We start from the raw sequence: 270574 nt of genomic DNA, 5'->3' as shown, positions 1-270574 counted from the left end.
ACTATACCCCCATGCGCAGCCCAAAATACTAGGTGATTGAGTGCATAGTTTTTGAGTGTGTATTCAGATAAGAATGGGGACGCACCAATGGAAAATAATGCACAGCAAATAATAATTATCACACACACACTCACAGGCTCCGGACAAAAATAGTCGAACTCGAGGCATGGTAAAAGTGCTCATGACAGGATATGTGAACCCATTTTGAAAGATTTTTGTATCATCTCAGATCGTGTAGATCTTCACATCAGTCAATTTTTGAGTGATAATAGGTGGTGTAGATTGCCAGCTATGGGTACATTTATCAAGAGAGAATGTTAGTATAGGTAAGCTTGGAAGCATCCAAGTAATACAGCGTGTGTGTAAATGGTATCTCAACCCAGGCAACCTTGCTGGGCCTCATGGACTCTCTCAAAGTTTCCTTCCGAATTGGCTTTGAAAAGAGCTGCTTGGCAGGAGACTTTATTGCCCTCACCCCATACAGTCGCACAGCAAGGGGGATTTTGGGAAATAAACCCCCTCAGAGCTCTGAGAATTTTTTTAATTTAATCCATTTTACTAAATTGGAAAAATATTACTTATAAAATAGCATAAGGATTAATAAAATATCCCTCAGAAAGCCGTAAAACTCACCATTTTGAACCATTTATCTTAAAAAATTCCTGGGGGAGGACACCCGCACCTCCTGTTTACCCTGACTGGTATTATATATCCCCCAGACCCCACAATATTCGTTGCATCGAAAACCCCCCTAGCCTTAATTCCTAGCTGAGCACCTGACCCCATAGGTCATGTCTATCTGTAAATTATTCAGTATTTGTGCATTTCGACTTGGGAACAAGATTGTTAACAAGATGGATGGGGAATTGCCTTAGCCCTGCTGATCAATCAACATCAACTACAGCTTTTGTGAGAATGAAATTTTGAAATGCAATCCTATTTGATGGATTTCATCTGATAGTGATCTTCATGAAGATTGCCATGTGAATATGTCTTCTGATGAATATATGTGCTGTATGTCAACATTATCCTCCTCATGGATAGTTGCAGCTATCTCATTGGTGGAGGTGCCCTTTGAACTTTGGATCCAGCATTTTGATAATTTTTGATTTTGATTTTTAGGCTCAGTAGGATAGGAAAAAATGTTGTTCCTTGTCAAATTATGTCTTATTGTTTTTGAGAATTTGGCCGCAGTCAAATTTTTAGCGTGATAAAAATTTAGCTGGCCAGACCTTTTACAGTTGGGCAAAAATAGAAATCCCAAAAATATTTAATGCTATATCAGTTATATTGAATGGGTGAATTCAGTACTGCTTTATCAATCACTTCCAAACTTAAATTGACTCTGCAGTAAGCTTGTAGTCTCTCATAATGCATACTGGTTTGTAGCATACTATTTTAGTCCTAGTAATATCATTACCAGCAATCTTTATTTTCAAACTGAGAACGGTTGGGGGACTAAGGACTTGGGTTTAATGCCCTATCGATGGTCGAAGAACATTGAATGTGTGGAAAACCCAAAATCCTGCATGGTTCCCCAACGACTAAGCTTTGCTCTCTGCAACTCTGCCTGATGTTGCCTCTATGGCACTATTTTTCTTAAACCATCTGGTTCTTACTTATGTTTGAACTGCTCCATTTTGTTGCCGTCTAATGTTGTTTAAGTCCAACTATGGTGATTGCACAATTTTTTTCAACCTGATCAAATCACTTTTTATGAAATAATTGGCGGTAAGTCTTTATGAAGTCACCTGCAGGTTCATTGTAATGCAAAAATTTCACACCGAAAAATCTTTTATCTTGCCCTGGATCCAAACCAGGATATTCCTAATTCGTTTTAGGTAAACTTTTGATTTTCACTTTAGCAAACCCATCACATTCACCTTCTTTTCATTACTTTCTAGGTGGATGAGAGAAAACATTTTTTTATTTTCTAATTTTTTTCTTCCTTAACCCTCATTTACCATGTGCCGATTGATGTATCAACTTTTCACCTTCTACTATCTATTGCACTGTATCATAACATAATATAACTATGTACTTCTTAAGATTCCCTCAGGCATATCTAATGGCACGATTCACTGCTCAGCGCTGTGGATGGCTACCATAGTTCCCCCATATCAGTTGACCCCCTCCACCCACTGCTGATCTGTATGAAAGGAGTTGCATTGCTGTTTTATCACCTGACAATGACATTTGTATCAAAACCCAGGTATGACTGTGACTGGTTTCGAAAAGTTTCTTTGGTGAATAATATTGAAATCAAGTTTTAGAAATGTGTTTTTTAATCTTCAGCAACTGGGTTCAAATTCCCATCAGTCGCCCTTTCTTCTGGATTAAATTCTAACCTCTTAAAGTTAGCCTTCCACTATGGCTATGCCAGGCATTAAGTGGAGTTTTTTTTCCATGCCTATAGGGCAAACCAGGTTTTTAAAGGTAATATTGTTACACTATCCTGAAGACTATGCCTACAAGTTTAAAATGTCATTATGTCATATTATCATTTCAATTAAATTTTGCAATAGATATTTAATAACTGTTCAGCATATTAGGCATATTTCTAATATGAACATTTCTTTGCATTTTCACAAATAAAAAGTTTAATTGTTCATATTCTTATTCAGTAGACTGACCTTGTCACAAAAGCAGTCAAAACTATATGAAAGAAAATGTGAAATTAGATTAATTGAAATGAGGATTAAATCATAGTAAAATTTATATTGCTATATCAAAGAATAACTCAGTTTGGTAACTTCACTGCTATCTTACAAGATAAACATTTCACCCCTTTGGTTTGTACCAAGTTTGAGTGATTTTTATACGAAATTATTCATTAAATGCCTATTTCTCACTATCTATTGGCAGATCTACTAGCATAACTACCTACTCCATAAACAGGAGTGTACATACACAGTGGTTCTGTGTCACATATATTTATATTCATATATAGTGAAATATACAATATCGTGTGGGCTGTCCTTATTTGACATGTCTGTATAAACTAACATTGATCTTAGCCACCCTATGATATCATTTGATGATACACATACCACTTGCTCCTACCAACCCTGCGAATCGCTTATATCTAGATAAAACAATTACCTTATTCCATTAGCCAAAAAGTTTCCCTGCTAAGTGCAGCTTAGATATATCACTACAGTAGCTGATAAGGTTATTCCATTATCAGAATATCGCCTGTTGGATTCACTATTGTGGACGTACTATTGGAAACTGGACAATCAAAGATGAACGAAAATTATTAATTTTTACCACAGTAACATAATAAAAGAATCTTTCGTATTTTTAAATGGCCTTAGAATGTTTTTAAGGCATTTGTAGATTCCTTCAATTACTTAGGAAAAAAACTGATTGGAAAAGTTCACCCAAAGACATGAAGAGAATCAAAATATGCTGGCGGTAAAATATAAACTTACCGCCCTTTTTGAAGTCCTCCAATCCCGTCATTTGGCTAGCGATATCTCTGATTTTTAAAACCCAAAATGGCCGAACTTACGATAGTGCGCTAGTTTGGTACAGCGTCCCACGCGGTGCTGCCACCGTTTAGTGAAATGATAAACCTCTCACTAATTCATGCGTAATTAAGTATTAACAATTTCACGGGGGGCAAGAAATTTTGTCTTCTATGAAAGTTTTCTCCTTATCTGAAGAGTCGGCTATACTATGAGTGATAATTTGAATTATGAATCATCCATATTTACCTTCATGACAGATGCCGGCAAAAATTATTTTTAGGTCATATTTACTCTTCGTTTATAACATTATTTGTTGATGTCCCTATATTTTTCTGATAATGTTACTTATGTAATAACTTCAAAGAGATTATGGAGTTTAATGGCTCTAAATCTCACCATCAGTTATGACATAGGCGAAATTAATTTTCTGGACGTTTCATGTTTGGACCGTAAGTGTGCGTTAGCGTCAAGCGATCGATCTCTTATTCAGGGTTAGGAAGTCATGTTTAGTTAGCCGTGGTTTATTTTAGTTTGCGTGTTGCACACCATGAGTTTAGTCCAGCAGTCAATGACAGAGGATGTGGTGTATAACACTGTGTATGTTTGTGACAGTTCCAAGATAGTGCAAACAAGTGTTTAATCGTGATTATGAAAACTGTGTTTTACAGGCGTAGTTCTTGTTCAGTGGTGTGGCGACCTTAGTTCAGGGAGCGTCCTGAAGTACGCTTCATGGATTGAAAGTAACCTGTGAGGCTGCTCGAGTTCATTAATGATTATGGTAATGATGATGCTTTTTTGTTCGATATAATTAAAATAAATATATTGTTAATAGGTAAATAGATTGTGATTAGGTAATCTGAGCTTATAGAATTGTGCTTGAGTTGAATTTGTAGTGCTGAACTCATAAATCCTCCGTGGTCCATGTGTGTTTACATCGGAATATGTCGTAGATAACTATTGCATAGTTAAGCATTGTTTTTGTTACGCGTTTCCTGTTTCTCGGGAGAGGGAGATACAGTCAAGGAATCGCCTTATTATTGTTTGGTTCAGATATTACTTATACTGTAATCAACTTAATATTTTCGTTATTGAAGCTCTGCCGTTTTCTCCTGTTTAACTTCATTATACTTCTGTATTCCCTAACTTGTTAGTATTGTTATCCTATTGACGTTGGTATGACTACACTAATGTTGCTAGCGGTTTTACACGGACGTCTTGCATTTTTGGGATTGTAATTGGAGATTTCGAGTGCTAATCGAAGTTAATTGCTCCTTCTATCTAACATTTAATAGTCTTGATCGTGGATAATTAGTTAAACCATTCATCTTCCAAATGATTTGTGATTAACAATGGAAAGTGTCGAAGAGAGTATAACTCTTTCATGCAAATGCCATGGCTAGGCCTGCAAATGTGAATTATCCTTTGACTCGATTGTGTTGCCCATTGATAGACAGGAATTATCCTTGTTCATGGGGATAATAATTTTGTTGTTGTTCCGCTCTCAAGGTCATTGTACCGGTGCCGGTAGGTTTCGCTAGCGAAAGTGAAACTTCACGTGCTGTTGTGAATGGTTATCTCTACGCGCGTTAGTGTCCGCATTGTGCAATGTTTTTGAGAGCTGTTCATTGAAGGCATGGCATGTCTAAAGCAGCTCAGATTACATAAATTAGTGATTAACAATTGAATTGCATGAATGATTTCTACAACTAGTCCATTTTAGGATCGAATGACATGTAAGGTACCTAATCTTAAGGGTTACGTACAAAATTATTTGCTAGAAATCAGTAGTTGGGAGAGGAATGTAGAATACTAAACTAATTACTTGGGTGAGAAAATTATATATGGTTTGTTCCATATTGTTTTCTCATTGGGATTAATGGCTTGGTAGAATTTTGGCTTGGTTGAGGATATAGTAGGATAACTTGTGCATGTTATTCATTTAATGCATTTCTTCAAAAGAGGATTGCCTGCTTGACTGCCTAGGTGGTTCATCTCACGTTCGATTAATGGCGTTTGCAGCGTAAGCTACTGCCTATTTTTATTCGCCTTTCTTTACCGACCCAACATTTTTCTTCTGTGATATCTAGCGGTCCACATTTTGCTGACGTGAGTGAACCGTGATGAGTCAAGGGGAAAGGATATTTTAGGAGTTTTGTGCTGGATATCTATTACATATGCATTCAACTAATCTTCATGAGCGCTTAACATTTGGAAGAGGCATATTTTTCAATCTATATTTTATGATTCAAGATTCCGGCCCAGGTTTCTTGATAATTTATCGCTGTTTTTCTTCTGTAACTATTACGAACTCTCAATATTTCTGGTCGCAAAATTAGCCCCAAATATGTTGTATTCGGACCATTTTGCCTGTCTTGATCGAATGCAATGAGACCAGCAAACGGTGGACAATCGAGGAATTGATAATGTTTTTTGTATTTGTACTTGTGCCTTCGAAATTATCGCATCTGTTGATTTGTATTGCATAGGTATTTCGCGGATAGGGCGTGCACCGCAGACGAAAGAGTTTTCATTTTGGCGTTGCAAGTTCTTTCGGTGCTCAAGGTCTTTTGGCCCAGACGGCAGTTTAGTTCTTATTTTCCCCTCCCACAACGTCGGCTCCCTTCGTCCAAATATCCCTTTGATGCTGTCGTTGCAATTCGCGAAATTCTTCTACTTGAAGAGATAGTGTTTCATGCGGGAGAACGTGGTGGCTGACAAACTATCTTTTTTGTTGCAAATGAGTGAACCATCGATGAAAAGGAGCACCTGGATTTATGAAATGGAAATAAATGTCGTGCATCGCAACCCAGCAGCCTTTCTGTGTTTTGAATGGCTTAATGGGTCACACATTTTTGCCCAATTTTCTACTGGCCGTAAAGTATACCTACTTTTACATAATACGATTCCGTATTCTTTAGGGAAAAAATATTTGTTGTCTTGCGATCAGGGAAGAACTCCCCTCGTCGTTATAACCATGCACATTTTGTTACAAACCGCGGAATGTTTTCGCACGATACGTTTTTTGCCGATATCTTCCTTTATTCTACTATTTACTCTTAATGATTTACTCCTTTGTATAAAATTAGGTTTGTATAGTTTCTTCCAACTTGTGAGTGGAAAATTTACTGGAAATAACAATTCTGCGTACCCTTAATCATGGCGTGGTGTTCAATGAAAAAATCAGGAATTGTCCGTCGCAAAGCTATAGTTTTACCGATAAGTTGATTCTCGGATTCACTTCTTCGGAGAATTTTTATCAATTCACCTTTTTTGCGAAACGATTGTGCGTGATGTATTTCTTGCGTGAATTTCTATGCGCGTATTTTCTTTGCGTCATTGTAGATATTTTGTGGACATCTGGTAGATATTTGTTTGTGCTATGTGGATAGCGATTCTCGTTTAAATTTTGGAAAAAAAGACTGTGCACTGTCGAATGTTTACATTACACCGTAATTTAGAAAATTCCACTGGCAAAAATCATCTGCCATTGCCAAAAAAGTTTTGCCCAGTTCGCATTTTTGAGCTTCGGAAAGGAATTTATTTTCTGCCACTAATCGAAAAGCTTTTTTGTGTTCCAAGACGATCCTGTGTCTGAGTTCTTAAATATGCATTCCAGTCCGACGAATTTTCTCGGAATTCATCCGAAGAATAATTTATTCATTTTATTCCCCGTCAAAAAAGTCAAATCCTTCATATATCACAGTTGTGTAACCGAAATTCGGCTTGTTTCCATTACTATGAGACAGACCAACATGCATGGCCTGGTTACACGGTACATTAACACGTACAAGTTAATCTACGTTTACGTGAATGATTTTGGTGGACTGGAACGGAACATGTACGAATGCATGAACCAAATTAGAACAGGTTCTATTTTCTGTGCATGCATTCGCACAAGTTGGGTGGTTACACGGTGCATTTTAGCGTTCATTCTCGCGTTCATCCGTTTAGACATCAACCCGTACGTGTTAATATATCGTGTAACCAGGCCAGTTACGAAAACATGCTGTGTAACAAATGAAGTTAGCTCAAAAATAATGTACGGCCTTGGTAATCCTTGGCTTCATACAGCATTGGTTTTGGCCACAGCATTCACCTTAAGATGGCAGAAAAGCCTTGAAACTGTTGCCGGTACGTACTTATTTCGGTTGTTAGGTCGCTAAGGGTCAGCTACAGTTAACATTGGCAAGTGCTAAGAAGATATGATGACAATCATAGCGACAGTTCCCAATACCTCTAGCTGGCAACCGCTGAGAAGAACGAGAGAATCACAAAAGGCACCGACAACATTTCATATCAAATTTATTGCTCGACGATAGAATTTAAAGGGAGGGCGAACCGAATGGGGATGGAATAAGGTTTATTCCCCCCTCCTGAAAGTCTTCACTTTTTATGGAAATGTCTCCTACTAACTCCATGGTCGTTAACCCCCCAAATTAATGGGCCGAAGGAAAGAGGACGAGGAGAGACTGAAGGCGTTCGAGATGTGGGTGTGGAGAAGAATGGAGATTATGAAGTGGACGGATAGGAGAGGAGGAACTATCACGTGCTGGATATGGTATGTAAGGATAAGAAGCTTCTAGCTGAGATACGGAGGAGGCAAAAGGTTTGGAGTACAGAGCGGGGACAGGATGTTAATAACAAATTTTAGAGGGAAGAATTATTAAGCGAGGCAGGGGAAGGAAGAGGATAGTTTTTTTAGATAGAATGAAAGGAAGTATTGTGTTTTGAAGTACTTTTTTGAATTGAACAAGGAAGTCCAATCGTGGAGGGAAGACAGGACGTGTAGTTTGAAAATACTTCGTGTAAACCTACCTTAACCGGTAGAATACTTCGGTTCGGAATACAAAATATTTCGGTTCTTTTGTTGCTAATGGTTAGCTTCAGCTAGCGCTAGCGAGCAAAAAAAGATAGCAATGAGAGTAAATAATGCGCCTAAAACAAAAACACAGCGATTAATTTCTTCGATAATTTTAGATTGCGACCCTTTATTCCTGTTACCAGGTAATCCGTGCGAAAATTTTGTACTTCCACTCTATCAGGGAATAAGTATGTTAAGGAAATGGTGCAATTGGTTTTTAAATAGATAAGATGGTGTATCACAAAGCACTTTCTTTATACTTGATTTCTTGCCAAAATATTTTTAAAAAATATGAATACAATACAGGCAAAAGATATCACTGATAATTTCAGGCTTGACTCTGTGAAACCTCTCCATATTGGAAACCACTCCACACATTTTTTGTTCTAAACTTCCAGAAAAAGGTTTTGTAAACCCGTTAAATCCATAGCGAAACCAAAGAAACGTAACGCAAGCGGGCAAAAGTATATAAAATAAAATCTAAGAAGTATAAAGAATGATAAACAACAATGTTACTTCTAATATTGTCTTTAAAGAAGTTTTGTAAATTGCGTGCCATATTCAGTGACAGACGTCATGATTGTCACACCTGAAGGTGTCCATTTTTACATACACATGTGAACCTTACAAAGTTTTATTCTTTTATTTCTAACAGGCAAGAGAGTTTGGTACCAGTGAGAACAATCATGACGTCTGCTACTGAATAATGACTATCAATCCACAAAACTTCTTTAAATACAATGTTAGAAGTAACATTGTTGTTTAACATTCTTTATGCTTCTTAGATTTTATTTTAAATATTTTTGCCTGCTCACGTTACGTTTCTTTGGTTTAGCCATGGATTTCACTGGTTTTTAAACCTTTTTTTGGAAGTTTAGAACAAAAAATATGTGGAGTCGATACACCTGGAGTGAGTAGTCGACATGGAAAAATGGAAACTTTTAAGGCATGTTAATGGGTAAACAATGAAATTTGAGATTGAGATTGTATTTTTCGTTTGAAGCCGGTGATTCAAGGTTTAAAATGATACCTCATTTATCACTTTAGGTGCAGTTTTAACAGAGCATACGGAATGATAGAAAAAGGCCTTTCTATAATAATACGTAGGAATATAATGACAGGAATAAACGCCAGGGGGTTAAAATCAGCCAAGGAATAAATAAATCGTAGTACCCGTACTTTTCATACTAATCGCGAGAGTCGGGTCATAGTCATCTCGGTTCGAGGGCCGCTCCTCACGAAGGAGCAGGGGATAGCGATTTTTTCCACGCCTCTTATATTTCATCTTCCCCATGCACATATTCACTCACCCTCCTCAGGCGTTTCCAAGTGTTGGTGGTGTGAGGGTTCCGCATCGATCGACATGTATGTAAGTGCGGGGGAAAGCGAAATGCTTCTTCCGCGAAGGATCGCGGCTTTTCATTGGGCGACAGCTTAATAAAACCTTCGATCCGCCAAGACTGAAGACTTGGCACGAATGAATACCGTTGAACAGAAGTCATGCAGAGAGGCGCATCAGCGAGAGTTCACGTCTCTATCGTGGCTGTTCTGCGAACGGTCCATTTCAATTCGATATTGGTATTATTTATTTTAATGGTACGGTAAGGTGTAGCTAGTAGCTGTTTTATTTAAAAAAAATGCTACTGGAATGAGAATATTTCATTTCGACGGCAGGATTTTTTGCTTGTGAACAATGAAGGAGGGTATCTTGTAAACTACCTTGTTCTATATACTTATTAAATAGGTTAGACAAATTAGACTATGAATTACTTGCCTTAATGTGCCGCAATGTATTCGTTGAATGATATTTAACGAATGAATTTTAACATATATATTAACCGATAAGTGAATATGTGCCAATTTTATGGGACATATTTTATTCACATAACGCGTATCATTTACACGGGTGTAATATCATGGAAATGGATAAACGACACTTATTTAAGCTCAGAATTTAAAAAAACGGACCTGTTACAATTTATGATTTTTGCGTCAGATTTGTAAATAAAAATTGTAAATTGTTCTTAGACCCGTTTTTCGGCATTTTGTTTTGAGTGTAAAATCATTCTTCATTTATCCATGACATTACTTTCTTATAAACGAAGCCTGTTTTGGAAATAAAATATTTAGCATAATTTTGAACTAATTCGTTGTGCAGTTTATGTCCTTGCTGTTATTAATTCGTTAAATCTTGTAGGAGAAAAATTTGACGGCGAAAACTGGCGAATACCATGGCGGTCTCATTTTGTCAAAATAAGCGAAGGAAAAGTAGAGATTGCTCTAATGTAATTTTGGCGAATTAGCAGTTTTCTATGCATTCTTTTGCTTGTAGAGCATATAAAAATGACTGTATAATGTTCACATACAATACTTGCGAGAAATCCACTTTAGCAGATGTGATACCGTAGGTAATTCTGGTTATTTTCGGGGACCATAACACGAGGAAAGAGAAATTAATTCAAACATACCTACCCTTATTATTTCCCGCTGGGAACGATGTAGTTTTACACTTTATGAGCTGTCTTCCCCGAGGCTGATTTTTGTATGAATCTGCGGATACCGTAATTCATAGAGCATCGTGATTTATGTGGAAATATATTCATTTAGTCATAATACGCGATTTAATTCGTAAAGTCAGTGCAGAATGCTAAAAAATGTAAATTTACAAATTACTTTAGAGTCAAATTTGATCCAAATATTTCTTTGCGTACCGTTAAAACTATATCATGTTATCTATTGAAATAGTTATTTGTGACAAATAATTAATGTAATTCGAATTTTGGAATTAAATGCATTAGTTTAGACGCCTCGTCGTGGTGGAATCTTTTACGCTGGAAAAAGTTTCGACAGACAGAGATTTACGTTTTGGACAAATCATACAGTTTAGAGTGAGGATTAGTGTTTTTAATCGATGTAGTCGATCGTCGTTTGTTTGTCGTGGAATGGCGAAGAATATTTCGTGCCTGCGTGAAATAACTTTTCTCAGGCTAAGAACAGAAGCCGTTCGACTGGTGTCTTTTTCCATCGATATCCAAAATGAAAGTTGCATTTTCTATCATATTGAAGTGAAAGTGTGGAATTCATCGATTAAATACTCTGAATATCTGTACGTATTTTGCGTCTGTCGAAAATGGAAAGTCATGTCAATCTCACTTTTCGCTCAATTTATTTTGTAATAGTCGTTGCTAGCGTTTGAATGATCCATGCTCGTCATTCAGGTTCACGATGTCTGACGGTATTGCATGTCGTTCAACTATTCTTTAGATGGTAACTAGCTCCTCCTCCTCACCGTAACGACGAAGAAATTTCTTAGCAGCTGCCCCGCGCTTTAAAAAAATTTTGTCGTGGTTGGGCCTTTTTACTTTGTGTCACTTTATGTTTGGGGGTTATTCGGATAGTTTTTATTGCCCTATTTGTTTGTATTCATAATTATCAACGGTTATCAATCCACAGATTGGTTTGACGCACCTCTCCACTAAATTAAGGTAATCCACTTTTAGATAATCTTTTAACACGTACATGATTCTTCTGCTAAAGATCCTTTATCACCTGTTCCATACATCTCATCACAGTTCTATATCTGCCGCTCTTCCCTTGCACCGGTCCCTCATCAATTATTTTCATTATTTGTCGGCCTCGGTGGCGGCGGGGACTAATCCTCTCCTACCATACCGAAGGTCGCGGGTTCGAGTCCCGCCTGGATAGGTTGCGCCTTCGAAGACAGGGGTATGCGAGATCGTCTGTTGTTGATTGTTTAAACTCCCTATGTAAAGGCCACATTGTGCTGTTAGCGGGATAATTGAGATAAAGAAATAAAACAAAATAAAGTGGATCATCGTGCACTCAAGATTTGGCCGATTTAATTGTCGCGTATTCTACCAATATTTTTAAAAGACTTCTCTTTCCTTCGGCTCTTCGTAGAATTTCCACATTATTTACATATCCTCTTTGATATTCACAATTCTTCGTTTGGTTGTGTTGACTTGGGATGTTCAAGATTGAATTTTCTTTTCATCATCTTCATTTTCCTTGAAATTGATGCAAAGTGAAATTTCTTCGCCTCCATCCACGTTAAAAAAAATAAAAAGGTATTTTTTCGTGGTCTTTGTTGCACCTATGCTATTGATAAACTAAGACTGGTTCACCTGTAATTTCGATTGGGCTGTTTGACTGTTGCAAAGCCACGGAATCGAATTAAATTTCAGCCTTAAAATTAGCGTCGTGAATTGTTTTCATCCACCGTCATATTTGCTCGATGTCTTTGAATTTTTACTGCAATGTTACGGAAATGGAGCGAATACTAAGCGGGCAGCGAATGTTCAAAGCCATGCTAGAGTGGAATGGTAGCTTAGCGGGGAAGGGATAGGATAGAACTGGATTTTTTTTGTATTTTTATGAAAGGGATGGGACTTATTTTGAACTAAAGGGAGAATTTCAATATGTGGGTAGGGCACAGTCAGGGTGGCTTGTAAAATGTGTGTATACCTACCTGAACCGAAAGAATTCATTTAATAATTCCAGAGACATATAACCGTTTTACGTGCATTTGAGACCGACCCGTAAGCGGAGGAATATGCTTGTCAGCTTTGCCGTAAACCTTCCAGAAGGTGCCAGTCGCAGGAGCCCGCTCAATGAGGGTATGAGGACCCCTCATAACCTTGTGCCTCACAGACCATCCAATTCTTTTGCGGTCCCTCTCATCGGGAAACAGGCTTACCGTCCCTCTTGCCGCATTGTACCACCCTTCTGGGGTGTCCCAGAGCCCAGCTGGTTTGCGCAGCTTGTTGGAAGCGAGTGGTCGTTTACAATGCTCCCCTGAAACCATACGCAAGGGGCTTTCTTTTCCCGTCGCAATGCCGAACCCAAATTGCGTGCTACGTGGAAAGAACTTTTAACTCGAGCGATTTACTTTTTGGTAAACCTTCGTCGCATTTGCAAAAATATATATTTACCAACGTTTTCGTCTCCTCTGTTGGAGACTTCATCAGGATAATGACAAAGTTTATTGCACGTCAATGTTTTATGTCCTAGAGGTTATGAAGGTGTGGGATAAGTTGCTAGGGTAGGGGTGGGGAGAAGTTTCGTTTTCTTCTTGAAATGTCTGCAGGCCAGGATGATCGAATGGCATGTTCTTGATCTTTGTTAAAATTACTTTTTATGTTTTCTTATATAGAGAACTTCAATAATAAAAATCTTTCCAAAATGTTTGTATTTCACCAAGACTTTTGCGTTAGTTTTCGAAGGTAGTTTGCCTGGTTGCAAACACGTAGCGGGTTACCGTAATTATAGTAAAATGGGTATTATCGTAAACTATACGTTGGAAAGCGATTCTTGATTCTTGAGTTTCATTATTCCTTTATGGTAACTTCCGTTTTGTACTTTCTCTATGCCCCCGTAAGACGTATCGGTTTAGCGACCTTAATCTCACTCATCCGCGACCCTGGTGGGAATTGCTGCCTTACTTCCTGTTTTTCTAGCTTAGCATTAGTGCTAAAGACCTAAATGAGAAAAGAAAGAGTCCAAACACGAAATAATTATGCCATTATTCGATTATGTTTTGCATATGTATTAATCCTTTAAAAAAACACTACTACGAGTATGTCAGGACTGCGATACGTCATATGCTCGTATGAAAAGGCTGGAATCAAGTCAGAGCAAATCCGGAAAGCAATGGGAAAGAAATCACTACCGATATGCATGGGAAAGAAGTATTTCCTGAATATTTCTCTTCGATTTCCGCAGTTTTCTCTTTAACTATTTTTAACGCAGCTTGCTTCTACGAAATGTTGGAGCTGATGGTAGTAGAAGTAAGCCCCGCCAGCAACGAAAACGAGTCTCCACCACCGCTGACTCGGATGAAAAAAGATATGCTTCTCTCAGAATATACTCGAAACTAGAATAAATAATCAATTTCCAGTCTCCATTTTGCACTTCTTCATCCATGGACTCAATTTTAACCCTTTGTTACTAATTTTTCGTCGTAGAGACTCCGGCGCTCGCCGTACGCCGACAGAAAATATTCCCGCCCGCCGCGCGGCCGTCATCGAATTCTAATGTTTGGACCAAGAGCCCTTTAAGGTTCATTGGAAAATTGTATGGTTCTTGGTTGGCGCCTATGTCTAGTACTCAGGGCCGGAACTAGGAGTTTTATCAGGGGGCAAAGATCAGTTTGCCGCCCTTCTCCCCCTGATCGCTCTATGCTCTCCCTCCTCCAGCCACTAAAATATGATACATCCGCAGGCTATTTTTTTGAGATGCGGTAATTTAAATTACCCACCGTATGTTTGATGTTAAGAAATTTTATTAATGGTATTGCTTAATAATTTATAAATTAATTGTTACTGATTCTACCGATTAAGGTAGGTTTCCACGGAGTACTAAAGAAGTAATCTGGGAACCTCCCTCTCTTTCCAGCACTGCCTTCCTCAATTAACTGTAAGGCACTTTCAATCTATCTAAAAATCCTATTCTCTTCCTTCCCCTCCCTCGTTTACCTAACATTCTACCCTCTAACGCCGTTTTCAACATCCTCTCCCCGCCAAGTAATCCCTCCATCCATACCTTCTGTCTCCTCCGCATCTCATCTAAAAGTTGTCTCTCCTCACCCACCATGTCCAGCACTTCGTCGTTCCTCCTCCTCTCCGTCCATTTAACCTAATCGATTCTTCTCCATACCCACATCTCGAATGCCTCCAATCTCCTCACGTCCTCCGTACTTAGTATCCACGTTATAAATTAATTACCATTATTTAATAATTTAATTGGAAAGATTAAATAACTTTTCAAAATTTTCCGCCCCCTGAAATCTGCCACCCGGGGATCGTGCCCCCCTTGTCTGCCCTAGTTCACGACCTGCTAGTACTTCTTGAAGGTTATTTCGATTTCGGTTGAGAATATCCGTGTGATGCTCACCAGTTCACCACTTGCAGCTGAGTTATGTGAGGGCTTGGAGACTGCAGCGATGTAACTGAGGGTCTTCCATGGTTTAGGGCCCTCGAAATTGCCTACTAAGGATGCCTGGACCCTCGCCTCTCTAGACCTCTCAAGGGTATAGGATCGCCAGTGTTTAGTCACGCCAGGGCCGAAGCAAGAAAAAAATATCGGGAAGGTTGTTTTGAATAGGGTAATCTCATGGTATATTCCAAAACTTTCTGGGTAGTTTTAACCACCCGGACTCTCCGTGTTAGCTTTTGCCGTAAGTTAACTAGTACCTGGGAAGTGGACTGATGTAGTCAGTGTGTGATGGCACAATAAATCTTTCTTGTGAGGCGTTTGCGTTTTTTGGCCAACTAAATTTCATCTCATTCGAAATGGTTTTCATAGTGATGTTTTATCTTCTGCGCTTGTCTGCCAGCATAGAAAGTATTGAGAACTGCTAGTACTTTCACCTTTGTCGGTATGCAATTTCACCCGTATTCTAAAGTAATAATGATGATTTTCATATTTAAATAAAATATTTATTTTAATTAATTGATTTTTTCCGAATGAGTAAATGGAATTTTCTCGAATTTTTATCTTCCAACCAAGTCAATCCTCAGCTATCCTTACCTTTTTTTGGTACGAATGAATGATACGAATGATGAATGAAGATGGATTTTGGCAGTTGGCGTCGCTTAGAAACAACCTAATGTAGTATCTTTTATTACGCCAGGAAAGCCCGTCTATAAGACTTCTTATGTGATCGTGGCTATGTGATTTCGACCATTCATGGAGGCCGTATGGAAGGATCTATTTCTCATTCATGCGAATTCAACGACTGGTTGCTGTCCTTCCCGTCTTTGAAAAAGTGAAATTACGGCGACACAAATTTATCCTCTGTATGCGCGTGTTTTTGTCTTTTATTGCCAGGGTCGCGCTGTTCAGGAGGGGTTATTCATCATTTTCACGGCGCCTTCGTGGTATGTAATACCACTTACATCATTAGCGATAATGCGTCTGAGGCCTCATATGCATGGACATGAGGCTTTTAGATATTCATCGACTATTTTTAAACATCATTTTTTGAGGTGGTGAAATAAAAATTTCCAATCGCCGTATAGACTTCCATCTTTTCAATTTTTCTAAATTACAGGGGGTAGCATTAACCCGCCTCTAGTTGTACCCTTCGGTGCGCTTACAATTAGTATAGCGATCGTGAACGTGTTGGGGTGAATCCTTTGACGTATTTTAGCGGGATGAAGTACAAAAATGTGTGCGCAAAACACATTTGAAACTGGACGAATCTACATATAAATCCGCACAGTTGATATTTAATGGAATGTTAAGTAATGTTAATGTAAACAAGATTTATTTAGTATATTGAGTCGAGAACGATAATTTATCTCAAAATTTTTTCGTTTGTCGTTAAAATATTTTGGAACTGACGTATACATAATGGTTCAGTTCTTGCAGTGTTTATGACGTTTTCTCATTGTAATTCATGAAGTAGGCATTTGTTTTAGCGAATCAGCTGTATAACTTGAAGCTAGGCATTGATCCTCCGTAGAATTCTATGAAAAAACGAGAGAATTGGAAATAATTTTTCCCCCAGCGGATTCAGGGATTCCGAGCAAGAATCCCGGTTGAGCAAAATAATTGTTACTTTCTAGAATTTTAGCAGCTCATATAAAATTGTTTCGTTATGCTAAATTGTTTATAAGTATTGTAGATATATCGTGAAATACGAAACTTTCGTTTGACATCGATGAAAAAATTATGCATGCGATAATCATGCATTGAATGCGCTCTCTACCAATAGTGTTATGGTGCCTGAACGCGTTCCGGCAATGGTTAACAAAAGACGTAATAGTCAAATAACACTTTCATCAATTTTGCTGTCTTAAATTTCTAATACATACATTCGTAACCAAAACGAAAATTTTGTAATAAAATTTAAATAATAACTTGTAATTAAAAAAAAACTCACGGAATAATATTTCACTTCTGAAATAGTTCAGGGAAGTGCGACCCGGTAATATTAGTTTTGCCATGACATCACTGATTTCTAGATGAGTTTTAATTTTACCTAACTCTGATCAAGGGGCGGGTTTAGGGAGGGAGATCACAGAAGTCATTACCCCACCCCCCAAATTTGATCAAAAAAATTTTTATTTTATTAGTTTAATAGTTTTTATATCCTTAAATGTCTAAAATGTTCTATTTCACCCGTTGTTAAGAACAAAAATGAAATTTTAGTCTCCAAAATGCGTAAATAATGGCTATTTAAAAAATAGTACCCTTGAGAACTCTCCTGGGCGTTATTCCACTCTCCCCGGACCCAGGTCGTGACCCTCCCAAATTTGATGCTGCATCCTTGTATCAAATTTATTGTCCTTTCAATTTCTAGTTAAATCAGTGGCATTGTGTTTCTCTTCTTTTCGATTTCCAAGAAGGGTTTTTTTTCTCCCGAGTAGAATCTTGAGAGCAAAATTTAAGCCAAAGAATCGCTCAGAAACTGTCCATAGTTTCTATACCCTGTTATTTTGCTTTTCTTAGTAATTCTCGCTTACGAAGAAGAGGCTCTATTTTCACCGAGAAAATATTCGACCCGCGTCGTTGAAACTGATAAAATCGCGACAGCGGAGTATTGTGCGGCGCAAGTTTGCGCTTCTGCGCGGAAATCACCAGCAGCTGATAACATCACGGTCTTCGTGTCTCCTCGCAGCTACCGATTTCATTTGTCATTTTCGCGCCTGTGTTTTGCCTTCCCCGTACCCGGTGCGCTCGTTGCGTGCAAGTATTCCCCGTGAAACCTGAGTAGCCCCGCCAACAAGTCATCCGACAACCTCAATTCCCACGCGGCAACAGTGTTATTTTTTCATTTAATTCTCAGCATGAGAATTTTTATGTACGTTGGTATAAGTAGTCCCTTCCCTACAGCCTCAGGAGTAGGACTGGCGGAGAGAGGGCGTTTGGTCTTGGTGTGGTTAGGATATTGCCTGGGATTCCTTGATTTTCGGGAATAAAAACGTTCGTGGTTACATATGTTTTTTCATTTTTTCAACGATTTGTTTTGTATTCGTGGCATTATTTACGGACGTTACCACTACATTCAAAAACTGCAAGCAGTAATGCATTTTTTCTGCAAACTGCATTTTTGGACCTGGCTGAGTTTTCACCGCAATGCTCCACTCAACATTTTTATGCAGAGTGCGTATTCATCAGTATGAAAACGTCGAATTTACAAATCTGTTGCACTTTCAAATGCATCTCCATGACCTCTTAAGAATTTTATTATTACTGCATGGAAGTTGGAATATAATAAAAAATAAATGCAAATGAAATTTTTTGCCCTACAAGTCATTCCATGATTACAACCCAACAAGCTCATTATCATTTAGATTTGTCGGAGCATTTTTGTCATCTATATAGAGAATATAATGAACTTTCTTCTACAATTAAATATAGAAAATTGTGTGCAATGAAATCTTATCTGATTACCCAAAATGTTACCGAATTGTAGCATCTTTTAAGGAATTTGAGCGGCGTAATGATAGTAAAATGTCGTAAAACTACAGAGGTGTGAGTGTGTGGAGCAACCTGCAATTCTTAAGAAAATTCTTTGTATACCTACTCACTAATAGCCTTCAATGTGAAACAATTGCAATTTTATAATTTTATTGAAACAATTGCAATTTAATGATTTTCGTGCTCATTCAATTAATCGAAAATAGAATTAAAAAATTAGAAGTCATGTTGAATGTCATTGCATATTTTAGCTGTTAATTTTAAACTGCTGAGGTGTATGTGATTGTTTCCCACATTACAAAGAATAAAGGGTTCATATCGGTCTGGGAAGTCAGGGAGGTCAAAGAAATAAAAATCGAAAGTGGAAGAATGACAGGGAAATGAAGTTACGGTCCGGGAAAAACCCCAGAGGCGCAGCAAATAATTGTGGACGATTGTTCAAATTTGGCGGAAATGCTTATAGGCTGAGATGAAAATTGTATGTGTATGTCCTAAATCCAAATAAAAAAGGAAAAAAGTCTCCGATAACGGTTTTTCGGTTGGCTAGGCAAACATCGTGGATGGGAATACATATGCTAAATCACGTCCTCGGACAGGGTAAAATACGTTCCCCTCCCCGATGATGGTTGCTTGACCAATCGAAGATCCGGTTTCGGAGACTTAGATGGGCTTTAGGGTGTTCACTTCTTAATTTCATGATAATCGCGGTCGAACGCGAGGAACGTCGCTGCGTCGGAGTGGTGAGGTGCTCGTTTGTTTGCTCTCCGGGCTCAGGTCGACTTGGCGTTCCTTGATTTATTTTTGCTACTGCTTGACGTAATAACTCAATATTCCTTGCTGAATTTGTTCCTAAAGTTCATTTATACTACTGCTTTGCCGTTGATATAAATTCAGGGACTTTATAAATGTTCAATAAGGATTTGATTCTTTCTCGGTGAATGGTGGCTGTGAATGTATCGGGATTCCCATCCAGTTAGGAAATCCATTTCGTCGAAACGTCGGCAGAAATGAAGTGTTAACCCGGGGAAAATCCCGAGAGACATTCATAGCTATAAATAATCAGACTGGAAATTAGGGAAAAGTTGGTATAAACCTCTACACATCTCTTTCTACGACCGTGGTATAGGTAATACAGTACATAGGCGCCGACTCCATGGGGCCTGAGGGGGCTCGAGCCCCCTCAATAATTCGTTTGGGGGGGCGGAGCCCCCCCAATAATTCAAGAAATTAATTAAGTTATGTAATGCTTTGTAAAATCACAAAAATATGTTGTATTTTTTATTTTCCTTGTTTGACGATAGTTACCTTTTAAAATAAATTCAGTGATGATATAAAACAAATAATTATACGGTATTAGACAGGTTAACTGAAAAAAGTGGTGTGAATCGCGATAGTGTTTCGAGGCTGCGACACACTTTGAACTTTTCCCGATGCGTGAACCTTCGGGTACAAACTGGCGGGCCAAGAGGGATGTAAGCTGCCTCCCGGTTGATTTAAATGGAAGAATGACTAATTTTATAAGAATGGAAGAATGACATAAAAAATGTGTCAGGCTTGTAGAGTTTCCCGAAGTGTCGAGTTATAGAGAGTCGAGTTTTCGGGGTTCTAATATGGATCATATGACCCCTCGAAAAGGCTTTTAAAAAACTTTAAAACTCACTATTTTTCATCTAAAATTTAGAAAATTTCCCGAGGCAAGACCCGCGGTATGGGCCCCCCCAATATTTTTTATAAGTCGGCGCCCCTGATACAGTATTATATATACGTACCACCAGTGGCGCAGCGAGAGGGGGGTTTTGGGGGATAAATCCCCCCCCCAGAGCTCAGAGAATTTTTTAATTTTAATCCATTTTACGTAATTGGATTGATATTATTAATAGAATAGTGTTAGGATTAATAAAATATCCCTCAGAAAGCCGTAAAACTCACCATTTTGAACCATTTATCCTAAAATTCCGCAATTTACTAATCTCGTACCTACCGCTTATCCTGGTGGGTATTCCCCACACACCCCGGTATTAGTTGCACCTTAAACCCCCTACAGCCTTAATTCCTACCCAGCCACCGCAATGGCATCCATTGGACATCCAATGGATGACAGGGCTGACATCCATGGACATCCATTTGCTGTCCTCTGGACTTCCTACGCAGGTCCAAATGTCCCACTTGTGGACATCCATAGGATGTAATTTTCAGGATTTTGCAATTATTTCAGATTAATGGTATCTAAAGGGCACAAACAATCTGCAGCATGGCAATAAGTGAGTAAAAGCCTTATTTTAAAAATGTATTGAAACAACAATTAAACACTATGTATTACACCACTAGTTACATTTTTCTTATTTTTAAATCTTATCATTAGAGTGCCTCAGCTGCGCCCCTGCGTACCACATTAACTTCGCAATGTTTGAAAAAACGGGTAGGTTCTCGTCCGCGGATAGTTCAACTCATTCGAGTTACGGTTGTGGCTTACGGAGGAAATGTTCGTTAGTTTCGAGGAAGAACTAAAAGAGGATTAACGGTTGTTCGCTCTTTCAAACAGGACAGTATGGGGCTGAAGCCTCCATTCCTTTTCTGGAGGTGAATCTCTCAGTGACGATCCAATTGGAGATCGATTCTTCTATGAGTCGATGGCTTTTTTTACACGCTTTTTCTGTACTTGTTTCGTCTGTTTCACGTATGGAATCTTGTAATTGAGTTTAACCTACGTTCTGATTGTTATATCGGCTTGAAATTTGGCACACTTGCTAGCTTCTGATGACAATATAATCTTAAATAATCACAATTTTGAAATTTTTTTTCCATTTTGCTCTAATTAATCAACTAAATTTCCATGTGAAAAAATAGTTTTAAATTTCCGCAAGGTGGTGTTCGTTATATATTTTTAGCAGAATATTATTTTGATTGCTCTGGCTTAATCAGTTGCATTATTCAGCACTGAAAAGTATGAAATAAAATGAAAATACTATAATAAACACGCTTTTTCAGCAACAGTATTTAATGCTCTAAAATTTGCACCAAAGTACGCATTTCATAACGCAGATAATAAAGCGTGGTTGCTGATTAGGGTTTATTAGAAATGAAACATATCCGAAGATTCAAGCGTGATGCAGCGAAATTTTTCTATGTCGAAATGAATACTTTCTATTCTCCACGATTATAAAATTTATTACGATAGTTTTCAATGTCTCTACATCATCTTAAAATAATGAGTGTAGGAGAGCCTTATAGGCAGTGGCGGAGCCAGGAATTTCGTTCGGTGGTCCAAAATCAGGGGGGTGAAATTTTGAAAAACATGGTGCTAAATAATGGGTTTTAAGCTAATTTTAACCCTTTTTATAATCGAAAAAACTTCATTTGTTAAAGAAATGTTTTTTAAATTCACGATTTTTTCAATATTTCGTTTTCTTTTATGAAGGAAAAAATTGTGTTTTTATATTTCGGGGGGTGGGGGGGTAAGGGTTCGGACCCCCCCGTGGCTAGGCAACTGCTTATAGGTGAGTAAGGTTTGGCATGCAGTATTAATATCTAATTGTAAGCCTAATCAGTGCCCACACTTAATTCTCCGATTGGTGAAAAGATTATTTTTTCTTTTTAGTGCATTTTTTAATATTTATGGAAAAAGCGTGTTTTTTATCTGTTTTATTTATTTTTTATTTTTCATTCGTTGGTCAGTATCTGAGAGAACCATCAACAGAGCGTCCGTTTATGTTCAACACGTTAAATATTGTGGATTGTGGGTGTAAAAATGTCTGTCCCAACGACTTATTTGGGAGGCATTGTCTTTCCTTATCTATTTCATTTAAGGGTGAATGCTCGTAATATTTTAAGTTGGTAAATCAAAGGATGTCCGAAATCGTAAAATGTCCACGGTTGTCTCTTCTTTTTCGAATCGAGGATGACAGTACTTGGTTCTTTGCGAAGCCCCTTGATAAATATCTCCTGTGAAACACAATTTCGTAGTTGCTTTTTTATGTGCGTTAATTTATTCTCTCTAGTAGTTTCAGTCAGCTGCTAAGTTATACTATTTGATTATGATGCCTTTTTTATCCGCAGATCCCTTTCGGCTGCGTCAAATCCTAACTTATTGAGGCTCCCATATCTTCCTATTATACTTCTTTTTAAAGACTTGAAGAATAACTATTTCATCGACAGTGAGTTATTCGAATGTTAAACGTTGAAAGTGTGTCTTTTCCTGTCATCCAGATTAGTAGCTCCACTATTATGTTGACGATCGTAACATTATATATGGTTCGCATTTAAACGTCTTGTTTAAGTATATACTGATGTAGACTATTTTCACCCATAAGTAGTACGTATCTGTAATGGTTGGTTCAAACCAACTTTTAAAAAACTGCGCCTCATGTGAAACGGTTTTTAGTGTTACTATTGAAGCTATTGTATTTAGCATAAGTTTTATCTTACAACTAAGTATAAGTAAAAATGCCGTGTGGGCAAAATCTCAGATTGTACACGCGAGTTTGATATTTCTTGTATTTTATACGTTAAGAGTTATTAATGAAATAACCTCTCATTGTCTCTTTTTCCGCCTCATTTATGGTTGTTCCTTCGTCCTCATATCTCTGTGATCTATATAATGTTATCATTATGTTCACCACAGCAATCCATGACTTTGCAAATTTTATTTGACATATCTTTGAATGAATGCCAATAAATGAATACAAAAACAAAGCATATTTATTCCTACCCATCCACTGCGTTATCTGCTGATAAGTAGTCATTATTTTTTTATTGATCGCGGATTAGTAATCGGCGGACTTTCACGGAGTGTCCCAGAACTTCGCGTTTATTTTTTAGCAATAAAAATGTACTATTTATGTATTTAAAGTGTCATATTGAACAAGGGCACTTAGTCGCAAGCGCCTGTCTACGTTAACGATTTCTATTTTTATCGAACGTGCACATTCAGCTTTGCTGAGGTGAAGGCTTGTCCTTTGAGTAAATCATTCCCTTTATCGACAAGTGGACTGACAAGGTAGTCTTGGGTTCATTGCTGGACCAGACGACGCGTCGTCTCTTTATCATTGCTGTGGTTGTCGATGGTGGCGATCTTGAGGCATGTGTGACAGTGATTAGCCAAGGAATCAGCATACGTTATATAAATCCAATTTAATTTGTTCAATTCTTTTTCCTGTTCAAAACTTCTTTCTGGTAATTTTGCAGGTGATTGAAAGGGCGTAGATCAAAGCCCCTCTGTAATTTTTGGCGTAAACGGTCGTATGCAACCCCTTTCCGAATGGACTCCTCCCCGCATAAATTTATCTTGTCTACAAATGGCGGAAAGAAGTAAGAGGATAGTCAATATTTAGATAATCATTTGAAGGGATCACTTAAACTATAATCAACGTTTAAACTCAATGCAACATTAGTTTCTTCTCCTGTCAACTGCGAAGTAATTCATTTTTCTATTTTGAAATTGGGCCTTGAACCATTGTGTTACAGCACAATTAATTGGAAAATGCTGGCATAAATGAACACTTGCATGAAAATGATTGTCGTTTTGGCTAAATTTTGTATCGCTTCTGATGGTCCTAACAATATAATAATCTCATTTATCTCTCCGTCCCTATGCTCAAGCTCTCATCTCATTGTTATTTTGAGAAATACGAAAAGTGACGGAGAAAAGAAATACGCGAAAATTTCAAGTTTTTTTTACGTATCACACATTGAATCGTCTTATCGAAAGCAGGGATTATTGGTTATTGGAAACGAGGTTATTGAGGGGTACTCTGTGTCAAATGGTCAGATTGAATGAGTAAGCTATTACCAAACCTTAGTGTTTTTTCCGGTGAAGTTGTAGTTAGTTGAAATAAAATGAAGAGGCTTGAATTTTAAGGACTTTATATTGCTGAAAAAGCGATCATTAGGAATGCAAAAATATTAGCTGCGAAATCTCTAGTAAAATAATTCACCGGCGTTCGTATTTTGTTGGGACTGAAGTATTTTCTCCCGGACCATATTGTAGATGATTTAATTTTTTCTTTCATTGAATTGAAATAAATATAACGATTTTCAACTTGGATGTAGTCTCTCTTTCTCATCGAAAATGCCACTTCCTTTCCAAAACAAACGATTAGATGGTCTTGGGGTCTTTCTGAGGGAATTTTGGTGTATTTAGATCGAAGATCTTGATGGCAATATTGCTATGAAATTATTTCGAACTTGTACTCCCGAATTGGAGTTTGCACTCTCATTGGAATTTCAGTTGAAAATACATTAGCGTAAATTTATTAAATATATTATATTATAAATAAATTAGCGTATAAAATTATTGAAAATTTATATTTTCTGTTGATATCTAAAGCCGTTGAGAACATATTCTGAGTAAAAGTATTGTGCTTCTTTGGTTTTGCTGCAAGTTTGTTGATAACTTTGGGAAATAGTGCCCTAATTATTTTTACTAATTTGATAATTTTTCGCTCGAAAAACAAGTGCATCCTCAGTCCAAAGTGCATTACAGTGGATGCTTTTTTACTCATCTATTCAAAACCTTGGTCTTTCTTAATGTTCATGCCAATTAGTAGATTATGTTATTATAGATTATATAGGTATGTTATATATCTACACCTTCTGTGTGTTGAAGTTTGTTTATACTTTAGACAATTTCCACTGAACTCATTGAATCGCTCGTGTTAATAAGTTCAAACGTAAGCCAGGAAATTATCCTATTTATTGGCACTCTTCGCTAAAACGTAGTTTTAAAAATCCCGCTAAATGGCTGGAGTACTGCTGTTATATTTCTAATGTCATCCCCAAACCACGCGTATATATTTATTATCACGAATATAGGTATTGATCGATAAATATTTACTGTAGATCTAATTTTTTCTCTTTATTTAAATGAGGTTTTACATGTAGTCTGCCTATCATTCCATAATCTAGACGGTTGGTGAATCAATTAAGCTAACTTCGATGCATAACCCAATCTCAAACGATACCTTATTTTTGTTAACCCGTGAAACTGTGCTCCAAGTTTTTATTAAAATGTCCGCGTTGCCACCTTAGGAATTTTAATGGCAGCAGCGGAGCCAATCGCTGTGTATCATTCTAGCATGCAAGTTTTACGCGGGATTTGAACTAGGATTTGCCAGAGACTTCACCTTATTAGTTTGGAGTGATATTAAGACTTCTATATCTTCTTTTAATGTTGCTTTCGCTCGAAAAAATATAACAAGAGGAATGTATTAAAATCATGCCTTCGCCTACTATCCCTAATGGGAAATGGGGAACGCTAATTTCACGCCGTTCACGTGGAAGGTTCTGAGAACAATAATAAAATTACTATTACGTTATCTTGAGATATGATTATTTGTTGAGGTCGAAATATCAAATTTTTTAATAATATGCTATCGAATCGTCTAAAAAAACTGTTTAATGATTGTGGGTGGATAAATAATATGCGCTTACTATTTTTAAATCGAAGTGTGCTTTTGGATTTCAAAGCCTTATGTTCTATGCCTTAGAAACGAACGAATTATACATGGTAAAAGGATAATGGATTGCCTTTTGCGCGCTCGAGATTATCTAGTGTTATTATAGCTAGTATCACCTATTTCCCCATGTTTGCATTGTATGCATTGCGTCATACTCATTACAGGCCTTATCTTACCCACGTTTTGGTTGCCTACGAAATACGAGTTGGATTCATGGCAAGGCCGTTGCCAGAATAAAATTCGTGGTGTTTATTGAAAGGGGGCAGATTCATACGTTTTGATGGGGTTCATAGAACTGAAATAAATAAATTGTGAGGCTGAAATAATATTAATTAGTTTATGCTACATTGATGCATGTGTATTTCTCGTAGTAAATAGTTGCTAATGCATCAGTTTCAATAGGAAAATGTAGCTGTCCTGTAATGTGAATTTGCTTTCAAAATACGATCTTAAAATGTAGGAATACTTATGAAGTATTGTGGGATTAAAAATCTCAGGTTTACTATGCTGCAAGAGGCATTGACTTAAGGGACTTTGATGGTTTTGTAAGAAATAATTATGGGCAATATATAATCAATAATTTTCACTATAAAAATATATCCTGTGGCTGATTCCGTCCACTATGATTTTATCTTATGATTTTTTTTGCTTATTTTTTTGTACATTCTTTGCTTCTTATTGATTGATCATTAGCACAAATTATTATTTTTGCCATCTTGGTTTATTGCTTATGCTCCACTAGCTAAATTCATTGATTTCTGGGTATAAAATGATTTAATTTTAGAAAAAATTGCCTTGTCGCCTGTTTTGTTCTGTAATGCTGTATAATGGCCTGAACCATCCCACTTAGAGGGAGTGCTTTGCTTGTAGGATGGGAGAAGTTGCGCTTAATGGGGTGAAATTGGGTACGTGAGGGGGGTTAGACCCCCCCCTTCCCCTCCCCCATTCCTGTCACATGCCATTGCATCCATGGATTTTCAGGATAATTCGTATGAGATAGACGTAGACTGGGTGCGGCAGCAGATGGCCGGTCCGTCGGCATCACGTGGGTTTGGTGGGTTGCGGGGCCGCCGGAGCCGTGGAAGCAGGGGATCACCGAGGAGAGTGCGCCGGCGGCGGGGCGGACTGATGGCGGGGGACGTGGAGCACATGGTGGTGGACGCGGATTGGGCGCCGCACGGCGCGTATCACGGCCACCCGGATCAGAGAGAAGAATACGGGCACATGCTTCATGACATGGTGTGGCTAAGATCCTTGTGCTGAAAGGAAATAGTCCTCTCTCTGTAGACTCCAATCTCCTCCCAATCCTATCCCCTAATACGCCATCGGCACAAATATGCCGTCTGGCTTGCAGTGAGGTTTTTTTCATCCATCCCTTGGGCTCTCCCAATAATATTCTTCAGGGTCACCTACAAAGCAAGCAATTGGACTAATTTTTTTGCTTCCCATCTCCATTTTTGTGTTTGCTTTGTCTAATCGCACGTTTTGATTTCATTAATTTTAAGAATTTTTTTTTCTTTCATTTTATTTCATTACAGTCATTTGCTAACCCCTCATTCTTGGATGTATGCATTTACATTTTTCCATGCTACATGTATTGTTGTCCATTTAAACGTCCACTTTTGGGTTAAGAAAAAATCATGCTACTCAGTCACATGATTGGAAACTCATACTTATCCTCGAACCTCTGAGATCTGCAAGGCTGGGTAAACCGCTATTGTTACCATAATTTTCTTGTTGCAATACTCATACATATGATTGTGAGGCTGAGAGTTTAATGCCAAAGACACATTTTTTTTATGTATGCATAAGTGGTCATCTACCCTTAATTTGAATATCTGATGTTAACTATGTTTTTCACTGAAATCGTGTTGAATCGTATTAGAGCATGGGAGGGGAATGGCCCTCAAGCACTTCACTCTTTCATGGAACCTCAAAGTGCCTACAACATGCAAGCCTACCCTTTAAAATATATGCGACCAAATGATTAGTTTCTTAGCTTTGTTTAAGGGCTGATCAACTATGAAAATATTTTATTCATGTTCAAAGAATTCACTAATCTTGGGTTGATAACATACTGATTGCTGTTGATTTCTCTTCCCAGAAAACTTCACTTGTATATTAAGTTTATCCTAAATAAAATATTAGTGTTTCTTAATTAATAGTATATGTGCATAAATATAGGATTCATTTAATTCTCAGATTTTCTTGACAGCTTTTTAATAATTAGAGATGATGTGAAAAATTTTAATAACCAACCTGTCAGTTTACTTACTATTTCATGTTATGTATATTTTATTAACTAGTGGCATAACTAAGTGGGGGATGGGACCCTTCCCCTCCCAGAACCCTAAAAATAAGTATAATCATATTCAGCTATCATACTTGTTTGAAGTACATTAATTAAATGTTTAAGTTTAATTTGGTCTCTCTAATTTTATACAATTAGTAGTTTATTTGCATTTAAAAAAATTCTATGAAGTCTCTTGAAATTTGTGTATTATTACCCATTGTAGTGTGCTATTCAATATGATCCATCCCCCCTCAAGTCGTAGTTACGTCACTATAATTAGCATATGAAACAGTGTATTGATTTCTCATTTTGTAAATCATTTGCATATTAAATTAATCTGTACAAGATACATTGATGTGGTAATTAATTTTTATGTACAATTACCATGGTACTTTGCCGCTCATAATACTTAATTTTCCATGCTCGTGGCTGGGTGTTGGTGATATAGCAGGGTGATGATGGTGAATATGATCCAGGGTCTTCTCCCTCTGGGATGTTTGTTCGAAAGCGAGAAAGGACGCAGAATTGGAGTCTCCAGGAAAAGTTGCTCTTATTTCGCCTAGTGGCACCTCGTCTAGATGTTCTAGAAAATCGTCGTATTGATGGAATGTCATCAGCAAGGAAAGGGCGTGCATGGAGGGAAATACATGAACTGTTTAGTGCTCGATATGGCCCTGAGAGAGATGTCTTCCGGATACGTGAACAATGGAGGCGAATGAAGCAGGTAACTCTCACGTGACTTCCATTAGGTGGTCACTGTGTGTAAATTTGTCCTGCACCTCATTGGGCTATTTTTACTTTGCAGTAATATTTGGTTAAAAATTAACCATCACCTATGGTTTTTGTTTTTTAGTCCGAAGGTGGTTTTTAATAAGTACGTATATGTACTTATATATATATCTTATTTTATAGGTCATTGAAGATAAATTAAGGGACTATTATAGGGAAGTTCTCTACTTAATCTAATAATGGTCAATCCCGTCTAAGTTAGAGCACTTAATTTTAAAATTACTTTCTTGGTAAAATTATTAAGGTTAACTAATATGAATATTTATGTTCGTATACTGAGGGTGATTCATGCGAAATTTTGTAAAAATTAACTGCATTCAGCCATGTACATTTTTGTAGTCTTAAAACACTGGTTAGACCTTTCTGATATATTGTGGCTAATGAAATACTAAGTCAGTACTTGGTATCATCATCCTGGTGAGGATGGCTTAACATATTTTCCCCTTACTACTCTTGTGATAAAAGTGATACAATCATACAATTACTACTACTATAATAAAAATTTCTGAACTATTAATCTGATATGCCACAGAACAAATCACTGTGCTGTTCAGGTTCCTTGATTCCATAGTAATTTATTCAGGTTTGTAGTGCTAGGTGTTAGGCTCATGCTAGGCATTAGCTTAACATGGGCCCAAGAATAAGCTAATTTCACCATAAAATATAGCTTAATACCTATCTACATGAAACTTCCTATGTGAATCAAGAAACCTGGATAGAATATTGATGGATATTGGTGTGCCTTATTTCCCTGGTATAGGGTAATAGAGTTTTTTTTCGATGGCAAATTATGTGAATTTCTGTGCTATTTTCAAAGAGGTTTTTCATTTGATAACATTGGCCAGTTGAAGTGATAGACTCCTCCACAATTATGCATCAAAAGTTACAATAGAAAATACATATTTATACATTTAAATTATTATCATTTGAGTTCTTAGCAAGTATTTTATACAGCGCCTCCTAGCTTTAAGTGCACATTCCCAATTTTTTTTGGTGGCTGTACCAATTGTGTTCACCATGCATCCTCACATGGACTTCTTACTGAAACTGAATTGGTTCCATCTGGTTACGTATATCAATAATATATTCAATCAAAGAGGCTTCTTCATGTGATTTACTCCTCATGATATATTTCTGAAATAAAATGTATTTCAAATGCCATAGATTTTGCAGCTTGTGAGTCTCAAAACTTCTCATACTATCCAGCCTCCAAATTTTTTAATCTAGGGAAGGGTTGGTTAGCTTCTTCATTTCTCCAGTTCTTGAACTTAGATCCTTTTTTAAAATTACTAACTGCTCCCTAATCAAAACCTAAGCCTAACCTCCTCCTCCTAAACCTAATCTCCTTAATGAAAACCGAAGCCTTTAGTCTTAAACCAATACCAAAACCATTTTAGCTATATCCCATTTAAAACTTATCTTGGTTATAATTTACATTGCATCTTTTAAATATATGTAGTTATATTATGGCCCCTTCACTTGTCACATATATTGATATGTTATATTAGGTTGTTTTCATTATACCACGACAGAAATGATAGATAGCCAATGAAAATTAAGCTATGAGAATAACCCACCCAATTATGAATTGGGACTGAGAACAGGGGCTAAGAACCAAACCAGAATCGTAAAAGACAAAAAAGGAAACAAACTCGTCCTTGGTTAAATCATTCATTAACTTACCTTTTTGTATTCAAGGATGAGTGTTTTGGGGAAGACATTATAGTTTCCTACTTTTACTTTAGTTATGAATTACAGTATTTCTTAGACCTGTATGTGCTTGTGATTTACAGGCAGCGAAAGCTGACATGGCTGGGAAGAACCCGCAGAAGAACATGTCGCAATCACCAGCTGCTGTTGCTGTCGCCGCAGCAGTGGCCGCTGCCGCAGGCCAAGTCCACATTCCGCCTTCACCTGCCCTGGCGCAGTCACTCATGGTGCCTCCAACGGCTGCTAACCTTGCTGCACAGCAACAGCAGCAGGTTGCGCTCCAGCAACAGCAGGCTGCTGTGGCGGCAGCAGCAGCTGCGGCAACTGCGACCACTCGCAACCAAATGAACTCTGTGCTCTCGGACATGATTGTGAAAGCGCTGGAGAAAGTGCGTGAGAGGGAGCAGGAGGGAGGGGGGCCGTTTGACCTCTCAGAGCTGGATGATGGGATGGGGTTAGGGGGATTTTTCTCCCCTGGAATGCCTGGTGAGTGTTCTGCTAAATCACAGTGATGTGGACCACAGTGCCAAATACAGTAGATTCCTGTTAATTAGGACATATCGGGACTTGTGCACTTTGCCCCAATTAAGCAGCTGTCCCAATTAGGCGAACTATCCTGTATATGGGCATAAACAAACGTTGAAATGATAGAAAGAAGACTAAAGAACATTTATAAGGCAACATAAGTTTATTAAACTATTAATTTTATTCATAAATCAGCGAGTTTAGTTCATTTATTATCATTTTTAAGAATTATAACAATTTAGTTAGAAATATTTTTCACAGCCTCTGGCAACGCTGAATGAATATCTTTCAATAAGTCCTATTAAGGAAAAGTTCTCTCCTCTTGCGGATAGTATAACAACAAGAGCTTTCAAAATAGGGCAAGAATTGGAACATTTGGGAAAATAAGAGTAAATCAAAGGAGGGAAATAAAAAAATAGTATTCTGAAAATAAAAATAAAATTTAATTTCGTCGCGAGTATTGAGTCTATGTCGCCGACTCATGGCCCAATAAAGCGGCATGCTGTCCCAATTAAGCGGAGAATACTCTGGGATATTCCTCTTTTGGGTTCTGTTCTTCAATTAAGCGGCTGCCCCAAGTAACCTGTGGACCAATTAAACGGAATTTACTGTACTGTTGATAGGGGAATAGAGTAGGACGCAGGCATATTTTGCAAGTTGTCTACTTTGTGCAGAGATGATAGTGGTAGGCAGGGTAAGGGGTCATGTACTTGATGAAGAAGGGGTGAGTAATTTGCACTATTATTCTCAAATAGAAAACTAAGTACACTGGAGTTTGAAGCTCAGTAAGAAAATAACCAATCACTGTACCAAAGAGCCATTTGCATTAAAAATGTTTTCGACAGGTAGGATCAGTCAATATAAAAATGTGCATGTACTTTTCATTTCTGATAAAGTAAATTACTTTCACTTAACTGATCCCAGAAATGCTGACCTTAAACATCCCACTCCCGAGAATTTGGTTTCTCAAAATTTGTAAAATAAACTTTTCATGATGCAATGCTTAAATCCTGAATATTCATTGCATTAAACATTCTTATAAAGCAAAACACAGCTAAAATTTGGTGATGAAAGAAATGTGAATATTTTAGAAAACTAATGTTAAGCATAAGCTTTCTGTAGAATATGGTGAAAATGGTCACCTTTTGCATTCTTGCACTGTTACAAAATTTAACTTGAAGTTTTGGAAATATTTTATTAAATTGTTAAATATAGATTCAAACAAATAAGTGTTTTATGAAAATAATTGTTATTTAAAAATAGCAGTTGGTTATTTTGTAACTGAACTTTTCTTTCTTGGGTGCACATAGATATTTTCTGACAATAGGTTTTGATGTCAATTCCTATTGTGACATAACGTGCAAAGTAATACTGCCACTTAATCCTTTGAGTGCGGATGGCATAGCATTGATGCCCAGCATAGGTCCTGCCAACGGGCGGGTGGCATCACATTGATGCCATGCCGGCCTATGTCCTTCAATCGCTTCCTACGCTCCTCCGCTCAGCTCTTTCTACTCTCACGATGGTTTCCCGCACGCACATTGGATCAGGCTACCTTGATATGCCTTCCGTTTTTGAAAAAAAGTTTATATTTTTTTAGTACTTTTTTTTACATTTATGGAGTACTTTTTAATTTGTAAGATTTTTCGTCATTACAAAAAAATTAAAATGTGATACTTTCTTTACTCTTCTGAGTATTTGTACTAAATGTTGCCATATTTGAAGGTTATTATCCCCGTTTTAGTCGTATTAAAATTTTTGTAAACAATATTTAGTCATAATCTTCCTTTCATCTCACCGACGAAAAATATTTTCGTATTTCAAAATACGGTCACAAATACATAAGCTAAACACAGTTGAATAATATGTTTCTCTTTTTATTATTGTTTAAACTTAATATTTACATAATGCCGTTTTAACTCATAACATTCTTCCATAACATATTTGCAACTCATTTTCTGAACGATCCTTTCAATAGGGGTTTGATTATATTGGTTTCGGAAAAAGAAATAGATTTTTTCGACTTTTTCTCATTTATTTCGTTTGAGTTTGTTAAAGTTACTATGCTCGAATAATTACGTCCACCAATTCGTTATTCACGGGAAATATTGAAGGTTCTAGGAAAACTTTTATATTTATTTCATTTTGAAAGAGAAATTAGAATTGGGGAAATCTTTGGGGAAAAAATGATCAAATTTCGGGGCTCAAAAAAAAAAGTCGTTTTATGTCACCGCGGAATAGACTACAAGTCACTCTGTCTCTCCTGTTATCTCTATTTTTAGAAGTATTTTTGCCATTCTTATGAGAAATGCATGCAAATGCAAAGTATTCTGTTATGTGCATGTGGTGGAGAAGGTGAGCTCTTCGTGCTCAGTTTTTTCGACCCTCGCCATTAGTACAGTCTCTACTTCGGATATCTTTCGATTGCGTGCATTTTCACTCCCCTACAGAGATTTTATTTTTTTATAATATCACCGTATAGCCTTTTTCTATTGGAAATTTCAGTATTTTACATATATTTAGCCACTTACGTGGAATATGGGAGAAACCTTTATTTTTAATTTTATTCCTATTCTCAAACCCCAAGGACCGTTTATGTATCAGCCTTTGGTGAACTAGGCTTAGAATATCTCCTCGCAATTAAACTACCTCTGGCACAATTTACTCAAGTATATGCATGGAAAACTGCATTGGGTCTTCTCCGCGAAGGATTTTTTAACTTTGAAGCAATTTACATATTTTCCTTCAACCAAATAGAGCTATTATAATTAGAAAAGACCGAGCATAGGAATCTTACTCGTGGGGAATGGGAGATATTTTTAATCTGGTATACCTAATGTATGATTGTATTAAGTATTACAAGATGGCCATCCATTCCAGATTATTGGAAAATGTAGGAAAATATCTTCGATGTTTCTTGTCTTCACACCAATTTTTCCCGAGACCGATTTCAACTAATTTTCCGTTGCATGCATTTTGGCAGGGACCCTGGATTAGATGATTCGATACCAAGAGACCCCTTGCATAAAATTCGACCCCTTTTGAATTTATTCACTCAAAGAATGAAATAAATTTACTATCCGGGTAAAGAACTCTGCTTCATGAGTCCATGTTGCTTTGGCGCCACAAACACGGCATAACATTATATATGCTTTCAGGGCCTAATGGCGTCGTGCAAGATGCTATAATTTACACATGGGCGAAGGATCGTGATGTTGGAGGCAGGGGACATGCAAACAAAGTCGTGCGAAAATTAATCGATAGATTTCATCTCTGTGGACACAGTTTATACAGTCGCGAAGCCACGATTTTGAAATGAGGAGTTTTTACAGGAGATTTTAGGGCCCTTCCGGAGGGTGTGGGGGCCATCTTACCCGTTTTTGGCGCCTCAACGGGGGTTGTAACCCATAACCCCCCGTGGCAACACTGCTGAGTTTACGCATGGAAAATTAAAATAATCTCTTGAAATATCTATTGAGTTACTCAAAAAAGACACACCTCTGAAACCCTAAGGACAAACAGAAAAATAATACTCCTCACGTTGTAAGAACGACTAAAAAGTGGCTCTGATGATAATAATGTGCAGAAGCTCCAGGGGTGTGTTTGAAGCCTTTTTTCAAAGAATTCCACAATTATTAGTTAGTTTTTATAGCATTAACGCAAAATAAAATGTCAAAAAGATAAAATAACCTTCATATGTTTGCATGCAAATCTAAGTTACTGGTAAATTTAAAAATTTATAAATGTGAAAATTAAACTTCTAAAACTTTTATTTGCCCAACATTTGAAGCATGGAAAGTGGATGATAACTGAGAATATTTTTATCTTCTTTTATAATTCAATTCCGCCATCATTTCAGAAATTATTTTAAGCTTCTTAGTTGCTACGTAAAGATTAGTTGCCCGTCGTCACCTAATGTTTGTGTAACGGGTTGCATAAATATCCGGAGCATTTTTTCACATGGGTGCGGATGGCATCACTGTGATGCCATTAACAAATTGTTTAATAAATAGTGAAATGAATATAAAAATCTTTTTTCTATTGAACTTTTTTACATATTTTCGAAAAACAAAGAGAATGCAGTGAAAAAAAATTCTCCGCCAATGTGAAACAACTCTGAGAAAATGTTACGCAATGAAAGGGTTAACCTGAAAGTAAAATAAAAATTTTGTGTGTTTTTGCCTAAGCTTCAATGGGAAGATTCAAGGCAAAAATTCTCTTGGAGGATTTTAAACAATTTAAAAAAAAATCTTCATGCTGTTTGTATGGTAAGAATAACATTTTAGGGATGCATGTTACATATGGTCCATTGGAAAAAAAAACGGGGAAAACATGGCACCCTAAGTTACAACTGCCATAATCCCTTATGTGGCAATGTCTGACAGTTATGTTGGGGAGATTTTGTTGAAGTTGGCCTGAGTAAACTTTTCAAAATCTTTGTTATCATGAAATAATTTGACCATGATATTTTTATTTGCCTAATTTTGTAAATAATGGCTGCTCAAGTGGTTAATTAGAAAAAAATCATCCCCATGGATGTGATAAAGTATTTCTTCATGACCAAATCTGTTTGATGCTTCTTTCTCTTCAGGTGGAGTTGGTGGGAACCAACAAGGGCATGGTGTCATGGGAGCTCAGATGAATAATCAAATTGATGGCTCTCATGGGATTGTTGTTGGGAATCAAGGGGCCTTATCAGGACAATCTGACAATAACCCTAGTGGAAGTGTCACTAGCAGTGGGGGCAGCAATGATGCGTGGCGCCTCACAATTAGTTCAGCCTCTGCACACCAGGTGGCAAATAACAGGGTGCCTAGTAATGCTCCCGATGGTGGTCAGCATGCTATGAATAACCAAAATTCAGATGGGTGAGTTGATTGATTGATAATATTCTGATTTTCTTTCTTGACGAGAATTTTTTTACAAAATCAAATCTTATCCCTTGTAATAATAAAAAGTCCAGTGGATTCAGTGTATATGTAGCAATAATAAATTATTATAATAATTTTTATTGATTCTGAAGGACAGTTTTTACACAAGTAAGGAACATATATCTTTATGCCACCTTAATACTGTACTATAGTCAACATTATAATTTACAAACATACAACATGTATATAGCCACAAATTTTTACAAAAAATGGTTCAAATAATAGTATATGGATATAGAAATAAACTCAACAAGTTCAACATAGGTACTTGTTAGAGCATTATTAACAATAACCTATTTGTTTAATACATTTTGAAATTAATTTATAATTTAAACTAGGGTGTCATAAAAGATAAAAGTAAGGGTGATTATGATTATGTGGGCTTTGTAGATTTTCTTAACCCTTTCAATGTGGCACCGTCAGATGATAACTTTTCCGGTAGCGGAAAGTTTTTTTTGTACAACAAAGTTATTTCTGTATAATTTAGGCTTAATATGATAATTTTATTCTTATTATGCACATTTTTCCTGAGCAATAAATATTTTTATTTTGACATTTATGGATGTCACCTGCATCGTATGACTTCTGTGGTATGCAACCTGCATTGACCCTTGAAAGTGGGAGAGATCCTTTTTTTGGTTGAGGGGTTGAGGGCAAGGCACTTACGTATTTTGTAGGACAATAAGGACTCTATTACCTCCATTCTGCAGTCATGCAAGTTCATCTTGTTGCCACTGAATTTATTATGGAGAATGTAGCTGTTTACCAACATCATTTGGAATAAATGAATGGCAAGTTTTTTGTACCACTTGAGGGACTTGTGCTGGCAGGTGTAGTACAACAGCAGCTGCTCACAGTGATCGACACCACCCATAAACTAGTTGTATTCCACCGCTGCTTTGGGTTTATCTCTGCCCGACCTATCAGTGGGTACGAGGTTACACCTGAACTGGTAGGATATCAGGGATACATCCCTCTTATCTCTCCAGTGAAAAACACATCCCCTCCTCTCTCCAAAGAGCAACAATCTGGTCAAACAATGAAGGGCTTGCAATATCCCAAGAAATCAATCCCTAGGCATTGATGGGCAAAATAACTTAAAGCTGAAAAATATCGACTTTTTCCAATAGTGCGGTATTCTATTTGTGTGGAGTGCCCCCTTATGAAAGAGCAGGCTGAACCTAACCTCAAGCTCGTCTCTGTTCAGTAGCTGTCAGTCTGTTATTCTTGCAAAGGGCGATGGGTTTCCTAGAAATATGCAGTTTGCATTCCTCTCTGTTTCCCTTATGAGATATGAATTGAAACACTTTGCACTTTCCACATAAAAATTTATTAAACTACAGTCGACATGTTTCGCTGCAGTGCAGCATTATCAAGACTAAACCAAGAAATTAATCTTACCAATGTAAATACAAAATTGCATACTCTCTAACATTTGAGAAGGTGGGGGTGGAAGGTAGGGTGGAAAGGAGGGTTGGGAATTTTAAACTGACCGTTGGTCTGGGGTGAGGTAGGGGAGATTGGTGAATATTTTCAGGTGCTCGGAAGGTTTTTTCCCGGAGGAGTTATCGTAGGGTTTCCCTTATGACTAGGTCATAAAACTCGTTGGTAAACACAAGGGAAAAGAATTCTTTAGCAGTCGAGCCGCTTGGAATTTTCTTTAGACCATGGGATCCAACAAAGGCAAGGTATTCCTATTCACAGGCGGATCAGCAGTCCAAGCAGCCTCAGATGTAACGGTACCCCTTACCGCCTTGGTTGTGCAAGGTTCATCACCACTTTCCGAGTTACTTTCTCTCGTGTCAGAACCGATAATGAGTGGAGAAGTAATGACACGAAAAATTGTCATCCGACGAGTCATTGCGAGAGCACGTATTTCACCCTCCCGAAGCGTTTTTCTCGGTTTCTTTTTCTGCTAGGCTATAAAATGTAAAGAAAAATACTTTTTATCATTTTTTTATCGTGCGAATAATTTACTCTATATTAATTAGCAAATATATGTGAATGTAACCACTTTCCAGAAAGGCCAGAGGGACCGGATGTTTCATCGTCATCTGGGTTCTTTGTAGGGTTATTTTCTCTTTGGCTCATACCCTGCTAGACTCTTCTCTTCATCTTCAAAGAGAAGGTAAATACACTGAAGAAAAATGTAATAAAAGCATAAGTTACTTTCCAATACAAGTAAGATATAACGGGAGGAAATGTAAGCAAAAAAAGTAATTATATTGCACAGTATATTACTAAAACTAAGTATTATGAGTATTTGAATCTTTAATTTCAGATAAAAAGACTTTTCGATGTCAAACATTTTACAACAATTAGGAAAACTAAAGTTGATACCTCAAAAAATCCTAACACAAAAATAAAATGTGTGAAATTTTTTTTTAACAATGAAAAAACGTGCTAATAAAGGATACTCGCACTTACCTCTTGAGATAAAAAGGTGAATCCATTGAGAAAAAAGTTTTCTTCGGAACTTCAGATGGCAACCACAATACCGCAATAAAAATATCCAGAAGTATCACAGAAAAATTTTGGCAAGCACAAAGACTTTCTAATAATATTTTTTAAATAAAATCTGATATTTTTGGGTCCAAGTAGCACAAAAATACTGTGTAACAGTGACACAAGGGGAGTATTACTTGGAAAATCTTGAAAACAAACACTGACTTTCCGAAATCGGCAGAAAAAAAAGTTTTTGACGAAGATGGAAATGGAACTCACTACACGACGGCTAGAAACCAACTGCAGAGCGGAGAAAAGGAAGCAAGTCAAAAGAGAGGTGTGGAGTCCCGTTAGGCCCATTCATCTGAGACCCAAGGCCGTGACAGCCCTCAGCTGTCATCCACACTGAATGGGTTAAGGTTATATCAACACAATAATCACAAGAGGACTTAAAACATGTTAAATATTACATTCAAAAGGACTTTTTTTTAACTTTCTAAACGTCTTTCATTTATGAGTTTTATCTCTCTAGATTACCCTCACTCGCAGGTCCTGCGTAGGGGACTTTCCTTTTTTATAATGATTGATGACGAAAGATAGAAAGCTCTTGCAATGATGCTAAAATGGTAAAAATTTCTTTCGTAAATCAAGACCATATGCAGAAATTTTGTTCATGGAGGGTGGTGAAGGGGTTCCCTTTAAGACATTAGATCGAGATCCGGGATTGATTTCTCAAAGGGTTGCACACTTGAGGCCAGGCTCATAAGTCTAAAGACTTACTGTATTTGATGGCATATAAGACTCACCTTTTTTCCAAAATAATTGCTTAAAATAATCATCCTGCATCTTAAATGTGAAGGTTAGACCTCCATGGGTTAATGTTCAATACTGACTCCATTATATTTACCTATATATATTTATTATTCAATTTAAGTATATGGTAGTTATTATTATTAAGCTCATTTCTACTATGTGACATTATTTATCATTTAATTTTTATATTCTATATAACCATCATTTTGCTTGCTTCTGCAATATCGAAGGAGTTGGAAGCCAGATATAGAATGATCTTGATAAACGTATATGATCAAGCTCATTCGATATCTTGCTTCGATTTATATAATCATATAAGATGTAAAAGGAACTAACCAAGTTGTTGGGGAGCGGTGACATTTTTTCTTCTGTGTGCTACACTGAAATGATGGGTGCGTCTTATAAGCAAGTGCATCTTATACGCCGTCAAATACAGTATATGTCCCGCACTTCCAGAGGGGGGAGAGAGGGAAGGAAAAAAGAAGGAAGCACCACCGTAATTAAGGAGCCCTATGGCACCTCTAAGAGATTGGAGCAGAATGGAAGCAATGGAAGAATCCCACACCATTATTAGGGCAATGCAGGATACCACTGGCAAAACTGGATTTAATGCTTGAAGAGAAATAGGAGATAATCATAGGAGCGAATGATCCAGAGATTTTTCTCTAGATCAGTGTTTCCCAAACTTTTTCGAGCCACCGCCCCCTTGGATCCATAAACCTATACTCAACGCCCCCCAATCGGTATCTTTAAAATAATAATCAGAATCATATACTAATTAACTAAATGAGGAACATTGTAATAATTAAATTATAAACAATGACTAATTAAATGACCAATGAATAATTAAGTTCTCTGTGCCGTGAAGTTGTACCAACGATAGACCAAATGAAACTAAACCCCTTCAAACGTTTTCCTTGTGCAAGAAAGACTTGGAAATATTTTTCAACCGTTCTTACTTTAAAATGTAAGAAAACACATGGTTTAAATTACCTCCATATGTGGGAAACAAAGTAAACTTTAGAAGCGAAGCTTGAAAATAAAGACAAAAGGAAGGTTACGGAACATTCGCATTTGTCACATTGTCAGGACCCTCCGGCGCCCCCCTGCCGCCCCCTTGGCACTTTTCGCCCCCATAGACTACAGCAACGCCCCCCAGGGGGCAGTAGCACCCACTTTGGGAACCACTGCTCTAGATGGTTCCTTTGAGACAGTTATTTTCTGAAAGTTATGATAGGCGTTTAAACCCCTTTATTCACCTTGCTGGTTATGACCTTTCATTATTTTATGTTTCAAGGCTGTGGCAAGCAGTAAGATTCAAACTCTACCTGAAGTATGTGGAAGATAGTCTTAGGTCTTCCCCATTCAAGTGAACCCTCCCCAATACATTCATTTCTTCCTTCCTTCCTACTAGACAAGTTTTTCTAGCTATGACTTCTGGATACGTTCCTTCTTTCCTGTTTCCACCATGTCGACTTCATGTGATATCATCCTTACAGGAGTAATGGAAAAGTGAATGTAAAAAAATCCTGATTGTTGATGCTTATTCTAGGACCTGCCGACCTTATGCGTATTCTATTGCCTATCTTAAGATGTATTATGAATATAAGGGTAAAGGTCGTACTACTGGCTATTTTATAATAAATTTTTTTCGTCTTTTCCGCTGGTAGATGACTTGTATTATTGGAAGCTATTCGTGCATGTAATTATAGTGGGCATTACCAGTTTTATATTTTATTATCAACATTGAACCTATGTGAATATGGTAAAAAATTCCTTTACAATTCTGGACCATTCACAGAAAAATATTTCATGGTAGATAGGAGGAGAGTTTTTTTTGATGTTATATCTTCAACAAGTTATGGTAGTTGTCAGAACCCTTTAACCCTCCATGCTGGTTATAATTTTTAATTATACATATTATGTTCATTGGTTTTAGCGAGTAGGAAGAGTCAAGGGACTCGAAGTTCCCCCAAAATGATAAGTGACCTCAGCTTTTCCCAGGTTGGAGTTGGTATGGAGCCAACTGTAACTTAGTTGGAAGACTGAGTGTTTCATCTTTCCCCAAAATATTTGGGAGATGTCTCAGGTTACTTCACATGAATCCTCCAAAATGATGGTGATCAGGTTGCTGTGTTCGCTAGTGTGTCGCCTTCACATTTTCAGAGGTCACCCGATCTTTGCTGCAGTGTTGAGTGTAGGACACTTCAAGCTCAAAACACTGTCTGTAGAGTAGGATACATATTAGGCTGTTGTCCATTTGATGCCTTTCGATAAGAGCAGGCTAATGGCAATACAGAGTTTCTCTCGAATCTTCCTTTCATACTCTTCCCATATGGCAGAAATGACCACAACTGTGGGTCACCTCCTCCAAATACCATACCAATTTTTTCTGGCTGTAGCCTTGATATGTTCCTTCATTCTTTTGTTATTCGTAATTTTCAGTTGTGTTCTATGTTTACTGCTGTATCACTGATGTTTTGTCCTTGTTGGTTGGCAACCAAACATTTATTTTTGTGCTCTCAACAACGATACCTTCGTATGTGATATTCTTTGAGTGAAATGTCAATCATTCTGAGTAGAAGTGTCATAACTCATTTTCGTTAAAACCAGTGGCTTCCAGGGAATATATAAGTTCACATCATGAAGCTAACACATTCCTGTTCCCCACCATGCCTACTACATGTGATTTAATCTCCACAGGAACAGTACAAAAGTGAATGTGAAGAAAGAACGAGAGGAGGAGGTGGAGGAAGACGGAAACGGTGATGACGACGAGGAGGGAGAGGAGGAGGATGAAGATGAGGGTGAGGAGGAGGGGGAGTGGGAGCAGGGGAGCGGGAGTCGGCAGGGGCGCAGCCGTGATGGGCAGGAGGGGAGCGGTGGGGATGGGGGAGGGGAGGAAGAGGGTGAGGAGGAGGAGGGGGAGTGTGGAGGGGGCGAGGAGGAGGGGGAGGAGGAGGGTGACGAGGGGCTGGACATGGTGGAGCCGGATGTGGAAATGGAAGAGGGCAAGGGCACGTTCATGATCATGGAGATGCGGAGACGGGAGCATGAGCGCAGGATGCAGATAATGGAGAGGGAGCACGAGCTGCGCTGCGAGGTCCTCCAGGTATGGATGGGTGAAGTACCGCATTTCTCCGAATATAGTCCCCCTATGAATATAGTCCCCCCCCTAATTTTGAGGCTTCAGTTTCGGGAAAAGTTAAAAAAATGTGTTTGAATATTGTACCCCCCTTTACTTTTACCTTGGGCAGTTTTGGAAAAGAAGGGGGGATTATATTCAGACGTACAGTGAGTCCTCCTTTAACGTCACTTACCGTTCCTGAAAAATGTGACGATAAACGAAATGACGTTAATCGAAACATAATATCCCATAAGAAACAATGTAAAAAGTGAATATCGGCTCCTAGACCTCACAATTCCTGCGCGAAAAAATTTTAGCGTATCATATCTGGGGCATTTTTTACGATGGGAATGCCAAACTATGGCATAAATACGAGTTCCTGTCTTCATCGACGACAATAGCAGCACTGACGTAAATCCTTCTCCATTTTTGTATCTTCCCGCATTTGCTCTTCGGCTTCGCTATGGTGATCGCCCGAGCGAGCGTCGCCTGGGCATCATCATCGCTGAAACATCGTCGCAGTTACAGGAACCAAAATTATTGTGAACACGGCGAAAAAAGTGGCGACAAAAACTCCCGAGTTCTACACGGAAAAATGCCTTGAAATAACTTTTTAGGTTCCTGAAAACCATTATGTCAAGTAAAACCTTGTGCACCTACCTAAGAATTCATTTTGCAGAAAATTTGCTAAAACCTTAATCGCAATTAGGTAACAATAAACGCACCGTTTTACACTTCGTTTAGACTGACTGTATTACCGCCCACAAAACGAACAACCTTCAACGCCCGCCGCTTGGCATTTTTTTCTCGCGCGAAATTCAAAAGCCTTGACGTTATCGCAAAGCGAAGGTGCGATAAACGAATGACGGTCTCAAAATTTTCATGACGTTATCGCGAAATGACGTTAAACGGGGTGACGTAGAACGAGGACTCACTGTATACGGTAATTTCAGGACACTCCCGATTATTCAAGCTAATGATGAGGAGAGACGGCACGAATAATCGAAAAACACGGATAACCCAAACTTTCACTTTAATGTCTTGCAATGGTCATAATTTATGTAAAACAAACAAGATATTATTATTTATGCAGTTATTGTGTTATTTTAGAGTGCTTCCCAGACTCATTGAGACCTTTCTTCACCAGTTCGCGATCTTTTTAGCGGCGATAACATGGTTGTACTCGTATTGTTAATGCTCCATGTAAGGCCTGGTTTCGAAAAACCACACATCCGTGGCTTTGTGATCATGGATACAGAAAAGTGGTCTGCACGAATGCTTCAAAACCACTGCTCGACGTCGGAAACTACACTGTCAGGCACCACGCCACGTAGTCGCCTCTCGCATAAGATGCCCGGGTTGCAAATGCTATGGGACGTGTTTCCATGATCATGGAGTGCGGTCGCACACTGCGAGGCTTGGTAAACAGGAACATGGTGCTCTTGTGAATGCAGCTAGCATGCGATCGCTTCCGTTTTATGAAGGGGATTTCTATGGAAATTATAAGCCCGGTGTATCCTAGCATTAATGCAGTAATTCCAGTGATTTTGCGTCGAATTTTATTTTTTTAATAAAGATTGCGGAAAATATTGTGCGAGAGTGAACATCATGCACGGATAATCCACAACACGGATATACTGCAGCCCGATAATCGGGAGTTTGCTGTACATACATAATTATTATAATAATGTTAATTATGCCCACAAAAGTAGAATTTTTGCAAGGTCCTCCAGGTATGGGTGGATGAAGTAATAATATAATTAACCCATTCGCATCCACAAGCATACTGGTATGCTGCCTGAAGCTGGCCATAAACACCACAAGCATATGGGTTCATTCATAGAATGCAAGGTGATATCTATCAGTTGATTCTGCTGCTATCTTATGGTTTTTTTTGTAAGTTTTTGGCCAGATAGTGTACCTGATATGTAGTAGCTGCCATCTTGTGGCTATTTAAAAAAAATTTCCATTGTAAATTTGCTAACTCTTAGCAGCTAACTCTTAGCAGTATATCAAAATTTGGTCAAAATTAGTCAACAAATACTGTATTAAATGTCTTACTTAGACCAACAATACAAATGTGTTCAAATTCTTTAAAAGTCAGCGGTGTTTGGTGTTGATATACATCCCAGGGGATGGATGCGAAAGTGTTAAAATAATAATAATGTTTATTCCACACTCAAAATTAGAATTTTTAGTATTATATATATATTTAGGAACCTAGGTACCCTGTTGCGTAGGGATGATCAGGTGCATCATAAATAAGTTCAACCACCATTATTGTATCACCAGGTTGTTTATTCCGGCAAATGAATTGTTCGGACAAGCTCTACAATGTCGACCAAAACTATCTTTGCGTCTGGACTGTCATGGCATCGGATTCTCTCGTGGTCTGTAATGTCTCATGGTAGTTGGTAGAAAAACAGTTGAAATGCTTTCTGCTAGTCCGCCACATACCCCATTGGAATTAAGACATGGATTTGGGGTTACCGACTCATTATACATTTGGAATGTTTTGGATTTGTTATCGGAGTAATAGGTGAGGATTGTAACATACCAAAAGCGTGTAATATAGGCCCTAGGTTTAGAGTTAATTTTTATTTCAATTCGTGAAAGTAGGTAAATATATATCGGAAAATATTACCAAATACTTTTGTACAAAGTTGCAACTTCCAAAAATTTCAATTTTATCTAGTGTGTATTTTGATCAAATTGTGAGGCTATGGTCCCCGAAGGGAGTCCCCCCCCCCCCCCCATAGATCTGCCGCTGACACTTTGTACTTCCATCACCAACATGAAAGACCCCATAATTTCTATTAAACTATCTCTCCTCCAGGTGGAGAGGGAGGCAGCCATCATCCGAAGGGAGACTGCCCTCTCAGAGAGGGAGCGTGGCTGGAAGACTCTTGATGACCTCCTCAGGTGCGTAGGTGCCACCTGGCCAAAGGATAATGAGAAAAAGGAAGAGCCACTCTCATAGTGATGACCCATTGCGGCACTTGCAACTGTTCATTCAAAAGAAATAATTCAATGCAAGAGCAAGGAATAATGAACCAACCCTTGATTCTGGTGGTGTTCATTTTTTTAACCTATCAGCCAAACTACTCATTAGTGTGGAATAGTTCTGATGGAACCTAATTTGATTTGCTCATTAAAAAATAATAATTTGATGGAAATCAATTTCTCCTGTGAAATTTAGAGGGCAACTTGTTCATAAATTGACCAATTATATGAACTGATGGAGACTGAATAAGCTCTTTGTAACATATTAAGGTTGCGTAGTGTATCTGGGTACAGTTTTTGGTCTTCAAAGGATTTGAGTGTTATCTGATTTTGTTGAAAAGATCTCACATCTCCCCGAGGGTGGATTTCTGCATATTAAAATGCTTGAATGAATCTGTTAACTGATCCTTTTTCCCTTCGGTTATTATGGTAAAATCTAGCCTGAGGATGACACTGTGGATTTCTTCAAAGCATAATGCCCAACCTATCATGCTTGCAACGATTATTAATCCACCGTGGCCCTTAGTTTAACAATAGTGATGATGACAATATTTTATGCAGTTTTGCAGTTGAGCCTACAAACACTTCATCAGTTGGCGATCAATGTATGCTATCCTTTTCACAGTCATATTAGAGATGCATCTTAGAAAATATTCACTGTAGTTTCTCAGTGGGACATAAATTCTACAGAAGAACCATGGTGCCATCATTCTTTTTGTAAAAAGGGGCAATTTTTGGTCTACTGTTATCTGTGGTTAAGGGGAGGACTTTATAATATGAAGTGCCAATATAATTTTATCAAAGTTTTTGCATGACATTTATAAATTTTGAACATTTTATTTTTCTAGGAATAGTGTAAAATTATGGATCTCTGTCTGGTACACTGTGTAGTATTTTTTATAAATTCCCTGTAAATATTTATTTATCTATGTATGTACTTTAGCTGGGACGCACAATTTGAGCTGACAGAGGAATAGGTTCTTTTGTAGGATTGAATACCTGTTTGCTAATTAGTTTATGCTAAATTATTGATGAAGCACCAGGAATTTTATAATATCAAAGCATATTTAACATTTCAGAAATTTAAGCTATGTGATTGTGTTTGGGTGGTTTCGTTGTGTCTGAAAATGATGAATCCAAGTAAGTAGATGAGATACCAAGCTTTTGTTCTGAATCATAATAAAATCAAGTCATTATGGTGCACACTGGCTTCTAATTTTAATTTGTTTCGTTGATGCAATGCAGAAACATAGGAACCGAAAATAAAATTATTTGTAGATTTTATATGCCAAGCATAAATTCTGGGTATAGAAAATTTTAAACTCTGAGATCATGAGGCATTGTGAATTTTTGGCAATATTTCAAGCAGCAAAAATTTCTCTGACAACTTAATAGGCAATGAAGAAGCAGTAGCAATTTCCACAAATTTGCTCCTGCTTCTTCGTCATGTTTCGTTTCCACTCCATCTCACCTGAAACCTCAGATTATAAACTTAATAGGTTTTGTATAATGGTGGCCACATGTATTATGCTTGTCATTCCATTACTAAGATATGATTAACTTTATGTCTTGCCCCTTGATTTATGTGGCTTCATAGTTTCTTCTGAAATCAGCATAGGTACCTAATTAGAAAACGAAGCTTACTCAAATGCTTACTTTATCTTTTGCTAATTTGTAAGCGAGGTTACAGACTTACATTAAATTTTACTTGGTGATGAATTTTTCTTAAATTTTCTTACCTATCTGAGTAATTTGGATATAGTTTGATATGATATGAGTAAGTGCAAGTTTAATTTAATAACTGTATGTGGTACTAAATTGTATTATTTGGGCTTAGTGAGTGGATCAAGATAACTTGCTAAAATGGGGCTATTCAAAATATGAACATACATGTTTTTGGGTAAATAAATGCTCTTCCCATCATTAATTTTGTATAAAATCGAAATGCTATTAACCTGTTAACCTTGGAACTGCCAAAATTTTGCCTACCTCGACAGATGGCATGTTAATTAAACCCCTGGCCACAGTAACTGAAGGAGTGAAAGCTTTTATAATTTGGGGAATTAACTTTCACTATGAATGAAGAGGTTGAAACAGCAATTTTTATAGTTGTAACTTTGCTAAAACAGATAAGCAAAAAAATATTGTTACCCCTGAACTTGAAGGATTTGGTTTGTACCCAAAGGTCGTAAAAAATGTACTCGTTACATGGCTTGAGAAACAGCATTCTAATAAGCAAAAGCACTGTTGTGATGTCTGTTCGGTTGTCTACTTTAGTATAGTTCTAATTCTAGTCCGAAAATTTTAGGTGCAGTATTGGATGGGTTAATGAAAAAGATATCCAAAGTGATTTGGGTCATTTTGACCCACTGATGGCATAAGGGTACTGGCTCTGCATTCCAGAAAAATAAGAGTTAGCTTCATAATCAGTTGCTTTGAATTAGACTTTCAAAAGTTAAAACTCATTAACATGGGATTAGTGGATGAATATGAGAACAACTACTAATAGCTGCAGCCCCAAACATCAAAATGACCCTCAGTGGTTGTAATGTTAAAAATAACTACCAAACATTGTAAAGTGTTTAAAAAGACCATTTTTTCCTGTTGTGATGTTTTGGCTTATTTTGCATTGCATCAGATACATTGGTCATATTGATTGTATTTTAATTTTGCATTATATTGGAAAAATTAAATTGTGAAGTACCTACTCTCTAAAAATGAGAAGGGAAGCGGATACTCTCTCCTTGTTGCACGTTATTGGTAAAATATATGAACTGAATAGGAATCTCTAAATTAGTATTCATGCAACTTTTGAATTCTAATTTACTGGGTGGAACAAATGCCTCATTTATATCATTGTTTGTGATCATTAACTCAATGAAGCCTAAATGACACAATCCTATGATAAAATTTTTGGTGTGACACTATATCTTGAAATCAAGACCAGTTTGCGTTCAAATGGAAGTACATATGTGCAAGCGATAATATTTCTGTAACTATGTATGCAATTTCTAAGTGCCAATTTATTGAATTTGAAGGCTATGTAATTGGTCACTTTTAGGGGTCATTTATGAATCAAATATTAGTAATAAAGACAGATGGTATGAGTACCAAAAGTATTTCTATTTGTGAGCAGTTTTGCCTTTAGGATTTTTTGTACTCTGAAAATGATGTGGTACTTGAAAATATTTATATTCAATCCAGATTTATTTTTGCATATAACCACTGTATTTGTAAACTAAGTCGATATGTATAACATCTGCTGATCACTTATGTGAAGTTATATGTATGTACATTTCCATGGTTGAGCGGTGTAAAAAACTGTCCTGTGTGTATGATTTTGGATCCTCTCACATTCCTCAGCAGTCTGTGAGATTGACCACTCTTTCAATAATCTATTTGAAAATGTACACTGATTAAGGAAAGTTTTGTAAATATTGCCCTGCTGATAATTAGATAGTTTTTATTCATTTTTCCAAGAGAAGTGTCAAGTACTTGCTCCTGTTCCCGGTTTTTTCCAAGGAGGCATAGTCCTGCATAATAGGACTTAATAATTATTTCATAAGGGAACTGTTGTTGTATGAAGAGAAAAATTAAAAGTATATGACAGCGCTTATCTTCGTTTAAGGTACTTTAAACAAGACTTTATTTGTATGTATTTGGTGGGGACTTCTAGCTTAAATTCTTTTCTGGCTTAATCTGACCATATTCTATCTCAATATTTGGCGAATTATACGAGTCATTTGCTATAATTTCATCATTTTTTTAATTTGCAAAATATAGAAACCTTCATTTAATTCAATCTTTCAAGGTTACGATGGTTGCAAACATTTTCTTATTTGGCTCGAAATAAGTCAGTATCGCCATGGGTTCCCTTGGGTCTTTTCAAAAGGCTTTTTGTGTTTTATTCCCCAAGAAAAGGGAGATGAACATTGTGAAGAGTGTGCTCTAAAAGTATAATTTAGCTGATTGTATTTTTTAAAACCTTTGCATTTTCTTGCATTTACGTAGTTGAAAATATTTTGATAATTCATTTTTTTCTTCTCGTTACCAAGAAAGTGAAAAAAGTTTTTTGATCTGTCATTTAATTTTTTGAGCTATGGATAGTATTTGAAAAGGGTCCCCATATAAAGTTCATCCCATTTACATCTGTTGATATTTTCCTCTGTCATCCCAACATTCCATTCTTGGACATTTATTGTTTCAGTTCTTGAGTAATCCTTTCAAATTGAAGCTAAAGATAGGACGATCTCCCTCCTATCTTTCATTTCAATTTGCCACTACATGAGGAATTAGTTACCAATTTCATCTAATTGTGATCTGAAGAAGTTTTTTGGTGCTTTTTTGTAGATTTTGATGCGTCTGAAATGAGTAATTTATATTTATTATCATTGTTTCTGGTATAAAAAAATCATAATTAACAGTGTTAACAAATGCAGTTTGAATTTATATTCCATTTTACACTAGTTTGTTCTGGTTGAATGTGTTCATAATGTTGTACTTTTCAAGGATGTTTTTTTCATGGTTAATACATGCAACTTCCAATTGATATTGATAAGGTATTTGATAATTAATTCTTTGGCCAGGCTGAAATATTTTAAGCTTATGCTAGATTTCAAGATATTCAAAGTCTGTTACTCAGTGTGTGTACATATCCATACACATAGGATATGCTTCAGGACTAGCAATGTTATGCCCTAAGTAAGAATTCTAACTTGGAGCAAGGGTATGCAGAAATCCATTTTTAAGAACATGGATATTGGGAGTAATTTTATTTATTAAAATCCCTCTGAATCAATATACATATATCACAAAACAACTTGTATTTCGGTGATATATCTTATATTTGTGGAGTAATTAATGAGACAATTACTGCCAAAACTTGGTTATTCACATGGTCACAGGCTTACTTTGGCTGGTCGTTAACTCAATGTCCACTCAAATTTTTTTCTGTATGTTTGTTTAACAAATTTTCATGTTTGCTCCTGAAACTCGGGAAATATATGTACCTAGATAGAGAAAGTTTTCATTTATATGGAAAATGTTTAGAGTACCTTTTATATATTTGCCTTCGTTTATTAAGTTAGGGTTTCTCTGAGTTTACATTTAGGCATATTAAAAAAAATGACAATTTGTCATTAACTATAATTCTTGGTCAATCTTTTTTGGATTGGTCCTTCTCTTTTGCATTTTTTCCATTTGATTAAGTCTTATTTTGCTTTTCATCTGAAGGAACAGTATTATTATGTATGTAATTAATCATAGGAATTTTAGTAGGAGTATTGGTGGATTACTTTGAGCAAATTTAATGCAAGCATCATATCAAGCTGTATCGCTGATTGGTCTTTCATTAAATTTGACTTTGAAACCTATATTTGTGTAGAGTGGACTGATTTAAGTTCGTTTATGGAAGGAAAAGTTGAATTATGTATTATTTTGATCTATATGTCATAGCTCTTCCATGCAATTCCATTATTCTAAAATATGACTGCCTTGTCCCTATGAAAAAAGGATTATCAATAAAATACATGTATCTCGCAGCATTTAGGGTATGCATCTACCTACCTTAATTAGGATTTTTAGGTACCTCCACGCATTGCCAAAATGGTGATTTCTGCCAAAATTTCTGGTTTTTGGAATAAATTCATATTTTTCACAGGCTATCTTATATTTGTAGCTTTTTCATTGATATGGGAATCAATGAAGATGATTTAAATTGCAGCATTTATAATAGTATAAAATGATTGTACAGTGTTGATAACTTGCTACGTACATTGTCCCTTGCTAATCTTCAAGGGGCACAATAAGTTTTTGATGAAATGATTCATGTGACTCATTTTTTTATTGTTGGAGGACATTTTTTTAAGAACAATTGATAGAAACTTGATATTCTGCAAAATTTTTGGAAAAGTGCTTATATTATTATAGATCATGCTTATTTATCAAAATCATATGGACTTCATGACCTGCCAGATGTCTTTATAAATGGTCAAGTTTCTTATGGCTTTTTCCTTTCAATAATTATATATTTGTAATTTTCCTCTAGGAACTGATCTTGTTAGGAAAATTTGAGCAAGGGGAGTAATTAAGTGAATGGGCATGCTACTACAATTTCTCTCATTTAGATTTTTCATTTTCTGTTGTATTGATTTTGTGAATTGTGTGAGGGCTAACAAGCCACATATTTTGAAATTTTGGTTACTAATATTTTTGCATGCTTTTGTTTTCCATTGGATGGTTGAGTTAAAAATCATTCCCATTTAGCACAAAGCATATAATCATATAAGCTACTACTCAGCCAATTATCAAAACGCAAGCAGTATTGCATACTGTCCGGTAGCATCATGAACATCCTGGAAAAGACTCAGGAAAATGAAAGTGTTGTCATGTAATTTTGTGCTTGGGCAGATGAGAGACTAAAACTATTTTTATATAGGCAGCCTGTGAAAATATGTCATTGTGAGTGTCTCGGTAAAAATTGTTGAATATTTTGGTAGCTATAAACAATGTACATATACATAATAAACAATGTGAGTCATAGATGGAGCATGAAATTAAAATACTTTAGAGATCTTCAGTTAGCTTTTCTTAAAGTTATTTTGGCCATGACTTCAGTGATTTTCTAGTCTCATCTACTGCTAAAAATATTCTTAATTACTTGGATAATATTATTAAATGAAGCTAATATGTATGTACATTATGCATTGGAACTTAAGAGTAAGGCCTTGATGGTTCAATATTGTAAGGTATGTAATCCTATCTAGCTTTTTTGAAAGCTTCAACATTTTTTTGTGGATTAATTTTCAGTAATTGAGTTATGATAGTTCACGTTTGGGGAAGATATTGTTTTTGAAATATTTTTGAGGATTTGTTCGAGTGAATTTGGCAAACGTATAATAGTTTGGATATTCTGTGAAATGACTTGTAACTAACCCAGTGATTACTTATGTGATTTTGGGGGTACAGAATGACTGAATTTTATTTTGTAGCTGATGTAATGGCTGTTTAAAGAAACTAAGCTTGACAAGAAAATTTCCATAGTTGTTAGCTCCTCTTGTTCAATGAAGGAGAGTTTTGACAAATAAAAATGATTTATCGGAATGCCTTAATGAATTATTTCAACCATATAATTTGCCCATGTGTAAATATCCAAACCGAAGTTAATTGAATCAGTACACCTTTATTGGGGAAAATTTTGCATAGCTCTCACCTGGTGGGGTACCAAGGCAGTTTTAAGTGGTAAGCAAAGAACACGGCCTCATAGGGCACCAAACAAAAGGGAGGGCTAAGATTCCAATGTTCAGTACTAATCAAACATGGAAATTGAAGGTTGAGGGGGCGCAGAATGTTGTTTGCTTATCCTAGAAAAATGCCTATCATCCTGTTCCCCTCATGGCATGAGAATACAGCTTGCAAATAAAGTCACCCTAATAGTGTCATTGAATGGGGGAAAGTAGTTTCTGTTATTGATCTTATTGATTACTCCTAGCGGGTTAGTTCAGATAGGGGTCTTGGTAAAAGGTGTACCATCTAAAGTTTTGGAGGATAGAAGTTGGGTTTTAACCCTTCAGATGCTGTACTTAGATCAAAAGTCTTCAAATCTGATTGGGAAATTTTGCCTAAAATATCATAGCCATTTGTCAACCAGGAGGGCCTGTTTAAACTTATAGTAGTTGAGACGTTGACTGATAGCGTGTATGTTGGTCAAGGACAATGGGGAAGTTGCATGAAAATTTTTTCATCGAAATAATACATGATTCTTATAGCAATTTTCACCAGGAATCCATTTTCACCAATCAAACTTCTTTTAAACCATTGATTTTATCATTAAAATGCATTTAAAACAGCGAAATCCGCCTGCAAACGCGAAGTTAGCTGTGATTGTTGGTGACGTCATTTCTCCCTACGTCGTTATTGTTCGCATGCACTGCCGCAGAAGCTACAATGAAGCACTCGTTGAGTAAGTGAATATGTCGGTATTTTTTTAATTCGTGTTTTCTCTGAGACATGTTATGATGTTATTTAGTCACGTAAAATAATTTTCATCCATTTTCTATATTTGTAGAAAAGGAATATATCGAATATTTGCGAAATGGAAGACGGTTTCGTGTAAGCTGTTGCGATAATCTCCCAAAGCAGGATTCCATAATGATGGCCTTATATTTTAAAAGTAACCAGGACTTTTTGGTGGCATAATTTTGAGAAGTGAAGGCTTCGCGGTATGTTTTTCTAGTTTTTTTTTTAATCATTAATGGGCCAGCTTTTACGAATGCAGAAGTAACTACTTGGCCTCTATTCAAAATTTCTGCATGAAATATTGCTGCATCTAGTTACTGCTAATGCAATTGATATGATATGAGTTATGATTTCTGCTTTCAGTATATCAGCTTTTTGATTCTGAATGTTATCAAATGCTTTATGTGCACAGATTTAAGGTAATTTCGCTGTTTTTTAAATGAAAAATACAACTTTATTTTGAAAAAATGGTTTTAAATGAATCATTCAAAGTATTTTCTGACGCTACCTTCAAATTTTCCCCATCATTGTGGCAGAACCCGAATATCGTTACGGTAGAATTTTTTGTCTTTTAAAGCTATCCTGTAATCCTGTTTTTGCACCAAATGGTTATCAATGCAGGAATGAAGGTCAAGCTATTCTCACAATATTCTCTGACCTTTCTTATTACTCTCTCAACATGTATCCTAAAGCATTCTATTTGCTTAGTTAGCTTAATTCATCTTTAGAGATCTTTTCATTTTTGGAAACACTCGATGGTCTAATTAACTCTCAACTTTTACCACTAAATGAGTGAGCAGTTTGTTTGAAGCCACGATCTGCCGCTACCCCACAGCCTTTAGGAATTTGCTCAAGAAATTCAGTCGAAGCGAAAACTATCTATCTTACCCAGCCACCATAACCCCTCGAAGTAAAATTTTCTAAAGAAGAATCATATGATTTTTTTATTGAGTTTAGATAGAAATATTTGAGCTGTAAACATTCCATTAATTTTACAGTAATGTTAAAAGCTGATTCCTTTGAAATAATTACCTTTGAAAAACATTATATCTATTTTTCTGTACTATCAGCAGTATACTGCACTGATTTCTGTAAAAAAACCGTTTTATAATTACCTTAGCAATTCACTTTTTTTCGGTTAATTTTAGCATTATACCTTTCGCAGCGTAATAAACTAAGCGCAGTTTGATATACTTATCGTAGTAAAAAAAAGGTCTATAAAAGAGAAAATGCGTTATATGTCACTCACTGCAGTGAGGACTGATCTATTTTTTATAATCCTATTCAGGTTAAACTTTGCCAATTTAGGTTACCTGGCTTTTCAATTTCTATTTCTAAACAATCAATAATTGACATTGCATGCGAATAGCAAGCAGGTAAGGGAATTGGCATATTAAGCATCGTCTTATTTTTGTCAAGCCAAAAAACTAGATTTTTCAAAAGACTAACCACTGGAATAATGGAAGCAGAGAAATATTGTGCCGCTGTCGAGGGCGAGACATTGAGATCTACTGGGCTAAAATATTGAAGGATTCGTTGAGTCTAATTTTCCTTGACATAACCATGACAAGTAACCCAGTCTTTCGTGATAGCAAATTGACAATAAAATAATTTCACCTGGCTATCCTTGAATAGGCTGCCGCCAAATTAGGAATCACTTATCACACTCTTCTTCAGTAGTTGAATTGCTAATTTCACTAGCTGCAATACCATCTAGCTTTTACAGGCGGAAGAACCTCATAGGAGAATTAGCAGCATTGGCAGAAACAGGTTTTTTTTCTGAATACGAACAGTTTTTGTTTTAGGCTTCAATTGGCAGTACTTTTCCTGAACTCGACTTTCCACCACTTCCTCAGGTTGCATTTCCTCCTGTGGCACAAAGTCAGTTGATTGGAGGAAGTAGTAGTTATATATCAGTGAGTTTCGTACACATTTTACGCTCCTAGGTAGCAGATATGGTTTTGAGGGAGTTCAGATAGGAATACTATGCATGTTAATCAATTGATTTCGGAGAGGGGCAAGGTAGCCTACTGCAGTGGCGCAGCGAGGGGGGTTTGGGGGATAACGCCCCCCCAGAGCTCAGAGATATTTTAAGTTTAATCTATTTTGCATAATTGGATTAATATTACTTGTAGAATAGCGTAAGGATTAATAAAATATACATCAGAAGGCCGTAAAAACTCACCATTTTAAACCATTTATCTGAAATATTTTCTGGCGGAGGGCCCCCGCATCTCCCGCTCCCACCCTGGCGGGTAAGCCATACCCCCAGGCTTCCCAGTATTAATTGCGCCTGAATACCCCCCTGTCCTTAATTCCTAGCTGGGCCCTTGGCTTACTGTATGTATTCTTATCATGATTAATCATTGATAAATTCAAAAAATACAATAATTTTAAGCCATCGGATATTACGACGGCCGTTTTTTTCAACCTTTGATAGCTCAGCAAAAACACCATGCAAGCGACCGGCGGGTACTGCGTGAACAGGGCAGCTCCGTGTCCTCCTCCAGTGTCCTCCGCACTACCCGCTCAAGTCATTTTTCAACATAATTCTGTTGTAATTACTTAAAGTGATCTTTACAAACAACTTCTGTCGTTTTCGTCAACAGACCGTTCTTCCTCTTCATCGCCTTAAACCACTACATTCTTCTCGATTCATTATTCATGACTACGAATATAATCTAATATAACGACGAATATATCTAATAAATAATTTCGTGATGTATTTGAACAAATAGGCATCACGTAACATTTATAATTCGACATAAAAGCACTTCACGTAGGTAAAAACAACTTCTTCCTGGCATAGGCATACCGCAACAATCTCCTAACTCCATGCCTCGGGCGTTAGCAACTCTGTTTGGGGAGAAATGACGTCACTCCTCTTGGACACACTACTTTCGCTCACATCCCCCACTCCTCCATTTTGACCTTTAATATCTCAAAAACTACTGCTAGTAATGAAATTTCCCCCGGTAGATATTATTTCCTAGAGGTTTACGACATTTTGACAGGGTTTTTAAAAAATGTGAAAATTCCCCATTGGGAAGTAATACCACTCGCACCATCTATCGCCATTTTCCTCCGCACAGAAGCTTCTGTGGCCACCTAGCAGCCCAGACCTGCAAATCCTAATTATAATAACCCATCTTTGACTTTACTATTATTTATTTATTCCTCCTAACTTCTCTAACAACTGCACCATGTGTAAACTTATAATAGTAGAGACACTGACTGATAGCACGTATTTTTTTCAGGACAATTGGGAAGTAGTTGAATAGCACATGTTCTGAATACATCCGTCCTCCTGAATGTTCTCAGACGCCTTCCTTTAATTTCGTACGAACTCACACAGTAGTAACTACATTCCATAGAACAGGGGTAGAGTAGCTAAAAGACCCTTGAAATCTCCCTTGGAATATTTTCCTGATGGTAGGGAGGACGCCACCCTCAAAGGAATGAATTATGTAGTGGAGTATCAGATAACTTGGTGATATTTTTTATTGTCTTAAATCTACTCAACATATATTATGTGAAGATTGTTAATTTTATCTGTTATATTTTATACCCCACATGAAGGAAATTGGTTGATACTTACCTACATTGGGTACATCTTTTCTATGCTTTAATTTCTCTCATCCACTGTCTAGAATGCCTTGAGAGAATAATGGAAAAATAGGCTATAACATATTTACTTTATGTTTGCAGGTGAGCTTTTGTGAGAGCCCTGACTCTTTCGGGAGGATTTGCTAATGGGGTGGGAGTAGTACCGAGAGGAGGAGCGAACTTAACGTAGCCAAATGTACATAGCTGCCCTATAGGTTTGTTACTGAAAACATGTGAGTCATGGATGGCCACAAGTATTGTGGCCCCAGAAAATATACCTACTCATTTGGAAGGTATTGAGGATAATCCTTTCACAGAAGGCCATTGCATTGTCAGCTACCACGCTGAATGAGGCACCGTTGGTGGAAGGCATACTTAGGGACCTATAAGGAGTATGCGTGCAGTTTTGCAACACTGCTCCACGAGCAGATTCACGATGTTAACTTGATGGCGGTCTGAGAGCGACTGACTGAGGCCACGCCTGCTGTTTGCTGATTGGCAAAGAGAAAGTCACGTTTTGTGAAACTTTCCCTACCCTCACCCCCACTTGCTTTAGCGACACCAGCTCAACCACAAAGCTAAAATGAACAAAATGGTAAACTTAATGGAATGGAATGTGACTACATACTAAGAAGCAAGGGAGGGAATATCGTTTGGGTATGGAGGGAGGGTTGTCCATGGTTCTATTCAGAGAGTGAAAGAGTTGGAGTGAGAAAGATGAGAAGTGCCCGGGAGAGCAGGTTAGATCAGATGGTCGAACGTTCTTTTATTTGTTTCCCATAGTCACCTTTGCATGCATATGTATATTTCCCACTGCTGAAGGGTTAACCTTTTCCTTACTAATAGCTAGAGATCCGTAAAAATCACAAATGCGATATAGTTGCAATGTGCGCAAATAAATGCGACATAGATGCGATGACTGGACTTTTATGATATTTTTACGAAAATTTGCCTTTTCGACAGCAAAATTCGAACATTTTGTGCCGACCGCAGTTTAAATGCTCCGCCGACACTCACCGCTCAAGGCATATGAGCGACTGGCCAGCTGCTAGTTGGCTGGGACTCTACGCAGCCGCAAATACAAGTGTGCGCGGGCAAGCTACACCTCCACCACTACATGTCTTATTCCTTAGTTTATTATTGTTCTACAACATAATTATTTAAAATATTCTGTATTTTGTAATATAAGTGTGTTTCACAACATTTTATCGTCATCTAACTCATTATGAAAAGAAAAAATAGACGCTACAAAATGTGATAAACTGTTATTGAAAGTGCGATAAAATAAAAATGAAAGTGCGATTTTCACGTATCTCTACTAATAGCAGATATATTTGGGGAGACATTTCTTGGCCTGGGAGACGAAAGCTGAAAATTTTTGTCAGAGATTTTTCTACGGAGGCAAAGGAATGCCAAAAATATATCCACTTCCTTGCTCTCTCCCTTTTATGATGGTTGCAGGTATGCAAAGTCTTAGTTTCTGGACCCAACGCAGCGGAACTTAGACCTTACCCTCGTAATCCGGGAGCAGGTACCCGGACCCATGGTCTTATATTACCCATTTTTGTGGTAAGGGACCGTGATCATACAATTGTTCATTCAGTCAGTTTGCAAAATCAACAGTTGTTCCTTTCTCAAAAAATATAAACTGAGTATTGAATTCCTTATCTTTTGAGCAGGGTTTTTACAATTTTTAAACGAAATTCTTCCATAAGTATTAGCTTATATCTTGATTTCAGAACAAACATCAACGTAGAAATTGTCGATGCATTAAATCCAATAATATTGACGGTAGAGCTTTGTTCAAAATTTGACTATGCTCAGAAAAAAACTAGGAACTCAATTCAAAGTCTGCAATTTATGTGCAAGCAATAATTATCCATGTAGCTAATTCATATAATCAAATAATAAGTTGACCGTGAACCAATGCCACTGGTAGGGTTATAAATCCAGAAAGGAGGGAGCCCAACTACCCTTAGAACCCAAGATAATGAGGAGTCCCCATGAGGAAGGGACGCAAAAGATTGGTGCTGAGAGTGTATAGTTGCATAGAATATATGTACTTACTCTATGATAGTTATCAATAACCAATGTCCAGCAAAAATGCTCCACACAGAGGGGACTGAAGAGTCTCTTGGGGCTCAGTCCAGCAGTCATGCTAAGGAGAGAACTCCACCGTCTTGAAAGGGGTAAGGGACAGAATTAAGAAGGAGTGTGGGAGGTGCACTTTCTGGATTAGAGGAGAAGGGATGGGCCAGCATTGTAGGGGGAATGGAAACACCTGGACATATGTGCTTCCTTTAATTAGCAACGTACTCCAAAAGTTATTTGAGGGAATTAATTTTATAATATATATTTGATTTTTTATTAAATTAATTGGTTTTTATTGGTTATTTCACTAAATTAATGGTCTGTGGTAGATTAGGGGGAGGGGTTGCACCCTCCCCCTGTAAATTGTGAAAATATTGAAATGATGGTATTTTTTTAGTTGTGTGTCTAATGTTAGTTTTCATTCTGCCAACACAACGAAAATGTTTACAAATACTTGGTGAATATTTAAGTCGCTTGCCTACGCCTATAAGATCTCAGATGCGCAAGCGCTATTAGGTGTTGCATACTACCAAGGGGCTGTGGTAATTAATGAATAATTGATAAGCACGACCTTAATCCTTCCCTTGGGATGATGTCCGCAAAACAGAGAATTTGTGACCAGCAAGGTGTTCATGTCTGTAAATGAGTGTGTCTGTATACCAAATACACCTGTCCTATATAACTCATTCGGGGCCGTCCCTTGCCCTTTTTCCCTTCCACTTGTCCTTCAACGATTGTCTTCATCAGACCATTGTGCCTCAAAATGTGGCCAACTAAGTTGTCCCTTCTTCTGCTTAATGTTTTTACGAGGCTTCTCTTTTCTCCCACTCTCCTTAGCACTTCCTGGTTACTCACACGGTCAATCCATTTTATCTTCATCATTCTTCGGTAGCACCACATTTCGAAAGCTTCCACTCTTGACTTCTCTGCTGCTGTCAACGTCCAAGCCTCGCTTCCATAGAGAAACATACTCCATATGTAGCATCTGATGAATTGTTTCCTTACTTCTATGCTGGTATTTTTAGCCGTAAGAAGATTCTTCTTTTTGTAGAAAGCCCTCTTCGCCTGAGCTATTCTACTGTGTATTTCTTTCTTGCTCCGTCCATCGCCGGTAATTCAGCTTCCCAGGTAAGAAAACTCGTTCACCTCTTCCAGCTTATGCTTTCCTAGGCTGATGTTTGTTTTAGCCTCCTCTCTTTTACTGCAAACTAATATCTTAGTCTTCTTTTTGTTGATTTTCAGCTGATATCTGGCCATTGTCCCTTCCATGTTTGTCAACGTCTTCTTCAAATCCTTCTCTGTCTCGGCTATGACTGCTATGTCGTCAGCAAATCGCAGCATACTAATTTTTTCTCCGTGGATATTGACACCTGAAGCTTTCTGCTTGATTTCGTTGATGGCTTTCTCTATGTAAACATTAAAAATTAAGGGGGAAAGCGCACAACCTTGTCTCACCCCTTTTCTTATTCTCGCTTCTGCACCGTTTGGTCCACATTTGATCACAGCTACTTGGTTTTTATACAAACTATGAATAATTCTACGATCATTGTAGAGTACGCCGATTTCTTTCAAAATTCTAAGCATTGAATTCCATTCCACGTTATCAAAGGCCTTCTCTAAATCGACAAATGCTATGAAGGCTGGTTTGTTTTTCTCCATTCTCTTCTCTATGATCATCCTAAGAGCCAAAATTGCTTCCCTTGTGCCCCTGCTTTTCCTAAATCCGAATTGGTCCTCATCCAGGAATTCTTCTGCTCTTCGTTCAATTCTCCTGTAAATGATTCTTGTCAGAATCTTCGACGCATGTGTCGTCAGGCTTATGGACCTAAATTCTTCGCACTTCTCAGCTCTCTCCTTTTTGGGTATGGGAATGATGATGTTCTTCTCGAAGTCACTAGGTAAATCTCCTGTTGAGTACATATCGCAGATAGTTTTATACAGTTGAGTTAAGACCTTTTCTCCTGCATTTTTTATTAACTCTGCTGGAATGTCGTCTATTCCTGGGGCCTTATTCTTTCGCAGGTCTCTTACTGCAGCGTCAAATTCCGATCTTAAGATGCTTGCTCTAATGTCATCCTTTTCAACTTCACTTTCCTCTTCGAGAACTTTTGAGCTAAGTTTGCTCCCGTTGTATAATTCCTCCAGGTATTCCTTCCATCTCTCGGCTTTGTCTTCGTTTTCAATTAGAATGTTTCCATTCCTGTCCCTTATGCTATTACATTTTGTGTTTCGTTCCTTGAAATGGTTCCTCACTATTCTATAGGCTGCTTCCACTTTCCCTTTTACGAGGTTATTTTGTACGTTCTCACATATGTTCCTCATCCACGCTTCTCTGGCTTTCCTTGCTTGGCGGCAAATCTCGTTCCTTATTCTCTTGTGGCAAGCCTGTCCTTCCTCAGTATTCGTATTCTCATACTTTCTCCGTTCTTCAATGAGGTCTGGGATGTCATCCGTGATCCATGGCTTTTTCTTAACACATTTTCTTCTCCCTAGAACTTCTCTAGCGGCCTCCTGAAATCCACTTTTTATAGAAGTCCAGTTATTCTCAACTGAGTTTTCAGACTGATCTAGTCCTATCTTGCGCTCCACTACTTCTTGAAAGGCCTGTTGATTTTTTGGCTCCTTAAGTTTCTCTAATTGCCAGGTGTTCTTTGCTGATTTCTTCAATTTATTGAATTTCAGATGGCATTTCATCATCACTAGATTATGATCACTGTCGATATCTGCCCCCGGGTAGCTTTTACAGTCCTTTATCTGGTTTCTAAACCTCTGCTTCACTAAAATGTAGTCTAGTTGAAATCTTCTTTTGTCTCCTGGCATTTTCCATGTGTATCTTCTTCGCATGTGATTCTTAAATAGAGTGTTGGCAACCACTAATTTTTGTTCTGTGCAGAACTCTAACAGCCTTTCTCCTCTTTCATTTCTATTTCCTAATCCATATTTTCCGGTTATTCTTCCATCCTGGCCTTTGCCGACGACAGCGTTCCAATCACCTAAAACAATAAGGTTTTCTTCACCCCTTACTGTTTTGATTACTTCCTTTATATCATCGTAGACGTCTTCAACTTCTTCATCCTCATAGTCTGTCGTGGGCATGTAGACCTGTACCACTACAGTATCTACCGGCTTAGTCTCTATCTTCACCATAACTATCCTTTCATTGTACTGTAGGAAGCTTTTCACACGCATTCCGGCGCTCTTTCTGAGCATTATCCCAACCCCAGCATTACCGTTCAGGGATCCTGTGTGTATAATCCTATAGCTTCCACTCCAAAAGTCTCCCTCCTCAGGCCATTTCATTTTGCTGATTCCTAGCACGTCGATATTCAATCTTTCCATTTCCACTTTAAGGTTTTCTAGCTTACCGCAAGTCCTGAGTGATCTCACGTTCCATGTACCTATCCTCATAACTTTATCACAATTGACCGATGTACCCTCTCGGATAGTCCCCGCCCGGAGATCCGAATGGGGGACTAGTTTACCTCTGGAATTTTTACCTGAGAGAAATCCATCATGTCAGACAATTTAAAGTTGTAATAGCTGCGCCTCCTCGGGATAATAATGTGGTGGTTTCCCCTTGCCTTCCACATCGCAGTACTACAGCCGTTAAAGTAAATGTTACCACGCCTGAAGTGCAATGAGTGTCGCTGTACTGACCATCGTGATCTCCACCTTCACTCATATGAAGAAGAGCTGCTGCCCTCTCCTCCGGGTGATGTGAGGCATAATTGTTGGCGGCCTCTCATCGCCAAGTCACGGTATCTTCACAGGTTTAGTGTATCATTTAGATGGCCTATCTCACCCAGGGATAGACCCATACCACCTCGGATAACCGCCGCTTTTTGTCCACGACTGCTTATTCGACAAGTAAACTTGCTTATATCGCAGCTAACGTCTATATCTAGAGGTTGACCCACCATCCGCAACCCGGTGGACGCACTCGGTGGCTTAAAGCTCAGCCGCGAGTAAGTACAGTACATACATATATATGATTTAATTAAACTTCTTCTTGCCCTAGGATGGGCACAAAAAAAACTTAGTGATAGAGGAAAAAACGATAAAATAAAAGTAGGGAACTTACGGGGAATGGTTATTTTGTACAATTTTCGATGGGACGCTGCCCATCTTTCTCAAGTGAGAAGAGGAGGAAAAGTGAGGGTAGAAGGATGGGTGCAAAGGTGAGAGTAAAGATGGAGGGAGGAAAAATGGTTGACAGGGATTGGTTGTGCTATAGTGGGTGTGGTTGATTCCTGGTGCAGAAAACGCATGGAAAGCTCAAATGCATGCCTGCTCCAGGTCTTTCAGCTCTAGGGGGGTGGTAGACGGGGGGAGGGAGGCCAATATTCCCACTTTGTAACATTCGTCAAATAGAGCGTTGTGGGAGGAAGCATGTACGGCTACTGGAAGGGAAGCAGAAAGAGAAGATACGCTATTGCAAGGTGAGCAATGCCGGTTCATTAGGATGCACAGGGGAGTGGTGGATAGGCCGATGTAAAAAGCGGGGAATTTCTAGCACAGCAGTACATATATACACATTGTTTTTTGTTGGGCAGGAAATGTCAGACACTGAAAGGAGATCCAAGGAATTGATCGGGAAGGGGTTCGGTAATGAGGATGCGACAAGTTTTGCATCTTGCATGGTTGCAGGGTGAGGGCTGTGGTTTAATACAGATATTTTGCTTGGACAGCGGTTTTGTTGTTTTAAAAATGCTGGGCAGATTTAGTGGTCTTTTAAAGACGAGTGAAGGGCATTGCGGGATAAATCTAGATGTGGTTGACAAATGAAAAAACGACTTCGTTTTCTTCCACTAATTTATTTTGACGGTACGACATGTTTCGACCTTGAGCGGTCATTTACGAGTACAAAATTTTGTCAAAAGTCTCCCTCAGACTCCCGACATCACATTTCTCAAAAACTGTCCGTATTTCACTTATACAATTTTTTCATAGGGGAGGTCTTTTAGGGTCCTACGCATTACGTCCACGCCCGGAAAAAAGGTTGTGCAAAGGGAAAGAAACTGTGACGAATTGTCCCTGCCTTATTATTCCGGGACATGTGATTTTTTCGGATCTTGTTTTGGAGGAGGGATTACGGGTAACCCCTTCTCCGGAGAGCATGGTGTAAATTAGAAAGAAATCTATTTAGGGAGTCCGGATTATTGCATATATTGAAAAGTAAATTAATTATATATATCATATATATATATATGTATATAATTAATATATATTTATGTTATTTATATATACATACATACTTCGAAATGTTCCTCGACGAGGTGAATAACATACAAATATCCCAGGTTGGGCAGAAGCACAGGACACAAAAAGATAAAAAAAAACACTCATATATATATATTAAATGAATTTTTCCTGTGTGATACTATTTTTCAGTTCTAATTGATATGGATAAATGGAAAATTTTATGTAAAAAGGGTAGTAATAGTGATTTTTGGCGGGTTCATTAATCGGCGTAATTTAAATTATTGCGCCTCGAAAGTAACACATCGCAACGTGCGCAACGGAACTGCTCAAGCGCAAGAGTTCCTGGTGCTATGAAGTATTTGTTTACTGGGATCTTAGGCGCGCTCAGGTTCATTCTTGCGTCCGTTAGTGTATTTTACTTTTGATTTTATGTGACTTATTTTGTTACAAAATGTCAGTTTTCTCTGTAAGATTTACTAATATTGGTTGTCGAGCTTTCGCGATCAGGTACTTCTCTTTCTTACTGTTTTTATAATTAAATTGTGGTTAGATTTAGGCTTCAAAAAGTGGGCTTGTGGGAGTGCGATCACAGCCGAAGGTGCGGGATTGTAAGCGAATCTTTTCAATACCTTAAGCATTAATTATTCTTTTTTAGCCAATCCCGGCTGATGTCCGACTCGGGTGGTTCTAGTGGATCTATTCGAGAAGCTGGTGGCGCATTTGGAAAAATGCAAGTGGCCCATGAAGAAGAGTACTTTTATAAACAGGTTTGTTAACCATATGCGTACACCCATTCTCTATGAATCAGTAATTGCACTCAACGCTTTAATAAATTATCACATCTTCATTTCGTTCGTCAGCAAAAAGAGCTACTGAAGCAGCTGAAATCCACAATAAGTGAAGAAATTTCCGATCACAAGCGGAAGATTGTAGAACACGAAGAAGAGATAAAAAAGCATCGCTCTAGAATCGAGGAACTGGAAAAAAGGGTATCTTAGCTATTCAAGATCTACTGCACTTGAAGTTTATTAATTTTCAATAGGACGTGATCATTAATTTCATTTACATGTTTCATAATATGTACGAGTTAATTACCCTATCGTTTCGTTGGCATTATTCGAAAAAATCATCTGTTCCTATCGTCATCCGAACGAAATTTGGCGTTTGGGTCTGTACTGATTACTTGTAAGACTGACTATTTTGGTGAACCCTGCTACCAATAAATTAAACGAGACGCAATTACGCCATTTAATTTCAATTTATTTGGTTATTATGTTAGCTTCTCCCCCAATTGATCTATCCTTCCATGCCTTACTGGAGCAACTACGAAGTTTGAAGTTTGAAATGAGCGACACATTATCGCCATTGATTATAGTTCCGTGTTTTGTCGCCAGAGATCCCAGCTTGACTTTTCATTGATCTCGGTGTTGCCAATGGAGTGGGAGGGCGTCTCAAAAAGTGTTTAACTTGCGATGGGGTACTGTAGTTGTTCTGTGGTGTTCCCTGGTATCCTAGCGAGCCAGTACGAGTTGTGATGTGTTTCAGGATCTCTCATCTACCTACCATACCTGTTTTTGTTGGATACTTGTCCGCAGTTAATCAGGTAAGAGACCGCTCTCGTATGACATGGCTGCCGGGAGCCCGTGGTTACATAGGTTTCTTAATAACGATATCACAGTGTATAATACTTAGGATATTTAATGACATATTTTGGTTAACCATGAGGACAATTTTGTGATATCATGTAGCTTGCAGCGTTGTTCACTTACATTACAGGGGAGTTTTGCAAAGCACATGTTTGACAAGTAAGTCACTGGGGGTTACCTTTATATAATGAATTCTTGTGCCAGAATGTGTATCCATTAATAATTTTTGAACCAATCAAAAGAAGTCTTTTTTATGCTAGTAATTTTGTTGTATTATGGTGGGTGGCTAGTGGCTTAATAAGGCTTAACATTGCCTTTGACTCCCTGTTTGTCATCGAGGGTTACCCTTATTGTCTTCTCGAAGAAAGTTCATATGTAGTGGTCGTTATTGTTTTTGTGGACTCCAATACTTTTATGAGTATGTTAGGAGCCGTGCCTTTTGGATCTTATCTTAAACCATTTTTAGTGTGGCTAAGTGTTCAGTCAATGAAGTATTCTACTTTGATTTCATTGCACAATCTTTATTGCTTACATATCTCAAAATATTTACCCTAATTCGTCCTGCCCAAGTGGTATTTACGATTTTTGAAGAATTGGTAGGTTTGCTGGTAGTCGCGGGTGACCTGTAACTCAGCAACAATTTTTTGGCGGCCCCTAACCTTCTGAAATAATAGTTCTGGCATCCTGATATTGCCATTTATTTATCTGGAAAGGTCTATTCCTTCTTCGATTTCGAATGTTTGTTTCATTCTTGATGTGTAATACGAGTAGAGGCCTTGTCCTGAATGGCTGTTGGGGTACAGTAATTTGTTTTCCGAATGAGACCTGTATCGGTGGCAATACCGGAGAAGTTGCTGCGGCATTGCTATGTGAGCGGACTACACTGGTACAAGTATTTACTGGTAGTTCAGAGTGTATTGGGTTACATTTTTCTTAGATATTTTTCTGAGTGGGTTATCCATGGCAGAAAGTTTTCTGCATATTTTAAAATTGATATACGGAGATAGTTTAATTTTTTTTCTTAGGTTTTTGCTGTAAATGAATTCACTCATGCAAGTTGGTTATTTTTAAAGTATTTATTTAATGCTTTTAAGTTGCGGTTTTGCCTTCAGATTAGATTTTTTTGGTACGTGATGGAGTTATATTTAGAGTTAACCTGTTTTCTTTTTGTGCATTAGAAAAGATAAGGCTGGTGAGTTATTTTCCGTACCCTGAGAGCAAACCTAGGGTTGTTTTAAGTTGGTTATGTGTAACTCATATTGGCTTCCATTTCCTCATGTATTTTAAATTATTTCACTAGCAGCCATCTGTTGAGAAGTTACCATGCCTAGTAAGTTTTCATGATCAAGTATGAATTACCTATCTTTTAGAAATTTACCTTCTGCATTACATACGTACTTTACGAAATCGGAAGTGGTGTATGTTGTCTTGGAGGATCTTTATTCATATTGTCAGCACAGCTATGTTGAGCTATGTTCTTCAGCCTACTTTTGAAAGTTGAATGGCTATGTTGAAAGCCTACATTTCACGCTATGCCCTTAAATGTTGATGATTGGCATATACATGTTGACTGACTATAATTCTCACAGTCAGTGCTGGCAGTGTCTGGACACTATGATTCATCATCTGTGTTGACTGGTGGTAAAGATAAAGCAATGTTACTGTTGCAATTGTACATTAAACATTTGGAATGGAAAACATACTGCATGGATACATGTCATGATATGTGGGTATGATTTTGGTGGGCTCTGTTAACAAAGTGTTTTGATGCTTTTAACGTGCAAGTGGGGTAGGGACGAGGATCATTAGCAAGTATCTTATGTAAGTGTAAGTATGAGCCATGTTGAAGGTGTTATTCCTTAAATCTGGAAATTCAGATGAGCAAAGATTTTGAATGAAAAGCCAAATTGCTCTTTAGTGATCCTTACATAATATATTGACTCATTCTTTCACCTTTTATTGTGCATCTGAATGGAGATCATAACCAGTGATCAAACTATATACCCACAATTGGCAAGTTTCTGTGAGATAGCAATTTTAAAATTCTGCTTGTCTTGCGACATCAGAAAATGTTCTGATTTTTAAGGGCACAATAAAAATCATCAATCTATGTCCCTCATCCACAAAAATGAAATGAGGACGGGGTACTGATTCAATTATGGTTAGATTTCAATCAATTCAGATTTCTACTCATTGATGTGGAAATTCTCTGCCAAGTCAATGCAGGGTAGCACCATGTCTACTCTGCTGTGTGGCTGAACTGCGCAGTGATTCAACTCATGTGGTAGGAGAGAAGTGGTGATCTGCTTTAGTATGAATATGTGACATCATCAACTTAACTGCCTAAGGGGACCATCTATTTTTTGTTGTGAATAATTCTAAAAGTAGGTAAAGGATTGTAAAACAGAAACATTGAGTCTTTTTATTTTTCTAATTTTATGACAACCAGTAGTTGATAAAAAACCTGTGAACAAGCCCCTTTATAGAGAAATTAAGAGACTGTAGAGTGTGTGATGCATTCTTTTGGGGGATGCTGTAGACTGCAGTGTTGTAATAAGTTTCGGAATGGAGAAGAAAGATGTAAGTGTTCATGGATCAAATGAAAAGGCATAAGTTGTGTGTAGAATTGTAGATAGAATTAAAATTTGTTTAAATTGGACAGGCAAGGTGACTAGTAATTTGAGTTACTTTAGTGCCACTGACCACTCTTTTAAAATGGTAGATTATATCCTAGATTTTGGGGACTTTCATATATTTGTATAGATGAAGCAGTAATTTGAATTCAACTAAGTAAGTATACCATTCTTTTTTAATTTAAGATCAATGTTGCATTTAGTCCAAAGGATCATTTTTGTTTTAATACAAGTAGTCACTTGAACCCTTCTTTTGTGCAAATCCAGTTTACTCTCATCATTCTTAGCCACCAAGCAACATTTGGTTTCTATATTTACCAATATTTAGTAACCTTTTCAAAAAAATATTTGAGGCATAATCACTCCTGGTTAACATTTTCGCATCTAAATATTTCATATGCATTCAGCCATAGCAGTTGATGTATTTCAGATGTTGCACTGAAACATATGGTCCAAGTCTTACTTAATTGTTGTTTTAATTAAACCTCTCGGTTACTCTTTGCTAGATATAAAATTAGGCCGATAAACCACTTGTAGCACAACTCTGATTCTTGCAATATTCAATTGTTGAAAATGATTGATGATCGAGGGTGATTGTTCGGTAGAGAGCTGTTAGAAAAGGTGATTCTCAACCCTCTGTGAAAGTGTGTAAAGGGAAAAATTTGATTTGTGGAGCATAGTGTCACCTGTTCCATGTATATGAAGTTCTTCAGTAGACTTTTGGGGTGAATAAGTTATACTTTGTGGATATCAGCAATGTTGGGTCATTGATCTGACAAAAAGTTACTTTTGGAGAATTAAGATCAGATGCTTGATTTGTGATCTAGTTTCCCAGCAGATTAGCTCGTGTTTGTGTGTAAGTTAACTAACTCATCTTAAGATAGAGTTTCGGTGTTGCCTCATAGAAATTGATTCTGCATGCTAGACGCTGAGTGGTCATTCAGAGATTTTGCACCATGGGATTTTGTTGTTGTCAACAGTGTCAATATTAATGGGGATAGTCATTAAGGTAATAAATGGAGAAGATATGCCTCAGATATTGAAACAAATCCATGACTTCCCATTGTGGCTGGAAATGCCGTCATTGAGTGATCTTACACATTTCCCACTTTTCCTACAAATCTTCATCTCGTTTCTGTTTGTACTTATCCTTTCAATTACCTGTGCCACCCATGCATTTGCACTCCAAGTCTTCCTTTGTGGTTGAGGTATTTAACGAATGAAGTAGTTTCTGTTTGGCCAGAATTTAAGCTATACTTCTTTGGATACTTGGCTAAGTATTCCACCAAATATTGTTAAAAATTTGGAGCTCTTATTTCATGATTGCTTGCACTATGAATCCTTCATGTGTGTGGTCCTGGTTTGTGGTAGTCCAGTCATTTAGTGCTCTTTCTATTGGCCATGAATCATTTAGAGAGATAAATGGATGTTCTATTTGGTTTGCCCCTCACCTTTTTATTCTTTTACATGGTATTTCTTCTGGAGAATGTAGGTACATCCATCAGTGTAGGACAATCATCTTATGCTTACTTGCTAAATGCCATTTTTTTCTTAGTTGAGACTTTTTAAAGTAGCATTTGAATATATACCGCTGTAATGCTTAATCTCATGCTACAGTTTTTAGAGATGTTAATGAAGTGAAATGTATGAGAGGAAAGTAAAGAAATAATTGAACTATTTTTAAACTGATTTTATCCTAAATTGTAATATGTCTTTGTTATAATGCAGTGGTATATCATTGGAATCCTACGGTAATAATTTTAAGGTCGAAAGTATCTATTGGTGTCATAATGCTGTCCAGAAGTTTAATGGGTGTAATTCTAATTCCATTGTCATATTTTGTTATAATAGTATTCCACTGGTTACGGTAGGCTGAAAAGGAGTATTTTGCTGATCACCTCCAAGTTGGAATTCTATTCTTAATTCACGATCAGGCCTATTCATTCTATCAATCAATCCTACTCTCTTTTTCCCACTTAGCTATCATTCTACCGACAAAGAGTGTTTTAGCATTCCCTCCCTACTTAGTGCTCGTTCCATCCAGACCTTTCTTCTCCATATCTCTTCCAGAAGTTTTTTTCCTTGCTCTCCATATCTTCCAATTCGTTGTTCCTTTTCTTCTCTGCAACCACATGCCGAACGCCTCTAGTCTTTTCTTGCCCCCGTTATTTAGCGTCCACGAAAGCTCCGCACTCATTGAGTCACACTGTTCACTGGCCTTTACTTTACAATATTCCCTTACGGTGATCTCATCAGATCTTTCCCATTCTAGATCGCCTCATTGGCTGACGCAATCATAGTCTACATGTCCTCAAGACTGCGTACGTTTTACTCGAATGTGCTGCCCGAATAGTAGAACTGGTCCACCTGCTCAAAGGCTCAGCCAGGAATTTCGTTCGGGGAGGGGTGCAATACCAGGGGGGAGAATAAAAAAAAACAGGGTACTAAGTAGATGGTTTTAAACTAATTTTAACACTTTAACTTGAAAAAGTCATTTTTCAAAGAAATATTTTGTTCCTTCATGATTTTTCAATATTTCGCTTGCTATCATTATGAAGCAAATTTATTAAAGTTATTGTGTTTTTATATTTCAGGGGGTTTCGGACAAACCTCCCCCCTCTCGCTACGACTCTGTCAAAAGTCTTCTGTGACCGCCAATTTTTATCTTGAGCGTCACGTTCCTAGTACGCGATACTAAAAAAAACGGCTTTACTTTGGTTTTATTGTGATTAATATTAAAGCCATTTTCCTCTCTCCATTCACCTAACGCATCTACCAGTGCCTACAAACCTTTCGCCGACTGACTGAATCACCCGCAAACATCCTTTATTTCTCCCTCGTCCTATTAACCCCATACTTGATTTTCCCGTCAATTTCCCTCTTTACATACCGCGAATTTCTTATCCCTCGCTTCCCTCACCATTTCCTCTCCTTGCACGGTAAACATCAAAGGCGGTGTCTCACAACTCGGCCAATACTAGTCTACTCTAATTCGACCTTATCGACCACCCGTCGTATACAGATTTGGAATGAGTCGCCTTTCCCCACAATCCATGCTTATTTTATTAAGAGTACCTATCAATTTTATCCATTCCTCTGTCTGAAATGCCTTTTCAAACCCTGCGAAGCAAGCATACACGTCCTGGTTTTAAATCAGGTTCCTACCCGCTAATTACCGCTATATCATCACGAGTTTACTATCTTGAGACTAAAGCGGTCGTCATGAAAATAATCATTTGACCTCTCCATACGTCCACTAATCATTCTGAGTACCACTTTTGCCGCATGCGATATTAGGCTGATAGTTTGGACAGCGTTTTTCTTTTTCGGCAGCGGTATCTGAACTATGTTCACGAAATACTCTGGCCCAGTCCCCGCCTCTTCTGCATTTAAGTTCGGAGAACCTTCTTCTCGCGGCCTACCCTTAATTCTTTTGGTGCTCAATGGACCGCACCCACCACTTTCTTGCCTTCATATCCCGGAGGGCTCTCTCTCCATCCACGTCTAAAATTCCTTGTCCGAGTTTTGCCTTATCCATTACACGTTCTTCCTCTATGTTTAATTTCTCCTTTGTTTCTGTTGTCATATAATATCTCGACATATTCCGTCCTCCTACCCTGAAAAGCTTCTTCTAAATGATGTTTGAAATATGTGTTATTTGTGAATAAACCTATTTCCTCGGGAAAAGTCTACCTCTTTCAACCTCCAGTCGTTTTTCATTCCTATACCAAGTTCCCTTTTCGCTGCCCTCTCTACCATTTCTGAGGTACTCTAGTCCCTCATCACTATAATATTTTTCTACCTAAGATTTAGGTAATTATTTTTCTCAAGTGCATCATCGAACTCATTCCCTTCCTATGCTCTCTTGTAGACATGCAAACCTGAACTTCCAAATGGTTGTTGGGACGTTACAGCCACCGCCTGAATACTATCGCTCACTTGTTCAATGCCTACTACCCCTTTTCTCATTTAATATCAAAGTTACACCTCGTTGAATTTCCTCCCCACCACTGTTTCACTCTGTACCCATCACTCTAGTAGTCCCAACTATCCTTCCATCACAACTCACGCAGTCCCAACATAACTAGTATTTTTTTATCTAACCCTTTTTCCTTTTATTTTTAGGTATTCTCTAGCCTTTTTAATATAAAAAGCGTTGGATTTTCTGATTTATTTATTATCGCCCACCAGTAATGCATTATCCTTCCTTGATGATTCAAGGTAGGTTTAGTGGTAGTAGTTAAATTTCTTAAAGCTCATATTAACCACTACTCCCCTAAATTTCTGTTTCATTGTTACATATGGGGGCCGTCAATTGCAAGATCGAAGATCTCGCATCAATGAAAGCTGCTAATGAATTGCCTATACTTTATATTTTTTCTTCTGTGAAACATGCTTTGATATACTTTTGGCCCATGACGTGAACAAAAATGTCATTGAAGCATGTTAATTCTGTAGTTGTAAGCGGCAAATCCCATTCGTCTTAGAAGACAATATAATTAACTTTATACATTATATTTTCACTAGAGGAAAATCTATTTTTGATATGTTCATTCATTTTTATTACTCTAAAAAAATGCCAAAGTTGCTTTGAGTAACTATAGAACTAGACGGTGACAATGCAGTCTTGTTCTTTTTTATCCTATGATGTCACTAAATAAAAATTTACCAAGTTTTAAACATATCTTCAGCAAAATAAATGCGGCCTACTTAGTGATCTTAGCCTTTCTAATTGCCGCTTTAGAGATGAGACTTCACATCGACGCAACGTATTGAATCGAACTTGGTGGGAGGGATAGGGTGCATCAACCGCTTGGGGGAGGGTCTCACTGGCCACTTCCCGTGCTCGATAGGGAACTAGGTCATGGCGTCCCGCCGCGCCGCCAGAATATACTACACAAATACTGTGACAACATGAAGGAGAGATTTCATAAAATTCTCTCTATTTTCTACCAAAAAAGATTTTGGGAGCGATGTTGACGCGCAGAGCTTGTTCTTTCCTACCTATTTATGCGTAAATGTTGGCGAAATGATAATATTAGTTTTTTTCCATGATTGTTACTTCTTGTTCCTGTTGAATATCTCATGTCTTCAGAGCTTGGGTGATTAATGATAATAGTAAGTTTTATACTACCCATCAATATTGCTATGAAGATTAGTATGTTTTGTGACCCCTTTGGATAAACCCCCTTTTGGAGTTACCGACTTGTTCTTAGAGGTAAAATGCATTAATTAATACACAATTTGATACAAATGTATATTATTAGTACCAATACAGCTTGCTAGGCACATTTGCATTGTTTGGAGAAATTAATTTATTCAAATTTTTGTATCAAAAAAAAGGAAAGCATGAAAATTGAGATAATTGACAGTGCTTTGTGTGTGGTAGTTGTGATTTTCTTTCCCCTACCTCCTTACTTGGAGGCTGCGTTCTATTAGTCACTCTAGAATTGCATGTCCTCGTCAAAGATTTTCTATCTCCTTTAACGGACGCGATTGGCTGATAACTAATGTGATACAGTTTTATTAATTGTAGTTCATTTTAATAGTCGTATTGTTATGAGTGTAAACACGAAAATAACTAGCCAAATTCCTGATAGAGTAATTAAATTAAGGAAGTATAAACTTATTGCAATGCTTTTATTATTGGTAGAGATAAATTTTAGGTGGGTACATGTAGGAATTTTGCGAATCTAAAAATGGCGAGGAGTCAAACTGGGTGCAGCCGGCCCAAGTGCAGAAGCGTAACAGTTGAAAAAGAATACTGAGCCGTTCGAGATGTGGATACGGAGATGGATAAAAAAGTGAAGGCGGGGGTTGAGGATGTGGATGGAAGTCGAGCTCGAACGGCGGCTGAGGGTAAGAAAATGTTTGGTTGAGATAGGACCAGGTTCATGCCTCTAGTGGACTGTTTTGAGTGTGAACATGAATCCTTAGGGAAGGGTGTCTGGTAAAGGTTAAAGGATAATGTGAGGTCAATTTTTGTGTTAGGTGGGTAGGCTCAGTGATGTACATTTATAGATCCTCACTGCCATCAGGTGCCACCCATTGGCGGATTTAAGATAGGGACATGTGGTGGGTAACCTCCCAGCGGTAATGGGAGTCCGAACAAAATTACCATTCTATCCTGTGTAAATTGGATACCAAAGGGGGGGCTATAGCCTCTCTCTGGATCTGCCAGTGAATTGTAACATACCAAAATCGTGTAAAATAGGTCCTAACTTTAGAGCTAATCTGTATTTCAATTCGTTAAAGTTGGTAAATATATCGTAAAATATAACTAAATACTTTTGTACATAGTGGTAACCTCCAAAAATTTCGATTTTCTCCAATGTGTGTTCCGACCCAATTGAGTTATATCCACTCATTACCATTCTATCTAGTATAAATTGGATACCCAAAGGGGGAGGGGTACTATAGCCCCCCATAGCCTCTCTCTGGATCTGCCAGTGGTTTCTTTGAATTGATTCTTTGAATTAAATCTGACTAGGATAAAATATATTTTTTCTATGATATATTTTTTATTTATTTTCATAAATCCGGTGGTTGGGGGATTTCGGGCACCCTCGGCTTCCCCCCCCATAGATCCGCCACTGGTGCCACATGGGCCGCCTCACTTATTTTTGCCCCAGAGGGGACTACAGTTACCAACTCCGAACATTATTTCGGCTCAATAACAGTGCGTAGCCTCGTCTGCAGGAGGCCACCAGGGGGAGAAACATAAGTTTCGAGGCTTTATTACTCTCTTTACCTATCGCGTCAATTCAATCTTCATTCAGAGGCATGAGGTCAAGGATGTTATTATCCACGTAAGGAGTGTTAGTAAAATTAATTCAAGCCCCCTTCTGTTTTGCCTCTCTCGCATACTCGGGCTTATAATACTTCAATACTAGCAATAACGTTTGATGATGGATCGATAATAATTAGGATCGGATTAATAGGAGGGGGGTTAGATAATTGTAAGGCTAGGTTGACCCGTTTTAAGAAAGGATACACCACGATAATTTATATTTCAATGGGAATGGCGTAGCATCATTACTTGATTCACTGAATTAAATCTGACTTGGATAAAATATATTTTTTCTGTGAAATATTTTTTATTTATTTTCATCAATTCAGTGGTTGTGGGATTTCGGGCACCCTCGGCTTTTCCTTATGTAACCCCCTGGGTAGGCTACAAGGCCTTAAAGATCGGAGGATGGGGGAGGGATCATGGCATTTAAACCCCCTGAAATACTTGGGGGTAAATCTTAAGTGAACCCTCCACCATGGTAATATTGTGGACCACTCCGTCAGGTTAAAATCTGTGATTATCACTGGCTTCAGGGTTTGAATCAAGTCACCTAAATGAACCTCTTCAAATAGATCCGACCAAAATTAACTCCCCATCCAAAAAGTTTAGGCAACTACCTTGATCAGCTGTAAGCCGAAGAAGAGAAAGAAATGCAATCGGAAATAAAGCCTTTAGAGTTTAAAGGTAAAAATCAATATGCCAGATCCCGCATGAATTAGTTTGAATCCATAGGTAACCTCAAGTAATTATGATACAATCTTTGACCTCATTTCTCTGACTGAAGATAGGCTGGCGTTGGCGTGATGGATAATAAGAGTAATAAAGTCTTGAAACTTATGTTTCGCCTCCTGAAAGATTTTGATCATTTTCCTCTCTGTAAATATTATTTCAAATATAGATATAATCGATTTATTCAGTTGGTGACAAAGATTATGGCTCCTTCACCCAAATGAAGTTGATGTACTAATTTCATACTTCTCTAATTCAGTTGGAATTGAGTGTCGGTAGGTATGTCAGCAATTAATTGATAGTTGACGAATGTTTAAAGCGCTCTCAGGATGAGGTTAGCCAAGACTCCTGAAGGTCTGGGAAGGCCTGTTGAGAAATCTAATCTATGAATATGATAGCATGAACGGTAATATGAATGCGGGATCCACTTGTTGCCTATATATCGTATATCAGCTTGGATAAACTCATCTAGGCATTTGGAATATACGACTCATGAAAAATTTTCGTTTACCTAATATCGTCTATTGTGCCGCTAATAATGAATTTTAATACAACTTCTAATCCTGTATACAACTTCTAATGCTGTAAGTTTGTTTTTTTGCCTGATTGTCCGAGTCTATGACATTGCGCTCGTTTTTCTCTCGTTACGCTTTACTTTCGTGCAGTGAAACTTATTCACTTTATGAGTTAGATTTCAATCACTTCGTTTGGTTCCAATCACCTCCCTGCAGGAACATTCACTATTGTATCTTGATTTTGCTGCTTAGTTATTCGGTTATTTGTATTTAATATGTTCATTTCGTGCTGGCTTCTTGTAACTTTATTTAACCACCGTACTTTACGTCTTTTTATCCATTTATTCGGCGGTAGCTTAATCGTCAAGAACTAGTATAGTGCGCATAAATATTAGCATGCCCGGTTTCGAACTTTAAACAGTCATTCATGAAACGTATTTTGTTTATTAATCCAAAATCCAAATAATCGTGTCATTGCGTCACTTCATTTCTTATGAAGAGATAGAACTAATCAAATATCAATAAAAGAGAGTGAAATACACAGGATTCGATTAAAAATACGACTGAGAATAAAAAGAATTGACAAGAGCTTATATTCTAGGTATGCTTCATTACTAGCCCTTGAGAGAGGATTTTATTTGGGCCTTGGGGAGAATTCCTAAGTTATATTACCAGTTTCATATCTAATTTTCACGTTCTAAATCGGATATCATTCAAAGTTAACACAACTATCGCATCCTGAATGTTTATGCAAAATTAGAAAATAGCACCCAGCCCATTTATTATGCTTTATAGGCTCCCACATTTTTTTACAGTTGTAGCGCCTGCAGTTTTTTGCATACTATAGAAGGATGTTAGACTTTTCAAACGAATTCAAGCTTAAATTATCGTTCAATGTGTACATTCTTTTTCTCTTTTTTCGTATATTCCTTTAATTTGGTTAAAATAATAGCTATATTGTCTTGTTAACTTCATTTAAGAATATAATTTTATTTTTATGCTGTATGTTATTTTACTCTTCTAACGCATTTCTCTGCCTTGCAACATTAGGAATTGGAATCTTATTTTTCCATCGACATCAGATTATTTTTATCATGGTACGGCTTGTAATGTAACGAAAAATGTTCAAAAGTAGGTAACTAAAAGTATGTGTTGTTAAGAAAATGCATTGAATAAAAATAAATAAATTTAAGACTTGAAATTACTGCGGAGGACTACTTAGTACATTCGACGATAAATGGTGGATACTTCTTCGAAGGGAAGCCTCAAGTTGTTAGATATATTCTAGTTGTTTGTCATATATTTATCTATGTCCCCGAAAGTTTTTTCCTTAAGTGACTCTTTCTCACGTCCCTGATAATCAATAGCATCACTTTTTATTCATTTCTTTCCGATTATTCAGATTCCCACTATTATTTTTTATAATTTTGTTTGATATACCTGTTTTATAAGTTGGTTTTGTAATTTGGGTACTGTAAATTGGCAATAATACTTCATGTGGAAATTTTCAATGAGATAAAAAAAATGTTTTTCCAGTCGGGCCTTAGCTGTAAATTATTATCTGTTTACTCTCACCATACTTCTTAATGTTATTAACCGCACATATCACACAATCTGAGGATACATGCTTATTATCTTCTCATTAATATGCACTTCTCCTCTAGCATCTGGTTAAGCTTTTAATCCTTCATTCTTTCTGTGGAGCCTAGAGACTAATACATCGACGGGTTAAGAATAGGTTTTCCCTCCTCGCCCTACTATGGTTCCCTGACCATTGTCTTACGAGGACCCTCTGACATGGTTCTTTAAACCTATTATTTGTGGATAGCTCTCGACAACCTCCCTTCCTAGTGGTAACAGGTAACACGTTTACTTAGGTTTATGAGTATTCGAGAATAATCTCCATACGTTACTACAAGAGGTCGACCTCTTGCGGTATTTCATGTAATTACTTCACTGTCGTGTCGATTGCATACTGTGTGAGAATGCTTCATCGGTCTTAAAGTCACTGGTATAAAAAGAAAATTTTTCTCTGCAAGTGAGTGTTCAACCCGGATGTTTAAGGTTTAGGTCGTGGTTAGAGAACATCCAGACTAACAAGTCGTTGGCATAAGAGTACTTTCCACTTTCGTGAGGGGAACAAATCCTTTTCCCTGGGTAACTTCCAGTTTTATGTAGCATAAAACTTCATCCCTTCGGATTATAGCAGCATATTGGATATTTAGTGTCTGCTCTTATGACAAATGTGGATTGAATTTAAAGTATTGTCTTTGTTTATTGCAAAAACTTTCAAGTTGTACCTCATAATAAAAATTTTAAGAATAAATTTAGGAGCTTCTTATTTCTACTTTTTTTGGGTATTTAGCATGTTTTTGCTGGATTTGAAGTGAAATAACATCATTAAGTAAAATGACCGTAAATAGGCTTAAATAGACAAAAAAAAAGAAAATTTAAACATCCATTCACAGACAGATATGAAGCCTACTTATGTAGCCCCTATTTTGTAGCAGAATTACATGTGATAACATTATTTTGAACTATTTTTCGATAAAGGAATGCGCTCGCTCACTAATTTTTAATCATGGTCGATTGTAATAGAGTTTGAAAATTTTAGGTTAAGTTAAGGAGACATACGTCTCCCTGTTAATATTTTCTCCGTGTATTTTAATTTTTTACTTCTTTTAGGAAAGTTAAGGAGACATGCGTCTCCCTGTTAATATTTTCTCCGTGTATTTTTATTTTTTACTTCTTGAGCTACGTGCGGCGACAAATCACGGTCCTTAACACTTTCGCTAACAATTGGACTACGTCACCGACTACTTCCGAATAGGTCATTGTGTCTCAGTTGCGTTTGGACTTTCTCGCATAGACCTCGCTTGGATTGTTGTTTGCTCTCTCGTGAGGTATTCCTTCCATATATCTTCAATGAGAGTATGTATCTGAACGAGTTAATGAGCCGAAACTGTAATTACGTCACCAAATCATGGAATTTGGGCGTCAACTTTGGCGTTATTTTATTTTTTAATTTTTATCTCGCGAAAAATTTTCGCTGAATGCGGAAGGTTTTTCTTTGTCGTAGTTTATCTTTCACTAACATATACCGAATTCTTTTAATTAAATGAAATTTTGGCTCTGGCTGAACGGTACCATTAAGCATTTATTTTGAGTCGTCTATTCGCTGCCTAACATCTTCAATTATTATTACAACAACTTGTAAATAGTCATATGTGTGGGATCTCTCCATAGCCCCTCTCTTTGCATGTCTTGCGAAAGCAATGGATTATTATAACGTGGAAGTCATCGTCGAAGGTTACGTCTCTGACTACGATATCTTTTCTCGTATCATTTTCTCATTTCATTTTCAGTCTCGTTTCATTTTCATAATCAGAGTATTTTTTCAGAAGACACCATTCTAAAATATATTTTGTCCTTCCTGTCTATATTTTTCATTGCAATACCGCTGTATTTTCCTAGCATTTTAGACACGTCCACTTGTCTTTTAAATTAAGGTTTCGTGATGGGATAAAGTTTACCCTAGGTGGCTCACTACCCCGGCGAAAAGCGTTGCTTTACACCTTCATGATCTTCCGTTTCATTACTAAGCCTTACGCACATGAAACTTACATACATAAAGAATCCACCTCAAAAATTAATATATCACGTAATAACTGCAAATATTGGCCATATATTGTCGAATGTGAAAATAATGCATTACGTAATTTGTGAATAAAAATGTTTTATTTTATAAATGCTTTGCGGTATTCCGAAAAATTTCGCTGATATTCAATCCGCGTTATCGACGACAGATCTCAAAAATACTGCTCGAAAAAAGTGACTTAATAATTATTCACGTTCATGGGTGCAGAATTATTTGCACCAAGGATGAAGTCCGCCGTGAATTATATTTTGCAAAGCCGGAATGAGGCGAAGGGGTGGCAATGATTCGGTTTTATATTTTAAGTGTATATTGTAAATAGAATGCCTTGATTTTTCATCCAAAAATAAAGGACCAATCTCTGCTATAATTTGTTGCACGTTACGCTTTCTGCCGGTTTTGTGTGCCGCCTTAAAGATGATGTACCACGTTATCCAGGGACGAGAGGTGGTGCGGTTCGGACCTCCTCAGTATTCTTTCTTCCGTATAGCCGTGACTCTCGCTTCTCTCCTGCCCGATTCCTCCTCACGAATTAGATCCCCTTCCTCCTTCAGTCATTATTTCGCCCATCTTTCTGGCTCCGAGTCGCAACGAGAAAGTGCAGATAGCTTTTTTTTTAAAGATTAGTTTGACGGCACTGTCTACTCATTTCCTCGACCAGCTAATGTTTTAACATGTTTATAATTTTTCTGTTTTACATCCATCATCACGTGCTCCATATGTGGGTAAAGTTTTCACGGGATTCCCACCGGGTTAAATTCTCCATTTTAACCAACGTTTCAATCTCCGATTCGTGGATCATCCTCAGGGCTGCTCCTGAACCTGCTTCTTATGTTTAATTCAAGGTCATTCTTTTCCGTTATTCCCTTCCATATGTGCTTTGACAACTGCCTTCTTCACGACATCATGTCTCATGATGTGCTGATTAAGCATTCCTGATATTTTCGAAGTACTTCTCTTTTTACCTACTATTTTAAGGACTTCCTTTTAGCTCTCACGATCTATCCATCACATTTTCATCATTTTCAGACTTAACAGGGGGAAATCAACTGAGTGGTATTATTAATTTTCTGCTTCAGTCGTGGATGCGCCTACTCATCCGCTTACGGACGTTGCTAGCATTTGTTTAGCATATTTTGCGTACGGATATCCATGTTCACCATTGGCGTAAATTAATTTCCTTGATTGCCTGTGAATCATATGCAACCTGTTAGCAGTTGTCTGTTTCTGTAAATGCCCAAAGCCTTTGATGTGGTCAATCAATTGATCATCCTTCTTCTGTGTGTTGCGGGCGATTCTGAATAAATTATTCATTTGCCACTCTAGCGTAGACAAAGCTCAGACCGTATTAGAAGTCCCGGGGACGCTTAACTGTGCACTAACAAGTCGTGTACGTTCTCTGAACCATTTATTACAGGAAGTGTTTGTTGGGTCACCTATAACGTAGGCGCATATTTCGCATACATATACACATATTTTCTGATACATTTTTCCCTAACCATGCCTGTTCATAGTAGAGACCATTGAGCATTTAGGAACCACGAGAATGAAATGTACCAATGCTGCTACGTATTAGCACGAAATTGTGGTAAGGGTAACCACATATCTTCTTTTTTGTGGGCATTTCCTTCATTAAAATTACTCCCGTCCGGTCTGCGAGTTCTTTTGGTTTTGACCGAAATGTCCTCCATTGATCCAAATTTTTCAAGATTTGATATTTCCTCTATATATGAGCATTTAAATGACAATTTCACAGAACAATTCTGTTATTGGATGCGAAATTAAACCCTATTACCCAAGATCCTCGCTTTTGGGTATACGTGATTAATTACTTTTGATTTTATAATTCACAGTGTCCGGCGATTTCTGGTGGAAATGTTTTATATCCATGGGAATAAAATATAGGTACCTTGGTAAATATAGGTATAAATGAGAATAAAAATAAGGGTACCTTGATAATGACACTACGTGTCGAAACCGGGTCGGTACTTTGTAAATAAAATTGTGTGGAAGTTTACCATTTTATTTTATTCTCAATTTTGATTTTATCGTAATCTGTCTTTCAAAGGTGTATCTTTCCTACTTTTTGAAATAAATTTAATTCGAGTAACTTCCGTATCTCTTTACAATTCCCGCTCACGGATTCCGTATTATTTTACCTCCCGCCGCTTTGAAGATGTGTGTGTCGTTTATACTTGGGTGTTTAAGGAAAACTTGGGGAATTTATTTTGGATTTGACTTCAATTTAAGTACATCGCTATTTTTTCGCGTGTCTGTGAGGGAATAGAAAGTTTGAGCGATATCGTGACTGAATGTCGTCAGCCTAGTTACTAAATCATCATGTTTAAGAAAGTCAAAACATTAAATCAGGGAAGCGCAGTTAAGAACTGTCAGGAAAGAGGCACTTAAGTGGACAATCATTCTAGAGAAATGATGTGTAAGGACGATCAATCCGGTGTGATTTGATCACGGAGTCTAGGTATGAAGGAAGGACTTTGATTCCGACAAAGTCGAAATATTGTAATCTACATGTATATATGGTATATTATCGAATTATTTGGTAGAAAAAACGCCCCAAACTAATAAATGTTCAATGATGATGATGTAAATGGTAATATTTTCCCGAAAATACGACCGTAATAATTAATCATTATCGATAATGTATGTACAAACCCGTTACCTACATATAGCGACGGGTGATAAAGCAATCCGGGTTGCATCGCTTTTAAATGAGGGAAAGTTTTAAATGAGCTTAAATCATTCATGATAGGCATTATTTATTTATTTACGTGGAAAAAGGGCCTTTAAAAGACTATATTATCAATATTAGCCGGCCTCGGTGGCGGTGGGGTAAAGTCCTCGCCTGCCAAACCGTAGGTCGTGGGTTCGAATCCCGCCTGGGTAGGTGATCCCTATCCAGGGCATGGATGTTTGTGTTGTACTTTGTTAATATTGAAAACCCTCGTTGTAAAAGGCCGTCATGTGCTGTTTACGGGGGATGTGATAAATAAATAAATTATGTTTAGTTCATATGTGATTAATTTATTCCATAGATATCTAAAAAATAATGTTGTCAGTATTATTAAAAAACAATTGAAATCCTGTCTTGCTATATGCAGTTATCATTAACAATCATATTCCAAAACTCAAGCCTTAGTATGAGAATAATTTAATAATTAAGTTGAGTAGCTTACAAACAATGGGTTAGGGTTTAAAATTGAAGAATTTCGTCAATTCGTCTACTTGTTAGCTTTTCGAAGAAAAGTTCGTTAACTTTGTTTTGCCTGCTATGCAAAATCTTAACTGGAATTAAAGAACTGTACCTTAACGTTTGTGTCATGGAACCATTCATGTCCTTTTTAAAGGGTATTCCCATAGAACTTGGGTAAAAACCGGGACTTATACCCATACCTCTGGGTATTTACTCGAAACGCGTGGCTACCTGTCTTCTTAATCCCCCATCCTTTGCTTCACACTCCCTATTGTGACGGTAAAGGGGGAAGTAGGGGAGGAAGCGACGCAGCATTTCAGCTTTTGCTCCTTCGAGATTTTCTCTCTCGCGCCGTCGGCGAATCGACATCTAATCTTGGTCGACTGGAACCAATGTCAATTGAGGCCACTTGACATGTGATTTTCACGTGGAGAGATTGAAAATTTTAACAGTGCAGCCGTTCCGCATGCTTGAGAAAGACTGTATTACGCTTGTTTTTGTCAATCTATCCTTCTCAAAGCCGTCGGTATGAGATTAGAAATTGTACAATTAATGTTAATTACCTTTTTTTGGCGTATCTCAATAACCCTAAGCGGCTGGCGCAAGCTCCATCAACATACATTCCTTGAAAAATTTAGAGCTTGCAAGTTAGCGGTTGAAGGTCAAAGGTCGACGTAGCTGACCCGAGTGGCATGTAGGCCCCGTATATCGCTTATATTGCATTTTTGGAAGAAGTTAGTCGATAGGTTATCATTTACAGGTGATTTGACGTCCACCATGTCTTATTTTTGCCCTACTTTAGCATCGAACCTGATTAAATCCAATTTTCACACCATCAGCCTTTCCGGCTATGGATCTGAATGTATTGTGCGTCGTTTATAGTTTAGTGTTACGTGTCAAGTTTTATTCTTAGTGAAATAGGAGGGTTTTACTCAAGGTTTGATTGAGGCGATTCACTTTGGTTTATTTTAATGAGAGTATTTTCTTGTGCAGCATATAGTTAGGGAACGATAGTGCTCAATTTACTTAGTGGGTTTGAGCGTGGATATAAAATATCGAGGCTAGTTATGTCATTGTGCCGGTAGGAATTGGTAAGTAGGTAGTCACCGTCATTTAGTAGTATTTTAAGGTACTGGTCTTTATTGACGACACAAGTGGACTCAAAATATGAAAGAAAGGGCTCCTGTGTTCTCCACGTTCATGCTATCAGCATTCACATACTTGTGTAAATCCTTTTGATATTGGCGTTTTTTTAAATTAATAAATTACGTGTGAATTACGTGGTGAATAAATTACGTGTTTAGTCCTGCTGAAATATAAATTTCTTTGATACTGCGTATAGGAAACGTAAAAATGGAGATTTAATCGGAAGTGGGAGTTTCAGATGAACTTAAAATTTGCGGGCATCACATCTGGATAGGGAAGCGTTGGATTTGTAACGGGGTGTTTCTGGACATAATGTATCCAATTCGTATGTATTAAACAAAGGAATAAGGTCATAAGATAAACGAGCAGTGAATGAGTAGCCCAAACTTTTTTGCGAATCTAATTTTTTTCGTGCGGTGTCAATTTTCTCAGGAGTGCTCTCCGAGCCGGTTTTGTGTGTTTAATTAAAAAGATAATCACGATCCCATCTTCCCTTGTCCGTGACGTCATCCTTCCCGGCCTTAGAGTCCTCTCTCTCTGTAGTTTAAGAGTCGTCAGTGGACTCGCTGCTCTTGCTAATATCGATCCTGTCCCTTATCCCTCCTCACAGCCGACAGCCCCCTATACGCCTTCCCCTTAAATTCCCCATTTCCCCTTCTCCTCCACGCCTCCTTCCCCTCAGTCCGCGGTTCCACTCCCGTCTCCACTGCGTTAACCCCCTCATCTCTCCTCCCTCCCCTCTCCTAACCCATACCAAGTTTCATCGTTGCCGCCAATTCCCCCAATTCCACAGACACACATGTATAACAGCACCCCCTCGCGGTAGGACGCATGAAACACCCGCACACAAACGCTTCGGAGGCGGATCCAGTCCGCCCGCTTCGACCAATGCTCAGCCGAGCGCCAAATTTATCGCCGCATACCACGCGGATTCGATTGTTGTTTCCTTCCTTAGTCGCTTTTCATTTGTTTTCGGCGCCGCCTGTCTTTCATTCGCGCCGGAGACCGGCGCGCCAGTTTGGCCTGGAAATTAGTTGGATACTCTTTTTTTTTTTTTTTGGAATGGTTGAGAAATTAGCTACCTGCGAATGAATTTTATTTTGGTCATTTAAGTTGGTGGATACTCTTTTTTGTAACTGTTGAGGAATTATCTTCTTAAAAATAAATTTAATTTTGCTCATTGCTATTAATGCGTGGCTTGATCATGAAGTTAGGCGCGTGATCGTTTTTTTTGTGGTGGTTTGGGAATTGGTCGACGGCCAGTGTCTCTACAGTTTTATCGGGCAAATTATTTCTAGGTTCATTGGATGTGGGCAGACGGTTTTATAAATGTGGTATATTTTGGGGCGATAAATGTCTTAAAATGTCTGTCCGTTATCGTCTTTCATGTCTGTAGACTGCAGAGTTTAGGATATGACGTCCACGGATATGACGGTTTACTCTAAATTAAATTATAATTGAGGCTTAAAATAGGTCAGGACACAGTCCTTACCAAAATGATTCATGGCACCGAACTTGTGTCTTGTAGTCGTAAAGCATCTTACTTGTAATTAGTTAAAGGTGCAGAGTTAATTCGTCTTACTTGTCCACAAACATGACTGATGATCTTGGCTCTTTCAACAAACTGAACTAAAGTTTTTCCTCCAGCATTAAAACATTCACTAAACCAAGAATAAACTCAAATAATCCAGTATAGCTAACAATTACCTTCTGTACACACTGGTTGTTCAGGGCTGCCACCATCTCCTATGTATAATTCCCTCTTTTTCCTGTCTCCACAGGCATTGCTTTTTTGGGTAGGACAATTTTTTTATTTTATAATAAGTATCATGAAATAAAATCAACCCAAAAAGACTATTTTGGAATATTTTAATTTTTGTAACTTGTTTCATGATAGAGTTTATATTAAATTATTTAGTAAATTTTGTTAATACCATAGCCACCTCTTCGAAAATTTATGTGGGACTGTCCACGGATATGACTAATCACAATCTGCAGACATTCAATTTGGGAAATATATTTTTTTCTTTGCTAATTTGTCCCAAAATCAATAAAAAGCTACATTAACTGTGGAGCCAGTTTATTTAAAAAGCTACATAAACTGAGGAGCCAGTTTATTTTTGTTTTAATATTATTGTTTTTATATTATTGTTTTTTCATGGCAGCCCACGGGCATAATTTTGTACAATTGTCGGAGAATGTCCCAAATATGTCCAAGCAGTAAATTTGTTTTTGTCCATTTTTTATTCATTTCCATCGACGAATAGTGTACTTAACCCACCATAAGGTTACAGCGGACACATTATGAGACAGAAACGCATAAAAAGATCAGTCATTTTTGGCGTTTCACGTGATAGGCCACTGGATTAACTGCTATACCGTCGCTTTGCACTTCACAGAGACACTCCGACTGAAGTAAACCCGATCACATTCGGAATCGCCTACGATGTGAGAGAGACAGATTTGACGCGTTTTTGCGGTTGGATCCATGGTGGCCAATGTAAATTTTTTTATTTATCTCAATTTCCCCCGAAAATAGCACAATATAGCCTGTACAACGGTAGTTTAAACAACCAACAACAGACGATCACACACGCCCATGTCCTGGAATTAAACCTATCCAGGCGGGACTCGAACCCGCGACCTTCGGTATGGTAGGCGAGGACTTATCCCCGCCGCCACCGAGGCCGACAATAATGCAGGTTTGTGCTAATTTTTTTGTATTGGTGCGTGTTTTTTTAGTTTTCGATATTACATCCATCATATTTATGCGTCAACGCCTCTGCTTTCAAAGCTCATGGCCACATTTAATTCGCGAAACCTTCGAATATTACAAAAGAGGATCCTCAAGTCTGCCTCTAAATGTGTTGTGACCCACCGCGCATTTTAATGGGTTTACAAAAGTCACCTCTAGCGCCTCTGACGAACAAAGTGACCCGAGTTTCATGGGGAAATAAGGCACAATAAGGTGTGTTAACCGAAATTCATGTACATGATGATGTGATCTATCAAATTCATAACTTTTCAGACAATCCAAACAAATCAAATTAATAAATAATAATATAATTAATATAATTCTCCTCGCAATTACAAACATCATACTACAAAGTATAGGAAAACAAGTGGATCGCATTGCACTCATCACCGCGCTGCGGAAATTTTTGAAAACAGATTAAAATGCGGCCGATGTGGCAACAGAAATCAGCCTCGAATAGGATGGAGTTTGGCCTCATCGATGCAGTCACCTTGTCAAGAGGCTTCATAAAAGGAGGCCTAAGAACATGGCGGTCAAGCGTGGTATCTGTTGCCGTTTCGCGCGCATTGTATTTTGCAGCACCGCTAGGCAGCTTTATCTCTTACAGTGTGATTTTCGCCATTAACCGTAATGAAAGTGATCTTTTTTGGTTGACAATCTTCTTGAAAGCGTTAAAATGTGTGTTCACATGATTTATGGGCTCAGTTACATATTGCAAATATATTTCCTCGTGAAAAATGGATATAGATGACTGGTAGCGCCGCGAGTGGCGATTTTGTAATCTGATTTTAATGCGCGCGGAGCGATAACAATTCTAACGGCGGACTTGACAATCCTCTAATCTAATATTTGTGCCCCTTGGACACGAAATGTGTTCATTACTCATTCATTTGTTTCTCCCATTCCCATGATCCACCTTGACATTCTAACGTGTAAATCCTCAAGTTTCCGAGAATTCTTCATTTTTTATCAATGGTTAACCTCTCCCCTTCCTCACGTCGAAGCCTTCATCCACCTCTCCCCACCTCAATGTCGCCTCGTCCAATGCCATGCCTTTTCATCCGATCGCTCCCTTCGGTGTGCTCGAACTACTCTGCCTCTTCATGGGTTTATAGCTGCAGTCTAACTCACCAGTGTTCTGGTCATAGCCCTTATAGCACCGGCGTTGCCGCATTTAGGATTTTTCTGGTTAATTCCAAGAGTGCTAATGAGCGCCTCCCGTATAAATTTATACTGTAAAAAGCCTTAACTTAGCTTATATCGTGAGGTATTGACGACTTGAGAGTTTAGTATCTGCGATTTAGGAGCAGCTCTTGTCTCTTTCTTATCTTGGGTTTTTAGGTTTAAAGTTTACATTTTATACCAAATTATCTGGATTTCTATGGTAACTTTTGTGCCTCTCCGGGAACAATCGTGTTTTCATTGGCACCAACAGTAAATCCGCTTATAACATCCGGACTACAAAAACTGCCGTAGATACCTCTGGTCATTTTTGTAGAGATACGAACTTTCCAGTAACTCTGCGACCACAGAAACTATCAAAACAAAGTTATAAATTCATACCTCTATTCGGGGCTGTGTGCTTATTAAAATTTCAATGGTAATTTCAATTGTAATTTAGCTTGTTTTCCTTGAGTTGACCCGTGAAATAATTTGGATTTTCGAATGCAATGTACCGAAGTTAGAGCGTAGAAAGGTCGAGTTTTCTTGTCATCAGTCGATGAAATACAATTAGGAGAGAATATGTAGGTTCAAAGATTTTCGCGGCGTTGATCAGATGATTTCTGCATTTTCTTTAGGTTATCACCACGTCCGTTGGCTTTTGTTGACAAATATGTAAGCGTAACTGTTGTCAACAAAAACCAACGGACGCGGTGAGAACCCGAAGAAAATGCAGAAATCATAGGAGAGCATATTTTATTATTGTCACGAAAACGACGTCCCATCTTTTTTCGGGGGAACCTACTTAGTGTTTATCGAATTTGATTTCGGTCTGCGAGCGTCCTCACCTTTGTCTTCCTCGAGGACTTTTTTTACCCCCGCACATAGTGGGCTGCATGAATTTGGACGGAATATCCCATGGGTCTATTTATTTTCAAGCTCTACCATAATACACAATACATGAAAAGTGATAAAAGATCCCAACGCATTAATGCCACACACACACACAATTCCCTACCGGAGGGTCGGACGAAGGGCAGGGATGGACAAGGGCGGGGTCACCATCTGGAATATTTTTTGGAAAAATATTCCAGATGGTGACCCCGCACCGCACTTTCTGCATGAAGCTGAATGGAGTGGCCCCCATATTTTTTTTCGTTTTAAGATCCGAAACCTACTTTTCGAGCTATTCTCGCGAAAACTCGACGACCTAAACCCCTCCGCAAATTAGTTGATGATGTAGGACTCATATCTAGTTGGTCACCGCGTCTCTGCTACTTCTCGATCTTATGCATGCGCCCTTTGTGGTTCGTCCTTGTTCACACCCTTGCCAGGGATTCCTTTCATCATTGGAAGGTTCCTCCCGATCGCGGAAATGAACCAAAACTCTATTGACATCAACAACTTCTGTAAAGCGGTCGCTAACTTTTGCGTTTAATCATTTTAAAATGCCAAATATTCCATTTCTGGGGATAACTTACATTTCCCTTCCACCTACGAACGGAAGTATTTCGATGTATTGCGATGTCGGGTCTGAGTTAACGACCTCATTGTGAGGAGTTTCAGTGAGTAACAATATATGACATCACTTTAGTTTATCCTTAACATATTCGTTGGTGGAGTGGAAAAGGAAGGATAGGTCAAAGCTAGTTCAACTTACAAAGTTTTCGATATTATTTCAGAGGCTACGTAGCATTTATTCGAGGCATTTAATGCTTTGCGATCTCAGTATTTATCCAATGATTCTTTACCTCTGAATTATGGTTTTCCCGTGAAAGGAATAGTTATCGTTGCATTTTATGCGTGCAGGAAATTGAAATTATTGAAGCCAATTTGTCCGAGTCAGGGGCAAGTCCACTTGGTTGGAATTCGGGATGAACAATTTTTACGACAATTTTGGGTTATTCCAACGATTTGTTGTCTATGAATAGATAATGCGTGGAGTTTGTATTATCATGTAAAGGCCTGGTTGCACGATACATAAACACGTACAAGTTAATGTAGGTTTACGTGAATGATTTTGGTGGACCGGAACGGAAAATGCACGATTGCATTAATCAAATTAGAACAGCTTCTATATAAGACACGGTTACTTTGTGGAACTGCTTCAACATAAAATAAAATAAAATAAAATAAAAATACTTTGTTCTACTTCACACTTTATTTTAAATAGTACGACCTGGGTTTCTGCATATCATGCTATCATCAGGTGACATCAGACCTGATGATAGCATGATATGCAGAAACCCGGGTCGTACTATTTAAAATAAAGGGTGGAATAGAACGAAGTATTTTTATTTTATTTTATAACAGGTTCTATTTTCTATGCATGCATTCGCACAAGTTGAGTGGTTACACGGTGCATTTTGGCGTTCATTCTCGCGTTCGTACATATAGACATTAACCCGTACGTGTTAATGTATCGTGTAACCAGGCCTTAATACGTGCATGCATGTGGACAAATTTTTGTGGGCTTTTGGTATCTTTGTATGAGTCCAGGAAAAGTGTTTTTCCTAAAAACATGCTTAATGGAATTATGCTATTTAGGTATTCACGGCTGAAATTGTTTTTTCTTCGCCGAATTTAGGCTTCAAATTCCGTCAAACTAATATTTATTATTTTTTATGGCTCTGTGAAAGGAATATTATGTAAGATGTCAAGATGAGTAAAGTAGTGTAATAGTGACTAATTTTCTTCATTCCTTGAAATGCAATTATTTGTTTGATTAGCCGATTATTAATTGCTCTTTAATGCCGTAAGGATCTTGGGTGAAGTTAGTGATAGAATTACTATTTTTTCCTCTTTAGGCGTGTTGGCTTGTTAGGACCTTGAAAGTTCTTACTTTTAATGTTTAATGTGTTGATAATGTCGAAATTCGCTTGTAATACAGGTAAAATACTCAGAAACGCATTAACGCCAAATATTATATGCTTATCTATGAGCGAGAATATATTTGAATCCCTTTCCCAGGGAAATTGGTCTTGTACCAGTTGATGGCTTTGTGAGCTGAAATACGTCGTTCGCATTAAAATAATTGTGGAAAAATGCGAGTATCTTTTATTTTAATATTTTCCAGGGTTCAACTGAAAACTTCATTCGGACGCCTTGGTAACACTTGAAAATACCTACTTCAAATGTCTAGCCATTCATTTAGCGTCCGGTGAGCGATTTTTTGCATTTTCTTTTAATGAGGTTTCTAAGATAAGAAGCACTCGTGGCGAGGGCCATTCTGGGAAGAGTAGTTGCCTACAGAGATAATTTAAACTCCCAGCTTACGTCGCCGGAAGGATTACGCTTGTTTGTGGTGGCCAGTTAATCCGAGATTCTCCTCGAACACATGACCTATGGGACTTGGCCCAGGCATGTTTAGACTTACCGTATATAGTCGTGCATTCAGATCTTCACAGGAAACGAATCAACGCTTGCCTAGGGTAAGTATTAAGCTTGTGAACGTTAATAATTTAGGATTCATCCCGAAAGTAAGCTATATTTCCAGTGGTGCTAAATACTTAAGTATAATTGATGGCGTTTTTCAGTTGGTTTGGGAGCCCTTTGTTCCCATTCCGCTGATATTTCATTTCATTGATAGTGTCTGGTCTTTTTTATAGTCACAGATGTTGCTGCGCGAGATATTCCGTGATCCACTTAATTTTAACCATTTACAAAATATGAGGAACCATCATTTTCTTGAAAAGTTATTTACGATGCCAAAGAAGGTCAAAAGTTTATATGATATGATTTATTAACGTCGTATCAAATACCTTAGAAATATTTACCCAAATAATTAAAAATAATGGCTATATTAATAGCTTTTGGGTTTGAAATTAATCAAGAGAAACTTTATGGTACATCAGGAAAAATGAACTGATACCGCTCTGTATTTATTATGCTTCTTTATTTTGGTTACGTCTTGTTGTTCTATTGAATTGGGCCTTCCATTTTATTTTTCTAGCGTTATTATCCCTGCTATGCGTACTATGTGCCCCAACCTCCTGTTAATCTTTTTGCTTTGATAAATTGCATAGTGTCCCCTTTTATTTATTCCTTTATGTCTAAACCCTCTACTTAATTCGATATCGTCGTCTTCGTAAGCTATCCGTCCGCCCACTCAGCCAACTTTAATCCTGTACTTGGGTACTTGAATTCATCGCAGTTCAACTTATTGGCCCTATTGAGTTCGCGTGAAGTTGCTCCATAAATACTGATTGTATGGGCCAGTCATACCCCTTTAACATTACCTCTTCTCGAAAAAGGAATTGCTTTTGGTGTCGTTCCGTTTTCTCTCGTGCCGCGAAGCCATGAAGTCGCCCAATTTAATATCGCAACCCCGTCGGATGGGAAAGGAATTGAATTGTGAAAGAGGGAGCAGTGGAGGCTATCGACCCAGGTGTGATTTGGCCTCGCCTTGTAGAGGAAGGGAGGCTATATCGACGGGGCGAAATACATTTCCCGGTCCCGGGCCAGCTACCAAATTAAATATTTCTGTCGCTTACTCTCTAGAGTACGAGTTTGGAAGGGATTTATCGTCGATGATGTTCTCGGCAGGAAAAGGGGAATCGTTCGAGAAACTAATGCCATCCCAATTGAGGGTCTATCGGAGACTGTGGTGTGTACTAGTTTATCTGGCTTCCGCGATCTCACTCTCCTTCTCCTCCTCAATCTATAACATGGTGGGCATTCACATTTCTACCACTTCCAAAGGCAGTCTCTTTACATCCGTGTATTTTCTCCCCGCCATCATCTCTTCTAGATATCCATTTCTTGGTTTACCTTTTCCATCTCGACCATCCTACTCAATCCGTATTTTTTGTGACGGATAACTCGCGTAAAACGTTCGCCATAACCTTGGCACTTTCAGAATATATAAATTAGGCCCCGGTAAACGTTTTTGTATCTCAATTTTAAAGAAATTCCCTCAGAATTTTATAAATTTGTATGCAATTCTTTTATGCTTGAGAAACAGGAAAATGTTGAAATCAGTCTCAAAACTCAACTCAAATAAGAAGTAATGATGTTCTCAGTATTCTTTGGCTTTTGGGGTTTATATTTTTTATGGGGTCTCTTGATTTGTCTGACTTGTTAAATTTTTATTTATACTCCGAAATTTTAAAGATATTATCATGCGTTTTAAAGGAGTAATACCACAAAAAAGGCAAAACGTGACTGTTCGAAACGGTGATACTCTCTTAAAGCAGTAGCCTAACCTGAGTGAGATAGAAGATGCACAATCGTTGTCTTCCTTCTTTTAAAAATGGGTTTCACTAATGTTTGTCCTTCTCCATTCATTGCTGTACTTTCAGGAAGGTAACTCGATTAGTCTTATTTTTTAGTCTTCTCCGGTGACATATTTCAAACTCCAGTTTTTTACTCTCTGATGTCCTCAGAGTCCAATTTGTTAAGAAGGAGGTTAATCCGTACACTCTTTACTCTGAAAAAATTCTTATCTGGTGGATAAGGAAATATTTTTGGATGTCAAGAGAATTTTCTTTTGTATGAGAGACCTTTTTGCTCGTGCTACTTCGTTAGTCACGTCCCTTTCCTCACGCCTTCTCATAAGTCTGTTATACTATTTAGTCTTTAATCGGATACATTTCTCTTTGCATGTCTCTCTCCTTCGTATTTCTTGTGTTGGTTTATAAACATTTCTCAGGGAAAAGGTAATAGCAGTGTTTCTAATAGTTGGGAAATTTAGGAATTTGTAGCGTATCAGAAAATTTTTGATGAATAAAGCCGCTGAAAAATTCTGATTCTAATCGTTGTTGTTAAATTTTACATATCAGATATTAAGTAGCGCAATGGTCGTGAAACATTTTTATTTAGTTCTAATGATATGAAAATAAGAAAAAAAATACTATACAACATTATTATTTTTCTTGATTATTAAGAAAACATGCTATCATTTAAAATTAAAAGTGTGAAATCAGTCTTTCAAGGGAAGTAAGAAGAGAAGTAATTCAATGAATTGGTTCAGTAGACTTTAATTACAACTTCTTATTCCAAAAGTTGCAGAGTTGCAAAAGTTTCAAGTGTTGATTCAAATGAACCGGGGGTCAAACATTATCCTCATAAGGCGGTGATGATTAGCCTTTTATGGTACGAATTTCCTTGGAACAGCTGTATTCACGGTTGTATCATGTAAATGCTGTCATGTCTCTTTTCTGGTAATGAGGCTATTGTAATTTTTTTAGATGTGTCAATATCCCCTTTGTTTTAGCACCATACTGCTAATAAATAATACAAAATTTTCAGAGGGGTTGAATTTATATGAATTATAGGGAATTATTATTATTATAACAAAAATTTTTACAAGTCGACAATAAAGTCGGGTGGTAACATAAAATCAGAAAATATATAAAGACAAAAATATAAAATACGAAGTACCAGCTTGGTCGATAGGTTTCATCGCGCACAAAAATATATAAAAACCAAAATACAAAACATGAAATACTAAGTACAAAAAATGGAATGATAAGAAAAATAAGGAATGATAGGAACGTGCGGCGAGTGTTGTGTAATTCGATGTTCTACTCGGTAATATTTCCCCTTTCAACTCGGGAGTCAGTATTTTTACAGTAGACTGTGGCTCATGGCGTATTTAACTTCTCTCGATCACAAATTAGGTAGTTAATTAACTATATATTCCAAAACCTATTAAAGTCAACAACGATATGCTATCCCGCGATACTCAACCCCCTAAGCTTGCCCGAGGAGTGGATGAGTATATTTCACATGCCTTTGTTGGGTCAGCCGTTCAAATATAGCTCTGGGTAGAGCTTCTTGCGTGATAGCTCGTGCATCAATCCATCTCCTGCGTGAAATTGATCTACTCAACCTAACAGTATCCTAGAATACCGCAACCGCGATGACATCGTTGCTTTAGGTCCTCCCATTTCTCGCCTTCTTACAATTAGTATCGCTTGATATTTTAGGTCGTTTTCCTGACCGCAGTTATTTATTCTTCGTGCTCTATTCTAGATCGGCAGTGTTGTTCCCACAAATATTACAATAGTGGATTATAAAATCGGCCGCTTTATGTATTTCCACCCACCGTGCCTGTGAGTTAAGGTTTAGTAAAGCAGTTAGGGTTTAGAAAAGCAGCCACTTCGCATCAATGACGGGAGAGCGATCCGAATTTACCGGCTAATAATTTATAATTGATTATTTTAACCGAAATTTTATCCGTGATGTTATGATCCATCAAATCAATAAATATTCAATGCTATTCCTTGCGTGTGAGGATAATCTATTGGAAATATTGAGGAGTAATGTCTTGCTGTGCACTCATGGATGACATTTTTAAAACCGATTAAAATGCACCGTAATGGGTTTTATGGAATATATTATCAATAAATTATCCGTAGTGAGCACTTAGCATGAGATTACGGTACCCGGTACGGTGCGTCAATGGCAGCGTTCAGAGAAAAAAAGGTGCGGAATCTGCAGAAAACCGTGAAACATGGAAGAAGATGACCTCTGCATATTTCTAGGGATTTCTTCCGCTTCAGTTGGCTTGCGGACAGCGGTTTCGCTGGCTCTTCTGCCACCGTCTTCAGGTTGAAGGACCTACTTGTCCACCTTAAAACCTGAATACGCTGGCAGAATAGGCAGTGAAACTGTTGTCTGCAAGGCAACTGACGCGGAAGAAAACCCGAGAAAATGCAGAGATAAAACCGTCGCCGCGGAACCCTTTGTTGTAACATGGAAGAATACATTGTGGGATGAAAAATATCTTCAATATATTAATATGGATTGTTGAGGTAAACTTTGGAAGAGACAGCTAGGAAGCTTAGCCACTCAACTCAATGTGCATAGAGAACATTTTTCGTCAAATATTTAGTTTAAATTTATTGCTATTTTTTCTACGTAGCGACCTTAAGCTCCCATGTGCGCAAGCCGGCGATCGAGAAAATGAAGAGAATAAGGGAATGAAGGGAAAATGGTGGAAATAAGAGCTATGCCATTGAATAAACACCCTCAGGTATTCATCGAGTGCAGCGTAAACACGACTGTGAACAATGAACATACCTCGTTTCTGTTGAGTTCGAAAACAGATATGCGCGAACGAACGAAACAGGTGGTTGTCGCGTTTGGTGAGTTAACTCAAAATAATGCACCGCATGATGCGTAGCGGTAATGGTAGCTTCGTTTTGTTCATTCACTTTTTGTGAGAATATTCGAATATTGCACATTTATATGGCAAAAAGTGTCTGATAAATGCACTTTTTACAAATTATTAATTATAAAAAAGTGTAAAGAATTGTCTGATAAATGGAATTTTTGCCGGCCTTGGTGGGTAAATTCCTCGCCGGCCAAGCAGGAGATCGCGGGTTCGAGTCCCACCTGCATAGGTTGCCCCTGGGCGTGGTTGTTGGCGCACGTCTAATTGTTAAAATTGGACACCCCGATGGATATGGCCAACATGTGCTGTATTCGTTGGTATGGGAATAAATGTATAAAGTATAGAAACGTAAAATATTTTTAGTGAGAAAGTAAAATTTACCGTCTGAACGTTAAGTTCTTAACTTTGATATTATCTTATTAATTCTATGGTGATTCAATAATGATCCAGTCTTTGGACATTGTGATCATTACCAACAGCAAAAGTAAACTTAAATCCAAAAAGAGTTCCAATGGTATCAGCAACCCACACGTTCACAGCTCCAGAATGATTGGCCTTCAAAACAGTACAATCCTTAATTATTTTCTCCACAGGTCTCCGAGGAGCCCCTCTTCTCTTAGAACGATAGATGGCCATGTTGTACCAACACTGACGTCACAAGTGACACTCAGCTCTATCAGCGAGAGAGGCCACTCTTATCTACACCGGATGTAGCGAGCGAGAGCCGAGGCAGACAGTGGGATGGGGACCGGAAACTGACGTCACCATAGGGACGTCACCACCTCTCTCGCTGATAGAGCTGAGTGTCACTTGTGACGTCAGTGTTGGTACAACATGGCCATCTATCGTTCTAAGAGAAGAGGGGCTCCTCGGAGACCTGTGGAGAAAATAATTAAGGATTGTACTGTTTTGAAGGCCAATCATTCTGGAACTGTGAACGTGTGGGTTGCTGATACCATTGGAACTCTTTTTGGATTTAAGTTTACTTTTGCTGTTGGTAATGATCACAATGTCCAAGGATCTTATTGGCTCACTATTTTATTTGCAAGGATGAAGTTGGGTATCAGGTGGAGAGTATCGATTGTAAAATAGCATGACACTTATTCTTCTGCGCGTAACACCTATTTTCTTTTCCGCCTTGAGAAAAAAAGTGTTTACTTTAAAAATATTACTAAAAACCGTGTAGTTTTTATGCGTGTCTAATGTTAGCTGGGAAAATCGAATCTAATCAAGTTTTTCTGCTGGTTGTGGTCGTAAAGAAACCCAGTCGTTGTCTCTCTATGCGTTGGTCGTACTGGAAGGGGTCGTTTGTCACCCTCGCGTCAAACGGTGATGCGTTGATATTCAATTAGCGATCGAACGGGAAGCTGAGGCGTGAGGGTGTTATATACGTGTGGTTCAATCGTGGTCGTTGTCGCCCAGCGCCCATTGGGAGGCCCAGCAAGCCTTGTATGGGCTGTCTGCCGAAGAGGCCACTTCCGGGGCTCTCGCGCTGTTGGAAGAGATGCAGTGCTGACGAGCGTGTCGATTTGTAAAAGAAATTTATAAAGCCCAGGGTTCCCACTCAACCGTGAAAACCTTAAAACCGTGAATAAGCCGTGAATATCGTCTACCGTGAAAAAAACCTGGAAAAATCCGTGACTTTCGTCATAAAACCTTAAAAATCTCTCGAACTTGAATGTAGAACTTCGATTGACGGATACAAAAAAAATCGATATGTCCAACATGTTTCAAGGTCAGTCGCGCGCAGACACTGTCCACGAATTTATCTCCACACGTGTATTCGAAGCGCAATTATTCGTCCGTGTGCCATGACGGCACATTGATCTTGAGCCTGTGATCGGAAGACCGGTAAACTAAGTGTTCATCAACTCTGGCGAAAAATTAGACACTTCTTCACTTCCCTACGACCCTGCTCCGTCCATTTTCCCGCTCACACCCTTTAGCCGACTCTGAATTTTGATATCAATAGGTGACTTCATATTAGATACTTTCATTGCTGCGTTTGAATGCACGACGTCCGCCGCGTTTATTAAAGTTTTAGTTAACGTGCGGCCGGTGATTATCACGTGATGAAAATTTCTGCCTAAAGTGGCTTATCAACAGACCGTGAATTTGACGACATTAAAACAGTGAAAACCTGGAAAAACCGTGAATTTTATAATTTAGTTGGAGTGGGAACCCTGAAGCCGGAATTAAAGTCGTTTCACAGTGAATTGAAGATATCCTAAATCTCACGAAGTCTGTGAAGATTAGAATTTTAAGGGAGGATTACCCTGCGAAAATTTTTGTTAATGAGGGTGTTTATCTATTGACGTAGTGCGCACCTATATCATTATTATCTTTTCATTCCCTTTTTCTCTTCATTTACCCGATCGCCATCTAGCTTTCTTGAGGGATTAAGGTCAATTTATAGAAAAAATAGTCTTATTTTAAACTAAACATTAGACGAAAATAAAAATAAATGCTGCAAAAATGTAGGTAACTCTTCATGGATACTGCCTGTCTGAGAATAAAAAGGTTATAGTATTGATGTAATGTATTTAGGGTTATTATTTTTTATGGCATAGGAGATATATATTTTTGTCGCATTTTCTGTAGGTATGATGCAGGAGCAAGGACTAGCTGTCACAGTGTCTTCAATTATATTCCAGAATACCCTGGTCTTGCATAGAATCAAGGAGATTTTCTTAATTAATTTCTGCAACCTCTGCTTTTTTTTTAAGTGCATTTCTCGCTATAAGTAATGTATCAGACAGACTGGATTGAGGCCCGTTCCTGTATCCTCCATTCCAATCATCATCTCTTTGAATTATGATTCTTTTATTTTCGAGTCTCTATTTCGCAGATAGTAAGTAATTGAATAGAACATTTGAACTGAAATATAACCTTGTGGACGATTGATGCACAATGTTACCTCATGATGTTAGAACAGCGTGTTAGCATTAAGTCATACTATAAGTGTTAAGTGTTTGCCAAATGTGATATATATTCTTTTCGAATCTATTAAGAATGCCATCTCAAATTTTCCTCTCACATATTATTTGTTTCGTTATGAATAGCCGAAGTAAAAATAGACTGCAATGGCCAACGCAACGAAGACGTATCATTTTGCTTGGCCGTCATACATTCGTCGAAATTAGGAGTCTGTAGATTTTTCCATCTGTGATTGGTTGATGAGTTCCTCGCGATGAGATTTACTGATATTTGCGAATGGTCAATGAAGAATATTTTTAGTAACGGCAAATTTTAAACTTTGTTTAGATGTGTATTACGTCCACGTTCCATAACTTAATATTCTGTCGTCTTGTTGTACACGGTTTGTAACGTTTCGGTTCTCCCTGTTCGTTGCTCAACTTTCTGAGCTTGCGAGGTTGCCAGAGTTTACTTTTTTCCGTTCCAGAGATACCATCGATTTCTTTGTAATTATGGGAATAATGACGGCTGCCATTGTCGGAGATCACGCGATCTCAAATTTGGTAGTGCGATTTCAATTCAGTGGCAAAGAAGGCGAAGAGGACACTATTTTATTTCGCTGTGCTGGAAAATGAAAATAATTAAAATGTTTTTTTCTCCTGGTATTGAAGAAATTTTACGTCAATTAAAGGAAATTCAGTAGTATTTTCACTTCAAAAGGATAAACCTATTTCTGACTCAAACAACTAAACCTACTTCGGTCTGTTATCTCCTTGCTTGTTTGAGATAGTTATGCTCTTTTGTGCCATGTAAATAAGAGTTTCATATTTTTTTGACAGTGGTTTATTAATAGTGTTAGGTCTTATGATTTTCTTTCCAATTTTTACATCGGTAGAACCTGACGTAGTTTGAAGATGGTGGTAAAAGTTTGAAATTTTTCATATTTGGATTTTGAGTGGCCTTTGAAATTTTATTTTGTCTTGATAATTTGCGTCAGAATTGATGACATTGCTTCCTGTGACAGTTTTCTTCATCAAGCTGGTAAAATAGTTTTTCTTCAATAATGGAAAAAGATTCACTCTCTGAGTACACATGTTGTCAAACCAATCACTGAGCATGCCTTATATCTTCGCTTATAGGCGACGTTGCTTCGGCTGCTTTACTTGGTGCAATTGTCAATGACCCGAGTTGTAATATACAGTACTATTCTCTAATTCTCTTAATCGATAGATGAATTAAAGGAGTGAATTGAGCTATGATTTTCCTTAGAGCGTAAAACTGAATGACTCGTAATGTTGTGGTCGAAGTAGGCGTGACCTAAACTCAAATCAAAAGCATCACTAAGCATCTAATTGATCTTGTTTGTTTTCTATAGCTATTTTATGTGCCTAACTCTGTTTAAAATCAGAAATCACTTTTACCACTTGACTTCTCACCCACTCAATCGAAATTGAATAATGAACCTTTACCCATTATATCTTGTTAATTAATCTAACTCCATGATTTGCAGTAAAATTATTGTGGGAATCAAGGAACTTGGATCAAGCCTGGGTATTCCATAACACATCAAAATCACTAAACCTTTCCATTGAGCTATAACCTTGGCGCGGTGGAAATACTTCTATAATGTTATAAAGCATCTCGATGGATACAATAGGGCAGTTTCCTTCATCAAAGAAAACGAAATGCATTGATTTTGATTCCTTACCCACCATTAGTGTATTCATAATATACAAATTATTTGGTTTTAGAAATCCCAGTTTAGACGAATGGCAATGGTCAATTATTTCCTCATTTGAAAAAGGCCAGATTGACGCCCATGCGATGCCACTCCACGTGACGTCACAGGGACCTAGTTTCTATACGTGTAGATAGGAGTTTTACATCGTCTGAGATTACCAATTCATGCATGAGGCAAAGAGCTCAGGGGAACATGTCTTAATTATCACCCGTTAAAATTGCCTAAGTTCGGAAAGTTTCCTTCCTTTGATAAGGTATTAATAATCCTTATTTAAGCCAAGCGCTACCTGCTAGCAGCCTGCGTCGTATCAGCGCTCAAGCCTCGCCTCAAGGTCACCTCACAGGGCGGCAGCGGGAACCAGAAATACGTCACACGGACTTTTCCCATCATTCCTACTTAGCCGTCGCGTTTTCACGCGCTTGAAAATTTTCACTTTTCGTTTAATCGCAAATAATGGATATCGTCATATAAAAATCTAAAAGCGTGAAATACGTACTCCAGGAGTAGTAATCTTTCGATTTAGGCAATATAAAAATAATAGGAAACCATCCTATTGAATCCTGCACTCCTCGACTGCTACCACCGTAATATTTCCACCATCCGTTGGGTGAAATCCGTCCGTGGCAACGTGTCCCCGTCGTAGTAGTAGTAAGGGCAGCAGCAGTGGGTCGTCGTAGTATTGAGGTTGGAGTGGGTGCGCGGGAGGGAAGTCTTTTAGGGGTTGGAGCTGCTGTAGTATCGTACTCGCGGCGGCGCCCTCCCCTCTCCTCCACCTTATTCCCGTTGCCAAGGGGCGGAAGGGGGGGAGGGGTTTGCACCCACGGGAGCAGATTTCGGGCGCCCCCTTCAACAGGTTTCCTCCCTCTCTTCCTTCCCCTCCTCCCCCATCCTTTGGCGGCGCCCTTTCCTCATTTCCCCCCACCCCACCTCTCCATTCTCCACCCCCTCCTCACTGCGACACACGTCGGACTCACTCTCCTCTTCTTTAGTCTCTGCATTTCAACGGCGTACTTCTCCTCAAGGGCTGACCTTGCTCCCCCCCTCCAAGTTGCGTTTTTTGTCAAGGTTACGGTCAAGGGTGGTGCGTCTTTTCACGGGGATGTGTGGACCTTACGCTTTGCTGCGTGAATTTGTATAGCCCACCCTCGTCGAGGATAAGAGGGTAGGGTAAACTTGGGGTTGACATGGAGGCGTAAGGAACGAAGCGGACCGCAGTAGTGTAAATGCAAATTAGAGCTGTTTTATTTCAGTAGTGCTTAAGACTGGGTGTCTGGTGACCGGGAGAATCGAAAACTATGTTTGAATGCTTAGTCCTTGGAATTATGCATGAATTATTCATTAATTTTTGCTCCAATCTGGTATTTCAAAATCTTTTAGTTCAAATTCATGTCACATAAAATTTTGCCAGTTCAACACCCATTTATCTAGATTTTATTTATACGAATAGAAGTTCCTACTGCATCAAATTCCATTGAAAAAGTGACCAGCATTGGTCGGGAAACGTTGAAATATGACGCGGAGACACTGCCCAAAAGTTTTTATTCAACATGACGAGTACCTACCCGCGAAAGTTTTGACGAAGAATTACTCATTTATATTTTTTATTTAATTTTTTCTTTGCGAAACAATTTTATGTACGTGTATGTTTTTCAATGAATTGATTGCATTTTCAATTTCACTTAATAAAAAAATATATTTATGTATTTTTTTGCTTTTTGACGAATATCTTGGGGTGCCTAATGAGGCATTCATAAAATATGGGTAAACTTTTCTTAGTGCAAGTCTTTAAATTAGGAGCGTAAAATAATGCATAAGTGTAATATTATTTAAAGGCATTGAAGTACTTTAGGGTGTTTTAAAATTCATATCTTTCGCAGTGATCACGTAAGATTAACCTGGAATTTTGTAAAATCTCCCTGGAAAACCTAGAAATTTGCATGAGTATTTCTGCTTTGATTGGTTGGGAACCCTGTTCGCAGCTTCGTTGTGTGTTCTATTTATACTCGCTCTGAGACTGGAGGTCGCTAGAATTTGTCATACCATGTTCCTTCTTCAATAACACCAAGTAATTTTCGAATATCGAAAATGATGTGATTTTGGCGCAGAGACCTCGTTAATGTCATGAAATTATATCTGGAAATGTGGCAAGTAGGGACGTGTTGTCCACGGTTATTCCAACGCCCCCTTCGAGTCCTTGTTAACCCTACGGCACTCGCGTGGGATAAAGTTGTAGTCCAGACATTTTGTTCTCTTTGTGTTTTCGCCATGTGTTGTCAGGGGTGAGGAGGAGTCTTCGTTCGTAAAAAATACGTTGAGGTAAATAAGTTGCATATGAGATAATGTAAAAAAAATTGCTTTGGTCTACAGCTGTATCCCGCGCGTGTATTCGTGATTCAGTATCCTGCGCAATTGCCGCAGAATGAAGTGAGACTGTGTGTGTGTGCCTGGTGTTTCTGAAAAACTTCGATCAATGCCATTATTTACGAGTTACGGGGCTGTTATATTTTGCATTGATATAGTAATTGAATTTTACACTTGATAAGTGAGGAATTTTGTTTTTTACCTCAATATCTGTCTCTGTGACGAAAACTTGAGTGGCCTAGAATATCCCCTCTAATATTTTGTTCGATGAACTCGACGCTCTCCCACTCCTAAGATAAAATTATTGGTAATAATGGGAGTAGAGGACGACCCTATTAATCAAATTACGTTTAATTTTTTTCGGCCAATTGAGCCAAACGTGTGGCTACTCACAATGAGATGCTTTTCATGTTGAATAGTGTGATTATTAGCAGGGCGGACAGCTGAAATGAATTATATGAGGATTTAAGGAAAATGGATGTGGTTTAGCTCTGTGGTTTAGTACTTTGGAATAGATGGAATATGACTTCCTTGGTGAGAAGGCACTCGTAACTAATATATGAGTTTATGCTGGTGTTGGCGGCAAACTTATGTAACCTGCAACATGGTGTGATTATTACCAGGGTAGAAAGCTGAAATAAATTAATGATAATGCAAGGGAGATGGATACGGTGTAGCTCTGTAGTGTAGTTACTTTGGAATAGATTGAATGTGACTTCCTTTGTGAGAAATAACTCGTAGCGAATTTAAGAGTTTTTTGCAGGTTTGGCGGAAAAATTGTGTAACCTGTATCATGTTGGGTTGAAATACAACCTGTGGTTTTACTTATGTGGCACTGTACTTATGTTGATACCGGTGGTTTCCACTGGTCGCTTCCAGATCTGTGACACTGGAAACGAGAAACGATACCTGACTGTGGGCTCTATCAATGAAGTATACGTGCTTGCGTGAGATTGATTTTTCACGGGGTTCGCGTGTCTCGACGACCCCCGCTGCTGCCTGCTTGCAAGGGCAAAGCCCTTTTCTTAAATATATTCGTGCGTATCCTTTCTCATTCCAAAATTCTAACGAGACCATATGAACTTGCTTTTTTATGATTTTTAATTACGTTCCGTTGTACGTAATAAGAGACTAAGGGAAGTGAAGGCCGACCCTTTATGAAATGGAGAAGGCGAAGATGGAAAAAGAAGAGTGGGCTCGATTACGGCATTAATCCTGTCTCAAGTAAGTCGCTGACTTTACGCACATCTGTGTAGCGGTCAACGCTTCGTAAATACTTCTCGGTCTTGCGCATTGGCCACGCGACTTAACTTTCACCAACTTCCTTCCACTAATTGCGATTATAATGTTAGAATTGCCTACTACATGTCTTTTACCCTTTCAAAGGCTTCATGGCCTGGAATTTATTGTTATGAAGATAATCATGCTCAGAAGAATGGCGGTCACCGTGATTTTGAATTTCCTGTGTTTAAATTTGACTACGTGGAGCGCCAATGCCTGTTTTTTCATGATATTTTCGTAATAATATATAATAAAAGCTACATTTAAGAAAGATTCTCTCTCAATCCACTATCACTGTATCTTATTGTTTGTAAAAAAATAATATTGAGCTAATATTGAACAATCTCTTTATAAACTCTAAATATTAAGTTTAAGTGTTAAAATATTTACTGCACTTTGCTTTGCGGGCCTTGTGGAATTATTTCCTGGGCCGCTGGTTGCCGACCCCTGCTGAGCACGGTACAGTGCCAGTTTTATTCAGTTTCATGAGAATGAAGCATCCTTTGCAGTGTGTCTACGCTGTGTCCATTTCCCGTATCAGAAGATTTTTCCTCATGAAAATCAATTCGAATTTCAGCGCCGTTATCTTGGCGTGTTTTGAAAGTTTCATCCTTGCTGTTAAGGATCAAAATTTTTGGAAATATCGCGATCGGGGATATGTCTTTGCATCTAAGTGGTGGTTATGATTTGATTTCCTCGCAAATGCACTTCGAGTACTTAAATTGTTGAAATTAATAAAAGCCTTGCGTAGCAAAACATTAGAGTTTTTGGACCATTTTTTTGTGCGCATCTCCATTGATATCATCCCTTCGCCTTTTTTTCATTGAATAGATACGCTACCACACGTGGGTCCATATCTAGGAAAAAAAATATCAAAGCAACAGCTCAAGGAGCCCCAAAGATTTATAAAAAAAAGTCTTAATCCCAAATTCTTGCCAAGTGGACTGGTGCCTTTTATGGATTTTATGTTTTAGTTGAATTTTTAAATACAGTGTACGGCGGCATCGCGTGGTATTTGAGCGTTTGGAAATGGAAAGGTCACTAACCAAAATTTACGAAGCAACTTTAATTCCGACTTGGGTCACGATGACACTAATATCTTCAGGTCTGATCTCACATTGCTCTGAAGATGATGCGGTTCCGTTTTGTTAAATAAAACCGTGAATAACGAACCATACAACAAACCTACCACCTTGTTGGGCTTTGGTCGTTAATTACGAATAAAAAGAAGGAATTCTTCAGAAGAATTATTGGTGGTTAAGAGTACATACTCATTTATTGAGTTCTCGGGATCGCCACCGGGTCAGGAACTTCATTTCTGCCGAAGTTTCGGTGGCAGAGTCGGACATCGAAACGTTGGCAAAAATGCAGTTCCTGACCCGGTGGCGATCCTGGAAACTCTTTACGTAATCTATTTGCTGGGAAAACACCAAATCTTTCTTTACCATTTATTTTTTAACGCTTGAGAGCCAATAATCTATGTTTTTTGTTAAATGATAAGTTTAAATTGTCGCTACTATTTTTTTCTGAAAATCGGCCTTTATTGTAGACCAGGGATTCGGGCGCCTTCTCATTGTGTCTGCTCCTTGTATCGAGGGCGTGTGTTGAAGAAGGATATAGAGCCATGTGCGTGCCTAACAATCAACTTCCAACCTCTTCTATCTTTATCCGCTTGAGGCCTTCTGCACGCTCGTGGGTTCGAAGCAGAGTTTTTATGCGTTCGTGTTAACTCGGCCAATCTATCTACCTCACGATCGATGAGTCGTGAAAAAAAGTTTCTCCACGTACTCACGCCACCCTGCAGAATTTTGTCGTGGGATCGGGAAGAAGGGTCATTTGGGGCCAAGCTTGCGTTTCTATCGTCTCGGAAGGGGTAAAGAAATCCGGCGTTCCACCAAAACACGATGAGAAACCCATTTTCTTGAAAATCTCAAAACCTTTTCTTCTTTCTATACTGAATCTGAATTTCATGAAAAAATTAGTGCTTTCCATATTTGTATCGTTTTATTTAGGAATTTTATCAAGAATCCGCGCCCAAATGGGCCCAAAAATCATTCCTAGTCCTACCAACGCATAAAAGTGACATTTTTAATTTTAGGTGTATTTTATGGTAGCTGCTTGTAAACATGAAAAAAATACTTCGTTGTTAATTAAGTTGTGGAGTGTTACAACGATCAGCTAGTAAGTTATTGGTCACCAAATTTGGGAAATTTAATGGTTGTAGTACTTTTAATTGCATAGCTTTATTTGTGACATAAATACAGCATTTGAACATATATTATCGAAAAAGGAATAATTAGGGCTTTAAATCGTCATGCAACATGGCTTTTAAAAAATCAAATTTCAAACTAAAGTTTTTTTACGTATTACTTTAAAATTGACTACTTCAAACGAACACCTTAAAGTGTCTGTGGAAAATATATTTTTTCTTGTGCTGGTGAATAGATTCTTCGTTTTAAAATTTAAATGGCCAAATTAGTGGTATCACCCTGTAAAAATTTGCTACTTATCTACTTCGCCATCAAAATTCCATGAGCAGCGCTGTCGAATATAGTCTAAACTTGAAGTCTCCAAATATTGTCGGAAGGGTATAAAAACTCAGTGTGAAAGTTTTTTGAACCACCACCATTGTTGATGTCACTTGGGTTTCCTTTGGTGATTGTGTCGCGTTTCTGTTTGCCTTGCCTGAATTGCCTTGTAAATCTTTAGGCTCTAGGTACTGACTAGAGTAAAACTGTAGTAGTTAGTTAGAGTACTTCGAGTTTTAAAGTGTTTTGTTGTGTTATATTTTGTTTGGTTCTATTCGCATAGTGTACCAAACTTATTTTGTTTGTATATCTTGAGAAGTGTAATTTGTTGTCGAGAAAGTAAATTCAACATTTCGGGGAGATTTTGAACCCCTTGAAGTCCCCTGTCCTTATCGCAGCAGCCTATATAAGATGAAGTGAATAAGGTTGGCATACCATGTACCTCGGCCTTTCGGCGTAAGTAATGATCAAAATGCATTTTATGACTGCAAGTTCTTAAGCCTTACATGCATGCGAATGAGGAGATGACACTACCCTACACTAGCGGAAGGAATATCATTCCCGTCGGGGAAATGGACACTACTTATTCGTATTTCGCTCACGGCCAGGCGATAAAATTATTAAAGTATTGCTGCAATGGAACATCGAGCTCCCTTTAAAAGACTATGATAGTTACAGCTTCCGTTACGCCTTTCATGGATGCTCATCTCAAGCCCAGGAAGGATCTATCGTACATATATACATGCTTACAAACGCTCTTTCTATTGCAAATGCTGTTTTGCTATTTTGACGTTCTGGAACGTCCGTTAACTATAGTTCACGGATATTGTGTGTTGAACGGCTGCGAATATAGGGTAAGTATTGCACTTTGAAGTTCCTGTCAATTTTCAAACGAAAGGTTATTTACGTAATACTTTGATTTTGAATGGTTAAAAGTAAATATCGGTAAATTTTTGCGGAAAAAATATTTTCTTTCTCTGGTGTATTGTTCTATCCTTCTAAAAATGTTGTGATTTCGTCAATCCTTTTCGAATGAAAAATTGACTCGCATTCAGAGAAAATAACTTGAAACTAATTGGAGCGATTTAATGGAAGATCATATCCATGACTTATAATTTGATCGCTGATAATCTTAAGGTGTGCTAAGTTTGAAATAGGCTAGTTTAGAGGTGTTTAATGCTTTTGGACTGTAATGAGGGGGATATTAGATAAACGAAGTTGTAAGAGGTGATTGTTTATTATCAAATCAGTATAGCTATATGAATACAATGGTCAAAATGACTTCGTCATTGTTACTGTGACATAAGTTTTTTTTTAATACATAAAATCCTTGAATATGTTAAATAAATTTTCGAAACGTGTTCGAAACACGTTTTTTTTATGCTGAAGCACTTATACCTCAAGATTTGGTAATTATAAAAATTAAAAAGAGGTCAATAACAAGATAAATTTATCTGATACTAGTTGGATCAGAATTATTCATGAATCAACTGGGCCCATGCTTCGCCTCCGAATCTATTTCGGCTTTTTAATAAGGGTTTACTTTTGGCGTACTATATAATTAGATTAACTCCCCCTCCTAACTTTGGTTTCATCGATTAACGTTCCGACCAGTATGAAATGTTTATGCTGCCGAGGTAGAATACGAATTTCTCTGGATTATGTATTTCAAGTATAATGAAAGCACCAAAAGCGATCATTGAAGTAGTAAATATATCGTAATTATTTTCTGTTTTTTATTTGATCCGTTTGATGTTTTTAGGTGTATTCATACCTTGAGTTTTGATATTTGAGAGGAAGTATAAGATGAAAAAATTCTACTGGATTCAACGAAGAAGTGGCTGTGAGGGAATATTTTTGTACCTTTAAGAAATTCATCCCTTAAAATCGATGATTTCCGATAACAATCGAAAACCAGGTTCGGGATATATTTTTCTTCTAACGTAAATTGGAATTTGGATTTGCTGTACTCGGACGTATACCCATTACGAATCAGTAGCTAGATATAATTCTTCAGTTATTCTGTTGAAGAGACGTTTTCTAGATGGAAATCAAGAACTTTTCGCGGAAAAATAATTCGAATTTGCAAAATTTTCGCAATATATGTATAACTTATTGTAATCGACATGTTTCACTGCACTGCAGCGTTGTCGGGCGTATCGGATAGAATAAATTATAAATAGAGGGTTATTCTAAATGATGAACACATTTTCAAAAATGATTAATTTTTAATTACTACTAATTATTAAATTTAATAAAGCAAATTGAAACCACACACTACGAAAATAACTTTGAAACTTCCTCTTTTCATTTGTATGAAGGTTGTTCATTTAGGATTTGTGCATGAATAAATTCGAAGTTTTGGAAATGGTCCATCACGAATAACGCTGTACATTGGACATTTTCAAAGTTTGATTACTTTTCTATGATATAGGAGTTACACAAAGTATCGGCCGCCACAGTCACTTTTATCATCAAATTGTGTTGTACACGTCATGGTATTAGAACAGGCTTCCCTTTAGTTTCGCGTCGTCAGTTTCCCAGGGTGTTCCTCGTGCGCTCTTCGCCAGTCGACGCTTCGTGTGGTGGTCGTGGGGAAGTGAACATCGCGGCTCGTCTGGCGGAGCGGGATTCCGCACGTACCGTCCTTTCCCTAGGAGGGAGGAGGTGGTTGGGAACGTCCCCTACCTCAACTGTTCATGGTGCCGGTTGCATTAAAGGGGAAGAATCCACGGTTGGAGCGCGGGAAGCGGCGGCGGTGATGGCGTCGTGTTACCCCTTCAGTAACGGCCGAATGAAAACTGTTCATTCCATTCCTTTATTCGACCCTTTTTTATTTTCGTAAGATAAAAGATCTTCCGATTCTTACGATTCATTCATTCAACAAGTGTTTATTTCCATGAGGCAAAATATACAAATTTAACAGGGTAGCAGCAATAATATAAGAAAACATAACATAACATACGTGGAGGTGTTTAGGCTTACGCCTCTTAAGCACTACTGGGGATACTGGGGATAAACACTGATACGGGAGTGATATTGGCCCGGCATTCACCTTTATTAAATTCCGGTGTTCCGTGGTACGGGAAAACTAGTGCTATTAAGGACGGCGGGAAACCCGTAAAACCACCGTCATGCCACCACTGTACAGTAAACTTTGAAATATCAACTTGCCGAATATAAACTATGTTGATATAATAACAAGTAATAAATAAGTGAATTAATATATAAATAAATATAAAAATAAATGAGTAAATAAATAGTCTTTCTTCTACGTCACTGGTATCTCCAAGGATTTGGACGGCATCGTCCTCACTGCGTTGGGGAGGGGGTGGCCACAGATTTCTTCTTCCTTCTTGGTTTATTGTTTTTGTGTTTCCGCCTTAGATACGACAGCTTTAAGTAGGATATGTGGAGGTGGCGGCGGGGTAAAGTCTTCGCCTACCAAACAAGAGGTAGCGGGTTCGAATCCCGCCTGTAGGTTGCTCCTATCCAGGGTGTGGTAGTTGGTGCACTTGTAATTGTTCACTTGTAGAATAAACCTCGATGTAAAAGGCCATTATGTGCTGCTTACGGTCGTATGGGAATATATATACGACTTTGAACTTCATGTGTACAAGTATTTGCGATGGATAGGGGATTTTCAAACCTTTGCGATATTGAAGGTATGAAGTCGTAGCCGTGTTAGAAACCGCCTTTTGATGTGTACATCAGAATATTTTTAGCGGTCTAAGCTTGGAAAAATTGGGTGTTAGTGCCCAATTTCCATATCATAATTTCAATATTTATTTCATTTGTAAATTGCAATTTTAATGGGTACGGTGTAATTTTCGTATTGGCTAAATTGTGTTAACCTATGTATTTGATCGCTGTATGCTGTATGATTAAACTTAGTAACTTCTGATCTGGGGTTAGCGATTTGTTTTTGTTCTAGTAGCACATTGCAGGAAATGTAGAAGCATGATTTGGTTTCTTTCTTGGCGTATGATTCTCATCAAGTGATGATACATTTGTTAAAATTCATGCATTGATCAATTTTAGATCTTTGAAATAATGGTATCTGACTTCCTGAATTGTCACTAAGTTATTCAACAAATTGCATGTAGACTTCTTTTTTTACTGTGGAGTATATAGTAGCTATTTATGCTTGGAAATAATATTAGGATAGTGGGAAATATGTGCAAAGAAGTCTAACATTGATCCCATTACATCATAGGACTTGCAATTAGTAATTCCTTACCTCAGAGTTGCGGTGTATTTTAGTTGCGACTGAAGCTGGAAAGTATGTGGGCATGTATCTCTTAAAAATGTCGTGAATTGCCTCATGCTTGATAATTCATGATGCACTAATGAAAATGTACCGATGATCACGTACAACGTTTGTGAAGGCTTGGTTACATGGTACATGAACACGTACGAGTTAATATCTAAATCCATGAACGCGTGAATGAATTCAAAAATACATCGTGTAACCACCCAACTTGTGCAAACTCATGAACAGAAAATAGAACCTGTTTTAATTTGGTTTATACATTCCTAAATTTCCAATATAAAAAGTTGTGAACGTTTTAGAGAACGACTAAATTGGCTGTTTATCTTAGGCCTTTTCGAGTGTTTTGAAGGAAAGGTAAGTCAAAGACTCCTCTCATTTCTCGTCTATCCACCTCAGAATTTAAGGGTGGTTAACCCTTTGACGTAATGTGGGCTTTTAATAATCCTCTCCGTGCAAGAGGCGAACTCGAGTGGCTTTTATGCTTCCGAGGGATTTAATAAGGCACGTAGCACTAGTGCTTCAGGAGTTAGCTCCTCGGCTTCTGAAAGCTCGAGGACCTTTCTCTCTCCGGTGCGATTTTTTTTGCGAAATTGAGCTCATAATTTTTTCCTTACCGAATCAGAAAACTCTTTTATGACACTCATGTTCTTTAGTGGGACTCGTAAATAAGTTTCTTTTGGATTGAATTAATCCATTATAATATAAAATCACCCTAACGAATCTCCTTATAAGTGAATGGATTTATTTATATTTATTTATTCCCACATCACCGAAAACAGCTCACATTGGACTATATCGGGATTTTTCAACAATTTAAAAATTAAATAAGTACGAACAACCATGCCTTAGATAGGGGCAACCTACCCAGGCGGGACTCGAACCCGTGACCTCTTCATTAGCAGGCGAGGACTTTTCCCTCAAGCCGCCACCGAGGCCGGCATTTTTAATAAGGTTTGCATTGGGAGTCATTGTGATATGTATTTAATTCTCATTTATTGCTTGATAATTCTTGTAATGATATCACTATAGAGTGATAAAAAGAAATTATTCGTATTCTATCCGCAATGAATTGATTTCAAACGGTCTGGAAGTACAAAACTCGTGTCAAGTTCACATTCCCTTCTCGGAAGCTACGATAGTGACATGGTTTAATGGCTTAACGTGCTCTGAAAGGAGAAAAGGGAGAAGCTGGCGGGATAAATTTTAATCCCTTAAGACCGCTCATGACTCATAGGTCAAAGGTTAGCAGCTTTACCCGTGGAACTGTGGCTTAACTCAAGTAGGGACATTGATAGGCCGTGGCCCTTTGGATGCGGCAATTTTAGGTTCGTGAGCCCATTGGAAATATTTTTATAAGCCTTGAAAAACCATCTCCAATGCGTGGAAGACGTATCACTCATTCAGTGCTTTAACCCGGAGGTTCTTCATGATGGTTGAGTGTAGAGCTCACCCCAGATTGACGAAGCCACAGGCGTTCGAATATTGCTCTTCTGATCAGGGTGCCAGTTCCATTCTCTGGGCCGTTTCGTAGTGCGTGGATTTTACTTGGGTTATTCACACGATATGAAGTCATAAACTTTCGATAATTAGACCAACGCTCGCCAGTTACCCCGTCCCTAATAGATAGACGTATAATATAATATTCTTAAACGTTGATATAAAGTACCTTAGATTTGTCTTTAAACTTATCTGAATAATGAGGTTGGTGAAAAATTACGTCAAATTGGAGTCTAACGTGTTACGTTGTCATAAAGCGAGAAATAGTTTAATAAGTGGATATAGTTGGACACACGCATTTTCAGGAACTCTGTTTATCATTATTAATCGCAGTAATTTTTTACTAAATGTATAGGATAGGAAGGAGGTTTTGGTAAATACTAGATGTTTAGGGAAAAGGTATTATGGTATCATGTTTTAATTGGTTTGCGCGGAAGAAAGTAATTAGGGATTTAGTAAATATGAATAAACAGAAGTTAAATTCTATTGAAATACAATTTCCACTGTGCTCAACATGTTCGGTCGATTTCTCGTTAATTCCTCATTTCTCCGGCCGTGAATTAGCGAGCGGCTCCCGACATTTTTCTCAGAATTTCCCTCGCGTGTTCTCAGTCTTTTGAGTGCGGAGTATTTTGTTGGGGTTATCGTTCAGCTTTGCTGGTGTATTGTGCCATTTTTTGGAACTGCTTTCTCCCGCATCGAAGATGGATGGATGTATTAAAAAAGGATTGTTAGTGTTTACAATAATTGTTCCCGTTAGAATTGGAATTTGTGCTCATATTCCTATGTATGGTAGCAATAACTCTACTACATAAATGAGAAGGAGAGCATGTCATCTTTACAAGGCCTAAGTGATCGGAAGTATTTGCAACCCCTGCGATTGCTTTTTTTACGTCTACTCACTGATTACTCTTCATTGGTAGACCTTAATTTTTTAGTTGTTCTCGGTAGTTACAACACGCTCGCGCTGTGTTTGACCCTTATTTATCATCAAGATTTTACTAACTACACCTTTGACTACTACTTATGCACAAAACCTCGGTCGACTGTAGATACGTCTTACATATTCTCATTCGAATTCTCCCATTTACGTACCCTTCCATTTTCTGTATCGTCTCATATGATTCGTCTTTTATGACTTCTTGGAAAATACTCGTTGAAGTTTTGATTGTAAAAATCTACGGTGCCCACCCCTACCTTTGGGTACGAAGCTGAATACTCCCATAAACTCTGCTTCTCTTAACGGCAGCACTGGATATGCGGTTGTAGTTGCCAGATTGTTACCTAAAACATCTGGGACAGCCTTCAAAATGGCAACCTTGTTTAACTAGAACTTGCCCAAATTGGCACATGCGAACGAGCCATAAGTTTATACAAAAAAGTTTCATGGGAAAAATGTGTTCGATTATTTTTTTTTTTGGATCTTATGCCTTTCGCCCCCGATATGCTTCCCGCCATAGAATATCCGCCGCAGATTATCTCGATGAGACAAGTAGCACGTCAGAAGAACATTACGAAATATGACTGATCGAGTGTTAGTGATGCATCCTCTGCGTTCTGCATATCTGTGGCATTGATCATCAAAGGCTGCGTCCTTAGTTTAGAGTTTTCAATGCCCCATACTTAAAACCCCACACTTCTCGAGCTATTGGTGACGAAAAAACGACGATATGAACCCTTTCACAGATAAGTTGATGACGTCAAAAACTGTAGCCGAGCGTAACGCCGCTTCTCCGCTCGCTGGCTGCATCTTCCTGCTCACCTAAAACTCCCGCGCTTCGACCCTTTTCTTTAGTGTATTGCACCTTTCTCCTTTTTCTGTCTTTATCCCTCCCGTAAAACCCTCACTCATTTTTTTGGTGTTATAACACACCCATAACACACCCCACCTTCTCCTCCTCCTGCGTCGTTTTCGCTTTTGGAAGTGAATATTGTATCGTGTAAGACGATCGATCTCAGGGGTATTCCTGCCGAAATTGGAAGCCCTCCATGGGGGCGTGGGTTTTAATATCCCGCCATCCGAACCGCAAGTTGACTTTAAGCGTGGCGGACTTGAATCATTCATGATCATCCACCGCCTCCCTGGTAGGAACGCGAAAACAGGGGTCTCCGTGAGCATTTTAGCTGTGCAGCTTTTATGGACTGCAATTTTGTATTAATGTCGATCGTGATATTTTGGTACATAAAGAGACCCTCATCTTTCCTTTTTTCGATCCCTCGTCTACTTCTCGATCTATTTGCGATGAAATGTCGACGGCCTGAACCCTTAAACAGAAGTTGATGACATCACGAACTCTAGCCGAGAGTGATGGCGCTTCTCCGTTACTCTTCGCCCTTGTGCATTGACCGCGTGTGGTTCGTTGCGGTGTACACTCTTTCAGCGAAACCATCCCTCAGTGAAAATTTTTCGATCGAGTAAATGAAGTCATACTCCAATGACGTCACCAAATCATGAATAGAGGTTAGAAATATGTGTAGAAGGTGACTTGGTGTGCTTTAAACCTCAGGGCTGTTATTTTTTGATTTACCATTTTATATCACTTCGTTAAAAAAGAGTCCCTTTAATATTTATTTTTATTCCGGTTCTGGGAACTTCCTACCGAACTGTTATTATTGAGGCCAAATGGTTTCAATTGGTGATCCCAAATATTTTATGTGGGCGCAATTGTAAATATTTTCTACTGATAACGCATGTATTCTAAGTAGGTTTTTTGAGTGCTTTTCGAATGTATAACAAATAGGTTTTTTTATAAACTGTATGTAAAGAAAAGAAGCGTTGATTTTTTCGATTTATGATTGTTTTGGTTCAGATTTCGATTTTTTAAAATTTCATTAATTTTAATTTCATCAATTGCTCGAAAATCGGTTTTGACCGACATTTTTCCATCATTAAATGTGCGAGGCCGAGAAGTAGCGAAGAAATTTTGACCCGATAGGCATGAGTCGGTGACGACACGAAATTTGCAGTGGAAGGGGTAAGCGCATCGATGTTTCGCCGCTAACAGCGAGATACGTAGGTGTCGGATCGAAAAACGGAAAATATGGGTGTATTTATTTTTTAAATTCTATCGCAATCTACTGCAATAACAAAATGGTGAATGTTTCCATTGTGGAGTGGAGGTTTCGGTTTTCGCCTCGGCGTTTGGCAATCGCGCAGCCAGTCGGAAAGCTCTTTTATATGGTTATCTGCTTTGAACACTTGCAGGGCGCTCCCGAAAATCGCGGCTGAAACTGGGCTGCCTTTCATATAAGCGATTTGTTGAAGCTGGTATCCGACTCCATGTGGGTGGCCAAATGATATGCTGGCCGTCATAATTTGGCCCACTCAACGCCTATCATTGACCGTCCGACGTGGACTGCACGTGGTGCGAATCTTGGGACGCCGGCAACTAATCCAAATGAACTGACTCCCACACTCTATTTCATCAAGGCTTCGTTTTAGTCCTTCCTCTCACTCGCTTGCTATTCATAAGGCCTAATTTTTCAACGACATATTTGATTGGACACCTATATAAATCCTGGAAAGTCAGTTAATTTCGCTGCGTCTGTGACGTCTTGAAATGTTTGGAGAAATTACGAAGAAAGTCTGAAAAAATCGAATATTCTGTAAAATCACTGTACAATTTTTCCTCATTCCAATATGCATAGGTATATATTCAATACTGTAAAATACCATTGCCAACATGTCATTCAGAAGGTGCTCCATAAGTTTCAAAAAATGTAGTATTTTTCCATTTTTCTTAATTTGTATTTAAGGTAATGTTTCACCGCGCTTAACTACATTTGTATCGCCGAAAAAGGTAATTAGTAAGGTGTACGTTATGAAGCTGTATGGAACATTGTGAGTATAGTCTAGAAAAATGAATGAGTAGTCATTTCTATGTTTGAGTAGTCACGCTGACTTATTACTCTCAAAGTCTCCGCAAGGCTGTTTGGCTAGGTTTGAATTTGAACCCAAATGGAGTATGCAATATTCAACGTGTGCTTTTGAACGATTCCTTCCCTCAGAGAAAGGTAATTCCATGGCAAATGAACGATCAAAAACTCTGATGACGTAACCAACTCATGAAAAGTGAGCGGCAAGTTCCGCGTTTGTTTTTTTTTTTTACTCACAAGAGAAGGACTGAAAGGGGAACATTAATTTTCGTTATTTCCTCACTGTTCGTAGCTCATCTCTACCTTCCTTCCACCGAGCTCTTTTGAGGAATTTCAGGTATGAGAAAACGACCCCATTGTGATATGTCTTTCCTCCTAATCGAGATAAGATAAGCCTGTCCGTTCATTGTGCGGGACGCACGAATAGAATAAAGCCTACCTAAACTTGGGCATCAGCTAAGGCATTCTCAAGTGTTTTGACTCGTGTCTTATCGCTGTTCTAAAGAATTTCACAAAAATTGAATTCAATGATAGTGGCGAATAATTTTAGGACAAACGTGCTAAAAGTAATGAAAAAAAGGAATATCTTTCGCCTTCTCTGTACGATATCGTAAAACGGACTCAATTGCTCTCTTGGTTTTGAAACTCTTTATCTCCGATTTTAACCACTAATACTGCCTCATTTCTCTCTTTTCAAATACATAGTTTATAAGGAACCTAAATTGGAGTGTTAAGGAATTCTTTTCGGGATGTGTACCAGGTTATTGGCTTCATTTCCGCCGACAATACGGAAAACGACCTGCTTCCCATTTTCAAGGCGTGTTTATCTCCTCGTATCAGATTTCACGCTGAATTGACTGGACCGTTAGCGGGCTCAACGATAGGGTAGTTTCCTTCATCAAAGAATACGAAAGGCAATGATTGCGATTCGTTACCCACCACTAGTGTATTCATAATATACAAATTATTTCGTTTTAGAAATACCGGTTAAGACGAAAGGCAATGGTCCATTTTTATCCTTATTTGAATAGGGCCAGATTGGCGCCCATGCGATGCCACTCCGTGACGTCACAGGGACCTAGTTTCTATACGAGAAGATAGGAGTTATACATCGTCTGAGGTTACCAATGCATACATGAGGCGCAGAGCTCAGGGAAACATGTCTTAATAATCACTTATTAAAACTGGCTAAGGTCGGAAAGTTTTCTTCATTTGATAAGGTATTAATAATCCTTATTTAAGACAAGCGCTACCAGCCAGCAGGGTACTCAGCTACCCGCTAGCTGCCTGCGTCGTATCAGCGCTAAGCCTCGCCCCAAGGTCACCTCACAGGGCGGCAGCGGGAACCACAAATACGTCACACGGAGAGATTTCCCGCCATTCATACATACGCGTCGCGTTTTCGCGCGCTTGAAAATTTTCACTTTTCATTTAATCGCGAAAAATAGATATCGTCATTTAAAAATCTAAAAGCGTGAAATACGTACCCCAGGAGTAATAATCTTTCGATTTAGGCAATAAAAAAAATAATAGGAAACCACCTTATTATGTTTAGGTATCGTCTGATTGGCTAAACCGGGGTAAACTTAATTGATCTACCCGACCAACGATTGATTGATTGGTATCAAAAGACACCTACAACTGAGCACAGCTATACATAATGCCCACTATTCATTAACTTCAAGGTGACAGAAACATGCTATACATTTAAGCTCCATCCATGGGGGCTATTCCACCCTTTAAAAATGGCAACCTGGAAAAACTGAAATCGAAGTAGAAGTGTGCATAATATACTTTTCCCTGATTTTGAGTGCCCAAATCAACAGTTGGCTACTCAGATGAATGTTTTAGTCATTAATTGAACTCATGAATACTCGCTAAAATACTTGAACGGAGCTGAATACCAATCGGGTGCGCTGTGATTACGTGGGTGAGACTACTGATTGTGAGAGTGTAAGAATGCGTAAGTTGAATACCGTGGTGAGTCCCCAAGTCCTTTTGGCGTTACGTTTTGGTGTAAGGGTAGAATTTATTTTATTTCTCGGATATTGATCTTAGTACCCACCTATTCATACATTCACCCTACAAACCTGGGTTACTATTTACATTTGGATACCATCTTGAGTAACAATGATTATTCCAAGTCCGTGATAACGATGCATGAATTCGTATGGCACGCTCGTAACCCCAAGTTCCCTTACTAATGCTAGATACTTCCTTTACTAAATAATGCGTTTTATTATTTTTTGTCGCCTTTGCTTCGTCAGACGCTTCGAAAAATGCTAATTGGCTACCAGGAAACGAGTGGATGAACCTTGGAAGGATAACGCTCTCTTGTACTGTTTATTTTGGTGGTGACGTTGTATCGTGAAGGAAGTCGTATAGGCGGTGCGGGAAGCACCCGTTCCGTTCGTTTGGTAACTCAGCTTTTCTTTTTCCCCGATAATCGTTATCTCGACCGCCGAAAGACATTGTTTTCAACTCTATTTTCAAGCTCTTGCTCAGGGCGATGACTTTTTTCCGACGAACGTCACGTAATCCACGTTCCTGTATATCTGTGGTACCGATTTCTTCTTGCGAGTACGTGTACGGTGCGCGTTTATCAATTTTATGACTTCGCGGTCGACGAAGCAAATCCTATAAACGTCTTCATCAGGTAAACAATGTCGTTAAAAGCCCTGAGATTGGTTTGGTGTGTACGTTGAGGAAAATTTCTAACAGTTCTTTCTGTTTGATGGAACATTCATTCGCGTAATTTTTCTCGAAAGTGGATGGTGCTCTGAAAAAATAGTTAGAAATATCAAATTCTGATGAAATTTGTTCAACTTTTCTGTTCATATGGAACATTGAATATTTTGGTAGCAATGACCAAACTAGTTTGATAAATTTTATCAAAATGGCCACACAAGTTCGATAAAAACTGCTACAAAAGGATAATAAAACCGATGTAGCTTGCGCACAAAAAGGGTTTGCCCATAAAAACATTGTTCTGATTGAAAATCATAAAATTAAGAGTTTCACGTAAGTTTCCGCAAAAGAAATACAAAACAAAAGTGGAGAAAAAATACGGCTTCTGCAAGCATTGAACGTGAGCACCGAACCTGTAGTGTGTAGCACCATTCGCCAGAGAATGACCCGTTGTATAGACCATGTCGTATAAGATACAGTAATTACTTGAGAAATGTAATGGAGAGAATTGAAGGAAAGGTGAGGATGACCAAGAGAGAAATGCTTAGAGCAAGTAAAGGGCACTAGGGTGAACAAATCGGAGAATTGAAGGAATTGTCTTGAGAGAAGGTGAAATGGAGGCTCGAAGTAGCGCAGGATACCAATATTCGGATTGCAGTACTAAGGCGGATTTGGGATAAGAAGGCGGTTTTGGCCCCCCCAGACGTTTGCAAATATACATAATTTTTTATGCTTTTATCATTACGTTCGTTTTGTTTTGTGCATTACGGAGCCACAATCATTTAATTTCATATTAATAAGTATCATGTTAAATAAAATAAAGAGAATATTTCGTTCAGTCATTTTTTATATCTTGCTTTTAACCACAAGAATGAAAATATCCTTTGCCTGTCAGACCCTTGTGCCCCCCTCCCCAGAAAAAAACCTGGGTCCGCCCCTGACTAAGTCGAAACGCATTCTATATTGTTGTTCTTCTAAAATTGTGGAATATAGTTAGGGCTGAATGGCGGAAAGCAAAGCGTACCTTAATCCGTGACAAAAGTTACTGGAGAATATCTGCTGTGGATACTCCTGTGTAGTTCGCCAATTTCTCGCAGCAGCTCTGAGAAAGAAGCCGCGGGCTGTGTCACGTCAAGTTTCTCGACTTTCTCAGCCTACCATTTGGGTTTCTCTGAGAGGTTGAAATCCACTTAGGGTAATATCTTCCACAGAGGAAGAAGCCAGGTGTGGCATAATAGCCGTGGAGGCCCCCGACTCTCGCTTACAATACGACGTCCTATATCGCCCATCATCCCCTTGCTGCCTTTCCGTTTCTTTCGTCTCGGAAAGATATTCGGTGTCATTTAAATTCGGCATGATTCTGTGCTCTTACGGATGTGTTGGTGTGTTCAACTTATTCGAGTAATCGTTATCTGGTGTATCGTTTCCTGTTGTGAAGTTTACTTTTTCCTTTACGACCGTACTAATGCGTGATTTCTTCGTGTGTGAGCTAAGTATAGGAAGGTTTTTGTTAATGAAAAGTTGTCTGACCATCTTCTGCTGATCCCTGGTCGAATATATCAGTGTTCTGTCAAATGAATGGTGAGTACTGAAAGGCGGAAATTTTTGATGACGTTGGCTTTATTTGGTGAATGTTATTTTTGTTCTTGTTCTTCGTCGATCCCCGTTTCAAAATTTTAGGGCAGCATAAGAAAGGAGGCCGGTTTTATCTATGATTAAGCGTGGATGAAAATACTTCGCTTCCTTTTGTCATGTTTTCCCGAAAATGATGTTTGAACATGTTCGAAGTGTTCCTGGTGGCTCAAATTACAAGACTTATGTGAAGTGCCATCGAAAAATACTCTGTGCAAATTGCGACTAATCCACCGTTACCAGTTAATAGCACTGGGCGTACACAAGATTGAACTTGCATTTAGTCAAAGGATGCTGCCAATCAGTCAGATATGAACTTTATATCTCTTAATATATGAATGAATCTTCATTTTTCCCCTCAAAGGTATGCAATCGTGGTGCACGAGAGGAGTGCGTTTGGCCGAAAACATGCCAACTTTGAAATGCCTTAAAACAAAAAGTATAAAAATACTACCTGTTTTAATTTTTTAATTGATAGCAAATGATTTAAAGTAGCCACTGAGAAATTTTAAAGAAAATAAAAGGTGGCCTTTTTTAGTAATTAATTTTTAAATAATTACTAATTTGTGTTGTTGAAACGAGTTCTATTTGTTTATTATTTCTTCAAATTACTTGAAAGTTATGCCATAGTGTGCAAAAATGCATTTTCTTCAAAATGAAACAATAACCACTGCTTAATGAGTCATGGTTCCTTAGTAATCATCATTTATGTGATTTTTAAATTTTTTACTCAGAGGCCTGACTCAGTAAGGGTCAAAGGATTATAACTTTGTAATGGTTCATTTCTGAGCTGAGATGAAGTAATCATTATTCATCATAAAGGTACTGCTTTCACGTATATAAATTTCAGAGAAATCGGTGATGGTCATTTGACATGATTTTGCACTATCTGCCTTATATATATACTGGTTATCGCTCTTTCTCTATTTTAGTTAATTGTTGGACAACGTGATGAAATCCGTGGGATTTAATAGAAGATTTTCACGGGGCATTCATGTACTGTGCCTGACGTCAACGCCTCCACAAGCGGAAATCCTACTCGTAAATCAGAATGTTGCGTGGACACCTCATCTAAATCTACAAACTACCCCGCGATTCACCTCAATAGGGAGTGGCGCGAGGTGTTGGGACTCAGTCCGTAAACTTGTCAGAGAATACGAAGGCATTTATATTTCGCGATGTTAGTGATTTGACTACCTTAGTTCGACCAATCATTTATTAATGCCTTCTATTTTTCGGGCGAAAGCGATTTTCCGTTAGGTAAAATTTCTCTTTTATTATAATTTTTTCTGTATGACCTGGAAATAAAGTGAGGTTCTCTGATGATGTTCTTATCGCTCTGAAAAATATCTGTTCTTAATTGCTCAAGCAATCTAAACGTAGCCTGTACCATCTGGGTCCCTAGCGGCTTTCTGCAATTAATGGAAATACTATGCTCTCTAATCGCTCTTAGCATTTTTTCACTAATCGATCAGCTACTCTATTCATTAAATTTTGTTCACGGATTACATCTTTCTGCATTGTACCCCATGGTCTTGCCTCATATTCATAGTGCGGACGAGTGCGAAGTAGCACCTCTAATTCACTTAATTCATCCGAATATGTACCCACAACATATTTGACGAATTTTAATTTATTCAAGAGTCTGCTATAAATATTTATTTTATATGTCCCTTGTAATGAGCGTTTAAGTTATTGTTAGAACTGCTGTAAACAGTGCAGTATGGTGCTATGAAACGAATGGAATTGTGGTTGAACGAATTTATAAGCTGCTTGGCAAAGTGTTAGGCCTGTTTCCGCATGACTATGGTATCCCGCCTGAAGTGGCGGTGACGTAATAGGAAGAGGAAGCTGGGAAGATAAAACTGAAAGCTATCTTCGTTGCCAAATTCTTTATCCCACTATTATTTGGCATTTTGCCACAAGTTACGCACATGTGATTCGTGTTCACTAAAAAAGGCTCGTTGGGGGCAGGCGACTTTTTTTTATTAACTTTTTCCCGACCTTTCAAACTCGAACTTGCCGGCTGATTAGAAGAGATGACATTATTCAGTAGGTATGATACCCGGGTACATTAACTAGCTACCAAACGAAGAAAAAAATTCTGATAGCCTCAAGGGAATAGGCTACTAATCCAATGAATAGGTTGACTAAGCCATCCCGTGACTGGCCCAGTCATCTATGCAATATCGGAATCAAAGTATCGATGAATAGCCGTTGCTTATTGTTAATCAACCTATTCGTACGATGAGTAGCCTATTCCCTTGAGGCTATTAGACTTTTTTCTTCGTTTGGTAGCTAGTTTATTTACCCGGGTATCATTCCTATTGAATAATGAACATGAATAATTATTGAAAATCTGTTCTAATCAGCCGGCAAGTTCGAGTTTGCAAGGATGTGATGAAAACGTGATTTTTTTAAATTTCTTATGAATGATATTTATTACAATGATTTCCGTTGATTAAGTTTTTCCTAGGAATAAATAAAGATAAACTAAACTTATTAATACAAGCGATAAACCTGTTGGAAGAGATTTTGCGAGGAAAGCATTGATGTTGTCGAAAATTGAAATTTGAGTTATATTACTAAATGATGCTGTCATAACAGATTGTGTTGGTATTTTTAAGGTTAGCTTTGTTCTTGTGATGTTTTAATTTGTTGATATGACTCATCGTTATTTGAGCTGTTGTTCGAACTGCTGTAGACAGTGCACTAGTGCAGTCTGGCGCCATAAAATGAATGGAATTGTAGTTAGTTTGTCCTAATTACCAAGTATCGAGGATGTTTATTTTTGTTATATTTTCTTCTATAGATATTTTTATTTCATGAAATACATTAGCATTGATGAATTGGCTTGGTGACGTTATCCAAGCAATCCTCGAAATATGTTAACGATTGTCGTAGACGATAATTTATAGAATCGAACCCTCAGTTAAGACGCTTCAGCTTTTACTGTGTGTAAATAATTTGTTATAAACCGATCATAAGTGTTGGTCATATTTTCCTATAAAACCGAAATAATGTGCAGACCATAATTAAAATGATTATTTATTTATACGTGTGTTGGTAGTGTATTAGGTTTAAGGTTCTAAAAAAGCATTTGAAATGAAATTTCGCTTCACTTTTTGGAAGTATTGTTGGTGATACCATCTATTTCTCGATGAAACCTGCACCAGTTTTTCATTAGTTTTTTTTTTCATGGGGTACCGAATTATTATCGCAATTACTATCTTAGGCTTTCGAAATGTGGTGCTACAGAAGAAATATCAGAAGGAAATGAATTGACCCTGTTAGTATTGAAGAAGTCCTAAGAAAAGTGGGAGAGAAGTCTCATGAAAACCTTGAAAGGAAGACGGAACCACGTTATAGGTCATATCTTGAGACCTTATTTCATAATTATCACAATCGGTGAGAGACAAGTAAACAGCAGGAGCAGAAAAGGAAGACCTCGAACAATATAGAATATGTAAAGAAGGATATCAAAGCGATGGAATACGTAAGTGTGAAAGGATAAGCTGATAGGAGAATTGAGTGGAGAGCTGCGTAAACCAAACTTAGGATTGTTGACCAGTGCTGATGATGAATTACGATATTATCTTCGAATTAAGAGATTCTCATTATTTTCCGCACCACAGGCGCGTTATAAGCTCCCCCAGTAAACCAAGTCCACTCCAACCTGCAAGTTATCAATTCAATTACTATTGGGTGCATTTGTCTGTGATTTGGGTGTAGTGTTTTGTTGTTTGTGTTAGCAGAAACTTAAAATTATAAATTTGGGCATGAATAGGAAAAACAATTTTTTAAACACAATCCAGAAATTGAAATTTCAATATAATTATTTATATATTCTTTTGGCTATAAGTATATTTGCAACCCTGCCATTGAGTGATACATGTTTGGTTTAAATCTCTCTGTCGCGGGAGAACCTCTTACAGCCTTATTTCAAGGGTCGTCTCTCCGCGGCAATTGAAGTGGAATTTCATGCTTTCTCATATTCCGCCTCGCTCCCTTATAGAGTGTCGTTTGAAGTGGACCATTTACCACCATACTGCTACGAACCACTTCTCGTTCGACTGTACTTCTTTCTCTCAAGTGTTTCATTCACTCTCGACGCGCGGATGCCGTGCAGTATCTCTTCGTTTTGGACGAGATATAACTACCCACTCGTATTCACCCTCAACTCCGTTTTTCCGCGGAGTTGGCGGAATGTGCAGTCGTTTCTCTCTGAGAATATATTCTAGAGAAAATGCAGGATGGGACGTAAATGCATTCGCGGGTTGCGGTTTGACGATAGCGGGGATGCATATTAGGAAGAAGAATTTCTCGTGTGCCGGAACTCGTTTAGCATCATCGGAATTATAAATTCGAAGTATGCAATGAGGTCGGAATTATTTCCGTTTATAATTTATTTACATGAGATAATAAGTCTTTCTACTAAGTATGTACCGAATTATTTTAATTCGTTTACAGTCATGTTGATGTGTTGTTGGTATGGTATTTGGAGGGGGCCGACTGCTTTGGTCATTTGCGCCATTGGGAAAATGGTAGGTAATGATAGGTGGAGAGAAATCCGGCGTCGGCATTAGCCTGCTCTTAAAGAAAGGCGCCAAGTGGACCACGGCTTAACGTCCCATCGGACGGACGGAGTGTTGCGCTTGAAATGTCCTCCACATAGCATTCAAGCAGGGATCGGGCAGTCTCTGAAAATTCTCAGCCACCGCCGGGATTTGAACCCGAGCTTATGGGGTGGGAAGTCAACACTCAAACCACCAAACCAACCCGATCCCCTGTTCATATGTTTGTGAAGATATAACTGGTAAGAGCGCTCTTCGAGAATTCACAGAAACTGAAAGCTGATGCTTCCATTGAACCACGTGACTTTGATATCACGCCAATGTCTTATGAAATATCTGTACCTAATAGTTGGGACTGGGCGCAAATCCAGTCACGATTGGATACAATAAACTCCTTAACACCTACATTGTAGGTACTATGATTTATTTATATGAAATATGAAACCATCGACAGTAAAAACAATATTTCCAGAAAATAAGCAGATTTTGGTTAGTCAATTCATTCAATCGATTTGTGAGGTTGTATTTTCTCTTCTTTCGTCGTACAAGCGGAGCCAGGAAGTAACATACAGTTCATTTCTCCTGCTGAATTTTTTTCACAAATGAAAAATAAATATCTGGGCTAATATTCATGGTGATCACAATTTTCTGGTTTATACAGTTGGGTAAATGGGCGATTTTTTTATTTAGTGTTACGATTCGCTTAATTTTATGTAATTAGAAATTTAAAAAAATGCGAAGAACAAGTTTTGCACTTTAAAGTGCGCATTTGCGATGGTTCATAAATTAGGGTTCAAAGTCTGTCTAAATTTTTGCTTTTGGCGCAACGAGTTAATTATTCCAAGAATGCTTTCTACTTTAATTATCACCTTCCTTGAAGTAGGTTGATAGAGGTCATTGTTACTGCTTTTCCTCAGAATACATAGGTTTTCTTTGTTAGGCCTTTCCTTACTTGTTTGCGTCGCAATGCTTGCCTTGTAGTACTGTCGTATTTCTTCGAATATGAGCCGCATGCGATTATATGCTGCACCCGTTGTTTTTGGGGAACTGGGAAATACTTACAATTAGGTAATGTTCTGTCGAATTCAAAAGTTTTTGCAAAAAATTGAGCGACGCTACTTTCGCTGCATTTCGTAAATGGATTTCGGTATTTTCTATAGTACCATTAGGAGGGAAATTTGAACATTATTACCATTTCCCGCATTATTTTTTTAATACTTAATTATAGGGATATGTGTACGGGATATGTGAAGTTTATTTCGTATTTTTCAGCGTTAGTTCTTCGGCGGTTATCCGTCTACTCAGGCGAGTTTATCTGGCGTTCGCGTGAATCCGAATAGCTGATGGCTAATAGTTTTCTCAAATACATCGTATTTAAGATTCTTTAAGGTAGTTTCCGAATTTATGCCGCATCCCAATTTGGAGGCCTCAAAATCAGGAAAAAAATGCGGCTTATATTGGACGAAATATGATACTTAGAATACCGTGATATGATTATACATGTTGGCGATTTTAAATGGATTTTATTTTCGATTCATTCTCTTGATGCAGTCTTCAATTTTAGTTAACTATATTATTTAAATGTAATTTACCCGCGAGGTATTGTTTATCAACCGAATTCAAGATATTTAAATAAAAGGTTTACGGAGCCCATTGAGTCAAATGTCATCAGCTGTGGCAGTGATCTACATCATTGGACATCGGCTTCTCTGTGTGAGTAGGAAATTTTTTCATGCGATAGAAAATCGGCGACTTCAAAGCTTCAATCCCGCTGCAACAAAGTTTGAGGCTACGCACGTACAATGTAAAAATAAATGCATATCAGCGGGCGGTCACGACGCAACTGCCGGCAGCAGGACTGACTTCACAAGTGTCACTCTATGGTTTCCAGTTGTCGACCGCCACATCCTGGGAGGCAATTGGGCTTATCTGTCACTCGAGCCAATCCTGAGGTTCAACCAATTAAATTCCAGCTCTGCATAGGGATTTTTTTTTGCTCTCGCACCACCAAAGGTTCGCAGAAGTCGGCTGAACGTCGCGAGTGGATGGCGGTGAGCTATCGTGCCTACGATTTCTTTGGTTGTGCCCGCTGCTGCACGAGGATACGAAGTCTGAGTTCTGTGGTGTAAGTCCAGTGTTGTGTTCAGGGCTGCGGGGGATGAACGATTCCAGGGGCCTTTTTTGGTGTTGGAACTATCACATCTCATTTCATAAAAAGGACGTGTCATTCCAGCTCAACAGGTCGTATTAAATTATAATTCTTGACTTACCTCTTTTTCTAAACAAAAGCTGTCGCCATAAAATTTTCTGGGTGTATGGAATGGACCATTGTAAAATTTTCCTGTATCTCAAATGGAAAAAAAGTGACTATTCTAGGAATACTATCTATATTTGATATACAGGCAAATGTCGATAGCTGTCTACTGTACGTAAATTAATATAGAAGCCTTAGTTTTAAATGATAAATACCTCACGAGGAAAAGCCGGTTACAAGGGAGTATGTTCTTAACCAGTTCTGGGATAGGATGTTTCAATGGAATATTCCTAGTTGAGCGATAGACGAGATCTTCGGTTTGTCGTAAATATGTTTTGCGCGTGCTTATTATATATTATTTTTATCAGGGAGAAATTCATTAAGGGATCCTTTCACCTTCCATTGATTTTTTCGGAGGAGCATCTTGTTAACCGCAGATATGTACTACATTAGTGCATTGTTTTGGGTGTATTCTTTGTTCTATTCAAAATCGAAATTATGCCCTATTGACCGCGTTCCGAAGGAAAAATTGTGCTACTGCTTTGGAAGCCTTATTGCCCTTGAAAATGATGTGACAGCATTAAAATGCCTACTGGATATGGTATTGTTGGTATGATGTTGCCTTATACGAAATCGACCGTCTATAGTAAGCGCATTTGGAGTCCGTTTGTATGTTTTTAAGGTGTCTGTATTAGTATCCAGGGGTCTTTTGGGCAATAATTTGGTATCTTTTCCATGGAAGCTTTTATTATTTTTATGACGTCGTTTTTTTGGCTAACGTATCGCTTGCATATAAAAGTGAAGAAAGTCGAACTTCAGGTTTATGAAAGCGTTTATGAAAATTCGTTATAGTACGCAGTGATTTTGTATTTACTTACTTTTCAAATGCCTGGATCTTGAGCTATGTATATTTTGCTCAAATTTTCTTTTCTTCAATTCTCTCAATGAACAACTCGGTTATCTATAATTCTTATGGTTTGCTTGAAAGGCGTAAGGTAGTGTTCCATTGTACGGATTTTAAAAACAATGTTAAATCCCTCACTGTTGGTTTCTTATCATATGATAATGTGTTTTATTTCATTCATAAAGTAGGGTAACTTTGGAATGTTTTTACATTGGGGTACCCGCCATTCTCTATCCAGGAATGCTATCGTGCCGTCATAATTTTGATTCAAGAAACCAGCGGTTTAAGCAATGCTTGACTTCAATTTGAGTTTCGCCTTTAAAAACACGAACATTAACGTACTTACCAACCCAATTTAACTATTCTTTTACGTTGTTGCGTACTATGTAGGCCAGGAGGTTGAACGTATTGATAACTTTACCGCAGGATTAGGATCGAATTATTGTCACAATTACGTTTTTCTCTCGTCGACCTTGGCTAAAAGTATTTTGTGCCGGAAGGAGATAGTGACTCAGATAGCCAGTAATTTTTGTTTAGTGCCAAGGTTAACGGAAGTGGGCGGTATAGCTTACGAATTAATGGGGTTATGAGGAAAATTGCTCGCCTGATAGTTCCAAATCGATACAAATGTTGGATTCGACTTGTAGACTGACTATGAGACAATTTTAAACATATCACATTATTTCGGGAGTGTGAACGTAAGGGGCATGTGAAAGATGCCGATAACAGATGTTGACTCAACAGAAGTGTCCACGTGTAATTTCTGCTGTGATCATCCATGCTACAATCAATTCTTCCTGTAACTGGACCGAGCGGACGATACGGCGATGACAGAGCGGGTTGCGTGACCGCAAAGGTTTTGGGAAAAATTCATCTTCGTGAAAAAAAATGGTGAGTGGTTGAACAAGCAGCGAGCTAATTTAAGCATCCGAATTACAATGATTGAGGTAGAACTGAAATTGTTCACAAGAGTTCGCGGTTTTAATATTTCATTCGTCGCAAGCCATCAATGTTAACCGTATATACTGTGGGGGTCTTATCTCCAATGGGACAGAGCGAAGTGTCGGCCACGCTATTTTTAATTCATCTTATTTCCTGCTCCTCATGGGAAATGAAGGCTGTTGCATTAAAAACCTCTTTATTTTGTTGGTGCTATATTTCATCCACTTTCGGATCAATTAAGTTGAAATGTGTTTCGACTGTGGGATGTGCATTACTTCTCCGACAGGCGGAAGCATTATGTCGATAACCTTCAGTAAGTGAGAAATTAAAGTAGTCATGCTTACCATTCTGAATTTGCTTACAGTAGTGAGCTTGAGTTCATTTCTCAGGCTGCAGCTCGACTCTTCGCGCATCTTTACCACTCGTCCCTTTTCTGGGGAATCCATGATTCATGTTTCCCATTTAACTCGCGCAAAAATGCTGTGGGAAATTCAATCAAGTAAATCGTAATTCAAGTTGAGTAATTAAATTCATTCTAATGGGTAGAATTTTTAGGAGGGCAATAAATAGGAATTAATTTGCGAATTTGGTTATGCATGATGAAAATCGTTTTATACAACTCTTTAAACGTCTCAGGAATATTTTTCCGGAAGCATTTTCGCCAAAAAAAATGGTTACCTTGTTTTTATGAAAACCTTAACGTTATTTTAGAAAAAATAGGGTATTCTAACGCTTTTGATAATCTTAAATTTTCATTGATGTGAATTTATATTCAACTTGAGTATTGAATGAAATTATTTTAGACTTACGTGCGACTACTTAGTTTCATTATTGCAATTTTTAATTTAATTATATGTAGCACAAACCCGACGAGGAGAATAGTGCCATGTGCCGACACTTAAAAAAAACAATGAAAATCGAAACAAAATGTTAATACCAAAATAACAGAGTCGTTTAGTGACTGTGAGATAGGTAAACATGTAAATACCAGTGCTATTGCTTGGCGTGAAAATTGTTGGGGGCCTTTTCCGAACTTTCCATTCTTTCATGCTATTTTATTTCCGGGCACACTAAGTGAGATCTTCTCTATATTTTGGAGTAATTGGCAGTGTAAGTGGTATGCAGGGAATAACTTACATAGCGTCCCAACGTAGAAATGGAATGAGACATTTCTGTGCACTTAGGCGGCCCTGAGGAAGGAAGGTATAACGCCTTCAGCGTAACCCTCAGCGGCTAAGTGCTGGATGCATTATAATTCATTGATGGCATATGATGGATTTCATATTTGGCTAAGAAAATCGTTACAGTGAGACCGCCGGTACCCTACCCTTTCATCCGCGACAACCAGCTTGAAAGGGCTGTTTGTTTTCTTCCCTACTTTTCTATTTAACTCCAATGCAACCCCTAGTTGCCTTCCTCCCCACCAAGATATGCCTGACCTATCTTGCCAATAGTCTCTGTTAGGCTTTCATCTTACCTCAGTCCCAACATTTATTGTATCCATTTCTCTTTCGGTATTCATCTTTCTCCTCACATTCCTAGCTTGGAAATCCATTTAACTCCTTTCTATAACATTCTCCACCCATCTTCTTGTCCTTTATCTCTCTTGCGTGCTGCTGATTTAAGTACTTGCTGTCTCAGGCCGTTTTACACGGGGCACATCATTTCGCAGGTTAGAACTGTGTTAATTTCTCATGATGGCGTACAATTTTGCAAATCTACGAACACTTTACCATCTCTCACTCATGCGTTCTATCAATTAACCGCTTTACACGACGAAAATTTGACTGCGCCTTCGTACATGCGTCAGATTGTACAATTACGTGACCCGTATAAAACGGCCTTTGAAAAGACGTTTGCGTCGGTTAACGTAATGATTAATGAATAAGAGAGGTGGCAATTTTCCACAAATTTATTAGACAAGCTCGACGCCTTTCGACTGTCAGGTCATTCTCAGGATGTCATTCCACTATATCTCGCCTGCCTCAGTAAAGGTTAACGTAATGCTGGCGCCGAACGATTCTGATATGTTCTCAGTAGTCTCTCAGATGAGTTTGCGGTGCGGAGTTACGAGAGGCTCTTGGCCTCGGGACAAATTCCTTCGCTTCGTATTGCGCCCGAATGCGAGCACGAGAAGTCGCAATTAGCGCGATCGATGTTGGAAACACAAAAGGTGGAGTCTTACCCGTTCCTTATTATCATTTCCCCGGTCAGGAGGCTCGTCTTCTTTTCGGTTGAAACGCCTCCTCTCTTCAGCCGGAAGCGCTCTCTCTCTCTCTGCTGCCTGCACCCGAGAGATGTTCACCACTCATCGCCATTGTTATGCCACTGCTGCGACGATTACTCCTCCCGGAACGGTGACATTATTTGCTTCTTAGTTTACTTCCCTCGGGCGTAGACGTTCTTTCGAGGTAGAAATAGCTAAAGGGTAACGCGAGGATTTTCCAGGAAAGATGATTTCTGGCTCATTATGAATTCTAAGGTGGATTCAACTGTATTAGGGAAGAGACGTGGTGAAGCAACTTGATAAATTTAAGTTAATTTTGTGTAGTGATGAATAAATTGTGAATAATTAATAAACTTTGTGTAGTGCTCTATCTTTAATGGCTAACAATCTGTTAGTCACTCCGCGTTTCTACGCATTGCGTCATCATCAGATCAATTAAAGAATAAAAGTTTTAGCATTCATTGTAAAAAAAAAAGTTTTGGGAAAATACAATGAGAATTATGGGCAGTATAAATGCCAGTTATTTATTTCGTATTGATCCAATAATAATCTTAATAAAGTTCTAGTTTCATGCTAATACCTTATTTGATATCCATTGGATATACATTTCTTTTAACGAACGGAAATCGCCAAACCCGTAAAAACACGTCTAACCTTAGCGGCTACCAAATTTTAAGTAAGTAATGAATATAGCTGAAACTTTTATAATGCCTCATGGGAATGTATACCAGCGCAATGAACAATCGGACTCTCCAAACCAGCGAAATTCAAAAATCCCGTTAATTTGCTATATCTATATATCTATATATCTATGCTATATTGCTATATATTTGAATACACCTCGTTCACATACCCATATCCTGAGTAATAAAAAGACCTCGCAGGTGGGATTCGAACCCGCGGCACCGGGTTTAGCAACCTCTTTCGATTGGATTCATAACAAGTCTCCAATTTAAATGTTCCCTGACTAATCCATGATTTTCAGTCCGATTGTTTAAAATTTTCATCACTTTATCTCAATGACAAGGCAGACAAACTACTATCGGCGCAAAAAAGGTTGAACGCTGAACTTTAACCCCTTGCACGAAATTCTCCCGAAGCTCCATAAGGTCGTGTCACATATCGTTTTACTCATTGTTTATTCGACTACAACAATGAATCATTAAAAATTGTTTTAGCATAAAAGTTTAGCTTCTACGATCGAAAGAGCGAATAAGAACACGCGAAAAACAATGAAAACGGTGAAACGGTCGCCTTCTTCATCTTGTCACGGTAAAAATATTTGATTAGTGCATTTCATTGTATTTTTTATAGAGAGAACAACATCTTCGCGTAATAAAGAGCTTTTTAAAATTAAATTTCACTCATTCCTTGATTTTTAAAATGGCCGAAAGGTAGGTTTCAATTTCCGAGGTGTGGAAGAGTAAATAAATATCGAAGTTACGTTCGCTTTATGAAAAAAATATTTCCAATCCTTCCATGTAAGGAAATGCTGGTATTAGTCCTATTACTTAAAATAACCCGCAAAGACGAAAATCGCCATTTTGATAGCGTGCAGTTCCGCGAGGCGATTTTCGTTTTTGTGGTATATTTTAAGTGGGAGGAACAAAATAAACATTTCCTTGCATGAAAAGTTGGAAATTAGTAGTGGATTTTGGACTTCCAATGAAAAAAATGCAGTCTAGTAGAGTGTGAAAAATAGGATTGCTATGTTAGTATTTAACTTTACGCTGCCGCCATCGGTGCCGATAATTTAATATATCACTCTTTACTTTGCTGCATTTTTTTGTGAAATCCATATGTGCGACTGCTTTGCCGTTGACATAAAGTAAGGGAGAGAAAGTAAGAAAAAAAACGGACTGAACATCAGGAAAAAATTCAGATGGGAAATTATTATAAACCCTGTCATAATGGTTTGACAAGCCTTAACTATTTATTCACCCTGAGTGCCTTGCAATGTATGTGCATATGCCTTTGTGTGCAAGCCTCGAGTCTTCATCCCCTAGAATTGCTATCGTTTTACCAGGCTGAGAAATTCCTTTCAGGGAACTTGTGTTCGCAATTTTTTTTCGCCGTCCTTAAAGCGTTTGCCCCTCCAAGACACTCCTCCCCCCTTTCGTCGAAAGACAAGGCGACTTAATCCAATATAAGGTTGAAGAACCCCCTTACTTCCCCCTTCGGCCGCCCCCCCTCTCTCCTTCAATTCCTTTCACCTCTATTTGCCATCGGTCCCTTCTCGCTTCAAGTTTTCGACCCCACCTCGACCCTTCCTAGTCGTTGTAAACAAAATATTACTTTCCTTAAATAGTACATTCGGAAAATCTGAGCCGAGGCACTCCTTACATAGTTACTTCAAGGAGACTGTTAATCCGTTAGATCCTAAAGTAAAAAAAATAGTTTTCCAGTAAGAAAGGAAGTATTTTATTAATAATGTCGCACAGAGAGTATCGTAAGCTTAGTACGATTACAATAAGCATATTTTTATGAACGAAATTATCAAATTAATCGTAGGTATATTTAAGGAAGAGCAACTTCCAAAACTAAGAGAAACGTTAAAAAAAGTTTTTTTAGGATTTTACATTCGTTCTTCATAGTAGTACCTCACAACTTCTCAGGAATTTAAGTTATACCGGGACTAGCCAACTTCGCGGAGTCACTCGCAATGCACAAATGGTGCGATAAATCCACGGAGAAAAAATCATTCGCCTTGAATGATATTTTCTCTGTGGATTTTTCGCACAATTTTTCAGGATTCAAAAAAAAAAGGGAGCATTATCTCCAGGGGATCATGATATAAAACATTAAGTGAATTTAGACTCCCATATCTAATAAATCATGTTTTTATTCTGGGGTAGGAAAGCAAAACTCGAATAAAGCAAGCAATATTGTTGTTAAAAATCACTGATTTTTTTCTCTTCGTAGCAGTTGGCGAGCGTGGGAAAATATTGCCAAAATTTCCGACATCGGGGAATGCGATGCTTGTTTACGAATTCTAGACTGGATATTTTTCAAAGAATCATATGTGAATAGTTTGTTTCGCGGTAAATATGCATTTTTGTTTTCACAACTACATTCTGCTTTCCGGTGGAATAGTTTCTTTAGGTCACTGTGATACTCTATTATGGCCGAACACATGTTGGAGTCTGTAAAAATGAACCGAAACTGAAGGGACAGTTAATTTATGAAGGTCCGGTGTTGAGGTCAAATATGTAGGATGAAGGTGGGGTGGAGATTTTAGCATGTAATGTATATTATGAAGATGCTATATGGTAGAAGGTTTGGGATATTGAACTAGTAAATGGCATTTTAATATCCAGTGTAGGCTGAATGAATTTCCGATGCATACTACCAAACTGAAGTTTATTCCCTGACTATGGTGTAATACCGTTAATGAGTGGAATGAAAAAATGGGTGAATAGAAGAGTTTGAATAAGTAATGGAAAAATGTCGCATAGGAATGATATTTCGTGATCTCTTTCTATGCAGGGATGGAAAAATAACTAAGTCGACCTGTTCTGAAAGTTTTCAGAAATTTAGATGTATGTTTATTTTAACCACCTCATCTAAGGAAAATGCGCACATCTTGTTGGTATTGTGTAGTATTTCACTGCCCAAAATAATATTTATGAATTAATTTCTCTTGTTTCTCTATAGAAAAGTTCCAGGGATTTGAGAACGACTACCGTGTAGTTATTGATTGGCCCTTTACTTTTTCTCATTATTCAATTCGGATACTTTTCATTGAAAAGGAATTTATCTTGGAAATTTAAATAATTTTATCAATTTTTTAGGTTGTCAGTCGCCCTAGATCGCTCTAATGAACTTTCATTTCGATGGCGTAGCCTTTCGCCTTCAATGTGAATGGTTGGATTGCTGACAAATCACGTCATTTATTCGTCGTTGCAGATGAGCGATATTAATCGGTAGGAAACCCGACAAATCTAAATCATGAGCAGTCATTGGTAAAACTCAAGATCCTAAAATGAGCTACTGATATTTATCTTCGACCATCAACATTGCGTAAGGACTGTATAATATAAATTTAATGTCTTAATCTTATTCTTCAGTAGTAATAGGTTGTGCGTTGATGAATGAGTGAATCATTCAGTCATGACACCTTGCTTTACATAAGATATAACCTTAAGACTAGCCAGCGGTAAGGAATCATTCGCTAGTGCACATAGTTTCATGCAATAGCACATGCCCGGTGAAACTAAAGATTTTTTTTCCCCGCGCGGAATTTTCTTTCAGTTAGATTGACCTCACTCTCTACTTCCTTGACACAGGTCAGGCTGAGCCGTTGATCGCCCCGATCCGCAGGCGGTCAGGCGGCGACCCCAATGACCGCCGCGGGCTCTCGAAAGATGACGAGGACCGGCGACCGAGAAAGGGCCAGCAGCCCTCCTCCTGCCCGGAAGACCAAGGAGAGCTAGTTTCGGCCGCAAATCGGAAAGCAGAAAGGCAGGGGAGGCGAGGGGTCGGGCCGCCAGTGGGTTCGTAGTCCGTCCTTCCCCCCCCCTCCTCTCCTCCTTCCCCCCTAAACCATCCCACACCCCTCTAAACAACACCACCACCAGGGGAAGAGGGGGCGCAGTGTCCAGTGCGAAGAAGGGAGGGTTTTCCTGTGTCAGGAGGTGTGGAATAGGGTGTCGCCATGGCCAGCGGTGGAGTGCCTGGGGGCGGAGGAGGTGGGGAAGACTGCCCCGGGCCGTCGCCCCAGCCCGCCCCTCCAAAGGCCGCCCCCTCCGCGTCGCCATCAAAGGCTTCTTCTTCTTCTTCTGCCGCGGCGAAGGCGAAGCGGGGGAGTTACCAGTCGCGGCAGAGGCGGATGGGACCCGCGCCGTTCGCCTCGTTCGAGGACCTCAGCGACGAACTGGAGAGCCCCGACGAGGCCAAGACGCAGAGGGCGCTGCTGCCCGGCATCAGGGAGGACTCGGGCCTCGGAGGGCTGGAGGTGAGTGCATGCAGTGATTATTTCGTCCCGGTGTGAGTTAGTTGCCTTGATAATTGTTTCATGGGCATTAGGGCCCTGTGGATAGGGAATGTCCTGAGGCACAGTAATTAAGTGAGGAATATACTCATCAGTGATTCAGCTGGAAGATTGATTTGGTTATGCAAGGAAAGATTACATTAAAACTAAGCCACAGTAATGTGAAATTCATGTGTTCAGGAAAGGGGGGCCAATTTCTTTGTCTACTCTATCTTACACTGTAAGGATTTTTGTTTGTGGCTTTCGGAAAGTGTGACCCTGGATTTGATTGAGCCAATGACCCTTCCATCAATAGTCCCACACTACCCACTCACTACCACCACATTCCCCTGTAAGGAGTGTTACATAATGTCTTGTACATTTTCTTCTCTTTGATGGGACTTTACTCTGCCAGATGTACTGTTAAAATGTAGTATCACTTAGTTTGAAGTGCTTGGAGCCCCTAACTCTAATGGAGCTTTTTAATTGGCTGAAACAGTGTTACATAACACTGTTACATATGTTGTGTTTGCTTTTTCTTTATCGTTATGCCTTATCTTAGGATGACTGAAGCATCACTTATGAATCATTATTATGTTACTTTATGTAAGATGTTTTAGCCAAATTATCACTTGTGTTGTAAAAATGAAAAATAATCCTAAGATATATGCCATCCACGTTGACTTAAAACATGATCTTCGAATAAAATAATTGCTATTGTTGTATATGCATTAAAGAATTGATGTGCTTTAGTTTTAGAATAGTATTTACAGCAAAACCTCTTTGCATCGTAATGGAGGGGACCAAAATTTGGGCAATTTGATGTATGGAGGTTCACTATAGAGAGATTTTAGTGATATACACCGTTTTATCATATCCTTTGGAAATGAAAGGTATTACTGTCTTTTAAACCATTATATTTATGCATTTAGATAAACATACATGCATTAGTGAACATCTATTTATTGTTTAATGATGACACAAAGCGAGTGCTTTCGGATGATTTTTACCATGATTCGAGAGAAAACAATGTGATCTCTCTTAATTCAACAGTCTCTTAAAATGATTAGGATAGTTGGATACCTTTTTTCTTATTTATTGTCAGGTATGCTCTCATTTGGAACAAATGGTCATAACTAATCTGCATATATTAAAGGTGTAAAAGAAAAAAAATAAGCGTGAAACACTTATTGGTGAAAATGTCATTCCATGTATGCAACTGCGGCTGCATCAGTACAATTTGTGAAGGTGGTGAGGCAGTCTTGGGGGTGTCTCCTTGGTATGATAAGTGGAGGTTTTATGAGATGAAGAGGTTCACTACAAAGAGGTTTGCCTATAAATCTACATGTAAATTTGACGGGACCGTGGGGGTAGTATGAAGTGTGGAGGTTTATGATGTAAAGAGGTTCACTACATAAGAGGTTTTACTGTTTATTAGATTATTATTATTCATTATGTTTTGTCTATTCTTCCTGTTTAGGACCCAGGAGTGAGTCTCTTAGCAGCAGCCAAATGCCTCCAGACTCCATCGACCCCTCGCATTGACATCTCAAGGGCAAGCAGTTCATCTCAGCATGAGGAGAGTGGTGGTTCAAGTGGGGGTGCAGGAGGAGGTAGCCCAGAAGGGCGAGATCCGTTGGCCACTGTTGCTGGACTGGCCGCAGGGTTCAAGGAGGAAGGGACTGCTGATCTCCGCTCAAGCACTGAGGAGCTGGACTATCATGGCTCAGAGAAGGAAATTGCATCCACTCGGCGCTCAAGGTCTGCACATCGAGGTGGAAGCTCGCAGCCTCCCAGGTACCAATTCGAAGACTTATTATCTCTAGTCAACAATCCTTGGATAGGTTTGATGTAGCTCTCCACTGAGTTCTCTTATCAGCAAAATTTTTCACACCTACAGATATTTCTTTTCTTTTATATCCTTCGTTCCATGTACTTTATTTGAGGTCTTACTTTTTCATCTTGCCATCCACTTGTCTCTCAATAATTGTCTTCATGAGGCCATCATGAGCCTCAAGATATGGCTGTTTTATTTGTTTAGCCTTCTTATTGAAATTATATTAATGTTTCTCTTCTCTCTCTTCTTAGAAGTTCCTTATTACTTAGTCAGATGATCAATTTGGTCTTCTTATTCTTCTGTAACTTCGAGGTTCTCACTCAACTGTGGAAACCTTAAAACCATGAATAAGCTGTCAATTTCGTCCACCGTAAAAAAAAACATGGAAAAAGCTGTCAATTTCATCATTAAACCTTAAAAAATCTCTCAAACTTGATTTTAGAACTATGAGCGATATTTCAACGTCAGTCGCGTGCAGACACTGTCCACGAATTTATCTGCACACTGATTCGAGGCGTAATTATTGGTCTGTGTGCCATGATGACACATTGACCTTAAGCCTTTTTTTTCCCGCTCACAACCTTAAGCAGGAGCTGAATTTTACAAGCAATATGTGAAGTCATGAGAAGTAGCACTTTCGTTGCTACATTTGCATTCACGAAGTCTGTCCCGTTTGTTCAATTTTTAGTTAATGTGCGGCTGATGGTCATTATGCGATCAATATTTCTGCCTAATATGGTTTATCTTAAAACTGTGAATTTGACGACATTTAGACCGTGAAAACCTTGAAAAAGCAGCGAATTTTATATTTTAGTTTGAGTGGGATCCATGACTTTGAAGAGTACCACCATAAATTTTGATAGAATATTTTGTTATTCATCATTTCAAATCATGGTGGGAATCAGGTTTTTAAAAAATTCCTTTGTTCTCCTCTTATATGACAAATATTGCCTACTTGGTTAATAGGCCCGTTTACCAGTTTCATTATATTGTCTATTTTGATGGAGTTTGAAAGATGAGGTATTCCATATTTTTCCTTTTTTCAATCTTACGCCTTCCTTTACCTCTTGAGGGAATTACGGCAAACAATAGATTGTCCTAACCCTTTAGCTTATAAGTTGATGAGATCTCATGCTCTTGCAGATCAAGACATTGCTTAAACAGGAGTGTCTGATATGTCTCAACCTCATTAATGGGCCTTGCATGGTTCATTGTTGTTTACACTCTTGTAAGCGATTCATTTCTGCGATGAAAATTTCACCCATTACTAGTAATTGAATGTAGACTGTAATGATAAAAAGTGGGCGACAACTTTAGCATTTTTTTATGCTAAACGTCTAAGAGAATGGCTGTATCAGGGCGATTTTTCCTTTCAAAGTAATTTATCTTCCACTTCCACTTAATTTATTATTTTTATGAATTTCGAATTCGGGTCTGTGTGAGCAACCCCTTTATAGATAGAGAAGTGTTGAACTCATTGAGGCTTTACTTGTTATTCAGTACAATTGTTATTTATTAGAATATTCATCAGGGTTCAGCTGTCTCATGAGCAGGGCGAAGACAACAGGTAACGATTGTAAAGAAAAATGAATGTTAACACTTCAATTAGGTATTTTTTTATTTTTAATACTTTATGTTCAATCCATGGTAATCCAGGGATAACGCAGGGTTATGCATACTGATACAATTCAATAAAGGTGGTATTTTCTGTAATTTTACTGTATAGTCTTATCTTTTCCATTTTTATAGAAGTTAAGCTTTAAACTCAGTAGCCTCTCCTCAAAAAAAAAAAAAAAAAAAAAAAAAAAAAGTAAAGTGATTAAATTTTTATCTAGGTATATTAACCCTTTTAGTGCCAGCCCATTTTTCCTGGTTTGCTGAAGAATGCCAGGCCTTCTGTTGCTGAATTTGTAGGTTTGCTCTAAAAAAATTATATACAGCCTAATATGCATTTTCTGAAACTAATTTTTTTTTCGTTGACTCTCAATACTTACGGGTATGTTAAAGCATGATAGATACAAAAAAAATAGAGACAAAATCTATATGAAGCTCAAAAAATAAAAGGCATCAGTGCAAAATAAGCCCGGCCGATAGATCGGCCCTTGGCACTCTTCGCATATACTACCCGGGCCGATGGATCGGCTCCCTGGCACTGAAAGGGTTAAATAGGTTTATTGCCTTTCATTTCTAAGTGCATTGCAAGTGGTGCTGTAAATATTGACAAACAACAGTTTAAACTCAATTGTCTTGACATTTTCCTGGGATATAAGTCTAGAAAAGTCTGGAAATTTAACCTTCAAAATCAAGTGGCAACCTTGTAAAACACCTGAAAATTTCCATAATTTACTGCAGTAATTAAAATCAAGTGAAAGTTATGGCAATAATAATACCCACTGTCTTCTCCCAGGAGGAAGAGTGCGGAAAGGGGAGCATCCCCGCTCCTGATGCAATCCGGGAGGTACGAGCTCGATGCCCAGAGTGACAAGGAGCGTAAGGACTCGGCATGCAGCGAGGGCCCTCTTGGTCTCCTGGGTGTTGGGGGTCGCACGAGTCGGCTCTCCTCTGTGGGTTCGGCCGGTTCTGGGGCCTCTGGGGCATCTGGGATGTCCGGGCTCTCTGCCGCCAGTGCCCTCTCTGGTGCAGCTTCATCCTCTGGAATGAGATCTCCCTCCCCTCACAAAATGCTCTTGGAGACGTCATTCTGTGGCAGCAAACCCATTCCTACCAAGAGCATGGAGATGGATGACATGCCCCCAGGTTTGGAGCCTGAGACCAAGACCAAGTCGAAGAAACGGACATCAAAGGTTAGTCTTTGAAAGCAATCATTGAGGAATTGTAATTGATCAGAAACATTATCATCATCGTCATCATTACTGTTTTAAAATCCAGGTATTGGCTTAATGCTGCTCTTCATCATGGTCTATTGAGAGCTTACCTTATCATTTTTTGTATTTGTATATTTCATTTCGTATTTATTCCCTTTTATATCCTTTATCACCATATTTGTGTGTATACATAATATGATGTCTTCTTTGCCATTTCCCTTTGTCCATAAATGATATCCTTCATCAAACCATGTATGGTGTTTCGAGGTGTTTCTCATTCAATGTGTAAGGTCTTATAGTCTTTCCCCATAGAGATCACGAAACTCTCAATCAAGATATTTCGATATCTTGATTGAGAGTTTGGTATCAATAATATTTAGATTGATTTGATATCAATAATATTTAGATTTTATGCTTAGATATTTTTTTTCACCAGACCATATCTCATGATATAGCTGATCAAGTTGTTTCATTTTTGGCCATTCTGAAGGCATCTTTGTTCTCACACTCTTTTCCTACTCCTCATCACTCACTGGGTCGAATTTGAGCTAATCTTAATAACTTAATGGTTGGTAGAATACAACTTATGTCATCAAATATAAATTTATTGGGGTGAAAATACTGATGGCCAGAACCTCACCATCTTCATTAAAGCCAAGTTGGCTTCTTTGCTGACTTCATGACAACATACATTATTCAATTTATTTCTAATATTAAACCATTTAAAAAATCCATGTTGTGCACAATGAATGCTCTAAGGATGAATGTTAATCACCTTGAGTGAATGAAAGACCTTGTCAATAAACTGTCAATAAATTTGTAGGTATGTGTATTCTTTTGCTCAATTTTTTTTAAAGGACGATTTAATTTAACCTTTTGCTTGTTGAGTGTAGTTCTTGAAATCGAAACCAATTTAAGAGAGGAATCAATTTGTTGAGGAAATAAATCAAGGAGAAGTTTATTCAGTCCACTTTGTTGATTGTTGCTTAAAAAATTGAAATTGCAGGGTATCTAAAAAAAGAATATCTTAAATATTTTTTTTAATTTTATTAAAATTTTTTTCCCCAAAGCTGAGAAATATCACCTGCACACAATAAATATCTTTGTACTGGAAAGGCACACATTGAAATTGTTTACCGCAAAACAGGATACTTTAAAAGAAATTCCCAAAGCTATGATGAGAGGTAGCCTCTTCTTACACCAATCCCTTGAATTTTTGGTATCATTTATTTAATATCAGGGCCTTCAGACCTTTGTAGTTGCCAATTATCTTATCATGTTAGATTTGATGCTTTCCTTGGACATGATTGATGTGATTCGTCTAGGGATTCCATTTGTGTGGATTACTGCAAACCTTTATTCCCTGATCTGATGTCACGATCAGCATCTGTAGATATAGTGAGAAAGTATCGTGTTACATCAGTGGTAGAAATGCGGAGCATATTGTGTGCGGAAACCTAGGAAGAATTTATTGCGGCACTATTAATGTTGTGTAATATTCTTAACTAAAAACAGGAGCTAGAGGGCAATAATGGCATTATGTCTTGTAATGCCTTCCAACATTTTTGAAATGCATTCTTTGTGTACTTCCCAAGGGTTTTCACAATTTTTTGAGGGTGGCATGTCCATATTTTGTTGAGTATTGAGATTTATGGGTTAATAATGTGACCCTTTAAAGTTTAATTTACATGAGTAGCTCAAATATTTATGTTAATTTGTCAATTACTTTCATTTTTTTCAAAATCAGAGATATTGTCTCTAAAGTATGGAAAAATATGTGCTAAAAATGTTTTCCAAAAAATTAATTGCCTGTCAGCATTAGCTAACTCCTTAGACTTCTATTCCAAAGATTTACCTATGTTTGAATGAATTATGAACTCCTATTTTTGTAATTTCCTGTCATGCTTATCTTTATTTTGCTTTATGGCTAATGGGTTTTTCCCAAAATATGTCTTGTTGCACATATTCCACTGGAGTCCTTATAGCTTTTTCCTTTTTCTCCAAAAAATGTTGTGCAAGGGGAAGGAAGGAGATCATCCCGCCCCAGGCGGCGGCCGACAGCAGGAGAAACCCGCGACCCTGGACCTTAAGGCAACAGAGAGCCATTACGCCAGGCCCCCTGCGCAGGCAGTTGTGCAGGCTACTGATGGACCCAGGGAGGCTGTGTCCATCACTCCATCATCGTCGACCCAGTCTTGCCAGAGTACATCATCCCGGCAACCCCCAGCTGCAACATCCAAGTCTGTTTCATCGACGCCATCGGCTTCCCCGAAGCTATCGCGGCACTCCATCTTGAAGAAGGCGACTGAGGATGGCGTGGTGACACCAGTCTCCGAGGATGCTGGGCAATCTCCCTCTCCAGCCACCTCCCGTAAGAGCTCCTTCACGGGGCTATTTGGTCGAAGGAGTGACAGTGGGAACCTTCTTAGTCCAGAGTCGCCTACAGTTGGTGCTGGGGTTCCAAGCGCTTCAGGGAAGCTGAAGGGAAGCAAAGGTGCAATAAGTGCTGCAATCGGAGGTCTTCGTGAGAGGAGTAGATCAAGGAGTAAGAGCCGGGAACATATTGAGCAGACTGGACTGTCGATAGCTCAGCAGTCATCGCAGAATGCTTCGACCATGGCATCTGGGGGTGCCCCTTCCCCTTCTTCTGCAGAGTCCAAGAGCAAAAAGGACTCATCCCGCAACAAAGGAGTGTTCTCTTCTTTCTTTAAGAAAAAAGACAAGTCCAAAAAGTCCAAGAGTGGGTCGTCGAGTGGGGGTCCTAGCTTGGCAGATACGGCCTCAGAGGGTGATCCCCTGTCTCCGGATACCCTCTCCCCTGATGTAATCGATGCCGATGGGAAAATAATACCCGAGACCATTGGCAATGTCGAATTCACTTTCAATGGAGACAGCAACTTTCAGAATGCTGATTTTGGGTTGCCAGAAAGTGAATCTAGGGCAAAGACAGACAATAGCCAGAAGACGGGACCACCAGCCAAAGCAGGTATCGCCGACAGAAACAGCTTTGCTCATGATGAATTTGAGGACAAGAATTTTTCGCAGAATATTTTAAGCGCACCAATCAGGGAGGAGGAAGAAAAGGAGCTGAGGAAGGGAGGAAAGCAGCAGCCTGATCTGTTTGGAGAGACAAGAGACGTGCACCCTGGTGACGAAGATCACCACTCGTCTGAGTCGGAGAGGGAAGTGGAATATCTGCAGTCAAAGGAGAAGAAAAAGGATGAAGTAGTTGGTGATGCTGAAGTGGAGACGGATCACGAGAGAAAAGGACTGGTGTTGCAACAGGACTCATTTGAAGACGAGCTGCCTTACATCCCCACCACACTGCCCCAAGAGAGGTCTGTTGCCCTGCCTATCAAGCCTGTGCGACAACGAACCCTCGCTGAGATCAAGACTTGCCCCATTGAACGACCCCGCTCCACCACCCCTATCAATCCTAGTGCTCTGGAGGATTTCTTAGTAGCAGCCTCAACCTCCCTGAAAGGCCCTTCCTCTTCCTCAGGGTCCTCTACTGTCGATGAGAGGGATCGTCTCAGGATCAGCCTCCCACGAGAGGATTCCACAGCCAGTACGGGAGGTGGGGACGTGCCGTTGTTGCCGCCTAGGTCAAGGAGTCCCAGGTACAGTGGGAGCACGCCTGCCGGAGGAGGAACCGTTTCGAGTAGCTGGGTGCAGTTTCCAGAAGACACCCCGCACGAAAGTCGCATCCGAGGGAGGCATAGGTCAGGCGGCGGCGGAACATCTGCGGATGAGTCAGTCAAGTCACCAGCATCCCAGCATTCGTCGTCTGCATCCCCTCCCCCTCCACCTCTCCCCCCCAGGGGTTTCCAGCCGCCGATGAAGCAGTGGGTGAACTTTGAGGAGATTCCCGAGAAGAGGAAGACACCGAAGAAGTTGCACGATTTGAGCAAGGACGTGAATGGGGGACGTTCTAGTAGTAAGAGTGCACACCACCAGCGGATGGTTTACAGTTACGTGAACCCGGAAGACTGCAAGTGTGAGTGCCACGAAACAGGTCGGCCTGGAACGGCAGATGTCGTGGAAAGTGGTGGAGGTGGTTCTATTAGTGAGAGGAGTGAGAAAGGTGCCATTGCCAAAGTTAGACAGACGTCAACGAGTAGGGGTGGGGAAGGTTCTCAGTCTTTGGTCGGTGACAGGGAGAGACCATCGTCAGATGGTAGAAAAGATTCAATAGTTTCAGTGGGGGAGGTATCAAGACTAGAGGTGGACAATTTAGCTGATAGGCATTCATACCAAAGGTAAGAAATACTCATTTCTCGTAGGAGTTGAATGATTTTTGCTATTAACTACTTGTGTGGTTTTCATGTGACTTAACATTGACCTTTGTTGGTCATGTGTCCATTCCTCTACCATAGTGATTCATCTTGTGAGCTCCCTAACAACTATAGTGTAGATCAGCAGGAGACTGACATGTCTGAAGGATTACTAAAACCAATGAAACCATTTGGCATGGATCTTGATGTTAGCAGCAATAGGAGCAGTATAATATCACAGGTAATTAGTATCTCCAACTTCAATAATCAGGAATTTTGATGCATACGAGTAGTCTGGTGATTGTGCAGATTTGAAAAATATGCTATTCCTGCCCTTCTCATTAGATTGTGGATGATCTAACTCTGCTTGGAAGTAATGGTGCTTTGCTAGAAGAAATACATCCCTTCATTCCACTGTCATCTGTAATCGCTAATTTTGTAACATTTTCTAATTTATAGCTTTGTATTTAGATGCTTTGATATTCATATCAGTATTTACACTTTGGTTTCTATCTATGAAAAAGTGTTGTAAGATTTTATTACTGCTTTTATAACAGTTGACTTCAGGACATTAGTGTATTTATTGAAGCATGATAAGGTTCAATTGTGAATAAACCAATGTTCTTGTCCCCAAGTTGGCATTGTCTTGAATTCATGCTTTATTTTGGGTGACTTATTGGAGAATATTTTTGGGGAGCCTTATTTTTAGCTTTAGCCTGGTTCTAAAAAAAAATCTTTTATCTTAACACACATCGGACTTATATTTTAATGCATGTTTAGTAAAAAGGTTGAAAAAGCATGTGGAAAAGCCCGGAATTGGTATGGAAATCCACTATTTTTATGACTTCAAATTTGACAAGTAGTTTAATGATGGCACGAAATTGATCTGCTTAGGATTGTTTTTACTCAAAGTTTAAGTATCTTAATGTAGGAAAGTGCATATTGAACATCTTATCTGGCTGAATATAAGAGAGACCACAGGAGTTTGCATGAGTGAGGTTTGAAAAGGTACGGTTTAGAGAAGCTAGGTGATGGGATTTGAAGTTTTCATTTTTTCAAGTTCTGTGGCTTGTGGAGCAAGTGAAACACCAGTTCAAGATGAAAGCACCTTATATTCCCATTAGAACAAGTATGTTCTACAACCAGGCCTCCACTAATAAAGCAATTTACTAACTCATTATTGATTGCCTGTATGTCTTGCATGCTTAAAGCACCCAGAATTACAAGTTGCTTTGGTTACTAGTTTTCACTACTGAAAGTTAACAGCAGGAAGTATTAATATGTTCGCAGCATGACATACTGATGGGTGACATCCAAATTCCTCTCTGTGTTTCGGCAGATAGACTATTTTTTTCAATATATGCCTGCTGTCATTTTGCCAAATGAGAAGATAATAATTTTGATGCATACGAGTAGTCTGGTGATTGTGCATATTTGAAAAATATGCTATTCCTGCCTTTCTCATTAGATTGTGGATGATCTAACTGCTCTGTACAGTGATAGGTATAAATCACATCAACCCTGAGGCATAAAACTTTCTGTGTCTATGCTATGCATGGTAAACTACGTGGTATGATTGGAAGTTGAGTATGACTTACCGGTGGGTCAGACTCTTTCTAGACTGGATGGTGCCACACAAAATGGGCAGCCATTGGCAACTCAGCAAACCTTTTATGATCAGAGCAAACCTGTTGGTGTTGGTATTGTCTATGGAATGAATGTGTGTTGCATGATCCACTCTCTGACAACACTTCAGAATGGAGTTAGACAACTTAAGTTGAAAAACAATGAGGTTGGTACCACTTAGGTGATGCACACTGGCTCCTTTTGACCCTGGCCTCTGTCTCTGTCCTCTGGTACAGTTATCAGAAGTTAGTGGTGCTGAGTTCTGACATTTGGCACGCTAGTGTGAGACATTGTATTGGGAGAGCCCCACAAGGAAATATGTCTAGCATAGTCCAACCAGTAATGGGCTCAAATGATGGCTGTCCCATGTTCCTTCACTTCCCATCAATCCTCTCCCATTAGCTGCCATAGGCTGCTGATTGTGACACCAGGGTGGTAGGCAGTAGCTATAAAGTGAACCCATACATGACCCACTGGTGAGTCGACCCCCGCGGAATAAAGTACACCCATGACCTACTGCTGGATCCCACCATACACGGCAGGGAGATTCAGAGCTGAAGTGAACGTGCTAAACAGAATCACTAAAGTTGGTTATAATATGCATTAAACACACTTGAATTAACTCAGCAATATTTGTCTTTTCTTTGGTTGTCAGTAAGTGTATGAGTACATGTTCTTCATGTGGAAAAATCACAAGTGGTTCCAATTTTAGGCAGCTTTCATTTGTGCAGACTTATGCCAAGCTCAGTCCATAGCACAGCTCATGATCTAATTGGCCTTCAGATACATCCAATGGTATGAGAAATAGGTTATGCAGTGGTCATCTTGCACCCATTTCAGTCCAGCATTGTAATGAGCTGTCAGAACAGTGATAGGTATATGGCCTCGAGTTTCATAAGCTATTTTTCAGTAAACCCTGTGGTGCTTGATGGCACACAGGTGATGTTCCTCCCTTATGCAAACCGTGCTACACTGTGAGCAGTGCGCTGCATCTGAAGGAACAGTTCTTATCTTTCACCGAGGGCAGCTGTAGGCTAACTAACATTTACCTGCTTTCACGGAGTTTTCAAAACAGAGCAAGGTCACTTTATTTTTTAAATATTACAGAGATGTGTTTATTTTTGTCATTTTAAGTAGCTATACTGGCAAGAGTCCTTTTGGGTGTCACTGGCTTGAAATGCAACTTGCATTTTAACATAGGTTAATGGCTGCTATTTATGCATGATTTTAACTCTAGGTTTTCGTTTACTTTGTAGAGCAACACTTACATGTAGATTTTTCAGGTTCAATCAGGTATTGTAGTTATGAGATTAAACAGTAAATTATGGGCTCTTCTTTTGCTAAATTATGATAATGCTTACCAGGGTGGTAAAAATGGGGGAGGGCCTGGGCTCCTCTGATATGAGGACAATTTTTAGCCTAAAAGCTGTCCACCTCCTTCAGCCTAGAGCTGTCATAGTAGAACTTACTGTACACCTATCATTATCACAGTACTTCTTTTTTTTTAGTTTCACACATTTTAATTACAGAATATAATGGGCTGTCCTTGTTTAAAATTATGTACTTTGTATAACCTTGCATTGATCTTCCCCTCCTCAATATAGAAAGGTATACATATGTAATCTATGAATGCTACTGCTGCGTATTTATCCTACCCTTTAGGTTATAAATTAGTGATACAATATGAAGTTTCTACAGGACACATTTGAGTCAAAAAAAGTTTCCTTCTAATGGAGTGTCATAACTAACACACCTGGACAAAAATTTTACTTTCCCTGTTGTTGAAAAAACACATCGCCTTTCGTCTGAATTTATGGTTAAAGTCATCAGATAGAAATTTCTCTGTCGCCGCCCCAATCCTGTTTCTGTATAAATGTTCTCAATAGGTATATTGGCTATTATTTGCTCCACCTCCAGTAAATCGACAATTCGCTAAAGCGAGTGTTCATTTGAGCACCGTAAGGTCTCATTTTATCGAGGTTACACTGTATTTGATATTGGAGAGAGATATTTGGAAAAAAATTAGGTATTCATGTTCGATTTTCGAATTCGAGAAAAATGCTATTCTCTCTAGTTTTTAGTTGACTTGGGCCGATACCAATTTTTTCAATACCAATATCGAAACTTCAATACCAGGGTGTGATACCTTAGTGGTAATTGCCTATACCTTTCTTACATGTCCTATATTGTATCGTTTTTTAATTACTATGCACCTGATGATTAAAATTCAAGCACTGTAGATACCTCTGCTATCTTGAGTTCTGGTGAGATGCAACAGCTTATCATATGGTGCAACTTAAAGAGTTGGTAAATGAGCAAAAATAAGCATACCAATCTCTTTGTAGTTCTTGGATTGAAGTCAAACAGGGATTTCTTACCATTGAATGATCTTTGGGAAGCATATACATAGTAAATACCGATGGAGGAAAGGAGGAATGACACAGAACTTTTTTCCCCTGTCCCTGACTACTTACTCCAAAATGCATTCTAATTATTACTTTTGTTATTTTATTATTCTATGTGTTAATGTAGGTTTGGAAATGAAATTGAGTGGAGACTCTAGGTTCAAACAATATCTTCCATTCTGTCGTATTGTAAGTGATGATTACCTAGTAATTTAAATTACAATAGCTAATTTTTACTGCAGCTTATTTGCTCACTAAGTTTTTAAAATTATTTCAGGCTGAGACTCGGGTAGTTGTTTTTTAATTACACAACAATTTATTGATCCTAGTGTTAATATTCACTGATCATGACTTGAAGTTCGCTACCTTCAGCCTTCAGTATTGTAAAAAAAAAGACACTCGCATTGGCAAGAGCTCAGCATTTAAGAAAAACAGGCAAATCATCATGAGCAAAATAGTATGTCCTACATGGGGGAGTACTGTCCATATGAATCACTAGTGAAATAAAAATTGAACTGTGGTAAGCAAAAATAGGAACAAAATCTGCTACAGGTGCTTATTAATATCTGATCTTAGATGTGATTTTTGTGGTTCGAATGTTGGTAAATATGAATTTAATAATTGAAGTCATTAAATGGATGCCAATTGAAATTCATAATTTCTTGGAGGTTCCCATCTTTAATATCTCAAACTTCGAAGTAAGAAAAGTGGATGGCCAGAATACTATATTTTTCTTGCCACATATAATAGCCAGTCATTTGAGAAACAAACATAGGTATTTTTGTGGTAGCAAAGGCAACTTCAGTATTTTGAGTCTAGGAATAATAAAGGTGGAACATAACTTTCAGTTAATTTGTCCATGAAAGTTCTGTAAACGGTACAGTGTAGAAACTGATTTCAACCTACACTCAGGTATGTTGAAAGTATTTTTTTTGTTCAAAATTCTCGCTTCATATTATTACCACTCATGACAGGTATTATAAAACCTTGTTTCATGATTAGGTAGGATGGTAAGATATGAATTTTTTTAACCTCTCACTCTGAGTGTGGAGAAGAGTTATGGTGAATAAGCTTTCTCATCTATCATATTTGATCAAGCAGGAGAAAGGAAATTTCAAGGCATTTTACCCACTGATTAAATGCACTATGCAAGTTATTTTATGTCGCCGAGTACCTCTGCAGTTAGCATGCATCATTATGGTGCTTGAATTTTGATCATAATGATCGTGGCCGTAGCGTAAGATTTATTAATGGAGGAAGTCAATTTTTTTAAAGATTTTCAGTGGTTCCACTTTATTTGTTGGAAAAAATTTTTGACCCATATTTTTTGTGATTTTCTCTCAGGTTGTGGTCATTTTCCAATGGAAAAATGAACAACAAATTGCCAATAACTTTATGAAGCTGCCCATTGTTTTTCAGTAGTTCTTGGCTCTGTTGTTATTGACACTTCTGAAACAAAAATTGCAAACGACTACATTAACTTCAAACTGTATTTTGTACAAGTATTTTGATACCCACTTAAACCCTTTAAGTGTCAGTGCACAGGAATATGTATTTCAAAACGTTACAATTGGGGTACATTAAATGTGGTATTATGTGTTATTCAAGGATTTTTGTTGGATTTTGTCTTATGAAATAAGTGTACTGCCAGAATGAGTAAATAATCTAAAACTCTAATGATGTCAGTCAGTCAACCATTTTTGGTTATTGGTATTGGCATTTGGTTGTTGGCAACTTGATAGTTTTTTTTTATTTTTAAACTTATGAGAGAATGGATGAATGAGGAAGATTTTTTTTGTCTAAGTTATCTTTCCCTTCTGTCAATTGATTTCTAGTGGTAAATAATGCTTTCAGGTCTGGGTGAACAAATCCATTAGCCCAGCGGTTCCCAAACTTTTTCTTTCCGCGACCCATTTTAGCCCATATGTTTTAGCCGCGACCCCCCAAAAATGGTTGTCTAAGTTTAAGTGCATAGTTCACCATATTATTTGTATACATCTTGCGACCATTTTCTGAACGGCCCACACCCCCAGTTTGGGAACCGCTGCATTAGCCTGAGGTCCGTCCCCCTATGCTCGTGAGTGAGATCAGAAACTTGGGTTGAAGGTTTATCCCTCGTATCAATCATAACTTGATTGTTAATTGGCTTTGTACTATCCATTAAGTGTCTGAAAATGATCTTGAGAAAATTGTGTTAGCTATTACAACGAAAATTTGTATCAATAGAATAGAAAGATAGTTTTTTGAAGCTAACATAAATAGAGCAAAGAATTTATCCCACACTCCAAGCAGAGTATGATGGTATAGATGATTTTCAGGAAGAATGATCCTTTACGGTATTTGGAGACTTAACATGCAAGATAAAGCACGGGTTGATATTTTGGAAACTTTTTTTTTCATACCTTCTATCAAATCAATAATACATGTCATGTTTTGAAGGATTGATAAGATTAGTCCTATACTTTTAGAAACAAGGCTTTGTGACTGGAAGAGATTGGAATTTCTAAATGTTCTCCTGCCTTGTTTACAGTTACTCCCTGACATAAGACTGTCTGACTTAAGACCACCCAAAGTTATACGACCAAAATTATTTTTTGGAACAAGTTCTGAAAAACCCACAAAATTTCATTTTGGAAATGCCATGAAAACTGCATGCATATGGTGGCAAATTGATCCTATCACAATGTCATTCTTCATTATTATCCATATATTTAGTATCTCTTTATATCTATTAATGGATCTTGCAAAGTACCACAGAGCAAATCCACGTCAGTTGGCACAGCAATGTTTTTGGCTGGAGGCCTATAGGAGATGTAGTACCTGTATGTACCATTTCTGACTTACAACCAATCTGACCTATGAAGAAGTCTTTGGAATGCTTGCAAGTTGGGGAGTATCTGTGGTTTAATTTTTGCGGATGTCATTACATAATTAGTGTTAAATTCTGTTTGGGATACTAAATTATACAAGGTTTAAAATTGAACATTATACAGCCCTCTCATTAAACTTTCAACACTTCTAGAGTAACCTGAGCATTAATTTTATCTGCTCGTGGCCTCATATCCATTTTTTAGAACCCTAAGTTTACTAAAAATTACCCTTTTATGCCTTAGGCAAAAGTTGCTGCATAAGATTGTCAGAAAGCCAGAAAGTTTGGCCATAATGCTGCTGCTGAATATTGTATGAATTGAAATAGCTCTCTCTCTCTGCTTTGAACCACAAGATTGCAATATTGGAATGGCCTATGTAGTTTCTGGATCATGCTATGCTGTTCGTAATGATTTTTCATAGATTCTTATCTTTAGCTACGGCAGAAGTTGAGTAAAATGGAAACTTCATGTTTATCTATTGTCTTTCATTAGGATGAGCCAGTTTCGCCAGAAAATGGTTCTCCGAACCAAAAGGAGTTGCTACATCAGTGAAGCAATGACATGAGATTACACCATATGTATTTAATGCAATCATAGATGAACATTAAATAGCTCCTTATTTAATTTGACTTGGAAATTGGCTGTCCATCAATGTTCTTCTGCTCAAAGTACAAGGTACAATCTTTCATTTCCTGTTATTTTTTGATAGAATGCATGTTGTATGAGCAAAACTGATTGTAATGTGTTCAGTATTGTAAGCATAAAGCATCCTTCTAATGGACATTAAAATGGGTATTTTATTGTGTCCATTAATAAAGTATAATTTGTAAGAAAGCATTATTGTGCCTGAAAGGGGAACCATTTAAACACAGTGGTGTGCAGTGTAACCCTTTGCATTTGACTATAGGGTAAACATGTAACTTGAAAGTCTGGATATAAATAAATATATATAAATGGCCCAAAGTACTGTAGAAATGTGCTATAGATTGAAATATCCAGTGGAGGCTGAATTTTATTCATGTGTTAAATAATGTGTCTGTTGTTTTTCTCATGTTTTCAAATGCCTTGGAAATATTTAAGTCTGTAATTTGATGAGCTTGTGTGACGGACACAAGCAGTTTTTGTTGTTTGTCATATTGTAATGATAGGAAAAAACATAAAAATGTAAATTTGTCAAGTAATAAATTTCTCAATGCTATAAAATATTGTTACCAAAGGTTAAATAGCTCCTTGAAGATGTTAAATGTTCCAAATGATATAAGCAGCCTTGCTGTGGTGGGATTTGAGGTGAGCCATCTCCCTCTGTCCTCTTTTAAGACCAAATGTGTCAGTTTTGTTGTTTAAATGAACTGTCACTTTAAAGCTTAAATACTGTTGATGCAATAAATGAGTGGTTTAGTAAACATACTCCTAATTGTTAATTAAGTTTTATGGTGCTTAACCCTCTGCATTTTCTTGGTTTAGAGGAATTTATAGACTTGGAGGCATTTTTACTATGAATAGTTTTCTTTTAGACCATGGTAGAATTTTTACCATTGTCTGTGTGTTAAAAAGTTAACATTGGAATAGAAATACTTTGTCATTCCTCTTACTCAGGTGGAATTGTTTATCTCATTTTAGACTATTGTGCATTGCGTGGAAATAAACAACAAAGCATTGCTTTGCTCACATGTTTTTGCACTGTATTTACTAAGTCATAACAGTGTTTTGGAGTTCAGAGATTAAGTGAATTCATTGGTCTTATCTATATGGACAGTTTATTTTGTGCCAATGTAAGCATGAGATTTGTTTCCATGTTATAACTTATGTATTTTTAATCATTTTGTCTTTTAAAGCCATGTATGTTGTATTTGTTCTCAGAGAAGTGCCATTTTTGTTAATTTTCTAAGTTGAAATTTATATGATGAATCAAAAGATTGTTTTAACTTGTTCATGTCAGTATTCAGCTGTAACCAAGTGGTAATCATTCTTAACTATTGTTTGCTACAATTTTTCATTAAGGCCACTTTACAAGGTTGAATTTATTCATTGATATGGAAATGCAAACCCAGACATTGTATCATTTCAGAGTTATTAGTAGGCATAGTTGGAAGCTTGGGTATATAGATACTACCTATAAGCAATGCCATTGTTGCCATTGCTGATGCAATTCTTCAAGCCATTGTAATCTCAAAGCATGAGATATGTTACAATCTTCCATGGAAATAATACTTACTACACTAAAGGTTTCTAATTTGGGGATTGGGCTTTGGATCTAATTTTTCTGAACTTTCAGGCTATGACCTGTTCCGTCCGAATTCTTGGATTCACTAAATTTGATCCAATTCCCAAGAGCTAATATTAATTTTGAAAGTCAGTTTGCTTGAATGCAATAAGTTAAATCATGTAAAAAGGCCTTAAAAATGACAAAATAAGAAATATTGAAGTATTTGAAAACATATGTATGGTTTTTTTTCCTTCAAAAATCCTCTCTCTACATGCTTGTGACATGTGAGCTCACATTTTTCTATGAATAGGCGATGTCAAGAAATTTTGAAATAACTTGCTGCATGCATTGGATTTGATTTGGTATGATGATTGGTGCATTTTGGAGTAGGGGGTCATGTGGGTGTGGAATCCAGGAGCTGAGATGTAGAGGTTTTGGGTGCATTTTGGGGATGTGGAGAGTGGGTGTTGAACTTGGGTGCAGAATCATGATGAGTGTGGTAATGCAGTTAGGGAGTTGAATGCAAAAGCCAGGTGGTGCTTCAAATGCCATGTATGGTGAGCATAGGTAAATTTTAGGAACCTGGGACTTGGGTGTGGATGTGGTAGATAAGAGTGCAGCTAGGGAATTTTTAGTCTGGAACCTGGGTTTAGATGCTTGTTGAGAGTGTGGGGGCATAGGTGTAGAAGCCCTCTAAATATGCTTGATGAAGGTGTGAGGGAAGGGAATGCAGCATGTGAGTTTTGGATGCAAATTTGAAATCTGGTGTGGATGGCTGATGGTTGTTTGTCGCCATCGACATTCATATTAACTGTTTTGCTACTACTGCTGGGAATGTTACTGAGATTGATCACCTACTGCTGGGAATGATCTGAGCTTGATTAATGGTAATTCCTCATCATATTAAATAACAATGAAACCAAGCCCGTATGTTCCCCTAATTTTCCACGAGATATTGTGGTACAGAAACAATGAATCAATGCCTTTTAAGTTGAGAGTTCCTTTGGATCTTATCTGCTTGATTTTTCTGTGCAGGAACATTTCACTTTTTCAAAATCAACTTAAACCACTATCTAGTTGAATTCACTTAAAAAAAGAAACTTGGAAACAAGTCATTTGGTTGAAATCAAGGGATTGTGATGCATATACCCTTATATGACAGCTGTAATTTTCAGACCCTTACACCACTTAATGCAACCGTGCAAAAGAACGTATGCATCTTAAATTTTTATAGCGATGCAATTCATGTACATTTGTAAATTTCCACCATGTCAACAAGTGTATTATTTTCGTGTACATATATCAATTCATATACTACATGGTGATAAAACATTTCCTAGGCTAGCAATCATCTTGAACTGACATTAAATTCAGCGTGAATGATTAGCCTTGTTTTGCAGAGTGATTTCTGCAAGGATGTTGTTAATATACTGAAGGGGGCAACGCTGGTTCCAAGCGTGGAGCGCAGTATGGCAGGAATAGGGGTGCTTGGGTAGGATTAGCCTTGCCTACTTGGACCAAAACATTGACAACTCCATTGGGTCAATGCAAAGAACTGATGATTCCTAATTTATAATCTGACATCTTTCTTCTATGAATCTGCAGATTGCCCCCAGCAATTTGGATAATTTGGCTGCTAAATTCTATCTGAACGCAACAACCCTATGTTAGTAATTCTGTGGTACAGAAACAATAAACCAATGCATTTTCAGTAGAGAGTTCCTTTGGATCTTATCTGCTTGATTTTTCTGTGCAGGAACATTGCACTTTTGCAAAATCAACTTAAACCACTCATTCACATGATTTTGGTGAAATTTTTGGTCGTTACTCGTTAATACTCATTAAAATAAACTATGGAGCCCACACGGTAAACCTTTTTTTCTTAATTCATTGGTAGGCCTCGAAAATTTAGATCTCATAAATCTTTTCCCTGTGAAAAATTATCAATCACCACGGTTACGTTCTACTACCAACTTAGCAGATAATAAAATTTTACGAGTGTGAACTAGTCATTTCCCTGCACTTATGTTGGTATTTACTTTATTATAGGCAATGGAAATCTAACAATTACAGTACAAAAGTATATATATTCAAGGATATCCCCACCAATAAAGTGGCTAAAAGGACACAGACTTAACTCATTAACAGAAGTATCACGATTAAAGGAAAACTCGATGACTATCACCTGCTAAATACTAGTGATTATCGTTGCATTTTTCACTTATTGTAGTGAATTTTCAGAACGAAACAGCCACCTCAAAACATCAGTCGGAGACTTAAGTCCAAAAATTGTCAAACTAAGATGGTGGAACTTTGACTATGCTAAAAACTTAGAAACAACACCTCCAGTATTTTCCAACCTCCTTGGATTTCTGCCATCTTGTTCTCAAATGACTTGGAGTAGAGGAAAGCCTCAACATTGCAAGGGTCATTTACTGTCAGCGGAAGATCGCCTGCCTTAAAACTCAATTTCTTCAGCCTAAATATCAGTTGAAAAAAAATGTTAATGAACGTATTGATGTTTACACAATTTCAAATTAAGTAGTAGTGAGCATGTAGGTTATAATGCTTTCTAGATCAAAACTGTGGTGAATTCAATGAGTCAAGAAACGGGGAGAGTGAGAGTCACAGCACTGAGTAGCCACAGTTTGTGAAATTGGTAAAAGAAAATGAACGCATGGGTGGCAAAATGACTAACATAGTGTTGTTGCGTTCAAATATAATTTAGCAGCCAAATTATCCTGGGGGCAATCTGAAGATTCATAGATGAAAGATGTCAGATTTTATAAATTAGGAATCATAAGCATGAGCCTGCTATTTCTACCCTTTCACCTCCAGCCATCGTATTTATAAAATTAACTCTTCCAGATCTAAATTTCACTACTGTTTGGAGCTATTAAATTTTTGCAGAGACTAACTCTGGGATTGCAATATAATATATAAGTTAAAAATAATATATTAATCATTCCGATACAAACGCTCAGCAATCGCCCACCAAATCAAATTGCTCATCTAGCAGCTGTAGTAGTGTTATATGAGTGGATTTGAATCGGCAGGCAATTGTTGAGCATTTGTGCAGTGGAGGTATCGATTCATTATAAGCTAAAATAGAAGCTTGTAATATGGAAATTACTCATATCACAAGCTTCTAATCCTTGAATTGCATTTTGAAGTATTAAGCAATGCAATAATAGCAAATAAGAAATGTAAAAAAGTATGTTATTTTGAATGAACCTTGGGATGCTGCTTCCTACATTTCCTAGGCATTAATTAATGCAAAGTTAGGCATTTGGAAAAACTCCCAACTGAGAAATTTCAACATTCAACGAAAATGCAATTTTTTAGTGGAAATGATATTGAACTAATGGATGCATTCAGCAGCACTTTGCTTCGTGATCTGTTGATCATGAAGCCTCTCCTGGAGTGTGTGTAACAAAGGCGACAATACGCAATCTGACTCCTACTTGTTTTCCTCCTTGTTCTGCTCCATAGTGAGCGTGGTGTTTCTACACTCCTTAAATGGCAGCAGCTCACTGCTGTGACGTCCCTATGCTCAGTCCCATGACTTGAGAGTGCTCACTGGCTTAGTGAGTAATGAGTGTGGCTGAATGCACCCAATGATTCATGTAAAAAAAAATCAATACCATGGCACGAAGCTAATCTTGTTGGGCTCTTTTCTTAACGTCAGCAGAGTAGATCAATAACAGGAAAAGCTGACGCATAGAACCTGCGAAAGGTGTATTGTTGGCAAAATATGATTCTAACTGCATAGGAATAGGTAAATACATACAGGGCAAGACTGATATTTTTGAATAAATCATAACTGCAGGGATCACAAAGTAGTATCATCACATATGCTTGAGCCAACAATGTTACTGTTAATATGTATAGTAAATGTTTATTTTTTGTAATTCTATTCATGTCATATGTCTAAGCACGCCAACCACTTCTATTTACCTGAGTTTAAAATGAGTGGACCTAATCTTAACTTGATCCCCTCATGTTATTAATGATGGACGTTTCAAGTTAGCATGAGGAATATGGTGAGCTCAAGCGAACAATTTTACTGGTAAATAATATGTAGATGATAATTTTATATGATTCTGTTTCAGTCATATGCCTGAGAATGTTAACTGGTACTTCTATTTTCCAGAGTTTATCATCACAGTAAGTTGAAGTAGCTCTTAAATTTTTGTTATGTTCCCCTTTGTTAAAGCCCTCTGTATACTCTATTTAAGGAGAAGTCTCCTGGTGCCCCATGTAAAAGTTTCAGTTTCATGGACATACCCAGTGAGGGCAGTTCAGAAGTGAAAATAAAGTTAGCGCAAAACAAAAGTTATGAACAAATTTGCCTTATGAAAAAATGATATTAGTATAAGACATGGATCTAAAATAAAATTCATTATTTTTTCAAGTAAATAATTATAAAAACTAATAAATTGCTGTCATAATTTCCTTAAAATTTTGGTTTCATTAAGCTTTTCTATGCAAAACAGGTACAACTAGAACGACCACAGTTCCCCCCCCTCCCAATTTTGATTCTGGGTACACCCATGCTCAGGTCCACAATTCTTGTGGAGCTGAAAGAGTATTGCACATTTCTAAACACTGAAAGCGAATCATTATCATTCCTATGGCTCCATAATTATGTTTTAGCAATAGCATTGCCCTACATGTTGTTACAAATATGTATTGTGGTTTCGACCTTATTGCCATTAACAACAAATGGACAGATTCAAAAGAGTAGTGTTCGCAGGCTGCAAAAAAGGAGCTGCTGGAGGCACTTTTAGAAACAAAATTGACAGAATCTACGAAACATGGTCTTAATTAAGAAATAGTTCAGCTTTGGTTGAATTGACTTATTAGGTACAATGTTCTACATTTACCTAAACAATTTTGACATTCAGTCCCTCACAATGCTGTGTTTATGGCATCAATGTCAATAACTTTAAAATTGAAATATACCCTAATATATGTGATGGCATGGTTTGCGACCTAAGTGACTTGCAATTTTTTTATCTTAGACACACTGTTCCATAAGAAAAAAAGATCACCACTTTTAAACAGAGAGCCTAGAATTGTTTACGATTACATTTTTCTTTCTCATTGGAATGACTTAAACAAGATGAGGAAAAGTCTAGAGATTCAAGCCCTCGTGAGAGGTTTGAAGGGCATGGTCTTCAGTGTTATTCCACCAATCAAGCTAAAAGACACTTACCTAGATTTAATAAACATTTTTATTTCATGATCTCACTACCAACTCTCCTCAATCAAAAATTTAACAGAGATTAATGTACATTTATACAAAAAGATAGCTCTTACAATTTCAACCTGAAGCACAAAACTTAGATACAAATTTAAAAAAAATCTCTGTATCCAGACAAACCAGCAATTTCATTCACAATGTTTGTGGAGCTGAACGAGTAACTTACATTACTAAATACTGAAAGGACATCTTTATCATTCCTATGGGCTCATAATTATGTTATAGCAAGAGATTTTCTCTACATGACAAAAAATGGGCCTAAGGGAAGATACAGCATTAAAACACCCCACCCGCCAAATGAGAATATTGTTTGAAGTTCTCATTATCAAGTTCAATTAAATATGTACAGGAGCAAACGTTTGTTAATGTACATTGATGAAGTTCAAGGCAAAACAATACACATACAAACTATTGATACAAGCGAATCTCACGTCGTATTGTGCTTTTAGCATTTACTGCACGGATGAAGAATCAAGAGTTCTATCTCAACAATGAGTACAGGATTCCACTCAGAGAGGAGGAATGTATATGTTATCGACAATATTGAACTTACCACATAAAATGAACACCAAACTCACTATTCACAAGAATTAACTAATCAAATTTCCTACGATATTGTTATTACACATGTTACATTTTGAACCCATCTATAGTACCCCAACCAAGAAACACCAATGACAGCAGTGTCCAACTTCCATAGAATTAATGGATGTCGTCAGGATTGAACATACCCCGCGCACGTCTTAAAATAGAATCCTTAGAAGCGTCATATGGATGATCCTTAGAAGGAATTTCCAAAACTGCAGGAATTGGAGAAGTATGACTATCAATACAGTGACGGATCATTTCTGCTAAATTTTGATTTATCAGAATAATATCTATATCATCCCTCTTCACAAAGCGTTTAAAGCATTCTTCTATCTCGCTCACACTGGTGCTCTTCTCAACCACCATGAAATTGGGATGCCTGTTCTTATTTATCTCTCCAACTCCGCCAAGCAGAAATCCAACGCAAGTATCTTCATCACCAATAACTGACACCAGCTTGCCTCTAGCAGAATGAAGAGCCATTTCAAAGAACCTGCAAAGAATTGCAATTATTGAAATCATTAACAATACTCACAAAAGGAGATAAGAGATTAATAATCACAATATGGGATACGAAATATTGGCATATATGGTTAACTTGATTACACTGGTCATCATCACATTAAATGGAGGTTATAACTTCCATATTTCTGAATAGTAAATGAAACTCTTTAATAGGAATATACAAGCAGAATAGAATAACAAAACGAGGGCCAGGTTATCGTAAAGAAACTTGAATCTGATGACACGAAACTGAAATCCCCTTCATTTAGTTAAGACAAATAAACACTGCGCATCAAAAATAATGCCTCACAAAAAGTTTAGGTAGTATTGGACTAAAATTAATACCTTAAGAGCTCAATTCGATGGCCTCAGATGCAAAAATAGCAGTTCTTGACACCTGTAACTGACACAAGAATATCAGTCAATGACAGCAGACTGAAATCACATGACTGAAACAAAAGAGTTTTTAAATTAACAAAAGACGTTAGAAATTCTAAATTCGAATATCAGCGAGTGACAACAAAACAAGAATGGTACATGTTGGTGTAAGTAGGTGAAGTAGCAGTGAATTGTCTTTAATAACGTATAGTTATAATCGATCAGTTTTCTGTCACAATTACCTCAGTTTTTGCTGAGAGGCAAGGCCGTTTAAATATTCCCAAATACTTTGTTTTTGAGGCCGTACATCAGGCAACATTGCCATACGCGAGGGAATGTTGCTGTTGTGTTGCGTTACGTAAAAGGGTGTCGGCGAGAATTTGTGCACATTTAATTTAGGTACTAGTTGAACTCCTTTTGGCTTTGGTAAAAGCATTTGAGTCTCTCACTTCGGTAGTGAAAGTGCGTATATCAATTGCTAGAGTAGACGATAGCCAAGTCTTCTTGAGAAGGTAAATACAGTTTTTGGAAACTATTTCATTTGAGCACTGTGAAGTTTGAGGCTATTTCGCTTAATGTGATTTTATCGGTTGAATTTCAGTCAAAAGGTCAACGATGGTTGCACTTGCATTGCCTGCATTATCTGCCTCAATTCTTGGGGACCCTGCGGACGAGGAGTCATACTTATCAACTGGGTCGGTTTTGGTAATCATTTTTCTAGTTTTTAGTTCTTTGTACTTCTTTGGAGGAATGCTGACGAAGAAGTTACTGCGAGGTGCGGAAGGAGTGGAAATGATACCCAATTATGAATTTTGGGTGGACCTTCCTTACCTTTGCCGGGTAAGTTGAAGTCTTGAGATCCATTAATTCCCGTCTGATACGTTCAAATCCGAGATTATATCAATAAAATGACTTCTTTTTCCATAGGATGGAGCATTTTTTCTTCTCAGCGGATGCCAGCCTCCAGCAACTTACGAGAGCATTTAATTGGAAGTTAGAATGTGACTGGAAATTTCGCTATAGATCAAAAGAGTATACTGAGACAAAGCTTAAGTCCATTTTTTGTTTATGACGAAAAATAATTGGATCTCTTACTAGTGAAGAAATTTGGTGACTCCTAACATATTCCACATCCGGGGAAATGATCGACTAAGCATGGAATATCAGTTTCTATAATTTAGTCCATCCTATTTTATCTTCAATCAATTTCATCATATATTCCCTTAAAATGAATATTTTTCAAGGAAAGTGAAAGTGGTGGTTAATTTTTTTCCTCTTGAATTTGACCCCACTGTATTTGTGTGGAGTTTTAAGTCAAATATTGCCAAGTTCAGGGAGTGATGTGATCATTCAGTGCCTTATTGAATACAGCTTACTTGGAGAAAATTATTGTGATGCTGTCTGTTCAAATCATGTGTGAGATTTGAATTTGATGCGTGAATTTTGATATTGATACATGTTAAAGTTTTTCTATTATATATCTATGTTAAATGATTTGTGTTATATTGAACCATTTGTATAGCATATGCATCTTTCTATTTTTATGCATAAAGAGTAACTGTTAGATGTGATTTATTATTGTTCTCTGAGAATGCAATGGGAATGGCGTATTAATTAATAGAAAATTCATTTTTCTTCCCCCAATATACATTTTTCCCAATTTATTTTGCACCTTAAAAGTTTTATATGCATTGAGTGTGTGGCCAACTCATTAGAACCTTGTCTTCAGTGCTTTACAGTACTCTATCCTCTAAAATCTCTCCATATACCTCTTGATTTATTATTTATCCATCCACATGCATGTTGATAGTTGGCTCAAGAATCAGGTTTAAAATGCCATTGTTCTCTTCTGTTTTAGCCTATTTATGTGCCTTACCTCATACATACAGGCATGACTCATGTATGGACCATGACTATATGCACCATACTTGAGTCGCCATACATGTACTTGGTTTCACTTTACTCATCCCATTGATATCACTTTACTTGATTGTAGTCACATGCATATTAATTACTTGTGGTTTATATTTACCTGTTGTCCATCCTCTAATTCAGCCCATGCATTCCAATTCCTATTATGTACATGGATTCATGCACCTCATATTTCATGTATCTTTTTAAACTTGTTCATCTCACCGACACTCACCTTTAATCTTCCATTGCTTAAATTTTTATGGCGTTGACAATCAGCACTCACCTCATGTATTCTCTTCACCTTCTCTTGACTTAGGAAGTACATAATCATTAGAGGCGATGCAGATAGAATTTGTCTTCATACAGCACTATCTTTTTATGGCCTAAATTTATCTTTATATGATCTGAAATATCTTTTTGACAATACTTCTCAGTATCTTTTCTTTTATTTCCCTGTACATCATTTTCCTGGAACATACCTTGTAAACATGTCCTCTAGGTCAAGCTGAGAAGGTGTGTTTGACGAGTGGGGGAAGGTCCAGGGATTCACACTCCCATGAAATATTTGGGAGGTGCTGTCAAGAGTGTACCCTCTCCACTCCGTCCCCTCCAAAATTTACCCCTCTCCAACTGAACCGCTACCAAAAACATTCCTTGGAATGGTACGTCTAACTTTTGCCATTCCTTCTCCTGCTGCAAAGGATGGTCTTAAGTAGTTGTCCTTTTTTGGGGATGATTTGGACGTGATTTATCACGCAGTCTACCTTGCCAGTATAGATAGGGTGGAATCACCTCACATTCTATCTACTGCTGGTAGAAGTACGTATTCTCAAAATAAAGGTCATCAGTCAGCAAACCAATGATTGGTTGAGTTCTGAGATTGGCAGCTCTCCCTTCAATTCTCCTATTGTATTAGCATTTTATATAAACATTCTTATTTCCTCTCTTCAAGGACTTGAAAAATACTCGGGGAAGCTTGGGTGGTATGAGGGTTGCCAGTAATATTATGCTGTGAATTTTCACGCATTGGAAATCCATTAATTTAATTTAATCAGCTATATATTTTGTGTCAATGATGATGAAAGTGAAATTCATCGTTCGTTATTGGCAGAAAACATTAAATGTGTCTGTATCAGAAAATGGAGTGTCAGAGAATGCCCCTGTGCTACTGGTCTCCTCAGCAGCTGTGTTGTGACTAGTTGCCCGATGGGAAAAAAATTTGGTGGAGGGCTCAGGCCTTCATAGGACCCCCTGGATACATGTATGTCTCTCTTACTCAATCCATCCCCTGCGATGTAGATTTCACTCAAGGCCTTCCTTCATTTTTCCTGACCACTTGTCGTTGGAAAATTGCTTTTGGCCATTATCTCTATAACGTGATGGATTAACCCTTTTACTGCCAGCCCATTTCGGGTGGGATGTGTGAAGACTGCTGAGGCTATTTTCCAGAATTTGCAACATTTCAGATTTCAAAAATTTTCAGCTAATGAATTTTATTTAATACATCTAGATTTTTCCCAATACTTAAGATATATTTATATCATATAACCATATAATATATTATGGGGGTTTACTTAAATTGCAGCTGTTGATAAGGCCACAATCACGAAAAAATTCAGATAAGTAAGGGCCGATAAATTGGCCCCTGGCAGTTTTCGCTCAACCAACAAGGGGCAATATATCAGCCCGGTGGCAGTAAAAGGTTTAAACTGCCCCATAGTCCCATCATTACCTTCTATGCTTGAATTCCTAGTTGTAAATGGATATTTTTTTTACATGATTTAATTGCTGTAAATGTTAGGCGGACAGGGCACACTACCTTATGTCATTCCTTTTCTTGGTCATTACAGAGCACTCATTTCTTAAAAATGTTGACAATTGAATTTAAACCGTCGCCGCCTAAAGCCGTCTATGTAGATGTTAAAAAAATGTCATATTTGTACTCTTCTTTTACAGAACTGCCATAGGGTCAGAATTGTTTTTCCTTTCCTTTTCCTGAATCCTTTCTGCTTTTCATTGTATTCTCCTGTGGAAGACTCTTCCGATCAATCAAGATCTCTTTTTTCTCATTTGTTATCAGGATTATGGTCTCTGTTCATAGTTGTTGTCTGATCCTTTCTTTTTTGAAGTAGGAATGATGACTTTTTCCTCCAAGTTCCTCTGTAGCTCACCTGTCAAGTGTCAGGTAAGAACCTTTTTCAAGGAAATATTTGTTGACTATCCATATTTGTACTTCTATGGAGTCCTGTACAAGTGCATATAATAGATTTTTTTGTAAAACTGGGCAAAAGTTCTCTCTTCCAAATTTTTAATTAGCTCTGCAGGAATACATTCAAATTCTTAAGTGGTATTCATCCATAGGTCTTGATGCTGCACCAAATTACGATTGTAAGGTTCAGGCGTCCATTTTATCACCTGGGAGTTTAGAGAATACTCTCTCCACTCTAACCACCTCCAAAATGTGCTGCATTGCATTTGCTCATCTATTTCTACAATGCTTAGGTCCACGGTTTAACTCTCTTCTTTAGTTTAGCATAATGCCTATTACTTTTCCTTGTTTCTCAAAGCTGGATGATTTTAATCAGTTTTCAAAAAATGCTGGTTCCAGTTCTTCCTCTTTTGGTGCATGCACAGCAACTGTCTCTTTAGCATGGCTTTCAGTTATCCATATTGCATTGGTACGCATTGTTTAATTTTTCAACCACCACTCCTAGAATTTCCTCATTTCTTTTCTCCTCATCTATCCTATCTTCTTTATTCTACATATCTCCTTTATTCAACCTATTCTTGTCCTTTTTCCTTGTGCTTCTGTCTAGTAAATCAAGGTACTCATCACCAGGCTCTTTAACAGCCCTTTATTGCCAGCTGATCTCTTCAATTCCTTGCTGTTCATGAGCAATTTTATTTTCTCTCGCTATTCTATTTTAATAGTCATTCTGCTGCGCCTGTTTTACTATAATGTGCTCCCCAAATAGTTAAATCTCTCTACCAGTTCAAGTCAATGACTGTCAACTTCAATGCTAAGGCTCACATTCTTTGCTCTCTGGGCTTAACAAAACCACATAACTTTGATCTTCTTATGATCAATCTTTCTGTATTTCAATCATCGTTTAGCCAGTGTGTATAGCCCTTGAACCAACTAGGAAATCAATGCCTGGTTCCCTACGAACCGCACCAACTGAAACATGAATGGTCCTTCTCTGTTTGCATGAAGGTCCTCTAATGCCTCCCTTAGAATCTCTTTAGCATATGAATGAAGCAACTGTGATGACTGGTACCCTTACTTTAGGAATGTGGACCATGTATTGATTGCAAATGAGTTTTCTCTCACTCCATTGTACAGCTGTTTTTTTAGAGTGCCCATAAGCCTTGCCCAGATCAATCTGCCTTCTTGTCACTATTTTTCAAAATGTACACAATGAGAAGAAATTTGTACTAGTTTTATTCAAGGAACATCTGTGCTGCCATTGCTTCCTAGATTAATTTTCTGTTTTTGAAACCAAGCTGATCATCTCCTAAGTAATCGTTTGGTCTCAAAATATTAATTAAAAATAAATGGTAAAAGGATAAGCAATAAAATATTAATTATCTTTGACACCTCTTTCACTGCATGTGATATTAAACTAATCAACCTTTAGAATCTAAATTGTATGGCTATCCTCTTTTATGCTATCACACATATATTGTTGTGAAATCCTTTGTCTAAGGCCCCTCTGCATGTATCCTAAGGACAAGTTTGGAAAACCTCTTCCAATTTTCCATAAAATTCTTCGGAAGATGATATGGGACATCGTCCTCACCCACCACTTTTCTAGCTTTCAAATCTTGAAGAGCTCTCTCTACATTTATTTCAATGATACCTGGTGTGAGACCACCCTTATCCACTGGACTTTATTCCTTTAATTCCTTCTTGCCTATACCTGCTATCACATATATTTGGTTGATACATTCTGTCTTTTCACCTAGTCTTAATTCCTTCTAGCTCAGTTAACTCTTCAATTAGTAGTGCCCATCATTAATGCTTCAATGATGATACTCCAAATACTCACTCTGATAAGTAGCCCTTCATCAAAGTATAGCATGATGTGATATTCACAAAGGAGAGAGTCGAGGTTTTGGATATGTCCATATGTCCTTTCCCATGTGTTGAAGTCTTCAAAAAAGTAAAATGAAGAAAATGGCCAATATAAACACTTCTGCTTGTGCCGTATTGTCAACACTCACTTTCATTTGATTATATGTGCAGGACTCGGAGGATATCAATTTAAATCCCTTGATGTGCACATAGGCATTCTAGTTGTGTTAATAACTGCTATGAAGCTCATTGCATCTCATCAGTTCTGGGTGGGGTGTCCCAAAACATGTGAATTTTGTCATGAATTCTTTATTTGTCATTTTTATACCGAATTTTGATCACCTTCAAAGTATTCTCCATTGACCACTACTCTCTTCTTCAAAAACTTTGTTCATTGTTCAAAACAGTTATTATAATCACTTATCAGGACGTCTTTTAGGCCTTCCAGCTATTTTTGTTTTAACTCTTTCTTAGTGGCAAACACTATCTTTCCATGTTCCTTTTGAGTCTGGGGAGCCAAAAGAAGTCATAGGGGGCTAGATCCGGTGAGTAGGGGGAGAAAGTAGACGCCATGCTGTTTTTGATCAAAAATTTCTTCACGGTGCATGTGGAACCTCCATGTGGAACTTCTGGTTTGATGCAGGGGAATGAACTTCACATGTACAACACCTCTGCAATCAAAGAAACAAATTAACATTGTCTTGATGACTTCACTTGGTGAGCTTTTTTGGGGCTAGGAGAGCTAGCTGTCTTCTAATGGCTTGATTACTGTATTGTTTCAGGGTCATATATTCAGCACCATAATTCATCACTGGTCAACTCTACTTCAACAAAATCAACTTGGAAAAAAAATTTGGGTCCTCTTCAAGCTGTTTTTGAAGCTCAAAACATGCCTGAAGTGTACATTCTTTGCATGTTTGTGAGAAGGCAAGGTACAAATAAGGCTGCATCTCTTCTCATGTGCAATCCTCTGAATTGAAATCCATGGCAATACAGACATCAAACAGAGTTTATCAATGGTTCAGTGAGTTTTCACTGATGAAGGCATTGGTTTTTTGCGTGTTTTTATCAGTTCTTGAATAATCATTTGTGTACAAAAAGTGATAGCATTTTGAGGGTTATTGGTCTATCTTAGGAAAAATTTGTAGAGCCTGTGACTTTGTGACACGAGGCCTTAAAAAGTAATTCCCCCATCACTTGGAACAGAGCGTACCAGAGATCATAGCAATTAGTGGAGAAACACGTATGTCACATTAGGCATGGTAAAATTTTCTTCAACAGCTGAAGCACTGTGTTGTAGAAGATAAGGAGAAACCACTACATTATTATCCCGAGGAGTTGCAGCTACTCCTCTCAACTAATTTTTAATCGTACATGATCGAATTCTTTGAAGAAAAATTTTCTGGAGGTACTCTAGTCCCCTTTTTGAATTCCCAGGCTGGGACCACCCAAGAGAGTTAATCGGCCTCATTTGATTAAGTTTAGAGGATCAGGACATTTAATGCTAGGTTGCTTTGGACCTGCTGCAAGCTAGAGAACCTTTGGTTGGAAATTATGAACTATTAGCGTGGACTTGCTTGGAGTCAGTAAAATCAAGTGGCCCAATGAAGGAAAATTAAAAAGTGAAAGGGACAGAATTTTGAGAGAAGATTTCAAATAGACTACATCTTGGTGAATAAGAGGAACCTAAATTTAAACCTTTTTCTGCTGCTTACTCTCTGGAAACCTACCCATCACATGTGGTAAAAATTATGAGAACACAGTAAGGAGGAAGAAAAGGTACGTTCACAGCAGCCTACCATGTGTACCAGGTATGTTCACGGCGGCAAAAGGGTTAATTATGATAACCATCTAAAATTAAAAAAAAACTGGAGAGAACTTGAAGACCATACTCAAAAAAAATTGAAAGAGGATCGACATCAGCTAGCATCTCAAGGAGCAGTAAAGAGTAAACTAAAATATCTTACAGAAAAATAAATTACTGAAAAAAGTTAAAAGTGGACCTAAGGAAGCTGAATGAGAAGCTCAAGGGAGAGGGAAAGCTGCCAAGAAAAATCCAGGGATCTGGTTTCAGGGGTCTTAGAACTCATTGAAAAAAGAAGAATGTACAAGAATATTACGACTTAAGAAGGGCTACTCAACTGCAAGAAATTAAGGATTAAAACAAGTTATGAAGAAAGGAAAGCTGGAGAAATGGGGATGAAGAATATCTGTGTAGATGTAAAAAACAGCATTTCACATGGAAAAGTGTCTCATAGCTGCCTATAAGATAGTGAAGAACCACTAATCCATTTAAGCTTGTAACTCTGGTGGATGTATTACGTTGCGGCCTGCCACCTTGGTCGCCGGTAGCATGCTTCAAGTATGGGTTCTTGTCCTTGGTGTGGGAAGCGAATGATTACGCACAAATATTTAAAGTTTTTAACCCAAAGATAATTTTCATGTAAAATCTCAATTGCCAAATCAATAATGAAAAGGCATAAAGTAATAATGAACTTGTGCGTCAATAATAGCCAAAAGTTAAGATATTACCAATGTCTTAGGAAGGAGAGAGGCTGCTGGTGATGGCACGGGTGGATAGCGAGGCGCTTATAGCCTGTATACTGTAGGGCCCACCAGGTACCTGAGTCGGTCCCATAGTTTTTATATGGTTGGTCCTTTCCTCCCCTTGGCGCTCGCGGACAAATCTGACTCAGGTAGCTGGCGGGCCCATGCGCCACCCTACAGTATACAGACTGTAGGTCTCACTGGCTATACGGCCCACGCTTCGACTCCAGCTGACCTCTACATTGTGTCTCACCTCTGACGAGAGATGAGTGACCATTGACTGAGTATGAATAACTGAGTGCCAATAGTGTCTCCACTGTGCAATTATATAGGGGAGGTGAAACAAGGGTGTTTTCCACAAAGAGGAAGAGGAAGGTTTAGCCGTTCTTGAAAGTGAAAGGTGCAAATCCCAAGGCATAGTTTTACATCGCTGGCTATTCTTAGATGTCACACAACCATATATTTTTGTATACAACTTTTTTAATGGGTTTGAAAATGACTGCTGGGGATGAGTGGGTGTGAAATCACCTTCTCTTTATTTTCCCATGAATATCATTTAATTTTGAAAATTGGAAAAAAGTAAAAAATTACTCATGAAATGCAATATAAGCTGTGCACTTGATTCTAAATTTCCTCAGTGACAAGCATTTAAAGATTAATTGCTTAAAGGGTAAAATATCCAGTAAAATGACTTCACAAGTTTTGTTTTTTCAGTGAATGCATTTCCTTCATTTGGTCTGTTACAACCTATGCCCTAGTCTTCCTGGTATTTAATTTTACTCTTTGAAATGCCCAGTGGCTTTCCACTATGTAACATATATGTACTTAACTTAAAAACTCCTGCTCCACCATCCAAATAATCTACGGAGGAGCTTTGCAATACTAGTCCAGAACAAAATATTTGCTCATTTTGTGCCTTGGGTAGTCTGGTGATTATTTAAAATGTATTCATCAGTTTATTCCCCTCTCCAGAAGACGAAAAAGAAATTATGGTCATGCTTTGTATGTATTTATGGTACATTTTTCAGAAAGCTCAATTATGTATTCTTTTCTCTTTTTAAAACAAAGAACTTGGTAAATTTACTCTTATATAACTTTAGCGGACCGTTTACATAGTGGTGTGCTATCATGATGGACCAGATGATGTCACACCATGATGAAACCAGTGGTCTAAAATTATGTACGTGAAATTTACAAAAGCCTTTTGTTTGAAATGAAGCATTTTCATGATGTGATTCATCAGACAATTGCGTATATTCTCTCTTTCAAGAAGCACCATGTTGTGTTTGATAATGGCACTACCCCAAGTTCAAAGATTTCACAAAGGAAAAAATGTTACTGGCTACTCAGCGGTTATTTCCTTGAATATGGCTTCACACTAATTTAGTATGATAAGTAAAACCACAGAATTGTGCTACCGTGTGGCTTCAGTGATGATTTTATCTTCTTCAACTCTGCTGCGTATCAATCCTCTGTGAATGTATTGATATCCTTTCTTGATGCCACAGTTTTTCATTCATGTGTCCTGTACTCATGCTCAAATAAACCAGCGGATACTACCAGCACCTCTTTCTGAGAGTTGTGACAATCTTTAAAGCCGGTAGAAATTGTCAATAGAAAAAAAGTTTGGGATAAGATACATCCATTAAATCTATAAAACTAAATATCTTCACCTGCAGCCAAATTTTTTCCTGTGCACATGCGGGAAGTATCCTTTCCGTGATATAGTTTGATCTATAAGCAATTTCCTGACTATAGAGCTAATGCCAAAGATTTAAAATTGATATGTATTGGCTTGACTTTAAAACTGCTTGCATAATTGTTTTCCAAAGTATTTTACTACGAACTGATCAACTGATTTGCAGCTCCCTAACAGAGTGATTTATAGCTAGTGCAGACATGGGCATACCCAGCTAGGGGCAGGGGTGGGGCAGCTGCCCCCCCCCTAGAAACAAAAATTGCAAAAGTCTTTAAGAAAAATCAGTACTGAATTGAAACAAAAGTATTCAACAAATTTCCTTTTAACCCATGAAAAATTATATGCATTAGTGTAAGAGTTGTAGCTAAAATAAAACTATTTTTTCAAGGAAATAATCTCATAAACTAATGTCACAACTTGGCTTGCCCCTCCCTAGACCATGGCTTGCCCCCCCTGGTTATGATACTGGGTACGCCCATGAGTGCAGATCTATGGGCAAGTAACCTTACTTTTACATACTTTTCAGTTAGATCAATGTTCACATTATGACAAATGGGCTGTCAATGAAAAATTTTCATCAAACTGGTCCATCCCATTGTATTGTTCACTAAAACATTTTCAGGGTCGGTTCTTATCTCCTCAATATTCATATGCGCGTTACAAAACACATTCTTGGTTATAGGGGCGCAGCTAGGAATTAAGGCTAGGGGGAGTTTTAGGCGCAACTAATACTTACGGGTGTAGGGGTATTGCATACCCACCAGGGTAAGCAGAAGTTGCAGGGGCTCTCCTCCCGAAAAATTTGAAGAATAATGGTTCAAAATGGCTAGTTCTATGGCTTTCTGAGGGATATTTGATAAATCCTAACACTGTTCTATAAGTAATACTGATACAAATAAGTAAAATGGATTAAACTTAAAAATTTCTCTGAGTTCTGGGGGGGGGTTGCGCCACTGCTTGGTTAAGTTACTTGACAAATTCAGAGTCTTGCCCTGTACATTTAAAAAAAGATTGAGCCAACTAATTTTCAGTTTCAACTCCTTGAGCAAAGCAAATGGTAAAAAATAGTCTAAAGATTGAAAATTCTCATGATGGACTGGGTCAAGCATATTTCACGTTTTATCCCTAGTGGTTGAAAACGACCCCACAATTAATATCTTTAGATTTGAACTGACATAGGATGTGTAGTACTCAAATTTTATATATTAAAAGAACACTTTGCAATTCAAAATTAGTCAACTGAAAGCTCAAAGTTGAATAAAATAAGACTTAGCAAGTTATGTGTCTTGGGATGTCCATGCAGAAAACTCCTCTTATGGTTGATGCATAGTACACCATGCTACGCTAAACTGACTTATTTTAAGTACAAGAAGATAGCCTCATTAGTAGATAAGTAAAGGTACTTTAAAATTGGAATTCATGAACATTGTTAAGTAAATCTTGAGTGTAATTGAGAAATATACCTACCTAAGGTCGTTTTTGGCTACTTTAAAATTAACCCAGGATTAAAAATGGAGACCAATGGAAGAGATGGAAGGAATTCCTGGAAGCTATAAAGCAGTTGTAATTAGATCCACGAAGAGCTCTAGGGCACTAGTGAAGCATTAATGGCCCTAGGGCTGCTCATTGAGAATTCTTAAGATAATGGAGTAGAACAGAACGAGAAAGATCCTTCATTCATACCATTTGTGGACTTTGTGGTGATTTTGCTTAACAATTGCATAAATATATGCCTAGGTTGTACTGTTATTGATTACTGTTTATTGATTTTCTCCAACATCAATAAATGGTAGTTTTGGTGGTATGTACATGAGATTTCGGCGAAATTTGATGAGCTGTTATTTATTGTGTATTTTTTGGCATTTATTTATGGATGGTCATTGGACAGATTGGGCATGCTTAAATTTCACAAAATTTTTCCAAATTTGGTGTTTTGGTTTTGTGTGTTAACACTTTGATAGTGGCCTGTTTATAAGAGGTGCCTTCAATCCTTGTGGGCCATTTTTCAATAATTTTGAAAATCTGTCAGTTTCATTCTATGTATGTTGTGTGGTGATTTCAATTTTATCTCAATTTAAGCTCATCTTCTTTTAGGATAGGAGGGATGATATCGAAATTACCAATGATTTACTCTGGCAGAAATCAATTTTATTTGATAACAGTGGCACACGTAATATTACACCTCCCATGGTCATAGGCGGACCAAAGGGCAGGGGGACACAGGGGCACATGCCCCCCCAAACCCTTATAAAATATGCAAGATTTTTAATATGGTCCCATTATCATTGCGTTCGTTTTGCATTACGAGGTATCCTTGTGCTCCCCCAGGAACAAAATCCTGGATACGGCCTTGCTTGTGCCCCCCCCCCCAGAAAGAAATCCTGGATCCGCCCGTGCCCATGGTAGTAGGTGAAATATGAATGGATTTAATATTATGTCTTTAACGCTCCAAATGTCAAGGAATCAATTTTAAATTAGCTTAAGTGAAGCCGTCACCCTGCCCCCAATATCAGTCCAAAGATTGGTTTGACATGCTGCAACTCCTCAGGACAATAACATGGCAAATTCCTCTTGACTTCTACATCACAATTCTATGTAAATACTTGCAGTGAAATGAGTGTAGCTTTACTGACCTCTCTGATCTCCACCTTCACTCACATGAAGAAGTGCCCTCTCGCAGTGATGGGAGATGTAATCTTTGGAGACCTCCCATTGCTAAGCTCCAATTTGGTCGCCTAGTACTATCATTACTATTAATTATTTATTCTAAGGTAAACAGGTTTCACAAGTTAGGCCGCAAACTTTCCTTGAGGATATTCCTGTTCAAATGAACCTACCAAAATGCAATCTCTCCTCCAAAAAATTTCTCTGCGATGTAAGGGCATGTCAGTCTGGTAATGTTAATGTGCTCAATGATACTTTTCCACACATTGTATAAATTTTCTGGCTCCAGCGATATTAAAGTATTGATGAGTATATCAACAACAGGATCTGGGCTTGTAAATGTTTCTAATTGCTCGATATTTTTTGGCAGTGATACACAGATTTTTACTGCAAAGTCAATCACATTTTCATTTTTCAGTGTTTTTTCCATTTACAAGAATCATAATTTATGAAAATGTGCAAAATAATTCCATCCATTATATGATGAACTCTTTAATTTTCCCCATATCTTACTGAGCTTACAAATGAGAGTTAGGCTAAAATAAAAGCAGAATTGTTATATTATTTACTAATAAAGATATGTTAAAAATTGTGATAGGGCTACTCTTTGCTACTTATAATTTTCTACCCTCAAATAGACATTTTCATGAGCCTGCAGAAAGTATTTCCATGTTGCATTATTTGTCATGAAACTTCCACATGGGGATCATTGAGAGAGTATATGCAACCTCCCTGCTACTTGGTTCATTGGGAGAGTTCATACATTTAGGACCATATATCCTAAAAATTTCAGAGGGGGTAGGGTGAGGGTTTGAACTCACTACGGCCAGGCACACAGTTTTGGAAGGGCTTCAGCCTTCCCCCCAAAATGTTTTCCCTTTGTGATGACTGGTTTTGATACATCCAATTAGTAGTCAACTAGCACATGGTCCCACTTTGTACCCTCTGACTTTCTTTCAACCGGTAAAAGTTGTGGCCTGGCATGAGGGTCTCAGATTTGAATTTTAGCCAAAATGGGATTACCAACTATGATAGTAAGTGCTGCAGCCAGTGCCTTAAAGTTTGTTTTCGAAAATTGATGGGGTTCACCACGTCACAAAGTCACCACGTCTGTATCGATAAAAATCAATTTTATTTTACAATTCTCGATTCAACTCAATTTCGATTTTTGATTTCAATTCGATTTCTTTTCAAATTTCACCTATAAGGAAATGATGAAACTTATAGTGTTTCAATGCGTGGGAATTTATAACAAATTACCTACACAACGGGCTTTTTTGTATTTGGGGGTTGGGGCAACCCGCGCATCACCAAACCCCACCCCGATGCAAATAGGGTGGTTTCCTATTATTTTTTTATTGCCTAAATTGAAAGATTATTACTCCTGGAGTACGCATTTCACGCTCTTAGATTTTCGAATGACGATATCTATTTTTCGCGGTTAAACGAAAAGTGAAAAATTTCAAGCGCGCGAAAATGCGACGGCTAAGTAGGAATGATGGGAAAAGTCCGTGTGACGTCTTTCTGGTTCCCGCTGCCGCCCTGTGAGGTAACCTTGAGCGCTGTATTGAGCGAGCATGAGCGCTGATACGACGCAGGCTGCTAGCAGGTAGCAGAGTACACTGCTAGCAAGTAGCGTTTGGCTTAAATATGAATTATTACTACCTTATCAAACGAAGAAAACTTTCCGACCTTAGGTAGTCTTCATAGGTGATTATTAAGACATGTTTCCCTGAGCTCTGTGCCTCATGCATGCATTGGTAATCTCAGACGATGTAAAACTCCTATCAAATCGCATAGAAACTAGGTCCCTGTGACGTCACGTGGAGTGGCATCGCATGGGCGCCAATCTGGCCTTTTTCAAATGAGGATAAAATTGACCATTGCCATTCGTCTAAACTGGGATTTCTAAAACCAAATTATTTGTATATTATGAATACACTAATGGTTGGTAAGGAATCGCAATCAATGCCTTTCGTTTTCTTTGATGAAGGAAACTACCCTATTTCTGGCTACGGCCTACCCGGTTCTCGTTGTGCAACATGTTGCCTCCTAGCTGATAGCCAGAACCTTGAGAATAAGTTTTGAGAGGACAGTATTCCTATACGCAGCGGCTTGGCAGCTTCCCTGCTTAGGCGGTTCAAGATTGCGGTGCACTGCGTCACCTTTGTTTAGCGGCCGCGGGCGTTGTACAGATGCTTCAGTTGTCGACTGGGAAATTCATGAGTGTCAAAAAATTTATTATCTTTCATTACTGAATCACTGAAATCTAAACAGAGGAATACTGATTCACCCTTCCGCATTGATGCCAACAAATTCCATTAAAAATAAATTATCAGACGTTAATTTTGTCCAATTAGGAGAAGCAAATTAATAAATTTACCACTGGAATGCGTCTGAATACTATAATTTTATTTTTGTGCTGATAAACAGCTATGATTTTTCATGCGAGTAGTAAATAATTGAGTTCAATTTGTTGAATAACAAAACGCGAGGCTGCAAACGATCATTAATTTATTCAAATACATGGGGAATTACGCTACTTTGAAAATGTTCTCAGCTCATATGATTCGCACAACTTCTGGACTTGGAAAATAAGTACCTTAGAGAGAGTTTTTGCGCCTCTGTATACATTTTGCGCGCATTATATGATGACAGTACATTCTTAGCCAAATGTACACAGATCACGTTTTTCTAAATCCATTCAAGTCTCAGAGATAATAGAAGAGTTTTTTTTTTAGCCCAAAATCGCTCTGTAAATGCAAATTTATCAGACGGACACTGTCTGTTATAATGAATAAAACCGAAGTTTTTCTTATTCGAATGGATTAAGAGGATCACTACTATTGGAGGATACATACATTTTCCGTCAAAAAAACCTAAATCCTATATAAATCGCAGCTGCAAGCTCAAATCCACGTGAAACTCTTATCATTGTTTTTAACAATAATTTGTCATTCATGCATGTGATGAAATATACACATATTTTGTTGCCAACACGAGTTTCCTTGGCGGAGCAGGTCAACTGCTGGGATGAGTAATTAAGGTATAGAATAGAATATAATATTTTTATTATGCTCTAGGTAAAACCTATGAGAGCAAAAAAAATGGAAAATACAGGAAATGTTCTAAATCTTAACAAAGGCATTTTGACAAGTGGTTGATATTTATACAAAAGATGTAAATTATTCAATACTAATAACACAGAAGTATATGTTTTAACTTACACCGTAATAAACACACATACATATGCATATTTATGTAGAAATTTTTGTTAACATTACAACTTTATGATAATAACTCTAATGAGTTTAGGAGACTGAATTAAGCCCAGACTTCAAATACGAGTACAGTAGGCCGGCCCTTATTTTTCAGAATTTCGAAAAGTTATGTTTTCCTGGTCTCAAAATGATCCAAATGAGGTCTATATTCACATGTTAAAATTTGGTTACTTTAAAATAACGGCAACCCGTGCCCCAAGGGCCCTAAGTACTAAGGACCCTCAATTGAGTTTTTTGGGATCAAAAAGTGCTATTCCTATGTAAAACGTAAAAGTAAAGCCCTTTAGGGCCAATTTTCTGTTTGTTTTGATCTATCTTTAAGGGTTTAGGAGATATCGTCCGTTGTAATGTAATCCCCCCAGGGCGCCTCCCCGCACCGCGGCACCACTGAGGTACGGCCCGCACCACTTACTATAGACTTCCCCTCAACCCCCTCCCCTCCCTCGGCAAAGACTTTGCTCAAACTGGCAAGATCTAGCCTCTGAAGAAATGTGCTTACCTTAGAAAGAATTTAATTGCCATAACAATACTTCCAAACGAATAGATCAATTTATTTTCACTCTGTCCATGAATTTCGGTACATTAACCAAAATAAAATACATTTTCATTGTATTTCTTATTCTTATGACACTGTTAGGAGTGGACAACCACACCTTTTACTTTCTTCTTGAATATATTGAAATCTATTCCACCACTAACTGTATTTCGTTCTCCTCTCTTTATTTGCGTAAGAACTTATTTCTTCAGCCCAAGTACATTTATCCGAGAGATTAACTGCTTTTTCCCCGTTTTGCGTCAAAAATTCAATGTTACCGCTCCTTGCAATTTCAAACAAGTCATCAAGTTTTCTTACGAAAGATTCTCTTCTCTTCATCTCTACTGTAGTTCGCGGTCTCTTTATGTCGTTGCACGTTCATCCATTCTTTGCGTCATTTTTCTTACTTTTAAATCGCCTTATTTACCGTAATAACAGGAATTCTAGTTTTGTACCATGGTTGAGACGCATTTCTCACGGTTTTTCTCGCACTAAGTCTTACAAATTTCGAACCCATTAGGTGATAGAGAAAACACACAGTACTTCTCTCACTGTAGGTAAATTTGAGCCGAGTATTTCTTCACTTTCTTTTCCTACCAGTTCAATGCCTGGATTTAGTCTTGATTACACTCTTTCCTTGTTGGTCTATTCTTAAAATGAACATCACGTTCATGATAAAGTATTTATTTCACGACTTTTCTCCTTACATCCTAAAAAACTTAGCACCTTCTGTCCCTTGCACACTATACACAAGAAGTATCTCTCTACAGTGATCTGCATCCGTGAACTGACTATCTCGTTTCGTCTTCCTTGAATATTTCTAACTATTATTGGAGCTCATTCCCTTCATTCCTTTATAATTCATAGATACAATTGTATCACATGCTTATAATATTTTGTACATAACAGAGCACTTTGGAACAAAGCCTGCTGGAATGGTTCGTGGCCGTATGGCGGCAAAAAATCAAGGTTTAAGGGGTCGGTACCTAGTATATAGGACGGCGTTGAAGGGTTAAAATTGACATTATAGGCTTTAACAACATTAATCATGACACCAGAGGAACAACCTATTCAATACTGCACCACTAGCATGTAAATCTTGTCATCAGGAGCAAAGTCTTTTCCGAGGGAGGGGAGGGGGTTGAGGGGAAGTCTGTAGTAAGTGGTGCGGGCCGTACCTCAGTGGTGCCGCGGTGCGGGGAGGCGCCCTGGGGGATTACCCCCTTGTTTGAAATTGCAAGGAGCGGTAACATTGAATTTTTGACGCACGACGGGGAAAAAGCAGTTAATCTCTCGGATAAATGTACTTGGGCTGAAGAAATAAGTTCTTACGCAAATAAAGAGAGGAGAACGAAATACAGTTAGTGGTGGAATAGATTTCAATATATTCAAGAAGAAAGTAAAAGGTGTGGTTGTCCACTCCTAACAGTGTCATAAGAATAAGAAATACAATGAAAATGTATTTTATTTTGGTTAATGTACCGAAATTCATGGACAGAGTGAAAATAAATTGATCTATTCGTTTGGAAGTATTGTTATGGCAATTAAATTCTTTCTAAGGTAAGCACATTTCTTCAGAGGCTAGATCTTGCCAGTTTGAGCAAAGTCTTTTCCGAGGGAGGGGAGGGGGTTGAGGGGAAGTCTGTAGTAAGTGGTGCGGGCCGTACCTCAGTGGTGCCGCGGTGCGGGGAGGCGCCCTGGGGGATTACATTACAACGGACGATATCTCCTAAACCCTTAAAGATAGATCAAAACAAACAGAAAATTGGCCCTAAAGGGCTTTACTTTTACGTTTTACATAGGAATAGCACTTTTTGATCCCAAAAAACTCAATTGAGGGTCCTTAGTACTTAGGGCCCTTGGGGCACGGGTTGCCGTTATTTTAAAGTAACCAAATTTTAACATGTGAATATAGACCTCATTTGGATCATTTTGAGACCAGGAAAACATAACTTTTCGCAATTCTGAAAAATAAGGGCCGGCCTAGAGTACAGCCTTCTTTTAAACGACTGAAGTGATTGTGACGACTTTATATTTGGCGGAAGAGAGTTCCAGAATCTAGACGCAGTTGGATGAAAAGATTTGAAATATATATTGGTGCGGGCTTCGGGAATTTGAAGGTCAGAAACACGGCGGGTGGAAATTCCAGTAACTTTTTTGCGGGGGATGAATAATTCGTACAGGTATACAGGAGTCTGTTTTTGGAATAAGGAGAACAGAAAAGATCTCAGGATATAATCCCTTCGGCTGTGAAGAGGTAACCAATTCAGATTAGTGTAGAATTTGGACAAATGTTCATCTCTACGTAAATCAAATGTAAATCTAACTCAGGAGTTAATTAACCGTTGCAAACACATTTCAAGTACAATAGGTAAATCATTATAGACTAGTATACAATAATCAATAATGGGGAAGATAACACATGTGACAAGCATAATTCTCGTGGAAATAGGGAGATTTTTCTTTTGTAGTTTCAATAAATAAAGAGCCTTATTCCCTTTATTACATACTTCAAGCACATGCTGATCCCATGATAGATTGCAGGTGAGCGTGAGTCCAAGATATCTTACAGTCTTGGTAACCGGCACAGTGGTGGAAGCGACACTTAAATTTGGGAGGCTGTCATAAGAAATTGTGTTTAGAAGTCTTTTATTACCAAAAATTATAGCTTGGGTTCTGTTTGGGTTTAACTGAAGGCAGTTTAATTCAGCCCAGCTGCATATTGAGCGAATTTCTGAGTTAATCATGTGGATTTTAAATGGAAGCTCTTCTACGGTAGAATGAACATATATTTGTAAGACGTCTTCGTAGAGCATATATTTACAGTGAGTGATGCTCTTAGTCAGATCGAGAGTATACAGAGTGAACAAGAGAGGTCCGAGGACGGAGCCTTGTGGGACACCGCATGAGACCGGGAGCCAAGAAGATATGTCACTACCCTGGCCCTTGTCTACTTGAGTTCTGCCCGTCAAGTAGGAATGGAACCAGTTCAGGGCGGAACTAGAGAAACTGAGGGATTTCAGTTTACGTAAGAGCAGAGAATGGTTCACTCGATCGAATGCTTTGCTGAAATCAAATAATACCATAAGTGTGATCAGTTTGTTGTCGGTGGCGAGACGAATATCGTGTGTGACTTTGAGCAAGGCAGTCTGGGTACTAAAGCCTTTACGGAAGCCCGACTGATAAGAATCAAGTTTATCGTGCAGTTTGAGATATTAAAAAACTTGAGTATGAACAATTCTCTCCAGTGTTTTTGATAGGCCGCAGAGAATTGATATAGGTCGAAAATCTGAGGGATCTACGGGTTTACTGACCTTGCGTATGGGTGTTATAAGGCCCTTTTTCCACACAGTTGGAAACTGAGAGTAAGATAAAGAATGGTTGAAATTTTCGAGAATATATGGCAGTAGAACATGTGTGGCCTTGTGAACGAACATCATTGAAATTTGGTCCTACCTTAGGGAGTTCGATTTGGTGAGCTTCAGGTGCTTCAAAGCACATTCTGGGGTGATGTATTGAAAGAAGAAATTTTTATCATCGAATGGGACAGAAAAATCGACAGAATTTAAGGCAGATATTGTCTCGGTGCTTCCACTGGTGGGCAATGAATTGAAAAATTGGTTTATTTGATCTATAGAAATATGGTTAGGCAGTACATTTGAACGCTTTCGTACCAGCCCCAGATTCCTTAGTTCACGCCATGCTGTCTGTTGATTTCTAACTTGCGAAAATTTTGAGCTAAAATACTGGCGTTTAGCTTCCGAAATGCGAGCTTTAAGCAAGTTCCGTGAGACCTTGTGTAAATGAAAATCTGAAAGCGTTCTTGAGCGAAGGTATGAAAGGCGGAGGCGATTGCGTTCTTGAATTTGTCGACGAATTTCTTCATTGCACCAAGGAGCATGAGTACGTTTGGGATAGCACGATACCATAGGAGCAGTGAGATTGATACACTTTAGCATATGAGAGTTTAAATAGTTTACTTTAAGATCAATACACTTTGAATCCAAAACAAGACTCCAATCCAAGGTCGCCAATTTATTCTGAAAGTTGAGTACATCGAATTTTTTAAGCCTACGAAATTTGAAAGGCTCAGGTGAAGTTGAGTGATATTTGAAGCGATAGGTGATTTGTATGAGATCGTGGGCTGACAAGAAAGGAACAGGCATTTGGGAATAGGCTACTACCTTTTCTGGTAGTGTGTGAGTTCTGTAGTAGAGAGTGAGTGTGGCTCTTCATCGTTAGTGACGCTTGTTAGGTGACTGGTTTACTTTTGGAATGTCTTAATTTTTGCTGTTTAATTGCCTTTTCCTTCTAATTTTTGAAGATAGGAATATGAATATGATATGGATAGGAATATATCATGTAGGCGAGTCATAGCTGCTCCATTAGATCGCGCGGGGGAGATAATTTAGTTCCTAGAAGTTATTAGCCATTTCAGTAAAGCGACCAGACCATAGTGGGAATGTTCACCAGTTTTCTTTTCTTTTGATATTGTTACAGCTTGAAAAATTAATGGACCTATATCTTTCCGTTTTTCATTTCGCGGCGATTCGAAGATTTGATTTTTGAATTTGCAGTCGCCAACGTAGATCACAATTTTTTCATTTTCATTTAATAAGTACCTATCATTATCGAGAATATGTGAGAATTATGGGAAAAATAGTCAATAGTCGTGGAGAGTTGAAAAGTAATGACATTTTGCTGGGAGGACAGTACTAATGACCCAGCTATAAATTACTCGTCCGGCAGGGGCGGTCTGGCTCGGCAATGGCCAGGTCGGCTGGTCGGCAATCGCCGAGGGCCCCGAGCTTAGGGGGCCCTCCACAAGGCTCGCGTCTATCTTAGAACGTATATGAAAGGTGTAATATAAAAAGGTTCAGATTATTTCAACTAAATTTTTTTGCAATTATAAAATTTTACGTTTTCACTAGTTTTTTTATTTAGAACATACTCAGTGTAAAATGATTATATAAAAATAACTAAAATAAAGTTGTCAGGAGTGAAAGCATATTTGAAAGGGTCATTCGAAAAGTCTGTTAGAGGTTTTAAATTATCAGTGCAGTTTCAAGGAACAAATTCACTAAGTAGATTATAGATCCATCATACATACTTAAATTTAATTAACTGTGAAATTCTCTTTTTTCATTGTATTTCTTCTTACGAAATTGCCAATTTCTGTTAACTTTTATCTAGTTTTTTAAGAACCAGAATAGCGTCAAAATCCATTTCCGGACATGCAATTTCCTAAAATTTTCCGGGGAGAACCCCCGGATTCCCTGGGAAGGAGGGCCCCATCATGAGCCCCAGCAGAGGGCCCCCAATCACCCCAGACCGCGCCTGCTCGTCCGGGATCCAATTTTGCCACCTTTGGTCTCACTCACAGTGAGTGATTCGACCTTGAAAAAAAACCATGGGACCATTTCCACTTGACATGGCAGTTTTCCACCAGTTATCACTGAGTTTTCCTGGCGTAAGATATCGCTGTGTTATAATTTTTCAATAAATTTCATTTATGTTAACATCATACATTATATATTATTCACGTTCAACAACTCACGTGGCAAATACCGAATTAAATAAATATCACACATAAAATGAAGTACACATTTTTTCTTGGCAAGACCGTTTTTCACCGATACTCACCAAAGTTGAACTAAATTTAGAAATCGCCGAATGCTTCTTGAATGAAAATTTTATGCTCAATTGTATATTTGATTGTGAGTACAAGGTAATCTAAAAAGTATATCTATCTGTGAAAAATCCCGAATATCGACAGTATCACACTTCAAATAAAGCAAGCATAGCCACTTAATATAGCAGTTTTACACCGATGCTCACCAAGTTTCCACTTGAGTTACTTAAGTATCCCTGATTTACAATTTCCTGCCAAATTTTCTTTTTTAACTCATAAATTTTGGTAGTTAATTATATCCTCTTCACGTGAAAATATCAATATCAAGTATAAAATATCCAAATATCAATATCAAAATATAAATATCAAAATAGTATTAAATTTAAGGCGAAGTAAATATAAGTTTTAAAATTTAATGAACTACATAATGGGTGATAGAGTGGCCCAGCCAGCACATTATAAGTCATTGAGATAAAGTGAAAGGAAGAAATAAGGAAGGCGCTCATCAAGTAAGCTTGTTGACCTTTCCTTATGGGTCTATTACGGCCAGGGCGACAAACATCTAGAGTAATTAAAGCATGAAGGCCAAACTTTCAGCACTTCCGTAGATGTTGTTATTACTATCGTTTTTATCGTTTTATCGTTTTTTAGTATTCATTAAGGCATTAATGCTTAAGAATAATGTTTTTATTCTTCGCGCCTCTATATTGTGAGGAGAAATAACATCATACGGCCATAATTTGAAAATTATTCACATTTATGAAATGATGGCGATTCCACGGTCGTGAGGGCCGTTTTACACGGTACACGGAATTGCGCAATCTGACGTACGTGCGAAGGCGCAATCAAAATTGCGTCGTGTAAAGCGGTGAATTGCTAGAACACATGCGAGAATGCGTGGTTGCGAGACGGAAAAATAACCCCTGTTCTAATTTCGTTCATGCATTCGCGCAATTCCACGCCATTTTAGAAATAAATGCAGCTCTAACTTGTGCAATTCCGTGCCCCGTGTAAAAGGGCCTTAGGAAAACAACATCATTTCACATGAATAGCGACGTAGAATGTAAAAATGCCGGAAAGGAATCTCTAACATGTGTATTTTATTAATCGGGTTATCAGACAATAAATTAAAGTTCATAATTGTCAGATTGTGTGGACCTTGAATAATTTCAGTTTGTTTCATGCAAGCAGCAGCTAAGGTTTTCGATATAATTTGGTTTAAAGTGATACAAATTATTAACATATTCCGCGGTGTAATGGTAAGCATGCGAAACTGCTGATCTGGAGATCAAGCGTACGATTCTTCCAGATGCTATTTTTTTTTCTTTCCGCCACATAGAAAAAGAACGTGTATTTATGCTTTGCATCTTCACCAGCCAGTTGCTTGTAGTTGTTATTTTTTTATATTTTCGGGAAAATCTGTCATCAGTTGTGCAGCTCTCACTCACTGAATTTCTGTTCTCTCTGAATTTCACCGGTAGGCTTTAAATTCATGTCGAGCTGAGCAGTTTAGAATGTGTAGTATGCTGTTCTGCCGCCTTTGGCGCTCCAACAGAAGCGACGTCTGTTAATCTGTGGATATTTGACGGTATTCCTTACCTATTCTTCCTTAAAATCTTATCCTTGCCTTATATAATTCCCTTAGCTTAGGACAAGCTGCTTATCAATTTTTTCCGTCGGAAAATCATGAGAAACGGATAACTTTCTTACTTTGTGCTATCTGGGTGGAGTAGCATGTATAGAATCGAGTGGAGTAGAACGCCGAAGAATATATAAGAATTTCAAAAATTTAACACTTCAAATGAGGCGCATTTTCGCTCCACTTGGCAGTTCTCCACAGATGCTCCCAAAAATGCACCGAAAACTCGCCTAAATACAGTTTTATACAAAATGTAATTGATGAGCAAAATCTACATTAGAAGTTATTCATAACTTTTTCACGTGAAAATACCACAAGTTCAAGATGAAAAAAGGTTTATTTCCAATGCTGACAATGTACAAAGGTTATTTACATAGTATTTTGTAGTTTTTAGGCATATATTCAGCGTGAACCCTGTTTAGGAAATTTCTTATTCAGGGCTTGTTGTGATGGTATTTTAAGTTTACATTCATTAGTGACCATGTGGCAGCAATTGTAAAACATATTATAGGGTACTCTTTTCTTCCGGGATGGCTATTGGTTCGACATTCGTTCGAGACGTGAGGGAAACCGGCAAAACCCCACGTAGACCGCCGTGTAATTGATGATAATGTTTCGGAAGAAGTCTGGCTGACGTCAAGTGATGTCGTGATGGCCTTATCCGGGTGAGCTTTGCTCAGCTGGTGTGAAGTGCTATAAAATTATTGATCGGAATTAACATAAAATATAGTACATTAGAGTTGCTCTAGTCTTTTCAACGAGGAGGTTATTTCCAAACAGGGATGCCGACTTACAAAAAATATTGGGGGGGGGCCCAAACCGGGGAGCTTGCCCCGGGAAATTTTATAGGTAGTGAATTTTAAGTATTTTTTAAGAATTTTAGAAGAGTCATATGATCAACATTAGAATCCTGATAACTCGAATCTCGAAATCTAGACACTTCGGGAAAATGGACAAGCCTGAAACATTTTTTCCTCACACCCATAACTAATTTTTGAGGGGGCCCCCTCAGGCCCCATGGAGTCGGCGTCACTGTTTCCAGATTCATATGTATTTTCATTACAAGGCAGGCTTGATTGCGATTTGTCATGCTTAGTTATTTACTTGCCCGTCGTCAGAAGATTAATTGATTTACTTGGGCAAATTGATAAAGTTATTTTCAAGTTTACGACTAATGAGAAAATCTTAAGTAATGAAAAAAAGGGGGTTCAAAGGGCGTCAGATGCAACGCGGATCTATTTTAAATCAGGCAAGTTCAAACTCATTTAACTAGATTCACAAAAGTTGTAGGTATTTAATTTAAGGCGAAACAAGATTTAATTTTAAAATTTAATGAAATCTTGAATGCGTGATAGATTTAAGGACCATGCATAAGAATATTTATGAACAGAATAAATTTGAGAAAAAATAACAGTTGCACAAAAATTAAATCTTAAGTATTATAAGATCATTAAAGATATGAAAATTTATTATGAAATGAAAATACCACATTGTAACGGTGTACTGTCCTGATTTTATATTACCACCCGACTTTATGGTTGACTTGAAACAATTTATGTAATAATAACAATAATTTACATGTTTACATCCCTGGACTTAGATTTTTCCGTCACAATGCATATTTTATGCGAAACACGAATTTTCCACTTATTCTTTTCAGGATACAGAACTACATTGCATTTGTTTTCCATCTTGAACCAGAGAAAAAGTACACTTTGACATTACAAACTTAAATGCGATAACTTCTCCGTTGCTAGATACTTCTTCAGCGATGCAGTGCTCTCCGTTTCTCTGGTCAAGACGTTCACGATTGTTTTCCTTTTATTTCCCGCAAATGGAGACGTCTTGATAGCGGGGCCCATGCTGTCACTCATCAATGAGTTGCCTGGAATGGTTGTCGCCTCACAGCCTGCAGCACCCGTTACTGGAATGAGAAGGAACACTTCTATCAGTGCGCTCATCAGGTAAAGAATTGAATGTTAACTCTGTGAATAAATACTGAACAATGTCAATAATTTCAATCATAGTTGTCCTTTGGTTTCCAGAGAATATGAAGAAGTTTACAATTAGAAGAACTCTAAAAAAACAAAACAAGAAAAGAAACAAAAATAAAATTTTACAAAGTGATGGCAGTCCCTACTGTATTCTACGGATCAGAATGTTGGGTACCAAAAAAGAATGAATTAAGGCAGATAGAATCATCGGAAATGAAATTTTTAAGATCAATAAAAGGCTGCAAAAGACTGGATAAAATAAGAAACACTCAAATAAGAGATGAACTGGGTGTCCAGGCAGTCACTGACAAACTACAAGACTACAAACATAGATGGAAAGAACATTTACTTCGAATGCCAAATGAAAGAATTCCAAAACAAGCAATGGAATATCAACCATTTGGCAAGAGAAGTATAGGAAGACCAAGGAAAAGATGGTAATGTGGAGCCAGAACAGGCTTAGTAGCCTAATCCTGGAAGGAAGAAGAAGTTGTCCTTTTGATGAATTTAATCTTCAAATAAAAAATTATCCTACAATATTCGAGACCAGCAATACACATTCAATTGATATCTAAAAAGTCGAGCTAATTTAGTTGAGGAAGAATTAGTCATGGGATTCAGTTTATGAAACAGCAAAATGTGGAATGAAACAGTGATAATAAAATTGATACAAAGGGGAAAAATTTGACAGTCTTTCACCCAATTTAAGATACTCAATATTTAATAAGGTAGGAAAATTTATTAATTGTACATTCTGGTGACTATTTTCAATCACTCTTATATCCATTATCCAGATAGAAAAATGAATGTGGCCATATCGCATCCGTACGCCTGCCCCATCGTCGTACTCTCCGCCGGCGGCACCGCCGCGGCGGCTAGAATAGAAGTCGACGGTGTAAAATTCGAGGTGGCAAGTTGGAGCAAGATTTTACTTTAGATTCACAATGTAAAAGCTTTATAAAACGACATGTTATAAGTCACTTGGCGGAACTCGGTGGAAGTATCTACTTTTTCTCTACATTTATGTAAAAAATGGCTGAAAACAGGCTCCGCCATTTTGATACATATATCTTAGGGTTATGATTGAATAAAATCTTTGAAAAATCTCCAAATGGAAGATAAAAACGTTCATTAACATGGTATAGCAGTTTTGTCAATAAAGCAATTCATAAAATCACTGCACGAAGAGAAAGTTGGCAATTTCAGATAAAAACGAGTGTGGTCGTTTTACGCTGAATTTGTTCAACTTTGACCTCATATATATTGTTAACGTGACGGCACAGAAAAGAATAAATCGGGGTAGTTATGCACAATTTATATGAGAAATATTTATGAGGTGGCGACAGTTGGTAGCCAGGCCCACCCCCCCCCCCTTCCAAACAGTCTGGCGCTCAGTACAGGAAGGTGACGTAAGGTGTTTTGATGGCTAACACAAGCTGTTCAATTAAAAGTTAACGTCCTAGTTATGAGCTATCGGAAATTCTTCCGAAAAGAAACAATTTAATGAGTCATCATTGCTGAACTTTAAATGCACAATTTTTCATTTGGGATATCTGAAAATGGCCATTTTTGTAAGTACCTAAACTTGTATCCCTCTGAAATGTTTACATGGCGAGGTGACTTAGAATATTTTCACTCGAAACCACATCCCTCACTCATAAAGTAAATAGTGTGACCATGGACAAGTCGGGACTTGGCGGAATATTTGAGTTCCTCACGCGGCAGTAATTATGCCATCGTAAAGATGTCGGGATTTCGAGGAACACTTACCCTCGAAACGGAATTCCTGAATGATCTGGTCATTCATTCTAATCAATACGTTGTTCGAGGTTTTCACAGTGCAGTGCAGTTTTTCTACTATTTCTATCAATTACACGGATTCCCCAATCCTTCCCTAAGCAGCTTAGACCTCGACACTTACAATTAGAATATTCGTGCTTGCTGTAATTTCGGTCGAAAATGACGTTTTTGCAATGATTACAGGGTAAACCAAATCTAAAGTCGTGCATTGACTTGATTAGTACAGAAATTATGTCAATTTTTCCGCTTCATTGTAATGAAATTTCCTCACTGATTGAGACTTACGCCATTTATTACATTTTTTCGGTATCCTTGATCACGATATGATTTTGAATTTAGGCACTTACTCATATTTTCATCTCAGAAGCACCGAAACGACAATGGTCAAGAAAGAGGACTAAGGCTATGAAAATCGTAGGTTCAATGTCCACTCCCTTACCATAACCTTAAAACATCATTGAAATATTTGCTGATATTGGCAAATTTATTATTTAAAATTTCTTTTTTTTCTAACATAATATCTATCAAATCCATCGTAAAGTGATGCAAGATTAGCGATAAAAACGAGGTTTTATGCTTCACAACTGCATTTCTCGATGCTAAAAACTACAGATTGTAATTTCCTAACTTTAATACAGAACTCAAATACCGACCATAGTTTCTATATTCTATGCCATTTTCAAGGATAATGGCATAGAATTGAACCTTGAATCTACCTTGAAAATGGCATAGAATGTCGAAACCATGGTCGGTAGTTGAGTTTTGCATTCAAGTGTGGAAATAACCATTTGTAGTTTCTATCATGGATATATCGAACTTCCTCCAAATTAATCCATAGAAGATTTTATACGTGAGTTTCTCTAGGTGAATTTGATTTTCAATATTGGAACTGCTTCTCAAAATTCAACTTATAATCACATTCATAGGCGGATCTAGGGGGGGGGGGGGCAGAGGGGCACGTGCCCCCCCCCAGACCCTTAAATATAAGCAAAATTTTTAATACGGTCCCATTATCATTGCATTCGTTTTGTATTATGAGGTATCCTTGTGCCCCCTCCCCCAGAACAAAATCCTGGATACGGCCTTGCTTGTGCCCCCCCCCCCCAGAAAGAAATCCTGGATCTACCCCCGATCACATTACACCTTGAATCTATCATCGACCGATCTGTCGCCTCGGAAAGTATGACAACAAAGAAAACGCTTGCTTTAAGCAGAAGCAGATCCAGAAACAAATTCAGTCCTGAATGGGTATAAAGTATCAAAAGGTAGTAGTAAAAGATAATGGAAAATATGACCTAAAAGAATAAAAAAAATGAAAATTAGAGTTGTAAGTTTACTTTGGTCAGCAGCTTTGACATGTCACCACCAAACAATATCCACATTGCATGAGATCATGAAAAAAATATATTACTTTTTTGAAGTCTTCGCACCATAAGGAGACTCAAAATACTGGAGTCCGTTAGCGAAAGTCGAGTACAAACAAAACAAAATACTTCCATTCCTAAATATCAAACACACGCGGGAGAAAGCAAGAATGGCAAACCAATTCAATGGATAAATTGAGTAAAATTCAATGCAAAGTAAATTTGAAAGATTTTACCATCAATATTCAATGAGATATTTTTATAATAACTTGTTCCTTGGAGTTCTAACTTCGGTAACATTTGATGAGCATCACGAAAATGTGAAAATGTGTTCGTCTTTTTAAGTGAGACATTTTTGAATTTCGAGATTTTTCGTAGGCATGGAGTGTGAATAACTTCTTAGTGGATGGTGATCAGTCAAACTTTGTGTTAAATTATATTTCAGCAATTGATAAATGGAGTAAAATTCTTGCGTCAATCATTGAGAAAACATCATTTCAAGCTAAAATGACGGCAGTGTGGCATTTTTTTGAATGAGTATTGTCACGTGAAGATGGTGTGAATAAATTCTGTATTTTTATTTGCTCTTGAAATGAAATTTGATACATAATTTACCCTTGGCAAGGTTTAACATCGGTGTAAATTTGTAGAAAATTATGGAATCTATTTTAAGTGACATCTTTGAAGTGTAAGATTATTAAAATTCTGGTTTTTCACGGGAAGAGAGTCTGAGTAACTTATGAAATATCGTTTGTTTATTAATGTAATTTAGTTTAACATTGTATTATGACGAGTTCTAACTTCGGTGAAAGTTTGGTTAGAATTAATAGGAAACTAAGCCATGTCAAGTTAAAATTTATATATTAATTTTAAGTTTGCCATTTTTGAATTTCAGAGAGAGTTTGAATAACTCCTAAAGTATTGCATGCCGATCTATGATATTTGAAAAAAATGCTTATATGAGTTTACTTTGATAAAAATTTGGTGAGCACTCGTAAAATACAGCATGTTAAGTAAAATGTTTCATGTGTGATATTTGAAATTCGCTCATTCCTCCAGAAGAAAGTGAAATACTTCTAAGGTATTTTGTACATCGATGAAATTTGACAAAAATTATAATTCGACGAGTTTTAACTTCGGTGCCAATTTCATGCTTGGGAAAGTACTATGTTGAGCGAAATTTTTGAAATGTGAGATATTTTTAATTATGGGTTTCTATAGATAAAAAATGAAATTCATAAAATCATTAGTAATGCAAAAAGTTCAATAATAATTTCTCAATTAGCCATGGAACAGGTGACAACGTAAGTAAAATGGATTAATTTCGTCTTAAAAAGATTTTACGATTTCATTGGCGGCAGAAACACAGCGAGTCCTGGCACAAAAATGCTAACTACAAATATTAGTTGCAGTGAAATCTTTTGATTTCATTCTGTGAAAAATGTTTAACTGTATCCATCGCCGATTTAATTGTAAAAGCTAGATTTCACGAACTGTGCCACTTTTTCCAAATTACCCCGAATTAGCCTTCTTTTTTAAACATAAAGATATACATGTCGGCTGTTAGGTAGCTGGCGAACAATAAACTATTAAGTTGAGCCATAGAAATGGGCTGAAAAAACCACTGATATCAATGAATATTCGGTTGAGCTGGGGAGGCTAGTTTAATTACATTTGGATCATTTCGAAATAAGAGATTGGAAATATACCGAAACAGTTCTGCATAAGCATCGCTGTGGAAACTGAGTAAATTGACGTTCACAATTTTTTTTCGTGCATTTGCGAAATGGGAAATATTTTCAAACGATCGATGAAATGTTTTTTTCAGAAAGGCCTCTGCAGAGCTTTAGGAACGTATCCGGAATGCGGAGGAGAGAAAAAATAGGCACCTATATGCTCCGGCAAGTCCATTAGCGGGAATCCAGGATGCTGACTTATTTCACGCGAGAAGATGATTCGAGAAAAATAAATAAATGAAAAGATCCTCGACATCCAATTTTCGAAATCCCACCCAAGGCATTTACTCAGCAGTCACCCAATTAGTCACGACCAGCGCCCGGGATGACGATAATAAAAATCTCTTCAAGAGCTTTTTTATTGATCGAAGCGCGACAATTCGGGTATATTTCCAGAACGAAAACGAGTTCTTTTTTTGTCGTACGTTTCCCGGAATCAGCATCGATTGCACTGAGCGGTGGAGATTAGGGATGTGCGATATAAGCATACCAGTATGTCTGGTAAATTTCACCCGATACATCGATACATGATACACCGATATACATACAACGATATACTTTTAGAATTCGTTAGACTCGGTGTTGTTTCATAAATATTGTTACCCGATTTATCAAGCGCATAAATGGCTGCTACTTGGCAATCATCATTCTTCTCCGACAGGTTTGCTTTGGTGATTTGAATTCTTTGTCGGTAAACATTTTGAATTTCATCCACCATATCAATGCCAAATCAGTGATGTCTCAATATCACCCAGAAGAATTTGCAGAAAATTTTGGTAGGAATTCTAAATATTGCTTAAATAAGACCTCGTAAAATAATTGCAAGGTATAGTTTTATTAATTTTATAAGTATTAGGACCACTTATCCCACCATTTTTGATGCTTATTCAGGCAAAAGATTTCAATAAGTCATCTTAAATTTCTTCTAGACAAGTTTAGGTACTGAGCATTTTCTGCAAACTAGATTTGAAGCTTTGGGAATGTGAGCGAATTTAGTAGCATCCCACTAACGATTTTATGAGCATTTTTCAAATCTGATTCCGTAATTTATATTTCGCTTTTTCTCTAGATTAGGGTACATTGCGAGGCATCCAGTTAATTGTATCAGCGTAGCAAAAATGTTTTAAAATGATGCAATAATTTCAGACCTCGCTGCTTTCTTTTGTCAATTACTTCATTCAATATAACCCAGAAGCATTTGCAGCACATTGCGATACGAATTTTAAGTATTGCTTAAATAAGGCCTTGAATAGTATTTACGATGAATTTTTAAGTTATCGACGCGTTTTACGTTTTGTAATTATCATATACAGTAAAATTTCTCTTGAAAATGTAGCATGACACAATGAAAACCACGATGAATAAATAAATTTAGTGGAAAAATTGTGATATGTCTTACCTAAACAATACATAACAATATGGGCGGCTAGTAAATATCCTCATAATTCAATAATACAATAATCCACCAAATAAATAGCATAATTATCCATTAAAAATATGGCAGGAATAGAAGGATCAAAAACCTGGCTGTTTCCACATAGTAATTTATTGACACCGACCATGGTTTCGTTAGAGAGTAACATTATCAAGGACCTTGACCAAACCATGACGAAACCATGTCGGTGTCAATAAATTACTATGTGGAAACAGCAAAGTTGCTGATCCTTCTATTCCTGCGATTATGGATTTCCACCAAGTTACGCCCGCTACTATTAATTAATTCATTTAAAATATGTTGAAATACTGGTACACCATTACATATATTGTTTAGTGATACACGTACAGATTAATCGGCATATTTTTAAAATATCGGATTCCTTATTATATATATCGGTACATTCTTCATGTACTAGCAGGGGGAGTATTGTTGAGGGGTAAATAGGGGAGGGGTGGCACTGCAATCTCACCCTATCCACTCTACTCCTCGCAAGCACCTATCGCCTCTGCCATCGTCGAGGAATCGCTCTCTCAATTTTTCACACGCGTCGCAAAGTACTTTGCTGAATGAGTTCCGTGGGCTTTAAAGGGAAACGCGGTGATGGTGGTATAGAGTGCTCGCCTTCTTTCATCAATTCGTCAGCTCGTGATGCCTGAAGTCCCGATTTCTTCCTTCTTTTTTTATTCTCTGCTCTCGCTCCTTCTCCTCCTATCTCTTTTCGCTTTATCCCTTTTCATTTGTTATTTTTTTTTGGAGACCAGAGGGAGAGAAAGAGGGAGGGTGATATTGCAAACATCGACGCCATTGCGACGGGAGTAAAGTGCGCCGCCAACGACCAAGGGGGGCGGGTCCAATTCGACCGCCATTATCTTCACTTCCCCGCTCCCGTCCGCCTCAAGCACGTGGCCAGGGGCCTTTGGCGGGGAGGGAAGGAAATGCTTTAAAAGTGTGCTGTTGTGTAACTAAGTCATAATGTATGAGTGCAGGTGGAGTTACAAGAGAAATTTACATAGTTATAATAGATTAACTAATTTTAAGTTTTATACCAATAAAAAGAAGAAAAAGAAGCATGAAATTGATGATGATTTACGCTACTCTGTGATGCACAATTGTGCCTATTATTGAAATAAATTTGAAATTCAGGGAGAGCAGATTTGTGGATACCATGAAATGATTTGGCTATATTGAAATCCGGGACAGATCAAAATTTTATTCGTGGAAAATTACACCTAAATATTTCAGTGTTGTCGTAAATTGGATGAAAAAGTAAAAGAACGGCGCTATTTCGAATTCGTCCAGCAACACGTACAATGCGCAGCGAGTATGTTGGATCCGGTACAGAAAGACTTAATCTGTAAAAAAACAAAGGAAAGCTGCGCTACTCGTCAAAACTGCTGCAGAAAGGATTACAAAAATGTGAAATTAAGTAGTCTGGGAACCGATACATACTTGGAGGCTGAAACAAACTCGGAACTGAATGCATAAATTTCGACTTTATTAGCTACTTTGTAAAGCCATTATGTCTAAAATTTCCTAAGTTAAGACATAAAAAAATAGAAAATTCATTGAAATAAATCTGCGTATGCGTGACCCCGTTCATCCTAAGTAGATTGAATAAAGAAAAAAATCTTTCTTACAAGCGATTAAAATACTTGTTTTTGTAGTTTCATTGAATTTTTTCTTAATTTATTATTATAAGTCAAAAATTATTAAAATTATTACAGCCTCTTCAAAGCCGCGTATACGTGACAAGATCTATCCTGAGTAGATTGAACAAAGAAAATATGTTTCTTAGAAGCCATAAAAATACTTATTTTTGCAATTTCATTGAATTTTCTTAATTTATTATAATAAGTCAAAAATTATTAAAATTAGTACAGCCTTTTCATTTGTAACTAAACTGTTCATTGATAAATAGGAGGAGCGACGTTCGCCGGGTCAGCGAGTTATATATATTTCCAGGTCCCACAGAAACGATAAATTAAGAGAGATATTTTAGCGAACGGATAAGTAGTATGGGAATTTGTTTTTCTCACGAAACAATAAAGGGCTTTAACAAATGCTAGGTGTTATTTCATCGTAGCACTTCCTTTTCATTCGTAAACGGCTGGTGTCCTAACACCCCCGCCACACGTCAAGCCCTCTCGACCGTTCCTACTACGTGATTTTTCAAGACAAATAATTTCATTAATTTTATGAGTCAAATGGAAATTTTCAATATTTCCACGACGCACTTCGTTGTCACAACATTCTCAGGTGCCTTGCTGTAGCTATTATTCGCGTCGTGCTCCAATACATTCTGTGGAAATACCGCGATGTTTCATTTAATTAAGGCCCCCGCGCACTGACAACTCTTTCATAGCAACTATTTAGTTGCTAAAAACCCACGTGGTCTATTCCTGCCGGCAACAGTTTACTCGCCATCGGAATAGGTCCGGACGCAATTATTTAGTACCGGCAACTAAAAAGTCACCCGTGTGCGAAGCCACAGTCAATGCCGTGTGGTTCGTTGGAAATATTCCTCAAAGCAACTAAAAAGCTGCTTCATAATATTTATAACTTCTATCACATCTTGCCACTCAGTGGTGTAACTATGGATGAGGGGATATAGATCCACCCAAATCCTCAGAGAAATAAAAAATATTTAAAACTAAAACTTAGTATTGACATGTAATAACTGCATCTGCTCAGAGTTGATGTAAAATGTATTTCCAAGCATGATTGTCATTTTCAAAAAATTTCCAGGAAGCCTCGTTGCCTGGGGGAGGGGGTCCTCACTCCAGACCCCTTCGCCACTGGTGCCGCATATCATAATGTACGAACATTTTCGAACTCAATTACAAGGTAGCGTAATTACCTTGAAAATTTCAGGGCATGTAGAGTATAGAAATTTTGCCATAAAATTTGGAGACATTTGAACTCAAGAGATGTGTTAAGAAAAATTTAGAGTTATAAATTTGTTTATTATTATTAGTAGTAGTAGTAGACATTTTTTGTCGTTTGCCTTTATATCGATAATAAAAAAATAGCTTAATAGAGGTAATACTAAGGTTAAAAATATCAAATTTGAGGTAGAGGCAAATTTCATATGTGTACGCAATAAAATCTAAAAATATCAGAATGTTCACGTAGGTTTCACTCGAGTAACTCGTCGCGGCGCAAGACTGATCAAGTGGGAGTGGTGCATCCTCTTAACTTTCCTTTCTCCACTTCAACTCCTGCTTCCGAATACTCTCGCGCCATTCCTATCAGCCCTATCTCTTCCCACCCTGAACAACTACCGTATCTTCCCTCACCCCATCCCTTTCGACGAATCGTCGGGCAGGGGTGCTCGACATGGCCCCTGCCGTCCGCTCGCCCAGATGGCGCGAGATACCCACGGACGGTCAGACCGAAAGCATCAAAAGAATTGGTCGCGCGGGGGGGCGCTTTCGGAGAAAGAGTGGTCCGAGTGTGAATTGCTGTTTCCGGCAGTCAGGAGGTGGAGGAGGTTTTGCGAGGGAGAGGGATTGGAAGTACCAACTTCGGGGGACCAAACGTGCATTAGCAGTGCCCGGATAATTGGGTGACAGGAAATATGGCGGTGATCGTTTTTTTTTTAGTAGGATAGACCGGGGATGTTGAAGCAGGTTGCACAGGATCTGACTAATTCTGAAGGTTCTCATTTGTTGTGGAGGAATGATTCAGAGCACGAATATTACAAAAGAGAATCCTCAAGTCAGCCTCTAAATGTGTTGTGGCCCACCGCGCATTTAAATGGGTTTATAAAATTCGCCACTCAAGTCGCTGACGGACGAAATGTTCCGAGTTTCATGGGGAAAAAAGGTATAATTAGGAGTTGTAATCGGCATTTCTACACATGATGACGTGATCTATCAAATTCATAACTTTTCAATCCAGGGGCGCAGCTAGGAATTAAGTCTTTTAGTTGCAACTAATACTAGGTCTGGGGGCATGGTATACCCGCCAGGGTAAGCGAGATTAATAAATTGCGGAATTTTAAGATAAATGTTTCAAAATGGTGAGTTTTATGGCTTTCTTAGGGAAATTTTATGAATCCTTACACTATTATATAAGTAATATTAATCCAACTAAGTAAAATGGATCAAACTTAGAAATTTCTCTGAGCTCAGGGGGGTTTTATCCCCCAAAACCCCCACTCGCTTCGCCACTGTTTCAATCTATTCTTTGCATTTACAAGCATGAAAAATATTGAGAAAAGTGGATCTCGTGGCACTTATCACCGCACCGCATACAATTTTGAAAACCGATTAAAATGCGATCAAAGTAGCGGCAGAAATCAGCCTCTTATGGGATTGAATTGGGCCTCCTCTATGCAGTCTTCTTGATTCAGAGTTTTGCCTCAGCGAATACTGACGTCGTTGAAAGCTGCGGCGTAAGAATGGAGGGAGTGAAAATTCGAGGTGAGCTCAACTATCACCTATCCAAACCAACCTTCTAGTTACATCGCTAAGTGAGTGAGGGAAGAAGAACCCACCCAGGCCCCTCTCGCACATCTATTATGATAGTTCGCATTCGAAAATTACAAGACTCGTAACTTTCTGTAATCGATATTAAATGTTGGCATATTTTTCTAAAGGCTGTTTTACACGGGGCACGTACTTGCACAATCTGACGTGTGCACGAAGGCGCGGTCAAAATTGCGTCGTGTAAAGTGGTGAATTGCTAGAACACATGCGAGAATGCGTGGACATGAGATGGCAAAATAGCCCCTGTTCTAATTTCGTTCATGTATTCGCGCAATCCCACGCCATTTTAGAAATTAATGCAGTTCTAAGCTGCGCAATTCCGTGCCCCGTGTAAAACGGCCTTAAGAAACGAGGCTTGGGTATTGACTACAGCAGAAAAGTCAAGAGTGGAAGTAAAAGACGGGACACCTTAATTGGCCGCATTACGAGGCATGATGACCATATGAAAACAATCGTGGAAGGACGAACGGAAGGATAGGAGGGTAAGGGACGACCCCGAATTAGTCGCATAGGAAGGTTATAAAGGATGTAAATGAGAAGAAATAAGTCGCTATGAAAAGGCCAGTGGATAGGAGAGAGAAATGGAGAGCTGGGTCAAACCAATCTTAGGATTGTTAACTAATGATGATGATATTTTTATCATACAAATTCATATTACTTCTAAACGACCTTCGAAATCTGTACCTTTTGAACGGGACGAGCATCTACAACGTACAGTACTTGGAGCGAATGCGGTAAAATTATTTGGAGTAATTTTGCTCTAAACACGGAAAATGTGCGCATTTTCATCCTAATTTTTATTTTCATCCACGATGAGTGTCTTCAGTGACGGAAAACGCTTTTTTAAGTAACATACACGACGAGTATTCGTTTTGGTACGAGCGGTCGCGAACCTACCGCTTTTACCGACCCTTCCACTCGCCACAAGGGTATGGATATTGGAGGGCGGCGAAGTGGGCAGGAAAGTCATCGGCCGGAACGTTTTTCTGCTCTTCCGTCGCGTTGTTTCGCCCCGAAATCGATCCGTGAAGGGAGAGAGAGAGAGGAAGGAGTTGCGGCAAATTAAGGGATTGAAAGTGGGATGGCCGCCCGTGTTCTGGCTAATGGCCCCGATATTTGCTCACGAAAGCGGCGACGACGGCGAAGAGCAGGCGGAGAGGAAAGTAATCGAAAAGATGCACGAACCATCGCAAAACGATCGCACACAATGCCACAAGCCGATGAATTTACGATCGTGCACGGTGAAGTTATGTGACTTGGAGGAGGCTACTGACAGCAAGGGTCATTTGCGCCATTCGAGAATCCAGACATGTGAGACGGATACTATCGGCCGAATTCGGGGGTAGAGATCCGAGAATATCAAGTAATAGGGTGGTTTCCTATTATTTTTTCACTGCCTAAATCGAAAGATTATTACACCTGGAGTACGCATTTCCCGCTTTTAGATTTTTAAATGACGATATCTATTTTTCGCGATTAAATGAAAAGTAAAACATTTCAAGCGCGCGAAAACGCGACGGCTAAGTATGAATGCTGGGAAAACTCCGTGTGACGTCATTCTGGTTCCAGCTGCCGCCGTGTGAGGCCACCTTGGTGCGAGGCTATGAGCGCTGATACGGTGCAGGCTGCTAGGAGGTAGCTGAGTACCCTGATAGCAGATAGCGCTAGCCTTAAATAAGGATTAATTATTAATACCCTATCAAACGAAGGAAACTTTTCCACCATAGGCAATTTTGATAGGTGATTATTAAGTGATGTTTCCCTGAGCTCTGTACCACATGCATGCAATCTCAGATGATGCAAAACTTCTGACTGCTCGTATACCACCTAGGTCCCTGTGACGTCACGTGGAGTGGCATCGCATGGGCGCCAATCTGGCCTTTTTCAAATGCGGTTAAAATTGACCATTAACATTCGTCTGAACTGGGATTTCTAAAACAATACACCACTAAACAGTACACCACTGCCAGAATATCTAAGGGGAATACTGAAACCAAGAGTTCGTTCAGGCAATAACTCAGGTGCATTTAGAATGCATTTTGGTCGCTGTGAATTTAAAATACCCAGTCATGCTTAAAGATATTTTTTTGTTTGAACATTTTTGGTTCTGATTTTACGGCTGAAGACGGCTGTCTGCATTGTGAGTTTTTACGTAGAGCACTGTTTAAACATTTATTTAACGGTGAAATATATTTCGAATCATGCCATGAAGTTAAATTTTAAGCATTTACACTTCACATTTAAGTATCTATTCTTTCATGCCTAATAACATGAGAAGTTAGTTTAACTTCTCCATTAAAATGGGAAATATAACCTCAGTTATGCACATTAAGTCTTAACGTATAAAAATTCATTTGAATGATTCATGAAATCAATACCGGCCAAAATTAATCATTATTTTAGTGTAAAATGTAATTAACGTTGATTATGCCCAGAGAGAAAGGACCCATACCTTTAGATAAATAATTAATGAATTTTTACTGAGCTTACTTGGGAATAAGTCGGTAAAAAGAAGCAGTGATGTATGATTAAGTTGATTTAATTAATGACCATAATTTTTTATTTGGGAAATGTAACCTGGTTTACTGCTTCATAAGTTTATTTTGTTCGGTTGTCGCAGCGATATGATTATGTGGGCTGGAATATTTCATTCCAAAACTCTATACCGCATTGCATTCAGTATTTTTCCTTTAAGCTCGCCAACCGACGTTGCCGATCTGAGGGAAAATATCCACCCATCTATTAAAATGGCCAACGCGTCATTTCCACGTTCGTGCTTATTTTCGGTTATAAAACACGTGTTTCATTCCTCAAAAAAAAAAAAAAAACAAAAGAAGGAAGAGCAGCGCCGGGTGCGGTGCTATTGTTTTGCCGATCTCATTGTCTTGCAGGAAAAAAATGATCGTGTCGTCAATTAAAAAAATGCAAGCCCCTCCGTTTTCAATACCTCTGGAGACAAGTTCGTTAAAATTGTCACTGAGCGAAAATCCGCGTCGCATGCGGGGTTCTTGTTCGGGACAATGGCTTTTGATGCGGTGATGGCGGGCCATCGTTGGCTGCTTTTCCAGAAAAAGTTAAATCACAACTTTTTCATCGCGACAGAAGTTGGAGCACATAACACCGAGATCATTATGCGCTCTGCGCGCGCCGTGCCTCACCTTCGCTTCGCGATTGTCTTTCTCCCCGCCGCGCCGTGGATGCTTGCGGTAAGTTCGTTAATTAATATTATACACACGTCTTGTTGGTTTTGATATTTTAATGACGACTCCTCCACCGCTTGAGGAATGCTAATCCCTCCTTCGGTAAGAGCCTCTCAAGGATAAATCGTGAATGTATTTGCAAGCATGGGAATTTTTTACACAAAACTGAATAACAGCATCGTGTGTTGAATTTAGTTTCAGAAATGATTCACTTGGCCTAAAAAGTAGTGCACAATTTTTTTCCATCAAATCCCTTTTCGGGGATGATACCTCAACCATGCAAGTATCTACTACGAGTAGTTAGCCTGAGGCTAAACTAAGATTAAACTATTTAACAATTTTGAGCACTTTAGATTTAAACATACGTATTGGCGCTCATACACAGATTTTTGCGTCATCCCCATTCCTGGATGAAACCGTTTGTTATATTTTGGAGGAACATTCACAGGTTCACTATCTATTGTGAACAAAAACTAAATAAACTATAGTACTATTCATATGATAGTCAAAATAATGTGTCCCTGAAAAAGAAACTTCCCTTTGAACAGAAGAAAATGCAGTCTAAACATCTATGGTGAATAGGTGAAAATACAATTTTTTTAATTATACACTAGCTCACTTCAAGACTGTCTTAGTTTTTTAATTAAAAGCAGATTCAAACATTAGATAATAGATGGAAAAGAGAAATTAACTGTCATAGTGTTTCTCCTTGGAATTCAAAAATGTCTCCATGAGATGTTGACGATATCTTCCTCCTCCACTAATTTAAATTCATTCGGCTATAGTACAAAGTACATGTTAAATGGATATGAAATCAAACCAACACATATTATACATTTTACAGCTGTTTGAAGATATCTGCAATTTTTAATGATACCTTCTAGATATTGTAAAATAAAACCAAACTTTAGCAAGTCCTAATAATGAATATTTGAAAAAAAACATCATTATTTTAAGTATACCGGGACTAGCCACGCTGATAAATTTTACGGAGTCACCTGTAATGCACAAATTCTGCAAAAATTCCATAGGGGAAAAATCGTCCCGGTCTAGGTGAATGATTTTTTTCTCTGCGGAATTTTCGCCTAACTCATCATTAATTACAATCGACAAAATTTGACCCACACTCAGTTGTTCTTGCAGTTGTTCCTACAACTGTACTGTTTCCATTCTCTCTTTCCCTTTACCCGCGAAATGTAATGGACCACCAAAATTGACTATATTCACTAATTTTAATGCAAAAGAAAAAATTTAATGGAGGAATCTGAAATAGAATTTAAAATAGTCGCTAGATTTAAAAGAAAGGAAATATTTGAGTAATACGCAACAAAAAATATGTGAAATAAAAATAATGCTAGAGTGATCCTAAACGCAATATTTGAAAATAAGTAGGTATACTATAAAAATCATAACTTTACTGCATAAATAGTTTTTTAGCCGTAACTCGTACTGTTAACTACTTAGAATGTACTCGTCTCGGTGTAACAGAAAGAATTATGCGCAATGCAGTAATGTCTACGATGTCACCCGTTAAAAGAATCTTTTTGCGAATGGAGACGCACAAAAGATTATTCCATTCCCGCCCCACTCTCCAGATACCCATCGAAGGCCGGAAAAAAACCATGCGTCCACGCCCAACTCCGTTCGAGGGACGCGTTCCGTCCATTCTATTTGTCGCATTTTAGCCCAATTCCATCTTAAAATGCTCCCTTCAACCCTTTGCCTGGAGAGTTGAAGAGAGAGGAGAGGAGGGGAGAGGGTGTGTAGGGGAAAGGGTTGCCAGGGAAAAATGAGACAAAGGGAAACATTTCCCACCACCCCTGGATTCATGGAAGTATCTCTTTTCACTCGACCAGCAGCAGTAGCGTCGCAAATAACAAACAAAGAGGGGAAATGAAACGAGGAAGCTCAGGCGAAACGAGATAATAGCGACGCGAAACCCGAGTATCACGTGGGCAGAGAGAGAGAGGAGTGACATCTATGGAGGGATATTTAAAATAAAAATTCCGAAGGTATAAACAAACGACGAACGGCGACCGACCGACCAACCAAACTCCTCCGCCTGCTTCTCCTCCATCAAACACCGGCTCCAAAATCCTCTCTTTATATACATATTCTCTCTTTCCCTTTTCCCCCGAAAAATAAAACCCTTGGCCACCTGCGAAATAAAAATAAAAGAAAACAAAACACACACGAAATACCTCCTACTCAGCCATCCTCTTTTTCGGGCACCGCCGCGCCGTGCCACGTTCCTTTCGTAAAGCGAAACCGAGTAATGGTTTTGAAATGTTTACGCATATTTTTGAAGCGAAAGAGAGATAAAGAGAGGGAGAGGAATAAAGAGAGTAGGGAAGAAGAGAGGGCTTTAATTCTTCGCTGAAATGCGGGGACCGTGGACAGTACAGGGTTGAGGAGATTACAAGGCTCGGGCGCTCGCTTATCCGCTCCCAAGCGACCGGCGCAAAACCGTGGAATAGGCCTCTCTTTTCTCCACACCACCACCCCCAGTGCTTTTGTTTTTCGCACGAAAAAAAACAACGAAACACCCACGTGCGCACACATCCACAGTAGCGTTCTCTCTCTCTCTCTCCTAAACTCCACCCTTTCACCCCGAACTACACGCGGCTGCGTTCCTCCTATTTGCCATCCCCGTCGAGTATCATGAATCTCTCCGCTCGCCACCCCACGAGTTGAAAAGCGTCTCTTTCTCTCTCTCTAGCTGTCGTTGTGTCTGGTTAAAAACGAGTGTGCCAGGGGGGTAGAGAAGAGGGCGAAACACACAACACCTTCAGTTTGTCACCGGACCATCTTCGCTGTAATTTTCTCCGCTTTGTTTAGCACTTATGTTTCAGTTTTGTTTGATTAGGCAGCGTGGAGAATGCGTACGTCCATCCTGCTGAGACTAGAGCTTAAAAATATGATTAAAATAGAACAAATCACATCAGTTTCAGTTTTGTGTGATTCGGGAGCGAGGAAAATACCTATATAATCATCTAACTACAAAAAATACAATAAACTTCACCTCAAGTGGTAATCGAATCAATGGCCTTCAGTTTTGCTTGATTAGAAAGCTTGGATAATTTGTATATTTATTCCATTGGTATTGGAGCTTAAAAATATGACTGAAATAGAATAAATTTTTATGTTTCAGTTTTTTGTGATTAGGGAGGATGAACAGTAACTATACATTCATGAGGCAAAAAAAATCACCTCGCTTGGGAATCAAACTTCTAGCCTTCCACGTCATGGGGCAGAGCACAGGCCTGTATAGCTATCGAGCAATTATAATACTTGAGGATATTTTACATAGGTTAAAACAACAAGCATATATAGGGAAATTATGCGCAAAGGATGCAGTGTTTCACGTATCATACAAACAGTCCTGAACCTCAATCCAGCACTCAAGCCAGTCTTGCCTTTAAATGCAATTATTCTTTCTAATCGATTTAAACTTATCACTACAAATTATTCAGGTAGTGTACCTCAGATGTCGTGATTCTCTGGGAAATTCGATGGATATGGCGAAAACTTTCTGGCACAACGATAAATCATTATTTTTATAATTTTTAATCATTCCAAAGTATTCTATGCCTACCTCCAGATGTGTCAATTTCAGACACATTTCCCGGAATTACTGGGGTAAGCAACGTCGAATCTTAGGGTAGAATGAAAATCCAAGTCGTTAAATTTTTAAATTTAAATCGGCTCATAAATATACCAGACTTTATACACCAAGTGTGAGGAGGTGTCACCAAGTGTGTCACCAGGAGACAAACAAATTGCTTCGTATTATCGCAATTCATGTGGAATTCACCACCGTTCAAGCGCTAAGTTAGAAATTATCATGCAAGACCAGAGGGGTCTCATCCCTGTATGGGTGTATTTCTCTTCAGCGAAAAAGAGCTCGTTCACCAATTTAACTTCGCTGTCTTTTATGATAGAGTTTGGCAAAAGAATAGATCCGTACTTTTCCCTTTTTTTCAATCCGTCACGTTCTACTCGAGGTGTTTGCGACGAAAACTCGACGGCCATTTTTTTCTCCCGCGTCATTCCCACATCTCTTGCTTTGGCTGTGTTTGACTCAAAACTTATGAATTAGAGAAGAACTAGGCGATAGGTACACCCAATATCTTCATCTCACTGCCGGACTACCTACGTTTTAATTTTCTCCGCTTTTTTTAGCGCTTATTTTTTACTATAGAGTGTAGTTACTATTTGCATCCATCATATAGAATATATAAATATAACTATAAGAGAGTATAAAAACATTATGCTTCATTTTTAGGTGATTAGGAAGCGTGTAAAATATTTATTTATTGTGTATAAAGTTCGCCCAACATATACATACTTATAGAGTGATCAATCCATCGGTACAAAAATTAAAAATAAACTGACCACTGTCACAAAATAATATTATCAAGATTACAAGTACTGAAAATACTAACTTAATAGGCCAACGACGCGAAAAACGTAAAATTCAAACTGTCACAAAATAATATTATCAAGATTACAAGTACTGAAAATACTAACTTAATAGGCCAACGACGCGAAAAACGTAAAATTCAAACTAAATCACTTCACGATTAGATTAATAGCTTCTTTTAGAAAGTAGTATTTCTTTATATTTATGAATCCATCTGACTAAAGAACCCCTATGAAAAAATTGTATAAACCTGTTTCAAAATTTTATACAATCTTATACATTGCCATGGCAATTGTATAAATTGTATAAAATTTTGAAACAGGTTAATACAATTTTTTCATAGGGGAATCATCTTGGCAGGGAAGCGAACCACAGGTCTTACACTTGGTGAGTCGCAGTTCAGAACCTCTACAGAAATCGAGCACCTTCAATGATCATAACAATTTAACAGAGGTTGACACTAAAAGAGCCAGTGAAGAATGCAGTGTTTCAAAGAACATAGAAACAGTGCTGACCTTAATCCAGCGCTGAAGCCGCGCTGTGGTGTGGGAGTGAAATCGGATGAGAGTAACCCAAACGGCATTCCTTGAGATATTTTAGCAATAAGTTCTATGAAACTTATTCGTACCCGCTAAACCCGAATGTACTTATTGCAAAGCCGAATTTTGCGTTCAAAGGCAGAAATATGATGGTGGCGACAGCTATAAACGCAAATTTTTAAAAACAGTCTTGTGAACGGTGAAATATCTATATATTCGTCTAGTCCAAGAGTTAAAAATATAACTACAATGCAACAGGAATACACTGTTTCAGTTTTGTTTGACTGGGGAGCGTGAACTATGTGTACATCCATCAAACTAAGAAATGAGCTTTAACATGCGACATCGTTAGAATGTAAACACGTTTATTTCCACTTTGTTTGGCTTGGTAGCGAGGACAATAAAAGTCGTTTCTTGTTTAAGCGCTTTGTATTTGTTTTAAGGGAAGAATATTTTTCTCTATTGTTTAGGTAAGTGCATCATTTTTGAAATTATATCACAAACAATCTAACTAATGTGAGTTGAGCTGAAATTAGTTTATAAAATACGAACTTTAACTCAACTTGAGTATTAGATCTGAGCCACCGAGGTAGAGTGAGGACTCAGGATTGAGTAGGGTTCTGGAATATGGCCCTGTATTTTCTAATATATTATCGCTGAACAAATATAGCCCTATTAATTAATATTGGAGCTCATTATATTGTAATAAACCAGTTTAGTCCTCATGTTGAATTATGTGGACGTGGTTTGATTCAAGGAGAGAAAATTGGTAGAACTTAGAATTCATGGCTAAATGTACTGTAGTAAGTATGATTTTGAGGTTGAGTTACGCTGTGGAATGTTACAATGTCAAGCGGCTGTTTCTACAGCGGATCTCATCGCAGAAAATTAGAATCACAGAGGTATGTGTGTGTGCACGAATAACGTAGTGAATAAGCTCCGCACCTGACCACAATAAGCCTTTTTTTACGAGATAAGTGACACAGTCGTACTTCATGAACAAAATCCTCTGGAAATAGGGGGACCCAACCTTGTCGCTGTAAATTAGAACGTTAAAATTTGTCATTGCGGATAGAATTTATGATAATTCCAGTCAGAGTGCGCTAGTTTTGTATGATAAACGCTTACACGATCTACGACATTTATTTGCGTGTTTTTCCCGTGAAAATTTTCCACTATTTATTCTTTCCTACTCGTAGAAGCAGACTGTAAGCACTAGTCCCTTAAAAGGTCATTTATTCCTAATTTTACCTTCTCATATTTCTTCGCGTTGTACCTCCAAACTGTTTACCCCGAGGTAATATTTTCTGCTCTTATCGCTTAAAAAAGCTTGCCCTAATTATTATAATTGGAATTCATGGCGTCGGGATTAATCAGCTTGAGTCTTATGTCGAATTAAAAGAGCTCGCTATTGGTATGTCTACGAATTCACAGCTATTATTATTGTAGAAAGTACGTCAATAAAAACTCGGTTTCTGTAGTAGGTCTGATGAGAATGCAAACATATTATCACTTCGTAGGTGTACACAATTGAAAAAGCCACACGAGCCATCAGAGTCACCTGTTTTGTATCAGTATCCTCATTTCGGGTTATTCGAGTTGTTATTATCTAAATAGAGCATAATTCATGAATATAATTACAATTGAATTCAAAGAAAAATGCAAAAACGATTTAGACCGCACCAAAATTTCTTTCTCTCAATTAAATATTGTGGTTTCACATTATTTTTTCGGAATTTTACGAGAAATATTGGAAGTGGATGAATTTTGAATTAAGTCAAATTGGTAAAAATCCGGAATAGCCTAATTTAGATTTAACAAGAAACGAGTGGAAGGGCCCGTTGATTCTCAACTTGGACGACAAATTCCATTATTGATATGGTTAGTGTATCATAAAAACATAAATATTCAGGCCTTTCTCTATTATTCTCAATATTCTGAAAGAAAATGCCATTTCATCGGTTTAATATTCTTCCATTGATAGATTCTTCGTCTTATTACTTAACTTATACTTCGAAGTTTTGAAGATCAACATCAACGAATAAAAATGTGAACCGAAATGATAGAAATGTAAATAAAAAACTTTCAAATGTCACCCATGAATATTAAATTTCCCGAGAATTAATGAATTCAAACCATCCAACATCACCTGAATACCGAAACCCGGGGAGCGCAAAAGTTAACAGGTGACCACGGCAAAGGCAGTAAAAAAGGACTAGGGGTCCGTATGCTGCTACCGATAGACAAACTTATAAATCATTTATCTTTAGTCAGATGAATTTTATCATACATATTTTGATAGCCATTAGGTGCAACTTATATAAAAATATAGGCAAGAAACTGTATTACTGTACGTTATTATGTACTGAAATTTGGCTTCAAATTTGCGAGATGATAGAAGATAAACACTGCGAAAGCAAGGTAAGTGAATATATTTAATATCTTTACAGAGTTTCTTATGCATTGATGGAAATGGTTAAGAGCAAATGAAACCATGAACGCTTTGAACAACACTTGGTCCTTAATCCAACTTATCATCATGCGGAAGCTTTACGTTGCGAAAATTGTTATAACTATGGGTAATAATTTAAATAATTGGTTTTTAGACAAAATTAACGTACTTAAATAATCCTTTATGTGAAAAAATTAGTCGGTGTGACAGTTAATTTTGAACATTTTTTACTTGGTCTTGCGACGTTAGGAATTAGGATGAGGAAGAACAATTTAGTGAAGAGAATCTCTGCTGAGTAAATTGAGTAAGCTATGTTTTTGTGCATTTAAGTTGTAATGTTATGATGGACGGATGGATAAGAAGACGAGGCGTTTGGACTCTGTTAGGAAAACTGTAGATTGCTTGTGGTTGTTATAATGAAAAATTTGTTTTTCGCGGAAGCAAGAAACGTAATAGCTATACAAAAGTGAATTCCACCCTGTGTAATCATACGTATATGCTAGCTGGGTTAGAATAAGCAACACATCAGGATGATCGTAATAAAAGTGGGACATGTGTAAAGTCTTTGTAGAAAAATGGGTATAATTGATTAAGCTTGAATAAGTACGTACATTAATTCGTCATTGGATTCGTGAATGGAGAATTGAGTTAGGTAAGTGATGGTTTAATTAGCAATCGGTAACTAATCAAACTTAGGATCCTCATGCCGTGAAGCAGTGAACAGTATTATGCTTTCAGTAGTTTTAAGCGGAACGGCTTTCGATATTAATGGTCACACAAGGTTTCAAAGCTTTGACTTAATTTACAGTAATACATTAACATACTTAATAACAGTAATATATTCCTTACATTTGATAAAATTTCATTTGATTATATTCACTTAGTTGTCCCATAGCCGTTCTCAACTACTTACAGAATGGAGACACATCGTTACCTAAGCAATTGAAAGCATTCGCTGTTTTCATCATAATCACTGGCCAACAATCCTAAGATTGGTTTGACGCCGCTCTCCACTCTCAATTCTCCCATCACCTAATCTTTTCACACCTACACATGTATTCTCTTTTACGTCCTTCTTTACCTGTTCCATACATTTTGTTCGAGGTCTTCCTTTTCCGTTCTTGCCATCCTCTTATCCCTCGACTATTGTCTTCATCAGGACATTCTGTCTCTATGTCATTGTGGCTTATAAGGTTGTTCCGTCTTCTTATCAAGGTTTTAATGAGGCTTCTCTTCTCTTCCACTCTTCTTAGGACTTCCTCATTACTAATTTGGTCCATCCATTCGCTTTCTTATCATGCGCCGTATCATTAGCGGAGGAGGAGTCTATTTATTTACTACTAGCAGGCCACTCGGAGTTGCTCGTAAGAATAATTAGATGATAACAATGACCTCCAAATTCGGCAAGCATAATTTCATTTTTAAATTTCGTCACTAGTCCTGTCCAAAAAAATTCTTCCCAAAAATTATTTTCCGGTTGCTTCTAGTTCCGAAAAGGCTAAGAAAAAAAAAGAATATTCCAAGAATCAAGTACTGATACAAATAAACCCGTAACAAATTAACAAAAACAGAATTTATAGAGGGTGAAAAAAAGAAGTAAAAAAACAATAATAAAACTGCGCACTAGAAAAAGTCTTGTGTTAATAATTACGTGTGTATCATTACTTTCAGTTAAGGGAGAGTTGAACTTATACGGCAAACTGCTACCCGCTTCGAAAATTGATGTCAGTTCACTTGTAATCGAGAACAAAGAACTTGACCCCGATAAATCAAACCTAACAACGTCATAACGAGACTCTTGAAAAGTTAAAAAAAAATACCTTTATCGGCTCAAATGTTGCAATACAATCTGATCGATCAATTCTATCGTTCCATTTCCACGCCTCCGCATGAAAGCAGTTCCTTTGTCTATCGTCGAGTAACGCTTAGTTTTTATTTCCATTTTTGGAAGAGAACAACAGATTTCAGCGGAAAGAGTAAGTCGTGGGATTATTTCCCAGCGTCCCGGGAGAGTCTGCTAATTAAAATGAAATATACTTAATTACCCATTAATGCAAGAGCTCATGTATCGCATTAAAGCCTTGAAATATTAGGCGGAGAGTGTTCCCTGTTGTGCCGTATTAACCTTTTCGTGCTCGGCTTCTAAATTAAGCGACTTTGCCCGGATATTAATGGCCGCGCTTATTAACTACATCCCGGCGTAGATGTCGACCGCCATCCTCCATCCTGCTCTTCTAAGCGCTTAGGGAGAAGTTACTTTGAAAACTTTTTCGTGAGTAACGGAGAGGGTTCTCGCCTCCTCCTTAAAAGCAAAAGAGAAGCTTAAAACCGTGGAATATAATATTTATTTCTTAAAATGTTTATAACCAGTTACCAACCAGTAGAAGGTACATATTCGCTAAGGTTGCATTTAATGCTCGTAAAAACTTACCTCTAAGACGAATAAAATTAACTACGTATAAGAAGCTTCTAGAAGCTCAAAACCAAATATAATATATTCGTGAAATAAACAATGAATATAATATTTTTTCCTTAAAATACGAATATGCAGTTATTACCGAGTAGTAGGTACCTAAGTATTTGGCAAGAATGCATTTAATCCTCGTAAAAATTTACATAGAAGAAGAATGGACTCAATACATGAGACTTCTTTGAATTAAAGAGTTGTCCAGGTATAATTTACATAGTCATCAAATTGTTTCAGATTATTTAAAGAATGTGGTTATTATATACTACACAGCGCCATTTATGTTCCACATTTACATTCGAGTTGTGCATAATTTTTATACCAGTAAGGAGCTAAAAACCACAGAATATTCACCAACTGTCGAAAGTTTTATTTCTTTGAATCATAGGCAAGATTTGATGTGAAACAAACAGAATAGTGATTCCATCAATGACGTTCATTTTAGGTAGCCTAAAGAATGTAGCACTAAAAAGTGCTTGAAAAATTGTATTAAATATTTATTCAAGCATTCCAGAAATGTGAACGTAAAATTATCACACACTCTCTGCGGGAAGAACTATTTGTAGATGTTGTACTCAACATTTTTGCCCAGCTACGCGAAAGAAAATTTAGTGGGTAACGAAATTCATTTCGCAGTTGGCGTGGCTTAATAAAATCTGGAGTGAACCTTCCTTGATGTGATTGAATTTTAATGTGGCATGACCTGCTCATATTAGGCAATCATCTCGGACATCATCGTGGTAATAATGAGGGAAACGAGCGAAGAACTGCGTTTATAACATAATGACATTAGCATTGTCCCCACCGGGAGAGGGAGTGAAGAGCGTGGCCTTTAATTACCCTCCGTTAACGACCGACCGTGTCGCATGCACGCTGCCTGCCTGCGTGTAATGTCTGCAGGAAAAGTGAACGGCGAGGAGCGTATCACCTTATGGCCTTCCCTTTGTTTTTGGAAAACACGTCCCGCCTCACATAACGACCAGAGGCGAGCACCAAACCTCCCGACTAAATGCACTCGCGTGATGCAAAACCCCTTTCTCTCATAATTGTGATGAGTAATTCGCGGTAAAGGGGGCGACGATGACTTATCTGAAAAGTCGTGCGATAATTGATATGCAGGCGTTATTATGGGCAGTGCGAGCCAGGGACTCTCTAAGTTTCCCGAGTACAAAACCGGAGGACGTCATATACATTGAGCTTCGAAAACATGCTTTGCGTTACGTAAACACCTTGCCCAAAGTTTTCTTTCTTTTTTTGAACTGTTGAAAGTGCAAATAACGGACGCTCTCCCGTTAAGCAGCTTTGCGAATATTTTGCGATTCTGAGTGCTCTCTCGATAAAGAGCTATATTTTGCATATTGGTTCGTGATCCTTGTGCATTGTGATTTCAGCTGTAGAATTTGCATGGTGAATTTTATGGGAATGGAAAGGACGCACAGTGGGCGGAAATCGAAAAAAGCTTGACAAAACTAATATCTCCGTTATTATTTAACGTAGATCCACGATTTCTTCCATATGCAATGATTTTTACCTTCTTAATCCGAATATAATGTTATTTTTGCTGTAGACAAATCAGGGGCCTCTCTAAAACAAAATGGCGGAAAGAGTAAAATACCCTTCTTTAAATATAAAAAGCGCTGAATATAAGACAGTAATAATTTAGTATTTATTCCTACAAGCAAAAGCAATGAGTTAAAAACATCGATACATAACTGTGAAAAACTTTTCCGAGATATATCGATACGAGGTATCAATACAAAATCCCATATAGTAAGGTTAGTAATTTTGAATTCAATTGATTCGGCTTTAACTTTGTGAAAATCCATGTTGAAATGAAAATACACAACCTTGGTAACTTTTCACTTGAAATTAATTTATTGGTACGACGCGTTTCGACGCTGAGGCGTCATTATCAAGTACAACTCCGACAATTGTCCAATTAGTAATTTTATCAATGTATTCCACTGAAATTATATAAGTATTTTTATATTGTTTTCATTATGAATTAAAACATATTTCTGTATATGAAATGAATGTCTAATTACATTAAAAATGTGCATATGAATAAATAAAGTTGAAGGTCATTGTCATCTGAATCAATCCCATCGCTGTTTCCGACCGACTCTGTGTTCCCATCAATCAGAAGGAGATTTCCATCTTCTTTGGACACTTTCACGTTTTCCTGATTCATCTGTAGACGATAATATATTGGATTCGAAGATAAAATTTTTTTTCGAAAATTAGCCTCGAACGACACCATTCTTGAATATTTTCTGGAATGTTGCTTCCGGAACCTCCGAATATCCTTACGTCTCGATTCAAGGGCCTCCGGCAATTGTCCAATACGTCTTTTTCAATAGACACACCATGTATGAGAACCTTATGTACAGTTAGGGCATAAAATACCATGAATAGTGCTCCACATAAAGGGCAGAAGTGCAAGAAAAGAAAAATCATGCATCAATCGGAAGTCGACTAAACAAGGCTTTCAGATTGGTCGAAAACCTCTCGATAAGCTCCTCATTAATACCTGGAAAAAAATGACGACCAGGTGTTATTTCCATGTAACTTTTCACTATGCACGATGCTTTTAATAAAAGTTTATGAAATAAAAACTAAGACAAGTAATTTGTTTTTTACGAACCAGAAATTTCCGCTGACAGCTTTGGTTTGTAGAAGAAGCGTCTCGAGGTATCTCAGTAATTTGTCGTTCCTTTACCCGTTCATGGAACCTCTACTAAAAGTCCCATTCTATCTTGGAAGACAGTTACAATTGCCTCTTCCTCCTTTCAACTTCATCTTTAATGCCATCAGCTTTCTTAGTGTAAACATGAAAAACGATATTGTCGGATGATAAAATGTTATTGATACTGTTTTTCTAGGTAATCGATGTCGAATAATGGGATAGAATATAAATTTAAAAAACGTGCATTCATTCAATTTCTTGATGCTTAGCCGGGAAGCCATTCGCGATAGACACTAAAAAAGCTAATATAGCGGTGAAGTGGGGATGACCCGAAAGAATATGTTTTCTCACTCATCCGTTCCAACTAGTTCATTTCTGATATTTTAGAACCACAAACGTAACATTTCATGGAGATTTAGTCCGTTTGAGAACTGCATTTATAAAGCAGGAACATGAATGACCATCTATGTTCTAAATAAACGCCACAAACGCCATGATATCACAAGAGGTGTTACTTCGTAAACAACTAGTACCTAGTGGAAGCGAATTACGGCCCCTAGGGATAATTGTGGTCTGTCGGTCGTGCGCATTGACCACGCCTGCTTCGATTCTTTTCCCTCTCCTCAAGGTCGGAGGGATTTCTGGTTTGAAGGTAGCTTAAGTGCGGGAAATTTCCTGCATTCATGTGAGAATAAGTACGAATAAGGGAACAAAACACTCTGCAGACATTTGGTCAATGTCCTTATCAGGCTCATGGGTGACCGGCGGCGGCGGCGGCGAATTTTCCACTTTTAATGTGCTACAGGAGAGTATGAATATTTTTTTTGGACAGATATTGCAGTTATTTTTAAATTTACCATCTCTCCTAGCAATTGGGGTAAAAATAATAGTGGTGAAAACATTATTTGCTTTAAATTGGAGCAACAACCAAATCAGGAAATTCCGCGGCCGGGCCGGGCGGCTACCTTGACTTTTTATACTTATCCCATCTTTAAACGAAGAGGAGCAAGTTGGAGCAAGATTTTTCTTTTGAAACAAATAGTTGAGATTCAGGTCTTTCTTACCATATATATTTTTCGATCGAGTCTCGTCGCCCTCATAAAGATTTTTTCCACTTTATGTCAAAAATAGTCCAAAAACAATGCACTTTTAAATGTTTAATTATTATATGAAAAATTGATAAAAATAAATAAATATTTCCGTATAATTATTAGAAAACTTTTACACATTCTGAAAATATGCTTTAAAATGAATGGAAAACAAGCTTAACGAGTCAAGTAAAGACTCAATTTTTGCTGAAATTCCGATTTGAAATGTTTTACTATTTTTTCTTATTTTTAATGGCTTCTGATTACTTTATCGATAAACCAAATATTTAAATAGTTATAGTTCCTTAATCCTCAGACATCATACTCTCAGACTACAGCATTTTTACTATCCAAACAAATAGTGAAAATTTAGGGTTTTGTCAAGCTTTGCTTTGATTTCCGCCCACTGTGCGACGCAACACTAAAATTGTGCACTTTATAAATAAAGAATTTTTCTTTATGAGCACTATAAATCTGGATAAAAAACGTCGTGAATGTTATTAATCGAAAGTTTCTTAGGAAAATATCTTTGTAATATATGGCTAAGAGTAATTTCAACCCTCATGTTGACTTACTAGTGTGATTGCAAAATAAGGGTACGCAAAAGTTAATATTTTTAAGCGTAGGGTACGATGCATTGATTTCATCGGTTGCGGTGACTGCGCTGAAAATTAGTTGATTTCAAGGAAACTTCACACTGTTTTGAAAAATGGAAAACACTATCTTAAAAGAAAAATTAGAATTTAAAAGAAAGTTATTTAGAGCCGTAGTAAGAGTAACTTATGAAGTTAGGCCTATAAAACACTAGTTTGTAATAGGAAGGAGCGAAAAAATAATTAGATGATAAAATTGACAAATTTTTATGTTAATTTAGCTGCGTACATAAAATTAAACCACTGCGTTTGTTTTTTCGGTCCAGATGGTTTCTTCCTCACACTTGTGTTGAGAAAATTTAAAATTTAAGCAATAGCAAACGTCAAAATGGATAAAAATAGTGGCATGAGGAACGGAAAAATTAAAATTAATTTCCATTAAATGTTACGTACAGCTAAAGCGTAACGTTACGCACAGCGTATGTACAGCTAAACCTCCTGATGTTTCGGTATCAGGTACAGGTTATGACCCTAAAAACTATTGGTGGCGTATTTACTTTCATTTGAATTTGATGATTTTCTCTTCTGTAAAAACTTCTGGACATTTGTGAATGTAGACACCGTGCCCAAAGTTTTCTTTTTTTTTGAACTGTTGAAAGTGCAAATAACGGACGAATATGGCGCTCTCCCGTTAAGCAGCTTTGCGAAGATTTTGCGATTGTGAGTCCTCTCTCGAGGACTTGCATATTGGTTCGTAAAATTTTGGGCGCAAAATTTTACGAACTTAACGAAAAACTTGGGCGCAAAATGTCAATTGACGAATTTTATCACTGGTGTGGAGGTTACTTTAAAGAAAAAATGGTCGATTGATTGAGTGATCTTCATCAAGTACGCAGTCCTACTGCTAATTATATTGCTTGAACTTTTGAAAATTATTTCAAGCAATCATTCGTTTCACACAGTTTTATGTACTAATCTATTCCCTTAGGCAACCTTACAGTGTCGTCTACATATGGAATATCCCATTCGCATGATATAGGCGAACTCCGTGAGTCCGTGTAGAAAAAACCTTAGGATGGGAGTCTTCTCTCGGGCTAAAATTCCTATCCAGAGCTCTCCTACATTTTTCCCCTTGCCGTTTGAGCGCGACACTTCTGTGAGAAATGAAAACTTAAGAAATCGATTCGGCACTAATTTTTTTCCCTCGCACATCCAACGAAGATTCCACAAGGGAACACATGGATCCTCGCAGCTGACTTAACACAAGCACACATTTGGGTTCTTCGGGGATTTTACTCGTTAAGGGAGGCAATCAACTGTTCATTCGTCTGCGGGTACATAATACGGTACGTACTATATATAAAACGGCGGAGGAGGAATTTCCTCCCCTTCCGCGAATGAAAATCGTTTCTTTTATGTTGTGGGCCGAAAATTCTTTCCTCTCGCTGCTGGAGGGATATTTATTTTTTTTCCTATGGCTTCCCCATTCACCTACCTCCCTCTCTCTCCTTTTCTCATCGAAGACTTTGCTCGCAGAAGCGATTTCTTTCACCACAACCGATCTCGATGAATAAAAAAATACGTCACTTGACGAGGAATAAAGACGGAAACCGAGGGGCTTCGTGATTGAGCCACGGAGCTGCTGATGATTCCTTTTTCGCATTTCAAATCCCATCCTCCTCAACCTGCAACATTTCATTCGCTTCTTCCCTCCTCACTCTCCCTCTTCCATTTTTTCACATCCATTATACTCTTCCACTCCTTCCACTTGAATCACTTCTCCCGATCGACATCATGGTGATTTCTTTTCTACTTCGTGAAACCATCATGTAATCGCAGTAAAAAGATGGCAAGAAAATAATCATTGGGGAAAAATTGGTTGTGATGAGAAATTCTTTCAAATTGTCTAAGAATGGCCACTTCTTTCATATTTATCACGCTGAAAATTATCCTGCTTCAGTTTTATACAATACTAAGAATGAAAATATGCCCAATAATGCATAATTAGTATCTAATCAGACATTTTAATTGTGCCGTAACGGCAATAAATTGTTGTGTGATTTTTTTCCATACGTGATATATTTTCTCTCCTGCCTCATTAACCTCCGTGTATCCATTTCCTTCTAGTCCCTATTTCCACGTGAAATTCATTCCTGTTGTCTATGAATTGCCATTTTTTCTAATTTACCACAATGGAAATTATCTTGCTTCAATATAATACGGTTCTAAGAATGAAAATATATCCATTTATATATAATTAGTATGTAATCAGACATTTTACATTAGTCGTCACGACAATAAATCATTGTTATTGTGATTTTTTCCATACGTGATATATTTTCTCTACTACCTCATTAATATCCAAGTCTCGATTTCCTTCTAATCACTATTTCAATACGAAATAGTCTTTTCGACTGAATTAATGACATTTTATTCTTCTTCATGAAACCATCATGTAATTGCAGTGAATGCATTCCAAAAATGATAAAAAAATTGTTTGTGATGCGAAATTATTTGCTGTTGTCTATGAATTACCATTTGTTCTATATTTCCACACTGAAAATTATCCTTCTTCCATATAATGCTACACGGTGCTAAGAATGAAAATATGTCAAATTATGTATAGTCAGTATCTAATCAGAAATTTTTTACATTCTAGCGTATCCACATTATTACTCTGTTTGTCCTCCCTTCTCCTCTTCCATTTTCTCAACTATTATACTCGCTCCTTCTAATTGAATCACTCTTTCCGAAGGAAATGAAGGTGATTTTTTTCTACTTCGTGAAATCATCATGTAATCGCAGTTGAAAAATGGCAAAAAGTAATCAATCGGAGTAAAAATTGGTCGTAATGCGAAATCATTTCCACTTGTTTTCCAATTGCCATTTTTTACATATTTATCAAGCTGAAAATTATCTTGCTTACAAAACCATGAATCACTCTTTGCGATTCAATTCAAGGTAATTTTTTTCTACTTCACGAAACCAATATGTTATCGCAGTGACATAATGCTGAATAAATGCTAAAAGTTTATCGGGGTGCAAAATTGCTGTCTATATTTTGTACTAACCCATTTAACTTGATTAAAACATAAGAGCAATTACAACGGCCGAAAAATTGATAAGTCATTTAATAATTATCTTCTCATTTAATTACATTACGATGCCAAAATATGTAAACTACAATCAAAGAAGGTGCGAGGGATATCACCACCTTCTCCAACGCAAGGTATCTTTACGTTCTCAGATATCTCATGCAAATGCTGGTAAATGCAATAAGCAGTGCTTTGTAACGTCAAGAAATTAAATTATTTGTCTTTTTTACCATTGCAACAAATTGCGCGTTGTTTAAGCCGTTGTTGCAAAACACAATTTAAGAATGATTTGTTATATCGAGCTCAAGCCAGCTGTGTTCTAAAATGGCAGTGGAAATGACACTCCTTGAAAACTGCTAGGTACACTCCTAATCCAATTAAAAAATATTATTTATATCTATTCATATTATTTGACATGGGAAAAATCATCGATTTTCTCATCTCTCCCTCTTTTATAGCTTGTCGTTTTAATGTTACCCTTGAATTATTCCCTATAAATGGCTTATTTTCTCCTTATCTTCATGAGCACAATCTCATTCAATTAAAAGTCTCGAGACAGTATAAAATATAACATAGACGACACCCATAATGTTGATATCACTCGTAAAACCATTATTGTCCACTCCTTTCTCTCTTAATTAATATATGAATCAATGAATTTATTTTTAACGAAAAAGTACGAGAATAATAACAATAGGAATGAATAATGAAATTAATTAGTTTTGAAATGGAATGACCACAATTTTTTACTAATATGGTCCGTCTACTGTATAGAAATACAAAAAAACAAGTTCATTTAGCAAGTGAGAAGCAAAGACATAAGTCTTTTTCTGAACTTATGTCTCTTCTACAGCATACTTGAACAACACACGTTAAATTTTTCTGAAAAATTTTTTTTCTAGAGGCTGATGCTTTGTGGAAGTCCATCATAGGATATGAAATGAAGGTAATTTGCACTTTTATACATAATAATTAAAAAAAAATGAATCAACATGTTTCATTGCGCTGCAGCTGACTCCATGAATGAAAAAAACACGAGAGAATTTGACTCATTTTAAAATAAATATAAGCGTGGAAAAGTGCAAAGTAGTCAACAAATAAGCAAGGAGACAAAGGAGTCAAAGTTAACCGTAGAAATAATTTGAATATTGTACTTACATTTTATTCTGAATATGGGAGAAAAAAGGTCTGTTCAAATACCAAGAATGTTGAACCTATTAACTATATATTCAAAATATCAAAAATGTAAATGAAGTGAAAAAGGTAAAGGAATGTCTATTTAAATAAATTATCAAATAAATCAAATATATACTGTATGATATAATGAAAAGAAAATGAAATTATAATAAATATGAACAATTTGATTAAGGACATCAAAATGATAATTCAACAGAGAGAATGAACTTGGTGAAAACTGGCACACGCTGACAAGTCCTGTTGGACTTGGCAGGACCAAAATGGATACGATTATTTATAAAAGATACATAATTAGCGTAAGAAATTATTTTTTTATACATTGAAATTGTATTATGTCATGCAGTACTATTGATCGTGTGTTCCAAAATCTCCATTCTTCCGGTGCTACCGCGTCTGGTTGTTTGTTGATGACAGTTTCGCTAGCACTGCTGCTAGCGTCTTCAGGTCGAAGATGCCGGCCCGAATGTGTCTTGCTGTTAAAAACAGCTTTTATTTGCTAATAATCGGTCCACCGATTTTTTGCAATGTTCCATCTTCCTTTATTTCCCTTTTTTTTATGGCTACCCCGGCCTATATTTGCAAACAGGACTCTGTCCTTGTATGTTTGTCCCAAGTACTAGTTTTTGTTGTTGCTAAGTTTTTGATTGTTATTTCGTCATTATTTTTTAGTTTATCATAGTATTTTTTGCAATTTTCTCTTCTTAGTAATTGTATGTTTTGAATCCCAGCTTTTTTATATATTCCTTCGTTGTCATAATCCTCTGTCCCCCATCTTATATTCAGTATTGAACGTAAGCATTTTCTTTCTGTTTTATATATTTTTCCCTGTGAAGTTTATTGGCTGATCCAATCCATGACGGCTTAGCTTATGTCATTGTAGGTCTTGTATACGTGTTATAGATAAAAACTCTTGCCTCTGGTGGCGTTATGTTATTGTTTAAAATTGGTGCCAAGATGCCGGTCCACGATCTTTGTCCTCCTTATATAGGGGCTCATTCCCGCCAGTTGTGGCTGCTGCTCTCTCATTGGTCCTTTTGATTAGTCTTCTGCAATTGGCATCCAAGTGGTAGCCATCGTCCCTATTAAAAGTGTTACTTTCAGTCAGAAGTGACAGACGCGGTAGCATCAGAAAAATGGGGATTTTGGAACCTCGATACCGCGGAAACCAACACAGTCACATTGATCGTGTGTTGTTTGATGTTAAATGTTAAGTGTCAATAAATGTCATAATTATTATTACTTATACACCTTTTATAATAGAAAATTACTAAAAATCAAGCTCATTTTGTAAATGAAAAGTAAAAATATGTCTTTAATGTACTTGTACACAGACGCCACACCCACAATTTTAATACCACTCGTTCAACCATTCTTCACGCCTTTCTCCCTTAAGAGAAACATAAATCAATGAATTTCTTTTCAACGAAAACGTACGAGAATAATTTGAAGAGCATCACAATGTTTGATATTCCATTCATGTTAAATGTCAATAAATTACCTTTGCAATACTTAAAAACAAGTATTTTAACTTTTTCTCTTTTAGATCTCCTCCTGAACACAGCCCACCACAGTCACTAGTCTTGAGAGGGTACATAAGGACCGCACAGACGCCAATACCATCCGTTCCACGATGAATGATTTTCTTCCTCCCGTCCTCCGCCCAACCCGCTTAATCAGTCCTTTGTCCCGCACCCACGAAAGCGTTCCGCTCGCTGTACGAAAAGAATGAGGAGGAGAGAGACACTACCGTTGGGGGTGGAGAGAAGATTGTCCTCCCCCTAAACCCTACCACCCCCTTTTCCATTGAATGGCAGCGTGATCTTTGTTGCCGGAGCAATCTCAACAAGGCCCTAACTTGTGTGCATCCCTTTTCAAGGCGATCAGTCGATGAATCTGCTCCCCAAACCCCTTGCCGAAGTCCTCTTCAATGCCCACACGACAATACCAAAACCAACTCCCACTCCCCTCACGTCCATTATGTTCACGCCAAATCTCAAATCCCTCTCTCTCTATTCCCCATCCCCCTGGATCATTCACGTTTCAAGTCAACCCATCCTCCGTGCCTCACCTTCCTCCTTCCCCACCTCCTCGGTTACACCCTGGTTGTACAGCATTTTTATTTCTCTCCGTATGATCAAGTGCAACCTTTATCACATTTTTTTCCATGACAACCATCGCATGCAATAATTGATTTTCATCATCGCTAGTCAGCGATTCTTTTACTGGTCTGGCGCAGTTCTCCACAAGTTTTCGTATCAGCTAAACTTTCTATGCAATTTTATCTCTCTCCGTGTGATCAAGTGGTAGGTACATTTATCACATTTTGTTCCATGATAACCCCAGTATCGCATGCAATTATTGATTTGTATCATCGCTATTCAGCGATTCTAATACTGGTCTGACGCAGCTCTCCACAAGTTCTCATATCAGCTAAACTTTCTATACTATTTTATCTCTCTCCGTATGATCAAGTTGTACATTTATCACATTTTTTCCCATAATAATCCCAGCAATCAAATAAATGATGTTCATCTTCACTAGTCAACAATCCTAATGCTGGTCTGAAGCAGCTCTCCACTCAGTATCAGCTTATTTTTCGACGCCTAATTATTTATTCTCTTTCTCATCCTTCTATATCCTTTCCAGATATTTTTACCGAGGTTTCCTTTTCCAATATTGCTATCTACTTTTCCCTCGACGATTGCTTTCTTCAGGCGGTGAAAAAATATAGAATCCGAGCATTATCACCAATTTGAATGTTCTTTTTGCATTTTTGAAACAATAAGGTTTAAATTTAGTAACACTCGGAAAAAAACTATTATTTCATGCATGTTATTGTCTATTAAAAGTTTAAGTATTTCTTTAGCATCTCACAAAAGTGTGGACATTTTTCTTGGAAAGGAATAGTCAAATAATAAATAAGAATTAATTGACTTAAGTGGTTGAAACAGTTAAACAGCAGATAAATTATTTTTCACGTTCCCTTGAAATGTTTGGAACGGTCCTGGTAAGGTTATGTCATTGTGCTGTTGAAGCTGAGAACTTTGTTCGTAGAAAGTAGTAACCTAATTGTGGATGCAAATTGACCCGTCAGCAATCAAATTCAAGTAAGAGGTGTTTTTTGGTGGCCGATATTTCCTTAAAATAAAGTTCGTAGCTTAGCGCATTGTTTAAACAATTTTAAAACTGTATTCCTTGATTATTCAATATCCAGTGAAGCTGATGCACTCCAAATCGAGGTAAAATTTCGCAAATATTACAATATAATTTCAATTGTTCAAATCCTAAAAAATTAATATCCATCGCAAATTCGGGAAAGGGATGGCGTCAACCAACCTTGAAATGTGTCACAGATTCCGAAGAAAATTGCATTTTCAAAAATATTTTATGAGATCTCTGGCATCGGGAAAGCTATCAGAGAGAAATAATCTCGAAAGTGCGAAAGTAGTTCTGCTGCAAAGCGGACGATTGTTTATCACACAAATGAATCGTCGAGAGTTGTGGAATATAAAGGATACAGGGGATGTAAGCAAGCAGCCAAAGAGACGAAAAAATAAAGGCTTTGAGCGGGAGAGATATTGCTAATTAAGAGTCGCATTCAACGGAGGCTTCATATTTGAAGCACAATGTTCGGTCCACTGTGCTTGTATGAACGAGCAGTTTACGCTTCTTGTTACCAGCACTCCCTTCTGTGCTTGATTCTTCTCCCTCCAAACAGTTGCTCGATGTAGAGCGATGAGCGCGTTTGATCTCGAAAATTTCGCTCCACGGGATATCTATCGTCGGTAATGCGGCCGCAATATTGCACACCCCTTCTCTGCGGAAAACGTCACGGCTCCCCAACGGTGCCTGTGAAAAATTTCCAGAATTTTAAACTTCCTGTGATGTTCCTCAAACCTTCCATTTGAATAGCGGTGAAATTATTGTTTATTGCCATCATCAGATGCCTACAATCCGAAGACTGGTTTGACGCAGCTTTCCAATCCTCTCTCCTATATGCTGACCTTCACATATTTACGTTATTTCTCCTCGTTTATAACCTACCTCACTTGTCCTACATAACCAGGGCCGGATTTTCCTAACTAAGCTTCAGCACAGGGCCTCAAGGTCAAGAGGGTCCTGCATCTAAATGTGTTTTTTGTTAGAATAATTAAAATTACACTTTTCTAAAAATAGTGAACACTCTTATTTATTTTTTAAGTGAACGTTAGTACCAACGTTGCACAATTTACATGAGAGATAATAAAATACATCATTACTGTGCTGTATATCTGCATGTAAAATACAACATGTTGAATGCCACATGTAGATATATAGCAGAGTAATGATGTATTTAATTATCTCTCACGTAAATTAAAAACTCAAAATTGGGAGGCGAAAGGGCCTCATAAGTGGAATAGCCTTGGGCCTCTTTTAACCTAAATTCGGTCCTGTATATAACTCAGTTAAGGCCGCCCAATGCCTTTCTTGCCTCAAAATTAGTCAAAGATCGTCTTCATTGGGTCTTATGATGCAGCCGATAAAATTGACTCCAGATTTCTTCTTGGGACATGTCCCTTTTCTTCATCCAATATTAACATTACCTCATTACTTACCCGGGCGTTCCATTTTATCTTCACCATCCTTCGATAGTACCTCATTGGAAAAAATATTCCCCTGGACTGTGGATGTAACCAGGGTGTTAGGCCCTCGAAATCCGTCAAAGATGGTAACGTAATGGGGAATTCTACACTAATCAGTTAAGATGTTGAGCACTACGAAGCTCGGTGAAATGGCAATGGTAATTTAAGAAACCTGGATTTCGTAGTGGTCTGTGCTTAGGTGCAGAAACCAAAGGTATACTGTTTAATTCCCGGCATTTGTTAAAGCTTTTTTTAAAAAGTTTCTTCGTCAGTTTCATCAATTGAATCTTGTAATTAATTTTTAGATCACATCCGATTGTCGTATCGGCTTTGAATTTTGCACACTTGCTTTCTTCTGCAGTCAATACAATATTCAATGATTTGACAGTTTAAATTTTGTTTCATTGTGCTCTAATCAATTAACTAAATTTCTATATGGAAAAATGGTATTATATTTTCTCAATCGTTGGCGTTAGTATATTTTTTTGGGCAGAAATTTATTTAAGAGAGTTTAATCGATTACATGATTCACTATGGCATTCACATGATGGCTGTGGTATGCAGTGATACTCCTCCGTATATAAATATCATTGTGTGCGTCATTAAAATGACTTTGACTTACGTCATGTCCCCCTCCGAAGATAAAATATCTACTAGCAACCAGTGTATTTATATCCGACGTTATAAATGAGGGTGTTATTGATAAACATGGTCGTTGATCTATTATAGATTAATGCAGGTACAGTTTCCATTGAGTCATATAATCGCTCCACAAGAATGAAGCATACAATTCTAATCTTAAAAATTCTCTCCGTTGTGAGTTCATAGTCCTCCGCTAAAATATCTCACCACTACAAATGCAACTCTCCTTTCAGGTTTTTGGGTGAAAAGAATGTAATGCGTGGGAGGGGGCATCAATAATTTATCTCATTAAAACATACGTGCGTGGTTTTTGATTGTATTAGGAAGGAGAGCTTAGCATAATAAATGTGATAAAGTCATGTATGACAGTGATGACCTTAGGTATTTTACCTGCGGTTTTATTCCTGAGCACGAATTTTTCATGAAAAATAGATTCTTAACTTATCTGGAGGCATCTTGCGATAAAAGTATTATCTACGAAAACTTTAGCTGGGAGGAGAAGAATAGCTTTTTAAAGGATTTTACAGACAGGAAACTTTGTATGGAATGTTCACGTAATGCAGCAGGGAACTATTGAGGTAATACAAAAATTGATGCCCTAAATGCACGTTTCTATGAGTAATCAGATATATGTCAGAACTCTTTTAGGTAACTTGGTACCGGGCTCAGAAATAGATATGCTTGTTTAAAATTGGCTGGGGATTTAGCAAATCGTATTAATATATATTAATATATTAATGCATACTTACTGATGAATTTAGGCGCAATTCAGTTCAGCTTCCTCACTGAAATGAGAAAAATAATTAAAAAATAAATACCGATGTTTTTTCTAGGTGATATTGTCCGCCTTCGAATAGGGTTAGAAATTGCTTGGTCATTGTCATTACTACTTCTCAGTCAGGCGAATAATTCAGCTGCGTCCCATACAATTTGGCAATCATCGTAGGGACGGTACCCGAGAGTCATTTTTATGCTTAATCTCGCTTTTCTTACTAGTCACCTCAGATCCATGCCACGTTAGGTCTTAGGCCACGTTTCGGTAGTTTCCGGGATTCTGACGCATGTCTAATTTCTTACGTTGCCGGGAGTGTCATAAATTAAATAGTAAAGGAAGTTCACTCACTCTGAGATTTATATTTTTTTATTTTTAGTAATATAGTGAATGATATTTATACTATTATTATAGTGAATACATTATTTTTGGAATTTGACAATTTAAAAAATTAAACTATGTTCACTGTTAACATTTCGAGAAAATTTTATTTTCAACTTCAGGGTCTAACCAACATTCTAATCAGCATTTAAAAATATTGAATAACAAGAATTTAACTCTTAACACAGATAGGAGGACTGAAGGAAGAACATAAAGTGAGAGTCGTACTTATCTCAGGAAAAACACCATATATCTATCCGCAAATCAAATTAACTCTGCCATGGTAACTGGTGCAGTGGTGCACATTTTGGAAAGTAACTCACTCATTTAAAATATGACGGCTTTTATGTAATCTAATTGGTGATAAAATCTATTTCAGTATTGACACAACAGCAATAAATATAGCACTGAAAATTGATGCCAATGTGCTAACATTATTTTTTTATTTACCTTAATAATATGTCGTTAACTTATTATGGAATCAATTCTTCTCGGTTTATTACGGCAAAAACCTAAGTGACTTGCCTTATAATATCAATTCAAAATTATTCTTCTCAATATTTTTTAATAGACATATTCCAATTTACAGTGGTTCAAGACATTATTCTGACATCAGAAAAGTTGGCAGCGAAGAATAAATGGTTTAGTTGAACAAATCTAAGAAATAAGCTAATCACTATGAAGGTAAAAAGAGGGCCAAGGAACCGCAAACTATTTTAGGAGTGTTGAACAAAATCTTTAGATGTTCCTCTCAAACGGAGCGAATAAAGCATCAGACTTACGAATCAGCGAGTGATGAGGTCGACAATTCTCCGAGATGTAGAAAGAGAGAGAGAGAAAAAAGAAAATGAAAACTCACCCCCCGATTTTCTTTTCCTGTTCCCTCCATCTCGAGAGATCCTAATCGATTCCCTTGAAGGGAAGGAGAAAAAGAGCAACAAACGAGCCTTCACTCGGCGCTCCTGCGATATCCTAACCACTCATCCAACCTCCTCACTCTCCCACGGAGAGACGAAGGAAGACGGCAGCAGTCCTTTCTTTGCGACATCGCTTCGTCTCCTACACCCACCTCCTCTCTCCTCCTCGAGCATACAACACCCACTTTCTTTTTTCCATCCGCTCTTTTCTTTTTTCAAATGTCTCCTCTTGTCCTGTAACCGCCACCCGCTCCAGACACAACCCTTCTGTAGGCGAATGGGAGGAAGTAAAAGAGAACAGACCCTCCCCCTTTATAGAATATATATGTGCTGAGTCGTTGGAAGTATAAATCGGTTTATACTTTCAATTTCTCATTCATTCACACGGCGCCTTAAGCGCAAACCTACCAATAAATTCATTGGGAATGAAAGAAAAGGATAGGAGCATGTAATGAAAAAAGGACGAGGACAACGGTGCTCTGGTTGATGGAAAATGCTAGAAAATCAGAGGGTAGAAATGCGGCCTGACGGGCCTGACTCGAACCCAGAACCTCTCGGATTCCGTCCTGGTGCTCTACCAATTGCGCTACCAGGACGCTTACATTAGATTTACCATCATTTCGGCGGGGGTTTATACACAGAAAACTCCCTTTGCTTTGGCCCACAAGAGTAACCAATAGATGGCACTGGGCAGCTCACCACTCACCGGCAGAAAAAATGGTAGAGGACACAAGGATGAAAGGAAAGATACATACTCACAAGATAGCTGAAAAGAGACAGGAACATGTGTTTCGGTGCTCGCTGAGCCCAAGTGAAATAAGCCAATATTATGGCCGATACACTACTTCATTCATTCACACGACTCCTTAAGCGCTGACATACAAATAATTTCACTAGTAAGGAAAGAAAGGGATATATTCCATACCTGTGAATTCATCTAGTACATAGGTATATGCTCTTATCCCTTTTTTTCCTTCTCTTTCCTTACCTGTGAAAATAGCTAATAGTGAATAGTTTTCCTAACCTATGAATTTATCTATCGTATGTTCCAATCCCTTTCTTTCCTTAACTGTGAATTTATTTGTATGTTTGCGCTTAAGGCGTCGTGTGAATGAATGAAGTAGTGTGCATATACATATATAATATATATTTTGGGTTGGGAATATATATACTCGTACATATAAACTCCCAACCCAACCCTTCCCCCATAGCTTTTTTTAATCACTTCCCTTCCTCCCCCCCTCTTCCCAATATCTTCCTTTGTCGAGGCATGAATAAGTTCCAATTCTTATTTCAACCCATCCCCTTCTCCTCTCTCACCCCTCCTCCCCCTTCCGTTTCGACAAAACGTCATCCCCTCCCCCCCTGTTTGAACCCCTAAGCACACGCCCCGGATGAAGCTGCCTCATCAGGGGCCCAGTGTCGCTCCTTTACCCAACGAGACAACCACCCCCTCTGTTTGCGTGCCCTGGCACTAATATTCCTCACATCCCCGAAGTCTCCTCACGGCCAGACTAATACTACGCCCTCACCTCCCCATTCCTCTTCCGATCCGCCGTCAACTCCCTGAGAGCATACGGACACCAAGCACTACGATTCTACCGCCTCCTGTTTCGTGGCCGTTCTCCGCCCCGAGATTGGTCGCTTTCCTTTTGTCCCTCAATCAATCTCCTGTTTTACACCGACTTTCTTTCATGATGATTTTTTTTCTGCCTCCGACAGCGGCAACCGAACGCCTACCACGCATTGTTCGCTTCTTTTAAGAAAAAATAAATCCGCTCTTTGAGCTTCTTTATCATGTCTCTCTGCCACTCAACCTTCAGCGCAATGACGATCGAGCAATTTCGCGACTTATTTGCGAGAGATTTGCAATTATGGAGATCTTTAACCGCGAAAAAGCTTCCGATTTAGATTTTCGTTTATTTTTATGCTATTCCAAAACAGTTTTTCAGTTCCATCACATTGAATTCATGAGAAATCATTTAATAATGATGCTTGAAGAATGAAAATGTAAGAACAGACGAATGAGAAATGAACCTTTGAAGCAATTATGAAGCTATTTCACTGGGTCAAAGCTTCTAATTTCGACTTGAGTTAGAATTGTTGTATTCGCGTCGCTATGTTGTGTCATTATTTCATCGTCACTAAAATCGCTCCTGGTCAGGTTAAAATTAGAAATAGAATTGGGAACGTTAAACATGGAGGGCACATCTACCATCACTAGAGCCAGGCTACAAGAATCAGAGATCACCCTCTCCTCTCTCCTCTTGACCGTATTTCAGACAGCACACATCGCCTTTCTTTGTCCCGAAGTGAGTATCCTGCAGTGGCGGATACAGAAAAAACTCAAGGGGCGCAACATATCTTGAATTGTCTTTAATTTTATCGTAATAAAAGATGATCAAGTCACAGGCAAAGTATATGAAAATTTTATTCAAAGTGATTATAAACATGTGAAAGACAATGCCATCTTATGATATAAAAAAGTTACAATTGTGGTTTTGCAATGTTCGGCAATACATGCGGACCCGCAAGGGGGGGGGGCACGCCCCCTGCGCCCCCCATCTGTATCCGCCACTGGTATCCTGTTGTAATCCTACGATATTAATTTTCCACAGTATTCGTTTTCGCCGGTGATAGCGGCAACCTTAAGCTGCAAATTAAACGTCTCCCCACACGCAGCGCTCACTTATTTCAGACAGGGACCCCCTCATAAGTTCTTTATCATCTCCCTCACCCATGTAACTTCAGCATGGTGACGATGGAGCCACTTTAACAGCAAGGACTTTGCATTTACGGAGGTTTTCTACTAGGTACTTCTAAGCAACTCATTTTTGTATTACCCTGGTTTGATGTTATATGAATCGGTTTTTAGTCTTAATGTTCAATCGAGAACGAAAATATTGAATTTTCAACTATCACTATAACGACTGATTAGATAAAAATATGAAAAAGCACGCTCGTTTCAATTTTAGAACACATTACCATCATATCAGCAGCAACCAAGCACGACAATTACACCCCCTTGTGGTCTTATTTTAGTTGTACTGTTCCCACTGTGACCATCGCTTTCCTATTTTCCTCAATCAATCTCCTGTTTCCACCGGCTGTGACATGTTTTCATTTTATATTTTCCCATCAGAGATAGCGGCAACGAGGTACTTCGTATTAAACTCCTCCTAAGCCCCACTGCTCTCTTCTCAGACCGAGTCTAGAGCGAAATAGCAATGAAAATAAATTTTTATCATATTTTATTGAAAAAAAGAGGTGAAACGGGGTTATTAAAACCAATCTGAAGAGTCGTTTGAAATCACTACATCGGGTACACCTTGTTTAATGGCAATTTCAAAATTATCTAAAATATACTATTTACAACCTTTGTCATTTACACGTAAATCCTTTGGCGAAAAATTACCGCAACATCCAGTTCCCGAGAGAAGTTTGGTTAGGACTGATTTCGGGTCACTTTTTCAACAAATATCCTCTGATTAATAATTTTCTACCGGTTTTCTCAACGATGCGATTTAGTATGATTATAGTAGCAATATTGAAAGGGCGTTTATTCAAATGTCGGTGGAGCTATTGGTTCCTAAACATCCGATTTTTAGAGCGTTTTTCACATGCCCATTTCCGAAAAAAAAAACAATTTCTTTGCCGATCCAGCAATTTAACTCTTAATCTTCGTTACTCTGAAATAAGTCACAGGGAAAAATCGCAGTGAAATGAAACTGTGACGCGTTCTTAAAAGCTGAAATCAAAGTTTTAATTGAGCAGAAACCTTAACTTTCGGAAAAAATTAAAAATAATGGATAAAAAGGCAGCATAGATTACCATTAATCACAACATATTGCATGTAATAAATAACCAAATACCCACCTTCGTGCACTGGGGTAAAGTGAGATCTAAATCAGCATCCCAGCATAGGAAAAGTGATTTTTAGTAGCAAATTTCATCATCGGGGATTAAAAATTGGTTAAACCCGTAGGATTCTTAATAAATATGCTTACCATGGCATCAAAAAGATACATAAACAGTCATGAATTACGAAAATTGCAGGGGCTGAACAAAACTAATTGCTTCATACCAGTGAGGTTTCTAATGGAAAAATGTTTTTATTAATCCAAGAAAATAATATGGCATTATAGTACTTTCTCAGCCATAGTTTATTATCAAAATTAGATAAGGGAAATAGTCCTCAATCACAACTGAGGTTGGTTAGAGAGATCTTGATGTCCTGGAGTCAAGCTCCGATTGATTGCCTCCCCCTACCTTTTGGCATCCTCCGGAATAAACGATTTCACCGCTCAAAAGGGTTTTACGGCGCGCAATGCAATGCATGATTCACTCCCTCCCCTTCACTTTTATTCCCCTGACGAGTGCATAATTAGACGTCGCCCTGACGAGTCCCTTGAGGAGGATGACGGTCTTAAAGAGAAGATAAAAGGGGGAATTTTACGAAACCAACTCAACCAAACACACCGAGAAATGACGTTACATCTTGTCACCTCTCATTAATTTATCTCAAAGAAAAAAAAGTGATGAGGAGGAGAAGGGACTATTAAAAAAAAAGAAGAAAAAGAGATTCGGGCATTCATTAAGCCAGAAGAGAACTCTCGAAGCTTCACTATTATTTCGGGGGAAGGTTAGACAAACAAAATGCCGCAAGCGATACATGGGAACCCTGAAAAGACTTGACTAACTGACTGACTGACTTGACTGCTGAGAACCGCATGGCACCATTCTCTTGTTCCTACTCTTTGCCTCCTCGATTCTCACATTTTTTCATTTGCTATCGTCCTCGCTGTTTTTTTCATTATTATTTTTTTTACCTCCTTCATCCTCTCTCCGCTCTTACCGGAGCACGACAAGAGAGAAGCATTTAAAAAGTACGCGAGTTCAAACAAGCCGAGCTGATTAAAGGACAAAAGGGGGAATTTGTAAGGGGAGATTGCTTGCAAAGCGACGGCGGAGAACGCTGGGCAGATGACGGAAGCGGGGCCTGAAGAAGGTTGCTGGGGAAGGATGCGAAACGAATGAAGAGAGGAAGAAATGAGAAGGAAACATCCGGGTGGTCGTCGTCGGGATAAGAGGCCAGGTTCCGATGATGAGAAAAGAAACGTACCGAAGGAGGGCAAGCTTGAAGCCTTGGCTTGATGTTCAAGCATTCTTGATGGCGATATTTGGAAGAAAGAATCTCAAACCTTTTATCTTCCGTCGGGAGGGAATATCAGAGGAGTAATCTTCCCATCTTAATAGTGCATCAGCATATTATTTCGTGCGTAAAATTTTTAATTAGACCTTGATGGTCCCATTTGCGGCAAAAGTTTCTCATTCCGAATACATCTTCTGTGATACAAGGCTTCTTGTATGCCTGTCAAAACGATTCGGTCCACGACTCCACTGTAGGAAGAAAATGAAGCCGAGGAACGATTTTTCATCTCGTCATCCCTTAGCAATACACCTACTTGATGATTTAAACAAACTTTTATGTTCGAACTACCTTGAGGACTTTAGAATTTATTAGATTTTAGTTTTAATTTTTGGTCAATTCAAGTGATTATTCGAACACTCGCTATTTGTTTACATTAAATTTCATCCCAGTGAATTGAATGGATTTGAATTGAGTTCACCATAGTTTATCTCTATCGGCGTAGTTTTATATAGTTTATGTTGTGCGGTGCATTGGACGCCGAAAAATCTAGTACTGGCCTTTCATGATATTTTCCAAAGTTTTACTATTTCGTAAGTCTCACTTTTACCAGAAACTCGTGTTCCCAGTTAAAAAATTATATTTCATTTATTTGAATGGAACGAATTAAATTTTTATTGCCATGTGTACCAATGAAGTATTCTTATGAGAAGGGTAGGAGAGATTACAAGATTTTTGTAAACTCTGGCCAGAAGACGGAGTCATTTTATCGGTCTCAGACACGGTAATTATCGTTGAAGAGCAGGTGGAACGGCAGACGTTTTTTCTCGGTTGAGTTACATAAAAAATGTGGATGTAATGCAGCCGAATTATATGTACGTGTTAAGAGATTATCCCATGGGAGAATTGAGTGGAGAGCTGCGTCTATACAATGTTCGAACTGATGAATGTTGACAATGAATATGTACACCATGGGAAAGTAATTTATTGCGAGAAGGCATTTGGAAACAACTGAAAGAACCGTTACCGCAACCCAACATTCTTTTCAAAATTAAACTATACTCCTGTACCTCCCTCTCTCACTCACATCGTTCCAAAGCCGCTGCTTCGAAACTAGTCGTACCGCGTAAATAAATTGGTGGATTAATACAAAGTTTGTTCGCTTTTATTTATCCAACCTTTGATACCAAACTCACAGATATCCAATTAGCTGCTTGGTCTTCTTTTAAAGCAATCGTAAAGGGCTTTTTGGGTAACAGAAAATACATAAACTATGTTACCAATGTGAATGATCTGTTGGACAACTATAAGAAAATGGGTATTAGTTCGTTTCGATTAAATTTTAAAATTGTTCCCCAATATCTAAGAATAATTTCATGAGATACATAGCCTGTTGTGTGAAAAGTGAAGCTTTAGTAAATATTTTTATTTATTTCAATTTAAATTTTGTCAAATAAAATAGTTGCGAACTTATGTCATCAAGAAATCATAATCTGCTCAGGTATAATCTTATTTCCCGTGGAGACAAATTCCCAAAAGAAATAGAGAAGCCTTTCAGGACGTTCACCTTTACCACGATTTTGACCCTAAGTATTGTAGCATTTTCCAATTCGATGCGCATGTTTTGTGTTTGTTTAAGACGATTATTCGGAATGCTGACGTTTCCACTAAGTTTCTGCCAGCTCTTACCGTGAAAAATTTTGGCGAAGCTTCACCGCAAACTGCATTAACGTATTAGTAGGATTCAAATGATGCAAAGATTTTTTAAAAATCTTAACCCTATTAGTTTCTGCGGGTTCATTACGTACTCTACTGACGACAGAATATAGGAATTCACCTGCATTTCCTTTAGACCCGGTGGGTATTTAAAAGTCACAGCTATCATACCTGATGCCCAGTTTAGTGAGTTTGAGATATAAAATACATTGCAAATTATATCTTTGACAGTGATTGATGACTGCACTGTTTATGAATATTCAGAAATAATTTGACGTGTTCATCGAATGACAATGCTTATAAAAGCCATTATCAAACAACCAAGGTTAGGCAACCAAGATCTGGTTATCGATAAAGACATCATTCGATGTTGTGACGAATGAAAACACTCTTTGAAATTAATAAGTTGAAATATTAACTATTTAACCATTTATTCTGCCAATGAATGCTTGAAAATGCTTCTTATATATAGCCGTTCTTCAATGAACTTGCTCTAAATGTGAAAAATGATTTTCGAGAATGTATTGGAAACGTTATATTTATCATGGAAAGCAGAAGAACAATGAATAATAATACGGAAGATGAAATGCCTATAATGAAAGACCTATTTAAAAACAATAACCAAGCCACTAGCAAGAGTACCGAAGTGAAAAGAAAATATTAATTTTATACTAAATTCTTTATCACATTAAAAGAAGAAACGATGATATGGTAATGACCCCATCAAGGAGAAAGTGCTTGAGCATTGAGAGCTTCACGGATAAGCTGACTCTGAAAACATTGATGCAGTGTTATTATTCGTATTTGGTAATGTTTGCACCATCCTGGATTTTTAATACGCTTCCATTAGAGCAAAACCATATTCAGAAAAGATATGAGGTGCACGATTGTAAGTCTGTAACAACAAAAATCATCAAATTTTGTGAACAGACAAACAATCCTAAGAACGTAATTGAACATGGAACAAACTTGAATAATTTCTAGCCAAACATCCGCACCTGCATTAGGATAAAAATATTACTTTGGTGAGTGGTAACGGTTTTTGGCACGCAAGGCCAGAATCATTGAAGAAATAGGAAGAATGTCCGTATCAAATCAACCAGAGGAAATAGGGTAGTTTCCTTCATCAAAGAAAACGAAAGGCATTGATTGCGATTCGTTTCCCACCATTAGTGTATTCATAATACACAAATTATTTGGTTTTTGAAATACCGGTTTAGACGAATGGCAAGGGTCAAATTTTATCCTCATTTGAAAAAGGCCAGATTGGCGCCCATGCGATTCCACTCCACGTGACGTCACAGGGACCTAGTTTCTACACGAGAGGATAGGAGTTATACATCGTCTGAGGTTACCAATGCATGCATGAGGCACAGAGCCCAGGGAAACATGTCTTAATAATCACCTACTAAAACTGGCTAAGGTCGGAAAGTTTTCTTCGTTTGATAAGGTATTAATAAACCTTTTTTAAGCCAAGCGCTACCATTCAGCAAGGTACTCAGCTACCCGCTGGCAGCCTGCGACGTATCAGCGCTAAGCCTCGCCTCAAGGTCACCTCACCGGGCGGGAGGGGGAACCAGAAATACGACGTACGGAGATATTTCCCGGCATTCATACTTGAGCGTCGTGTTTTCGCGCGCTTGAAATTTTTCACTTTTCATTTAATCGCGAAAAATAGATATTGTCATTTAAAAATCTAAAAGCGTGAAATACGTACTCCAGGAGTAATAATCTTTCGATTAAGGCAATAAAAAAATAATAGGAAACCACCCTAATGAAAAATAAAAAAATACACGGTATCAGAACGTTGAAATGGGTAATAATTTACTGAACTCAAATCATTTAAAACATTTTGGCTTGCAATGTTTGGGGAGGATCAACCTCAGCACTGAACAAAGCAACTTAATAAAAACCTGGGATACATATAAATAACTTAAAATGCAACTGAAATGATAAAATATTGCCGACAACATTTTAACTCGAGTAAATTTCACCAAATGAAAACGTAGTTACACAAACCGAAATGATACAATGCGTTATGTACGCAGAATAGTATAGAGTTACTGGAGCGTTCTAATAATGGTAAGGTACCTATATGAAAGTCAATAAATACCTATTTCAACTCCCATGTAAATATTATTGCAAATAAAAAAATATTTATTCAAATAAAATTTGTTTTAAGAAAAAGGCTTTTTTTTATTATGGTCTTTGAAGACTTAGAGCAACGATTTTACCAAAATTTCAAATTGAGTATCACTCTCGTTTTTATTTTTTGTCATTTAAAGAAACGTATGTAAATTTCATCCCAGAGTATCAAAAATGAGTGAGAAAACTAATTTTTCCCTCATCATCAAAAAACTCATTTACAAGCCCTCAATACCTCATCCCGAGTCGCTTCAGCTTAATATCTCCCATTGTCATTGCAAGCCTCTCAACGTCCCCTTATCGCCATCGGTGACGGTGTACTGCGCAGTAAATAGGCCTTTAAAATAGGCATGTTAATCAAAGATCATTAAGCCTAGAACCGTCGTAAATACTGCGATCCCTTGGGGAGAGCTCTCAGGTATACGACCATGTCACCCATTTTGTCGCATTCCCGTTTCGAAAATGCAGCCTGTCACGCGATCAGCCTGCTCGAGGTCGTTGCAAACTAGATGGATTCGGTGCTATTGCTAACCACCGCTAACATTGCTAATCAGACTACTTAAGACTCAAAGTAATATTATAAGAAATTTATTAAAAATAAATTTCAAACACAAGAGTTTTAGGCAACTTAGAATAATGACAAGGCCCTCCCATTGCCTTTGGGGGGCTTTATAAAAAAAAGATATATGAGAGTATATATCATATAGGGAGGATTTGGCTATAAAAGTCGATGTTAAAATTGTTTATGTGAAATATACTAGGTTTTTTGATTCAACGTGAAGTAATGTTACGAATTCAGATCACAGAATATTCATTTTATTATTTTTATTATATTCTTAGACGCTCATTTAATATTAAGTCCTCTCATGACGTTCGATAATTTTCTGATAAGTTTTCATACTATTCCAAAATCGCACAACCTACTGAAAGAAAACATCAAACCAAAGTTTCACAATGCCAATATTCAAAACCAAGGGTAAATCTCAAAGGTTATTAACAACCTCCGAATTACAGACTCTTCAATAACGTAGAATGCTCTCGCTTCCGTGAACAAAAGCCAGAAATCCAGGGAGAAAAATCATCGAATCGTTAAAATGTAAAATTTTTTATGGTTGCTCATAACTTATTTCTATTACGTCGTATCAAAAAACCTTCTAGATTTCCCATGAATAATTTTAATAGCGATCAGTTTCGCCGCTGTGTGAAATAGGAAAATAGGGAAATAATTAACATAGTTTTTGATTTATATATATCTCGGCTTGCAGTGACCCGGGGGCTCATAGATATAATGGCGCATCGCCTCTTCAAAGCCTTACGGCTGTCCATAGTTTCAAGTTTTATTTATTCAAGGGGGAAAGTAAATAGATTTATAAGTGGAGAAGAGGGTAAGGGAAGGGCTTCACTGTATTACACAGCACTACAGTCATCCGTTGCCTCCGATACCGTCCTCGAACTGTCGATGCCTGGTTGTGTATTCCACGTGCGTCGTACAGTAACCATGTGATGATATCGGAGACCATCAGCTTCTTCATCATGATGGCGTATCGCCGCGGAACACGGTCGTTCTCTGGGCCTCAGGAGCCAAGGCTTCTCACGACGAAACCCTCTACCGAGGGTAAATCTCAAAGGTTATTAACAACCTCCGAGTTACGTACTCTTCATTAACGTAGAATGCTCTCGCTTCCGTGAACAAAAGTGTACACCTGCCAGAAATTCAGAGAGAAAAATCCACGAATTATTGAAATGTAAAATTTGTATGGTTGCCCATAATTTATATATATTACATTGAACGAATAAACCTTGTAGATTTCACATATAATAATCATAGAATAATTTTAATATCTACCAGTTTCGTCCCTGTGCGACATTGTGAAATGATGTAGGGTTTGGCTATAAATTGTCCAAGTTTGTTCTAGAAATTATCTGCTACAACGACGAAACTGGTCGATGTTAAAATTGTTAATGTGAAATATACAAGGTTTTTTGATTAAACATGAAGCAATTTCACGAAGTAAGATCGCAAACTATCCATTTTATTATTGTTTTATATGTATTGAGGCAGGTGACGATAGAACTACGAATTTTTAATATTCTTAGCCAGCATGATTGAAATTCTCGCTTTGGGCACTTAATAAGATACATGGGTTTTATATTATTTTCAATTCTTAAACATAGTTATTTTAAATTAAAAGTCGCAAATTAATGTTACGCAGATTAAATACTTGCTCTGAAAATTGAATATTGCTAGGTGGAATATTCGACTTCGCACGTAACTTCTGGCGTTCTATGTTCCAATTAACAATTGGATAAAGAAACGTATGCTACTAAGCTATTTCAAATCGAAGGAAGGAGTTTAACAAATCGAATTTAGAGGGGAAAAGATTATAAGTAAAAGAGAAAGTGAGGAACTGTGTCATAACACAGTGTGTGAAAACATCAATGGCAGGACATTAGACAAGGTAGGTTGACAAGATACACAGTTTAATTAGAATCCATTACGAAACTCTTCATGGATTGTGATAAAGATAAAGTTCTTAAGATCTCTTGTCGATTTAAAATACTGAATAAAAATGCTATTGATTTTAGAGTGAAGCATGAAAAACGTAAAATAATTGAAGTGCAAAAAAAGAAAGTGAAGTGAATGAAAGTAAAGAGGGAGTGAGGAACTGCATAATTATACAGTGTGTCAAGATAAAAATTTAAGAACATCAGGGCAAGGTAGATTGACGAGATAAACAGTTTAATTAGAATATTTTATCAGATTGGCGCACTCGGACCAATTTCTTTTAAATAATTTTAAGTAAATGAATAAAATGCATTATGAGTTTTCACGGAATATGCATAACGAAATTCTGGACGGCCCTTGATAACACCATTGCATTAGTTATTGATTTCTCTCGTCGGTTTTGAATAGTATAAATTGTAAAAAATATAAGTTAAATTTTATTATCAGATAAATAGTGAATGGAAATCCATGTATCTTTGAAGTTAATGGAAGCAAATATTCTTTCACTTGATCCAAATGTGAAGCGAATGTAAGTAAATAGAACAATTGTGATAATGACAACTATCCTACTTGATACAAAGTGCTTGTATTATTTAAATATTATTCTATCTTGCCAACCAAGAAAACTCTGTCATTTTGTTTTAAATAAATTTTGTTATAGTTTGAATTATAAAAATCATTATCGTTAAAAGTTCAGAGCCGGGTCTAAAGACAATGATTGAGACAACCATATGGTGGTTGCACTTAAAATTATAATCGATTGCAAAATACCTCTCTAACACAACCAAAAATCATGTAAGATTATAATCGCTCTCACTAATAGATATGAAGTATGTTATGTATTGACCGGAAAATATTAAATTTACAATCTTACACGCGCAGCACGTTTTTCGTTTTTGGTATCTGAAATGCTCTTCTAAAATTTATTTCAACTTTATCATCAATCAAATTTGAAAATTTTAACAATTTAAGGTGCCGTAGGCCGGTATTTTCTGCCTTTTCTAAACGTAGTTGTTTTTAAAAATGCTGTAATTTATACCATAATATTATTTATCCAATATATTAATTAGTAATGAAGTTAAGAATTTGAAGTACTGTAACCTAAATTCGTAAATTAACGTTGCTCAGACCAAAGATTCCAATGGCGTTTGATAGTTTGCTGATACATTTTCAAACTTTTCCAAAATAGCTCAAATTTCTTAAAGAAGATATCACGATAAAATATCGTGGTCAAATACGTGGAGCAACAGTAATTGACAATAGTTACATTACATAGATATATTACAATTAAAATCATAGTATTCCCTCCAGTCATTCCCTTTCCACTTTTAATTTCCCTCTTTTATTCGGTACATCAATGAGGACCATTCTCTTTCATTGGGTCCATAAATTATATCCTCCTTCTTACCGTTTCCAACCTAACTAGCACTCGATATGAAAAATATTTAATACTAGGGAGCCATTTTTATTCTAGAAATCCATACGATATTCTTTTGGTGTAGTGCTGACAAATTTAGGGAAAACATAAAACCCGCATACCAAAACCTTTATCTTTAAACCCTATAATAAGCAGAGCTGATGATAAAGAATAAAATGAGGTGTCAATAAATAAAGTTTTATACTTATAATGCGATTGTTATTCTAGTCGTATTTACAACTTGCATGATGTGAAAACGTTTATTTAACTGTTACGGCCGTTTTATTAAAGGCTGAAGCAGATACAATGTATCATAATTTTATCCCCCCAAAAAGGTAAATGTTAAGAAAAAGAGCTCAATTGTATGAGGGAAAACGTAAGGAGAAAATATACAAGTACTTCCAAGCTGTAAAAAACACAGGAATAATATGAAAAGAGGATATTCAGGCCACCAATGGTTTATGGCTTAATATTCTCACTCAAGATGAGGGCTTTCAGGCAGGCTAACTTAACAGAATTCCTTACCTGCGCCTCAACGGATGAGGATAATCCAATTCCTCGTTGGACGCGGGATTTCTTTCAGATCAGAATGCCATGCGGACTCGTCACGTGGATTTGGGCAGCAGATAGGGTTTCACTCGTGCTAGGCAAAACCTAGTCAAAGAAAAAATGAAAGCATTAATTTGTAGAGAAAGAAAGGGATCGAAATCAATTATTATTAAACGTAAAAGTATAATATCAATTATGGTAACTATACATCTAGTTAAAAAACTATCGCCTCAGTGTTAACATTGTGAAGTAGTCAAGCGGAACTGCCGCCGTGAACTTCCCTTTATTCTGCGCAATAACATTAAAATATACGCATTTTCATCCTATTTATAAATTATTTTCTCTTCACTACCGTTTCAAACTTACCTAAACTCGATAGGAAAAATATTGAAGAATTTAGAGCCATTTTTATTCTATAAATTAGGGATGTGCGAGTAGTACTTTTTGACCTCGAGTCGAGTAGAAAACTACTCGCGAGTATCGAGTCGAGTCGAGTATGGTAATTCTTGAACTAGGTAATACAGCAATGCATGCTCCAACTTATTTTCATCTTTTTCAATCCCTTTAAAATTTTCTATTTTGAATGCTTATCTTGATGAAAAAAGGGAAAGATAACGAGGAAAGTTGATGGTAAGTGAGTCACAATTATAGGATACGAATTAAAATTAATGTATGTATGTAAACTGTTCCATAAGCACTATTGAAATGAATTAACCTCTAGTTATATGTCGTCAATGTATGTGTCCAAACTGCTCATAAGAACTCTCAGCAAAGATATTTGTACAATTGTAATTAAAATTCTATGATGGCACCAATTGTGACGTCAAATCAAAGAAAAAATGCAAACTTGAATCTGTGGAGAAGGAAAGGGATCGAAATAAATCATTAATAAACGTAAAAGTATAATATCAGTAATGGTAACTGTGCATCCAGTTAAAAAATTATCGCCTTTTGTGGTGTGTGACTGACTCGAATTTTCGAGAATAATTCAGACTTTGGTGCCAACCGGCATTACCCGCTGAAACGTAGAATGCGCATTTTATCCATAGAAATCCTAACAATTTTTATCCCTCGGCGTTTGAGTAAAGAAAGTGTGTTAGGGTAGAAAAGTATCGCATTAGAAAGTATGAGCGATGCTGCGGTCCACTCCGATTACTCCGAAAACGCCGCCGGGGAGGAAGACGGGCGGACACCGGGGCTGACGAAAAGGTATTCGGCACCCACGGCGACAACTATAGTGAATATCAATAAAGATGTGCAAAGCTAAGCCCTGATGATAGTTTAAAATAAACAGAAACGTTGGCTAAAACTTTTTGCATAACATACATTGACCTACACTCAAAGAAATATTTTAACATGAATTAAACGAGGTCAAGATAAGGAAAAAAATATTATATAATACAACTATATTGGTTGACTGCTACGTAAACAAAAGCTGCAACTCCTAGGCTAAGGCATTAGAACGACTTTATAAACGATATTACTGCAAGAGTTTCATGAAAGCGCATTCTGTCGGCAGAATTTCTGAACTTACTGGCCTCGACAGCTATGTAACCGAAACTACTCGACTCGACATTCGTAATACTACTCGAATCACTCGAGTCGAGTACCAACTACTCGAATCGAATCGAATTTTCGAGTACTCGCACATCCCTACTATAAATCCATATTTTACTGACATCTTAGACTTTCTTATTAGGTGTCTTTATATAAAAAGTATAGCTAATGGAAATTTTTTACTATTTGTTATAATTATAATAAATCAATGCAACATAGACAATAATTAAAACTAAATAAAAAAGTATTTTTTCACGCATGAAGAAAGCTTGCCATAATTAAAGTTCTCATATACATAGACATTGGGGTTATAATTTCCTTTAATTGTAACATTTTCGTACCTAAATTTCCTCAGTGTTCCTCTTCTGTGATGCCGCTACCATCGAAGGAAATTGAGCTGAAGCTAGTATATGAATACAAGGAAAATACTCCAGTACTCGCGTATTCAACCCATAAATTTTTGATGGAGGTACCTTCGCATTATTGTAATTTGTTAATACAATTTCTATATTTCCTAAATCTTAGTTCGAAGACTGTGGCGCGGCGGAGATGCTTCGTGCCACTATTACTGTGCTGACGCTTTCGCTTGTTTTTCTCGTCCGTCAAAGTTCATCAAAATGTATTCCATCAAGGATACTTAAACATAATCACATAATTAATTTAATACCTTAAAGTTTGTTCGTACAGATTTCGGCATGATCACATAGCGAGCACTCAAGCTGATGACGGGCAATCTAGTAAATATTTCAGCCATAAAATCTCACGCAAGTTCCCGCAAATCCTGCAATATTTGACGACCAAATTATAAAAAATTTAATCTCTCATAAATGAATAACGTGTTGTAAACGACGTCGTGAGACATTTGAGACGGTTATTAATTGGGGAAATTTTTTAGAAATTCATCTCGCTCATCCACTCTGAAAATGACATTTTATCCGGGGACCGCTTTCAAACGGTTCATAAATGACTGCAATTACCTCCATTAGGCAAATGAAGGTGACGAAATAAACCGGATGCTGTTGAGATTAGAGTTCGATAACAGCTCACCGAGAGAGGCTGATACCAGTACAGGCGACGGATTCACTCTCGGGGCTATGTGCGCGCCTAATTATTCTTCCTAATGGAAAGACTCAGCACGTCAGAAATAACTTAGAGGTTTGAATAAAGTTTGATGTGGCGAGTAATGCATTGCACATCGCACGAGCATGTATAAGCTCGGTTTCTCCCGAATGATTATCCCACACCCTGGCTGGTTGTACTTGTTGGCAGGCATTCGTGGTTAATCCCATGGAAAAAAACACCAATGAACACACGACGGCTATTGGCTGCCGGCAACGCCGACTGACTGAATCCCGCAAATGGACTCGGAGGATTATAACCCATCCCACTCCTCTCGATACCTATTTCCCTCCATACAGAGCAGTCTTCGTAACAACCACAGGAGCACTTCGTTCTTAAGCGAGAGAACACACTCAACTCTAGCAGTTACTCTACATACCGCGTATTTGCCGAACGGACAGATAGTTATAGGAATTAGTTGTTCCCCGAACGTTAAAGAACCATAACAAATGCTACGCGTTATTTCGTTATAGCATTTCCTTTTTGCATGTAAAAGACTGGTGTTCTAACACCCCCTGCCACACGCTTCTTGATGCTGCTTGTGGGGTAGTATGCAGATTAAGATACTTTATCCAATGGACTTACCCGGTACTTTCTTTTATTTGTTGCAGTGCAATAATCAATATAATTAAGACAACGGCTTAGCTACTATGCCATTGTTATTTTGAAGCAACCATTGATACTCTGGCAATCGATGCTATTCGCCAAGTCATTTAATAAAATTGAAACGAAATGCTCACTAATCTCTGAGGCTACGACCCTCAATCCAACCTCAAACACAAAACTCCCAAAATTGCCCTTAATCCTACCCATATCCTTTCCCCTAAATTTCATTAACTGAAACTGTGCCGTGACATATCCGTAATTATTTGACAGAATCCACAAGTGCAAATATCATATACAATACTGTACGACATACGTAGGCCGTACAGTGTTAAATTTATTAAATACAAAGTTTTATAGATGCCATTATGTTAAGTCGATTCCATGAAGTCACGCCCGAGACAGCCTATTATGAAAATGTATGATGCTAAATCAATTTGGACTGGCATAAAAGGTCGCTTCACGGCATTAACCTCACTATTATAATTTATTTACCTATAGGGGACCCAGAGCATCCTGTAGTAATTCAATTTGATTTGCCCCTTTGGGCAAATTTTAATCGGTATGTCCGATTGAAATGCCTGGAGCACGCTGATTAGTGCAGAGTTAACAATTTATATTCAATATTCGCAATATACCTAGTATTTGAACTCGCGAGGACTTTTATTAAATATTTATGAGTTTGATGGTTATTATCGACTGGAGTGAAAATTATTTGTCGGCAAGACTAATAGGGTAGCTTCCTTCATCAAAGAAAACGAAAGGCATTGATTGCGATTCGTTACCCACCATTAGTGTATTCATAATACACAAATTATTTGGTTTTTGAAATATCGGTTTAGACGAATGGCAAGGGTCAAATTTTATCCTCATTTGAAAAAGGCCAGATTGGCGCCCATGCGATTCCACTCCGCATGACGTCACATGGACCTAGTTTCTACACGAGAGGATAGGAGTTATACATCGTCTGAGGTTACCAATGCATGCATGAGGCACAGAGCTCAGGGAAACATGTCTTAATAATCACCTATTAAAACTGGCTAAGTTCGGAAAGTTTTCTTCGTTTGATAAGGTATTAATAAACCTTTTTTAAGCCAAGCGCTACCATTCAGCAAGGTACTCAGCTATCCGCTAGCATCCTGCGACGTATCAGCGCTAAGCCTCGCCTCAAGGTCACCTCACCGGGCGGGAGGGGGAACCAGAAATACGACGTACGGAGATATTTCCCGGCATTCATACTTAAGCGTCGCGTTTTCGCGCGCTTGAAAATTTTCACTTTTCATTTAATCGCGAAAAATAGATGTTGTCATTTAAAAATCTAAAAGCGTGAAATACGTACTCCAGGAGTAATAATCTTTCGATTAAAGCAATAAAAAAATAATAGGAAACCACCCTATTGCAGCTTATTTCCCCGTGAAATACGGATCGCTATACCGCCAGCGTTGCAAGTGGCAACTTGTGTAGACCCGTTTAAATTCACTGTGGGTGACAGCACATTTGGTGGCCGGTAGGAGACTCCTCTATGATAACATCCGTGGTGCAGCGAAATATAAAAATTTTCCCATGAAACAGGATGACGGGAATTTTTTAATTTCCTTTTCCAGACAAGATATTCGGTCGTCGAAGTCACCAGATTCCCAAAGCGATATAAGACTCAGTGTTTACTGCTTACGCATGTTATAATTACTGGTATATTAATTTTTCCTGGTAATATGACATGTGAATTCTGCTTTCATCATGAAAGTTTTACGGTATATTTACTGGACCATCGTGGATATCTAGCAGTAATTCAAATATGAAAATTTTACCTCAATATTTTCTCAGATGTGAATTTTTTGTATTTGTAATACAGAAAGATGCTGATAAGAGTCCACCCTACATGCTCTGAAAATTTCAAGAAGATCACAGACTCTTTTAAAAATCATGGACCCAAATTACTTTGCCCTAAAGAACAACTTACGACCGGTTCAGAGAGAGATTTGCCTCCTCTTAAATGATTTGCGGAGAGATTCAACATAATAAGTCAGCTATCATAAGATTGGTTTGACATTGCTCTTCATTTCGCTCTCCTATCTGCTTGCCTTTTTTTAGTGACGCATATCTTCTCTTTCATCTTTAATAGCCTGAACTATGTGACTCATTCGGGGCCATCCCTTTCTTTCCCTTCTTCCGGCCCACCTGTTCTTCGAAGATTGGCTTTAGGTCATCATGTCTCACGATGTGGCCAAATAAGTTGTCCCATCCTCTTCTTATGGTATTTAGAAGACTTCTCTTTTCATCCATTTTTCTTAAAACTTCCTCATTCCTTATTCTTTCGATCCATTTATTCCTCATCATTTTTCGGCAGGGCAAAATATTGAATGCATTAACTCTTGACATATCTGCTGCTGTGAATGTTCAAGCCTCGCTTTTATATAGAGGCATGCTTCATATGTAGCATGTAATCAATATTTTCCTTACTTCTATGCTTGTATTCTCACCTGTAAGTAAATATCTTCTTTTTTTTGGAATTCTCTCTTCACCTGTGCTATTCTACTATTTCTTTCTTGCCTCGTCCATCGCCGGTTAATTGGTTTCCAAGGTAGTAGAACTCGTTTTCATATCTTCAATGAGCTTCTGTTTTCCCAGTTCAACGTTAGTCCAAGTCTCTTCTCTTTTTCTGCATATTAATTGGACAGATTTTGGGGTATTAATTTTTAACATTGTGAATCAAGCAAATAAAAAAACAATATCGTACTTCATAACCTCTCTCGTCAGGTTGAAATTTAGTGCATGAGGAAACAGTTCGTTTTAAGTTGGGATTGTGGCGAAAAAAAACGTGAATCCATATGTTGGCGAAAATTATGGGAAAAAGAATGAACATACAAAAAACTGGAGGCAAGATGAGCGCGTGCTTAAAAAAATGTCACGGCACAAGGGTCATTAATATCCCGAGTGTTCCGTTGGAGTTTGCGGTGAGCTTTTGGAGGACATGCTTATATAATCACTGGTAATGGGTGTGTTTTGCGCGACGGTGCGTTTCATCGTGTAGGTGGCAGTCCGCTTCAGGCGCTGTTGTGTGTTGCGGGGGATTTTATGGGAGGGATCGTGAAGCGATGCGGGGAAAACACAGGTGAAGTCGGGAAGAGAACATATTTACCTGCTTCGTTTCCTCTAATACGCGAGCATTAGTTACGGCACGGGTGCGTGCGGACATAGCAATACTGCCGTCAAGTATGTGAATCCATGGACTGGCGTTCATCCAACTCCTTCACCTACGCTAGTATACTTTGTTGGGCATGTACACCCTTAAAACCAGTTTTATAATTTCTGGTTAGCGTTAACCATAATACGGTACAACCTCTAACTCTACCAGGCGGTGTTTGAAAAGTCCTGGTAAGCTTGAGGCCTGATCTTAGACAGAAGCTAACCAGAATCCTCAGCCACCTCTAGGTTAAGTAAAAGGCTATATTATCTTATGACTGGCGTTAACTAGACATTATAAAACCGGCCCTTATTGACGCAAGGTTTTCGTACAAACGGGGACGAGGAGGATTTGAAGTGTTACATTAAGTTCACTAACAATAATACCATTTTAAATAGCTTCTAATAAAAATAGAAAATGGTGATAAGGAACTGTAAAGCCTACTAGGGTCACACGATTCATATATTTTTTTGTATACCGAATGTACCAGCTAAGACATAGGCAGTGGAAATATGCTATTGCCATTCATAAGATACTGATATAAAGAATCTGTGCAACGTCTACTGCGAAGCAATAATAAATAACACTTGCTATACTTTTAATATCATGGCAAAATCACATCAATGGCGATAATACTTTCATAAGTAATGCCAAATTTCACGCTCATTCAGCTTTCAAGTCTTGCCTAATAGGAGTCGCGAACATATTTACCTCCTTCATTTCCTCAAATACGCGAGCATTAATTACGGCAAGGGCGCGTGCGAGCTTAGCAACTCTGCCGTGAAGTATGTGACTCCGTTGTCTGACGTTTATCCAACTCCTCCACCCTCGCAAAACACAATTGTTGGGCACGAACACCCGTGGTGACGCGAAACTATAACACAAATATCGTTTACGTCTCGCGAACGAAGAGGAATATTTGAAGTTTTGCACTAATTGAAACTTCATTAATATTTCACCAGTTTCAGTAGTATGAAATAAAAACAGGAGATGAATAATGAAAGGAATTTTTTGTAGTTGAGCTCGGGCTGTCCACTGGATAAAAGTCTCCATCAATGCCGACGTTTCGTATCTAATTTCCGAAATTGGAATCGAAAAAATGTGGAATCGACTCATCCATAGTTGATACTGAATTTGATTAATCTAAAATTAATGCAACCCCTTGGAGGATATGCGTTAATTTTAGATTAGTCAAATACAGTATAAAATCGATGTTATGGCGATTGTCAATTTATCAAAATTTTAGGTTGAACCGTGTCTTATAGAATTAAAGTCAAAATTTCTTCCATTCCGATGGCGACTCCTTTAGGAAAGAGAGTGGATGCCGGGGACCTGAAGAGGTCCCCGGCAGAGGGGAAAAAACGCTGAATTTTAAGCCACAAGACGCGGCGTAATCCAAAAGTTTTATTAATTGACAACGTATCGACGCGAAAATTTTAACAACTTCATATTTGATTACGATGTTAATTATAAAATCTTCAGTTTGTCTTGGTCTCTTTTTTAATCCATACGTGATTTCACAAAAGCTCACTTTCACTTAAACCGGAATTCTGATAAGTCTTGGTTTTCGTCTTCATGGCGAGTGATACCGAATCGATTATCGAATCGTCGGCCAGGAAACAACGATTGATAAGGATCTGTAGATTCTGCAAAGGTCACGTGATACATATCATTTTCTGTATACCAACTGTGTCTGCTAAGACATGTGTGGCATAGATATTGGAATTATACTTTTGCCCTACGTGGGATTAGGAATAGTAGTCTCAAGAATCTGTGCAACGTCAATTGTGGATGAAATATAAAAGGGGTACTTTATAATCTCAATATCATGGCCAAATCACGATACCCAATTACGATAATACTACCATAAGTAACGCCAAATTTCGCTGTTATTTAGCTCCCAATTCCTGCCCATTAGGTTTAAGTAAAAGCGAACTTATGGCAATCACATATGGATTAGAAAAGTGACCAAGATACTCTGCAGATTTATATTTAACAACGCAATCAATGATGAAGTTGTTATAACATTCGCGGTTCGTATGTTGGCAATTAATAAAACTTTTGGGTTGACCAGCGTATTGTGGTTTAAAATTTAAAATTTCTTCCCCTCTGCCGGGAACTTCATCAGGCATCCACTCTTTCCTGAAGAGGTCCCCAGCAGAGGAGGAGAAACGTTGACTTTCAAATCACAAGACACGAATTAACTCAAAGTTTTATTAATTGACAATCGCCATAAAGCATCGATTTTTGCTTTAATTTTAGATTAATCGAATTCAGTATACTTAGAAGGGTTTGCATTAATTTCATATAAATCGAATTCAGAATAAAAAGGTTTGCGTTAACTTTAGATTTATCAAATGCAGTATGAAGTAGGGATGAGTCGATTCCACATTTTTTTCGTTTTCGATTCCAATTTCGATTCTTTCAATTCGATTGCCGATTCTTGATTACGATTCCATCGATTCTTATTCTTACTGAGACGTGGGACATTTGTCAGTAGCAGTGGTGTTATTAAAATTTATGAATTGAATGGAAAGAAATTACGAAGAAAATTAAGTAGCCCAATAAGTATATTTATTAAAAATACGGAATTATTATTATAGTAATATACCCTCAGCTTAAATAAAATAATAAATACTTTAACGGATTCAGACATGAATTGTAAACTTGATAATGTACGGTGCACAATGACTCAAAAGTTGGCGGCCTTTATGCCCCAAGCTCATAGTCTATTTTCAAAATATTTACTTAGATTACGATTGTACCAGCGAATGTAGGACCCAAGGGGGCTGCATAGAGGAGGCCCAATTCCCGCCCATAGAAGGTTGATATCTGTTGCCACTTCGGTCGCACTCTAATCTGTTTTCAAAAATGTCCGCGGCGCGGTGATGATGGAAATGCGGTATAGGTACTTTATCCAAGATTTTCAGCAAAATATTTGTCATTGCGAGAAATAGCATCAAAAAGTAATGAAGTTGACAGATAAAATCGTCATGTATATTAATTCCGGTTAATACCCCTTATCAAAACCTATTTTTCCCGCGAAACTCGGATCAATTTGTCCGCCAGTGACACCGAGTGGCGACTTTAGTAAACCCATTTTGATGCGCGGTGGGTGGCAAAACTTTTAGAGGCCAACTTGACTATCCTCTTTGTATTATTCGTGGTAGGCTCTATAGTGAATTCGCACTACGACGGTTAAATCTGTGCCGTCTCCAGAGCTAAAATCTAAAGTGAACGAGAAACTGACGGTTAGCAAAGCTGTAAAGGTATGTAGGGTTAAGATATTACCGTGTTCAACGTGTATTCAACGTACAATTCTTCTTCCGCACATATTTATCCTTGCTGGGACAACTGCATGAAAAATAGAGCGATAGGAGCAAGAATGCTACAAAAGAGGATCCTAAATTTGGTCGCTAAATATGTTTTCAATCAGCGTATGCAATATCAATATCAACATAATATGCAATGCATCAATATGCATTTGAATGGGTTTACAGAAGTCGCCACTTAAGGTGATAGAAAATATTACCTTGGTCGCCACTCGCGTCGCTGACGGACGAATTGATCCGAGTTTCTTGGGGAAATAAAGTAAAATTAATGGTATTACCCGAAATTTATACACATGATAATATGATCTACCAAATTCATTACTGTTCAATACTATTCCTTACAATTACAAACATAATAATGCAAAATATTGGAAAAAAAGCGTATAGCATTGCACTTATCACCGCGCCGCGGACATTTTTGAAAATCGATGAAAATGGGACCGAAGTGGCAACAGAAATCACCCTTCTATGGGATAACATTGGGCCTCCTCCATGCAGTCCCCTTGGATTTCTCGAAATTTTTCGTCTTTCTCTTGTCGCCTCGTCTTCCAATTTGCAGCGCCTTACCATCGTAAAGTGGCAAAGTTCTGAACTACGTGTGCTATTGTCCGTACAAGTTATGCCAACTGTCGTTAGGACGATCGTTGGAACAATCGTAATCTGAACGAGGCATCAATGCGATCGATTCTCGATTTCGAATCCGTTCCCGAGAATCGGTGGAATCGAGAATCGACCTTTGGAATCGACTCATCCCTAGTATGAACCTCTTCGTCATGCTATCCATCTCCCCCTTTCTAATTCACCCTTCGCTTAAATCCTACTTCTGGTGACCCCATCATCCCCACCACTTAATCAAGTCACGTGATCACTGGGTGCCCAGGGAAACTGCCAAGCGCGTGGCAATAGCTACCCTCTCCCTGTATATAAGCCCCTCAAAAACCACTCCCCACCTTCCTTTTTCAACGAAACATCCCCCACCTCTTTTCAGTAGCCCCACTCCCGTTTATTCACTTATTTTTTTTACTAAACCCACTCTCTCCGCCACCGCGGCCTCGCACCCAAGGGCCCTTGGGGAGATTATGGCAAAATGTCGTGTTCACGCGAGTACCATCAATATTAATGGGAGCGTTAAAACATTGAAGCATGGCAATTAGGTGGGACTCGATGGTGGTGTGCGATGCCGTGTTTGCTGCTGGGCTCGGCTACTGCGCCGTGTGATCCTGATATCAGTACTCGAGAGTCAATGCACGTAAGGTACTGGTCTTTCGGGGAAAATGCTTCAAAAAAGTACTTAAGTAAAGTCGATACGTAATTTAATAAGTATCAAAAGAAAATTAACCGTTAAGTCATTATCAAGTACAATTGTACTTGATAATGTTCTAACGGTTGAAACGCGTCGTACTTTAAATAAACCTGTGAAAAAGTGCCATCTCTATTTTCTTTTAATACTTATAGGATGTCATTCCACAAAATTTCGCCTGTTTCTGTTACTTTTACGTAATTTAATATTAAACTTTCTTCTCCGCGGTTTTGGGCTTTGACTGGAGCAAATAAACGATAGTTTGGTTTCAAGCACATTAAAGGATTCGCTTAGATCTGTTCTATTACATTAAGGCGTATTTTAGCGTTACCTGCGGACTTCAAAGGTATTATTATTATTATTATTATTATTAATATAATGTATTCTACCAATAAAGATAGGTTTGCATGGAGTTTTTAAGAAGTATTCTGGTAATCTCCCCCTCTTCATGGACTTCCCTCTTCAATTCATAATAATGCCTACATCCGTTCATTCTATCTAAAAATTCTCTTCTCTTCCTTCACCTCGTTTACCCAATATTCTACCCTCTAAAACTGTTTTCAACATTCCCTCCCCGCTAAGTACTCGCTCGATTGATACCTTCTGTCTCCTCCGTATCTCATCCAGAAGCTATAAAAGCATTACAGTGAACAGATTTGAAAGCTTCAAAACAATAAGGGCCGTTTTACACGGGGCACGGAATTGCACAGCTTAGAACTGCATTAACCCTAATACGGGCAACATATTTTTCTGACGTAATCGGGCAAGGTGAGTCCAATGGGCTCTTTTAACTTATGATTTTTATTTAAACTATTAAACAATGAAAAATATTACTTTTCATATATAAACTTTTTATATATTGTGCACTATAGAATCATTTAACATAAAATTGATTATTTTTTGTTAAGCAAAAGTTTTACATTACTTATTAATTTCATACATAGTCAAACAGCGAGTACAGTAGACTCTTTTGACTAATTCTTTCTGTTTTCACTACATAAAAACACCAAATATTTATCGTTACATGTACATAGTTATAATTTTACATTATTTTGACAATTCAAACCAAATATTTGTAAAATGCACATTACTTTTTACATTTCGTGCAAACAGACTCACCTTGCCCGGATTTGTGGGAATTCAGGGGAAAAAATTATTTCTGAGTTACTTTAATTCCGAAAGATTTTTGAATTAGTCTAATTTATAGAAAATATACAATTAGAAGAAGTGAAAAATTTACAACATGCTGACATTTCAATAACATAATAAAATTATCAAAAATGTGATGCGATGAGTCCATGAGACTCACCTTGTCCATATTAGGGTTAATTTCTAAAATGGCGTGGAATTGCGCGAATGAATTAAAGAAATTAGAACAGGGGCTATTTTGCCATCTCACGTCCGCGCATTCCCGCATATTTTCTGCCAATTCACCGCTCTATACGACGAAATTTAGACTGCACCTTCATACACACGTCAGATTATGCAAGTACGTGCCCCTAGTAAAACAGCCTTAAGAATTTATTTTCTTTTCGAATACTATTATACGACGGTATGTGCTTCAGAGTTCATGTACAGATGTTCTGTAGTTTCCTTGCTTGGCATCAAGCTATCGATTCCTAATCACTACATTCTGTTATTCTTTCAATTTATTCGGGTTAATATGGCTACATTAACCCGAATCAAATTAATTATTAATGACCATCTTATCGGACTTTCTTCCTCATATTCTTCCAATTGATTGAAGTATTACAAAATTATTACCCATATTTCTTGTGAAAGAGCTCATTTGATATTACATGAAAATTATGGAACTTGAGAAATATGAAGAGAAGGCTTCTTATTAGGTTTGGGAGACAGACGTCCTAAGGATCGCATGGTTTTCATATTTGCTGACGGTGCAGAGTAAATAGGGTGGAGTGCAGTTCCGCAAGTATCAGCATTTAAGAGAAAGGAGAGGTAAATATTGAAGGAAAGAAACATTAGCAGGGCTTAGGTAAATCCCTCTGGGGTTTTCACGAGTGACTTGGCCGCACTTGTCGGAATTTTGCACTTGTAGTACGTCCCGCATTACGCTCCCAAGTCTCTCCTCCTTCCGTCCATACACCTTTCAACAATTCCCTCCACTAGTGTGGAACTCCTGACGTTATCCTATTTAAACCAATTTCGCCGCACTGTGAGATTTTTGCAACGCACACCTTAATATTCTTTCTCGGAATAGTGTACAATTCCGGTCAACGTGGACACACCGGGAAGGGTACACTATGACCCCAATTATGCGGCTGCCCATTTTATGCAAGGCATTCATGCATTAATGGATGTTGAAATGTAAGGAAACAAAAGAATACTTGTAGATTGAAATGCATTTCCCCTCTGCTGGCTGTCCGAGAAACTAAAATTTTGAAGAGAAGTTAAATGCCATCATCTCTACTGCTCGGCAATCATAATATCGGTTTATCCCTTTCACTGCCTTCGGATCGATATATAGGCCCTCGCTGGTTGAGCGAAAACTGCCAGGGGCCGATTTATCGGCCCTAATAATTTCACTTTTTTGAGTTATTTTAATAATTTTCAAGAATCCTGAGCGTGCCTCAAAGGATATTTTGCAGCCTGTACTAATTTTGGATGCTACTTTTTCTCACACTGACATCCCTTATCACTGTTGCATAGGTCATTAAAATCTACTAAGCTTAATGTCAAAATTACTTTGAGTTTTGAAATCAGCAACGAAGCCCTCCAGTCGATTCCCATATTAGCCAACTTTTTCGCTCTAGAAGATAGCGAAATGTTCGAGAAAAATAAACATAAATATGATTCTCGAACTCAGCTATTGTAAGGGAGACAGGAGCAATGGCGGTCACTCAAGGGAAAATGAGTATAAAACTTCACTTTATTCAAAATGTAGAACGCAATCATGTGGAATCGCCTACATATTGTATACGTTGTGGTGCGTCTGAGTTTGAATGGAGAAGGCTCTGCAGGCCCAGGGTTTTGTTGATGATTGCTGGTTGTTTGGGGGTTGTTTGTTTGGGGGGATTGTTGGGAGGGACGCCATTGACTTGACTTCACTTGACTTTTCTTTTATTTTACCTGGCTCGGGTGAGGCCATAATCCGGCCCCCTCTTCCCCCGAGCCAGGGCTCGTTTACATAGGTATTTAAGTTCATTCTTACAGTACAAAATATGACATCGGTATGTATTATTTTCTTCTTTTAGTACATTTGGTTCAGCTCCTTGGGCATTCAATGGTTATTGGATGTCGGGCTGGTCAAGTCTTTTCTTTGTTTCACTCGAGTTCATCTCAGGAAATCCAGCAGATACGATGTGTATATGAAAAAAAATTAGTTGAAGCAATATAAAAAACAAATACCTTTAATATACATAAAGGAATAGGCTGCATTCTCACCATCAGTGAAGGACATGAACAAAAATCAGATGCTTTAAAAGTTGGAATAAAAACGTTAAAACATTATAATATTCTGGTTATCAGAATGAAAATTTAAAAGAAGTCAAAAAAGGACATTTTAGAATAAATTGATTCTAACAATATAAAGTTATGTTATAAAAAATAACATAATTAAAGATATGTTGCCATCAACCTCTTTGGTGAGTGTTAAAGGAATAAAAAAATACTAAGCCATGGTGAAATTGAGATCAATCGGGGTTAAAATTATACAGCTAAAATAAATACTCAGGTACATAAAACGGATTTGAAATGCAATAAAAATGTAAAAATGTAGATGCATAAAAATGTACCACTACTGCGGCAATTTCATATGGAATCGGTGTATAGAGCCGTAAAAAATTGAAAAAAATATTGGAGAAAGTGGTGGAGTCGGAGGGGAGTGGTGATGTTGCTGATTGTGAGCGGTGCAAGCTGCGTTTGGAAAATAAAATTGATTTAAAAAAAACTTTGCAAGAGTGCTCTTGGTCTCTGGGCTGACAAATTGGCAAGGACCCCAAAATGTGCCCGCTTCGTGATAGAGTGACTCGTCGTTCCACGTCGGGTAAGCACGGCATATACTTTACCTATAGCAAACCATAATTGAGCCCTAATTAAGCTTATATTTTGATATTATAAAAAATGTTGCTAAATCAGCTTTGACCGATATTACCCCTACCCTGGGGTAATGGCTGTCGGTAATGTCATGTTCTACTAAGTAAATGGTTGTAAAATAAGAAATATAAGGAGTAAATAGGAGTAAATATAAGGATAATGGTGAACCTGGCAAAGTTTTACTCCTTTATTTCCAATATGGAGAGGTTTCACAAAGTCAAGCCTGTAGTTATCAATTATATAAGGAGTTTCGATGACATAAACCCAATAAAATGAATATTAATGTTGATTTTATTAAATAATTTCTCATTTAAGAATTCACAAAACATTAATTGAAAGTATGGACATAATATGAAGTCAATGATTTTTAAAAAATCTTCCCGTGGTAAAAAGCGGCTGAAATTTTTAAGGGAACTGCCAATATGTTTTTTTAGCCGTTTTAGTTTCTTTATTAAACCTATGGCTTAATTGCTGTTTTTTCTACATGTTCAAATGCAATTTTTCTTCATTTCAGTGCATTGATACCGTATAAAATCTTTGATACAGTTTTTACGTGGTCAGCTGGAGCTGCTTCGTGTGCAAGAGGGAAGAAACACTTCCAGCCTAAGCTTGAATCAGAATAAGTTTCTCTCTTCATTCTTTCTTGCAACGTGCTGAATGGTATTTTAAATTGATCTGCAGCCATTCTATTCGATAATCTCCTAGTAATGGCTGCTATTGCTTTAAGTATTCTGCAGTCTATTTAGGTTTGCTTGTTTTCCTTATGTATTTTCTGACCATCTGAAACATAGAATTAAAAAAATATGAGAACTAATGTGGTAACGCCGGTCAGCTGCAAAAGCGACTTCCATTACCCAAACCGCATATTTTCATTCAACTGCTAAAAATTAAATATCAGTGCTTAAAGCCTTAATGATACGCTAAGTGATAAAACAATACGGCCTACCTTGTTATTGCGAGATCAGTCTCGTCCCATGAAAGTAAAATAGTAAGAGCTGATATTGGAATAAACTATCATCTTTCTTGTATCATCCTGCCCTAAGCTAAACGTCAAAACAGTCTTTCTTACATCATTCTGTCCATATCTCGGAGGACACGTGAGAATCTGATGTGATTCGAGCAGTCTCCGAGTGATGGCGCTCCGGAGGTCCACATTTACATTTTAGGTACACTGTACGTATATATCCTTAGGTTTTTCTTACGTTTGTTGACATGTTTTTACACTTGGAAAATGTAAGATTTTTCATATGGTAAATATAACTTTGCATTTCTATGTTCTTTTTCTCCACTCTTATGCCTCTTTTTGTTCTAATTTGAGTAAATTTAATTTCAAGGGTAACTTGAAAATCTATTCCTCTGCGAATATTTCATGTATGAAGAGGGGTTAGATAAAAGATGAGACTTTCTAGTCCCAATCTCGCCCAATACAGACGGAGTATTATGACACGTTTTCTGAGTCGCAGTTCATCGCTTTCGGGGGTATAATTCAGACGGATTACTTGCGTAATGCTCGTTCTATCATCTTGCATTTTTTGGGCAAGCAGAGCAGATTCCGTTAACACTTTCCTGCATCTCAAGCGTGGAAAACAAATTAAGAAAATTGATTAAAAGACAAAATTATCAAATGTGAGGATTCTGCAACGGTCTATTTTTATCATCATCACCGGTCAACAATCCAAAGATTGGTATGAAGCAGCCCTCACTTATGTACATTCACTTTTGAGGTACACCATACACGTTGTCTGAGGCGCAGTTGATCGCTCATTCGGGGTTGTAATTCGGAATGGGAAGAGGAAGGAAGGGACAAGGTGACTGGAGGGAAGGAAGCGGAGGATATCGGACAATCCCTTCCATTGAAACGTGCAAGAGCCAGAGCGCGAAGGGGAAGCATTACATGTGGATGAGTAATGACGGGGGCAGGCCGTGGAGGGAAATGAGCTGTTCTCTTGGGACGCGATGAGATTGGAAGGGGTGGCACTCGAATGTGGGGAGAGAACAAGGGTTTTTGTCGCTCGGGGGTGTGGAGAAATGAATGCCAGGTCATTCCCCGAGACGCGGGACCTTATGGCTCCGCGCCCTCCAAGACGTCTTTCGGCAATGCCTCTTCCAACACCCCACCCCCAGCCGAAAAAAATTACTATCCCCAACGCTCTCCTTCCGCTCTCGCCAAGCACGGTATTTTGATGGCCCATTGCCCACAACTCAATTCCATAAGAGGACTTCCTTCTTCACTCTTAAATTGTAGTATTTCCTCTTATTCGGTGACTTTTTACTCCTATGAAACTTACGCTATCGTTATATAGGACACGGTATCAGGCGTTACTTTGTGGAATTGCTTCATCATCGAATAAAATAGAATAAAATTACTTTGTTTAATTCCACACTTTATTTCAAATAGCACGATCCGGGTTTCAGCATCTAATGCTATCATCAGGTACAATTCCTACAATTGTACCTGATGTTACGCTATCGTCTTAAAATTTTCAGGGAATATGCTCCGTTAATTATTTTGAAATACATCATTCTCCTTTAGATAGTTATAGTAAATATTTTATTATTTTGAATGTACATGTTATACTCCGTTTATTATTTTGAAATGTATAATTCTCCTTAATATAGTTACAGTGGATCGTTGATACACAAATTTGTTTCTATAAGTAATACACATGCATAAAGATTCCCGGAACTTCCATGAATCTGTGAATACAAACATTCATGGATTCATTTCAAATTTGTCCACCTGATTATCAATTCGGAATTGTGTATATTCCGATCAATGTAGACACAACGGAACGGGTACGCTTTGATCCGAATTATGCGGCTGCCCCATTTAGGTAAAACATTCTATAAAATGCGTGCATGGAAGTTGAGATTTAAGAAAAAAATAATATTTGTGTATTAGAATGCATTTCTTCTCTGCTGTCTGTTAGTGAAACAAAGATTTTGAATAAAAGCTGAATGCCATCATCGTACTTCTTGGAAATCATAATTTTGATTTTACGCAGCTCTCCAGTCTAATCTCATATCAACCGATGTTTTCACACCAACATATTTTTTATCTTTTTCGCACACTTCTATACCTGCTCCATGTATATTTTCAAGATTTTCCTTAACATTCTTTCAATATACTTGTCCCTCGGCGATTGTGTACATGAGGCGCTTATCATGCTTAAGATATGGCCTATTAAATTGTTCTTCCTTCTTTTAAAGAAATAATCAACAGAATAGCACGTAAGCGAAGAGAGCATTTCACGAAAAAAGGATCTACTCACCGTGGGAAATTTAAACATAGAAGTAAAGAAACAACACATCAGGAATTACCTTTGGCGTATGCTTCTTCACGGAAGTGAGGCATGGGCAATGACAGCCGCGGAGAAATCAAGGCTAGGGGCTTTCTAAATGCGGTCCCACGGAAGAATGATGAGGGTCAAATGGATCGACCGAGTTTGTAACGAGGAAGTCCTAAGAAGAGAGGAGAGGCCTCGTGAAAACCTTGATAAGAAGACGGAACATCCTTATATGCCATATTTTGCGACTTGACGGCCCGATGAAGACAATCGTTGAGGGACAAGTAGATGAAAGGAACGGTAAGGCAGACCTCGAATAAAATATATGGATGAAAATATATAAAGAAGGATGTGAAAGAGAAGAAATACGTAGGTGTGAAAAGATTGGCCGATTGGATAATCGAGTAGGGGTCTGCGTCAAATCAATACTTACAATGTTGTTGACCAATGATGATGATTATGATAAAATAGACCGTTGCCGAATTCCCAGATTTGATAATTTTACCATTTACCCCACAATTATTTTCTCAAACGTAATTTTTTCAGTGGTTGGAATACAGGAAAATGTTTAACAGAGTCTACTCTCCTTCCCCGAAAAATAAAAGATAATAGAATAAGATTTACGCAAGTAATCTTTAATTTTTACTTGGCTTACAAGTAAAAAGCAAGGATTACTTGCGTACTTTTATACAAAACACTCGTTGGTATGCGAATAAGGATGGAATTATTAGATAACCTACTCCATAGACAGAATTATTTGCTGTTACATATCTATGGCTAGATAAAGTGTGGTGAGGCTTTATTCGGTAAAAACACGATTGATCTCAACACTCCCGTGTAATGATAAAGAAAAATACTAACCATTGAATACAAACCACTGAACATATACATATATGTGTTTCCATTATGGGGTTATACGAAGAGATCCACCCCAGAAGCAGCTTCTTTTCCATCCCCATCCAAAGGAGAGCACTCCAAAAGCCCCAGGAGGAAAGCGGCGCTGGAGCACATTTACACAAGGAGATGACACGCCGCGCAATTCCATTTTAACTTTTCCCTTTGTTTCATTTGAACTTTTGCGTGTTCCATTTCCTCGGCTTTTTGGGGACGGGTGGAAACGGTGTTAGGCCGATGCGACGAGCAAAGCGGGCGCTGAGAAGGATATAGTGGAACAGGGAAACGGGAGGGATCAGAGTGCGGAAGGAGGCGAGAAGATGGAAGGACTGGATATAGGAGAATGGCTAGTTGAGCGAAAGCTCGGTAGGTGGGGTGAGTGATGTAAATTAGGGAAAATTCGCCATTCATCAATAGTATTTCTCAAAAATACTATTAAAATCATTTTTATACTAAATCTCCAAAATATTATCGTTAGCTTTACTTTTGGATTCAACTATCAACCGAGTATTTCCTGTTGTTTTTAATTTACTTTGAAAATTTGACGAGCATTATTTCAATTCCAAATTTCTAAGCACGTTTGATTCCAATTTTCACTGCTTATACCGCTTCCAGCGGAAATAGCTTGATCATCTACCTTCATGCAAATGAAATATCTCCATTGCGTCATGGATAAATCACCCTTTTTATGTATTGTACTGTCAATAAAATTACTTACAATTAGATGTAAACTGAATCGAAATTTACGACTCAAAGAAAATGGCTATTTTCCACAAAAGTTATGATTTAAAATAATGAGATTCATGATAATCATGGACCAATCTCTTGAATTTAGCAGCAAGAGGAATGAAATACTAGTACAAATATAATATGAACCATTAAAAAAAAATCAAACTTGCGGATAAAAGTCACGAATGAGATTTTTCTGTTAAAAGAATGGAATGCAGGTCAAATCGGCAAACAACACTGATTTTTATGTATATAATTGGTCTAAAGTTTCTTGAATGAATATATATTACTTATTCCACTTCTTTTTAAAATAAAGCGACCCGGGATTCGACGAATAATCATCATTATCAGGCGCAAATAATTAGTTATTTATCTTATTATTATGATCTTAGTTAAGCAACAAAAGAATGGATGAATTTTGAAACAGAAGCCAGAATATGGGATAAACATTAGTAAATGTGTATTAAATTATGGTTTAGGAGAGTGTTGCCCTGGTTATTAATTTGTTTTTAAATTTCTAACTGCTATCTAGAATCTAATTCACAGCGGTGGTTGCATAATTTTAATGCATTGATTTTTAAATAACTCCTATGGCAGTTGCATATTAAGTACTTTAATCAGTACAAAATTACTTTCACCATGTTTCTGTAAGGACATATATGTTCTTTCTTCCTCACACCGAAGATTATTCCTGTCTGTCCCACGTAGACACCATCGCAATCGCAGTATTTTGACAAATATACTCCTAATTGATCTATCGGATCCTTGCATATTACAAGCAGCCTTTAATTTAATTGGGCTAAAGCCCATCATACAAAAATATATCATACATTTTGGGTATTTACCTTTGCCGTTAAAAAACCTATGCGTACGTGAGAAGAATGGACTTGATCCAATGAGTGAACAGTGGGATTTCACAAAGGGTACTGCGGATGGAGATGGGAAGAAAGCTAGAGGCAAGGGGGCAATGCAGGAAATGAGTAGAGCACGGAGACACTTGGAACGAGACGAGAAGATGGAAGGAAGCGAGTTAAGGACTGAGATTGGGGGAGAATAGTTGAGAGAGATGCTGGCAGATGGGGTAAGTGCAGCGAAAACCCCCTTGGGGACATATAGCTTCATTTGTGGGTGGGAATGACAAAGTGGGGGAGGGATGTGTGTGGCTGGCGGATATGTTAAGGAAAGAGGTTGTGGGGCGTGAGAGGAGATTATTAGGAGAGGTGGAGGGGGGAGGGAATTAGTGAGTAAATAGGCGGGGTGGTGGAATAAGCATGAGGAGACGCGAGAATGGGGAGTCTGACTATATGAGGTTTGGACAAACGCGTGAAGTCTTGAGGCAGTGGGGAATATAAGCCGCCGAGGGAAGATACGCAATTGCCGCCGTTATAACTGCGCAGGGAAGCAGACATCTCAAGCATACACACTCACACAAGCGCGCGTTTTAATATAAACACATCTCTCGCTTTTCACTCCGAGTCCGCCTCTTGTCGCTTCCACAATGAAGTAACTTGGCGTAACTTGGCACATATATGAATGTAAGGCCGACAGAAATTATCTTAACTCGGCCTAACTTGGCCACTTAAATCGCTTATATAATGCCAGGTTTGTATTAGCCGTAACGAGATACAGCCGCGATCCTATATTGAGAATATTTGATAGTTTCAGAAACATTAAGTATTTCATAATATCGTTTAGTTCAACTGTCCACGCTAAATTAAAGAATTGGTTGACTAAGGTTTTGGTAATCATCAAATTTTTAGTAGAAATTATAGCAAGATTTTATATACCGGGAAAGATTTTTCTTATAATTTACGAAGATTTAATAAAGCTTTACCTGCACTTGAATATGAAAACTATTCATGCAACGCAAATATTGGTTTCTAAGAACGAGGCTTGAATCTAAGTGACACAAAATTTCGTTCATAAAAAAGAGTGTTTACGTTCACGTAAAATTTCTGAGCCAGGCGAAGAAGTCCTAACTCAACTCGTGACAGTTTAGAACAGTAATTAAATACATTCGATCAATAAATTAACTATTGCTGTCATAACGATAATCAACAGGAATTGCTCAAATAAGTCCTGATCTCGTGAGTGAAAAATTATTGAATGAATCAGCCTTTAGCGGTTGCAAATCATGCCTAGCGAAGTTACACAAAGTTAAGGTTTTACAAGAGAGGTTTAAAATTCGCTTTACATGCCCGAGAAAGCGAAAGAGTATCGTCATTTAAAAGAGCCTATACAATCACATACTAATTCTGGGCCAAGAGAATAGGTATCTTCTACTTACATGCGATTCTCATCCCATTGTTTCCCTTACTTCTCTCTGTAATTATTATATGCGAATAATAAAATTTTTCTATCGTAACAGACTCAACTTTGTGGAGGTTCATTCTAATAAATAAAAGCGAACAAACTATGTATAAATCCACCAATTTATTTTTGTGGTACCTACTACTAGTTTCGACGCAGCGGCGCAGGTACCTGACGATGACGCCGCTGCGTCGGAACTAGTAGTACCAAAAAAAAAACAAAAAAAAAAAACGGTGGATTTATACATAGTCTGTTCGCTTTCATTTATTAATAAATTTTTTAAATCTTTATTGCATGGAAAATGATAGCTGTTCATTGTTCTTATCAAATAGGTACCGCATCATCAAAGGAGTTTTACCGTACGAACGCTTTTTTTAATACGAAAACCAATCGTGTATTTCAGGCTTAAGTTGATGTAAACGAGGCTTATACAAAGTTACACTAAGTTAAGTTTTGACGGAAGAGGCGTGAAGTTTATCTTACAGATACGTCTGGGCAGGGGGAGGGGTCCCTTACCCTCCACCAAATGTTCTCCTTCCTCCTCTTCCTACGGTTAAGTTGCTCCCTAAGGTAACTCTCCTCGGCGCAGATTTAAGTCCATTAGGACTCGACACAGGGGCTCTTATCTCTTCCCGCCCCCCCCTCTCCAAGAGGCTTCTCGCTTCGGCCGCAAGAGCGCACCACCTCCCAACTCCCCCTCCCTCCTTTGCTCTCAGCGCGGCACCGGTAATTAAACCATTCCTCATCAGGTAAACGCATTAAACACCTCTCGTCGACGGAGCGAGTTGGCGAAGCGGAGCAAGCCTTTTAGTTTTGGATCGTTTAGAATAAATATACCAACACGCTTCGCCAGGATTAAACGTGTCTTCGCAATCAACGTCACGTTATCCTATTTATGCGATTCGCGTTTACGTAAAATAACACATTTTACGCGGGGGACGAAGTACTCGGGCCATTCCAAAAAAGGTATTACCATCAAACGATAGCAGTCGGCTAATTGCATATGTTTACGGAGTTTCCTAGGTAAAATAAGATATTATACGCGGCAGGCGAAATACTAGGCTATTTCAAAATTGGGCCTATGATCAAACGCTAAACGCATATATTAAGGGAGTTCTGTGTAAATCCAAGTGCAGTATTTTCATTCTTATTTTCGAGCGTTCCTTCTCCTTTTAGTTTGCTGGAGTAGAATATGTGGCATATTTTGCTGCGCCACCAAAAAGGTTAAGTAAGGGAATAAATACTATTGAAATGAGGCCAATTAATTTGCGTAAAGGAACACTTTTCCGGCAAAATGACATTTCTTTGCAAGAAAATATAATTGAGGTACACGGAAATATTTTGAAGAAAATTTCTCTTGGCAAAACATACATTATAGCATGCAGAATTGTTCCATTACTTTTAAAACTAAATGCGTAGGCTAAGAAATAGTCTATGAAGTTTTTATATCGAAGGATATTCAGTCCTGACAAGTAGAGTACTAGATCATATTAGAGCAGTTCAAGTTAATCAATATATAATTTGTAAGTAAATAAAAATATTTAGGTCTTCACAAGTCTTTCGATAAAGCCATTCGATTACTTAGTTTCAGCTGATAATACTTCAGTATTTCAGTTTAACACGCTCTAAGTTTCTAATGCCAAGGGAGGCTAATTGGTCATTCAGGTGAAAGCATATAGTGATACTACTTTTGAAATTATAAGATGAAGAGTATCATCACCATTGGAATATGTTCACTGATATATTTTATGCATATTACAGACGTTGAAACAACCAGTAATACTCCTAATAAAAGTTGAAAAAAATCAATATAACTCAGCATAAAGTGAAAAGTCTTAGCGAAAGATTACGTCCTTGCTATTTTAGGTCTGCCTTTTTTCCATAATGGATGTCACGATTGAAAAAGAGCACCAATGGGCATTTGTTTACCATTTTCGTTGTAAATTTTGAAATTTGACACATGCCTTCAATGAATTTGACACATGCCTTTAGTTCACCTACAGCTCTTCGCCGCCACGAAGTACGGAGGAGACATTGTACATTCCTTCGTGAGAGCTATGCTACATGTTCGATGGCGAGTGTATTTGTCTAAAAGTCCGTCTCCCAAATTATTTTCAAAGCTGAGAAGTAATGTTCGGAGATAGGAATGATGTGTCATTTGCTTCTTGAGGCACCAACTGCGATGCCAACCGTGATAGCTATCCACCATATATGTCCTAAAATTTTCCCAGTGAATATCTTTTATGCTTGACGATTTAGGCTGGTAATCTTTACGTGGGCGTAGAGCCAAGTGTATGCTGAACTTACTCAGAAAATTCGGCTAGGATTATTTCTCGGATGATGTGAAAATAAACCTTTTGTTTACTGTCCCACTATAGTGAAAGGGATCACCAATGGGAGATAGAAGAAATAGACCTCAGACTAACTGGGAACAGTTGCTTTATTATTAGTATCATTGAATTTGCACAATTTTTTTCACATTTTTTCTTTTATAGAATTTTATTTTTATCTCAAAAGACATGTAATCTAATTATTTATGTTTATATTTATCTTTATCACTGAAAATTGATATTACATTACATTTTCCGATGATAATTTTAGTTAAGTAAATATTAATATATGTAGTAACATCATTACATTCAATGAGGAACACGACTTCTGAAAAAGTATGTACTGATGAACTTTCATTGTTAGTGGTCTCGAACACTTGGATTATAGCCTCAAATATTATTATATCGAGTATTATTATGGAATAAAGTCTCGAACACTTGAATACAAGGGACTAACATTCAAGTGTTCAAGACTTTATTAATGAACTAAAAAAGATCTAGAAGGAATGAAGTCTTTTAATTAAAAATAATTGCAAGTATCTCCATAAACTCCAGTTACTACTGATATTTTTGCTAATAGTGTTGAAGGTGTTCCGCAACACTTTATATCGGATACCGAAGACAAAACCTGTTATAGGCGAATGATATGGAACCATCTGGTTTCAAGCTCATCGTCAGAACAAAGCTTTTTTAAAATCTAAATACGCCTTCCTCATTGGGCATTATTTACTGGGTTCCGCATTCAGTTTTATGGATTCCATTGCCTGAATTATTACAACTTAGAATTTACAAGGATGCGTCATACTAATCTCACGTTACATTAAGTATTGGATTTTATTTATTTTTATATCCTTTTTATCCCCTTGACTTCTTCATTTACAGCGTAATTAATCCTTTCCAAACCAGAGCTGCTTCTGGGAGAAAATAAATTTCAAGACTTCTCATTTTTATAATGAGAAAAATTTCTACTCATTCATAGTTTTGTGGCAGCTACATATTTCGGAATTAACCTTTACAACACAAGAGAACACGTACTTTAAATCTTTCCTGAATAGAGTTGAAATTTTGTATGTTGCTTAGAAGCAGCATTGGGTTTTAATGTTTAAAATCCTCGAAACATTTACCGAGTGGAATCCTTTGATAACAGTGGCAACGTGCACAATCTTATAAAGTTGAATTCGAGAAATTAATGTCAAGGTAAGCCAAAGTTAAGTTAAGTTAAAGTCAGCACAAGTTAAAATATTCAAAGGAGTCACGGTATTTAGAGGTCCCGTAGTGCGGAATCGGGACGCGACAGAACTTTTTTCAAACATTTTCACAGAATAACCTAAAAATATCTTCAGTAAAAACTCAGATGAAATATCTCAGGGACCATTTTCCGAATAAGGATTATATCGTCTACTTTATGAATGATTTTTACTGGAAAAGGGTCCGTCATTTTGTAAGTTACTGTACTGAAATATTCTCAAAAATGTGTGATAATTTTAGAAAAAGTATGATTTATGATATGCTCTTTCAAAAAATTATGTTTTTAATTTCATGAAAATCCTTACATTACTCCTACGTCAGCTTAACTTTTGAGATTTTCGACGAAAATTTATAGCGTGGGTTTTTTTTGGTGGAAATTTGGTCGTATTTGATATATCGATACATAACTAACGATTGGTACCTAAGAAAAATTACTCACCACTTCTTATTAACCAATTATTTGTGTGTACATTTTAAAAATATTAAGAACCTATCTCAAAAAAAGCAATTTTAGACTTATGTCCGGCGATTTTCGATTTGGGACCAGTATACGTCGTCAGCCTCGTCAACACGTCGCCACACCAAGATTTGACTCACAATGACTTGTTTCAAAGGTGCGGGATAGGTATACTTAGTGTCGTTGCCTTCCAGATATTTAATAACAAGCCACTCAAGAAATTACAGAAAAGGCTGATCAATGTTTTATAGCTCTTCCATTGTCGTACGTTGAAAAAATATTCTCAGTAATATTGGAAAACCGAAGGAAAGGAGAAGCAGCCAAGTTTCATAATAAAAGGTACCCCTGCGTACTACTTTGTCTGCCTCTGTACTGGGTTATGAATCGATGCCGCTTGAAGAGGAAAAGTGAAGTCTCGCCCGTCTAACCTCCCTCTCTAACTTACCGGCAGCTGCACTGTCAACTGTTCTCATACTGTCGCATTGAGATCCGTTGATGATAGAGAGGAATACACGAATTCGTTCGGACAAAGCATCTAGAATATATATGCATGGCTATCTCACAATACATATAAGTCATAATACTAGTCACGCAGTTAATCGTAAGTCAATAATAAGTTAACCGGAATAAGCAGTAGAATAATATACCTGAACTTTAAGGAAAAAGATTTTTAGCACGTTTTTTTTATATCGAATATAAAAAACGTTTTTTCCTAATGTTTATATCGTTTTAAGCATTTCATTTTTTACGATGGGTCCATAATTATTAACATCTCTGTTTTTAATGCTGCGTATCACCCACACATGATTATTTCAAACTGCTGGGGAAAAAGAAAAAAAGGCTCAATTTAGATCACATTACGTGGATTTACAACTTTTACTCATTATTTATATGCAGCAATATTCTCAAGTTTTTATATAAATGATGAGTTACAGAAGAATTTCAACATGATTGACATGATAATTAATATAGTTAAAGAATGAACGGAATTCTAAAAATAGTTTTTCTTGAAATTTATGAGTCGAAATTTTTTAAAATTAAATGCAAAATATGGTATAGAAGGGTATAGAGCTCGGCATCATTTGAGTTGAAAACTTCGTGGAACCCGAAAAGGTGGCTTCCGTTGTAAATATAAAGTAGCTATTAATAAAGTAAAGATACGGAAAACACTTTTTTATCTAAAAAATATAAAATGTATTGGTTGTGGGATAAAATTTTGTGGAGAATTGCCAGTAATTATTATTTTATTAATAACTATATGAGCTTCTCACGAGATTAATCCTGTAAACACTTTCAGTATGAAATCATTGCTCATCCTTTTCTCCAAAGACATTAAAATATTCGTCACGCTTACTATTAATGCAACTGAACATTCTCGTGATGAAAGTGGGGAAATATGACAGCAAATACCTCCACTAATCTACATTACCTATCATAGATTCGTCGAGTTCTACGACGTGAACGTGGATAAAAAGACCGTCCGCATAACGAGTAACGTGTCTGGCACAATTGCCTCGGACCGCTGCAATTTTTGTTTCCGTCTTCCCTCACGTCGCGTCGCCAGGGGGAACAAAGGTGGGTGGGGTGGGGGGATGGTTGGTAGGCCTGAGTCCAAATCTCCTCCCTTGGGCCTGACGTGTTGGAAGAAGGGAGGGAGATCCGAAAATCCGAGATGCGATTTCGCATTTCGATGCAAATAAGGGACGTCGGATCAAAGTTTCCATATCCCTTAGTCTGTCCACATCCCTCACGCAGACTTTCGTACTCGTTCCCATTCCAATGGTCTCATACCGAATGCTCTACACCTCAGTCACACTTATTCAGGGGCGGTCTGGCCAGGTTGGCTGGTCGGCAATCGCCGAGGACCGAGAGCTTAGGGGACTCCCACAACGCTCTCGTCCATCGTGAAGAGTATCTGAAATGTGTTATTAAAACACTCTGATTACTTGAGCCTAAAATTTTATTTGCATTAATAAAATTTTATATTTTTATTAGTTGCTTTATTTGCAAAATACTTCAGGTATGAATATTATATAAAACATAAAAAAATAAAGGTGTCAGAAGATAAAAGAGATTTTAACGCTTTTTTAGATTTTTTAAAAAGATTTCAACGCATTTTCAAGACAAAAATTCACTAAATAGATAATGGAACAATAATGCATTGTTAAATTTTAAAATCTGTGAAATTCTCACATTTTAGAGTAATTTTTCTCG

General features: G+C 37.8%; 3 protein-coding genes and 1 long non-coding RNA gene across 5 annotated transcripts; 3 read left to right on the top strand and 1 right to left on the bottom strand.

The window, feature by feature from the left end:
• The first annotated feature begins 42721 nt into the window (after positions 1–42721).
• On the top strand, positions 42722–52971 carry LOC124154077. Its single transcript, XR_006863821.1, has 2 exons — positions 42722–42852; positions 45704–52971. It is a non-coding gene; the product is annotated as an uncharacterized LOC124154077 (long non-coding RNA).
• A 12171-nt stretch (positions 52972–65142) lies between these two features.
• LOC124154076 (ATPase inhibitor mai-2, mitochondrial-like) lies at positions 65143–66024 on the top strand. The gene is made up of 3 exons (XM_046527576.1): positions 65143–65292; positions 65441–65552; positions 65646–66024. Exons 1-3 carry the CDS (start codon positions 65237–65239, stop codon positions 65781–65783), a joined length of 306 nt encoding a protein of 101 aa, XP_046383532.1. The 5' UTR covers positions 65143–65236; the 3' UTR covers positions 65784–66024.
• Positions 66025–66187: 163 nt separating this feature from the next.
• On the top strand, positions 66188–156082 carry LOC124154075. 2 transcript variants are annotated; one of them, XM_046527574.1, is made up of 7 exons: positions 66188–66388; positions 137129–137796; positions 139292–139608; positions 142056–142452; positions 144493–146732; positions 146850–146988; positions 154141–156082. In XM_046527574.1, exons 2-7 carry the CDS (start codon positions 137497–137499, stop codon positions 154198–154200), a joined length of 3453 nt encoding a protein of 1150 aa, XP_046383530.1. In that variant the 5' UTR covers positions 66188–66388; positions 137129–137496; the 3' UTR covers positions 154201–156082. The 2 variants fall into 2 exon arrangements, with proteins under 2 accessions (XP_046383530.1, XP_046383531.1); XM_046527575.1 differs by lacking the exon at positions 66188–66388 and adding an exon at positions 128539–128640.
• Positions 156083–161073: 4991 nt separating this feature from the next.
• On the bottom strand, positions 161074–162666 carry LOC124154074 (V-type proton ATPase subunit F 1). Its single transcript, XM_046527573.1, has 2 exons — positions 162558–162666; positions 161074–162201 (listed from the first exon to the last, which is right to left on the bottom strand). The coding sequence occupies exon 2, from the start codon at positions 162189–162191 to the stop codon at positions 161823–161825; it is 369 nt and encodes a 122-aa protein (XP_046383529.1). The 5' UTR covers positions 162192–162201; positions 162558–162666; the 3' UTR covers positions 161074–161822.
• Between the last annotated feature and the right edge of the window lie 107908 nt (positions 162667–270574).

The sequence above is a fragment of the Ischnura elegans genome, chromosome 2 (genome assembly GCF_921293095.1).
Source record: "Ischnura elegans chromosome 2, ioIscEleg1.1, whole genome shotgun sequence".
NCBI classification, from domain to species: Eukaryota; Metazoa; Arthropoda; class Insecta; order Odonata; family Coenagrionidae; genus Ischnura; species Ischnura elegans.
This window is presented reverse-complemented; position numbering and strand designations above follow the sequence as displayed.

Coding starts and splice junctions, on each gene's coding strand:
- LOC124154076 (XM_046527576.1), top strand. CDS start 65,237: ATGTCAGTTTTCTCTGTAAGATTTACTAATATTGGTTGTCGAGCTTTC. Junction 65,293..65,440: donor TGTCGAGCTTTCGCGATCAG/GTACTTCTCTTT, acceptor ATTCTTTTTTAG/CCAATCCCGGCTGATGTCCG. Junction 65,553..65,645: donor AAGAGTACTTTTATAAACAG/GTTTGTTAACCA, acceptor TTCGTTCGTCAG/CAAAAAGAGCTACTGAAGCA.
- LOC124154075 (XM_046527574.1), top strand. CDS start 137,497: ATGGCCAGCGGTGGAGTGCCTGGGGGCGGAGGAGGTGGGGAAGACTGC. Junction 142,453..144,492: donor CGAAGAAACGGACATCAAAG/GTTAGTCTTTGA, acceptor ATGTTGTGCAAG/GGGAAGGAAGGAGATCATCC. Junction 146,733..146,849: donor GATAGGCATTCATACCAAAG/GTAAGAAATACT, acceptor CCTCTACCATAG/TGATTCATCTTGTGAGCTCC.
- LOC124154074 (XM_046527573.1), bottom strand. CDS start 162,191: ATGGCTCTTCATTCTGCTAGAGGCAAGCTGGTGTCAGTTATTGGTGAT.